General features: G+C 38.3%; 2 protein-coding genes and 1 pseudogene across 8 annotated transcripts; 1 reads left to right on the top strand and 2 right to left on the bottom strand.

Annotated features, from left to right (window-relative positions):
- Positions 1 to 8,267: 8,267 nt before the first annotated feature.
- Positions 8,268 to 190,233, top strand: PDS5B (PDS5 cohesin associated factor B). Of its 7 annotated transcripts, none has more exons than XM_055426275.2 (35): positions 8,268 to 8,403; positions 72,161 to 72,287; positions 75,061 to 75,264; positions 77,746 to 77,832; positions 77,934 to 78,031; positions 79,512 to 79,638; positions 86,372 to 86,452; positions 90,972 to 91,112; positions 93,298 to 93,413; positions 96,009 to 96,103; positions 99,227 to 99,372; positions 101,560 to 101,711; positions 102,918 to 103,031; positions 109,218 to 109,299; positions 111,891 to 111,939; positions 114,167 to 114,306; positions 115,716 to 115,831; positions 121,422 to 121,527; positions 122,925 to 123,085; positions 134,403 to 134,526; positions 137,458 to 137,616; positions 149,306 to 149,374; positions 151,005 to 151,141; positions 159,095 to 159,218; positions 165,129 to 165,333; positions 167,584 to 167,698; positions 169,396 to 169,528; positions 170,551 to 170,670; positions 171,673 to 171,735; positions 172,313 to 172,458; positions 173,841 to 173,946; positions 181,181 to 181,620; positions 181,711 to 181,821; positions 184,863 to 185,001; positions 186,370 to 190,231. In XM_055426275.2, exons 2-35 carry the CDS (start codon positions 72,180 to 72,182, stop codon positions 186,403 to 186,405), a joined length of 4,350 nt encoding a protein of 1,449 aa, XP_055282250.1. In that variant the 5' UTR covers positions 8,268 to 8,403; positions 72,161 to 72,179; the 3' UTR covers positions 186,406 to 190,231. The 7 variants fall into 7 exon arrangements, with proteins under 7 accessions (XP_055282250.1, XP_055282251.1, XP_055282253.1 ...); XM_055426276.2 differs by having other exon boundaries at positions 8,281 to 8,403; positions 72,147 to 72,287; XM_055426278.2 differs by having other exon boundaries at positions 8,290 to 8,403; positions 173,841 to 173,940; positions 186,370 to 190,233.
- Positions 36,836 to 38,287, bottom strand: LOC129540318 (diablo IAP-binding mitochondrial protein). Its single transcript, XM_088842721.1, has one exon. The coding sequence runs from the start codon at positions 38,240 to 38,242 to the stop codon at positions 37,526 to 37,528; it is 717 nt and encodes a 238-aa protein (XP_088698847.1). The 5' UTR covers positions 38,243 to 38,287; the 3' UTR covers positions 36,836 to 37,525.
- Positions 40,028 to 41,002, bottom strand: LOC129556341 (malate dehydrogenase, cytoplasmic pseudogene; annotated as a pseudogene).
- Positions 190,234 to 288,358: the final 98,125 nt, after the last annotated feature.

Raw genomic sequence — 288,358 nt, forward strand, 5'->3', positions numbered from 1 at the left:
ACTCAATGGACGTGAGTTTGGGTAAACTCTGAGAGTTGGTGATGGACAGGGAGGCCTGGCATGCTGCAGTCCATGGGGTTGCAAAGAGTTGGACATGACTGAGCAACAGAACTGAAATGAACTGAACCTTCTGAACATCACAGCTTAGCTTCAGTTCAGTTCAGTCGCTCAGTCATGTCCAGCTCTTTGTGACCCCATGGACTGCAGCATGCCAGGCCTCCCTGTCCATCACCAACTCCTGGAGTTTACCCAAACTCATGTCCATCATATCAGTGATGCCATCCAACCCATCTCATCCTCTTTCGTCCCCTTCTCCTCCTGCCCCCAATCCCTCCCAGCATCAGAGTCTTTTCCAATGAGTCAACTTTCCCATGAGGTGGCCAAAGTATTGGAGTTTCAGTCCAATAGCATCAGTCCTTCCAATGAACACCCAGGATTGATCTCCTTTAGAATGGACTGGTTGGATCTCCTTGCAGTCCAAGGGACTCTCAAGAGTCTTCTCCAACACCACAGTTCAAAAGCATCAATTCTTTGGCACTCAGCTTTCTTCACAGTCCAAATCTCACCTCCATACATGACCACTGAAAAACTATAGCCTTGACTAGATGGACCTTTGTTGGCAAAGTAATGGCTCTACTTTTCAATATGCTTTCTAGGTTGGTCATAACTTTCCTTCCAAGGAGTAAGCGTTTTTTAATTTCATGGCTGCAATCACCATCTGCAGTGATTTTGGAACCCAGAAAAATAAAGTCTGACAGTGTTTCCCCATCTATTTGCCATGAAGTGGTAGGACCAGATCCCATGATCTTAGTTTTCTGAATGTTGAGTTTTAAGCCAACTTTTTCACTCTCCTCTTTCACTTTCATCAAGAGGCTTTTTAGTTCCTCTTCATTTTCTGCCATAAAGGTGGTGTCATCTGCATATCTGAGGTTATTGATATTTCTCCCGGCAATCTTGATTCCAGCTTGTGCTTCTTCCATCCCAGCATTCCTCATGATGTACTCTGCATATAAGTTAAATAAGCAGGGTGACAATATATAGCCTTGACGTACTCCTTTTCCTATCTGGAACCAGTATGTTGTTCCATGTCCAGTTCTAACTGTTGCTTCCTGACCTGCATACAGGTTTCTCAAGAGGTAGGTCAGATGGTCTGGGATTCCCATCTCTTTCAGAATTTTCCACAGTTTATTGTGATCCACATAGTCAAAGGCTTTGGCATAGTCAATAAAGTAGAAATAGATGTTTTTCTGGAACTTTCTTGTTTTTTCCATGATCCAGCGGATGTTGGCAATTTTATCTCTGGTGCCTCTGTCTTTTCTAAAACTAGCTTGAACATCTGGAAGTTCACAGTTAACTTACCTTAAATGTGCTCAGAACACTTACATTAGCCTACATTTGGGCAAAATAAATCTAACACAAGGTCTACTTTATAACAGAGTGTTGAATATCTTCTGTAATTTATTAACTACCGTGCTGAAAGTGAAAAAAATAATGGTCGTATTGGTCCAGGATGATTGTAAGTATATAGGTTATTTATCCTTGTGATCATATATGACTGTGGCCTGCCTCCACTGCCCAGCACCCCGAGAGAACCGTACCCACGTTACCAGATTCAAACTCAACATCATAAATTGAACCATAGGTTGGGGACAATCTGTATATTTTGCCAAATGTTTTAGAGCTGATAGTTCAGCTGTTGTGCAATGCAGTGGCTATATCAGTTGAAATAATAAAATAGTTCTATAAGGTTGTTACATGGTCACATTCCTGGCACCTTGAGTACTCTCCTTCCTCCTCGGGCACCCCAGCCCCTCCCTGTCACCCTGCAGACTTTACCCACTATCCTCAACTAGAGGGTGGATGCCTGGTATAGCAGGGAGTGTTCAGCATCTTGCTCAAGTTACAGCCTGTGTCTTTCTGACTGATCCTTGCCTGTCCTGTATAGTTGCATATACTTTAAATATGATCCCTGGAGATTTCTGTATAAGGAAATATCTGATGTTTTCAAGGGGAGATGGCAGATTATAAAACATTATAAATGTATGCTTGAAATATTGTTTATAATATATATAAAATAAATTTATGATATACATATATAATACATATGAAATTATATTTTATAACATATATATTTATTTTATAACATATAAAATATATATTATAAAAATATAACATAAAATTATATTTTATAACATATATGAATAGAATATATTAAAAGCATTAAATGTAACTTTGTCTGGTGGCATGATTATGATTGATTTCTTTTTCATTTTAATCTTTACTGCATTTTCAGATTTCTTTACCATAAACTCATTATTTACACATCAAAAAAATATTTTGGGGGGCTCCAAAATCACTGCAGATGGTGACTTCAGACATGAGATTGAAAGATGCTTGCTACTTGGAAGAAAAGTTATGACCAACCTAGACAGCATATTAAAAAGCAGAGACATTACTTTGCCAACAAAGGTTCATCTAGTCAAAGCTATGGTTTTTCCAGTAGTCATGTGTAGATGTGAGAGTTGGACTATAAAGAAAGCTGAGCATGGAAGAATTGATGCTTTTTAACTGTGGTATTGGAGAAGACTCTGGAGCATCCCCTGAACTCTCAACCAATCCATCCTAAAGGAAATCAGTCCTGAATATTCTTTGGAAGGACTGATGTTGAAGCTGAAACTCCAATCCTTTGGCCACCTGATACTAAGAGTTGACTCATTTGAGAAGACCCTGATGCTGGGAAAAATTGAAGGCAGGAGAAGGGGACGACAGAGGACGAGATGGTTGGATGGTATCATCGACTTGATGGACATGGGTTTGAATAAACTCCGGGAGTTGGTGATGGAGAGGGACGCCTGGCAGTGGTGCAGTTCATGGGGTTGCAAAGAGCTGGACACGACTGAGCGACTGAACGAAAACTGGTTTTATTTCAGTAAAATTAGTTTTTTTTTTTTAAGTAATGGCAACATTTTTCAACAGCTCCATCTGCTGGCTGCTGAAGGAAGTTAATTTTCAAATATTACTGTATCTGTTTCTCTATAACCAGTACAAGAAACAGAATTCCTGTATTAGAACAAAGTATGCTTTTTATAGATCTGTGAAGGGGACTCTCAGGAGTCAAGTGAATTTACCTGGAATGAAAAGTGATACAAACTTGGTTGGATGTAGAGTGGGCTATTACCCCATGCACAAAAATAGACTGCCTAGAATAGAAACATAACACGGAAGAACTGGTTTCGTGTTTTTGACTATTTTACACTGGTATGTTGATTTTGCTGATTATGTAAAATAGAAACATAGATAGGTGGTTGAGTATTGATATATATGAAGTGTAGGAATTAATATACTTTGCACTCATATTCAGAGCTTCACTCTAAACTCTCCTGTGTCATTCTCAGTATTTTCAAGTGAAATTGCTCTTAATTCCATATCTTGAATCTGCCTGTAATACCGGAGACCTGGGTTCCATCCATGGGTTAGGAAGATCCCTGGAGGAGGGCATCGCAACCCACTCCAGTATTCTTGCCTGAAGAATCTGCGTGGACATGGTGGGCTACAGTCCATGGGGCCACAAAGAGTCAGATACAACTGAGCAACTAAGCACAGCCACACCTCTTTATTTAATTTCCTGCAGTTGAATTGATGATAAATGCTTTCCGAAACGAAGTTCCTCTTTATATGGTTATAGGATGTATTATATTTTGCTTAAAAATCTCTAAATCATCTAGCTTTGGAACTCTTAAAAAGTAAAATCTGAGTGAAGTCAATCATGAAAAGACAGGGCCTGTATAATTTCACTTACATGAGGTATCTAAACTAGTCAAATTCATAGAAACAAGATAGAATGGGAGTTAAGGGGAAAAGGGGAAAGTTAAGGGGAAAATTAAGTTGTTGCTTAATGGGTATAGGGTCTCAGTTCTGCAAGATGAAAAAGTTCTGGAGAGCTGTTTCACAATGTAAATATGCTTAACACTACTGAACTGGGCACCTTAAAATGTTAGAATGGTAAATTTTATAATTTTTTTAATCACAATAAAAAAGTAAAGTCTAAAAATACACATATTGCATATATCATATATATATACTATATATATATATATATATATATAACAAATTTGAGAGAAAATATTGAAGTAACCATACTCTACACTTAAGGATCCATTTTTCTTGTCCTCTCAAAAGTCTATTAATATTTACACAAGTTTATATTTGTTTGTGACTTACATGGGACTTAATTTAAAAAGAAATTACATGTTTGTAAGATGAAATAAGATTTTTACATTACTTGTCTGTGTGTGTCAGTCATTCATTCCTGTCTAACTCTTTGCAATCCCATGGACTGTAACCCACCAGGCTCTTCTGTCCGTGGAATTCTCCAGTCAAGAATACTAGAGTGGGTAGCCATTCTGTTCTCCAGGGGATCTTCCTGACCCAGGGATTGAACCTGAGTGTCCTGCATTACAGGCAGATTCTTTACCATCTGAGCCACCAGGGATGCCCTTTAAATTACATACTTTCTAAATTAATTGGAAGATGATGAGATTCACTAAAAAAATTTCCCCTGACTATTGATTCCCTGGACAAATCATTTAGCTATTTGAGTCTCAGTTTCTTTATGTCAAATAAATTGAAAGAGGTGATCATTTCCATGCTCTATGAACCCTAAACTTCTAAAAAATTTTTCATGGCATCTTTCTGACACCCTTTTCTAACCAGCTCTAACACTGTTATATATGTGTATATGTATATACATGTATAGATCAACAAACTGAAAATAAAATTTGAAAAGCAACCATCAAGTAAATAAAGGACTATTAAGTACATTTTTTAAAATAAGAAATCACACCTCATTTGATCCTATATAAAGAAAGTCTCCCCTCTGCAATGGAGAGATGTGATATGAACTTGGAGAAGACTTTTAAAATATGCATATACAAAGAGTTCTCATGCCACAGAGAAAAATAAAAGAACTTACCTGGCGGTCCAGTGGTTAAGACTTTGCACTTCCAGTGCAGGGGGCATGGGTTCCATCCCTGGTCAGGGAACTAAGATCCCACATGCTGTGCAACATGACCAAAAAAAAAAAAAAGCACATACATATAGTCCCCATACCCTGTTTGGGGAGAAGATTGCAATCTTTTAAAAAGGATAGAGAGTGTTTCCTTTTTTGCCCTTTTTAAAAATAGCAAGGCAAACATTTTCTAGTTGTAAATAATATAGGCAGTAAGACTATGGAGAGAAAAAGAAAATTAAAATGAAGGGTAAATCTACAGGTAAAGGAAGTCATGGGCCAAAGCAGCATGGTTGTGGGAAGTAGAGAAGTTCAGAGTAATGAGAAGTAAAGTGGCTAAGTTGAGTAAGCGAGTCTGGTTGAATAAATAGAGGTAGCGCCCTCACAGCCTCATAGCCACCTAGTCAACAAGTAGCAGGAGCTGCCCTGAATGCCAGACACTTATTTAAAAGTCAAAATATAAATAGGCATTTAGGGAGAGAGTGCTCATTTTTATTCCATTCAGTCGTCTGGCCAGATTGTTCTATTACTAATGATTTCTAACACCATGTAAAGAAATTTTATTTTAAATGAGATGTGTTTAAAGGAGCTCATGTATTACTATTAGTATGCTTCTGGTATTAAGTTTAACTGCTTGCTGAGAATTATCGCTAATTCTAGTGGCTAATCATAATGCTCTTTGAATAAATTCTCATTTGCTTTCTTAAATATCTAAGCCAATGATATACTTGATATAAATAGGAAATTTAGAGTAAGTCATTGTTCGATATAAAAAACATGAGCATAAAATAATATATATATATATATATAATACTATATGAATATATACTCTTATTCATATGTATTTGATTTTAGTCATTTTGAATACAATTGTGTGTTGGTGTGTTCCTCTTTGGTTTAATCACATGTGGGATTGTGCTTCCTGAACTTGGGTGAATGTTTCCTTTCATAGGTCAGGGAATTTTTCAGCTATTATGTCTTCAAATATGTTCTCAGACCCTTTCTCTTTCTCTTCTCCCTCAGGGACCCATATAATGTGAGTATTAGTGCTCTTGATGTTGTCCCAGAGGTCTCAAATTATCCTCATTTATTTTTATGTATTTTGAACTGTGGTGCTGGAGAAGACTCTTGAGAGTCCCTTGGACTGCAAGGAGATCCAACCAGTCCATTCTAAAGGAGATCGATCCTGGGTGTTCATTGGAAGGACTGATGCTAAAGCTGAAACTCCAATACTTTGGCCACCTCATGTGATGAGTTGACTCACTGGAAAAGACTCTGATGCTGGGAAGGATTGGGGGTGGGAGGAGAAGGGGACAACAGAGAATGAGATGGCTGGATGGCATCACCGACTCGATGGACATGAGTTTGAGTGAACTCTGGGAGTCGGTGATGGACAGGGAGGCCTGAGTCGGACACGACTGGGCGACTGAACTGAACTGAACTGACTGAAAGTTAATTTCACTGGTTTCTTTTCACTTTAAAATGAAAAGATTTCACATTACATACATGGTTCATATCATATTTCTTTTGGACAGTGTGGATTTACAGTGTAAATAAGTGCAGTTTCCTCTCATTAACCAGGATCAGGCCCATTGACCTCACACACTGCTGAGTGCTAACTTTGGATAAGAGTGAACAGTTTTTGCTTTGACTGTTCTGCCCAGTGCATTAAGGAATTCTCAGTCAGCAGATCAGAACCTCAGTTGTAATGATGACCAATGCTAGTTAATTCCAAGGAAATCTGGAAGACTCTACAAGTCTGTAGATAACACATATATACACGTATTCCCAAAGATCCCAGAGATTTCTTCAGAGTAAAGGAAGTTAAGACTTTATGTATGGTGTCTGTATAGGAGATCAGGAGTACCATTCATTACTAGGTAGGTAAGAAGATGCTTCAAGACTTAACCAAATGAGCTTAACAAGAAGAGACCTCTAAGATAGTGTTTAAAAAGAAAGTCAGCAGGATCTGCCTTGGCTTACGTTTGCTGGCTTTGGCATTGAGCTGTGTTGTAGGCAAAGTCGTCTTGGAATCCTTACCCTTATTTCCCTTTGTGGCATCCTTTCCCTTCTAGCTCTTCTCCCTGTGTGGAAGTCACACTGCCTTTCTCCTCCTTGTCTCTTTTAAATCTGCCAATCTCTATGGAAAGGAAAATAATATTTTAGTGAAATGTTAGTGGAAAGCTGATAGAAGCATGGGCCGACAGGTGCCGCTTTCAGTTATATTGCTCCTGATGAATTACAACTTGGTTATTTTTTGGACTTTAGATCAGCTGTAAGTGTACAGCAAATTGAGAGGAAGGTACAGAGATTTCCCATTTATACCCTGGTGCCATATTTGGTTCTTTTTTTTTTTTTTAAGCCCTTAACACAGAAATTTATTTTTCTTTTAACACAAACTTTTCAAATTTTCCCAAAGTGTTGCTTTAAATGAAGGTTTATATTACTAATTTCTTTAAATCTATTGGCTGTTGCATAAAACAGTTTCGTTAACAACTATCCTTCATTGAGGCCTTTAAAGTTATTTTTTCCTCTCTCCATCCTAATCAACTTTAACCTTACAGCTGAAGAAGGGAGGAACGGCACCTTCTGGAGGTGAAGGGGGTTAGAAACCCACCTTCAGGAAGGCGTCCGGTGATCTTCAGATTATTTCTGCAATAACAATTGTCATAGGACGAATGAATGGAATGCGTTGTTACAGATGTAATTACTATGTTCCTCCCTCCTCCCGTTTCCTAAACAATACCTGAAAATGGGAAGACTGTGGGTTTAATTAAAGACATACCATACATAGTGGAGAAAAAAGCTATTTTATGACCTTTTGAGATGACATAGTCAGAGGAGCAAAGTAGTTAACACCAATTTTATTTACTTAGCACAACATTCGTACTGAACTTCACTGTTTTGAAAAATTTCCAACTTTTATCGATAAAGCTGGAAATATATAACAACGTGTGTGGTTTTCGGGAAAAGTCAAGAAAGCCTTAAGAGGCAGAGAAAGCATTGACAGCCGCGGGTCTTGCAGCGGCGGCGTTGCCGTGTGGCTGCGTGCGCGCGCGAAGGGCTGGGCGGGGCGGAGCGGCGGCGGGGACGCGCTCGGGGCGGGGCGGGGCGGAGGGCAGGCGGGCAGGCGGGCGCGCGCGCGGGGCCGTCCGGTCGGTAGAGGGCGCTGCGCACCAACGCGGCGCTCTGCCTGCCCCCGGGTGCTGTCCGCGGCGGTTCGATTGGAGCAGCCGCCGAAGAGCGCTTGGCGCCATTTTGAAGCGGAGAGGAGGAGGAACGGCCGGGCTGGCTGCGGAAGGGGAGGGGGGGAGGAGGCGATTGGATGCGGCGGCGGCGGCGGCGGATCCCGGAGAGCGGCGGAGTGAGAGGAGTAGCGAGTCGGGCACCCGGAGGTAGGAAACAATTCAGTTAACGGGAAGAGAAAACCCCTCTCCTCCCGGGTCGCCGCGCTCCATTTTTTTCAGCGCCCGCCGCGGCGGCTGTGTCTTGGCGGGGCTCAAAGCGGCGCCCGCCTGGCAGCCGCGACTCGCCTCCCGGCATCGGGGGCTGCCCGGCGGCGGCGGCGGCGGCGGCGCCGGGAGGAGCGGGGCGCAGGCCGGGGGCGTGGGCCGGGGCTGCCCGGTGGGGGCGGGGAGGGCCCCGGGGCGGGCGCGCTCCCTCCACGCCGCGGGCTGCAGCCGCCGCCGCCTGGAAATTAAACTTGCCGCCCTGGCCGGGCCGGGGCGCCCGCGGCGGCGAGGGCGGCGGGCGGTGACCTTGCGCGCGGCCGGGGGTCCGCGCCGGCCGCCCGCGCCCCGCCGCCGCCCCTCCCCTCCCCCCGCGCCCGGCCGGCCGGCGGGCGGGCGGGCGGGCGGCTGTTTCCCGGGCGGCAGGCGGGCGGCGCGGCGCTCCTGTTGAATCCTCCTCGGGCGGGCGGGTTTTCCATCCCCCCTTCCGGGCGAGGGGCGGGGAGCGCGGGTCCCGGCCGGACCCCGAGCGCCGTCCGGGCCTCGGCGCCCTCGACCCCGCCGCCGGGTCCCCCGCGCCGCGCAGCTCCTCTGCTCCGGGCGGCGGCCGTGGGCCGACCGAGTGACATTTTCGTCCAGTTACTTGCCGGCGTCCGGAGATATAAAGCGGGCTCGCCGCGCCTCGCGCAGCTGGTGCAGGAGGCACCCGAGAACCCGGTTTGAGAAGGAGTCTTTCCCCGGGGGTAGGTTTCCTTTAGGAAGCCTCCGAGTCGGAACGACCCGTGCCAACCGTGTTTGGCTGTAAGAGTTGACGTTCGTACTGTCTTCTTGTCTGGGTGACAACCTGAAAAGTTTCCGATCGGGAGAAGGATTTGGTGTCTGGTTCACTAGCAGTTGGCTGCCTTTTGGTATATGCGTTAAAGCTGCGCTCAGCAGCGGTCCAGTTATTCAAGGCAAATGAATCTGAACCCTGAATCCCGGCACCTCCTCGTCTTCAGAGTTGCCTCTTCCTGCGTTCCATTTGTGGCCGGTGTAAACTCGGGGTAGGGTTTCGAAGAGCAGGTCCCTATCCAGTTAACACACGTTTTAGGCATCTTAGCCAACCCCAAAAGGGAACCCCCTTTATCTCATTTTGGAGAACGTGCCTTGAACGCTCTTCTCACACTTCTGGTATGGAATGATGGATGGGCAGTTCCGTCCTGAACGACCCTGTAAACCCTGTTTAGTAAACCATTTCGGAAACTTTGGATGTAGCCTTCAATTTAGAAGGTAGGTCTGCGGTCATGAGTGAGTTGGGAGTCTTCTGCTGTCTTCCTAATAACCTTAAAAAATTCAAGTGTGTTTATGAGACGAGCTGTAAATAAGTTATGATTATTTAAAACTTGAATGGCAGTGTAATCATTGTTCTCAACACATGTAGGTGAAATTTCAAGATAGAGCATTTTCCGTACTCACGAATGTAGTAGTCAAATAAAATGGTTAAAAACATAAAAATGGAATTAAGTAAAAAAAGGGGAGGCTAGAAAGGACACTTATTTAGGCTGTACGTATGTCAGAGATGTTAGCAGTTTTAGGGACAATAAAATGAGCATTCTTACGGTGTATGCAGGTCAGTTTGTGGAACAATTTGGTATCGTCCGGTGATAGCAGAAAACTTAGTTAAAATTTATGTTGATTTATAGGTGAAAGTTGCAACATGGAACTTTTTATGCTGAGGTAGATTTATTCTGAAAAACTTAACTAAAAAGTATCCCCTTAAATTAGAGCATTATTCTTTCAAAATAAATTTACAAATGTGTGTGGAAGAGTGCACTTTAGACATTCTTTGATTACCGAAGTAGTTTTTTTTTTCTTTTTTGCCTTTTTTGATCATTAAAAAAATTATCCTCAGGGCTTTACTTTAACATGTATTTTAAATGACAAGGTAGTGTTTGCAGATTCTTACCATTTGCGCCACCAGGGAAGCCCTAGTGTTTGTTTTGGCCTGTATTTTTTCTTAAAGAACTTTTGTGCCCTTTCTTTTTTGTTGTTGTTGCCCTTTATTTTCTCCTTTTTTGTTGAGGTTGGTTCTGTTTGTATTAACTTTTATTTCTTACAGCAGCTGTCACTTTCATTCTTGTCTGGTTATGCCTCCCCTCCCACCCCAAGAATTAGAGGTAATGTGATGTTGATAGTGATTCATATTGTCGTGGAATGTTTTTTACTAAGGTTATTTGACAAGCAATTCTACTGAGTTGGTTGTTGATTAAAAGTTTAAATTTTTAATTTATTTTAAAATTATTTTTCATCTTTAACTGTCACAGAGAGTTATATTTTGAGGACCAGGCTTTGTCAATAGTTTGTTAAGCCTAAAATAAAGTGATACTCTGTAATAGACAGAGCTTGCTCTGGTGATGAGGGCCAAACTTGGTGCAGAAGGGAATATTTTGGGGGATTGTGTTCTTTCTGCTGCTGCTTCTTGAAGATTAGGATTGTCCTGTGTCTTCCTCAGTGCTTTTTTTTTGACCATGGGTGCCTAGAACTAACAGGAGAGCTCATAGTGGTTTGACTTGGATAAGTACTGTGTATAATTTCTATTAAAAAGAATAAATTTGTATTTCCTTTGTTAGTGTTAACAGGCTATAAGGAAACTTAGATGATCTCCAACTCATCATATGCATGAGAAATTAAGTTCAGATTGTATTTCGATTGATTTATCCAAAGTCACAGTCATATTCTTGTGATGGAATTGAGACAGCCCTTAGACCTCTTGGAGGCTTAGAAGCATCCACATGGTCTGTATTGTTTTATTCAGGACTTAAGCAATATGTAAAATTATTGCCAGATAGCATATTATTCTCTGTTCCCTTCTCCCCTTTTCATTCATTCAACCAAGAAATAAAGTTTGGAGGTTAACCATCTGTTTGAGAGTCTGGTTTTAATAATTTGTCTCCAGGATTCAGTCCACTTAAATTGTCTCAGAAGATAACCTCTTGCATGTCTCTGTCTTCTGGAGTTGCTTGATCTTTTCATTGTGTTACAATGCTTGACAAATAAATGCCTTACAAAAGGCATTTATTTATTCTTAGTTAAACTTGTAAGGCAGAGTAACTTGGAAGTTAGTGTTGAACTTTATTTTGTTGTAAGATGTATGTATACATGAGTGTGTATTTTTTTACTTTTAAACTCAATTTGCTACCCAAGTCATTTGTCACTTCCAATTACAGTAGGTGTTTGGAGAAGATTGTGTTTGGTTTGAGTATTCTTGTTTGGGAATGTTAAAAAGTCCAAAAATAAACCCAGTAATTTTTTTGAGAGTGTATTTACTTGTCAAGCTTATTTAAGAAGCTGCCAAATTGTTCAAAATTCTGTCTCCTTGGAGTATAGAGGTCAGCTCTTCCTCACACTACACTGTCATAAACCACCTGGTTATAATCTTTTTCCCCAATAGTTGAAAAAGGTTTTATAACCCTTTCTTACTAATCAAATTAAGGATAAGTTTGCTTTAATTGTTTCAGTTGGTAGGGGTGATCATACTCAGTGAGAAAAACATGAAGATTAAGCTCAGATTAGTTTACATTTAGTTGTTTAAAAAATAAATCTTATAGCCATTACTCTGAGATATTTTAAAATAGACATTATAGTTACAGTGCCCTAACTATAGGTGGCTCAGTGGTGAAGAATCCCCCTGCCAGTGCAGGAGACATGGGTTTGACCCCTGGGTGGGAAAGATCCCTGGAAGGAGGTAATGGCAACCCACTCCAGTATTGCCTGGAAAATCCGATGGACAGAGGGTCATGGCAGGCTACAGAACGTAGGGTTGCAAAAAGTTGGACGTGACTGAGCACATCACTAGTAAGCAATTATTAGAATACTTGATTTAGCAGTATACAGTTTACAAGTCAGCTAAGAGGAGTGGAGGAAAGACTGATAAGCAGGAAGCTAATATGAGGCATTGTTAAAGGCCCATGGTCTAGAAGTACTCCACTGGCTTGCCTCTCTTTGACAGAGAGTGCTCTGACCTGATTCAGTTTAATGAACAAATATTAAGCTTAATGTATCCATTGTACCAGGGATGATGCAGCCAACAAGACTGAGACTCTGCTCTGTAGAAGTTTAGGGTGGTGGTTGGCTGCTTGCACCAAGGCCCCTGAGAGCTGAGGATAACCAGAGTCGGCCCCCTGCTGTTAAGTGATTCTGTGAGGGGCAGGCTCTCCTCTTCAGTGGCAGCTGAAGTTGCTCTTCTTGCTGTGGGAGCGCGAAGGAGGGGACGTTATAACCACAAGCATTGTCTCTCTCTAGGAGGGAATGGTTAGGGGGCCCAAAAGGAGACAAGTTTGTGGCTCCCTGGGCAGGGTAGGGATTCTTTTTCTCTTTCATCTCTCAGGTTGTTGTAGAGAAGTAAGTGAAGAGATTTTAAAGAGAAGTCCCAGATACTTATCCAAAATGTATTTACAGAATACATCCCTAAGTAGTTGAAATTCCATCAGGCAATTTCAGTTATTCTTCAGATGTTGGGATGCGAGTTGGGTGTGTGTGTGGAGAGTTGGTAGTGAGAGTAATTGTTAAGGTTGAGAAGGAGGGAAGAGTACTTTAAAGAATCGTGTATTTTAAGTTAAAAGTTATACATGTATATGATAAAATTCTTATGGTACAGAAAGGTAAAAATAAAAGCTACTTTACAGCTTCTCCTTAAAAGGTAATCCATTGTTAGCAGTTTTCAGAAAGTTTATTTTTCAAAATATTTATACAGAAAAGTTTTTATACCTTACTTGTTGTTGTTATTAAAAACTATATTGTTTACTTTTTTTCTGTAGTTAATATCACAAAGCTCTTCTTATATTGGGACATATAGATCAACATAATTTAAAAATAATTAGAGTATTATATGCATATATCATTATATTGACTTTTTTTGAGTGGTAGTTAGGATGTAACTATTTATACAAACCAACAGTATATGACTATGCCTGTTACATGTTTGCTTACATTGGGCTTTATTAAGTTTTATATTTTTTGCTGATTTAATTTGAGAGGTTTGTACCTTGTTTTTAAAAGGTCTTCCCTGATGTGGGTAAATAATCCACCTCCAATGCAGGAGACAAGACACAGGAGATGTGGGTTAGATCCCTGGGTGGGGAAGATCTCCTCGAGTGGGAAATGGCAACCCACTCTAGTATTCTTGCCTGAAAAATCATTAGGACAGAGGAGCCCCATGGGCTACAGTCCAAAGGGTTGCAAAGAGTTGCACACAACTGAGCAGCTCTGCACGCCCAAACCTTGTTTTGGGTTTGTGTTTTGTTGATTATGAGGAGGGTGATAAAATTCATATGCTTATTGGGCAGCGGTTACTTGCAGCGCATACTTTAGATTGAGTAGGTTAATTATCTGGGTGCCCCCTTTTACCCATAAAATGGTTTGAGGGAGATGGAACTTGCCGAGAGGAATAAGATTTCAGAACCCATGGGGAATAATGCCCTGAATGGAGAGGCTACAGTGTTAGGCTGTGAACGGTAACCAAAGGTTAACATGAGGTTATCGAGAACTCTTAGCTTGTTCTTAGCAGAACATTATATAAAGGCAAGAATGGAGATTTGAGAGTCAGGGCAAGTGAATTTTATATAGGGTCAGCTCTGTCTCCTGCTGTTGCTTGTTCTGTCTCACCACTCACACCTCTTGCCCAACTGTCATTGCATTTTTTATTTATACTGTCATTTGATTTGTTCCTCTTCCCTGGTGGGGGTGGCAACCTTGACTTTGATAGTTCAGTTCATCCAGAGATGAGGGACAGTTTTTCTATGAGGGAAACTGATTTTCCTTCAAATAGTCAAAGGGAACAGTTCTTGTTTCTAACACCCTTTAGATCTGTTTTGTGATCTTCAGTAGTACCTCTTTATAGTTCATGTTCTGCTAGTGTCAGGGGCCTTACATGCTGACCTGCAGAAACCTGGGATGTTGGCATGAATACCTGAGCTTTGTTCCCATTTAATCTCTACATGCTGTCCCCACCCCAGCTTTACTTTTTTTTATAATGAAATAAAGTTTTTTCCTTAGGCTTCGGAGGCAGTTGATTAAAAAGACTCTTACCTGTTATCCCCTACCCGTCCTCACCTTCCCCACATGTGACATGTAGAGATGATGTTAATTACCTTGATCTTTTCACAATGCATACGTATATCAAAAGGTCAGGCCATATACCTTCAGTATCTACATTTTTATCTGTCAAGGATGTCTCAATAAAGTTTAAAAAAGTGTTCTTATCTATCTTCAGTTATAATATACACTTACTATCTTAAAGTGGAGCGTCCCTGTTGGCTTAGATGGTGAAGAATCTGCCTGCAGGTCAGGAGATGTGGGTTCCATTCCTGATTAGGAAGATCCCATGGAGAAAGGAATGGCTTACCTGCTCCAGTATTATTGTCTGGAGAATTCCATGAGCAGAGGAGCCTGTTGGGCTACAGGGGTTGCAAAGAGTTGAGCACGACTGATCAAATGGCTGGCCCTTTTTCATTTGTACCCTTAGTCTAGGCGCTCGAACAGGGGTGAGTTTGAACACCTTCTCCTTCCCCAGTCTCTCCCCTCAGGACCTTTGGCAGTGCCTGGAGACATTGTGGCTCTCCCAGTGGGAGGGTGGAAAGCGGGGGAGTGGTGCTACTGGTATCTAGTGAATAGAGACAAGGGTGTTGCTAGACACCCCACAGTGAGTAGGGCAGCCCTCCACGGCAGAAAATGATCAGGCACTAAATGTATCTATTGCCAGGAAACCCCCAGTTCAGGAGAATTAGGCCTGCCCACCAGCTTTGATGGTAGCAGTCAAGCAGTAGTGATGTTTCATGTAGTCTTAGGCTCAGAATGGAAAGTTTTGAACTAATAGCTCTTGAATACTTTTTTCCCCTCCTCTGTCTCTTTGGTCCCTTTCTTTTCAGCTTTTTGCTTTTCATTCTCCTCTACTTTTGTGGTGTTAACATAATTAGGTCAGGGTTTTGCAGTTTGGAAGGTCACTAGCATTGAAGACTTGAACAGAAGTCGGAACATATTTAGGCATTTGATATGATATTTGAGGAGTGAAGTCCCTTGCTAAGGAGAGCTGAAGAGCATGGCTGTTAAGCATATAGAAAAGAGTCTAGGCTGGTTTTTATTCTGCCTCCATCACTAGCTAGCTGTATCACTGTGGACAGATTACCTAATCTCACCAGGCCTCAGTTTCTTAATCTGTAAAGTGGGAATAATAGCAGATATCTCATTTTAAAAGCAGCTTTATTGAGATGTAATTCACATTTCGTACAATTCACCTGATGAAAATGTGCAGTTTGTTTTTTCCTGATATGTTTGCAGGTGCACCCATTGCCACGATTTGCTCTTTGTCCTTTATAAGAGAAACCCTGAATCCATTAGCAGTCAATTCCAGTCACCTCTTATCTCATTAGTTTTTGGTATAAATCAGGCCAAATGCTTACCCTGGTGATTAATATGTAAGTACTTAATTAAGAAACTATTATAACTTGGGGCAGAGAAACTATTTGTGGCAAGACCACTTGTATCACTTTAGAGAAGGCAAAGATGGATAATTTTTTGTTGAATGGCTATTTACATGTTATACTATCCAAGGAAATTGTTTTCAGATGTTAAGATGAAAGATATTCCTTCATTTAAAAGATCTTTAATCAAGTAGTAAGAAAGAGACATATTTTAAAATACTAGTCATACCAGTTATAATTGTAAGATAATTATAAAATGAGGTAGAATAAGTGCTTTCAGGAAGGTGTAAAAATGATTGAAATTGGAAATTTGATAAAGGGAGATTAATTAGGTTAAGGGTGCAGGAACCATGAAAAACTTCTCTAAAGTAGAGACCATTCTGGCCAAGTCTTAGTTGATAAAATATGGGACTTTGGCTCTGTGAAGACCACTTGAAGAATGCTGGTTTTTGAAATATTGGTAGTAACCACATAATTTTTTTTTTGCTGTCTCATGATGCTGCCAAGTGGTTGCCTCTAGTAGCTACACCTGCATTCTTTTTTAGAAAATAACTTGTCTATTTTTTGCTTAGACTTGAGGCTTGTGGGATCTTAGTTCCTGGACCAAGGATTGAACCTGGGTCCTCATCAGTGAAAGGATTGAGTCCTAAGCACTGGAATTCCTACTGGTAATTCTCATCCCCACCCTTTTTTGGTATTTCTAATCTGTTCTGAACTTGGCAAATTACCTAAATACAAGAAATAAGTGTTTAGTGACAGCCTGGTGTCTGTGAGAGCAGGATGTGATTATGTGGCCTTATGCTGTCACTTTGAGTTAGTTGCCTTTTTAGTTTTATTCTCCAGGTTAATTGCATTTGTAGAATAAATAGTTCCTTGGTAAATTAGGCTCATATAAAATGTTTTCTTTTTTTTTTTTTCTTCCAAGGCTTCCGCTAACCTTTCTTTTCAGTTTCCTATCCTCCATTTCTCATGTACCATCAGACACAGCACCTCCAAGTGCATGTCCCAGCTGAGGTGCACTGCTCTCTCCTTTAACATCTGGTTAACACAGGGTATTTTTGTTTTTTTGAGAGTTGAATGACTAGATTTGTATCAAGTCAGTAACCTGGGTGTTATCTTGACTCCTCCATCTCCTTTACTTCTTAAATCAAATTTGAGTTACCAAATCCTGTTGATTCTGATACAGTAGTTTCAAAGTCTTTTTTTTTTTTAAGATTCCCTGGAGAGGGAAATGGCAACCCACTCCAGTACTCTTGCCTAGAAAATCCCATGGACGGAAGAGCCTGGTGTAGGCTACTGTCCACGGGGTCGCAAAGAGTCAGACACGACTGAGCGATTTCACTATGTCACTATATATGCAGTAATACTTCAAAAGTAAAAAAGCAAAAATAGACTTACAATAAAAAGTCTCTTACCCATATCCTTCTTCATCTGTATATTTCCCAGACTCCTACAATAGTTTACTAATATTATTGATTTCTTATATCCTTCTGAGGATTTAAAAATATACGGCCCTGTACAAATACATTTATCCCACCCCATTCCTTCCCTTACCCCAACACGTGTTTTTACACTGATGGTGGAAACTGTAACTGCTTTGCCTTTGATTTTCTTCACTTAACAGCACTCCCTGGAGGTCTTCAGTGTTAGCACATGAAGCGCTGGGATGTGTGCTCTCCCCCTCTCCGCAGCAGCAGTGTTCGTTTCTTTATGAACTGCGATTTAACCAGCCCAGTGATGTATATAGTAAGATTGTTCCTAGTTTTTACTACTATAAAAATATTGCGTGAGCAAGCTTGTACACTTATCATTTTGTACATATGCAGGCATGTCTGTAGATTAAGTTCTAGAAGTGGAGTTGCTGGGTTAAAGAATAAATGAGGTACAATTTTGATAGGTATTGTTGCCCTTCATAGGGGTTGAAACAATAATGTACATGTGAGCACACTTGTTTTCTTACAGCCTTGTCATTACAGCGTGCAATCCAATTTTTTGGATTTTTGCCAGTATGATAGGTGAAAAATGATACCTCAGTGTAGTTTTCATTTTTTTACATTTCTTATAAGTGAAGTTGAGCATCCTTTCATTTGTTTGGGCCATTTTGAGCTTCCTTTTTTTTCTCTGTGAACTGTCTAATCTGAATCTTTAGTCATTTTCCTGTCCATTTTGAGGATTCTGCAATTTCTCTTCAGTCCATGTGCCTTGGTTAATTTTTTAAAAGGAAACAGCTTGCTTGTTGCAGTTGTCCTTTGACAGATTGCTTCCATTTTTACTCCCTTCTAGGCTTTCTCTCATTCACTCTGTTATCAAAGTGATGCAAATTTGAAAGCACCATTCCCTTGCTTAAAACTGTTCAGTGGCTCTTCACTGGCTGCATAGTCCAAGGGCCTTAGCGTTAGGATGGTACCTCATAGGTTCTCCAAACTCCCAGAACACTGAACTGCTCCTAGCTCCTTGTTGAGTTAGACCCTTAGTCTGTGTCTTTGCATGGGGTGTTTCTCTGTTTCTAATGGTCTGTTCCTGCTTGTCTGCATGTCCATATTTGCGCTTTTCATTCTCCACCTAATGAAGAGGCTTTTCTGTTGCCCGATTCTTCTCTCAAGTCCCTGTGTATACCCTTACAATGGAAACGCTCACATTGTATGTTGTTATTAAGTGTGTATTTCTTTGCCCTAGATTGTTACCCTCTTGAGGGCATGAACTTATGGACTTATGGAACCTAGCATAGCGTTTGGCACATAGATGATGAGAAATCATTACCGAGTACCCATTGATATATGTATACATACACTACGTGTAGACAACCCTGGACAAAGAAAAAAAAAGGAAAATTAATACTATGAACTCATTTATTTAAAAATTTAATTTTTACATTGAGATATTTATTAAATACAATAAAATGTACAGACCTTAGCTGTTTTAGGTGTGACTTTTAGGTGTGACAGTTATATTCATGTAACTGATAACCAAAGGATGATAAAGCATTCTCATCACCCCAGAAAGATCACTGGTTGCCCTTTACATTCAGTTCCCCTCTCCCCCAAACACTCTGATTTCTAACAATGTAGATATTTTGTTTGGTCTTCGTACAGTGTCTTCTTTTCTGGTATCTAGCTTCGTTTGTTTAACATATATTTCCAGCAGCAGCAGCAGTATGCCATTGGTGGAGAAGGCAATGGCAAGCCACTCCAGTAGTCTTGCCTAGAAAATCGCATGGACAGAGGAGCCTGGTGGGCTGCAGTCCATGGGGTCGCTACTAGTCCGACACAACTGAGCGACTTCACTTTCACTTTTCACTTTGATGCATTGGAGAAGGAAATGGCAACCCACTCCAGTGTTGTTGCCTGGAGAATCCCAGGGACGGCAGAGCCTGTTGGGCTGCCGTCTACGGGGTCGCACAGAGTCGGACACAACTGAAGCGACTTAGCAGCAGCAGCAGCAGTACGCCATTGGATGAATGTATCAAGCTTATTTTTTCTTCTGTTGATGGGTATTTGGGTTTCAATTTCCAGTTTTTTTATTTTTAACAATAAGGCCTATATGGATCTTGCAAACTTGTTTTCATTTTTCTTGAGTAAATACCTAGGATTGGAATTGTTGGTTTATAAGCAGATGTGTGTTTTACTATGTAAGAAACTGCTACATAGTTTTTCGGAATTTTCTCTTAAATACTCTTCACTGTGACTATGTTTTCTAGTTTCTCCACATCCTTTCCAGTACTTGAATGATTTTTTTTTTTTAATTTCATTTTTGTTCATGCTGGATCTTCGCTGATGCATGAAGACTTTTCTCTAATTGCGGGGACTACTGTCTAGTTGTGATGCACAGGCTCTTCATTGCGGTGGCTTTTCTTGCTTGAAGCAAAGGCTCTAGTGCACATAGGCTTCAGCAGTTGTGGCGCATGGCTTAGTTGCTCCAGGGCTTGTGGGATCTTCCTGGAACAGGGATCAAACCTCTGTCTCCTGCATTGGCAGGCACATTCATTATCACTGAGCACCAGGGAAGCCCGTGGTCATTCTTTTAATTTTGGTTATTTAGTGGATGTGAAATGGTATTTTGTGGTTTTATTTTGGATTTCCTTGCTAGCTAATGATGTTTCATATGGTTGACAATTGTCAGTAATTTTGTAGAATACCTCTTAAGTTTTTTGCACGTTAAAAAGAATTGGTTATCTTTCTTTTATTGATGTGTAAGAATTCTTAATATAGTCTTGATGCAAGTTTTTTGTAGCATCAATGTCTTAGGAGTGTTTTCTCCAAGTTTGTAAGTTTGTCTTTTCCTTAACAGTGTATTTTGATAAACTAAAGTTTTTAATTCTGATGAAGTTCAGTTCTTTTCTTTAATAAATTTGAGTTCTAAGAAGTTTTTGCCTACTCAGAAATCATGAAAATAATTTCCCTTGTTTATTTTAGAAATTTCATAGTCTTATGGATGGGGCTGTGATCCATCTTGAACTAACTGTTGTGTGTTGTGTGAAGTAGGGATTGGGGTTCATTTCAACACCATTGTTGGAAAATATTTTTTTGTTTTCCTACACTGAATTTCTGTTGTGTTTTTGTCCAAGGTTGTTTGTACACACGTGTGGATCTGTTTCTGGACTCAGTTTTGTCTCTTTGATCTCACTGTTCCTCTATGCCAGTATTATTATCTCTGTTGCCTTAGTCTTGAAATCAAATCGTGTGAATCCTCTAATATTATTCTTTGGTCATCTACTTCCTTTGTGTTTCTATATAAATTTTAAAATCAGTTTGTCAGTTTCTATTGGAAAAAAAAAACCTTTTGGGATATTGATTGGGATTGTGTTGCTCTGTAAATACATTTATGGAGAAATGACCTATAACAATATTGAATTTGATAGTCAGCCTTTAACATGGTTTCCCTTTATCCCTGCCTCCTTGTATTTGCATCCTTTTGTAGTCACCTTGCACATGATTTTAGGGTTGGTCTGTGTAACCAGTAGAAAACGGTTAAAGTCCCTTCTGAAATTAGATTATAGAAGGCACAGCGGCTTGGGTATTGGTCACTTTCTCTCTCTCATTGCTTACTGTAGGAGAAACCAGCTACCATGTTGTAGAGAGGCCCACTGAAATTTTACCCTACTTGCTAGTTAACAGGTTAGTCTGCTGCAGTTTCATGGATGCTGATAGAAGGCATAAGACTCTTGGGTCTGGGTCGGAAGACAGTTCATTGTCACAGGTACTGTAGTAGCCTGGGTGCTATGAGCATTTTTGCACCAGTTCCTCAATCTCCAGATCACACTTCATGTGAAGAGGATCAGATGACAACTGCACATGCAGTGCTTGCATTACAAAGGAGTTCTGAACATGGGGCACCTGGAAATTTTTTAATGGACAGTAAGCATACTTGCTCTTTGCTCTGGAGGAGACTTTATTTCCCCAATCTGTTCACTTTATAAACATCTTTGGAAAGCCTGGAACAAAGGGCAGTGAGATCCTCAGCTGCAAGTGTGCAGAAATCTGAAAGACAAATGGAATATTGTTTCCCAACATCTTTGTGACAAAGGACTGAGGCTTTCTCTTGGAAGCAGATCCTCTGGCCTTCAGTTGAATGTAGACCCAACTGTAGTTTGCAACCTCCTGAGAAACCCTTGAGCCAGACCCACCAGCTAAGCTGCTCCTGGATTTCAGACCCTTGGAAACTGTGTGAGAGAATAAATATTTTCAACTGCTGAAGTTTTGGAGTTTATTACACATCAGTGGCTGATTAATACAGTTGTTTACCTTTCCTTTTATTGGGTCATCTTTTTTGATATGTACTGTAAACAAATTTTGTATACATGTATGTATATATACAAGGTCTCTACATCAGTGGAGTAAAATAGGTTTTTCTATATCAATATGTTATGGTAATATACTTATTGTGTAATATAATTTTGTTCATGTAACATTTTAATGATCTTCATAGAGATCTTGCAGTTATATTTATTCCTAAAAATTTTCCTTCTTGATACTGTTTTCTAAATTTTATTTTTTGCTGCTAGTATACAGAAATACAGTAGTTGTTTTAACAGTTCTTGTGCGCATATACTTTGACCATGCTGAACTACATTTAGTTCCAGTTGCCTTTTTGTGGCTTCTTTAGGATTTTCTCTGCAAAAATAATCACATCTGTGACTAATAAGATAGTTTTACTCCCTTTTCTCCCATCTTTGTAAGCTTTTTATTTCTTTGCCTTACCTTATTCTCTATTAGCATTTTCAATTTAGTGTTGAAGAGAAATGGTAATAATGGTCATTCTTGTCTTGTTCCACATCTTAAAGGAAAAGCATTTTCTTTTAACATTAAATAGAATGTCAGTAGTGGTTTTTCTGTAGATTAAAAGAAATCACATTGAGGGTGTTACTTTCTATTTCCAGATTATTGATATTTTAATTTTTATAGATGGGGTGTTGAATTTTGTCAAATGTTCCCCTTTTTCATATTTACTGAGATGACTTTATTCTGTTATTATGGTGAATTGTATTTATTTATTTTTGAAAGTTAAACCAGTTTTGCATTCCTGAGTTAATCTTATTTGGTCATAAATATATTGTCTTTTTATCTGTTTCTGAACTTGATCTGCTAATATTTTGTTAAGGATTTTGGTGTCTGTGTGCGGGAGGAATGTTGGTCTATGATTATCAATTTTTGTAATGCCTTTTGATGTCATGTTTAGCCTTCTTAAAGAAGTGCTTTCCTTTTTGCTTTCAGAAATAGTTTATATATGACTGCTGTTACTTCTTTAATGTTTGGTAACCATGCAGGCATGGAGGGGTTTTATGTTGTGTGTGGGGGAAATTTTTGTTAACAGATTTCATTTCTTTGGTAAAGATATGGTTACGTTGTTCAGTCAGTCGTGTCCAACTCTTTGCGACCCCATGGACTACTGCACACCTGGCTTCCCTGTCCTTCACCATCTCCTGGAGCCTCCTCAAACTCATGTCCATTGAGTTGGTGATGCCATTCAACCATCTTGTCCTCTCTCATCCTCTTCTCCTGCCTTCAGTTTTTCCCAGGATCAGGGTCTTTTCCGTTGAGTCGGTTCTGAGAGCTTCAGTTTCAGCATCAGATCTTCCAAAGAATATTCAGGGTTGGTTTCTTCTAGGATTGATGGTTTGATCTCCTTGCTGTCCAAGGGACTCTCAAGAGTCTTCTCCAACACCACAGGTCAGTTCAGTTCAGTCGCTCAGTCGTGACCGACTCTTTGTGACCCCATAAATCACAGCACACCAGGCCTCCCTGTCCATCACCAATTCCCGGAGTTCACTCAGACTCATGTCCATCGAGTCGGTGATGCCATCCAGCCATCTCATTCTCTGTCGTCCCCTTCTCCTCCCGCCCCCAATCCTTCCCAGCATCAGAGTCTTTTCCAGTGAGTCAACTCGTCGCATGAGGTGGCCGAAGTATTGGAGTTTCAACTTTAGCATCAGTCCTTCCAATGAACACCCAGGATCGATCTCCTTTAGAATGGACTGGTTGGATCTCCTTGCAGTCCAAGGGACTCTCAAGAGTCTTCTCCAACACCACAGTTCAAAAGCATCAATTCTTCGGCGATCAGCTTTCTTCACAGTCCAACTCTCACACCCATACATGACCACAGGAAAAACCATAGCCTTGACTAGACGGACCTGTGTTGGCAAAGTAATGTCTCTGCTTTTTAATGTGTTATATAGGTTGATCAAAACTTTCCTTCCAAGGAGTAAGCATCTTTTAATTTCTTTTAATTTAATTTCAAATCACCATCTGCAGTGATTTTGGAGCCCAAAAAAATAAAGTCTGACACTGTTTCCACTGTTTCCCCATCTATTTCCCAAGAAGTGATGGGACCAGATGCCATGATCTTCGTTTTCTGAATGTTGAGCTTCAAGCCAACCTTTTCACTCTCGTCTTTCACTTTCATCAAGAGGCTTTTGAGTTCCTCTTCACTTTCTGCCATAAGGGTGGTGTCATCTGCATATCTGAGGTTATTGATATTTCTCCCAGCAATCTTGATTCCAGCTTGTGCTTCTTCCAGCCCAGCGTTCCTCATGATGTACTCTGCATATAAGTTAAATAAGCAGGGTGACAATATACAACCTTGACGTACTCCTTTTCCTATTCGGAACCAGTCTGTTGTTCCATGTCCAGTTCTAACTAGCTTCCTGACCTGCATACAGGTTTCTCAAGAGGCAGATCAGGTGGTCTGGTATTCCCATCTGTTAGGAGACATCAATTCTTTGGCTCTCGGCTTTCTTTATGGTCCATCTCTCACATCCGTACATGACTACTGGAAAACCATAGCTTTGACTAGACCGACCTTTGTCAGCAAAGTGATGTCTCTGCTTTTTAATACGCTTTCTAAGTTTGTCATAACTTTTCTTCCAAGGAGCAAGTGTCTTTTAATTTCACGGCTGCAGTTACCATCTGCAGTGATTTTGGAGTCCAAGAAAATAAAGTCCGTCACTGTTTCCATTGTTTCCCCATCTATTTGCCATTCATGGGGTTGCAAAGACTTGGACACGACTGAGCGACTGGACTGAACTGAACTGAACTGAGCTGAATGGGACCGGATGCCATGATCTTAGTTTTTTGAATGTTGAGTTATATGTTTATATGGATTTTCTGTCTTTTTTTCCCACAGGTAGTATATCTATCTCATTTAGGTTATCAACTCTCTTGGCAGAAAGTTTTTAATTTTCCCTTGTGATCCTTTTAATTTCTGTAGGAGCTGTTGTGACCCCTTTTTAATGCTCTTTTTCCTTGGTCATTCTTGCTGTGAGTTTAGCAATTTGCTTTCTTTCCACAGCTTTTGGTTTCAGTAATTTAATTGACTTTTGTGCCTGTCTTGATAGTTTCCTTCACTCTTATCTTCAGTTGGCTTAATGTATTCTTTTAATCCCTGGCTCCTTAAGCTAGAAATTTAGATATTCGGAAATTTCAGTTCAGTTCAGTCGCTCAGTCGTGTCCGACTCTCCGCGACCCCATGAATCACAGCACGCCAGGCCTCCCTGTCCATCACCAACTCCCGGAGTACACTCAAACTCATGTCCACAGAGTCGGTGATGCCATCCAGCCACCTCATTCTCCGTCGTCCCCTTCTCCTCCCGCCCCCAACCTTTCCCAGCATCAGAGTCTTTTCCAGTGAGTCAACTCGTCGCATGAGGTGGCCAGAGTATTAGAGTTTCAGCTTTAGCATCAGTCCCTCCAATGAACATCGAGGATTGATCTCCTTTAGAATGGACTGGTTGGATCTCCTTGCAGTATAAGGGACTCTCAAGAGTCTTCTCCAACACCACAGTTCAAAAGCATCGATTCTTCGGCGATCAGCCTTCTTCACAGTCCAACTCTCACATCCATACATGACCACGGGAAAAACCATTGCCTTGACTAGACGGACCTTGGTTGGCAAAGTAATGTCTCTGCTTTTTAATATACTATCAAGGTTGGTCATAACTTTCCTTCCAAGGAGCAAGCGTCTTTTAATTTCATGGCTGCAATCAGCATCTGCAGTGATTTTGGAGCCCAAACAAACAAAGTCTGACACTGTTTCCACTGTTTTTCCATCTATTTCCCATGAAGTGATGGGACCAGATGCCATGATCTTTGTTTTCTGAATGTTGAGCTTCAAGCCAAACTTTTCACTCTCCTCTTTCACTTTCATCAAGAGGCTTTTGAGTTCCTCTTCACTTTCTGCCATAAGGGTAATGTCATCTGCATATCTGAGGTTATTGATATTTCTCCCAGCAATCTTGATTCCAGCTTGTGCTTCTTCCAGCCCAGCGTTCCTCATGATGTACTCTGCATATAAGTTAAATAAGCAAGGTGACAATATACAACCTTGACGTACACCTTTTCCTATTTGGAACCAGTCTGTTGTTCCATGTCCAGTTCTAACTGTTGCTTCCTGACCTGTATACAGGTTTCTCAAGAGGCAGGTCAGGTGGTCTGGTATTCCCATCTCTTTCAGAATGTTCCACAGTTTATTGTGATCCACACAGTCAAAGGCTTTGGCATAGTCAATGAAGCAGAAATAGATGTTTTTCTGAAACTCTCTTGCTTTCTCCATGATCCAGCAGATGTTGCCAATTTGATCTCTGGTGCCTCTGCCTTTTCTAAAACCTGCTTGAACATCTGGGAGTTCACGGTTTAAATATTGCTGAAGCCTGGCTTGGAGAATTTTGAGCATGACTTTGCTAGCGTGTGAGATGAGGGCAACTGTCCGGTAGTTTGAGCATTCTTTGGCATTGCCTTTCTTTGGGATTGGAATGAAGACTGACCTCTTCCAGTCCTGTGGCCACTGCTGAGTTTTCCAAATCTGCTGGCATATTGAGTGCAGCACTTTCACAGCATCATCTTTCAAGACTTGTAATAGCTCAACTGGAATTCCATCACCTCCACTAGCTTTGTTAGTAGTGATGCTTTCTAAGGCCCAACTGACTTCACATTCCAAGATGTCTGGCTCTAGGTCGGTGATCACGTTATTGTGACTATCTTGGTCGGGAAGATCTTTTTTGTACAGTTCTTCTGTGTATTGTTGCCACCTCTTCTTAATATCTTCTGCTTCTGTTAGGTCCATACCATTTCTGTCCTTTATCGAGCCCATCTTTGCATGAAATGTTCCCTTGGAATCTCTAATTTTCTTGAAGAGGTCTCTTGTTTTTCCTATTCTGTTGTTTTCCTCTATTTCTTTGCATTGATCACTGAGGAAGTCTTTCTTATCTCTCCTTGCTGTTCTTTGGAACTCTGCATTCAGATGCTTATATCTTTCCTTTTCTCCTTTGCTTTTCGCTTCTCTTCTTTTCACAGCTATTTTTAAGGCCTCCTCAGACAGCCATTTCGCTCTTTTGCATTTCTTTTCCATGGGGATGGTCTTGGTCCCTGTCTCCTGTACAGTGTCACGAACCTCCGTCCAGAGTTCATCAGGCACTCTATCAATCAGATCTAGTCCCTTAAATCTATTTCTCACTTCCACTGTATAATCATAAGGGATTTGATTTAGGTCATACCTGAATGGTCTAGTGGTTTTCCCTACTTTCTTCAATTTAAGTCTGAACTTCGCAGTAAGGAGTTCATGATCTGAGCCACAGTCAAATTTAGACATTTAAATTTGAGTTTCTTTTTAAATACAAGCACTTAAAAAGTTATAATTTCCACAGATTTCTGTATATTTTCATTATTCAAAATACTTTCTGATTTCCTTAACTCATGAATTTTTTTAGAAGTGTGTTGCTTAATTTTGAAATATTTTGGTTTTTCCCGAATAGCTTATTGTAGTTGATTTCTTTTTTTGGCTGCGCTGTGTAGCATGTGGGATCTTACTTCCTTGATGACCAGGGGTTGAACGTGCACTCCCTGTAGTGGAGTTGTGGAGCCTTAACCACTGGACCGCTGGGGAAGTCCCTGTAATTGATTTTTTTTTTTAATGTAATTCTGTTGTAATTACAGATTAAACTCTGTAAAATTTTCATCTTTTGAAATGTGGACTTATTTTATGGTGTGATATATGGTCTTATACAATTAAGTCAAGTTGGTAAATAGTAATAATCTATATCCGAGGTCAGAAAACGTCCTGCAAAGGGCAGTATAGGAAATATTTTAGGTTTTGTGAGTTACACAGTTTCTGTTTTAACTACCCTGCCCTTGTCATGCAAAAACAACTGTGGCAATATGTAAATAAATGAGTGTGGCAGCTTTCTAATAAAACTTCATTTACAAAGATGTGTAGAGGTCCTGCAGTTTGCTGCACCTGATTTATTGCCTATGAATTGCTTTATAATCATTTCAGTAGCTGCGAGAAGGGTGTTAAAATTAGCAAATATAACTGTAGATTTATTAATTTCTTCCTATAACTTTGTTGGCTTAATTTATTTATTATTCACTTAATTGCTTTATTCATACCATTTCCCTTGTGTTTACTATTTATATTCATGGTGTATAATTTTTGATTATTATATGTTTAACCTGATTGTGTCTTTGTTTTTAAAAGTATGGTACTTTTAGATAGCATATATTTAATGGATTTATTCCTTTCTTTCCTTCCTTCCTCCTTCCCTCCTTTAATAGTAACCATATCTAATAATCTCTGCCTCTGAGTGGAGGATTTGGTAACTTTACATTTAATGTTATTTATATGGTTAAGTTAAAGTCTCCCATATTACTCTGTTTTATCAGTTTGTCTCCTCTCTTCCTTCTCTTACTGCCCACAGTTCTTTTATGTTGATCAAATTTTTAAAAATAAATTGCCATTGGGCTTTTTAAGCTGTATGACTTTGCATAAGTGGCTGCTGTAGGGATTCCAGTATTCATGATTAGCTTTTACAGTTCACTTACTATTAACATTATTCTACTTGATGTAAAATGAAAGAATCTTAAAAAACATAATTACATTTAACCTTCGTACAATTGGTATGTTAACTTTTGCTTCAACACAGTGCTATTTTTGCTTTAGTCATTTGCCTTTTTTTAGGGAGAGAAACAAGTCTTTTTAATTACATAATTATTTTGAATTTTCTTTATATGTATAGATCTAAGTTTCATTGGATGTCATTTCCTTTCACCTTGAAGAATTTCCTTTTAACATGGCATGATGTTTAGGTCTAGTGATTAAAGTCTTCAGCTTATGTGTGTTCACACACACACAGTAGATATATATATACATTTATCCAACCAGTCCATTCTAAAGGAGATCAATCCTGGATGTTCATTGGAGGGACTGATGCTAAAGCTGAAACTCCAATACTTTGGCCACCTCATGCGACGAGTTGACTCACTGGAAAAGACTCTGATGCTGGGAAAGGTTGGGGGCGGGAGGAGAAGGGGACGACGGAGAATGAGATGGCTGAATGGCATCACCGACTCTGTGGACATGAGTTTGAGTGTACTCCGGGAGTTGGTGATGGACAGGGAGGCCTGGCGTGCTGTGATTCATGGGGTCGCGGAGAGTCGGACACGACTGAGCGACTGAACTGAACTGAACTGAACTGATTAAGAGTAAATATATTACTCTTACATTTTTATAATTGCAATTTATAATTATATTATTCTTAGTAAATGTATATATATATATATTTACTCTTATTTTTCAAGTATATTTTTGCTGGATGTAGATTGTGGCTTGGCAGTCTTTAATTGCTTTAAAGATTCTTTTTTTAATTGTCTTCTGGTATCCATTGCATCTTTAATTTTCGACAGTTTGATATTCTTTTTCCTTTTTCTCGCATTTATTTGTTACTCTAATGCTTAGAGTTGAACTCATTGGATTTGCAAATTGATTTTTTCACCAGTTTTTTGACCATTATTTAAAATGATGTTTCTGCCTCATTCTCTCTTCTCTTTGAGATTTTTGATCTTTTGCTTAAAAGTACTATGGGGGGCTGCCCTGCTGGCTCAGTGGTAAAGAATCTTCCTGCCAATGCAGGGGACACAGGTTCCATCCCTGATTGAGGAGCATCCCACATACCTCGGGTCAATTCAGCCCGTGCACCATGACTGCTGAGCCTGTGGTCTAGAGCCCAGGAGCCACAACTACTGAGCTAACTCACTGCAACTACTGAAACTCTTGTGCCCTAGAGCCTGTGCTTGGCAATAAGAGAAGCCACCACAATGAAAAGACTGCGTACCGCAACTGGAGAGTAGCCCTCACAGCAGTGAAGACCCAGCACAGACAAAAATAAATGAAGTAAAATTATATATATATAGAAAAAAATGTACTGTAGGGCTGTGAGTCTCTCTTGGTTTTGATTTTTTTTCAGTCTTTTCCCCTCAGTTCTTCCAGTTGAGTTGACTTATACGGATTTGTCTTCAAAGTCACTAACTCTTTTATTTTGCTTCTAATATGCTGTCAAGCCCATTCCCCACCCCCATATATTTATAAATACTTACTTTACAATTTCACTGAGATGTAATTGACAAATAATATTGGATAAGTGTAAGATACATAGCATGATGATATATATGTATATATTGTTCAGTCATTACCATAGTTAGGTGGGTTAACACATCTGTCATCTTACATAGTTAACATTATTTTGTATGTGTGGTGAGAATGTTTAAGATTTACTCTCAGCAGCTTTCAAACACACAATACAGTATTGTTAACTGTAGTCACCATTCTGTACATTAGAACCCCAGAACAATTTATCTTGTAATTGAAAGTTTGTACTATTTGACAAAAATCTCTCCATTTCTACTCACTCCCCCTCACCCTGTCAACTCTCTGTTTATATGAGTTCGAATTTTTAGATTCCATGTAAAAGATCACACAGTATTTATTTTTCTGATTTATTTCAGTTAACATAATGTCCATAAGGTTCTTCCCTGTTGTTCAAAATGATAAAATCTCCTTTTTTGTGGCTCATGTTCTTTTGAATATACACACTACATCTTTATCCATTCATCCACTGATGGATATTTAGGTTATTTCCATGCCTTGGATATTGTGAATAATTTTGCAGTGATCACAGGGATGCTGATATCTCTAAACCCACTTTAAAATAATGTACTTTTCAGTTCAAGTATTTAATTTTTAAAAAAGTATCTACTTTTGGCTGTGCTTGGGGCTTCGTTCCTGCACTTGGACTTTCTCTAGTTGCAACGAGTGGGAGCCACTCTCTCATTGTGGTGCATGGGCTTCTTGTTAGCACAGGCTCTAGGATGTGTGGCTTCAGAAGTTGTGGTGCACAGGCTCAGTAGTTGCTGCCTGTGGGCTCTAGAGCATAGGCTTAGTAGATGTGGTGCACGAGCTTAGTTGCTCCTTGGCAGGTGGAATCTTCCCAGACCAGGGCTTGAACCTGTGTTGCCTGCATTGGCAGGTGGATTCTTTACCTCTGAGCCACCAGGGAAGCCTCAACTACTTCATTTTTTAACTGTTTGCATTTATCTATTGAGATTCTCTATTGTGACCATGCTTTCCATTAAGTCTTTGAACACATTTATTGCAGCTTACTTAAAGTCTTTGCTTGTTAATCCTTTCCTCTAAATTGTTTCTTTTTTTTTTTTTAATTTATTGCTTTTTTTCTGTCCTTGACAGTAGGTCACATTTCCCTGCTACTATTTCAAGTCTAGAAACTTTTGACTGTAGAGTGGACATTGTGCATGATTTATCTCTATATTCCCTTTTCTGATGAAGTGAAGTGAGGTAAAGTTGCTCAGTTGTGTCCGACTCTTTGCGACCCCATGGACTGTAGCGTACTACGCTCCTCCGTCCATGGGATTTTCCAGGCAAGAGTACTGGAGTGGGGTTGCCATTTCCTTCTCCAGGGGATCTTCCTGACCCAGGCATCGAACCCAGGTCTCCCGCACTGTAGGCAGACGCTTTACCGTCTGAGCCACAATAATTGGTTGATCACCTTGAGCTTGTGCAGGCTTGGTCTTATACATTAAGACGGGTCTGTAGAACACCTGAGGTGTTTTTTAAGCCCTGATAACTTGGCCAGGTTCATGTCTCCTCTGCAGTGGGAGCAGCTGAGATTGCTGCTCAGAGGCTCTTTTAGCTTTCCACTTGTTTCCATTGGGCTCCTTAGAGTCTTCTGTGAGCATGCTCAGCTCGGGTCAGTGAGGAGTTGGAAGGAGTTTATATTAGTTTTTGAGATTTCTGCTTCTGTGACTCACTTATTTTCTGAATTTGCCCTCTGAATTTTTAACCACTCTGTGGCCATGACATTAATAAGCCTGCAGCCTTTTGCTTGAGTTCTAGTAGTCTTGTGCTGTTGTAGACTGGGAGTACCCTCAGGGAAAAAGCTGTGTAACTTTGAACCTCTTCCTATGTATTTCCCTTCTTTCAGTGATCAAATTTCCAATTTCTTCATACTCTTGACACTTTCTTCTGCCTTCAAATCATTTTTTAAAGCATTTTACCCAGACTTTTTTTTTTTAGTAATTTTTATTTGAAGAAGGGTTAATGAGTTGATAAAAGCTGTTAAAATTCTTCAGACTCATTTCATTCTTTTCACACTGGCCTGAAGCACAGTTGCTGACTTAACACACACCTTGTTTTAGGCCTGTGTGTTTTTAGAATAAGATAGAGACTCACTGTTTCTTCAATTACATCATGTATTTGGATTAAGTAGGTAATTATTTAATGAAAAGCCTGGAGCTGAACAGTGTTTGCAAAAACTTGTGAAAGGGATAGCCATATTTCTTCTGCTGTTTCTTTTCCCCTTTCTTAGCACCAGCCTCTGATAGATAGCAGTGGAACCTGGGACTAGGTACTGTTGGAAGAAAATGTTGTTTTCAGTTGTATTTGACTTTTACTTCTCTTGGTATTTATGAATAAAGTACTAAAATGTATTGACCTCTCTGCTGCCCAAGGGACTCTCAAGAGTCTTCTCCAGCACCACAGTTGAAAAGCATCAATTCTTCTGCCTTAGCCTTCTTTATGGTCCAACTCTCACATTTGTATATGATTACTGAAAAAACTGGCTTTGACTATACAGGCTTTTGTTGGAAAACTGATGTCTCTGCTTTTTAATATGCTGTCTAGGTTTGTCATAGCTTTTCTTCCAAGGAGTAAGTGTCTTTTAATTTCATGGCTGCAGTCATCATCCGTAGTGACTTTGGAGCCCAAGAAAATAAAATCTGTCACTGTTTCCACTTTTCCCCCATCTGTTTACAATGGAGTGATGGGACCGGATGCCATGATTTTTGTTTTTGGAATGTTTCCCAGTTGTAGGAACTGATTATATACACTGAATCTGATGCTGGGCCTGATGTCAGCAGGGCTGGTAATTGGGAACGGAATACAGACATGGAGTGATGAAGAGTGAGGTTAAACTGGAACTACAAAGAATTTTTGGAACTTACAGAAATGAGTTGAAACCTGTGAGCCCAAACTTGAACCTTCATGACTCTCATTGCTTCCACACCTGTAACCTTGATGATGTAGGTATCCTGCAGTAGGTGTGACACACCTAACTATGCAGATGCACAAAAGCCTGCCTCAGTATTATTTGGAAAAGCAAAGATGGGGATCTGACAGAACTCGGAAAACTGTAGGCCCAGTTGCTGCCCTGTGCCAGTGAAGGTGAGACCAGAGATCCTTGACAATGTCTGAGGGCTGACATAACACCTGAACTTACTTTAGCATTTCAAACCTGGTGGCTGCTTCTCATTTGTCTTCTGTATCTTGTGGGGGTTGATTTTTCTTTTTTAAGCCAACTCTAACCCAGAACCCAGGGTGTGTATTGTCACCCTGCTTTTTTAACTTAGATGCAGAATACATCATGTGAAATGCTGGGCTGGATGATGCACAAGCTGGAATCAAGATTGCTGGGAGAAATATCAATAACCTGAGATATGCAGATGACACCACCCTTATGGCAGAAAGCGAAGAAGAACTAAAGAGCCTCTTGATGAAAGAGGAAAGTGAAAAAGATGTCTTAAAACTCAACATTCAGAAAACGAAGATCATGGCATCTGGTCCCATCACTTCATGGCAAATAGATGGGGAAACAATGGAAACAGTGACAAGACTATATCTTTGGGCTCCAAAATCACTGCAGATGGTGACTGCAACCATGAAATTAAAAGGAAGAAAAGTTATGACCAACCTAGGCAGCATGTTAAAAAACACAGACATTACTTTGCCATCAAAGGTCCATCTAGTCAAAGCTATGGTTTTTTTCAGTAGTTATGTATGTATGTGAGAGTTGGACTATAAAGAAAGCAGAGCGCCAAAGAATTGATACTTTTGAACTGTGGTGCTGGAGAAGACTCTTGAGAGTCCCTTGGACTGCAAGGAGATCCAACCAGTCCATTCTAGAGGAGATCAGTCCTGAATATTCATTGGAAGGACTGATGCTGAAGCTGAAACTCCAACACTTTGGGCATATGATGTGAGGAAATGACTCACTGGAGAAGACCCTGATGCTGGGAAAGATAGAAGGCAGGAGGAAAAGGGGAGAACACGATTAGATGGCTGGATGGCATCGCTGACTTGATGGACATGAGTTTGAATAGGCTCCGGCAATTGGTGATGGATAGGGAAGCCTGGCGTGCTGCAAGCCCTGGGGTTGCAAAGAGTCGAACACGACTGAGCGACTGAACTGAACTGAACCGAACCCAGAACCGTGAAAAATGTATTTGGAAAACTGTAGTTGCTACCCAGCAAGGTAAAAAGCCATCACACACCATCCTTTGTCACCATGGCACCAATGCACACCTCTTTTCATCATATTTATCTTACAAATAAAGACAGTTGTGAAACTGTACTTCTGGTGAACATAACGCAACTATCCTTTGTTCATCTGATGACTTACAAACCCTCTCTTTAACAGAGAATACAACATCTCTTTATCCATAGGTGGGTTAATTTCTTTTCTACCTATGTCACATTTTCTACTTCAGTTCAGTTCAATTCAGTTCAGTCGCTCAGTCGTGTCCGACTCTCCGCGACCCCATGAATCACAGCACGCCAGGCCTCCCTGTCCATCACCAACTCCCGGAGTACACTCAAACTCATGTCCACAGAGTCGGTGATGCCATCCAGCCATCTCATTCTCCGTTGTCCCCTTCTTCTCCCGCCCCCAACCCTTCCCAGCATCAGAGTCTTTTCCAGTGAGTCAACTCATCGCATGAGGTGGCCAAAGTATTGCAGCTTCAGCTTTAGCATCAGTCCCTCCAATGAACATCCAGGATTGATCTCCTCTAGAATGTACTGGTTGGATCTCCTTGCAGTATAAGGGACTCTCAAGAGTCTTCTCCAACACCACAGTTCAAAAGCATCGATTCTTCGGCCATCAGCTTTCTTCACAGTCCAACTCTCACATCCATATATGACCACGGGAAAAACCATTGCCTTGACTAGACGGACCTTGGTTGGCAAAGTAATGTCTCTGCTTTTTAATATACTATCAAGGTTGGTCATAACTTTCCTTCCAAGGAGCAAGCGTCTTTTAATTTCATGGCTGCAATCAGCATCTGCAGTGATTTTGGAGCCCCCCAAAATAAAGTCTGACACTGTTTCCACTGTTTTTCCATCTATTTCCCATGAAGTGATGGGACCAGATGCCATGATCTTTGTTTTCTGAATGTTGAGCTTCAAGGCAACTTTTTACTCTCCTCTTTCACTTTCATCAGATACAAAGATAAGCGATTAGGTACTGTCAGATGATTATCAAAAGGGAGATAAATCAGTTAATATAGATAGAAATATTTTATATCATAAAAAGAAGAAATACTCATTAGAATTTTCATTTCTACAACTAGTCATGTGGTAGTAGTTGTTGTCTATAATTACTTTCTGCTGTCACTCCTCATTCCCTCATGCTCTCTGTTCTTGGCAGTATCTCAGCTGTTGGTGGTTTCTTCCCTGACAGGATGACCTGAATCTTCATTCCTTAAGGGTCTGGGTCATTAACAGTTCTGCCTGGTTGTTTCTACTGACTTTAGTCACAGTACATGGAAATACTAAGTGGCCTCCCAGAAGAACTCCTGCATTCCAGACATACTTTCTGGGCGCCCCTCTTGTGTAGTAGGAACTTGACTTCCCCTTGATTGTGAGGTCAGTCACCCTAGTCAGTTCTGTAACCCCTTTGTTTGTTGATTGGTTGGCATGAATAACCCAAAGTGGCTGGGTGGCAGTCTTAACTTCCAGTTTAATGGAATCATTCCTGCATTCCTTGGTGGAAACTAAAATCTAACCAAGGAACAATATGGCCATAGATGCATATAAGTGGCTAAGTGATATGGTGTGTTGTATGTGCTAGTGAATTGGGAAGCAAAGTGAATTAGAGTGACAGTCAGTTAATACAAGTTAATATAGGCACATTTCATAATAATTGGGGAGTTAATCAGGATACCCTGTACTGAATATTTACTTTGAAAGAAATGTAAATATATTCAAAATGTGCATTATTTTTTTCCCTTTTACTATCCAGTATTTAATAATGGACTGGTGGTTGTTAATGGTTGAGTTTTGAATCTAGATCTGATATACTTTTTAGATTTTTTAATTTGTTTCCCTCTAAGGTGAGACTTATATTTACTATTTTGAGCTTTTATAAATTAATTTTAAAGAATATAAAACAGTGAGCATAAATGACTTCATTTATTTTCACAACTGAAAATAGTACAGTAGCATTGTGTGTTATATCTACTCTGAAACTAGAAATTATAATAATGCAGTGATTAGGAGGGTGAGCCGGAGTCAGACTACCTGGCTTTAAATTTCAGCCCCCCTCAGTTCAGTTGCTCACTCACATCTGACTCTTTGTGACCCCATGGACTGCAGCATGCCAGGCCTCCCTGTCCATCACCAACTCCCGGAGTTTACCCAAACTCACGTCCATTGAGTCAGTGATGCCATCCAACCATCTCATCCTCTGTCATCCCCATCTCCTCCTGCTTTTAATCTTTCCCAGCAATAGGGTCTTTTCCAGTGAGTCAGTTCTTCACATCAGGTGGCCAGAGTATTGGAGTTTCAGCTTCAAACATCAGTCCTTCCAGTGAACACTCGGGACTGATCTCCTTTAGGATGGACTGGTTGGATCTCCTTGCAGTCCAAGGGACTCTCAAGAGTCTTCTCCAACACCACCGTTTAAAAGCATCAATTCTTCTGAGTTGATGTCATCTAGAATAGAGAGGAAACAAGTAGACCTCACCCTGGGAGCTGGCACAACATCACTTCTGCGATGTTCTGTTGGTTCAAGTCAAGTTTTGAGGCCAAACAAGATTCAGGATATGGGGAAATCAGCTCTACCTCTTGATGGGGTGGAGCTGCATTGTCACATTGCCAGGAGTTGGATCTCGGAGGTTGGAGAGTTGGAGCCATTTTATAGTAATTTTACCATACAACATGATCATGCAGAAGTCTCTTTCTTCATCTCTTCAGATCTGTTTGCTAACCTGTAAAAATGGCTAGGAGAGTAATGATTCTTTTTGAGACTGTTTTGAAGATCAGATAAAATGATCAATGTGAAGTGTCTTTTTTTTTTTTTTTTTTTTCTTTTTTAAATGCAAAAGAAATTATTTTCCTTCAGATACAATAGAGAAACTCCAAGCAAAAAAGGAAATGAGAAGTGTGTGTTGGAGTAAGTCCCGTTGTGAGCACCAGGTAAACACTCCATATTCAGTCCCTTAAGAACAATGGATTTTTGGCTCCTCAGCCTGAGATATCCTTACAGGGCACTGGGGCCAGGTCACAGAAGGCGTTTGAAACACTCAACACAAAGAAATCTTATAAACAGGACAGTCTCCCCTTTCCCCCCAAACTCATGCCCCTATGGAGGGAGCAAATACTGAATCATATTAGAAAATGTAAATAAGATGGGAAAACTGAGGTTAAACAGCTACTGAACTTGTGGATATGACAGAGAAGGCCCCCTCTCTCTGGCCAGGTTGGTGAAATGCTCTGGGTGGGAGGTGAAAAGATCCATGGGTGGGTGAGAGGGCAACTTTGCTGAGTGAGTTGAAATGTTAAAATAGGGTGCAGTGCCCATGGGCTAAGACCCAGGTCCAGTACAAGCCTGAGACGGTGGGGACAGGGGTCAGGCACTCACAGCTCACGACGACCTCTGGTCTGATGGGCCCGGGCAGGACTTGCCACTGCCCCTCTGTGCAGAGGAAGCTGTGCTAACCCGGGGCCGGGTGGCATCTGCCCTTGCCTTCCCCAGGCTGAGCCGGCAGCAGTGTGGGCCCTCAATCCTCACGCAGGTACGCCTCCTGCTCCTCTGGCTCGGCCCTCTCGTTCCCATCCTCCTGGGTTTTCTGTCGGAGTTCTTCTGTCTGTGCCTCTGCCAACTTGGTTTCCGCCTTCTGGGAAAGCTGGCGAACCTCCTGCACCTGCGATTTCACCAGCTGAATGTGACTCCTGGCCGTTATAGAGGCCTGGTCTGCGCCAGTTTGGTAGGCAGCTTCTGCTGCCATCTCTGAAAGACTAATTGCAGTCATCCAGGTGGTTTCCAGCTTCAGGTACTCTTGCTGTTTTGAAGTCATCTCAACTCTGGCTCCTATGATCACCTGCCACACTTCATCTTCCTCCTGTGAATTCATTTTCCCAAGTAAACTTGTGTATTGTCGGTACAGAGAAATTAAGGTATAAACAGCCTTAGTATATTCAGTGATTGCTTCAATCAATGCATATGTGGTCTGAGAGAGAAAGGTAGAGGTGCTATCTGTTACCAAAGACACAGCCCTCCTTATTAATGTATCGTTACTAAGAGAATGAGGCTCCGGTTTCTGGGCAATAGGGACTGCACACAGAGTGACCCCAAATCCCACAGCCACCGTTTTGTGCCATGGTCTTATCAATTCCGAGAAACAGCGCTTCTTAAAGTTAGCCACGACTGGAACACACTGTCTGTACCTGAAAAGCGAGGATACGCTCCGAGAAAGCCAACTCCGTAGAGCCGCCATTCCGCGGCGGCAGGACGCCAGGCGCACACGCCGGAAGTGATGGCACTTCGCCGTGAAGTGTCTTTGGTTGTGTCTTCATATCTGCCGATATGTGCTCAGTATATGTTTGTTATTATTTCTTGGTAGTAAGTGAAAGTCGCTCAATCGTGTCCAACTTTGCAACCCCCATGGACTGTATCCTGGCAGGCCTCTCTGTCCGTGGAGTTCTCCAGGCAAGAATACTGGAGTGGGTAGCTCTTCCCTTCTGCGGGGGATCTTCCCAACCCAGGGATTGAACCCAGGTCTCCCACATTGCAGTTAGATTCTTTACCATCTGAACCACCAGTAATTAGGTGTGTTGTATTTATGACTTAAAATAGTTATAATGATCCTGTGATGCTAACATTATTTCCTTCTTATAGCTGAGGAAACAGACTGAATTGCTTAAGTTACCAATATGCCAAGGTTTGTGGTAGAACCAACATTTGAACCAACATGTTTTTTTGTTTTCGCCCTGAAAGTCTAATACTTGACTTTGAGAGCCAGTACAGTGGTAAAATATGTGGCCTCTGGAGCTTTGTTAGTCCTTGTCCCATACCTTACCAGCCTTTCAGCCTTGGGCGGATTACTTAACCTCTTTATGCCTCACTTTCTAGGAAAGGAGATTGCATACCTTTGCCACATGGTTGCTGGTGAGGATTAAATGAATTAATAGATGTTACCGTCTATGGGGTCACACAGAGTCGGACACGACTGAAGTGACTTAGCAGCAGCAGTAGCAGTAGCAGCAGCAAGTGTTTAGAGGGCTTCCCTGGTGGCTCAGAGGTTAAAGCGTCTGCCTCCAATGCGGGAGACCCGGGTTCGATCCCTGGGTCGGGAAGATCCCCTGGAGAAGGAAACGGTCACCCACTCCAGTATTCTTGCCTGGAGAATCCCATGGACGGAGAAGCCTGGTAGGCTACAGTCCGCGGGGTCTCAACGAGTCGGACACGACTGAGCAATGGAACGGAACGGAAGTGTTTAGAACTAGCACAGGCTAGGTAGGTATGAAGTATGTTGTTATTCTTTTTCCTCTTTATTATTACACGCTGCTGTGTTTAGGCTGAAACTGTAAAAACCTGTCAGTTGAAAAGATTAAATGAGACTGAAATTATCACCCTTTTCTTTTTAGAGCCATCTAATTTTTTCATGAAGTAGTGTTGACCTTTATGGTTTTAATACGCTAATTATGGATTTTACTGATGTGAATTGGTTATATAGGGATGGTTCAATTTGAGGAAAAAGTTCGACAATATTTTGTCTTTTTTTTCCCCCCTTTTCCATTCTGAGCTTTTCTTGCACAATGTCATTCATTTCTGTGGTTTCTGTTCAATGTTGGTTACCCTCAAATCAACATCTGAAGTTTGACCTCACTCCTAATTTTCATTCCTTGATTAGTTTTTCTTCTCTCTCCAGTTCGTTATTTCTCACATTGTCTCCTCTCCTGTATGCTTATTGCTTCTGGTTTAGTGCAGAGCCTCCTATTTTTTTGTTTGTTTGTTTCTTTTCTTTTTTTAACATCTGACCGTATTGTTACTCTGAGAACATCTTAGTTTTGTTTTTCTTTTCACTTGAAATATATATATTTTAGAATGCGGCAGTAACAGTATGATAATAAACTGTCACAAACTTGTACCAAGAAGCACACAATCTTTAAAGTGTGTTGATTTTCACAAATAATTTAAGCATTATTATTTTGCAATAGAGTCAAAGAAGACATTTATCTTCAGCTTTGGGGCATTTAGTAACACTGAAATGATTGTCTAGTCAGGCAGAGGCAAGAAATTCAAATGCAGTTTCTTTCTCTTCTGCCGGTTCCTTTGCAGTAAGATCCATCTTCTCACGTGAGAAATCATTAATAGGGAGACCTTCAACAGCCTTCTAGGTCTTATCCTTGATTATAACAGGGAATGAGTAAAGCAGATCATCAGGAATACCATAGGAGTGGCCATCAGAGATAATGCCCATGGACACAAACTCTCCCTCTGGGGTTCCAAACCAGATGTATCTGATGTGGTCACAGATGTCTTTTGCAGCTGACGTTTCTGTGCCTTGATGACAGCAGCATCGAGCTACTGCACGGTCCTGATGAATTCTCTCTTGAGCCAGCTGTCATCTTTCAGAGCTTCATAAACACCAACTTCCTTTCCTTGCAGTTTCACCTTGGCGTGGTTGACATCTGGGTACTGAGTTGAGGAGTGGTTTCCCCATATGATGACATTCTTTACATCATTAGAAGTCACTCCAAGTTAAGAGCAGGCTGAGCTTTAGCTCGGTTGTGATCCAAACAAGTCAAGCAACTGAAGTTCTCCTTGGGGATGGATGGCGCTGACTTAGAGGTAGTCAGGCAGTTGGTATTGGCTGGGTTTCCCACCACCATAGCCTTAACTGACTTCTTGGCATATTTGTCCCAGGCTGCACCCTGGCATTTGAAGATTTTCACATTTGCTTTGAGTAAATCTTTCCACTCCATGCCATCCTTTCTTGGCATAGAGCCCACAAGAATGGCCACATCCAGGTCTTTGAAGGCAGTCTCTTTATCTGTTGTGATGACATCTTTCAGGAGGGGCAGGGCACAGTCTTGCAGCTCCCTCAGGACACCCATTATGGGAGTGATACCCAACAGCTGAGAATGATAGGCTGGTCTTTACCGAAGACAGATCCATTTCCAATACTGTGCAGCAGTGAATATGCAATTTGACCAGCTCCTCCAGTCACAAGGACTCGGATTGGTTCAGACATGATCGGGAAAGGCGCAGAGACTTCCTGCACCTGCCCAGTGAGCCTCAGGCAGTCGGGTCACCTCTGTCCCGGAACCAGCTCACATCTTAGTTTTGACTGGACTCAGAGGTAGAAGCTCTTGGAGAGGACAGCCTCCCTCTCCTGGTAGTATCTTTCTGGCATTTTTCTTTGGCCTCCTCCGTTTTCTTGGCCGTAAGTTTAGCATATTCTGCAGCCTGCCTTTATTTTTCTCGGTGTGCCGTTCCCTCAGGGTAATACACTGATATCTGTGTTGCAGACATGTGGAATACAGACACTGACCTTGTGTGCCTTGGCCCTAGGTTTTGAACCCTGTTTGTTTGGGGGCTTTCTCACAACGTGCTTGCTAGCATTCTGGTTTTCAGAGAGACTGAAAAGTTTGGTAATTCTAGCAGTTTGGGAGTTCTGTTTTGGTTCCCAGTTGTTAAGCCACAGTAGTATCAGTGCCTGCAGGAATATTCCTTTTCTCCCTTTAAAAAAAAAATGACAAATTGAAAACACTTAGATGGGTGTCCATAGTGTAACCGTGAACATGCTTGCACTTTCTTTCCGGTCTTCTTGGTCTTTGCAGGACTGTCCATTAGTAGTAGATGGACATGACCATAGGTGAAAAAACGTGGAAACCTGTTTGTCATTCCCACCACTGACTTGCCATATAACTAACCCTTGCATTCTTCGCCCAGAGCGTTAACAGCAACTTCTGTGGCTACACGTGTCTCATAAAGTACAAAGTTCACTCTCATCGTCTTCAATGAGTTTCTGGCATCTAATGTCTGGGAAAGAGATCTTCAGTTTCATCCTGAAGCTGCTCACCACCTCCGAGGTGCCACAAAAAATAGCTCATTATTTTTTTTTTTAAATTAATATAGTAGCCTCGTAATCAATCTCTTAACTCCGTTCCTACCTTTTTTCCAGTCTCTCCTCCAGGGACTGTCAAAATACTTTATGTAAAAGACATTTGATCATTTTATTCCCTTGGTTAAAATGTTAATTTCACCTTGCTTACAAGAAAAAATAAAATTGAGGGACTTTCCTGGTGGTCCAGTTAAGAATCTCCCGGTACATGGGACATGGGTTCAGTCCCTGGTCACAGATCCTACATGCCACGGGGCAACTAAGCCCTTGTGCCACAATTAGAGAAGTCCTTGCAACAACAAAGACCCAGCAAGGCCAAAAATAAGTAAATGCAAGTTAAAAACAATGAAGTTGAGCATTCAGGGCTCTTGGTGAATCTGTTTCCCTCTGCAGCAGAATGATTAGTTACTTCACAACAGAATTTCTGAGTTCTGGCTGTGTGAAATTATCCAGGACTGTCATATTCTCCTGCATGTCTGTGCATCTGCACATGCTTTTAATTTCATCTGAAATCATTTCCTAGGTTTGTTCTGTGGGCAACTTTGTGCATCTTTTTCAAAATTTAGCTCAAGTGAAATTTTTCAGAGAAGGTTTCCTTATCCCGGGTGTACGCTTTCAGACTTCTCATCCTTTGCTTGGATTGTTATATGATTTATTGTTGCTTTCATCCCGTCGGTGTTGTGAACATCTTTGTTTAGGTATAGTTCATACCGTACAGTTCACTGATTTAACGTGTACAGCTCAGTGGTTTAGTATATTTACAGAGTTGTGCATTTGCTACTACCGTCAATTTTGAACATTTCATTATCCCTCAAAGAAACCAACAGCTCTTAGCCAGTACCCCCTAACATCTCATTCCCCTTTGCCCTCCCCACTGCAACCATTAATCTGCTTTCTTTCTCTGTAGATCTCCCTGTTCAGTGCATTTCATGTTAGTGGAATCATTTAATATTTGATTCTTTGTAAGCTTGATGTTGTCAAAGTTCAACAATTTTGAAGTGTATATCATACTTCATTTCTTGTTATTTTCAAATACTCCATTATATGGGTAGACTGTATTTTATCCATTGACTAACTGGTGGGCATCTGGGTTGTTTCCATTTTATCTATTATTGAGTAATACTCTAATGAGATTCATGTATAAGTTTATATACCGACATATGTTTTTATTTCTCTCGAATATATACCTAGGAATGGAATTGCTGGATCAGATATTAACTCCATTTAACTGTTAGAGGAAATCTCAAAACTGTTACACCATTTAACATTCTTGCTATCAGTGTATGAAGATTTTAATTCTTTACATCTTTGCCCACACTTTTTTTTAAAAATTGTTTATTTTTGATTGAAGGGTAATTGTTTATAGCCATTCTAGTGGGTGTGAGCAGGTATCTCATTGTGGTTTTGATTTGCACTTCCTCTTAATGATGTGGAGCAACTTTTCATATATGTGTTAACCATTTGAATATCTTCTTTGGAAAGCTATTCAGATCCTGTGTCCCTTTTACAGTTGAGTATTAGTAGTTTTTTTAATGTATTCTAGATACAAGCCCCATAGCAGGTATATATGATTTATATATATTCTGTTGGTAGTCATTTCAGTTTTTTGATGTTACCCTTTGAAACACAAAAGTTGTGTTTTTTTTTGGTTATGAATCTCCACTTATCCTTGTTGTATTCAGAGTTGAGCCCAGTCTCTCTCTTCTCTTGATATTGTCTTGTCATATAACGGGATCCAGAAATAAGCTCTTATGGTATAAAAATTATTTGGAGAAGAAAACATTTGAGTTCCTGACATCTCTTTATCTGCCTACAAGCGGAGCTTCCTTGAAGAACTCAGTGGTCATAAATCCGCTTCCTGGAGCAGAATTCCAGAAAAACATCTGCTTTATTGACTATGGTAAAGCCTTTGAATGTGTGGGTCACAACAAATTGTGGAAAATTCTTAAAGGGATGGAATACCAGACCACCTTACCTGTCTCTTGAGAAATCTGTACGCAGGTCAAGAAGCAACAGTTAGAACTGGACATGAAACAGTGGCCTGGTTCCAAATTGAGAAAGGAGTACGTCAAGGCTGTATATTGTCACCTTGCTTATTTAACTTAATGTACTGAGTACATCATGTGAAATACTGGACTGAATGAAGCACAAGCTGGAATCAAGATTTCCGGGAGAAATATCAATAACCTCAGGTATGCACATGACACCACCCTTTCGGTCGAAAGCGAAGAAGAACTAAAGAGCCTCTTGATGAAAGTGAAAGAGAAGAGTGAAGAAGCTGGCTTAAAACTCAGCTATCAGAAAATGAAGATCATGGTATCCGGTTCCATCACTTAATGCCAAATAGATGGGGAAACAGTGGAAATAGTGACAGACTTTAGTTTTTGGCTCCAAAATCACTGCAGATGGTGACTGTAGCCATGAAATTAAAAGATACTTGTTTCTTGGAAGAAAGGCTGTGACAAACCTAGACAGCATATTAAAAAGTAGAGACATTACTGACAAAGGTCCATCTAGTCAAAGCTATAGTTTTTCCAGTAGCTGTATATAGATGTGAGAGTTGGACCATAAAGAAGGCTGAGCACTTAAGAATTGATGCTTTTGAACCTCTGGTGTTGGAGAAGACTCTTCAGCGTCCCTTGAACTGCAAGAAGATCAAACCAGTCCATCCTAAAGGAAATCAGTTCTGAATATTCATTGGAAGGACTGATGGTGAAGCACCAGTCCTTTGGCCACCTGATGTGAAGAACTGACTTATTGGAAAAGACCCTGATGCTGGAAATGATTGAAGGTGGGAGGAGAAGGGGACAACAGAGGATGAGATGGTTGGGTGGTATCACCAACTCGATGAATATGAGTTTGAGCAAGCTCTGGGAGTTGGTGATGGACAGGGAGGCCTGGCTTGCTGCGGTCCATGGGGTTGCAAAGAGTTGGACGCAACTGAGAGACTGAACTCATGCGACGAGTTAACTCACTGGAAAAGAGTCTGATGCTGGGAGGGATTGGGGGGTGGGAGGAGACGGGGACGACAGAGAATGAGATGGCTGGATGGCATCACCGACTCGATGGACATGAGTTTGAGTGAACTCTGGGAGTTGGTGATGGACAGGGAGGCCTGGTGTGCTGTGATTCATGGGGTCGCAAAGAGTCGGACACGACTGAGTGACTGAACTGAACTGAGAGAGCAGTCAACCTTCTCACTGGCGATGAGGTCTCCACACCTACTATCCCAAAACTGAATCTCCCTTCTGCTCTTGTCAGGGCCCATTTATCTTTTCAAAAAGTCATTTATTTTCCTATTCGTGCCCTTCCCCTATTAAGATGTTACATAAGCCCCACCCAGATTTTAAACATCTCCTTGAGTCACATTCTTCTGTGAACTCCTGCACATACACGAGTATTATCTGTCCTTTTTCTTCCTAATCTTTTGTATGGGAGAAAAAATTCTGTTTCTCTCTCCATCCTAAATTCATTGGCTGGGGCCCTACAAACTAGACTAATGAAAGAACAATGCATTTTTAGAGAAGTGACGAGGAGAAGGAAAAGGACTTTGAGTTTCTAAGGGTGGCAAATTGTTTGAAGTTAATTTAATTACTAAATTAAAATATTGTAAAAATTGAGATATAGTTGACATATAACATTAGTTTTAGGTGTACAACATAGTTATTTGATGTTTGTATATATTGTGAAATGATCACACTAATTAACATCCATCACCACACAGTTATACTTTTTTTTCTTCCAAGATTTACTCTTTTGGCAAATGTCAAGTACAGTGCAGTATTTAATCACCATGCTGCACTTAGATCCCCATAACTTATTTTATAACTAGAAGTTTGTACTTTTTGACCACATTCACCCATTTTGCCAACCTCACCCTCTAGCTCCGGCAAACCACCAATCTAAGTTGTTCCCTATATCTATGAATTCTGTTTTGTTTTGTTTAGATTTCACATATAAGTGGGATCATACAGTATTTGTCTTTCTCTCTCTGAATTATTTCACTTAGCATAATATCCTCAAGCTCCATCTGTGTAGTTGAAATGACAAGATTTCCTTCTTTAATTTGATGGCTAAATAATACTCCATTGGAATTAAACTTGAAATTGAATTCCAGCTTTGTCAAGTTACAAGTTTTATGACCTTGGGGTCGCGGAGAGTCGGACACGACTGAGCGACTGAACTGAACTGAACTGAACTGGGCTTATGGACGTGTTGCTTCTATTAATCCTTTCTAAGCATAAACCTCATATATCTCATGGTTGCTGGAAAGATGCGTAACGTTAAGTACTTAAAAGTAATTTATGTAGTTCTTGGCAGATAGGTGTTTAGCGAATGGTAGTTTTATTCTTTGATTTCAGTTCAGTTCAGTCGCTCAGTCGTGTCTGACTCTCCGCGACCCCATGAATCACAGCACGCCAGGCCTCCCTGTCCATCACCAACTCCTGGAGTTCACTCAAACTCGTGTCCACAGAGTCGGTGATACCATCCAGCCATCTCATTCTTTGTCGTCCCCTTCTCCTCCCGCCCCCAACCTTTCCCAGCATCAGAGTCTTTTCCAGTGAGTCAACTCGTCGCATGAGGTGGCCAAAGTATTGCAGTTTCAGCTTTAGCATCAGTCCTTCTAGTGAACACTGAATGGACTGGTTGGATCTCCTTGCAGTCCAAGGGACTCTCAAGAGTCTTCTCCAACACCACAGGTCAAAAGCATCCATTCTTCAGCGATCAGCTTTCTTCACAGTCCAACTCTCACACCCATACATGACCACAGGAAAAACCATAGCCTTGACTAGACGGACCTTGGTTGGCAAAGTAATGTCTCTGCTTTTTAATATACTATCAAGGTTGGTCATAACTTTCCTTCCAAGGAGTAAGCATCTTTTAATTTCATGGCTGCAATCAGCATCTGCAGTGATTTTGGAGCCCAGAAAAATAAAGTCTGACACTGTTTCCACTGTTTCCCCATCTATTTCCCATGAAGTGATGGGACCAGATGCCATGATCTTTGTTTTCTGAATGTTGAGCTTCAAGCCAACCTTTTCACTCTCCTCTTTCACTTTCATCAAGAGGCTTTTGAGTTCCTCTTCACTTTCTGCCATAAGGGTAGTGTCATCTGCGTATCTGAGGTTATTGATATTTCTCCCAGCAATCTTGATTCCAGCTTGTGCTTCTTCCAGCCCAGCGTTCCTCATGATGTACTCTGCATATAAGTTAAATAAGCAAGGTGACAATATACAGCCTTGACGTACTCCTTTTCCTATTTGGAACCAGTCTGTTGTTCCATGTACAGTTCTGACTGTTGCTTCCTGACCTGCATACAGGTCTCTCAAGAGGCAGGTCAGGTGGTCTGGTATTCCCATCTCTTTCAGAATGTTCCACAGTTTATTGTGATCCACACAGTCAAAGGCTTTGGCATAGTCAATGAAGCAGAAATAGATGTTTTTCTGGAACTCTCTTGCTTTCTCCATGATCCAGCGGATGTTGGCAATTTGATCTCTGGTGCCTCTGCCTTTTCTAAATCCTGGTCTTAATTTTTATTTTTCTCATTACAAAGGAGAGGGGAATATACTTGTCAAATGTTTATTGGCTATTTTTTCCTCTTTTGTAATGCACCTGATAGTGACTTTTTCTTTCCGTTGGGTTGTGTTTTTCCTCCCTATTGACAGGCGTTCTTTGTATATATTCTGGTTACTAGCTTTAAAAAAAAAAGTTGAGTTGTAAATATGTTCTCCCATATTGAGGTTTTTTAATGAAATAAAGATTATCAAGCCTCTTGATAAAAGTGAAAGAGGAAAGTGAAAATGTTGGCTTAAAACTCAACTTTCTGAAAACTAAGATCATGGCATCCAGTGCCATCACTTCATGGCAAATAGATGGGGAAACAGTGGAGACGATGACAGACTTTATTTTGGGGGCTCCAAAATCACTGCAGATGGTGACTGCAGCCATGAAATTAAAAGACGCTTGCTCCTTGGAAGAAAAGTTATGACCAACCTAGACAGCATATTAAAAAGCAGAGACATTACTTTGCCAACAAAGGTCCGTCTAGTCAAGGCTATGGTTTTTCCCGTGGTCATGTATGGATGTGAGAGTTGGACTATAAAGAGAGCTGAGTGCCGAAGAATTGATGCTTTTGAACTCCGGTGTTGGAGAAGACTCTTGAGAGTCCTTTGGATAGCAAGGAGATCCAACCAGTCCATCCTAAAGGAAATCCATATTCATTGGATATGAATATTTCCTGAATATTCATTGAAAGGACTGATGCTGAAACTGCAATACTTTGGCTACCTGATGCGAAAAATTGACTCATTTGAAAAGATCCTGATTCTGGGGAAGACTGAAGGTAGGAGGATAAAGGGGACCTCAGAGGATGAGGTGGTTGGATGGCATCACTGACTCAATGGACATGAGTTTGAGTAAACTCCGCGAGTTGGTGATTGGCAGGGAGGCCTGCTGTGCTGCAGTCCATGGGTTTGCAAATAGTTGGAGACAGTTGAGCAACTGAACTGAACGCTTATCAGTTTTTTATTTCATGATTTCTGTATTATATTAACTTGGTTTAAGAAATCATTCCATTGGGGTAATAAAAGCATGTCTCTTGTTTTAAATCTTTGTCTTTTCCTTTCATTTCACTGAGTTCCTTTTTTCTTTTTTCTCCCATCAGTAGTGGGATAGAGGTTGAAATCCATTTTTTCCTTTATGAATATTCAGATTCTTTCAATTTTCCTGTATTGATTGCAAAATTAACTCTATCACAATCAAGTTACCATATGTGTATTGGTTTATTTTTGGACTCACTTGTGTTCCAAAATCTATTTGTCTTTCCTCACCATAAAAACTTTTGCTTTCTGTTAGAGCAAATTTCCCCCACTTCCTCACACGTGTTTTGGCTTTTTGCACATCCTGCTGCTGCTGCTGCTAAGTTGCTTCAGTTGTGTCCGACTCTGTGCGACCCCATAGACGGCAGCCTACCAGGCTCCCCCGTCCCTGGGATTCTCCAGGCAAGAACACTGGAGTGGGTTGCCATTGCCTTCTCCTTTTGCACATCCTAATAATTTTAAAATCTGGTTCTGAAGTCTTTCAGGTGCTCTCTTGCATTATTTATAAGATACTTTGCGGGAAAATTGACATCTTTGATATCAAACCTGTTAATGATTTGACATAGTATATCTTTGTAAGCATTTAGATTTTATGTAATGTTTTTTAGTAAGGTTTTAGAATTTTCATCATATAGATCTTAATTAAATGTTTCATTAGATCTTAAAGATACCTTGAGATACACTTCTTTATTCAAATTTATATTTTCAGTTGCTTTGACTGGTATATGGAAATGCAGTAGATTTTTGCATACTAGACTTTTAATTTTTAATATTTTGCTATTTATGAATTTCTACACAGCAAATAATGAGAGTAGTTTTTTTCTATTCCTTATGCTACTGATTTCCTTTTCTTAGTGTACTGGATAGAGTCTTCAGGCAAATATTAAAGAGGAGTAGTGATTTCCAGTGATTTCCTGGGTGGCTTAGTGTTAAAGAACCTGCCTGCCAATACAGGAGACGTTGGTTCGATCCTTGGGTCGGGCAGATTCCCTGGAGGAGGAAATGGCAGCTCACTCCAGTATTCTTGCCTGGAAAATTTCATGGACGGGAGCGTCGCAGGTTCCTGTCCATGGGATTGCAAAGAGTTGGACATGACTAAGCACACATGAAGGACGGGTGGTAGAGGTGTTACTACTGTTTCTGGCTTTAGAGGATGTTTCTCCGTTAAGAATGATGTTTGTTTCTGGTTTTTAGAGAATACCTTTGTAGGTAAGCATACTTTCTTGTATTTTTAACAAATGGGTATTGATTCCTGCATGTGTTGCGATGTTTCTTTCTTCCTTCAGCATCTTGATATTGTAAATTGTGTTGATAGATTTTACTGGCTATAAACCAAAACCTTGCATTCTTAGGATAAACCCATTTTGGCCATAATGTAGCTACACTGTCCAGTGTAGTACTCACTAGCCACTTTTGGCAGTTTGAATGAGAATTAAGTAAAATTAAAAATCCAGCTTCTTAGACTTATTAGTCACATTTCAAGTGTTAATTGTAGCTAGTGGCTATCATATTGGACATTGGAGATACAGAACATTTCCATTGCAGAAACTTCTGTTGTGCAGTGCTGTGGTATGCCTTTTAAAACACATCCATCTTTAATCTAACTGGTCAATTGAGATTTTGAAATAAGCCGTTACTTTTCATTAGATTTTTTGTTTTCTTTCCCCACCTTAGTCTTTCTGTTTATTTTCAGCATCCTCTTTCTGTTATCATATTTTATAGTTTCATTTAAAAAAATTTCTTAAAACATTTCAGGTATATTTTACCTTTTGTTGATTAAATTTTGATATCTGAATTCAGTGATGTTTCAGTCTCTCAGTGATCGTTTCCTTGTGTGTTTGTTGATCCTTGAGTAGGACTCATGTTTAGTTGAGCTCATTATGTGGAAGATTTGGGAGAGTACACTGAGAAGGTTTTTTTTAAGCCCACAGAGGATTTGTTTTTGTATCTGCTAAGATAACAGAAGTTATGCCCTGGGAACTTTAAGGATGACTTTCAGGTTCAGCTTTCCTTCTTATAGATGGCACAATGCTGATACGGACATTTACTCTCTGGCATCTCCATGTGCTTACTGCTTACTGCCCAAGTTTCAACATACTATTGTTATGGGATTGGATAGGTAGGGAGTATGGAGTTGATGATGGAGTATGGAAATGTCCTTGTAGATTTTTCTTTGTTTGTGTTCAGCAATATGATAACAGTTTTCTGCTGGATTAGTTGGGCTTTTCATAATATACTGACTGTATACTACTGGATATGGATGTTTGGTCTTTTCAGTTGGGCTTTTCACTGCTTCTGGTGATACTGAGTTCTCTCTCCCTTCATCCCTTCCAGTTTGAACTGTCCTGCTCTCAAGTCACTAGAATTCTCATTTCACTGTTGCTACTTTTCACTCTAGCTTACTTTAGTTATTGTATGTACAAACCTATCCACCTTTCTTTGAATACATTGAATAATTTCATTAAAAGTAATGAAGATATTAAAATGTATTTCTGTTGTGTCTTTTTGTATTGACTTTATTTTATTTAGCCTTGTGCTCTGATTCTTATTTTGTGTACCTCTTTTGGACTCCTTGAGTCTTCTGATGTGCTTGTTGATTTTTCTTTATGCAGTTATGTTTGTAAATGAAATTCTAAATTAGTCATTATTGATAACAGGTGTGGGCTTCTTTAGCTATTGTATGAATTAGGGTCACTTTCTCCAGATGGGTCCTTCTAAGGGAATGGGTAGCTGTAGTTCTTTATCTGTGTGTTATCCCTGGTATGGTAAATCAACTAAGACAGGCTTTAAAAGTAGGGTATTTTTAGGGTGTGTGGGCTAGGAGCACACCGGTAAGGCTTGTATATCCTGTGAACAAAACAGATGGCTGAGAGAGCATTTGTGTCACAAAATCCCAACTTGTTTTATCTTGCAATCTACATCAAGTCAGGAAAGCTCAGATGTAGAGTCTTTACCTATCTTAATTTTGTTTTGGTTTCTGGTGGACTTTCAGAATCCTATTTGCTGTGTTTTTTGACCTGAGGTTATTAGCACGAATTAGGAAAAGAGTTGCTGTAGAGGTAAGAGTGTGCTATTGGAAGATTCTGTTTGCTTGTTTGTTAGTAGTGATGGCCCAGACCTGAGGAGCTTTTATCTTCCTGTCTTCATTCAGTTCCCCAGCCCTTAATTCTGAGCCTGGGTGGTTTATTGAGACCTGGTTTTACTTGTGTTGACTATCAGCATTGTCAGTGATCTTCTGATTGCTAACACTGCTATAGTATTTTCCCATAGTTTTTATTTCTTTGGCCATATTAATTGATTTGGGGAAGAGGAGAGAGAAATGTTATTATGCATTGACCACTATAAAATCAGAAACTCTACTGAAAAAGATTTAAAGGTTTATTCTTATTTTCAGTGTGTGCCTTTTGGGCACAGGTAAGTTCTGAAGTCTTAGAATTAGACACTGCCACCTGCATTTCCTATTTTACACTGATTTCCATGATGTACTTTTAATCACATCAACTGCCTAAACCCAGTTTCTCAAAGATACGTGGTAACCATCAGGAGTGTAGAATGATCATTCCATGTTGAGATGGAACTCCTTTGAGCTAGTGCTTCACTGGGTGTCTGACAGCTCTTAAACAGTTGCTGTGTTCTCCTTGGTAATTAAAAATATCCAACAATATCTGTGAATTTGCTGTGAAGTCCTGGGTGTTCTGAGATGTCTTAGTGCACAGTTTGGTAACTGTAGGTGTAGCCCCTTACAGTTTGTATAGCAGTTAAGCAGATAGTTATTTTGTGCTTCAGTTCAGTTCAGTTGCTCAGTCGTGTCCAACTCTTTGCGACCCCATGAATCACAGCATGCCAGGCCTTCCTGTCCATCATCAACTCCCGGAGTTCACTCAAGCTCATGTCCGTCGAGTCGGTGATGCCATCCACCCATCTCATTCTCTTTCGTCCCCTTCTCCTGCCCCCACTCCTTCCCAGCATCAGAGTCTTTTCCAGTGAGTCTGAAAATCAACCATCTTTGTAGGATAAGTTATAGATATTTGTACAAGGCTAATCTACTGGGCTGCCTGTTCATATCTCAGAAGACAGTCTTTATTTTAAAGTTTATTTCTGATTCAGTTCAGTTCAGTCGCTCAGTCGTGACCGACTCTTTGCAACCCCATGTATCACAGCACGCCAGGCCTCCCTGTCTATCACCAACTCCCGGAGTTCTTGGTATTTAAAAAATATAGTTCATTTTCTGTGAGTTTTTAATCCTTTTAGTGGAAGAAAATGTGTATTTGCCAGGGAATTGAAAAGAAGTGTCTTTCAAAGTAAAAGGTAATAAAACCATTTTCTGTATTGACATTCTTCCTGTTGCAAATTTGTTTTTCTGAGAAAATGTTTTTTAAAAAAGATTACAAATTAATTTTCAAGTAAATAATTGAGTAACTTTTCATACTGTTCATGAGGTTCTTGAGGCAAGAATACTGGAGTGGTTTGCCATTCCCTTCTCCAGTGAACCATGTTTTGTCAAAACTCTCCACAGAGAATGGCAGGAACACACAGAAGAACTATATAAAAAGGTCTTAATGGTTCAAATAACCAGGATGGTGTGGTCACTCACCTAGAGCCAGATGACCTGGAGTGTGAAATCAAGTGGGCGTTAGGAAGTGTTGCATGCCTTCCAAGTCACTTCAGTCATGTCCAACTCTTTGCAACTCTATGGATCGTAGCCTGCCAGGCTTCTCTGTCCATGGGATTCTCTAGGCAAGAATATTGGAGTGGTTTGCCCTGCCCTCCTCCGGGGGATCTTATCCAGACACGTTTCTCTTAACGTCTTGTGTCTCCTGTGTGGCAGGCTGGTTCTTGACCACTAGCGCCATCTGGAAAGCATTACTATGAACAAAGCTAGTGGAGGAGATGGAATTCGAGCTGAGTTATTTCAAATCCTAAAAGATAATGCTGTAAAAGTGCTGCACCCAATATTTCAGCAAATTTGGAAATTTCAGCAGAGGCCACAGGACTGGAAAAAGTCAATATTCATTTCAATGCCAAAGAATGAGCTACTGCACAATTGCACCCATTTTGCATGCTAGGAAGGTGTTTCTCAAAATCTTTCAAGCAAGACTTCAGCAGTATGTGAACCAAGAATTTCCAGATAACAAGCTAGATTTAGAAAAGGCAGAGGAACCAGAGATCAAATTGCCAACATCCGTTGGATCTTAGAAAAAGCAAGGGAATTCCAGAAAAATGTCTGTTTCATTGACTACACTGAAGCCTTTGACTGTGTAGATCACAGTAAACTGTGGAAAGTTCTTAAAGAGATGGGAATACCAGGCCACCTTACCTGTCTCCTGAGAAACCTGTATGCAGGTCAGGAAGCAACAGTTAGAACTTGACATGGAACAACTGACTGGTTCAAAATGGGAAAAGGAGTACATTAAAGCTGTATATTGTCACTCTGCTTATTTAACTTATATACAGAGTATATTATGTGAAATGCTGAGCTGGATGAATCATAAACTGAAATCAAGATTGCCAGGAGAAATATCAACTACCTCAGATACACGGATGATACTACCCTAATGGCAGAAAGTGAAGAGGAACTAAAGAGTCTCTTGATGAGGGTGAAAAAGGAGAGTCAAAAAGCTGGTTTAAAACTCAGCATTTAAAAAACTAAGATCACGGCATCTGGTTCCATCACTTCATGGTAAGTAGATGGGGAAAAAAATGGAAACAGTGACAGATTTTATATTCTTGGGCTCCCAAATCACTGCAGATGTTTACTGCAGTCATGAAATTAAAAGATGCTTGCTCCTTGGAAGAAAAGCTATAACAAACCTGGACAGCATATTAAAAAGCAGAGACATCATTTTGCTGACATAGGTCCATGTGGTCAAAGCTGTGGTTTTTCCAGTAATGTACGGATGTAAGAGTTGGACCGTAAAGAAGGCTAAGCGCTAAAGAATTTATGCTTTTGAAATGTGATGTTGGAGAAGACTCTTGAGAGTCCCTTGGACTGTAAAAGATCGAACCAGTCAATTCTAAAGGAAATCAGCCCTGAATATTCATTGGAAGAACTGATGCTGAAGCTCCAGTACTTTGGCTGCCTGATGTGAAGAGCTGACTCGTTAGAAAAGACCCTAATTCTGGGAGAGATTGAGGGCTAGGGGAGAATGGGGCAGCAGGGGACGAGATGGTTGGATGGCATCACCAACTCAGTGGACATGAATTTGAGCAAACTCCGGGAGATAGTGAAGAACAGGGAAGCCTGGCATGCTGTAGTTCATGGGATCACAAAGAATCATACACAGCTGAGAAACTGAACAACAAAGGGGAAACTGCAAGGGAGAGGGGATAAATTAGGAGCTTGGAATTTAGAAATATAAATATGCTATATATCAAATAAGCAATAGGAACCTACAGTATAGCCCAGGGAACTATATTTAGTATGTTGTAATTATCTATAATGGAAAAGAATCTGAAAAAGTATATATGTGTGTGTATTCATATACATGAGTTTCCCAGGTGGTGCTGGTGGTAAAGAACCTACCTGCCAATTCAGGAGCCATAAGAGATGGTTCTGGGTCAGAAAGATCCCCTGGAGGAAGTCATTGCAATGCACATCAGTACTCTTACCTGGAGAATCCCATGGACAGAGGAGACTTAATTTGCGCTACAGTCCACAGGATTGCAAAGAGTTGAACACAACTGAAGTGACTTAGAATATACACATATGTATGTATATCTGAATCACTTTCTGAACACCTGAAGCTAACATAGACTTGTAAGTCAGTTATACTTCAATTAAAAAAAAAAGCACCAAACAGAAAAAGGGTAGTCTTCAACAGATGATACTGGAGCAGCTAGGTGGATTTCTACAGGGAAAAAAGTGAAGTTGGATTCCATCTCAAACAATACATAAAAAGCAACTCAAAGTGGATCCATGACCTAAACAGCTAAAATCATAAATGCTTAGAGGAAAGTACAGGAGTAACATTTCATGACTTTCGAGGTTTGATATTAGATTTTTAGATATGATAACAGCAGCATGAGCAATAAAAGAAAAAAATGGATTGGTTTCACTACATAAAACTTAGAAACTTTTGTGCCTCAAAGGACATAATCAAGAAAGTGAAAGACAGCCTACATAATGGGAGAAAAAAACTTGCAAATCGTATCTGATACGGATTTCCAGATTTTCTGGGTATCTGATATCCAGAATGTTTAAAGGACTCTTGGAGCTCCTCAGTAAAAGAACAAGCAATTTAAAAACTGGGGAAGGGACATGAACAGACATTTCTCTAGAATCTGTGGATTGGAAAGAATCCATAAAATCCTAAGTATATACCATAAAGAATTGAAACCAGGGTCTTGAAGAGATATTTGTACTTGCATGTTAATAGCAGTATTATTCACAGTAGCTGCCAGTGGAAACAAACCCAAATGTTAATCAACAGATGAGTGAAAAAACAAAATGTGTTTAAATGGAGAGTGAATTGAATGGTATGTGAAATATATCTCAGTAAAGCTGTTTTAGGAAAATAAACACAAAACAAAACCCAGGATCTTTGTTTGGACATCCTGATAGGAAAAAGTTGGGTTGATTTTAGCCAGGAAGAATATATGGTAGATGGTTGGCAGTTATGTCTATTGACCATAGAAAAATCTTTTAAATTCTCCTATGAAGTAAGAAGCAGCTTCCCAGTTAGGATGATGCAGTTGCAAAATATCCTAAAGGGGCAAAGAAATAATTTGGAATTATTAGATGTCATTCAACTAATCACTCAGAAAACTAGTAATGAGACTGGATTCAAAAACTTGTACATACCTTCAGAATTAATGTCATCAGGAGTATTTTCAAATACTTGATGTACTATGATAGTTTTTTATGTTTTCCCATTGGGAGAAATTTATTGAGCAGTTTATTAAATATTTTGGTGCACTTTACATCCAGAATTATCTTCCAGTTTCCCCCAACATTGCCGAATTTATTCATTATGGTTCATCTACAAGGTTTATAACTTAACTTTTTTTTTTAAGCTTCATCATGGTAAGAGCAGAACATAAAATTTACTGTCTTAACATTTTAGAATACAGTAAGTGCATAACTTTTGAAGCCAATTTATTGATTGTCATTATGAACATTCTGTTACTTTTGGTGAAGTAGGGACTTCCCTGATGGCTAGGTTGGTAAAGAATCTGCCTGCAATGTGGGAGACCCAGGTTTGATCTCTAGGTCGGGAACATCCCTTGGAGAAGGGCATGGCAACCCACTCCAGTATTCTTATCTGGGAAATCCCACAGACAGAGGAGTTTGGCAGGCTACAGCCCATGGGGTCATAAAAGAGTCAGACATGACTGAGCGATTAACACTTAAAGTAGAATTAATAATTATACTCTATTCTGCATACGTTGTGGTATGGTCCTTAAATATCAGTATGAATGATACATTTATGCCCATTTTATTGTAGTCTTAAAGAGATGCAGATATAGCTTTATCCTGGATATATTGAGTTTTGAATAGAAAGTATAGGTCTCTCTGAGCTGACATTGTTGATTTTTCTTACACTGAGCGCCTTACTGAACATAGCAACTCTTTGTAAACAGATTTTGTTTTCATTCTTGAGTTCTCTAGGTGTGGGGAGCTTTAAGGGAAGTCACAGGGATGCCATGGAGATAAATGACCATCCCTGTCTTGGTCTGAGAAAAGGTCAGATTAGTTTCTAATCTCTTCTGGGGTAAAGTTTGCCTGCTGTTGTCTTAATCATTTTCTTCCATTAAATCATACTTCTCTCTTATTTTCTGTTATATCCTTTCTTTGAATGTTTCGTTCTCTTCCTGCTATGTCTGTGAACCTCTCCTGTATTCCAGTAGTCTTCTTATGTTCCAGTTGACGTGTCTCTTGTCTTTGGGAACTCTAAAATACAAATGTGATTGCTCTTTGTGTTCTTTAGAGAACAAAGAAAAATGATAACCACCTTACGTGATGCAGACTAGACTCCTTATCGGGGATATAGGAAAGCCTGAGCTTAACTGGTCTCCGTTTCTTTTATCGTCTTCCTCACCTGTGCGTGCAGATAGGCACATACACACATGCACATTCCAGTTAAATCACTGTCAACACTGCTCTGCTGTCGCACATGTTTCTGTAGCATAATTAGCTCTGTGGTAAGTGGAGGAATGATATAAGTGTAATGTGGAAGTATCATTGGTCATAAATGTCTATTTTCTAGCACATCAATGTTTGGAAGCATTCAAGGGCAGTCTTTCTTCCAAAGATAATATTTTGACATTGTTTGACGATAAGAGCTGAAAATCCTCAGTGCAAATCAAAATCACAGTGAGATCAGATCACACTTGTTAGAATGACTATTATCAGACAAGAAATGTTGGTGAAGATGGGGAAAAAAGCACCTCTTACACACTGCTGATGGGAAAATATATTGGTGCAGCCAGTTTGGAGGTTCCTCAGAAAATTAAAAATTGAACTGACCTATGATCAGCATTTCCACTTCTAAATATTTATACCAAGAAAATGAAAACACTAACTCGAAAAGATACATGCGCTCCCACATCCCTTGCAGCATTATTTACAATAGCCAAGATATGGAAGCATTCGTGTCCACTGATGGATGAATGACTAAAGAAAATGCAAGACACATGCACCGACACCAAAATATTATTCAGCCATAAAAAAGGGAAATTCTCATGTTGCAACAACATGGATGGATGAGTCAGAGGAAGATATGGTGTGTAAACTCACTTATATGTATTAATAGAATCTGAAATCAAGTCAGAACTTAAACTGATAGATTCAAGAAACAGATTTATAGTTGCCAGAACTGGGAAGGGGAAGGTGGATGAAATGGATGGGAGATCAAAAGGCACAGTCTTCCTTAAAAAATAAGTCGTGGGATGCACAGCATGGTGACTGAAGTTAACACCTTATTGTAAGTTTGGAAAGTTTCTAAGAGAGTAGGTCTTAGAAGTTTTCTTCACAAGAAAAAGTTTGTATGGTGATGGATATTAACTAGGTTTATTGTGATCATTTTGTAATGTGTCTATATGTTGAATCATATTGCACACCTGAAACTAACATAATGTTGTATATTATATCTCAGTGAAATTTTAAAAAAATCTTACAATGTAATACCATGTATCAATGTTTGAAGTCATATTAGATCTAGATGTGAGACAAAAAGATTGTTTAGACTTATTGTGCTCTGAAGGAAAATATGTTCTGTGAGTGATCTGTAGATGCAGTGCAAAAAAGGAAAAAGCTCAAAATCCAGGTGAAAAATTGCCTGTTTATTACAAGCAGAAGATTTATTAATAGTATCAAGAATCTCTGATCTTTTCAAAGGTTAAGTTGCTGGTACAGCTGTGAATGTAGGCAAAATATCTGTGAGACTATTTTCTCTACTTTTAACAAAAAATTGAAGACTGCCACTGGATTACATTTTTAATTCTGCCACAGTGTTTCCTGTTAGAAGTAAGTACCTTCAGGAGCCTGCACTTGAAAGGGAATCCTGAGCTCTGAGATTTAAGGCTGAGAAATTTGATTATGATGCTGGTAACAGTTGCCAGTGGATACTCACTGTGCTTGTATTTTATTAGAATTGTGGTTGTTTTGCTCATGTTCTGTTACAACGGTTATTTTTAAGTGTTAATTTTGCAGAATGTGAGGTTTTTCTGGAAACACGTTTTTGTTTTTTTTTTTGGTAACTTTAAACTTTTTATTTTGTGTTGGGGTATAGCCGATTAACAGTGTTGTGGCAGTTTTTGCTGCACAGCAAAGGGACTTAGCCATACATATACATGTATCCATTCTCCCCCAGATTCCTCCCATTTAGGCTGGCACATAACGTTGAACAGAGTTCCATGTGCTGTACAGTAGGTCTTTGTTGGTTACCCATTTTAAATACAGCAATGTGCATGACCTTCCCAAAGTCTCTCACCATCCCTTCCCCTTGACAACTCTTAAGTTTGTTTTCTAAGTCTGTGAGTCTCTGTTGTTGTAAGTTCATTTGTATCATTTCTTTTTAGCTTCCACATATAAGGGATGTCATATGATATTTCTGTCTTCACTCAGTATGACACTCTGCATCCATGTTGCTGCAAATGGTATTATTTCCCTTTTTTAAATGGCCGAGTAATATTCCACTGAATATATGTACCGCATCTTTATACATTCCTCTGTCAGTGGACATTTAGGTTGCTTCCATGTCTTGGCTATTGTAAACAGCGCTTCAGTGAAATTGGGGTGCATGCATCCTTTCAGATCATGTTTTTCTCTGGGTATATGCCCAGGAGTGGGATTGCAGCATCATATGGAGCTCTGTTTTTAGGTTTTTAAGGAACACCTCCATACTGTCCTCCATAGTGACTGTACCAGTTTACATTCCCACCAACAGTGCAGAAGGGTTCTCTTCTCTGCACACCCCCTCCAGCATCTGTTGTTTGTAGATTTTTTAATGAAGGCCGTTTTGATTGGTGTGAGGTGATGGCTCATTGTGGTTTGATGTGCGTTTCTCTAATAACTAGCACTGATGGACATCTTTCCATATGCTTGCCATTGGCCTGTATGTCTTCTTTGGAGGAATGTCTGCTCAGGTCTTCTGCCCATTTTTTGATTGGGTTGTTTGTTTTGATGCTATTAAGTGTCATAAGCTGGTTCTAAATTTTTGGGACTGATCCTTTATGGTCACATCATTTGCAAATATTTTCTCCCAGTCTGTGGGTTGTCTTCGTTTTGCTTATTGTTGCCTTTCCTGTGCAAAAACTTCTGAGTTTAAGTATGTCCCATTTGTTTATTTTTGCTTTTATTTCCATTATTCTGGAAGAGCGATTGTAAAAGACATTGCTGTGATTTATGTTAGAGAAATAACATAAATCTGGAGTGGGTAGCCTATCTCTTTTCCAGCGGATCTTCCTGACCCAGGAATCAAACCGAGGTCTCCTGGATTGCAGGTGGATTCTTTACCAACTGAGCTATCAGGGGAGCCCATGTTTGAGAGTGTTCTGCCTTTGTTTTCCTTTAGGAGTTTTACAGTGTCCGGTCTCACATTTAGGTCTTTAATCCATTTTGAGCTTATTTTTATGTACAGGGTTAAGAAATGATCTACTTTCATTTTTTTCTTAACTTGTGGCTGTCCAGTTTTCCCAGCACTATTTGTTGACGAGACTGTCTTTACAATATTGTGTGGTCTTGCCTCCTTTATCATTGATTAATTGACCATAGGTGTGTGGGCTTATCCCATTCCATTGATTTATATTTTTATTTTTGGAAACACACACATCTTGTAACAGATGCCAGGACTTGTCTTTTCCCACACTCAGCATGTCTTTGTGCTTCTGCTCAGTGCTTGGTGTTTCCTCTGCCCTGAGTCCTCACTTAGCCGTCTTGTTGTCTACCACGGCTTAAATTCCAACTCCCTGTGATGTGTGACTGACCGCTTACTCTGCTGTCCCTGATAGAATGGATTGTTCCTTCATTTGTCTTTCCTTTAAAACATTGATTTTGTGTACCAGTGAATGATTTTTAGTCATTGCCCTCCAAACATCACTTGTGTCCCTTTGTAGTCACTTATTTCTCACCTGTAGCCAACTACTCTATCACATCTAATCCTTTGAATCTGTTTGTCCCTTCTACTGTATAATAGTAAGGAATTTGATTTAGGTCATACCTGAATGGTCCAGTTTTCACTACTTTCTTCAACTTAAGTCTGAATTTGGCAATAAGGAGTTCATGATCTGAGCCATAGTCAGCTCCCAGTCTTGTTTTTGCTGACTATATAGAGCTTCTCCATCTTCGGCTACAAATAATATAATCAATTTGATATTGGTATTTACCATCTGGTGATGTCCATGTGTAGAGTCATCTCTTGTGTTGTTGGAAGAGGGTGTTTGCTATGACCAGTGCGTTCCTTTGGCAAAACTCTATTAGCCTTTGCCCTGCTTCATTTTGTACTCCAGGGGCCAAACTTGCCTGTTATTCCCGGTATCTCTTGACTTAGTACTTTTGCATTCCAGTCCCCTATAATGAAAAGGACATCTTTTTTGGGTGTTACTTCTAGAAGGTCTTGTAGGTCATCACAGAACTGTTCAATTTTAGTGTCTTCAGCATTAGTGGTTGAGGCTTAGACTCGGATTACTGTGATACTGAATGGTTTGCCTTGGAAACGAATAGAGATCATGCTGTCATTTTTGAGATTGCACCCAAGTACTGCATTTCAGACTCTTGTTAAATATGATGGTCACTCCATTTCTTCTAAGGGATTCTTGCCCACAGTAGTAGATATAATGGTCATCTGAATTAAATTCGCCCATTCTGGTCCATTTTAGTTCACTGATTCCTAAAATGTCGATGTTCACTCTTGCCATCTCCTGTTTGACTGCTTCTAATTTGCCTTGATTCATGGACCTAACATTCCACGTTCCTGTGCAGTATTGTACTTTATAGCATCGTACTTTACTTCCACCACCAGTCACATCCACAACTGGGCGTTGTTTTCACTTTGGCTCTGTCTCTTCATTCTTTCTGGAGTTATTTCTCCACTCTTTCTAGTAGCATATTGGGCACCTTCCAACCTGGAGAGTTCATCTTTCAGTGTCCTATCTTTTTGCCTTTTCATACTGTTCATGGGCTTCTCAAGGCAAGAATACTGAGTGGTTTGCCATTCTCTTCTCCAGTGGACCACATTTTGTCAGAACGTATGGAGGTTCATGACGTTGTGCAGGAGGCAATGATCAAGACCATCCCCAAGGAAAAGAAATGCAAAAAGGCAAAATGGTTGTCTGAGGAGGTCTTACAAATAGCTGAGAAAAGAAGAGAAGCTAAAGACAAAGGAGAAAAGGAAAGATATACCCATTTGAATGCAGAGTTGCAAAGAATAGCAAGGAGAGATAAGAAAGCCTTCCTCAGTGGTCAATGCAAATAAATAGAGGAAAACAATAGAATGGAAAAGACCTAGATAGAAATCTCTTCAAGAAAATCAGAAATACCAGTTTCATGCAAAGATGGGCACAATAGAGGTCAGAAATAGTACGGACCTAGTAGAAGCAGAAGATATTAAGAGGTGGCAAGAATACACAGAAGAACTGTAGAAAAAAGATCCTAATGACCCAGGTACTTATGGTGGTATGATCGCTCACCTAGAGCTAGACATCCTGGAATGCAAAGTCAAGTGGGCCTTAGGAAGCACCACTACTAGTGGTGCTTGGTGGAAGTTAGTGCAGGTGATGGAATTCTAGCTGAGCTATTTCAGATCCTAAAAGATGATGCTGTTGAAGTGCTACACTCAATATGCCATCATATTTGGAAAACTCAGTAGTGGCCACAGGACTGAAAAAGGTCCCTTTTCATTCCAATCCCTGAGAAAGACAGTGCCAAAGAATGTTCAAACTACTGCACAATTGCTCTCATCTCACACGCTAGCAAAGTAATGCTGAAAATTCTCCAAGTCAGGCTTCAACAATACGTGAACCGAGAACTTCCAGATATTCAAGCTGGATTTAGAAAAGGCAGGGGGACCAGAGATCAAATTGCCAACATCCCCTGGATCATAGAAAAAGCAAGTGTTCCAGAAAAACATCTGCTTTATTGAGTACACCAAAGCCTTTGACTGTGTGGATCACTACAAACTGTGGAAAATTCTGAAAGAGATGGGAATACCAGACCACCTTACGTACCTCCTGAGAGATCTGTATGCAGGTCAAGAATCAACTGTTACAACCAGACATGAAATGATGGACTGGTTCCAAATTGGGAAAGGAGTACATCAAGGCTGTATATTGTCACCCTGTTGATTTGACTTATATGCAGAGTACATTATGTGAAATACCGGGCTGGATGAAGCACAAGCTGGAATCAAGATTGCCGGAGAAAAATCAGTAACCTCAGATATGCAGATGACACCACCCTTATGGCAGAAAGCAAAGAGAAATTAAAGAGCCTCTTGATGAAAGTGAAAGAGGAGAGTGAAAAAGTTGGCTTAAAATGCAACATTCAGAAAACTGAGATCATGGCATCTTGTCCCATCACTTCATGGCAAATAGATGGGGAAACAATGGAAACAGAGAGAGACTTTATTTTCTTGGGCTCCAGAGTCAGTGCAGACAGTGACTGAAGCCAGAAATTAAATTACTGCTCCTTGGAAGAAAAGCTGTGGCCAACCTAGATGGCATATTAAAAAGCAGAGATACTACTTTGCTGACAAAGGTCCTCATAGTCAAAGCTATGGTTTCTCCAGTAGTCATGTATGGATGTGAGAGTTGAATTATAAAGAAAGCTGAGTGCTGAAGAACTGATGCTCTTGACCTGTGGTCATGAGTATTAGGGGATTCAGTGTGCTCCAAAGATTGGAAATTAATTAGGTTAAGGGCATAAGCATTGAAAATCGTGTATAGATTATTCCCAGTTTAGTTACTGAATAACTTCAGCATGGTTGATCTCTGATCCTCAGTTTCCTCACTTTTAAAATAGGCATAATATATAATTCATCTTATTATTAATAGTATTTGGAAAAAATAATTATTTGTTGAGTTCTTTTTACCCTTCATGTTAGCATTAGATATGCACCAATGAGCAACATAGGATAGTTGTTCTGTTACAATTTATACTTTAGAAGGGTAAACAGACATTAGAGGATAAATATTTACAGTTATGATTAAATTTTTGAGGGAAACATGCAAGGGTGCTGTGAGAGCATGTAGTAGAGATTTAACTGAGCTTGGGCAAATTTGGTAAAGTGTCTGTGAGGCAGAGAAGAGGAAGCAGAAAGAAGAGCAGACACTTGGAAGGATCTTGGTTTGATGCCTTCGTGGCATAGAAGTATGACTGGAGCGTAGTGATAAAATGGTCAGATTATTATATGTTGAAGTTATTTTTAAGTCGGTGGGAACCTGTTTAAGGCAATAGATATGAAGAGATTGGCATATTAAGATCATCTGACTGCTGTATGAAGGATGAATTTGAATGAACTCCGGGAGTTGGCAATGGACAGGGAGGCCTGGCGTGCTGCAATTCATGGGGTCACAAAGAGTTGGGACACGACTGAGCGACTGAACTGAAGACTAGGTTATAGTGAAGTAATGGACAAATGAAGCTGAATTCCATTTATGTTTTGCACATGGCATTTACAGGGCTTGATAGTTGCTTTAAGTGTTGAAAGAGAATAGTCAGAGGTTATGCACAGTTTTCTGGGAGCAACACTGGATGCACTAGGACACCCTATACAGAGAGAAGATTGAAGAGTGCTTTATGGAGGGGGAAGAAATTGGTTTGTTGTTTGGTTTTGAGTTTTTTTAGATTCAAGATCCCTTTGAGAATAGGGCTTTCCTCATGGCTCAGTTGGTAAAATATCTGCCTGCGATACAGGAGACCCAAGTTCTCTTCTCAGGGTGGGGAAGAGAATACCTTTGAGAATACCGAAATAGAAATGTTAGGTTGGCAGTGGTATATGTGGATTGGAGTTCAGAAGAGAGCTCTTGTTGGGGTATTTTGGAGTGGCTTTAAGAAAGCTTAGGGCAGAAGCCTTGGGAGAAAAACATGTAGACCAAGGAGTGAATAGAGGAAATAGAATTAAGCCATGGTGAATTAATAATATTTAGAGGTTGGATAGAAGAAAAGGAAACAAAGGAGACAGTTACTAGTAATAGAAAAATCAGGAGAATGTAAAATGTAGTAGAAATCAAAGGAAAGCAGTGTTTCAGAAAGGAGTCTTCTCTCCACTGTGTGTCATACTGCTCAGACCAATAAAATTAGGATTGGAAAAGTGTTTTCTTTGGCAGCGTGAAGGGCAGTGATGACTGTTAGTTAGCTATTCAGTTCAGTTCAGTTGCTCAGTCGTGTCTGACTCTCCGCGACCCCATGAATCACAGCACGCCAGGCCTCCCTGTCCATCACCATACTGCATAACAAATCACCCCAAAACTTAATGACTTTAAACACCCGACAGTTCTCCAGGTTGGCAGCTTGAGTTTGGCTTAACTGGGTAGTTCTGCTGATCTGAGTCAACCTTAGCTGATTGACCTGGGCTTGTTCATACATCTACAAGTGTGTGTCTGTGATCATCCAAAAGTTTGTCTGGGACTGGCTTCCTTCATGATGGCCATGCTTGCTATACCTGAGATGTCTCTCTATATATGTCTGTTTACAGTGGGATAACTTACGTGCATGTGCTCTTCTTAGGAGGAGTTTCAAGAATGCAAGTCAGTAAATTCCAAAACACAAGCATTTTTTAAGCTTACCAGTGTCCAAGTGACCAAAGTCATAAGACCATCTCAAATTCAAGTGCTGGAAAAACACTCTTGATGAGAGGAGACACAGAGTCACATTGCAAGGCTGTAGATAGAGGGAAGAGAAAAATCGGTTGTCATTTTTGAAGTCAGCCTCAGTGATTATGGCAAGAGCAGTATTGCTGGTGTTGGAGGATGCTGGAAACAGGATTGGGTTAGCATGATAAGCAAATGGGAACTGAGGAAGTGCAGATTACTTTTTGTAAAGCTTGGCTATGAAGGTGGTTTGAGAGAGAAGACAGTAGCTAGAGGCATGTTGAAAGTAAACAGGCATGTTGTACTTTCTTTCCCTTCCTGCCCAAATTTCTTTCCACAGAAGAACATAGTGCTTACGCTGAACACTGAGGGAAAGGATCTAGTAGACAGAGGATACAGATGCTGAGCAGGAAGAGATAATGGATGAAGTCAAAGTCTCTGAGGAACCTGTGGAGGATGGGATTCTGTGAAGGGATTCATTTGTGAAGGGATTCATTTTTGATGTGCAGAGGGTTACATACTTTCTAGTTAACAGAAGGGAAGGAGGGACTTGGTACACATGTAATATTGGGTTGGCCAATAGTTCATTCTGGTTTTCTGTAAGATTGTATGGAAAAACCCAAACAAAATTTTTGGACAGTCACAACAGATTTAGTAATGGGATACTGGGAAAGGTTCTGTGTGACAGAGCTTCTGTTTTCTCAGTGATTCTGTTTTCTCAGTGAAGCAGAGGCTGTCTACCGAGAGTGGGAGTTATAATAAGAATGTGTGCTTGAGGTTTGATGTGAACAGAGAAACTACATAATCTTATCCCCTCAATGAATGGGACATTGAGCTGACCACTGACTAGGAAATTTTGTTGTTGTTGTTTAGTCGCTTAGTTGTGTCCAACTCTTGTGACCCCATGGATTGTAATACCAATCATTTAATAAATGAGAGATACTATCATTATTAATATAAAATACTACTTTAAAGGGATTTTTCAGAACACTTTATGTTATTAGTTAGAAAGTGGTGCTAGTTGAGATGTTCTCGGGCCTTTAATTCTACTTCCATGATGGTCCTTGAAAAGAATGTAGGCAGGAGAGTAAATGTGTGTTTCATCATTTATAAATAAACATTACCAAAAATATGAACAAAGTGGGTCTGCTTTCTAAAATGACTTCCTGAAGCATTTAATATTACTTTGTATTACCAAAACATAGAGGAATAACTAGTAAATATACTTAATTTGAATTAATAAAGATGATTCATTCTGAGTGGTTGGGTTAATGGTAACATTTATATGGAAAAAAAAACTTTCTGTTTTAGTAGTTGGAAAATATGTAAATGTAGCCTTAAGGTTATATACTTAAAGGAGAATAACGTAATTTATTTTGTCTCTTTTCTTTTAGAACACACTCTCATTATTTTTTCAGTTATCTCTGGCCAAGAAAAAACCCTTCTTACTCTATGTACTGGAAGGGTTGGTTGTATTGATATTTATGGAGGGCACCATCTGCTGGTTATGAGAGGTACCGGTTGTAGGAAGCCTACCTTTTACAGTTGTCAGACTTCACAAAATCTTGTATTCTTTCCAACTCCACCTTAAACCTGGAGTAAAGTCCCAGAAGGAAAAGCAGCTTTTAATAAACATGGGCAAGTAGAGATTCTCGTAGAGACTTGATTTGATTTCTGTGACTCTGATAAACTTGTTGCCACATACTGGGTGTTTAAGAAAAATTATTATGAAAATGACAGATACCTGTTTTTATTTCTTCCCAGGTCAGTTTACCAATGACTGTTGCTATTGCTCTCACCTTCGTGGTTTAATCCAGTGAATGCTTGCTTTGTTCTTCTTTTCCATTCATTGAAAGGACCTTAATATTTTTACTGCAGTCTTTATTGTATCTTGTGAACATTTATTTACATCTAGGGTAGAATGATGATTTCATTGATTTTTTTTTCTTTCTAGGATTGTTAGTATGATTTTTTAAATTACCAATACGTTTCTTTTAATTAATGACCATTTTCTTAGAGCTTACTCAGTGGTTGTATAAACTCTTTAGTATTAGAATAGTTTGCATTTCATTGTTCATTCTGTATACAAAACTGTAGCTATTTATAACAACATGTATATAATGGTATTTGAAATTAATATATATATATGTGTGTGTGGTGTTTAAGTCCCTCAGTTGTGCCCAACTCTTTGCAGCCCAATGGACTGTGTAGCCTGCCAGGCTCCTCTGTCCATGGGATTTTTCAGGCAAGAATACTGGAGTGGGTTGCCATGCCCTCCTCCAGGGGATCTTCCCAGCCCAGAGCTCGAACCTGCATCTCCTGCATTGGCAAGCAGATTCTTTACTGCTGAGCCACTTGGGAAGCCCATATACATATGTACTGTATAATACATTTATATACAGTGTATAAATGGACTCTAACACAGGCCTGTTTTTATATAAATAATATAAGTTACTACTTTCTTATTTTCAGTTCATTTGCTCTATCATAATGTATACTACTGAAATTCAACACAAAATGAATGTCAAATAATTTCTTTGACACTATTTCAGAGGAGCAGCTGTGTGTCAATGTATCTTTTCCCTTTGACTTCCCAAAACAGTTGAATAGCCTGTTTCTTTACTGTAACCTTACTTTCTTCTTCTGCATTCCTCTCCTCCTTGTCTCTTTCTCCTTTCTACCTTTTTTCTCTTACATTATTATTTGGTGTTCATTCCTGTTGTTGCCTAGGAAGTACATAAAGAGAGCAGTTTACCAAGTCCAAGGGCCTGGGGTTATCTTGAAAGAGTGATGTGTATTTCCAAAATCACTAACACTATATACCATTTCTCCATCTTCAAACATTTTTTTTTTCTAGTTAAAAAGCAATATTTTTCTCTATTTTTTGACCCTCTTCTGTTTTCTTTCCTGACCGCCCCCCACATCACTACAGATATTTCTTAGAGTTTAGTCTCTGTATTTCAGCTCACCCTACACATTTTCTTTATTGATTCTGTAAAGCCCCCAAAGCGTAAGCTATATGTGGCGCTGAAATATTTTCTTTCATTGACTTTTCTCTAGAACTTCAGCTTAACATCTCTAGTTGCCTTGTATTCCAAACTTAATTTTTCCAAAGACTTGACTTCTCACTGGTTTTTCCCTATCTCTGTTGTGATGAGGGCAATTATTTTATGTGTTCTGCTTACCATTGTATCCTTAGTGCCTAGAGAATTGCTGTCACACCAAGTAAGTTCTCAGTAGATATTTAAATGGTAGGAACAAAGGCTTTGAATCTTGTAATCATCTTCTACTTCTCTCAAGTAAGCATTCATAGTCTTTGCATCAGTTTTTTTATTTTTAGTTATTGCCTGCAGTCTGTTCCTTATTAGTTCTTATTGGAATTTTGTAGCAGTTTCCTGTTTTTACTGTATTTGATTTCTCCTCTACCTAGTCTATACTTCCTATTGGAGCCACTGTCTTTTAAAATAGTTCTGGTCATTGATTCAGCAAGTATTTCTTGAGTACCTACTTCGTTCTAAGGATGCCTAAAATGATACATACTATCCTTGTTCTAAAGGACATCAACCCTGAATATTGATTGGAAGGACTGATGCTGAAGCCCCAATATTTTCGCCACCTGATGCAAAGAGCTGACTCATTGGAAAAGACCCTGATGCTGGGAAAGATTGAGGAGAAGGGGGTGACAGAGGATGAGATTGTTGGATGGCATCACTGACTCAATATACGTGACTTTGAGCAAACTCCTGGAGATAGTGAAGGGCGGGGAAGCCTGGCGTGCTGCATTCACGGGGTCACAAGGAGTCAGACGTGACTTAGTGACTGAACAACAAATGCTTGTTTTAAGGAGCTTATAGTCAAGTAGGGGAAACAGACAAATAAATTTATTAAATGTCATGTGATTAAATGCTTATTATGATACATTCACGGTTTTCCAAGCTGTAGGGGGAAGAGCCAAACTCGGCCTAAGGAGGTTGGGAGAAGTTTAAACATAATCTTGAGAATTTAAGGTACATGGAGTTTGCTTACAGAGAGGGGCCAGTAAATTTATCTTTACTTTGAGGAAACAGCCCACCCATGTGTATACTCACAGAAGTATTTCAAATCTCTGCTCACAAAACAATTGCTTATGAAGCTGAAGTGCAAACTGAGAGACCTGCTTCTTTGTTGCTCTACCTTTCCTTCTTCGCTCCCTTTTACTTCCTTCCACTTTTTCCTTTAGTCATGGTTTTAGACCCGTGACAAATTCTGAACTTTGTTCTCTGGGACTTTTTCAGATTCTTTTCTCTGTCTTTTTGTTCTGTATGTTGATAACACTTCACCCCCATCCACTTTTGATTTCTTTCAGTCTTATATTTTTCCAGGCTCTTTGTTTGTTATTTCTGTCGATAACTTTAGGATTTATTGTGATTTAATCATTTAGGGGGAATGTCTATTTCCTTTGTCAATTTTGAGACCTATCTTAACTCATGTGGCCCTAGAGCCACTCTAGAATGTCATGCAAATAATAGGGTCTTGATCAAGTTTTGACTGTACATATGGAACCATGTCTACATTATTAAGCTGTAGTCTGTGGTCACAATCGTGTCTGTTGTTAAGGAAGATGAACAGCTTTTGCTTCTGTTGAGGCAAGGTAGAGAGACTTTCTTATATTCCAGGTTCTATAGAAAACTGGGAATCCTATAACATTTATATTTACCTTCCTGTAGAATGGTTTATCCTAGGCATTCACTGAATATCTTCTTTGGTTGAAGGAACACAAACAGCTGTAGGTTTGATTCTTGGCTTTTCCTAACCCAAGGTTGTGAAGTTGTTTTCCTACATTATATTTTTAAAACTTTTCCAATTGCCTCAATATTTAGTTCAGTAATCGACCTGAAATTCCTTTTGTGTATGGTGTGAGATATGGGTACAGTGTCTTTTTTTCCCATATAGATAGGAAAGTCTCAGAATGTAAAAAATTTAAACAACTTTATTGAGTTGTAATTTATATATCATAAAATTAATAAGATTGACTTATTTCAAGTGTATAGTTGAGTAATTTTTAGTAAATATCCTGAGATGTTAAACTCACCATAGTCCAATTTTAGAACATTTTTATCAGTCCAATAAGATCCCTCATGCCGATTTATAATTAATCTGTCACTGAATTCTTTATAAGTTTTCATCTTGAGTTCTCAGCAGCATCTCTATTACAGTGTTAAACAAGTGATGATAGCAGGTATGTTTTTGTAGGTCCTGAAAATAGGTAAAACATTTTCAGAAGAGCATCAATAAGCATGATTTATGCTGTAGGGTTATAGCATCTTACCTTTCTCAGATTCAGAAATCTTTCATATAATTCTTAGTTTGTTGAACTTTTTACCCTATTTTCCTTTATAGTTGTGGATTGATGTTTAATTTTCTTCAAACATTGTCTCTTAATTTTTTGAGATATCACATGATTTTTCTTTTTTATTCTGTTAAAATGGTGAATTCAACCTTGCATTTCTGGGATTAAACCCAGTTTTTTATCTGCAGCTACATTTGGTTTCTAAGTATTTTTTTTCCTAGTATTTTATTTAAAAACTTTGTAAACAGAAAAGAGCTGTCGGTGGTTCTTTTCCCTTTCTCTTACTTTTCTCATTGGGTGTTAGTATCATGGTTATGCTAGTTAGCTGGATAAAATTGTTACGTTGGTAAAAGAGTTACTGTGTTTTTGGATTGTGAATTTTAAATCACACAACTAGGCTCAAACACATCTTTATTAATCAAAATAGAAACCATTACAGTCAACACATTTTTTTGCTAATGAGAAATAAGTTGGTTTATTCCTGTAGCATAAAAATCTGTGCTTTGGAATTCAGCAAACTCTTGGAAAGCATTATCTTTTGGGGGTTGGGGTAGTATTCTACATTAATGTCAGGAAGGGTCTCTTGTTTGATGTTCTATCTTGACAGGAGTCTGTCCTCTTCCCGTAAGACCACCGAAACTGAACTCTAGATTTGTCAGGGTTGGCAGAAGGGCTCAGGGTGTAAGTAGAAATAATGTTCCATTTACTTCTCTGGATTCCTGAATTCTCTTAGATTTTGGCTCAAGTAATTTGTAATACTATAAATAAATGCTGTGTGTGTTTTATATGTATGTATATATATAATTTTGTAGTATATATTATAAATTTATATAATTTATATGTGTAGGTAAGTATATTATTAAATAAAATCATGTATTTTTGTAGTTGAAGAATTAGTTCAAATAACTTAGCTTGTCCCTAATGGAAATGAAAGTAAAAAGAAAATTTTAAAAGTTGGAAAAATGTTGAATAAAATGATTTTCATTATTTAAATAAATGAACTACTATAAATTAGGAAATAGTTATTTTTTTTCATGTTTATTATGAATATTGTTAATGCTTTTTTTTTTTTTTTTTTTGGTTTGCTTCTTAATAGTTTTCTTGTTTTAGGGGTAAAAATATTTCCATCATGGCTCATTCAAAGACAAGGACCAATGATGGAAAAATTACCTATCCTCCTGGTGTCAAGGAAATTTCAGATAAAATATCTAAAGAAGAGATGGTGAGACGGTTAAAGGTGAGTAGAATTAGGTTATATCCTTTGGGCATCTGTTTAGGATAAGCGGAGTTGGGGAGAGCACCTGTGGAAATCATATAGGGCTGTACCTTGGTAAGGCAGCTTGGTAAAGCACATCAGAGCAGAAAATATTTCTTGGCCAAAACTAGTTAACTGTAATTAGGAGCTAAGAAAGTGGAATAGGTAAAGAATTGTAGAGTTTCCTTAGCTATTGTTAATTGGAGTGTAGTTGGGAAGGTGAAGCTTAGGATTTTTAGGGCCTCCTCTCCTGCTCCTGCTGAATTGCTTCAGTCGTGTCTGACTCTGTGCGACCGCATAGATGGCAGCCCACCAGGCTCTGCTGCTGCTGCTAAGTCACTTCAGTCGTGTCCGACTCTGTGTGACCCCATAGATGGAAGCCCACCAGGCTCCACCGTCCCTGGGATTCTCCAGGCAAGAACACTGGAGTGGGTTGCCATTTCCTTCTCCAGTGTGTGAAAGTGAAAGTAAAGTCGCTCAGTCGTGTCCGACCCTTAGCGACCCCACGGACTGCAGCCTACCAGGCTCCTCCATCCATGGGATTTTCTAGGCAATAGTACTGGAGTGGCTTGCCATTGCCTTCTCTGCACCAGGCTCTACTTGGGTATAAAAGACAAATCCCCAATATGCTTATACTCCTTATTATCTGTCGAAAGTTGTCTCCTCTCTCCAATATCTCATTTATTTTATAAAAACAACCATTTTAATTTGATTTTTCATTCTTATTAAAAATGAAATTTAAAAGATTTAATTCTTTCTACTGAGTATTAAGTCTACATTTTACTTTCTTGTATTTTGAAATTAAGTTAAAGAACTTTACTTTTAGCTCTCGGTTTCTGATGTGCAGCAGTGAGTCAAGAATGGATGGCAAACTTCCATTTACGAGACAGTCACTGTATGGTTAAACTCTTCATATTTGCTTGAATAATATTTCATCTTTGACCATGATTAAAATGGTTAGAAGAGCAGAGTGGCCAAGGAGATTATTAAGCTGATTAGTTCAGATGTTCTTTATTTTTAAGCATTTTTTTCCCCTTCAGTGTTGTATCCACCTAGACATGTTGCCTGTTATTAATATTTACCTATATTTCCAGTGCAGAAAGTTTGCCATAATTAATCACTGAAGACCCAGGAGCCTTAAAATACTACCTTATTGCTGCATGATTATTTTTTTTAGAAGAGAAAAACCCCTTGTATTATAAATTTCACATAAAATCTTAGTATTGTAGCCTATGCATGCAGTACTGGAATGACAGATATAAGGTGTTTATTATTCAAAGCAAAAGGCATCTTTGAGCAGATTGAGTTTACCAATATGTGGATCTTTTATCTAGTTGGGAGTTTGTGTATATTTTATTAGAAATGGTTAAGCTGCAAACTGTATATGGTATTTTTCATTTCTGAGGATCTAGATTTTTCTTGACCTATTAAATTTTTAGAGAAAAAGTACGTTTATTTCCTCAGATTTGTTTATATTTCAGCAGTGATACCATCCTTATTGTCTGCTAAGAAATGAATGTTAAACACAGAGATAGATTCCACTTATAAACTATTAGCATTTGGTGTCTTTTATGGATGTTATTTTCTCAGACATCTTTTTTAATTTAAGGACTCATATATGAAGTATTCATGAGTTTGTAACACCATTTGAGTTGTACACAGTATTGAGGAATTCCTGTTATCTAACCCTTGATTATTTTGGTAGAATGATTGCCACAGTGTTCACATGCAGTGCTTGTAGTAGCCTTTCATTATTTTGTAGACATTTATGCCCAGCAATAATTTGCTTAGTTTTCTTTTTTTTTCCTTTCTAATTTACACTTCCCTCTGTTAAGTTTTATAAAATCTTGTTAATATATAAGATGTCATTGTTTATATAATTCCTAGAGTTTCCTGTAATATTTTATTCAAAATGTACTTTCTCTTGTGAAGAGATTTCAGGGAAAGAACGAGTTCCTTGCATGTAGCTTTCCTTTCCTCCCCCTATAATACACCTAAGTCCGTCAAAGCATATATCTTAGAAGTAATAAAATTAAGAGGTTAGGAGAATAGCCCTGGACATTGTACCCTTAAACTAATGTAGTGCCAGACTGGAAGGATTAGTGTATGCCTGTTTCTGGATTCCGGTGTAGTAGAATTGAGGGTCCGTCCTGTGAGGAACACTGTTAGCCACAGCTGCTGTGAGAATTCAGTATGGCGTTGGGCAGTTCATTACTCAGAAGTCTTCAGTCTGCAGCTGGGTGCCAGATGCATGTTGCCATGTGTCTCAAGGACCCAGTCCAGTCCTACTTGTTGATTGGTATTTGTAGCACCACCTAGTGGATGCCAGATGGTCACCTTTACATTGTCCCTGACAAGTTCGGCAATTTTATTAAGTCTCATGTGAAGTAGAAATAGTGCAGGCTGAGACTTCACTATGACTGCTGATATTGAAATTAGAGAAAACTTTTCACAGAGTTCAAACTATGTAATTTTTCACGATTGTTGTTTCTGTCCCACTTCTTTTATGTAAAGGTTTGCTTTCTTCTGCTCACTCCATACATGCTATTGAGTCTTACTAATGAACTGTCCACCTCATGTTCTCTTTTACTGTAGCACAGGAAGTACTTCATTGGATGCTACAGATAGATACTTTTAGAGGAAACATGAAAGTATATTTATTGAAAGTTAACCTTTGTAATTAATACGGCTCTTATTTTCAGATGAATATATTTTTACATGGAGGATGTCATTATTTTATTTCATTTTTATATAGATGGTTGTGAAAACTTTCATGGATATGGACCAGGACTCTGAAGAAGAAAAGGAGCTTTATTTAAACCTAGCTTTACATCTTGCTTCAGATTTTTTCCTCAAGCATCCTGACAAAGATGTTCGCTTACTGGTAGCCTGCTGCCTTGCTGATATTTTCAGGATTTATGCTCCTGAAGCTCCTTATACATCCCCTGATAAATTAAAGGCAAGTACTGATTCAAAGAACTGCCAAGATTGACTGATACTTTATCTTTCTAACTGAAACGGATATTAAAGTACTTAGATTATTTGTTTGGCATCTTTGACATTAATTGCATCAGTCTTTCGCTAAACTACATTTGTTTTCTTTATTTCCTGTAGAATTTCCTCCCCCCCATTAGTACTTAATTTTATTAAACAAGTTCTGATCTTCAGAATAAGAAGTTGATTAGTAAACTGTATTGTATACTTTCTTTTTTGCCCGCTCCGTGCAGGTTGTGGGATCTTAAGTCCCGTGACCAGGGATTGAACCTTGGCCATGGCAGTGAAAGTGCCAAGTCTTAACCACTGGATTGCCAGGGAATTTCCTATACTTTTAAAATTATTTCATCATTAGTGTATCACTTGGGATACCCTTCTTTTCCTTTTTAAAAATTCATGTTGAAGACCATGTTCATTATTGAAAAGACAGTATCTAGTATAAATGTGAATTTATAAGAATCCTAATTCATATAATGGAAGATGTGATGATGTGCATTGTTTTGAAGAAAATACAATGGGCAAAATTTTAATGAAAGTTAGGAAACATACCTAGTAATTGATTATGGTTGAGTGTACTCCGGGAGTTGGTGATGGACAGGGAGGCCTGGCGTGCTGTGATTCATGGGGTCGCGGAGAGTCGGACACGACTGAGCGACTGAACTGAACTGAACTGAAGTAAAGTCATGTCAATGAAGTGATTTTTAAAAGATGGAAAAAGAAAGGGAATAACCTGGTTAATCCAGTGGATAAAAAGAATGAAAATAAGTATAGCTGTGCAAAAAAAATATTGAGTAAGGCAGGTTAGAAGAACATTAGAAAAACCAGCAATAATAAAAGATAACTGTGGAAACTATGGGTTAGAAAATGAGTCCACAGGAATATTACTGAGTATGAATTAAAAAAAAAACAATTTAGATTTACTTTATTTAACAAATATTTATGTTAGTTACCTGTCGGGAACTGGGTTTACCTTGGTGAAAAACAGCCCAGACTTGGTTCTATAGTCAGGGACTTGCATCTTAAAAACTGAAATGAGAAACCTGCTCATTTGATCAAGTCAGCCAGTATTCCAGTAAGGAATGCCCAAACTGCTGTGGGCATATTTGTCTTATATATCTCACAATGGGGGAAATAGGGAACAATATTTGTCATTTAAAAGTAAACTGAATTATAAGATTTGAGAATGCTCGGAGACTTAAAGTAGATAATATGAGCTGGTCTGTGGAATTGTATACCCAGATAAATTGTGAACCTCTAATTTGAGGTACTTAATTGATTTAAGGAGTAGTTGTATTTAGTAACCATTTTTGAAGGATGTACTTTTGATAGTATTTTTCTTGAAAAGCTACTTAATAATCTGCATGTTCTGTTTCTTCCCTTTTAAATAAGGTTTATCATTTTACTTATAAGGGAAATTTTTTTTCTCTCTTTTTTTTGATTGATTAGCATGCTTCCTTTATAGAATTAGCTTTTGTAATTTTAGCCTTTTCCAAACTTTCCAAAGACATCATCTCCATAAAATTTGACTCAAAGTGATACTGAACCTATTTTACCCAGGTATAAAGGGATGTGTCAGAGAAGGCAATGGCAAGCCACTCCAGTACTCTTGCCTAGAAAATCCCATGGATGGAGGAGCCTGGTAGGCTGCAGTCCGTGGGGTTGCTAAGCGTTGGACACGACTGAGTGACTTCACTTTCACTTTTCACTTTCACACATTGGAGAAGGAAATGGCAACCCACTCCAGTGTTCTTGCCTGGAGAATCCCAGGGATTGGGGAGCCTGGTGGGCTTCTGTCTATGGGGTCACACAGAGTCGGACATGACTGAAGTGACTTAGAGAGAGAGAGAGGGATGTGTGATAAAAAGTCAAAAGCAAGAGATGGAGATAGATTGATAGATTGTAGGGAAAAACAAGTATCAATAATTATAATGACTGGGTAGGAAGCCTGAGAAGTTAACTTCTAAGGGTCTTTTTAAAATTTCTAAGTTTCTGCAGTCTATTTTCTTTCCACTTGGTGATTTTGTTTTGCAATTTTAAGTTTCCTAAACTGTGTTCTTTCTATACAGTTACCGTATATAATGCCATTCCACAAACCTGATCAAATCAGCTTTCAATCATTGCAGAGCGTTCTAATAACATCATAAGTTTTAGTTTACTCGGTTTTCAGGTCTGTTGTTTTTAAATTACTGTAAGATATTTTTCTTTCTCTACTTTTAGATCATGGTAAATGATTTACTGTCTTCCTTTAAAGGGGGGTAAGATATTTGGTGTTTTCATGATAACGCATATTTAAAAAATTTCAGCCAAATGCAAGCTTTTTTTTTTTCCTTTTTTAAACTGGTTCTTTACAATTTTTTCATGATAGATACATATGAGTGCTGAATTATCTTTAGGAATTTAGTGAATGTTTTCATAATCTAAACAAAACTTTGTCCTTTTTTTTAAGGATATATTTATGTTTATAACAAGGCAGTTGAAGGGACTAGAAGATACAAAGAGCCCACAGTTCAATAGGTATTTTTATTTACTTGAGGTAAGCAGTATGTTATACTTTGAGATGACATTTTAAAATGGTTTCTCTACATGTATATTTTTACTAATTAAAATTTTACCCTTTTTACCTCTTAATTTTAGAACATTGCTTGGGTCAAGTCATATAACATATGCTTTGAGTTGGAAGACAGCAATGAAATTTTTACCCAATTATACAGAACATTATTTTCAGTTATAAAGTAAGTTCACTAAGATTATAATCTTTTTTAAATATAAAGGATTTTTAGCTTATAGGTGAAACTGCATAAACTTTTTTATGATGAATATCGGAAGGCTAATATTTGTAACTTAAGAATTCATTAACGTGATTTTTATAGATACGTTTTGAAAATGAATATAGCTAATTTTGTATTGTAGAGAATAATACAAGAGTGACGTTAGTTAATCTAGCTGATATAAAAATATTTTTATTATATTATTTTTCTTTTGTTTAAATCACATATTACTGACCCCTTAATTCCTGTGAATCATTTAGTTCTTTGTGTAATCCTTATAATCATCTCTTAGAATTAACGTCAACAAAGCAGTTTGATGCTCTGAATTTAAGGCCAAACTAAAGTTACATTTGATTTAATTACTTTTGATTGTGAGACCCATAAAAATTAGTAAATGTAATCTTGGAAAGGTAGTTTAAAAAATATTTTGGATGCAACTGTAAGATTTTGGAGAGAAGGAAGCTTTAAATGAATATATAGAGTTGTTTTTACTTAATACCTTAATGTGTCAAATTTGGGGACCCCTAACCTAACGGTTCATCAGGCACTCTATCTATCAGATCAGAGAAGGCAATGGCAACCCACTCCAGTCCTCTTGCCTGGAGAATCCCATGGACGGAGGAGCCTGGTAGGCTATAGTCCATGGGGTCGTTAAGAGTTGGACACAACTGAGCAACTTCACTTTCACTTTTCACTTTCATGCATTGGAGAAGGAAATGGCAACCCACTCCAGTATTCTTGCCTGGAGAATCCCAGGGACAGAGGAGCCTGTTGGGCTGCCGTCTATGGGGTTGCACAGAGTCGGACACGACTGACACGACTTAGCAGCAGCAGCAACCTAACGGTTCATCAGGCACTCTATCAGATCTAGTCCCTTAAATCTATTTCTCACTTCCACTGTATAATCATAAGGGATTTGATTTAGATCATATCTGAATGGTCTAGTGGTTTTCCCTACTTTCTTCAATTTGTGGTGTTGGAGAAGACTCTTGAGAGTCCCTTGGACTGCAAGGAGATCCAACCAGTTCATTCTAAAGGAGATCAGTCCTGGGTGTTCATTGGAAGGACTGATGCTAAAGCTGAAACTCCAGTCCTTGGCCACATCACGCAAAGAGTTGACTCACTGGAAAAGACTGTGATGCTGGGAGGGATGGGGGCAGGAGGTGACGGGGACGACAGAGAATGAGATGGCTGGATGACATCACCGACTCAATGGACATGAGTTTGAGTGAACTCCGGGAATTGATGATGGACAGGGAGGCCTGGTGTGCTGTGTTTCATGAGGTCACAAAGAGTCGGACACTACTGAACAACTGAACTGAACTGAACTGACTGAATACCTTAATATCATTGTAAAATAACGTGTGATGTTTCATGTTATGATTACATTCTATAAATTTTAGGTATGTTTAAATCTAAATGAAATGTCAATTTTGAATTTCAGCAATGGCCACAATCAGAAAGTTCATATGCATATGGTGGATCTCATGAGTTCTATTATTTGTGAAGGTGATACAGTATCTCAAGAGCTTTTGGATACAGTTTTGGTAAATCTGGTACCTGCTCATAAGGTAAGTAGCAAAATATACTTTAATACATGTCTAAAAATCTATCAGCAGTAGGGTCCAGAATTTACTTATGTTTAAAATGCAGTTTATCCTGCTTTATTCTTAGTTTTGGAGACTTTTATTGATTAATGTTAATGAACATTAATTGTGTTTAGTAAAACATAACTGTGTGGATCACAATAAACTGGAAAATTCTGAAAGAGGTGTGAATACCAGACCACCTGACCTATGTCTTTAGAAATCTGTATGCAGGTCAGGAAGCAACAGTTAGAACTGGACATGGAACAACAGACTGGTTCCAAATAGGAAAAGGAGTACGTCAAGGCTGTATATTGTCACTCTGCTTATTTAACTTATATGCAGAGTACATCATGAGGAACACTGGGCTGGAGGAAGCACAAGGTGGAATCAAGATTGCCGGGAGAAATATCAATAACCTCAGATATGCAGATGACACCACCCTTATGGCAGAAAGTGGAGAAGAACTAAGGAGCCTCTTGATGAAAGTAAAAGAGGAGAGTGAAAAAGTTGGCTTAAAGCTCAACATTCAGAAAACAAAGATCATGGCATCCGGTCGCATCACTTCATGGGAAATAGATGGGGAAACAGTGGAAACAGTGGCTGACTTTATTCTTCTGGGCTCCAGAATCACTGCAGATGCTGATTGCAGCCATGAAATTAAAAGATGCTTACTCCTTGGAAGGAAAGTTAAGACCAACCTCGAGGGCATATTAAAAAGCAGAGACATTACTTTGCCAACAAAGGTCCGTCTAGTCAAGGCTATGGTTTTTCCAGTGGTCATGTATGGATGTGAGTTGGATTATAAAGACAACTGAGCACCGAAGAATTGATGCTTTTGAACTGTGGTGCTGGAGAAGCCTCTTGAGAGTCCCTTGGACTGCAAGGAGATCCAACCAGTCCTTCCTAAGGGAGATCAGTCCTAGTTGTTCATTGGAAGGACTGATGTTGAAGCTGAAACTCCAATCCTTTGGCCCCCTGATGTGAAGAGCTGACTCATTGGAAAAGACCCTGATGCTGGGAAAGATTGAGGGCAGGCGGAAAAGCGAATGACAGAGGATGCGATGGTTGGATGGCATCACCGACCCAATGGACATGGGTTTGGATGGACCCTGGGAGTTGGTGATGGACAAGGAGACTTGGCGTGCTGTGGTTCGTGCGGTCGCAAAGAGTGAGACACAATTGAGCAACTGAACTGAAAACATGAAACACTGATTAGTCATTAATTAAATGGAAAGAAGAGATAACAGATTTAGTACATGTGATATAATATCTGTAATAACTCAGTTTTGTATAGGATTATGTTTTAAGAAATATGTTAATAGCTACTTAGAAATGAGTTCAATCCCTGGGTTGAGAAGATCCCTGGAGAAGGAAGTGGAAACTCACTCCAGTATTCTTGCCCAGAAATTTACAGACGAGTCTGGCAGACTACGATCCATGGAGTCGCAAAGAGTTGGTCGTGACTGAGCAACTAACACTTTCATTTTCTTTTCTTAGATTTCTCTTATTGGGAGATATATAACCAATTAGGGCTTTGGGTAAAAGGTAGTATAGTTTGAAAGGAGGGGTGAAATTTTGAGAAGTCTTTACTAATTCGGAAAGAATGAAATGTCGATGGCATTGGTATTTCTTGCCTGGGTAATATTAATCAAGTTGTGTGTGTCTATGTATTTGTGTGTTTTGTTCTTTGAAAATGACTAACACTCTAGTAAGCAGTTAGAAATGTTGTTCTGTGATTCACCAGTGTAAAGGTCTCTGCAAACTTAAGACCTTTCTGGAAAAATATAATTTAAATTTATAGCTTACAGCTTTCTCAAAAATATTGCCAGTGAAAAATGACCTCATAATCCAGAATTTTCAAACTTTTAAAATAGTCCCTCAATACTGATAAATCAGGCACTAACTAGAAATTTAGATAATATATTTATGAGCTAAAATTGATAAGTACCTTTAACAATTAAATATAACAGTTTTATGTCTTAATGCCTATGATTGTAAGAGTTAAAAAAACGTGATAGCTAGGCATATGAAAGGAGAAGGTGTAAGGTTAGGGGAAAGGAAAGTATAAGTTAAAAATGGTCATTGAGATAAAAATCTTTATTGGATTGTAACATTTTTGAACTAGGATATAGATCTGAGGAAATTATACAAATACAGTGAGATAAGGAAAACAAAAGATTCTAACACGTGAAAGAGAGACTGCAAAGGTCCAGTATATCTGAAAGTGATTCAGAACACCAAATAAGAATGGAAAAGGAAATGATATGCAAGTATATATTTGCTTAACATTTTCCAGAATTAATGAGAAGCATAAATTTATGAGGTAACAAAAGTGTCATGATCAGAATATAAACAAAACCTAGTGCAGACACATCCTGGAGAAATTGTAGAATGCTGAAATAGAAATGATGTATTCATACAAAGCATCCAGAGGGGAAAAGCATATCCCTTACAAAGAATAAACCTTAAAGTGATGTCTGACTTCTCAGTAACAAGGACAGATGCCAGAAGATAATGGACCTATATTTCACAAAGTGCTAAGATAAAATAACTGTACATAGACACAGTTGCTATCCAGTTTGAGTGAACGTAAGACATTAAATATACAATTTGTCAATATCCCCTTCCTGAAAGAACTACTACTTTTCAAATACTATAGAATACTGGAAATTGAAACTTGAAAGAAGTGAAATGTAAGTAGTAGTGGTTAACAACAAAATGCTCTGAGTAAGAACTGATATAAAGCAAAAACAGTAGTAGTAAAAATTGTAGTTATTAATTAGAGGGATAATAACAAAATGGTCCTAAAACACTGGATAAAAATAACATATAAGATTGAATGACTTAATGGAGTCAGTGAGTGATATGATCCTGGTGATGATCAGGAGGATAGAGCTGTAAAAAATTTACTTTGGACTTTAAATGAAGTACTTTTGTTAACATTTTAAGGATTACAATGCAGGGAAGAATTAAAATAAATGTAAATGGACCAAATTTACTACTTCAGGTTGTCAGATTAGATTAAAAATAATCCACCTGGTCATTGTTAATTAGAGATAACAACCAAAATAAATTCACCAAAGGTGACACTAAAAGAGGAGAAGTGTTTGCCAAGCACATACTAACTGAAGGAAAACTGAAGTAGCTTGCATTGATTTTAGGTAGTATAGTTGTTACTGGGTAGAGAAGGGATTTATACAGTGATAAATTATAGTGATAAGATGATATCTAACTTGCAGTTACATAGGCTAAAAATATTAATATATAAAGCATATATTGAAAAAATTATAAGGACAAACTCATAGTTTGGTGGGCCATTTTAAAAACTTCCCAGTAATTATAAATCTAATAGACCAGTGGTTATTGAGGATTTTAAAACACAAAACTAACAATGCTGTAGCACTCATAATTAATCTGGCAAAAGAATAAACCCTAATGGAAATTACTAGGTATTTAGAAATCATAATTAAAATGATACATATTGAATGCTCTGGGATTCAGGTTAAATATTTTTAATAAAACTTTATAGTTGTTTTCAGCTAAAGAAGTTATAAAAATATTATTAGAATGTACAAATGGTAGAGGAAAGTAAACAATGAAGAATGGAAGTTAATCAAATGGAAAACACAGTGACATTTCAGAAAAACCTAAAGTTGGTAATTTAGGTCAAATCACGTCAAATCAGAAAAAGGGAGATGGCATCAATCAACAGTTTTAGAATGAAATGAAGAAGAACAAACATTAAAAAGATCAAAACAATTCCATGAACATTATTTCATGCTAACATATTTGGAATTTGTCAAATTTCTAGCAAATATAACTTGCCAATTTTTTCTCAAGAGAGAATATTTTGAATAACCTTTTACCAGTAAAAAATTTAATTGGTTTTAGAAACTATATCCATAAAACAAAGGCCTTCCTCCCAAACAACCATGACAATAATAATTGCAACAGCCGCAGAACTCAAACAGAGCGTAAAAGAACTTAAAACTCATCACCAGCAGATTTCTATTAATCATTTAAGTGCCGTGTAATCCTGATATTTAGAAAGCTTTTTCAGATTATAAAAAGGAAGGCATGTCCTACAATTCACATCATGAGCAGAACATAATCTTCATAGGGAAACTAGATCAAGTGCAAGAAAGGAGGATAATTTAATTTAAAATAAAATGGCAGCCCATTTCAGTATTCTTGCCTGGAGAATCCTGTGGACAGAGGAGCCTGGAGGGCTGCTGTCCATAGGGTCGCACAGAGTCAGTCGGACACGACTGAAGTGACTTAGCACGCATGCGTGCATTGGAGAAGGAAATGGCAACCCACTACAGTATTCTTACCGGCAGAATCCCAGGGACAGAGGAGCCTGGTGGGCTGCCGTCTATGGGGGTCGCACAGAGTCGGACACGACTGAAGCAACTTAGCAGCAGCAGCAGTAGCATACTCATGTAAATCCAGTATAAAATAGCAATGGACAGTATCTAGAAGGATACAAAGTAATATTGGTAATGAGCAAATTGACTTAATTTTAGGAATACAAAGATGTTTAGTAGGCTAAGATATTTGTGGAAATTAACAGAGCAAAGAGAAAAAATATCAGTAGACCTATAAAGAAAACCATTTGCTAAAATTCAGTATAATTTATGATAAAGAATATTAGCATATTTGAAATAGAAAGTAATTTCTTTAACCTTATAAGGTTGTGTTTGGTACTGCACTTAATGGTGAAATGATGAGGCATTCTCTTTGAAGTTAAGGATATTGTAAAGATGTCACTTCTACTCAGGAAAGAGACAACTATGCTGTTTCTAATCGACATTAACTGGAGGCCTTAAGTTAGTGGAATAAAACAATACAAACAAAAGATAAAAGGATTAGAAAGAAGAAACAAAACTGAAATTATTTGCAGATGTTCTGATTGCTTGTACAGAAAAAAAATGTACGAATTAGTTTCTAGAGCAAGTAAGAAAATTCTGCAGTTGCTAGGTATAAGATCAAGATATAAAAATCTGTTAGTGTAATTTGGAAAAAAAATGTATCTGTAGCTTTTAACAAAAACTTGAGCTACTTAGAAATTTAATAACACTGTACATGACCTTAGTGTTGAATATTATTGCAGTTGATGGAAAAGTATAAAAGAACACTTCAATATGTTGCATGATTTGTTACATTTATGTGATGGGAAGCTCAGTATCATAATGTCATTCCTCTGCATACTAATGGATAACCCAATCAAAATAGATACTGTGAATGTGTGTGTATTTGAGCATGTGTGTTTAGTTGGACAAATTGGTTTCTGAAAAAGTAAGAAAGCGGGGGCTTACCTTAACCTGATGTTAAAACATTGCTTCCATATGTCTCTTTGACTGTAAAATCAGGCAGTAATAGTAATAGACCAAGGGACATATGGAAGTAATGGAGACCTTACAAATAGATACATAGTTGTATAGAAACTCGAGAGTGTGGATATTACAGGGAAGTCTCTGGAGGGAATAATGGACTTGAATGTCCATGTGGAAAATAATACAAGATTCTTATTTCACACCATGCATAAAAATAAAGTACAGGCAGAATACAGATCTAAATATGAAAAGCCAGTGTTTAAAGTTTTATTCAAACAACAAATCAACATCGGTGTAGAAAGAATTTTAAAAATGTAGAGAGAACACAGAGAAGGCAATGGCAAGCCACTCCAATACTCTTGCCTAGAAAATCTCATGGACGGAGGAGCCTGGTAGGCTGCAGTCCATGGGGTCGCTATGAGTCAGACATGACTGAGCGACTTTACTTTCCCTTTTCACTTTCACACATTGGAGAAGGAAATGGCAACCCACTCCAGTGTTCTTGCCTGGAGAATCCCAGGGACGGGGGAGCCTGGTGGGCTGCCGTGTATGGGGTTGCACAGAGTTGGACACGACTGAAGTGACTTAGCAGCAGCAGCAGCAGCAGAGAGAACACAAGCCAAGTCATGGAGAGAGCACAAGCCAAATAGGAAAAGATTGATATATCTGGTTATATTAAAATTAAAACTTCTATGGCCTAAGACACCATAAACATTGTAAAAATGTAACTATAAGATATGTTGTGCATATAATTGACAGATATTTAGTGCATAGAGTTTATTGAGAAACTTCACAAATAAGAATAAGGCAAAACAGCTCATTTGAAAAATGGCAAAGGTAATATTTATAGAAAATTATTTCTTATATGTGCAAGGAGCCATGTACAAGACAGTGTAATGTCTATGAATAGTAGAGGTGAGTAAATAAGCTGTGGTATGCTATATGGGCTTCCCTGGTGGTTCAGACGGTAAAGAATCCACCTGCAATGCAGGAGACCCATGTTCAATCCTTGGGTCAAGAAGATCCCCTGGAGACGGAAATGGCAACCCACTCCTGTATTGTTGCCTTGGAATCCAATGGACAGAGGAGCCTGGCGGGCTGCAGTCCATGGTGTTGCAATGAGTCAGACATGGCTTAGCGACTAAGCATGCACATATTATGTATTAAAATACTAAATAGGGATCTTAAGATCTACTAGACTACTTAGTTTTCAGAGAAAAGTGTCTTTGCTGTGCTGTCTCCCTTTTATTCAAATTGAATTTTAGAGTTTTCTCATTCATTGATTTACTTCAGAGTAGCTTTTTGAATACAGGTAACATTTCCTTTTTCATATTTAGTGGTGTATATAATATAGGTACTTTTTTTCCCTCTCCCCTCAGAATTTAAACAAGCAAGCATACGATTTGGCAAAGGCTTTACTGAAGAGGACAGCTCAAGCTATTGAACCATATATTACGAATGTAAGTCTTCCTTGTCCAATTGGTTGTCAGAAAGATTAGCCAAAATTTTAAAGACTGCTCGAAGCAGAATTTTGGCAAGTAGTACATACTTTAAGATTTTTATTGTTTTAATCATTAAGTGTATTTTCTTTCTCCTTCTTATTTAAAATTATTATTGGTTACTATTTTCTAGATTGCCTCTATCTTTTGTTCATTTCCTTCTTCCAAATTGTGTAGTAACTAAAACAGTTTTTATTTTGGTTAGCAAACTATACTGTTTTTATTGTTGGAAATTGAGTTAAATGTAATTAGATAAATCATATGGAACTTTTCATTATTCAGAGAAGTTGCTTACAGCTTTTTGGAAATTAAATTGATTTGTACAAGAAGAAGATATGAACTAATATCAAGACATAAAAATTGAAGGCAAGTATGAATGATAGCAATGTGGTGAAAGTTGCCTATCTTACTCTCCTTGGGATAGATTCCATGTAAATCTACCTTTTCTTTTCTGTGGGAAAGATTTGCAGTGAAAAAGCCCTTTCATTATCATCTCAGGTCTACTTATTTAAGATTGACCATCTTCTCTGTTTTCAGGAGAAATGTATTCTGTCTGCTAGGTTCACTGATAGAAGCTTGTTGAGGTTTTATTTTACCCCCACAGTTCTGGTGAGCTGCACAACTCTAGATGGCACCATTCACACTGTATTCCATGTGAATGTGTTCCAACCAGTGGAACAAATCCAGAACACAGTCTTGATGTTGGCCTCTGGAATTGTGTAGCAGGTCTGTCTCCACCCTGCTTTCCACTTTTATCCACATCAGAAAATGTAAAGGATGTAAATCTGTCTTCTTGGAAAAATTTGAGAAGGGAAGCCTTTTGTGATTATGTAATTTTCCAGAAGTTTATTGAAGGAGATTTTTTTCTTGAAGTATACAAAATTTAATTTGGTATATAAAAATGTATCATGGAAATGGAACAATACCTTGGTAAATTCCAGTCCTCGTTGCTGTCTTATTGCTTAAATAATTGTAAGCATGTGATGATTTGGAAAAATGTATTTGATTTATAAAGAAACTGTTTTGGAGAGTGAACTTTGAGAAACTGGAGACTTGAATTATGTAATCTGTCTTAATAGCTCCGATAAGATTTCAAGGGAATTCTAAATACTGATTTCTGCAAGTTTTGTGAGTGTTGTGTATTGGCTGGAGTGAATTGCTTAGATTGAGTGGATTGAGTCCTTTTTGTATGACATGACGGCACTTGAAATCTGTAGAGCCACATTTACGCATTCTGTTATTAAGTACCCCTTCTCTTTCCTTTGCGTCAAGTGCCTGTGAATGATTGTCTCCATGGATATTAGATACACTAGGTGAGCTCCTCCTGGTGGTCATTTATTTAAGCTGATACTGCCAAGCCAGTTTTTTTAGGGGAACACTTACTTTTTCTGATGCCTTTTTCTGGTACAAAAATAAGAAATTAACACTGTACTATGTTGGTATGTTTTCTAGGATTGGGAAAATAAACGTTTGATTGGGTAATAAAAGATTTGGAATAGAATGAGGTGATTAGGTTCATTATACTGTTCTCTCAACATCTGTGTATGTCTGAAAATATTTATGATAAAAGCTAAAAGAAAGATAAAAACATTTCTAATAATCCCAGATATATCAATGTAAAAACATTTCCCTGTCGCTTAGACCTTACTTTTCCTGCTCTTAGTTCTTGCTACAGATATAGACAGCCTACTCCATACTTTGTTATGTCTTTATCAGAAGCTGGGGATGGGGGCAGGAGATACAGGTTGAGTAGAATGGTCTGAGCACACCTTCAGTTACATATTTATTCCAAGTACTCTGTCATTACTTTCTGCTCTCTCCCTGTTTTCCTTTTTTTCTTGTTCCCCTGCTTTGATAGTTAGCTAATAAGTCATTAAGAATTACTTTTTTTCCCTTCTGTTCTCCCTGCTAAATCTACTTTTCTACTGCAAATCTGTACAATTACATGTAAAAGACTTTGTGGTGAGCTTAATTGTCTTGTGGGGTTTTAGTACAGTGTAAAAATCATTCTCAGTCTTTTTGGACGTGTACATGTAAAGCCATTATCCGTTTATCTTCCTAGTAGAGAACTAACAAGCAAAAATAGAGGTAGGCCATCAAAGTAATAAACCCCACTTCTATCTCTTTTTTACTTTGTCTTTTTTCACTCTCATGCATGTAGACACATTCAAGTTTTTTTTTTTTTAAGTTGATCTCATTGTCAAGTTTTTTTTTTTTAATAGATAGTGATGTTTTTATATATAGAACTTAAGAAATCACGTTGGTGTTTCGAGTTATTTTTTAAAATAGAATTTGTAATTTGACAACTCACAAACCTAAAAAGTACATATACGTATTAAAAAGGTACAACAGTATCAAAAACAGAAAGTACATAGTGACAATTCAAAAAATTCCCTATATGGATCACTTCTTGGTAATGTTATTTTTTACCGATCTTTTTAATCACAGGTTTTAGGGGATGGCACAAAATTATTTTGTTGCATTGAAAAAAATGTGTTGTTTGTCTTGATATAGTTAAAATTTGGTTCAATTGCTTAATCTCACTTAGTGTCAGTTATTTTGTAATTAAAGTTGATTATCTAAATTTAAGGTAGAATTTCTTACCAGCATGTAACTTATTCCTCCTACTTCTTTCATCAGGAGGCGGTTGTTATTTAATGTTATGTGAAAATTAGTTACCATTTGTAATGGAAGGACTCATGATTTTTAGAGGGAGATACTTTAGTCAAATATGTATTTGCTTCTTCCACTGAAGTATACACCCTCAAGATGTTGTTTTAGTTATAGTTGTATCATAGTACCTGTTACACATCATTCATTCATTTAAACTGAATTTAAACTGTCAGGCTGAATTTAAACTGTACTAGGCTCCAGTCCACGGGGTCGCTAAGAGTCAGACTTGACTGAGTGACTTCACTTTCACTTTTCACTTTATGCATTGGAGAAGGAAATGGCGGCCCACTCCAGTGTTCTTGCCTGGAGAATCCCAGGGATGGGGGAGCCTGGTGGGCTGCCGTCTGTGGGGTCGCACAGAGTCGGACACAACTGAAGCGACTTAGCAGCAGCATCAGGCTCTTGTTACACAGTGAAGGCTGATTTGGAGATATGTGGAGATTGTAAGTGTCAAATAAATATTTTTGATGAAATTTTTAAGAAGTTAAACCAGGCAATGTTTTTTTTTTTCCTCCCTTCCATTTTCAAATGAGCTTTCCCAGACTGATAGAAGTTTTCCCCAGACTGATGATTTGAGCACCAAGGTGGCCAGATTGGAAAGAATTACCTTTTGTTAAGGAAAGCTAGATTTATTTTTAAACAGGAGAAAGTTTTTGAATGGAAAAAAAAAAGCCATTTTATCTTCAACTTGAATGAGAATTTAATCTTTGATGTCTTGAAATTCTTTTCACACAAAATTGATGAACATCAGAGACAAATAACTTATTTTTAAAACCAATAAATAGTAGAATAGAATTTTTTATTTTCTTCCTTCATGGTTAGGTAGTTTGTACAGGTTCATAAGTCCAAAGAATTTCATTTAACAACAACCCAAGAACTAAAGGCCAGCAGAGAAGACAATGAAATGTGAAGTCCTTGACTGTACTTTCCAGATAGAAAACCTAACTAAGCTAAGTTGTATGTTAGTTGTCGCAGAAAGAAGAGATCAGAACAGCTTGTATGATGTAGAGAATCCTTAATGCCTTTTTCAAGGAGATAATATGTAGGATATTCTGTGGATTAATGTTTTTACATATTTGGAAGACTTTAAATAGGTAGGAACTTGATCATTATGCCATGTGTTTTTTTTACCATTTTCAGTAGTAACGTGATAAATGTTTTGAGTGTAGAAGCTAGTGCTGGCTGCTTATAAAAATATGTTCACATTTGGATTTTCTTTTGTGTGTGCTTTTAATTGGACTTTAATTAGTGCTGTAAACCTTTGTGTGTGTGTATGTGTATTTACACATTGTTTATCAGAATATAAAAGAAGATAAAAAGTATTAGATGTTGTTTTGCATTATAAATATAAAATTACATATTTTAAAAGTGGCATTGGCTCCTACTATGAAGGTGTAAGGCTTTGTCTTTCATGTTGTTCTCTCCCATACTGCTATCGTGAACAAAATGTGATCCCTTGCCCTTAAGAAATTTATCTAGTAGAGAAACTAAGACGTGTATAAACTGTGATTCAGAGTAAAATATGGTAAGTACCGTAATGGGGAATAAAATGTGTGGTAGGATGTTTATTGATACGCTAATTGATAAATCAATAGAAATTTGTTGTCTTTTACTATGTATGAGATGAATTCCATGTTTTACCTTTTTTGGTAGCCTGTAGTGGTTTCCCACCTTCTGTTAGAAAACATTTTGATATGCCTGTTTTGACTTTGTATAGAATATTAATGAATTTAATGAAAAATAAAATTTCAGAAAATTCACTTTCTCTATGGTACCTCTATTAATGATATTTTTTTTTTCTCAAAAGTTTTTTAATCAGGTTCTGATGCTTGGGAAAACATCTATCAGTGATTTGTCAGAGCATGTCTTTGACTTAATTTTGGAGCTCTATAATATTGATAGTCATTTGCTGCTCTCAGTTTTACCCCAGCTTGAATTTAAATTGAAGGTAACTTCTAAAAACATGGTTTTATCAACTAGATTAGCAAAAACCATTATTTGTGGCTTTTTAATCCTTATAGTGGTTTTAACTGAATGTTTTAAGTGTGATGGTGTATTACTGTTACTTATTTACATGTTTGTGCCTTGCCTGTTTGTACATTGCTAGTGGCTGGCATGGTGCCTAGCAGATTGAATTTGCTTATAATTAATGTTTAGCAGGATGAATGTTTTCCAGGTGATGTTTTCTGGGTTGTGACTAACTTTTGAGGTCATAGCTACACATCAAACTTTCGTTTCTAAGGTATAGTTTGTAGTGGTTCCCCAGACCCTTTGATTGTGCCATAAAAATGGTTTATTAGAGTCTGTTATCCGCATAGGGTGAAATATTTTCCCTTTATGAGTGTTACCTTTGCTTGCCTACCCTGTATTGAAAGCATCTTTGCTTTTCAGATGACTTTCTAGAATCTATTGGTAATGTTCTTATTGCCTTGGCATTAAATTATGCTATCAAATTGAGTTTCATTTGCAGGTTTGGGGCATATTTTTCTCTTTCAGTTTGTTACATAAAAATTAAATAAATCTGATTATAATTAATACTCTGATGAACCGCATTGTACCACCCAGAAAAGTTGTTAAATGACTTATGTGTTGTGTTTCTTGTGTCTAAAAGTTTGAATTTGTCTCTCTGAAAGCTACAAAATAATCTGTGTTGATAGTATAATTACCCCCAAAATGCAGTGAATAATTATTCTCATTTTATTCTGGGTATCTTTTTGATGTATTTGCCAACTGAGCCATTTTATTCACTGGCCTTCCTCTGCCCGCTCTTTTCATATCACTAACAATTTTGATGAGGCAGAAGGCAGTCATACCTTTAATTATTTGTTGGCTTGATTTCATCTAATAAAAACATAAGAAATATAAGAATAAGAAATTAGCATTGCTGCTTCTAGCAAATTTAACATCTATTATGGGAGGAAGAGGAAAAATCTGTATCTAATAAGAGGCCAGATATTATAAGTATTATAAAAGATACAAACAGCATACAGTTAAAGCAAAGGGAACAGCATGCAGAAACGTGGAGAGACAGGAAGGTGCTGAGTGAATTTGCAGAACACAAAGAATTACAGTTGTGTGGTTGCATAAAGTCAGTTTAAATCATTCCTGTCTGCCCGTTAGAATCTTTACCTGTGGCGCCTTAACAAATAGACAGATGTCCAAGCATTAGCCTAAATCAGAATTTCAGGCAGTGGAGTTCAGAGATGAGTTTTTGGTTAGCTGTTTTTATTTTCAAAAGCCTTACAGGTCATTCTAATGTTCAGTTAGGTTTGAAATGTACTTTTTTGGAAGAATAGCGAAAGAAATAATAAAGAGGAGTCAGGTCATATCATAGTCTTTAAATGCTTGGCTTTGGCATTGGTTTGAAATTTTAAAAGAAATCTGTGCAGTGCTGTCTAAGTAACTTGATTATTAGTGCTTTGTAACAGTGTCACATTTTGTGTTCAAGTCTAGTATTGTGGCTGGCTCATTCATTTAAATGTTGTCATGTGTTAGAGACACCAAAATCAATAAAGAAGCTTGAGTTCTTATCTGCAGAGTACCTGTGTTGTATGTATAACAGAGACTTTAGTTTTCTTATCTGTGAGGCTTCATCACATTTTTTAACTCCACTACAAATCTGCTGTATGTAGGATGAACTGACTCTCCTATTGGGAGATTTAGTGCAAAGGGCTTAAACAGTCATGCATGAGTGAATTTAAAACTCACTTAAATTTAATTTTAAACTTAAATTTAATTTAAAACTTAAACTCTCTTTACTGTGGGCTTGGCCTCTGTCAGTATCTATTCTTAAAAACCACAAATAGTTTTTCAAGGGTCCCAGGTTTGTTTGCTGTGAATTAGTTTTCGATTTTGAATGGAAACAAGCCTCAATTGTAGGCCAAGCCATTAAGTTTTAATCAAACTTTGGGATGAATTTTCATGTAGAGGAGTACTCCTTTAATGTAATTTGAGATGATTAGAGCATTGAAGATAACATTTAATTTTGTGAAAAATATATTGAACATTTTTTATGTATAATTTTTCAACTGAAATTCATAGAAAGTTTTCAAGGTTTTTTAAGGGAAATCATGGGAAAAATTATTCTGAGTATATCTACCTCATTTTAAAGCTGTGGTTGTGTTTTGTTTTAGAGCAATGATAATGAGGAACGTCTTCAAGTTGTTAAACTACTGGCAAAAATGTTTGGGGCAAAGGATTCAGAATTGGCTTCTCAAAACAAACCACTTTGGCAGTGTTACTTGGGCAGGTATATGATTTTGGTGTCCTATTTTAAAGTAGTATGTGTTTATATCTACTTAGTAATTTAAAACATCCACATTTAGGATTTTTTCATAAAGGATTTTATATTTTGAAATTTTTGATGCTAATAGTGATTGGCCATATTTACAAATTCCCCTTCTTTGTCTTCAGAAATTTTTTTTTTTTTTAGTAATTTTTAAAAGATGATGTATTTAGAAAGCTATCTTACAAAGTATTATAATCATGAAATTGAAGTGTATTGTGACATAGCAGTGATTCATTCCAACTGCAAATACATCATTGTTATATATAGCCCCTCCACAAAAATTATATTTAGTTAGATTATTTGGAGATTCATAAGGATAAGAGTATCCATAGAATGGGTAAATAAATGATTATGTATGTTTCCCCTACTAACCTTCTTTCTACATTTCTTATGATAATGAAGAATTGATAATCTGGGCTTTTTTGTATGCTTTTAATGATCCACAAACCTTCTGAAATTGGTTGCAAAATTTGTATGTGTTTGTGTATTTTTTCTGTGTGAGGAATTTATTACTTTTCTAAAGATGTCCCTGATCTTGAATATATTAAAACCACTTCTCAGTGTCCTGGCTGAAACCTACTTTGACCTTGAGGATAGAGGAGGATTTTTTGCCCCCCCTTTTTTATTATGCTTGTAACAAATAATGCAGTTAAGTCATAAATGAACAAATAAGATTGAATTTTATTCTATTTTCTTTGTATTGAAATATTTGCATTGTTACTTCCACTTTTCTTTCTATTTCACTACCAGAGCGATCAGTGATTATAATACATTTAATCTCTTCTGGACCTGTTTTTTCTAATTTGTTAAATGAAGAGATAAGCCTTTATACATTAAGCCCTAAATTTTTACTCTGATTTCTTATTTCTTATGTAGCGCAATAATGATATTTAACAAGGTGTGTTAAACTGATAAATCTTAGCCCATTGTCATTTTGATTTCTAGACTTTTTCACCTTAAATACAGTAAGCAAGAGGGCACAATATTTTATGTTTAATTAAGTTATGCAACTACTAATAAAGTCAAAATGTATTTTATTTGATGTGTTAAAAACAAAAAATATAATTTTACATAAAGACATTTAATATATCTTTAAATCTGGACTTGGATTCACCACACCATTGTAGAATTTTTGGAGAAAAAATTCTAATTTAAATTTGTTACCTTTTATTACATTGTAGTTTTTCCTTTTATTATTAATGGCATGAACAATCATGTTATTACCCATTTTAAGGAGCTAGAGTATTTATTTAAAGACATCTTTTAATGGTTATATGGTACATGTTTAGTTGAGAAGGAACGGTACAGAGATTGAGTACTTGGATTTAAGTTACTCAGGAAACCATATGAGAATAAAGACTAGGTTTTATGTAACTTTTTTTGAGTATACTTCATGAAGCAGTTTTTTTTTCCCCTAAGACTAAGCTTTTATGAGTAATTTGTTGCTCATTCAGTAGACTGCTATTTATCATTTTGTTGCTAAATTTTGTCCCTTACAGTATTAGGTGGTATAAGATTGGGAAACTTTTTGATCTTTGAGAATTAAGACATGCGAAAATGTTGAGTGGAAAATCTTGTTACTCAATATATTTTTTTTAATCTCTGTTTTGTACTTCATAATGAACTTAGGTATGTTATAGGCTTTGAACGTTGGTGGTTTAGAGATAACTAGACACTGTATGTTTCCTGATGGAGGAACATGATACTGTATCACATATTGCTTTAAAAAAAAAAGAACCTGAATATGATCAAATCTGTAGACCTGATTACTAATTTGCAGGATTTAGGAGAGAGGGGAACCTGGTAGTTGACATCAGAATGATAAGATTAGCAAATTCTAAACTATGAAAAACCACTACACACATAAAGACAAAACAGTTCACCAGGTTATAAGGGAAAAGAAAGAGAGAGGGGAAATATAAAAGTTAAAGATAGTTAAATAACATATCAGCCAAAAAGTTTTAAATTTGCAGAGATACATACTGAGATACCTACATTTTTATGTAAAAATTTGATTTGATGTTAGTGTAAATAATTATGATGGTTAACTATAATAGGAGTAATTATTGGCACAATTTTTAAAGTCATAAAATAATACAGGATTTAGTACAAGATCTGTGAAACGTTTGTGAATGTTCTATATTTAAGAAAGAATAATTTGAGGAAGAGTTCTCATTTCAGTATGGGATTTAATAATGTATCCATGAACTATGTATATACTTAACACTTGCATAAACATATATATTTGAAAGTATAATATTTATAGGAAAAATTTTGTCATTCCAGTTCTTATTTTTGAACCAAATGTGCATTGTTTAAACGTGCTCCTTAAAAGTACATAGTTCTCACAGGAGATTGACCTAGTTTAATATAAAGGTTCCATAGCATTTGTACATATATAGTATACAAATCTTTGTTAAAATATTCTGGTTGTGCTTTGAATTATGCTGTATAAATTATTTTTTCTTTTAACTGGAGAAATATAAATCAAGTGCAGATTGAACACGTCTGTTTCTCTTATACTAAGGATTACTCTGTGCTTTTGTTTTTTTTCAGATTTAATGATATCCATGTACCAATCCGCCTGGAATGTGTGAAATTTGCTAGCCATTGTCTCATGAACCATCCTGATTTAGCAAAGGACTTAACAGGTACTGTATAGCCATAATGGCAAATATTCCTTGGTGCTCTTTGGAAAAAAAAAAACGATAGGCTTTATATGTAGGACAAAAACCTTCTGTTTTATACTTTTTTTGTGATTTTAGTGGGTGAAGTCTTCAAATTCATCATCATGGTAGTTACTCTCTGAAGCTAGAATTTTGCGTCCTAGTACATAGGCTACAGTCACATACATAAAAAGTAGTGTTATCAGAGGCAGTGTTGGTTTCTTAATTTAAGAACAATTCTGAAAGTATTTCAGGCATTTGGATTTGAATAGGTCTTGACTTTGAATACATTATGAGACATTAGTGGTCTTTAATATTTTGAAACCTTATGTGAGAGTCATTAATTTATAAACTAACTGTGCTTTATGGAGATAACTTTCCTGAAATCTGTAAATTCATAAGGTATTTCATTTTTTATAGTAATATGAATATTATGTATGACTGTTGCCACTCTTAAGTTTTTTAAAATTATGAAATAGTTCAGAAAATACTGATGAATATAGCAGCCACTGTCTTCCTCAGAAATGTTACCATTTTGCTGTATTAGTTTAGGAGATTAAAAGAGAAAAAGAAAATACATTGTAGATACAGTTGAAATGCTTTTCACAAGGGATTCTTTTTCTTACTTAGAGTAACTTCTCTACTAAATTTGGTCTACAGCCTGTTCATGTTTTTCTATCTATGATGCATGTGTATGTATCTATAAATTATATGTAGTATTCTTAAAGTGATTTAAAAATTTTATTGAAAATATATATTGAATTTGACATAGTTGAACTTACTCCTGTGATCTTATTTTGTGTTGTCTATTTTATACGCCTATTCTTTGCTTCTCTTATTTCTATTTTTCCTCTCATCTGCTCAGTGTATTTTCTTCTCATTTTTCTGTTTTTATCCCCATGGACCTGGAAGTTACATTCTCCTTTGTGCTTTCACCGCATAGTTGACTAATTAAGTCTAAAGTTAATCAGAATACTAGTTTCTTTCTGAGCAATCAAGGACCCTTGAATACTTTAACTCTGAGCAATCTCTTCCCCAGCTTTCATATTATTGCTTATTATTATTGGGTTGGCCTTCAGGTTTTTAACTTAAAAATAAAAGACACACTTTGCATTTTTACCAAAAACTTTATTAAACTTTATATTCACTGTGAACTTTATTAAACTTCATATTCACTGTTTCGTTTCCCTACCTTCTACCATTTTTCAGGCAACTTCATAATTTCATCTTCTCAGAACTTTATCTTTCTGAGCAAAGAACTGTTTCAGGTGCCTTTTATAGTCTTCACAGAATTGAAAATTTTTTCTATTAGAATTTTGTAAAGACTGAAATAAATGGAAAACCAGAGGTGCAATGTCTGGTGAATAATGCAAGAAGGAATCAGAACTTCCCAGCCAATCTGTAACAGGTTTTGCCTGGTCATCAAGGAAACATGTAGTCTTGTATTATCCTGAAGGAAGATTGTGTTTTCTGTTGACTGATTCCAGATGCTTTTTGTTGAGTGCTGCTTTCAGTTGGTCTAATTGGGACCAGTACTTGTTGAAATTAATTATTTGGTATTCTGGAAGGAGTTTATAATAAAGGACTCCCTTCCAGTTCCACCATATACACAGTATCACCTTTGGATGAAGACCGGCCTTTGGTGTCTTGTTCCACGATTTCTTCTGTTCTATATTATTGTACAGTATCCACTTTTCATTGCCTATCACATACTGTCTTTCTCATTGTTTGAAATAATTCCATTTTGTAGAGGATGCTCAAGGTGGAGGAGCTTAGGACCTGGGCATTGGTTTTATGAGCTTCTATATTATATTTGTTAACTGTTCATTTATTGAGTAGTAGATCTATTCACAATCATAAGCAGTGTTTGTTGTTTAAAGACATGGCTATATATGTTATTCCAGATCCGAACAAGGAAATTATATCTTACTAGTCTTCTATGGTGGCTCAGAGGTTAAAGCATCTGCCTCCAGTGTGGGAGACCTGGGTTCGATCCCTGGGTCGGGAAGATCCCCTGGAGAAGGAAACGGTAACCCACTCCAGTATTCTTGCCTGGAGAATCCCATGGACGGAGAAGCCTGGTAGGCTACAGTCCATGGGGTTGCAAAGAGTTGGACACGACTGAGCGACGGGACGGAACGGAACAGTCTTCTAATTAAAAAGCTGAATAATAATTTATGTTCACTTGTGGTGAAAGTGAAAATGAAGGTGCTTAGTCGTGTCCAGTTCTTTGCAACCCCATGGACTATAGCCTGCCAGGCTCCTCCATCCATGGGATTTTCCAGACAAGAATACTGGAATGGATTGCCATTTCCTTCTCCAGGGGATCTTCTCGATCCAGGGATCGAACCTGGGTCTCCCACATTGCTGGCAGACTCTACCGTCTGAGCCATCAGGGAATATATTCACTTGTGGTACCTCTTCTTTAAACCTAATATGTCATTACTGAATATTGTTCATTTTTCTTTCAGTTTTCTCCGTGACAGATCTGAACTCCCATGTTTTTGCTTTAATATTCTCCTCCAGTCTCTTGTAACTGTTTAATGTTTCATTTCTTCTGTCATCCCTTTGGTCTTTCTTTTAGTTCAGTTAAGTGGAATTGTCTTATGCTCTTTCCTGTAATCCTATTTCTTTGCTGCCATTATCTTAATCTTTCAATAACCTCACTAAGGGTTTGCCCAGTTAAGGAAGATAGAAACTTAAATTCTCTAGTCTTTTCCCAACAGAACCACTTGACTTGAATATTTTAACCATTAAAAAAAAATAAAAGTAAAATATTTAAAATTGATATACTTCTTGATTCATTTATGTGGCTTGTTGAATTAATGCGCCTAGGAACTCCTAAGTAATCCACCCTGCCCTATAGATGGGGAGGGGATTTACTACTCAGTTGCATGTAAACTACTGTATTTTGACTGAAGGACTATCCTTCCTTCTTCCTTCTCTTTCTTCCTTTCTGTCTCTCCTGCTACTAATATTTTTGAAACATTAAACTTTCTACTTAGGTTTTGTTTTTGTTGTGGTTTGCTTTCAAAGGTCTTATGCAATCTTTTAAGACATTTTAATTGTCAAAGTTCCATTTTAATCAAATAAAATTTTATCTTTCAGAGTATCTTAAAGTGAGGTCACATGACCCTGAGGAGGCTATTAGGCATGATGTTATTGTGTCTATAGTTACAGCTGCTAAAAAAGATATTCTTCTGGTCAATGATCACTTACTTAATTTTGTGAGAGAGAGAACATTAGACAAACGGGTAAGTAGGAGTAATAATTACTAGTAGGTTTGTATTTTGAATACTCGAAGTTTTAATAGAGTTTCACTTGCAAATATTGAGATTTAAGTGAAGTTAGCTCTTTTGGGGGGACATTTTAATATCTAAAATAATGTTTATAAGAAGGTTTTACATTTTGTTACATTAAATTTTGTTCATATTATTTGTTCATCCTCAAATGGGACAGGTCTAAGTGGTAGATTAGTCAGATATTTAACCTGTACACTAATCTTAATAAGTGACTTTGTAAAGAACTCTGACACAAGTTCTCTTTTTCCTTTCATATGGGTATCAATTCATAGTCCTCTAGCTGATTGTATTATAATTTCTATGGAATAGAAAATAAAAGATGTTTTCAACATGGCAGAGCTAACCCAAGCAGAGCAGCGTGCTTCTTGCCTACCTTCCATGACCCCAAACCTTCCTCCTTGAGCACCAAATAGCTTCACTCATTAGTTAGTGGCTTCCGAACAGGTGATTGTGTCTTGTTATGTTTGTATTCCTTGTTGCCTGGGATGTATTTGGTGCTTAGTATTCCAGTGAATGTTCATTCTCCCCTCCTCCCCGTTGCCTTTCCTTCATGGCATGGATTTTATAGACTTGAGTAATTTTGGTGAAAGATGAAAATCTTTGATGTTTTTAGGGGTTGATTAGCAAAGAAAGCAGGAGGCTTGTTGGTAGCTATGAATAACTTTAACCAGGCAAATACCTTACAACATTTTGACAGTTGCTTGCAGGGCTGATTGTGCTCTCTTCATCATTTAATTCATCATTTAATTTGATCATGCTGGTTGTGGGTGGAGAATAGATGGACAGGAGTTGCATGGTTTTCTTGTGAAATCTGTAGGTATTCAGAGCAACTTATTTTGACTGAAAAGTTTAGACTTGTCTTTATTGAATATATCAGTAGGGTACTAAACAATGAAAAGGCCAAAAGTTGTAAAGGAAGAAAAAGAGGTTTGCATCATGCTAGGGTGACAGCCTTCTGAGTGTTGTTTAAGTAATCTTTTTCATGGTCAGAGTTTGTGTGTTGTTGGGAGCATGCTTCATATGTGTTTGATCATCATGTTGTGTTTGTTGTAGGACTGCTTGGGTCATTCTGTATATATTGAATACCAAAAACTTGTTAAATGTATTTACATTACTGACAGTATTACATTATGCTCTATATCTTTAAATTCTCCCTAAAACACTAATTTCAGGAACTAGAAGTAAGATAGGGAATTAGATATACAGTTTTTACAAATGTATTGAATTTTGAGTAAAACTTTTGAAGTCTTTTATTTCAGTGTGTATGCAATGGATGGATGAAATAAGGACTATTCTTTACTGTAATTAAAAGAGAAACCAAAAGAAAAATGTTGCTATGACTGCAAAGGAAAAATGAATAGTCTTTGCAGATTTGTGAAGTTCTAAATATTACTAACATCCTACTGATTATAGTGCTGTAAAATTTAAGGTTAATCTCATACTGAGATAATGTTAGATATATAGCAGATATGTACTCATTTAAAAAATAGTTGAATACATTATTCTGACGCCTGAATGTCTTTCCCAGATAAACAAAATGAACCACTAATGTGTCTTTACGTTCAGCATCTGACCTAAAGCCACTATTCTATGTACCTTTACAAGTATGTTTAATATAGACCATAATTTGAAAAAATTCTGTAAGGAATAGAGCACACTTTAGGCACTTAACTGTCTTTGCCTTTTAAAAGTTGGTAACATGTTTTCCCTCACTAATTCTAAGTGACAATAAGTAGATTGTGATTGAAATTTGTTTTTAGAGGTTGGTAAGGGTCTAAGATATCAAAAGTGGAATCGCTCAGTCGTGTCCGACTCTTTGCGATCCCATGGATTGCAGCCTAAGAGGCTCCTCTGTCCATGGGATTTTTTCAGGCAAGAATACTGGAGTGGGTTGCCATTTCTTTCTCCAGGAGATATCAAAACATTAAAATTATTTATATATTAATAGATGTCTATGCTTGATGTAGTAAATATTAAAATGATAGTTGTATTTTTTCATAGTTATTACAAATTAACATCTAGTAAGTGAGGTATGATTAAAATATATTGTGTAAAGTAAATAAAAAAGGGGGTAACTAAATTTGAAGGAATTAATATAAGGAGGCATTGAATTATAAAAAAAAATGTTTTTATTTTAAGTGGAGAGTACGCAAAGAAGCCATGATGGGACTTGCCCAGATTTATAAGAAATATGCTTTACAATCAGCAGCTGGGAAAGATGCTGCAAAACAGATTTCATGGATCAAAGACAAATTGCTCCATATATATTATCAAAATAGTATTGATGATAGGTAAGTTAAAGAGACCATAAGTAAAATGTTTGGTGCTTTTTGGTATTATATAACTGTTGTTGAGCTGTTGTTTTAGGTGAACTACTTTTTTTCTTAAAACTTTAAACTCCCTCTTCGGTTTTTACTGCAAGTTAAAAATTTTGAGTGACTAGTTGCTTTCCCACCAAAGCCATACATGAAGTAATGATGTACATATAATTTTAGGGATGGATACATCTTTTATGGTCATTTACATATACTGTATTTTAACTGAGTAATATTTGAAAATAAAAATTGTGCAATTGTAATTTAAATTTTGTTTCATAGGTAACTGTATTATACATTGATTTTTTTTCAAATAAGAGTCAAATATACACCTTTTGTATTTAGGCATTTTAAATAAAAACAGTTCCTACTTAAGGCTTAAAAAATAATTTATAAATTTATATATAAAAACACATTATCTGAAAATAATTTGTGTTTTTTTATTCCAGTATATAAGATTAGATCTTGTATGGAACCTATCCATTCTATAGTCAGTAGACTGGTAAATCCTGCTTGCAGTCTGCATTGATTTGATGAATTTTTAGTGGGGTCCAAATGATCTTACCTGTAAGGATCAAAATAAGAAAATTAAGAACCAGTAGGACATCTTAGAATTTTAAGAGGTGTAGGAAGTAGAAACTGATTAGGTTGATACTATCTAAGAAATTTCACAGTTATATTTTTTAAAAATTGACATTTTTAAGCTTTTTGAGCATGTGACAGTGCACAGAGATTGCATTTTGATTTGGTAGCTCCCCTTTCCCCTGTTCTTTTTGTTCTTTTATCTAGGTCATTTTTCGTATTGATCACTATGGAAACTCAGAAGACATATTTCCTTGTTAGTTTTAACTTAGATTAGAATTTGTCACTTGGAAAGTTCTAGTGTAGTTTTTTAACCCTTTATTATTTAGCTAATGAAGTTGAGGCCCTACTACATAAGTTGCCCAAGGTCATGCAGAAGTAGCTATCTTTGCTAGGTATAGGAGTTTTTCTTGTATATCCAGCTAACATATTTTTGTGGGGTGGGGGAGGCTCTTCTTGTTAAAGAAATCTTTTGATTTGTAAATATCATCTCCACTCAGAAGAAGCTCTCTTATATGTATTATTATGTTTAGAAATTTATATACATATGTAATACATATATTTATAGAATTTAATAGAGTACTTTATGTTTTTTCGTAGATTGCTTGTTGAACGGATCTTTGCTCAATACATGGTCCCCCACAATTTGGAAACAACAGAACGCATGAAATGCTTGTATTATTTGTATGCCACCCTGGATTTAAATGCAGTGAAGTATGTTTCAAATGTCAAACTCAGTTCTTTGCATCTTTTGCAGTATACTGGATTTTATGGAAATGAAAACAACTGTGTTTTTAGTGTCGACAATTTATGTAACGTACATTGTTTAAATGGTCAGACACAATGGAATACTTGGATATTTTTTCAGAAAGTACTGCTACTAACATGGGATTAACAAGGATTTTTGTACCTAATTAAAAAACAGCTGATTGATTGGGTAGCTTTCAGGATTTAAGTTTTTTTCTGTTGTCTCAAGAAATATTGATGTATTTTTTGTTTTATATTCCTTAAGGCATTAGAAGGTCCATATTGTGAAAGTAGTACTTTCTTATTTTTACCTGTTACTGATTTGAATTATAGTGTAAACCAGTAGGATACATATTTTTGTGCTGCATAATCTCAACATGGTGTTATAGTGTGGCATAAAGATAACAAAAATATATTTTTATGACCATGTTTCATTCAAAAAGTACTTTTGAAGGCCTTTGTTAGGAATTGGCACTTTGTACGTGGAAGAGGAATTGCTAATTGAATTGTACTGAGACTTAGGAAATTGAGGCCTGGAGTTTGATATGCTCTAGGTTTCAGAAAGTATAGATCCTTAGTATTCTAGTAAATAGGTAACTAAACCCCCAGCTAATGGGGTTTGCATATGAAGAAATTAGAAGTCTAGGGAGCTGTACCTAATTTTCATTCCTGTCACAGCTTAATGGGATTTTTCAGTTACTTCCCCCATGGAAATTGTTATATGTCTGTTTATATCTTTCACAGAAATGTAGAGAAAAAGGTGGTAGGAGGGAAAATGTACATTTCTTAATATCGACTGTATTTCAGGCACAGGAATGTATGTTAACTGTGCCTGCTTTCCTGCTGCAATTGGCAGAGTTGAGTAGTTTCAACAGGGACCTTATGACCCACAAAGCTTGTGAAATTTACCATCTGGCCTTTTACAGAAAAAACTTGGCAACTCCTAGCATAAGTGATATTTTTTCTGTTATCCACGTGATAAACTGAATCCCACAGAGATAAGTTAACTTGCATAAAATTACGCAAATAGTAAGAGACAAGGCCAGAATTTGAAATCAGTTCTACCTGGTTCCAAAACTTATTCTTTTTCCACAGTATATAGTAAAATATGTTTCCACTGTATTTGATTGTAAAACATTAAATTTTCATATGCTAGCATCTCTGAAATTGAATGCATCCTTTTCTTCATGGTGCAGTTAATGGCCTGTTAGCATGGATGAGATATGATATATATGTATATCCCTTTTGGAACAAACTATTTTAACTCACAACCAGTCTAGGTGCCTTGACTCAGTTCAGCTGTCATTCATGAGTAGTAATGAATTAAAGACACTTTTAAGCAAAAAGTGAGAGTTCACCACTCATAGATCCTACTTGAAAAAATTACTAAAGAATAAAAAAGGAAACTAAATCCAGAAGGAAGAAATAGGATAGTTTTCTTAAACGAGTGTTGGGATCTTTATTAAAAAGTAGATTAGCATTCTAGGCTGACACTGAGTCAACCTACACCACTGCAACAATTTGTGAGTTCGTGAGAGTCCCTGAGACACCCTTCTCATACCCTGTGAGGGGACACTCTGTCAGATAACAACATGTTAGGATGGTAGGTAGTGTTCTGATGTTCTTTCGTCGTATAAGAGTAAGGACAGATATGACATGTTGATTAATTAGACCAACTGTACCTATTAAAAATTTGAGTCACCCCTAAAAGAATCTGAATGTATAACTTACAAACCCATAGGAGCAAACAACTAATGAAAACTTTTAATACCAGAAATGGAAAAGAAAATTAAAAAATTTTTGAATAGAATACACAAAACATAAATGGCAATTTCAGAACTAAAATAATATACTGAAAATATATTTTGAGATATACTGAAAAATAATTTCATGGAAAAACTGAAAGTAAATTCCAATCTGTGGATCAATTGATTTCTTTAAAAATGGTTGGTGAGTGCATGAATACTTAACTCTTTTAAGTTAAAATAAGTAAGGTATGTGTGTATGTGTGTGTATATATATATAATATTTTTGAAATTATTTTTAAATCAACTTTTTGTAAAGTTTCTCTATATGTTCTATACACTAAAACATTTGTCAGATTTGTGCCCAGTATATCTTAGAGCTTATAGTTATGTTTTTATAATGCTTATGGTGTCTTAGCACATATAAAAGTTTTAATTTTAATATAACCAAATATATCAGTCTTTTTCTGTTTTGCTTGTGCACTCTGCATTTTAAAAATTCTTTGCTAAGGTTAACTTGTTTTATATTTTTGAATAAAATTTTAAAGATTTGCTTTTCAGATTGAGATCTTTATTCTTCCTATAATTTGTTTTTATGCATGGTGTGAAATAAGAATCTTATATTATTTTCTATATGGATATTCAAGTCCATTGTTCCCTCTAATGACTTCCCTGTAATACCCACACTCTCATTTCTATACAACTATGTTATCCATTTGTAAGTTCTTCATTAATTCAATATGTCCCTTTGTCTTTACTTCCTATTAATCAACTTTTTTGAATTAACTGCCCAACTGTACACCTAATGGTTTTTAACATTTTATTACTTATTCTTTACATTTTGTCTGTGGTTATTTTCTCCAAAAGTCTTTACATTTACTGTCATGAAGTATTTTATGCACCCAAAGAAATTATGAGTTTTGAAGCATAGTAATAACTGTCTATGAATCTACCACCCACCCTCTTTCATCCTCCTTCCTCTCAGAGGATACCAGTAACCTTAATTTTGTGTTTCTTATTTCCTTTTAAAGAATGGTTTTATTATACATATGTATGTATCCTTTAATTATATATTTTTTGTTTTTGATCATTTTTGAACTTTATAAAAATGGAGTGATTGTGGGTATAGTTTTCTGTGGTTTTTTTTTTCACACCATTCTATTATGTTCCTAAACTTCATCCACTCTCTCTACATAGCTTATGGGTCATTCATTTTCACTGAAGTATTGAGTTACTTTGTCATTATGCCACAGTTTTATTCCATCATCTTGACATTGCAGATCTGAGTGCATGGAAAGAATGGACATTTGTGTTGTTTCCATTTTTTAATAATGCAAATAATGCTACTGTGAATATTTTCCAGTTTAGTAAACATGAGAGAATTTCTCTGAGGTATAGTTGTGAATGGTTCTCAGATTTGACTACATATTAGAATCATTTGGGAAGGTTTAAAAAAAAAACTGACACATGAATCTCATTCTCAGTTTGTCATTTAATTTGTCTAGTTTGTAGTATGCACACTGGGGTTTTTAGAAAAGCGTTTCTGGGAATTCTAATGGGCAGACAAGGTTTAGGATCACTGGAGTTAACAACTATGAGTGGAACTGCTGAGGATGCACGTTTCCAGCATCATAAACTAGTCAAACCATTTCCCAATATGATTATACTAATTTATACTCTTGTCAGTGGTTTCTAAGTTTCTCCATCCTCTGTCTGGCATTTTATTTTTTGTGTATCTTTTGGGTATGAAATTTTGTCTCATTTTCTTTCCATCGTCCTGAATACTAATAATGTTCATATTTTACTTAATGTTTCTGATTTCACCACTGTGCTCACTGCTCTGTATTATAATGCCTGTCCTACTTCATTCATTTGTATTACCATTCTAGCCCAGAAAGTCATTTGAATTTGTGACTTCTAATTAGTTTGAATGGTATTTAAAATAGCTCCTGTGTAACAAGCAGGTTCCTGCTAAGAATTTGTTTGGTAAGGATTTTTATTTATTGAAAGAGCCATATATTTTATTCTTTGATGGTGTTCTTTTGAGGGAGACAAAGTACCTTCTACAAAGTACCTCACTAAGTTAACTGAGTATCTTGATGATTGGCGAGGAGATCACCCTCTGATGATGGTATATCTTTCCACCTCCCCCAGGTTTCCCAGAGCAGCTGTTATGGACGAGAGTAAGTGGTAGTATCAGGTGTCCTGGTGGTGATCTTCTCCTTCATTGATCAGGCTCTCATCTAGACAGTTCTGTACTGCCAAGTATGATAGGTAGTTTGCCAATTGAGAGCAGAAGATTGGAGGAGAAGTTCTTGTCAACATTTGATAGGTTTCTGTGGCTCAATGGCAGTTCTTTTCTTTGAAATGACGCAAACATGTCATGCATTGGTGCAAATGAGGAGAAGCCCGCATGAGGGGACTAGTTGTCTACTGAAAATGTCACTTAACCAAAAAAAAAAAAATGTCAGTTAACAAATGTAAGAGTGTCCAGGCTCTAGTCAGATTTTTCACCTTTATTTAGTGGCAGAGCTGGAATTCAGACTCATATTGAACGACTGGATACTTGTCTTCCTAGTATAGTAATACTGCTTCCACTAGTACAATTTTTTTTCCCTTAAGTGCTGTTTAGAAAGGCAAAACACAAGTTCACATTGTCTTTGCTGCTTAATATAATTTGATTAAAATGCTTGAGGGGGTGCCCTTCCTGATTGTTACAGTACAAATTCTTAGTATGTAATGGTCACTTTTTCACTTAGTTCATAATAAGCTTTAGAATTACTTAAGATTTCATCTTTAAATTAATAAATAACTTTAATAGGTAAGATAATTTCTTTTTTATTTTTGTTTTCTTTAAGTGAAAGCAAGTTTCAAAATCCAGGGCCTTTTAGAGTTGCAAGTAATGATAAAATGTGTAGGTATGGAGAGAATTCATTGACTTTGGGGTTCAGAAGTAATTTCACAGATGACTGGTCTGTTTCTTTCAAAATTATTGTTTTAATTACATAACTGCTACTTTGCTGTGAGACTTTTTCAGTTCTCTGGATAATGGTCATTTTTCTTTTAATGTTTGTGTTCTTGAAATGTGCCTGTTAAACTTCAGGAAACTTTAGTACCTTGAAAACAGTAAAGTATAGATATTTTAAGATGAAAATGCCCCAGTACTGTTGTTTTGCTAGTACCATTTATAAGGGACTACTATAAAGGAATTTGTGTCCAGATTTCTGCTAATTTATCTCCTTTTTTTAAAAAATACAAAAGTACTTTTAAGACACACTGTTGAGAATGAAAATATTAAGCAAATAATTGCTTTGTCTATCAAAAGAAAATGGTTGTTTTTACATGGTTTTATATATGTCTGCATTATATTATTGTCTCAGAGCAGTGCTTTGTATGTGTGATAAAGGAGTTAATAGAAAGTATGTGCTCAGTTGTGTCTGACTCTCTGCGACCCCATGGAATATAGCCCACCAGGCTCCTCTGTCAATGGAATTTTCCAGGCAAGAATTCTAGAGTGGTTGTCACTTCCTTCTCCAGGTGATCTTCCCGACCCCGGGATGGAACCTGAGTCTCTTTGGTCTCCTCCATTGACAGGCAGATTCTTTACCACTAGTGCCACCTGGGAAGCCCCAATAGAAGTATAGATAATTGAAAACAATAATGAGAAGTAGTATTTGGTTTTGGAAAATTTCTTTAAAAAAATTTTAAATATAAATGGTTCTGATATTCTATAACTCAGCATTTAAATAACATTAACTGCTTTCTGTGATTTATATATATTTTATATATAAATATAAATTTCTTATATAAATCTCTATTTTAAATTTCTGCCTGAGAACAATAAAAGTATTATGGGGACATCAAAATTTTTGCTGTGTAAGATGAATATTCACTTATATAACAATATAATTTATAAAAAACTAATAAAGTATATATATTATGTAAAATTACAATATTTTTCTTTCAGGAAAAAGTATCCCCATTATCTCAGAGCTCACTGTTTTCTGTCTATCTTTTATTCCTTTTCATCCTACCTACTGCAAGATATTATGCCATTAAATATTGCTTTACTTCTCAAGTTTGTAATCGCCTCAGTTAATTCCTATGCCCTTGCCTGCAAATGTGTTCCAGTTAATGAGAAATATTCCCTTTTCTATACAAAAGGAAAAACAGTCACCTCTGGTCCCTTTCTTTTGATACGCCCATCTCCCCAGATGTTACTGTCTCTTCTATTTGATGCCTCTCTTTCTTCATATAGCATCAGTTGCTTAGCCCCTGTAACTTTTACCCCATCTTTGTCATCTCCTTTTATAATCTGAACTTACAGAAAAAATTAATATAGTTGGAATATCCTAGAAGAATATTTATCCCATTTTGTTATTTAAATTTATGTGTTTATGTTTTTCAGAGCATTGAATGAAATGTGGAAGTGTCAAAATCTGCTCCGACATCAAGTAAAGGATTTGCTTGACTTAATTAAGCAACCCAAAGTACGTTATCACCATTTCTGCTATGTGTTGAACAGCTGTTTCTGGGTGGAACAATTCTGACTCTAGAACCTATGATCTCTAACTTAGAACACTGAAATTTTTAATAAACTTTTACTACACAGAAAAACTTGAATTCACTGTATCTGCAAAAGGTGATATCCAACAGGAAACAGAATGTGCTTCTGTGTACTCAGAATTAAACCTTTTTTGGTAACTTTAAAAACAAAAAACAATAACTCAGCATTATTGAAAAGCATATAAAACAGTAAAATTACGCTTAATTTTGCTGCACTGAAATGCTGCCATCATCTTTGTATAGTCTTGTGGTTATAGAAAGTTTTAAAATCATGTAATTGTAGTTTCGTATTTTGATATTTTTACTTACAAATAATATTATGGTAATTTTAATATATTACCTGGTCTTCATAATTATAACTTAAAGGTAGTTATTCATACAATTGATCTTGTTTGAGAATGTTGTATGTAGGCCTGTAAAAGATATAATTCATCTAAAAATCAGTGTGTCTGGTCATTTTAAATTGCATCCAGGGGAAACAGCACAGTGTTATTTTTGTTTCTTTTTCAGCACGTAGTGGACTCCTTCACCCTTTCCCCACAACATACACCTTATGTTCATAGTACAGAGGTCAATAGAATGGAGTTATTTCATCTCCAGTTTTCCTAGGTGTAAATCTTGCCATTTGCTCTAAAAATCAGTGAGCTAACAGTAGTTGTTTAAGTGGTTTATGGTGACCTCACTTTTTTCTTAACCTCTAAATCAGTAGTAGTAATAAGACATTTCTTGCCCCTTGTTTGCCTGATTGAAGTTTTACAACTGAGTAGTATTTTTGTTTTATAGGCTAACATTTATCTGTTTATGACTTATTGAACATAATTTAACCTTCTGTGATTCCTGATTATATTGAACCTACTAGAGTAAGTTTTTCCTTGTTAAAAATGACTTAATATTATTTTAGTAATTCTGCTATTTCAGTACTTCTGTGCGAAGGAGAGAAATTGGAAAATCTCAGTTAAGTTAGTGTGTTTCAGCCAATAAACATTTGTTTTAGTCAGTGTTATAATGCAGTGTTGAGTGTTTCAGGTAATAAGCTCTGGATAAAGTGCCCCTCTTTGTCACTTAGAGACATATTAATTTACTACCTCTAAAGTTGCAAACACACTATTTTAGAATGTGAGATATTCTTATTTGCATGTGTATAAAATTATTCCTGATTGAAAGCATTATTAAAGTCATAATAGCAGCCGAATAGCATTTTAAGTGTATAGTTGGTGTGTTGAGCAGTGTGATGTATGAGACTATAATCAAGAATAGCTTTGTTGACTCACTGTCCCTTTAAAATTTATTTAGTGTGAGCTTCTTCTCTTTGCTTGTTCATAAAAGCTTGGCAGGGAGGGTCTCATGATATTCCTGTTCTGTCTAGGAATAAAATACAGTCTCAATTCAGTTACAGTGTTTTATTCCCTTCTACTTTGTGGTATTTCCTTTAAATTGTCTTAAGATAATTAACATGTTATCTAAATAGAAGAGAGAATTCTCATTCTTGTGTGGTGGGGTTGAAGAAGAAACAGAATGGAGGAGGATGGTACTCTAAAGTGGCATTGTAGTGAAAAGAGAATTAAGTCTATTACTTAATACTCACTTTATGTTGAGAATTCTAGTAGATGTTATACAGTTAAAGTTAGAAAAAAGAAAACAAAGCTGTGTTTAATTTTTGTCTGTTTATAATTCTGCCTATTTTATCAGGAAGACTCTTTAATATGTTTCTTTGACTTCTTCCTTATTCCTTCTGATTAAGATCATTTTTATTCTTTCTTAGCAATGTAGCCCTTCTACTTATTTCATTTAACTTAACTGATTTGCTCAGTGTCTCTCAAAGTGACTTGCAGTATTGTACTTTGTTGGTGATGTTTCTTTTCATTAGATAACACTAACCTGATGCAGTGAATAACTAGCATTCTTAGAAACATCATTCATACCCATGACTTTACAGAATATGTTACATGAAGCGCAATGTAATGAAGACATTCATTCACTGAAATATTATACTGCACTGATGCAGCATATAACTAGCCCTCTTGGAAAAATCTTTTGTGCATGTTAGTGGCATCCTAATTGTCTTCGTCTAGCATCTTCCCAATGGCTTCCTGACTTATGTGTCATAATCCTCAGGCTTAAATACCTCAGTTCAATCAGAATTATATACTTGTCAGGTTTTTGTTTGAGATAGACTACAAATGTGAAAGCCAGCATTTCCAGATTACTTAGTTCCCCCTTTAAACTAAGTTGTCCTGTCCGAAAAGGTTGATGCAACAGTCATATCATTTTTTTTATTTTTGGGAGGATGACAGAACAGGATGAGGGAAAAAGTGATGAGGATGGATTATGACTTCACTTCTGTCTGTCTTTCATTCAGTTTATCGGGGGTTTAAACGTGTCTAAAGAAGGAGCATATACTGGTGGTCCGGGTGTGGGCCTAGAGTGTGAGTGGGTTATGCTTAACTTTCTGAAGAATATAATGAAGATTATCATTAGGAGATTTTAATTTTGCATTTTTTTGTGTAATTTTCAGACAGATGCCAGTGTCAAGGCCATATTTTCAAAAGTGATGGTTATTACAAGTAAGTTACTTCAAATATTATATGTAAAATTTAAGGTTCATTTGAGATGTTTCTTTCTTTGGTAGTATAAAATATTCCTCAAAGTTCCATTTTAGGCTGTGATAATATAGGAAAAGATTAAAGTTTTTTGGTATATTTTTTTCTTTTCCCCAGCATACTCAGCTTTCCTTTTTTTTTCCCCCCTTTATTTTCATTTTATTTTGCATTCTTCACAGAGTTATTTTGTGTTTTGGTATGAGCCCGACTAGATAAAGGTTTTATTGCATAAATTTATTTTTGAGAATTCATTCAAATTGCTATGTAAGCTTGCTGTTAAAAACTGAGCCTGTGCTTAGCTATTGTTTGCTCTAATGTGAATCTATCTGAAGTTAATTTCATTGTGAGTCAAAGTTTAGAATGAAGGATATACTTAATAACTGCAAATTTTCTTTTGAAAAAAATAACTTAATTCACTTTTTTTGCTTTCAGAGTTTTCAAATAAAATGTTATTTAATTGCCTTTAACGGGAATACTAAAGGGTTGTGTAGCACGTCTCCTTTGTTCAGGGCAGGGAAAAGTAGCTTTTTTTGCAGGGCACTAGCTTTTCCTCTCACCTCAGAGATCACTGTATAGCATGACGGCAGGGGGAAGATCAGGAGCACCTGGGGAAGCGCTTGCACCGAGCTTCCACTTGGCTAATGAAGAGATCTTAGGCGGATTTTTGAGATGTTAACAAATGTTCCAGGATGTATGTGGAAATATGCTAAGACACTAAAAAAGAGTAGTAACCTAATTCATTGGGTATTAGACTAAGTGACAGAAACTCTGACATGAGTAGAAATTTCACACCAAAATACCTTTTAGTCCTGAGCATTTAAATTAGTTTTCAGTCCCTTCGGATAACTTAAAGCAAGTGATTTTGTGCTATTGCTTTTAAATAAGTATTTCCCTGGTGGTTTGGCTGTGGACACTATCCCCTAAAGGAGATAATCTCTGTAGTCTTTCTGTTTTAACCTCGTATCCGTTTTCTTCCAACAAGTACAATATTTCCCAAATTCTGCTCCAAAGGATGTCAATATCCTGCACATATTAGTAGTACCGTCAGAAAAAAAGAGTTCCAGTGGTCAAGTATGTTTGTAGAATCTTAAAGGGATTTTTTTGTTGCTGGCTTTCCCTTCCTCCTTTTCTCCTCTCTTTCCTTCCTCTCTCCCTTTCCCTTCACTTCCTCTTCATTTTGTTTCTTAGGTGATATGCTTTATTGTAGCCTTAATATGATGCTGTGGAGGGGCTGTAAAGTGACTTTCTCCAAAACTGTTGATAAACAGTACAGTAGAATTTTTGTGTTATGGAAATAGGGAAAGGTTACACAGTCACATAGTTGGGGCTTACTGTGTTCAGTCATGTAGCTAAGATATAAATGGAACTTCAGAGTCATATATGAACTTGAAGACTCCATTTACTGTATTCATATTTCAAGATTCAACAGGTTTCTGTTACTTTTATTAGAGTCCGTATTTCTGTATTACAATTCCTGTTATTAGCAGGGTCCTACCTAGTCTGGTTCTCCATTACAGTTGAGAGCAGCCAGAAAAAACGATGTTATGATGGATATTTTGTTAGCTTTCATAAGTGTTTTGATTAATGATGTATTAGGAGAGCAGTTTTAGTATAAAAACTAAAGCTAATTAGTTTTAGTATAAAACTAATCTTTGATTCTGTAAGAACTCAGACTTTCTCATGTGGTAGTGGCATATCCGGCAGTAACACCTGGACCATGTTGTTCAGCCTGTTTTGGTACTGAGCAGCATGCGTGTGTGTGCGCATTTTCTGTGGATGGTTTAACAGTGAACAGTGCAGAACAGGAAGATAGTTTCTTCAAGGTAAACCTTACTGATCTTGATCTCTTGCTGTGAATCACAAAAGAACAATGTATGCCCAAGCTCATGGGACACTAATAAAACTGGTATTTTTCAGGTTGACATTTAAGGCCTTTAGATATTATATGGAGTTACTTAAAATTAACCAGTTTGGTCTTTCTCTGGATAGATGGTCCTTCACAATAATTTTATGTTTCTAGGAAAAATTTTTTTATTTGTGAAAATTTACTATTAAAGGATCTCTATAATTTTTATCTCATTAAATTAAATGAATTTGTATGTTAGGATTCTTCATCAAAGTAAAGAATGAAAAATGTTGCTCTTTTATTATTTCAGGAAATATCTAAAATTGTATTTTAATTTAATTTAAGGAAATTTGCCAGATCCTGGCAAGGCTCAGGATTTCATGAAGAAGTTCACACAAGTGTTAGAAGATGATGAGAAAATAAGAAAACAGTTAGAAGTACTTGTCAGTCCAACATGCTCCTGCAAACAGGCTGAAGGTTGTGTGGTAAGGAGAGAAGTTTAAAAGTTAATGTTTGGTGATAAGTGACTTCAGTCGTGTCTGACTCTGTGCAACCCTATGGATTGTAGTCTGCCAGGCTCATCTGTAAAGTTTGGAGAAGCCCACAAACCCTTTTTTGTCCCCTTTTGTAAAATAATTTATGTTCATTATGTAAAATTTAGGAAATATCACAAATATAATAATGTTATTCTATAGACACAGTTGTAAATATTATGGTGTATGTTCTTCTAAAATAAGATTATATTATACAGAGCTTTGTGTATTTTACTTTTTCATTAGTCTTTTACTGTATTATCTTTAGTAGCAACATAGCACACCATTGAATATATGTGCAATAATTTATTGAATGGTCCTCACTTGTGTTACACATTTAAATTTTTTCCAGTTTTTGATTAATGTAAAAAATAAATAATCTTTATAGCGTAATAATTTTACACAGTCTTGATTTCTTTAGGATAAATTTGCTATTGGCCCGTATCACTGTTGGAAACACAAAACTCAAACAAACACATTTTTATTTTGATAGGATTTATAAAATCGGTTGCTAATCATATGACCACTTTTTCTCCTTGGATATATTAGTCATTCTTATTTCTTTTGTAAATTGTGTGTTTTTAATCTTTGCCTACTTTTCTAGACTATTTGTCTTCATCTCATTGGCTCGTTAGTATGTCATGGCATTGTGTGTTAATTAGGCTGCAGGTAGTTTTCCAACAGTTGTAGTTTAGCCCTTTTCATTTTGTTTATGATGCCCTTTACATGTGATAGTTTTGTTATCTCACTAAGTTTGTCACTGGTCTCTTCAAGGTTTTTGCCTTTGGAGTCTTGCTTATGAAATCCCATTGTACTGCAGGTCAATGTAAATATTTACTTATGTCAGTATTGTTTAATCTGTTGCCCGTGTATCTTCCTAAATTCTTTTATAAAAGATGATTCTTGGTTCTGCCCCAGATTGACTAAACGAGAATCTTCACAGTGAGGCCCAGGAATCTGTAGTTTTAATAAACTCCCCTGATAATTTTGCTTGTTGAGGTTTGATATTCCGTGGCCCTTGGTTTTATTCTTTTGTGTTTGTTTTCATCCTTTTGGAATATCTTTGGTGTAAGATGTGAGATAGGGATCTCACTCTGCTTTTATTTTTAAAAAATGTCTATTGAGCTATTCCAGTATATTCAGTGTAACAATATATTGAAAAATCCTTTTTCTGTTTACTTGAAATGTTACCTTTTTCCTATACTAAATTCTTAATTTGGTCTTTTTGTTGTTTATTCCAGTACCAATACTATACAATAGTACTGGTATTATGTGATTTTAATTATTGTAGTTTCTTAACATTTTAATGTAATGAATTATTTAAACATACTTTTGTAATATTTTAAACATCTCCATTACAGCGTGAAATAACTAAGAAGCTGGGCAACCCCAAACAGCCTACAAATCCTTTTCTGGAAATGATCAAGTTTCTCTTGGAAAGGATAGCACCTGTGCACATAGATACTGAGTCTATCAGGTATTTAATGAAAATATTGAATTTTCATTACCATTAATTCATTCATGCTTTAGTAGTCATTATTGAGTATCTGCTATATGTAAGGCACTAATCTATATAGATTTATGTGTGTACATAATGGCTATATACTCATTTGAATATCTCTATGTATTTAGTATTTCATTTTATTTCTTTTAATTTTAGGTACTCTTTTTGGATGAGGATTGTCAATACAAGCCTAATTTTTATCTGTAAACAGTATACTGATTAGTTAGCTCGCATAGGTTAACTGATAGAAACAAGTTGCAGTTCTACCTTCTGGAAAAGAAAATAAAGTGATTATGTTATAAAACAACATATGATGCATTTTCACAGGTATCTGAGAACTAAAAATGTTATTTTTAAGACAGCCTTCATTTAAAGTTTCAGGTTTGATATCACCTGACTTTGACATCTTGGAAAATACTTTATTTTTATGTCTGTACTTGCTTTTGTAAAACGTGGGAAGAGCTCTTTTCGTATTTATTTGTGGCCATGCCATACAGCATGATGCCAGGGATTGAACCTGTGCCCCTTGCGTTGGAGTGTGGAGCCATTCAACCATTAGACTGCCAGTGAAGTTCCCCCCACCTTTTTTTGTCTGTTTGTTTTAAACTTTTCCTGAAATGTTTCAACCAGTTGAAAAAAGGAATATTTATAAAATATTTTTAGTGACCAGTAGTACCTTTCAGAGGTATATTAGAATCTAAAATAACTACTAATGGTACAGTCTGTCCTCAGTAAAGCCCTTTTGGGGATTTTTTTGGAGGGAGGGCATAAGGTATCGCTTTTGGCTTGTAACACTCTGTAGTGGAGGAGGACACTACGTTGGATGCCTGTTTTTCATTTTGGACTCCTCTTGCCTTGTTTTTCATGAGGATAGTGTTCTTCAGTTTCAGAAATAAAAGGAAGCAAAACAAAAACCGGAATCCTTTATATTATTACAAGGAAAAATCTGAATTAGACTGAAATTCATTAATTAAATAATCTGATGCCGTCTATATTTAAAACAATGCTAGTTAGGTATTGGTAAAGCATACTTTATGCTTTTCATTAATCTTCTGTCTAGTAGTGGAATAAGAGTTTTAATCAAGAGATTTTATTATAGTTGCATAAAATTGATGCAGATAGTGTTCAAAGGATTAAAAGAATTTCTCTGAGAGGGTAGTATTTGACCTGAGAGGAAGAATGGGTAAGATTTTATTTCTACAGAAATGGGAGGAGAATTCTAGGTGTTGAGTTTTTATATAAGCCAAGCTAACTGGATAGGAAGGAATAAGGATATTTAGAAAATGATTGCCATCTATTTAAGTTACTCTGTGGAGAAATGTAAAAGTGTTATGAAGTGAAGTGAAGTCGCTCAGTCATGTCCGACTCTTTGCTGCGACCCCGTGGACTGTAGCCTACCAGGCTCCTCCGTCTGTGGGATTCTCCAGGCAAGAGTACTGGTGTGGGGTGCCATTTCCTTCTCCAGGGATATTCCCAACCCAGGGGTCGAACCTGGGTCTCCCGCATTGGAGGTAGGCGCTTTAACCTCTGAGCCCCCGGGTGATCCTCAAAAAGCATTTGGGGTCAGATTGTGGAAAGCCTTTAGGATCTGACTTTAGAGCTTTTACTTTGGTCTGTTGAGAAGCAGGAGTGATTAATGATGAACAGGAGGAGGGAAATAGAAGAGCGCCTACTAAGGTGTTTTTATAATTTTCTTTAGATGACGGTAGTTAGATGGAAACGAAAGAATATATTTGAGGAAGGTTTAAAGAGAACAACCTTAGAAACAGATCCTCTTACTGGAAATGGGGAATAAAATGGAGGAGGAGTCAGAAGTGTATGGGGTCAAATCCAGATGATGGAGAGAACAGTAGTACCTTGCAAAGAATGAAGGGAGCTGGTGAGAAAGGATATGCTTCTTGTTTGGGCATGACAAACATTTTTTTAAATCAAATTACAGAAAGATAAAACCAGGTTATTGCAGTATTTTTGCAAGTTAAGATAAAGTTTTCAGAAGTAATGCATTTTATGAAAAAAAGACTGAGGACCAAAGCACGTCTTTGTAGGTTGGTAATACATAAGATATGTTCAGTTATAACTAATAATAACAGGTAATAGCCATTAGTGCTTATAATACGCACTCTTTGTTTTATGTGTTTTAACTCATTTACCTCTTTATAAGGCAAAAAATATTATTATTCCCAGTTTACAGGTAAGGAACAGTGAGCTCCACTGATGTTAGAGTAACTTTCCTACCGCTGGGAAGTAGCTCATGGCATTTAAACCGAGGAAGTCTGGCTCCAGCGCCTTCTTGGTTTACCCATCACACTGCAGAAAGGTTCCACTCTCTTCTCCACCAGTAGTCATGGAGTGTCCAATTCACCCAACTTTTCCTAATAGTGGCTGTTACCCTTTTCAGTCTTTGCCATTTTATAGGTGAATGATGTTGTTATTTAGTTGCTAAGTCATTTCCAACTGTTTGCGACCCTGTGGACTGCAGCACACCAGTCTTCCCTGTCCTTCACTATCTCCTGGAGCTTTCTCAAACTCATGTCCATTGAGTTGGTGATGCCATCTAACTATCTCGTCCTCTGCCACCCCCTTCTCCTCCTGCCCTCAATCTTTACCAGCATCAGAATCTTTGCCAGTGAGTCAGCTCTTTGCATCAGATTGCCAAAGTATTGAAGCTTCAGCTTCAGCATTAGTCTTTCCAATGAATATTCAGGGTTGATCTCTTTTAGGATTTACTGGTTTGATCTCCTTGCTGTCCAAGGGACTCTAAGAGTCTTCTCCAACACCACAATTCGAAAGCATCAGTTCTTTGGCGCTCAGCCTTCTTTATGGTTCAGCTCTTGCATCTGTACGTGACTACTGGAAAAACCACCATAGCTTTGACTATACAGACCTTTGTTGGCAAAGTGATGTCTCTGCTTTTTAAAACACTGTCTAGGCTTGTCATAACTTTTCTTCTAAGGAGCATGTGTCTTAATTTTATGGCTGCAGTGAATGGTGGCACTGTTTAAAGTTGAATGTTTCTTCCCCATATGTTTCTTGGCTAATTGCTTTTCTTCTTCTTTTTCTGTAAGTGGCTTAGAGGAATTGTCATTTTTATTGATTATATGTATGCTTTATAAAATAAGGCTATTAACACCGTTTGATTGCCTTTTAAATTTGTGCTTGACATTAATAAATACTAAATTTATATGATCTATCATTTGCTTCCTTTATTATTTCTTTCTGCCTTTCTTTCTGGTATCATATTAGGTGGCTGTGTTTTTTACATTTAGGTTTTAATTGTTCTGGAATCCATTTCATTGTAAGGTGGAGATAAGAGATCCATCCTTTTTTAAAAGCCTAGTAGCTAGTTGTATCAAACCATTTATTGAAAAGTTGGTTCCTTCCTATTTTATTTGAGACATACCCTTATTGTAGGATAAATTCTTAACAATATTTAGGGTCTTACTGGATTTTTTTCCTTTGTTTCTTTGTATTTTAAGGCTTTTATGATAAAATTTTAAATTTCGTTTAGAAAGTTCTTTCATCCCTCCTCCCTTAATATTTACTAGCTGTTCTCAAACATTACTTAATGTTTCCAGACAAGTTATAGAATGCATGTGTTCAATCTTATCCCATACCAAGTTATGTTCGTGTAAGATATTTTTAGATGTAGTGGCAAATGCTATTTGTGTAATACTGTTTCCATCTTATGAAAATACTTGTCTTGATTTTTTTCAAGTCTCTTTGCTCCCTTTATATAATTTTAGAAGTTATATACAGATTCTGTGCTTTTAAAACTTTTTATTCCTAGTTATTTTATACACTTTGACTTGTTGTTATAAATAGATTTCTTCCACCTCTCACCCCTGTATTTTTAAGGTGGCTTTGGCTAATACAGAATAGCTCTGTCGATTTTAGTGTTGTTGGTGTCACCTCACTGAACTCTTAGTATTTTGTAATAGTTTTTCAGTTGATTTTTGATTTTCCAGGTTGATGCTTTTTATCACTGGCTCTTATTCTGTGGTTATTAGCTCAATTGTACATGACTTAGCAACTAAACAACAGCAGTACCACCTCTACAGGAATGCCTTTCCTCACTACCCTCGCTAACCAACCTCACTTCTTGTCCTGGCCTTCTCTCCAGTCCTTATTGTTTCCTGATTATCTTTTTTAATGTATTTATTTATTTATTTTTGGCCTTTGGCCTTCCCTCACTAGACTGAGAGCTTCCTGCTCTTAGTCATGGAAGAAAGAAATGAATTTCATTTTGGATATATGGCATTTTTCATTCCTTTGGTATATTTAGGTAAAGGAAACCTTGGAACTGATGAAAATTTGGGAAGAGAATTCAGGCTGAAGATTTTTATTTGGAATAGTTGGAGCTATTAAGTTAAGTAGGGAAAATGGGCAGAACAGGACAGAAAACATCCTCAGTGATTTTAACTGTTACTGCTGCTGCTGCTAAGTCACTTCAGTCGTGTCCGACTCCATGTGACCGCATAGACGGAAGCCCACCAGGCTCCCCCATCCTTGGGATTCTCTAGGCAAGAACACCGGAGTGGGTTGCCATTTCCTTCTCCACTGTGTGAAAGTGAAAAGTGAAAGTGAAGTCGCTCAGTCGTGTCCGACCCTTAGCGACCCCATGGACTGCAGCCTACCAGACTGCTCCATCCATGGGATTTTCTAGGCAGGAGTACTGGAGTGGCTTGCCATTGCCTTCTCTGTTTAACTGTTAAGGGAATGATAAATTTAAGAGGATATTGCAAGGAAGACAGATGTATTTGACTCATATCTTGACCTTAGATTTGAGTATATATTTTTTAGAAACATAAATCTACTAAGCGTTTTAAAAAACATTGAATAATTGAATTTTCTTTTATTTTGATGTATATTAGGTCTCTGACTTGATGTTTACTTGTTTTTTGTAGTAAAACATACCTATCAAAGTGAATGAGTATTTTGGATAATTGACAGTACATTTCAAATGATTATTTTAAAATCACATAAGCTTGTTTTTAGAAGAAAACTTTAAAATACTGTATTTCCTTTGTGATCTGTTCTAAGTATTCTTGTGAGGATTTATTGTATGTTTGTTGTATGACATTTTTACACCTGTCAGAAGCAGTCCTTTCTGGCTTTCATAACAGTGCTGGACACAATAATATTTGCTAGGTTGTTTGAAAGTGCTTTATGTTACCATTTATCCTTTATTTCAGTATATGTTGTTCTACGTATTGGAGCCATAATGAACGTTAGATAATTGGAAAACATCTCTTATCATTCACATGTTTGGACCTAAACTTCACACAGCAAATATAAAAATGAAAATACAGCGTTAATAAACAGGAAGTCAGATAACATTTTGATCTCATTTGAATGAACACGGGGAAATATCGTTTCGAAAAGAAACATCTCAAAAAATTTATTACAACTTTTTGTTTTGCCATAATGGTTGGGAAACAGCTGCATCAGATTTGTGTGTGGTTTAGTTGTGGTCTGCACAGAAAATGCTCAGCCTTATTTTTCTTAAACATTGCTAATAAAAAGTTGGAAAAATGGAAAAAAAAATTTTTTTATCATACTTTAGTGCTCTTATAAAGCAAGTGAACAAATCAATAGATGGAACAGCAGATGATGAAGATGAGGGTGTTCCAACTGATCAAGCCATCAGGGCAGGTCTTGAACTGCTTAAGGTAAATATGCTTACATTGAAATTTAGGCACTTAAGTGCTTAAGGAGATAACTGTTACTTATATAGTTTGTACATTTTAGTCTTTAGATTTGCTTTTCTAGGTTAATAGAATCTAAAGTAAAATTTTCTTAATTACTTTTAGGTAATTTTGAAATTGTGTATTTATTCTAACATGTAAGCTAAATATTAATATTTTTATGTTTAAATTATATAATATAGTCTAGTGTTAATTATATTAAGGATTTTCATTAGTGTGCAAAGAACTTGCTAACCCTACCACAGAAAGCACCAAAATTTTAAAGTCCATTTTATATGTTATTTTGTTAGCTAAAATATACCGTTGCCTTTTACTTATTTTAAAAATATCAATTAATTGCTGATAACTTAGAGCACATAAAATCATAAAGAAGAAAACATTGAGAAGCCTATCATTCATAAATATTTCTTTTGTTTCCTTTTAATCTAAAGAAAAATATACTCTTTGGTACAGTTGAAATGAGACTGAATATACAATTTTATATCTTGACTTTTCCCATAATAAATTATAAGCATTTCTCAATGTTTTTTAAGATATTGTTTTTAAGAGTGTCATAAAGCAGGTCTGAGTTTTTTTTTTCCTGTCATTTATTAGATATTTGCTCTAAGTTAATTGCTTTTGCTTCTTCATGTGTAGTGGAGGTAGAAATAATACTTATGTCACAGGGATTAAATTAAACCATGTACTTAATGTTCTAGCAGGCATTTATTTTGAAAGAGTGATTGTAATGGAGGGTCTAATTTGATTTCCTTCAGATCGCTATACCCAGTTTTACTAGGTCTGTTTATTAAAAATTTCATCCATTTTCAGTCATTTTCTGTTGTCTTTATAATCTATTATACTCTGCCTTAAATTCTTAGATGTGGTAAGGTATGTTTATTGCTTTATTTTTTCTTTAGTCCTGTGTTGGTTGATTATTGTAACCTTACAATTTTATTGTTTGATGTTTTACCCTCTTCCCTAGATTCCTTTTTTCCAAAAATGTTTTTCTAATGACCTTTATTTAGAATAATAGAGGTATTTTGTTAAATTATCTTCTCATTTTCCTTTTCTCCTACCTTGAGTTTCTTCCACCCCTCCTCACCAAACATTAACCAAATCTAGATTATTTTGAGGATTATGTTAGTGTGTTGTTTAATTTTGAAGATAATTGTTTCTTTAGATTGTACAGTCTTCCTGCACAAGAATGTTTCTGTTATATATTTGAGTAAATCTTAAATTTTACTTATAGTGCTCTCATTTATTTTTAGCATAATTTATTTGTGTTTTTTTACTTTGATTAGTAGCATTTCTAGTGTGTAACATTTTGGATTTATAAAGATGAAAAGCATTTATAGATCATTTTTATGATCATTTTTTAGGTACTCTCATTTACACATCCTATCTCATTTCATTCTGCTGAAACATTTGAGTCTCTCCTGGCTTGTCTGAAAATGGATGATGAAAAAGTAGCGGAAGCTGCACTCCAAATTTTCAAAAACACAGGAGGCAAAATTGAAGAAGATTTCCCACACATCAGATCGTGAGTTGAGTTTTTTTCTGATAAATATTCTAGAAAATGAAAAATATCTTGCTGTTTCTTGATTTACATAATAATTGGAGTCAGTTTTAAGTTTTGAGGAAATAAAGTCTGGGTTTTATCTTAAGTCTAAATTATTGAGAGTCTTTATTTCCTGGGAGAAGGCACTGATTGGTATTTTAGAAGATTCATGAAAATGTAATATGGACCATGGCATTTCCTTTTGAAGCATCAATTTTGCTTGAAGATTTTAATGAAAACAGTTTTATAGCAAAAGAGTTCCTTGGCGTATTATGGCATAGGATAAACAATTAATGTGAATTTAAGGTCCAGTGAGAAACTGCAAAGGAATTTCAGCAGGATTGTCCATAGCACTCTACTTTCTTCTGTTATTATGAGTACTGAATTGAAAATTTTAAGAAGTATTGTTTTACTTGACACAGGGAAGCAGAGAAGCATGGAATAATCATCCTAACAGCAGAATATTTTCTCTGTGTGTTTGTGTGTTCAAGTATTTCCAAAAGTTGGATATTATGATGTTATCCTGGAGATCTCTAATAGTGGTTGATTATGGTTCAGGATTCTATAATAGCTCAGAAAGAATACATCTTCATTCCTTATGAGTCCCTGCTTGCTTCTGTGTGTTCACCTCTCCATCCTGTTCCTGGAGAGCGTAGCTGATAGTTGGTCCTGATATTGCCATAGTCACTGGTGACTAGTTTCATCTCTAGCTCATTGCTTCTGGGCTAGTTAGGAGTGGTTGGGGTACTGTGTTTATTCATGTTGAAGTTCACTGTGGCTCTTTTCTCCAGAGAGAGACTTGGACAAAGCTAGCATTTTAGAGGCTCAGGTATAGGTTTTGTTATCCCTTTCTAGTCACATGAGCTTAATCAGCTCTAGAAACTATTGCTATATAGGAAAAGAACATTATTTAAATGATAATTGAAACATACCAGAATATTGTAACAATATACTTTTGGCAAGGGCAAGAAACTTTATTTTTTAGAACTGGCTTCTTAATTTTTAAGGGAGCCTGGACAACATGAATTTTCCTTGTAATGAAGCCGTGACTTTCTGGTCCAGATCAGAGATCAGAGTTTGGAGATACATGTATACACACACACTAAACGTATAAACTATGTGCAACTGTATACATGTACTATACTAAATGCCCAGTTATTTTATTATCTCATTTAAACTTTATAACAATTCAGTAAAGTGTCAGTCAGTCAGTCAGTCAGTTCAGTCGCTCAGTCGTGTCCGACTCTCCGCGACCCCATGAATCACAGCACGCCAGGCCTCCCTGTCCATCACCAACTCCCGGAGTACACTCAAACTCATGTCCACAGAGTCGGTGATGCCATCCAGCCATCTCATTCTCCGTCGTCCCCTTCTCCTCCCGCCCCCAACCTTTCCCAGCATCAGAGTCTTTTCCAGTGAGTCAACTCGTCTCATGAGGTGGCCAAAGTATTGGAGTTTCAGCTTTAGCATCAGTCCCTCCAATGAACATCCAGGATTGATCTCCTTTAGAATGGACTGGTTGGATCTCCTTGCAGTATAAGGGACTCTCAAGAGTCTTCTCCAACACCACAGTTCAAAAGCATCGATTCTTCGGCGATCAGCTTTCTTCACAGTCCAACTCTCACATCCATACATGACAACAGGAAAAACCATTGCCTTGACTAGACAGACCTTGGTTGCAAAGTAATGTCTCTGATTTTTAATATACTATCAAGGTTGGTCATAACTTTCCTTCCAAGGAGCAAGCGTCTTTTAATTTCATGGCTGCAATCAGCATCTGCAGTGATTCTGGAGCCCAAAAAAACAAAGTCTGACACTGTTTCCACTGTTTTTCCATCTATTTCCCATGAAGTGATGGGACCAGATGCCATGATCTTTGTTTTCTGAATGTTGAGCTTCAAGCCAACCTTTTCACTCTCCTCTTTCACTTTCATCAAGAGGCTTTTGAGTTCCTCTTCACTTTCTGCCATAAGGGTGGTGTCATCTGCATATCTGAGGTTATTGATATTTCTCCCAGCAATCTTGATTCCAGCTTGTGCTTCTTCCAGCCCAGCGTTCCTCATGATGTACTCTGCATATAAGTTAAATAAGCAAGGTGACAATATACAACCTTGACGTACACCTTTTCCTATTTGGAACCAGTCTGTTGTTCCATGTCCAGTTCTAACAGTTGCTTCCTGACCTGCATACAGGTTTCTCAAGAGGCAGGTCAGGTGGTCTGGGATTCCCATCTCTTTCAGAATGTTCCACAGTTTATTGTGATCGACACAGTCAAAGGCTTTGGCATAGTCAATGAAGCAGAAATAGATGTTTTTCTGAAACTCTCTTGCTTTCTCCATGATCCAGCGGATGTTGGCAATTTGATCTCTGGTGCCTCTGCCTTTTCTAAAACCTGCTTGAACATCTGGGAGTTCACGGTTTACATACTGCTGAAGCCTGGCTTGGAGAATTTTGAGCATGACTTTACTAGCGTGTGAGATGAGTGCAATTGTGCGGTAGTTTGAGCATTCTTTGGCATTGCCTTTCTTTGGGATTGGAATGAAGACTGACCTCTTCCAGTCCTGTGGCCACTGCTGAGTTTTCCAAATCTGCTGGCGTATTGAGTGCAACACTTTCACAGCATCATCTTTCAAGACTTGAAATAGCTCAACTGGAATTCCATCACCTCCACTAGCTTTGTTAGTAGTGATGCTTTCTAAGGCCCACTTGACTTCACATTCCAAGATGTCTGGCTCTAGGTGAGTGATCACGTTATCGTGACTATCTTGGTCGTGAAGATCTTTTTTGTACAGTTCTTCTGTGTATTCCTGCCACCTCTTCTTAATATCTTCTGCTTCTGTTAGGTCCATACCATTTCTGTCCTTTATCGAGCCCATCTTTGCATGAAATGTTCCCTTGGAATCTCTAATTTTCTTGAAGAGGTCTCTTGTTTTTCCTATTCTGTTGTTTTCCTCTATTTCTTTGCATTGATCACTGAGGAAGTCTTTCCTCTCCTTGCTATTCTTTGGAACTCTGCATTCAGATGCTTATATCTTTCCTTTTCTCCTTTGCTTTTCGCCTCTCTTCTTTTCACTTTGAGAACCCCATGAACAGTAACAAAGGGAAAAATGATAGGATACTGAATGAGGAATTTCGCCTCTCTTCTTTTCACCTTGAGAACCCCATGAACAGTAACAAAGGGAAAAATGATAGGATACTGAATGAGGAATTCCCCAGGTCGGTAGGTGCCCAGTATGCTACTGGAGCTCAGTGGAGAAATAACTATAGAAAGAATAAAGGGATGGAGCAAAAGCAAAACCAATACCCAGTTGTGGAGGTGACCAGTGATAGAAGCAAGGTCCGGTGCTGTAAAGAGCAATATTGCATAGGAACCTGGAATGTTAGGTCCATGAATCAAGGCAAATTGGAAGTGGTCAAACAGGAGATGGCAAGAGTGAACGTCGACATTCTAGGAATCAGTGAATTAAAATGACTGGAATGGGTGAATTTAACTCGGATGACCATTATGTCTACTGCTGTGGGCAGGAATCCCTTAGAAGAAATGGAGTAGCCATCATGGTCAACAAAAGAGTCCGAAATGCAGTACTTGGATGCAATCTTAAAAATGACAGGATGATTTCTGTTCGTTTCCAAGGCAAACCATTCAGTATTACAGTAATCCAGGCCTATGCCCCAACCAGTAATGCTGAAGAAGCCGAAGTTGAACGGTTCTATGAAGACCTACAAGACCTTTTAGAACTAACACCCAAAAAAGATGTCCTTTTCATGATAGGGGACTGGAATGCAAAAGTAGGAAGTCAAGAAACACCTGGAGTAACTGGCAAATTTGGCCTTGGAGCACGGAATGAAGCAGGGCAAAGGCTAATAGAGTTTTGTCAAGAGAATGCACTGGTCATAGCAAACACCCTCTTCCAACAACACAAGAGAAGACTCTACACATGGACATCACCAGATGGTCAACACCGAAATCAGATTGATTATATTCTTTGCAACCAAAGATGGAGAAGCTGTATACAGTTAGCGAAAACAAGACCAGGAGCTGACTGTGGCTCAGATCATGAACTCCTTATTGCGAAGTTCAGACTTAAATTGAAGAAAGTAGGGAAAACCACTAGACCATTCAGATATGACCTCAATCAAATCCCTTATGATTATACAGTGGAAGTGAGAAATAGATTTAAGGGACTAGATCTGATTGATAGAGTGCCTGATGAACTCTGGACGGAGGTTCGTGACATTGTACAGGAGACAGGGACCAAGACCATCCCCATGGAAAAGAAATGCAAAAGAGCGAAATGGCTGTCTGAGGAGGCCTTACAAATAGCTGTGAAAAGAAGAGAGGCGAAAAAAGCCTAATAGGCTATAATTATAAAAGAATTTCAGAAAATTACCCTCTAATAATAATAAGGGCCAGTAAAAGTTATGTTAAAGGGGATATTTCAAATATATATATATATATAAACCACGCAGGAATTCTAAATCTTTTTAATTGTTGCAGGCACAAGGGGGAAAGGAAAGCATTTAGATATAAAGCCAGGGTAACTAGTAGGAATGCTAAAACCTGATAAAAGATATCCCTCCAAAAGAAAACTGAGACAAATTTTATTGATATTGATGAAAATTGAATGCAAAAAGAGAATTTACTCTAGTGAAGCAAGAGTACACTATCTCCAAATGTTGGTTAATTCCAGGAATACAAAAAGGGTTACTATTAGAAGAAAACCTGATGTTCATGTTATAATTCATTATATAAATGAGTAGAAGGGAGAGGCCACACAATAGATCTTTTTGACAGATGCTGAAAGGGCTTCCAATAAAAAGGAAAATCAGTTTACTTACAGTTAAGTAAATAAAACAGGATTTTAATGCCTTCATATTTCTCAAACCAGTGAAAGTGAAGTCACTCAGTCTTATCTGACTCTTTGGGACCCCATGGACTGTAGCCTACCAGGCTCCTCTGTCCATGGAATATTCTAGGCAAGAGTACTGGAGTGCGTTGCCGTTTCCTTCTCCAAATATCTCAAACCAGTATCTACCACCATATGGTAAAAACAAGTATTCCCAGTAAAATCAGGAGCAGGATGAGGAAATACACTAACTCTGCCATGATTTAACATTGTTTTGAAAGCATTAGCCAATATAATTACATAAGAAAATAAAATTAAAAGGTGCAGTTGTTGGAAAAGAGGAAGCAAAGTTACCATATTTCTAAGAGAAAAATCCAAGAGAATCAACTGCAGAACTACTAAAAACAAGACGGCCATAATGAGTATCTAGAAATCCAAGGCTCTCTTTATATCCCACTAATAATCATTTAGAAAATATTATAGGAGTAAAAAAATCAGAAGATTTAAAAATCAAGTGTATGAGAAATTTACAACCCTGTACTATCCCTATAGTAGTGAGGAGTATAATATTTAACAAAAAAATTAGTCAGGAAAACTTAAATCACTGAATAAGTAACTGGCAAGCAGTTTTAAAAAGAAAAAATAATGTAGACTACTTACTTGATTTTACATATATTCTGGATGAGCCAGAGATTCTTTATTTAATAATCTAAGATTTTATTTAAAAACTTTTTAATCTATGATGATTATATATATATAATGAATTAGTAAAAGTATTAGTAACCAGTACTTTTTTTTCTTTTTAATTTTATCATTGAAGGATAATTGCTTTACAGAATTTTGTTGTTTTCTGTCAAACCTTAACATGAATCAGCCATAGGTATACATATATCATCTCCCTTTTGAACCTTCCTCCTGTCTCCCTCCCCATCCCACCCCTCTAGGTTCATACAGAGTCTCTGCTTGAGTTTCCTGAGCCATACAGCAAATTCCTGTTGGCTCTCTATTTTACATGTGGTAACGTAAGTTTCCATGTTACTCTTCCCATACAACTCACCCTCTCCTCCCCTCTCCCCATGTCCATAAGTCTCTTCTCTATGTCTGTTTCTCCATTGCTGCTCTGTAAATAAATTCTTCAGAACCATTTTTCTAGATTCCGTACATATGTGTTAGAATACAATATTTATCTTTCTCTTTCTGGCTCACTTCACTCTGTTTAATAGACTTTAGGTTCATCCACCTCATCGGAACTGACTCAAATGCGTTTCTTTTTATGGCTGAGGAATATTCCATTGTGTGTATGTACTACAACTTCTTTATCCGTTCATCTGTTGATGGGCATCTAGGTTGCTTCCATGTTCTAGCTATTGTAAATAGTGCTGCACTAAACAATGGGATATGTGTGTCTTTTCAGTTTTCGTTTCCTCAGGCTAATATGCCTAGAAGTGGGATTGCTGGGTAATATGATGGTTTTATTTCTAGTTTTTTAAGCAGTCTCCATACCATCTTCCACAGTGACTGCATCAATTTACATTCCCACCAACAGTGCAAGAGTGTTCCCTTTTCTCCACACCCTCTCGAGCATTTATTGTTTGTAGACTTTTTGATGATGGCCATTCTGATCGGTGTGAGGTGATGTATCATTGTGGTTTTGATTTGCATTTCTCTGATAATGAGTGATGTTGAGCATCTTTTCATGTGTTTATTAGCCATCTGTATGTCTTCTTTGGAGAAATGTCTGTTTAGGTCTTTTTCCCACTTTTTGATTGGGTTGTTTGTTTTTCTGACATAGAGTTGTATGAGCTGCTTGTATATTTTGGAAATTAATCCTTTGTCAGTTGTTTCATTTGCTCTTGTTTTCTCCCATTCAGAGGGTTGTCTTTTCACCTTGCTTACAGTTTCCTTTGCTATGCAAAAGCTTTTAAGTTTAATCAGGTCCCACTTGTTTACTTTTGTTTTTATTTCTTACTCTAGGAGGTGGGTCATAGAGGATCTTGCTTTGTTTTATGTCATCAAGTGTTCTGCCTATGTTTTCCCTCTAAGAGTTTTATAGTTTCTGGTCTTACGTTTAGATCTTTAATCCATTTTGAGTTTATCTTTGTGTATGGTGTTAGGAAATGTTCTAATTTCATTCTTTTACCTGTAGCTGTCCAGTTTTCCCAGCATCATTTATTGAAGGGACTGTCTTTGCCCCATTGTATATTCTTGCCTCCTTTGTAAAAAATAAGATATCCATAGGTGCATGGGTTTATTTCTGGGCTTTCTGTCTTGTTCCATTGGTTGATATTTCTGTTCTTGTGCCAGTACCATACTGTGTTGATGACGGTAGCTTTGTAGTATAATCTGAAGTCAGGAAAGTTGATTCCTCCTGCTTCTTCTTTCTCAAGACTGCTTTGGCTATTCGGGTCTTTTGTGTTTCCATATGAATTGCGAACTTTTTTGTTCCAGTTCTGTGAAAACTGCCATTGGTAATTTAATAGGGATCACATTGAATCTGTAGATTGCATTTGGTAGTACAGTCATTTTCACAATATTGATTCTTCCTACTCAGAAGCATGGAATATCTCTCGATCTGTTTATGTCGTCTCTGATTTCTTTCACTAGTGTCTTGTAATTTTCTGTCCCCTTAGGTAGTTTATTCCTAGATATTTAATTCTTTGTGTTGCAATGGTGAATGGGATTGATTCCTTAAATTCTCTTTCTGATTTTTCATTGTTAGTATATAGAAATGCAAGTGATTTCTGTGTATTAATTTTGTATTCTGCAACTTTGCTAAATTCACTGATTAGCTCTAGTAATTTTCTGATATTATCTTTAGGGTTTTCTTTGTACGGTATTGCATCTGCAAACACTGTGAGCTTTACTTCTTTTCCAATGTGGATTCCTTTTCTTTTTATTCTCTGATTGCTGTAGCTAGGACTTCCAGAACTATGTTGAGTAATAGTAGTGGAAGTGGACACCCTTGTCTTGTTCCCGATCTTAGGGGGAATGCTTTCAGTTTTTCACCATTGAGAATAATATTTGCTGTATGCTTATCATATATGGCCTTTACTATGTTGAGGTAGGTTCCTTCTATGCCCATTTTTGGAAGAGTTTTAATTATAAATGGGTGCTGAATTTTGTCAGAGGCTTTTTCTGCATCTATTGAGATTATCATATGGTTTTTATCTTTTAATTTGTTAATATGGTGTATCACATTGATTGATTTGCATGTATTGAAGAACCCTTTCATTCCTGGCATAAAACCAACTTGATCATGGTGTATGAGCGTTTTGATGTGTTGCTGAATTCTGTTTGCTAAAATTTTGTTGAGGATTTTTGCATGTAAGTTCATCAGTGATACTGACCTATAGATTTTTTTATGTGTGTTGTCTTTGACTGGTTTTGGTATCAGCGTGATGGTGGCCTCGGAGAATGAGTTTGAAAGTGTACCTTCCTCTAAATTTTTTGAAAGAGGTTTAGAAGGCAAGGTATTAGCTCTTGTCTACATGTTTGATAGAATTCTCCTGTGAAGCCATCTGGTTCTGGGCTTTTGATTTTGGGGAGATTTTTGTCACAGCTTCAATTTCAGTGCTTGTGATTGGGTTGTTCATAATTTTTATTTCTTCCTGGTTCAGTCTTGGAAGATTGATCTTTTCTAAGAATCTATTTTTTTCAGTTTATCTATTTTATTGCCATGCTGCTGCTGCTGCTAAGTCGCCTCAGTCGTGTCCAACTCTGTGTGACCCCATAGATGGCAGCCCACTAGGCTCCCCCGTCCCTGGGATTCTCCAGGCAAGAACACTGGAGTGGGTTGCCATTTCCTTCTCCAATGCATGAAAGTGAAAAGTGAAAGTGAAGTCGCTCAGTCGTGTCCAACTCTTAGTGACCCCATGGACTGCAGCCTACCAGGCTCCTCCATCCACGGGATTTTCCAGGCAAGAGTAATGGAGTGGGGTGCCATTTCCATATAGTTGTTCATAATAGTCTCTTATCATCCTTTGTATTTCTGCATTGTCTCTTGTAATCTCTCGTTTTTCACTTCTAATTTTGTTGATTTGATTCTTCTCTTTTTTCTTGAGTCTGGCGTAAGGTTTGTCACTTTTATCTTCACAAAAACCAACTTTTAGTGTTATTAATTTGTACTATTCTTTCTTTCATTTCTTTTTCATTTATTTCTGCTCTGATCTTTATGATTTCTTTCCTTCTACTAATTTTTTTTTTTTTTGTGGTTGTTGTTTTCTTTCCAGTTGTTTTAGATGTAAAGTTAGGTAGTGTATTGGATGCTTTTCTTGTTTCTTGAGGTAGAATTATATTGCTATAAACTTCCCTCTTAGAATTGCTTTTGCTGCATCCCATAGGTTTTGTATTGTTGTGTTTTCATTGTCATTTATTTCTAGTAATTTCTTCATTTCCCTTTTGATTTCTTCAATAACCTGTTGGTTATTTAGAAACGTTTTGTTTAATCTCCATGTGTTTATGTTTCTTACAGTTTTTTCCCTTGTAATTGATACCTAGTCGCATAGTGTTGTGTTCGGAGATGCTTGATACAATTTCAGTTTTCTTAAATTTAACTGAGTTTCGATTTGTGACTCATGATGTGGTCTGTCCTGGAGAATGTTGTTCCATGTGCATTTGAGAAGAAGGTTTATTCTTCTGCATTAGAATGAAATGTCATGAAGATATCAATGAGATCTGTCTCATCTAATGTATCATTTAAAACTTGTGTTTCCTTATTAATTTTCTGTCTTGATGACCTGTCCATTGGTGTGAGTGGGGTGTTAAAATCTCCTAATACTGTTGTGTTACTGTCAATTTGTCCTTTTATGTCTGTTAGTGTTTGTCTTGTACTGAGGTGCTTCTATGTTGGGTGCATAGATATTCACAATTGCTATGTCTTCCTCTTGGATTGATCCCTTGATCATTATGTAGTGTCCTTCCTTATCTCTTGTAAAATTATTTATTTTAAGGTCTATTTTGTCTGATATGAGGATTGCTACTCCAGCTTTCTTTTGCTTCCCGTTTGCATAGAATATATTTTTCTGTCCTCTCACTTTCAGTTCGTATATGTCTTGATGTCTAAAGTGGGTTTCTTGTAGATAGCATATATATGGGTCTTGTTTTTGTATCCATTCAGCCAGTCTGTTTCTCTTGGTTGGAGCGTTTAATCTATTTACATTTAAAGTAATTATTGATACATATGTTCTTATTGCCATTTTCTTAGTTGTTTGGGGTTGGTTTTGTAGATCTTTTTTCTTCTCTTGTATTTCTTGCCTATATAGGTCCCTTTAACGTTTGTTGTAAAACTGGTTTGGTGGTCCTGAAGAACTTTTGGTGGTTTTAAAGAGCTTTGTACTGTTATGTCCAATCCTTTTTTCTGTGATACTATTGGTATTTTAATTATCTGTTTGTAGGTGTTTATACTTTAGGTATATTTACCATTTCTCTGTAACAAGAAATACAAAATTTCCCTTCAATTGGTCACTTGTCTTTTTATTATATATTACTGTTATCTTTTCTGCGACTGCTCTTATTACAATGAATTATTTATCTCTGATTGGTTTTTAAATTGGAGCACTGAGTTGGGCAAGGAGAAGAATTCAGAAGTTACATCCACTTTGAAATAAATGCATAATAGTTGAACTAAGAGATCCTGCCTTATTCAGGACTTTAAGTTTTTATATAATGAGGTGATATGATACCATATGAATGTTCTTCCAGGTAGGTAGATGACCCATTCACTGCCTCTTTGAGAACTGTGGTCAAGTGTTGCTTTACTAGAGTGATCTTCTGTAGGCACCATATGTATAATTGTAACACTGTCACAAACTTAGGCCTGTTCCCTATTGCTGTCCTCTTTTTCTTCTTTCCCCCAACCTCTTTATAGGAGTTACCACAATTTAACATAACAGATGTTTTGCTAACTTAATGTGTTATCATTTGCCTTATCCCTAACATGCTGGTAGAATGAAGGCACCAATTTGGGACTTTAAATAGTGCCTGGCATTATAGCAAGTATTCAATTTGTATTGGTTAAATGATCAAATTTCCCCTCAAATAGATTGTTTGGGGACAGATTAAAAGATGAACTGGAAGATGAAGATACTTGAGAAAGAAGGAGCAATTTAAGTCCCATTATGGTGGTCTTACGTGTAAGGTAACAAAAGCTTAGCTAAAGTGATAGCAATGATAATAAAATAGAAAAAGCTAATGGAAATGACATTAAAAAGAAGAAATGGGTTGCCATTCTTGTTTGTATTTATAACAAATAAAAAGGAAAAATTATTTGTATTTTAATATAGATGTTTATAAAGCAAAATTATAGATGATTGAAAATAAGTGAGTAGATTCTGTGACTTTTGTTTCTTTTGTTCTTACAAAACATTACTTTAAAAATACAAGCATTAAAGCATCTAGTGGAAGTCATAATGAATTTTCTGGTTTATTGTTTTTCTGTGTTTTTTTTTTTTTAGAGCTTTGCTTCCTGTTTTACATCACAAATCTAAAAAAGGACCCCCCCGCCAAGCCAAATATGCTATTCATTGTATCCATGCGATATTTTCTAGTAAAGAAACCCAGTTTGCACAGATATTTGAGGTAAAAAGAAAAAATTTTTTTGTTTCATGTAATTGTTAAAAACATGTGAATGAGTTTATGGAATGTTCACGTTTGGAGATGTATCATTTTGTAGTTTTCCAAATTTGAATCAGTATAATCAATATTAATGATTGGTTAAAATTTGAAAATATCTGATGATTCAGCTTTTTAATGCTAGCTCATTCAGAAATCAAGCAGTTGTATAATAGTTTTGACGTTACTTTATATTAGGAAACTTTTTTCATTAGCAAGTAATTATATATAAAATAGTTACTCATAGTAGGTAATAGGTGATTATTCTATCAGTTTTCAGATTTTGGAAGTTAGATTTCTATATATGAAATACTACTGAAGTGTGTGGGGTTTTATACATGAATACTAATTTATAATTAATGTTAAATACATTTGTACTTTAATGACTGACCTAATTTCATATTAGATTAAAATGTGCCTTTTCCTTTGCAGGGCATGTGGTCCACACCCAAAGGTCCTTGATAGTTGGTGCTGTCCAAAACACCCATGGCAGTTTAGGTCCATGCCAGATGGTTTTGGACAGGACCAAATATCAATGACCTTTTGGTGTGGTCCAAATGTCTCTTGGGATGTTTTGAGCAGGACCAAATATGAACAAATATCAAGGACCTTTGTGTGTAGGCCAAATGTCTTATTGGGTGTATTGGGATAGGACCAAATACCTACTGTCTTTTCAGCATGTATTTTATTTTTTCTGTACTTTGAATTACCACTACCCTTTCTAAGTATGGCAATTTCACTGTAAGCCATAATAATCAGGGTCTAGCTTTAGCCTTCTAACTGCAAATAGAAGCTAAACAGAAAATTTATAAAAATCTTGTAGTTATAGTCTAGGAGCCTTGAATGAAGTCAAAACAATTTGGAAGTATGCTGAAACTAACCCACCATAAATACACAGACTTGCTCTCTATTTTAGAAGTATTTATGCTAATTTTGTCATATTTTCATGGTTTATTTTAAAGGCGGAGTAAAGGAGTAAGAAATGTTTTCTGTATCTATTAAATACTATAGATAGTCATAATATAATTTAAAAATTGAGGTGGAGGTATATTCTGTAGTTTTTTATTTTTTAATAAGAGGGTGACTTCAGTGGACTCGTTGATTTCTAGAAAGCTTTTTTTTCTTGAATAATCTTTTTGTTCTCTTCAATGATGATGAGGAGGAAAATGCTGATAATAGCTTGACTTTTTGGTTACTTTTAATATCTGTAACTTCATCTTTACAAGAACCTACCTGGTAATCCTCCTGTAACATAGAAGATTGGCTGACTTTCTGAGTAAAGGTTTCACAGACACATCTAACCTTTATCAGATTACTGTTAATCTAGAGCTGCTGCTGCTGCTGCTGCTGCTAAGTCACTTCAGTCATGTCCAACTCTGTGCTACCCCATAGATGGCAGCCCGCCAGGCTCCCCCGGCCCTGGGATTCTCCAGGCAAGAACACTGGAGTGGGTTACCGTTTCCTTCACCAATGCATGAAAGTGAAAAGTGAAAGTGAAGTCACTTAGTTGTGTCCAACTCTTAGCGACCCAATGGACTGCAGCCTACCAGGCTCCTCCGTCCATGGGTTTTTTCCAGGCAAGAGTACTGGAGTGGGGTGCCATTGCCTTCTCTGGTTAATCCAGAGACTGATCATTGATTTTGGTTTTTCAGAAATGATTTTAATATCTTATTGTGGAAAATTGTCATACAATATAATAAATGAATTGGAAAAAAGTAGACTATCAGTTATCTGTTTCTAATGTAAACAGGTTATCACTTAGATGTGCAGTGGAGGTATTGTGGGAAGTTATTGAGAACAGCAAGAAATACTGTCATTACTTTTGACTAAATGAAGCTTTTCATATAGCCCCAATGTGTTGGACAAGAACAGTTTTGTTTTGTTTTTTCAAGCCTAGAATGCTTGGTGTTCAGTATAGGAGGATACCTACACCTTTATCTCAACCCTATTTCCCCAGTCACCCAGTTTCTTTTCTCAGAGGCAGCCAGTGTTACCAGTTTCTAGTGTACTTTTCAGGAGATATTTTATTCTTATACGAGTAATATAAATAGAGAAAACACATCTTTTGTCCCCTTCCCCCTCTCCTTATGCCAATGATAGTGTGCTGTAGCCACTCTTCTGGTTATCTTATTTTAAAAATTGAACAATATATTTTAGGTATCAAGTTGTGTGAGTAAATAAGCAGTCTCCTTTTGTTATAGCAAAATGAATATTAAAATATTTTTATTTTACTATATGAATAATAAAATAGTTTTATTAGTTATGGTACTTAATATTTGATGCTATAAAAATCCACAAAAACACTTGTAACTATCCATAATGAAAGCTTATTTCTTGCTCATGATAAAAATCCATTTGGGTGTTTTGATTGCATTCTAATCAGTGTTTTAGCCACACAGACCCTTTTGACTAGTGGCTTCTCTTTCCTGGTGGCTCAGATGGTAAAGTGTCTGCCTGCAATTTGGGAGACCTGGGTTTGATCCCTGGGTCAGGAAGATCCCCTGGAGAAGGAAATGGCAATCCACTCCTGTACTCTTGCCTGGAAAATTCCATGGACAAAGGAGCCTGGGCTACAGTCCATGCAGTCACAAAGAGTTGTACACGACTGAGCAACTTTCAGCAGTTGCTGACATATTTATATATGCAATCATAAAATATGTGATATATGATTTTTCATATTGAAATGTTTCTTTACCTACCTCTAAAATATAATTTGGGAAAAACTGAAAATACTTAAATATGGTCAATAAAAGTTGTCAGTAAAAGTTAAATGTAACTTGAACCACTGCTTATACCATGTATTGGAACTTGTGTGGTTTTTAGCATTTGTAGATGAGACATGTGAACAGTTTATTTGCACGTTTATGGAGTTAATCATTTTCCTTTCCTCACTGTCAGCCTCTGCATAAGAGCCTAGATCCGAGCAACCTGGAGCATCTCATCACACCACTGGTGACTATTGGTCACATTGCTCTCCTTGCACCAGATCAGTTTGCTGCTCCTTTGAAATCTTTGGTAGCTACTTTCATTGTGAAGGATCTTCTGATGAATGATCGGGTAATTTATGTTTTCTAGATATATATTCTTCATAATGCTATCTTCTAAAATTTTATGCAACAAAGAGAGAAGTAGAATGATGTAAATAGCACTTCAGTTTGTTTGATTTGTTTTTAGCTTTTCCTGTCTTTTTCATCTTCATTATAAATGAAACAACGTTGAAACATCTCTTTAGTTGAGCACAGGGCTATGACCTGGAATGCTTTCCTTGGTAAATACAAGATATCACCGAATTCTGTCTATTTCAACTTCTTAGGGATGTAAGTTTTGTAATGACATCTATTTTTTAAAAATGTGAAGATTGACAGGTTAATTTGCAGTATGGTTGTCATGACAGTAGTTGTTGCATTTCATACATACAATAGAGAATTAAAAGATTCCTAAGGGAAAATACTGGGGGGGGAAATAGTGATTTTCTGTCTCCATTGTGTGAATATTTGGGGCAGGGCGGGTGTCTTGGAGAATTGACCCCTACAGTCATGTGGCGTTTTATGCATGTGTTTGTATTTTTAGATATACGTATGTGTAAAAAAGAATACTGTAAAACTAGGATTTTCAGAATGGTAAATGAGCGTTGGTTTCAGATTAAAGTTACCAGTTGCGTTAGCCCCTAACAAAAGTAGGCCTGTTCTATGATGCTTTGAGGCAAGCATTGACTTCTCTCTGGCTGTGAATGTTCTAGAATGCCTCTTCTTCCAACAGAAGATTGTTTTCTCTGTTGAGAATCTGTTTAGCATAGTCACCTTAATTAATGATCTAAGCTAGATGTTCTGGATAACTTGCTGCAACTTCTGCATCAGTACTTGCTGCTCCACCGTGTACTTCTGTGTCATAGAGATGGCTTCTTAAGTATTATGAACCAACCTCTGCCAGCCTCAGATTTTCCTTCTGGAGCCTCCTTAACAGCCTTGCTCTGGATCAGGCTTTGGCTTAAGGGAATGTTGGGCTGGTTTGATCTCCCCTCCAGTCCATTAAACTTTCTCCATATCAGCAATAAGTGTGTTTTGCTTTCTTGTCATTCACATTTTCACTGGAGTAGCACTTTTAATTTCCTTCAAGAACTTATCTTTCACATTCACAACTTGGCCCAAGAGGTTTAATTTTCAGCCAATCGTAGCTTTTGACATGCCTTCATCACTAGGCTTTATCATTTCTAGCTTTTGGTATGAAGTTGAGAGATGTGCAGTGCTTTGTTACACTTGAACATGTACAATCCATGATAGGTTTGCTAATTTTCCCAATTTCTTTGTTGTTGTATCTTAGGGAATAGGGTGGCCTGAGGAGAGAGGGAGAGATGGGGAAAAGGCCAGTCTGTAGAGCAGTCAGAACACACGTTTACTGATTAAGTTCATTGTGTTAATGGGTGTGATTCATGGCCCCTCAGAACAGTTACAATAGTACCATTAAAGATCTCTAGTCACTTATCACCATAACAAATGTAATAATAGTGAAATCATTTGGAATACGGCAAGAATTATGAAAATGTGACGGAGATATGAAGTGAGCAAATGCTGTTGGAAAAAATAGCACTGACAGATACTTGACATGAGCCTTCAATTTGTAGAAAATGCAGTATTTGTGAAGCCTATTGAGACAATTTTTGTGTGTATACAAAAAGTATGTCAGACAGTTGGATTACAGTAAAAATAAAATTTGTGTATTTATAGAGTATGTGATTAGAACTACAGTAGGATAGGAAAGAGAATATGAAACAGAAATAGTATTTGAAGTGATAATGCCAGAAAATTTTTCAAAATTTATGAAAGACATCAAAGCTAAACATTCAAGAAGAGATGCAAACCCCAAGCAGGATCAGTATAACACAAAGCTCACTAGATACATCATAGTAAAACGAGAACCAGTCAAAATAGAAAGGATTAAAAGCATTCCTGCAAAAAGACAGAAAATTCCAGGGCACAAGACTATCACATGACTTCAAGAGAAAAGATTAGAAAATGGAAGATAATGGAATAATATCTTCAAATTATTGAGTGGAAGCAAAGTACCAATCTGGAATTCTAAACCTGGAGAAAATATCCTTTAAAAAGGGAACGCAACATAAACACATTTTCAGACAAAAACTGAGAGAATGAGAGAAAATATTTGCAAATCGTGTATCTAATATGTCCATATTGTGTAAATCACACGTATAGCTCAATAGCAGAAACAGAGTTTGATTAAAAAATAGGCAGAGGCGACATTTTTCCAAAGAATGCAAACAAGTCATCAGTAATTGTATGAAAAGTGCTCAACATCAGTAATCACCAGAGAAATGCAAATCAAAACCACAAAAACTCTTAGAATGACTATTATAAAATAGACAGATAATAAGTGTTGGTGAAGATGTGAAGAGAAGGAACCCTTTTGCACTGTTGGTGTGAATGTAAATAAATACAGCCACCATGAAAAACAGTATGGAGAATCTTCCAAAAAATTAAAAATAGGGAAAGAAAATAAATAGAAGCACCACATAATCCAGTAATGAATACTTCAGAGTATTTATCTGAAGGAAATGCGAACACTAATTCAAAAAGATCTCTGCACCCCCATGTTCAATGCAGCATTATTTATAGCAATCAAGACATGGAAGCAACACAAGTGTCCATCTAATGGATGAATGGATAGAGAAAAAGTGGTTCATATATACAATGTAATATTGATCAGTCATTAAAAAAAGGAAAAAATCCTGCCATTTGTGACAGCATGGATGAACCTTGAGGGCATTATGCTAAGTTAAATAGACAAAGATGAATACTGTGTGATGTTCCTTACATGCAGTATCAAATATAAAAAACCCCAAATAACAGCAACAAAAACTCTCAAACTCATAGATACAGAGATCAAGTGGTAGTTGTCAGAGGCTAGGGATGAAGGATGTGTGAATTGGGTAAAGGAATTCTAAAGGTACAGACTTGCAGTTATAAAATAAGTCAAGGAATGTAATGTACAGCATGGTGACTGTCGTTATTAATAGTGCCTGATGTATCTGAAAGTTTCTGCTGAGAGTAGGTCTGAAAATGTCTCATCATAGGAAAAAAATTTTAGCTGGGTTGTGATGGGTGATAACTAGACTTTGGTGATCATTTCACAATATATGTAAATATTGAATCATTGTACCTCTAGAACTGATATGTCATATGCCAATTATATCTTTTTTAAAAAAGAGAATTATTAATTTGAAAAAAAAGTGAAAAATGAACCTGCAGAATGGGAGAAAATATTTGAAAAATCATATATCTGATAAGAGACTTAAAACTCAACAACAGGACAAACAGCCCAGTTTTTTTTAAATGGGCGAAAAACCTGAATAGTCATTACTATTAATAGTTATTATAGCTTTTTCGTTTATATTTTTGTATTAAGGTTTTTCATTGTTTTTCTAGACATGATGCTCAGTTCAGTTCAGTTGCTCAGTCGTGTCGGACTCTCCATGACCCCATGAATCACAGCACGCCAGGCCTCCCTGTCCATCACCAACTCCCGGAGGTCACTTAAACTCATGTCCACAGAGTCTGTGATGCCATCCAGCCATCTCATTCTCTGTCATCCCCTTCTCCTCCCGCCCCCAACCTTTCCCAGCATCACAGTCTTTTCCAGTGAGACAACTCCGTCGCATGAGGTGGCCAAAGTATTGCAGTTTCAGCTTTAGCATCAGTCCTTCCAATGAACACCCAGGATTGATCTCCTTTAGAATGGACTGGTTAGATCTCCTTGCAGTCCAAGGGACTCTCAAGAGTCTTCTCCAGCACCACAGTTCAAAAGCATCAATTCTGTGGTGATCAGCTTTCTTCACAGTCCAACTCTCACATCCATACATGACCATGGGAAAAACCATAGCCTTGACTAGATGGACCTTTGTTGGCAAAGTAATGTCTCTGCTTTTTAATATACTATCAAGGTTGGTTTTAACTTTCCTTCCAAGGAGTAAGCGTCTTTTAATTTCATGGCTGCAATCAGCATCTGCAGTGATTTTGGAGCCCAAAAAAATAAAGTCTGACACTGTTTCCACTGTTTTTCCATCTATTTCCCATGAAGTGATGGGACCAGATGCCATGATCTTTGTTTTCTGAATGTTGAGCTTCAAGCCAACCTTTTCACTCTCCTCTTTCACTTTCATCAAGAGGCTTTTGAGTTCCTCTTCACTTTCTGCCATAAGGGTAGTGTCATCTGCATATCTGAGGTTATTGATATTTCTCCCAGCAATCTTGATTCCAGCTTGTGCTTCTTCCAGCCCAGTGTTCCTCATGATGTGCTCTGCATATAAGTTAAATAAGCAGGGTGACAATATACAGCCTTGACGTACTCCTTTTCCTATTTGGAACCAGTCTGTTGTTCCATGTACAGTTCTGACTGTTGCTTCCTGACCTGCATACAGGTTTCTCAAGAGGCAGGTCAGGTGGTCTGGGATTCCCATCTCTCTCAGAATGTTCCACAGCTTATTGTGATCCACACAGTCAAAGGCTTTGGCATAGTCAATGAAGCAGAAATAGATGTTTTTCTGAAACTCTCTTGCTTTCTCCATGATCCAGCGGATGTTGGCAATTTGATCTCTGGTGCCTCTGCCTTTTCTAAAACCTGCTTGAACATCTGGGAGTTCACGGTTCACATATTGCTGAAGCCTGGCTTGGAGAATTTTGAGCATGACTTTACTAGCGTGTGAGATAAGTGCAATTGTGCGGTAGTTTGAGCATTCTTTGGCATTGCCTTTCTTTGGGATTGGAATGAAGACTGACCTTTTCCAGTCCTGTGGCCACTGCTGAGTTTTCCAAATTTGCTGGCGTATTGAGTGCAGCACTTTCACAGCATCATCTTTTGGGATTTGAAATAGCTCAACTGGAATTCCATCACCTCCACTAGCTTTGTTCGTAGTGATGCTTTCTAAGGCCCACTTGACTTCACATTCCAAGATGTCTGGCTCTAGGTCGGTGATCATGTTATCATGACTATCTTAATGCAAAAAAGCAAAATGGATGTCTGAGGAGGCCTTACAAATAGCTGTGAAAAGAAGAGAAGCGAAAAGCAAAGGAGAAAAGGAAAGATATAAGCGTCTGAATGCAGAGTTCCAAAGAATAGCAAGGAGAGATAAGAAAGCCTTTCTCAGTGATCAGTGCAAAGAAATAGAGGAAAACAACAGAATAGGAGAAAAACAAGAGATCTCTTCAAGAAAATTAGAGATTCCAAGGGAACATTTCATGCAAAGATGGGCTCGATAAAGGACAGAAATGGTATGAACCTAACAGAAGCAGAAGATATTAAGAAGAGGTGACAAGAATACACAGAAGAACTGTACAAAAAAGATCTTCACGACCAAGATAGTCACGATAACGTGACATGATGCTATTGCGCGCTTAATAGACCAAATTATCGTGTAAACATAACTTTTTGTACACTGGAAAACCAGGACATTTGTGTAATTCGCTTTATTGCAATACTTTCTTTATTGTGGTTGCTTGGAACCATACCTGCAGTATCTCCAAGGTATACCTGTTTCTGCCTGCTCATGCTTCATTTTTGCTTTCTTCTGACCCATCTTTGAATTTACTCCTCCCCTCTTCAGATTTGTTGAGTCTTATGTTAAACCCATATTATTGAATTCTTAATTGCACTGTTTATATATTTTTTCCTGTAATTTCCTTAGAGTTTTTAAATAAAATTTTTAGTTCCCTGCCAGAATTCTTTTTCTTACCATTTAATCTTTTAGCACCTCTAATTATGTTAAAATTTATGTGAGTTAGTCTCAATATCTGTATCTCCAGTGGCTCTTTTTCTCTGTCTGGTTTTCATTTGATTGTTGGTCAGTCTTACCTTGCACATGTTATTGTTGATTGAGCTGCACAGTTTGTGTACGAAAAGTTATAGAGATCATTTGAAGCTCCGATGATTTTATAATTCTTTCAAAGAAGATTTATTTTTGCTTGAGAGGCAGTTAAGCTGCTCTGAAATAATTTTCATTCAATCAAGAATGCAGTGATTGGAAGTTGTGCTTCAGTTTTTGACAGGCTGATTGTTTTTCTGATCACTTTTATGTTTAGGGTGTTTTTATTTGGAATCCACCCAAAAGTCTAGGTTGTTTAACAAGTCAGTCAGTCAGTTCAGTCCCTCAGGTGTGTTTGACTCTTTGCGACCCCATGAACTGCAGCATGCCAGGCCTCCCTGTCCATCACCAACTCTGGGAGTCCACCCAAACCCATGTCCATTGAGTCAGTGATGCCTTCCAACCGTCTCATCCTCTGTCGTTCCCTTCTCCTCCTGCCTTCAATCTTTCCAGCATCAGGGTCTTTTCAAATGAGTCAGCTCTTCACATCAGGTGGCCAAAGGACTGGGGCTTCAGCTTCAACATCAGTCCTACCAGTGAACACCCAGGACTGATCTTCTTTAGGATGGACTGGTTGGACCTCCTTGCAGTCCAAGGGACTCTCAAGAGTCTTCTCCAACACTGCAGTTCAAAAGCATCAATTCTTCGGCACTCAGCTTTCTTGATAATCCAACTTTCACATCCATACATGACCACTGGAAAAACCATAGCTTTGACTAGATGGACCTTTGTTGACAAAGTAATGTCTGCTTTTTAATATGCTATCTAGTTTGGTCATAACTTTCCTTCCAAGGAGTAAGCGTCTTTTAATTTCATGGCTGCAATCAGCATCTGCAGTGATTTTGGAGCCCAGAAGAATACAGTCAGCCACTGTTTCCACTGTTTTTCCATCTGTTTCCCATGAAGTGATGGGACCAGATGCCATGATCTTAGTTTTCTGAATGTTGAGCGTTAAGCCAGCTTTTTCACTCTCCTCTTCCACTTTGATCAAGACTGTTCTTCATTTTTCTGCCATAAGGGTGGTGTCATCTGCATATCTGAGGTTATTGATATTTCTCCCGGCAATCTTTCTAGCTTGTGCTTCATCCAGTCCATCATTTCTCATGATGTACTCTGCATATAAGTTAAATAAGCAGGGTGACAATATACAGCCTTGACGGACTCCTTTCCTGATTTGGAACCAGTCTGTTGTTCCATGTCCAGTTCTAACTGTTGCTTCCTGACCTGCATGCAGGTTTCTCATGAGGTTGGTCAGGTGGTCTGGTATTCCCATCTCTTTCAGAATTTTCCACAGTTTATTGTGATCCACAGAGTAAAAGACTCTACTCTTTATTGGACTCAGAATTCCATTTTTTTTTCTTTCTAGTTCTGTGACAGTGATGCAAAACATTGCTCAACCTTTAAACCTTTTTCACTTTCAGAATCAGCCATAATTTATATATTAGAAAAGCAGTTTTAGTGCCAGGCTCACATCTCATTTATGCTCTTTTCAATATCTATGAACTGTTAGCATCTGTTGGTGTTACTCTCCAAACTTTTCTTCCTGTTTTTTTCATGCCCCAGTCAGTCAGTCAGTTCAGTTGCTCAGTCGTCTCTGACTCTTTGCGACCCCATGAATCGCAACGCGGTAGGCCTCCCTGTCCATCACCAACTCCCAGAGTTCACTCAAACGCATGTCCATCGAGTCGGTGATGCCATCCAGCCATCTCATCCTTTATTGTCCCCTTGCCCCCTGCCCTCAATCTTTCCCAGCATCAGGGTTTTTTCTAACGGTCATTTCTTTGCATCAGGTGGCCAAAGTGCTGGAGTTTCAGCTTCAGCATCGGTTCTTCCAATGAACACCCAGTACTGATCTCCTTTAGAATGGACTGGTTAGATCTCCTTGCAGTCCAAGGGACTCTCAAGAGTCTTCTCCAGCATCACAGTTCAAAAGCATCAATTCTTCTGCGATCAGCTTTCTTCACAGTCCAACTCTCACATCCATACATGACCACTGGAAAAACCATAGCCTTGACTAGACGGACCTTTGTTGACAAAGTAATGTCTCTTCTTTTTAATATGCTATCTAGGTTGGTCATAACTTTCCTTTCAAGGAGTAAGCGTCTTTTAATTTCATGGCTGCAGTCACCATCTGCAGTGATTTTGGAGCCCCAAAAAATAGTGTAACACTGTTTCCACTGTTTCCCCATCTATTTCCCGTGAAGTGATGGGACCAGATGCTATGATCTTAGTTTTCTGAATGCTGAGCTTTAAGCAAACTTTCCAGCACAAGCTGGAATCAAGATTGCTGAGAGAAATTTTCTTGCCCCAGCTAACCACAAAGCACCATTTTACTGTATATTTATCTCAAAACAATGTACTTTTTTAGTTTTGCTTGTTCCTAAGGTTTATGAATTATTTTATACCATATATTGAGGAAAAAAAAAAACAGAAAAAAAAAGAAAAAAAAATTATTTTATACCATATATTGATATATTCTTGGTTGACTTGCTATCATCATTACGAATTTGTTTGTTAGAATAACCCTTGATGTTGAATCTAGCTGTAGTTCAGTCATTCATTACTCTGTATTATATCATTGTGTGAAGTATATCTCATTTTCTTAATGGACACATGGTATATTTCCATTTCTTGTTTTAAACAGTGTTCCAGTGATTTTTTTTTTTCTTTTTCATAGAACTTTGTGATGCGTATGAATACAAATTTCTCCAGGTTACATTCACAAGAGTGGTGTACTTATGACCATCAGTCTGTACATTTAATTTTTCACTTTACTGCTGAAGTATTTTTCAGACTGGTTGTAAAACCTTATTTTCCTTTCAGCAGCATATGACATTATTGTCAAATTTCTTAATTTTTGTCCGTCTAACTAATACAAAGTAATATCTCTTAATTTGCATTTCCCTGATTACTAAGAATGTTTATGTTTAGTCATCATTCATGTTGCCTCTTTTCTGAAATTCCTCTTGATGTCTTTTGCCTTTTTTTCTTCCTTGGGTTTTTTATGTTTTTCTCACAGGTAATCTTTACACACTTAATATTTTTTTCAGGTACATGTTAAAGCGTTTTCATAAAATGTGCAAAATCTCATATATGGTGTGTCTTTCTATTCCCTTCTTAGTGTCCTTTGAACAAAAGTTATTTATTTTAATGTAACTAAATTTATCATTCTTTTCTCTTTTAGTTAGTGCTTTTTATAGCTTAAGAAATTATTTCCTTTGTCATTGTCGTAAAAATAGTCTCTCATACATTGTTTTAAAAGTTTTAAGGTTTTCTTTAGCACATAAAATTTTTAATCCATCTGGTATTGATTTTTTTGCTTTTTTTGTGTGCTGTGACTGAAGAACTCCATTTGTTTCTATTCTCCATTAGGAGAACCAACTTTCCCAGCATAATTTATGGAGTCATCTTTCCTTCTTCCAGTCATCTGCAGTGCTGTCATTCTTATATAGCCTCTATTTTTTCCCATTGCTTAGTTTGCTCATCTACAATGTGTCTTTTATTAAAATTTTGTAGTTTTCTCTGTAAGCAGATTGAAATATTTCTCTTATATAGCTTTGTTAGGTATTTCAGTTTTTAGAATTATTTTGTTGGTGGTGAATTTGGGCAGTTATTTTATAGTTTTTATCTTACTGTTGTGCTAAACTCTTTTTCACTTTTCATCATAATTATGAGAAAGACCCATTTTGATTGTTTTCTTATCCATAAATATTTTATTGCTACATATTTTCTTATATTTCTACATGTATTTCCTATGCTTACTTTTTTTCATCTCAACTTCATCTATCAGTTTTTGAAAGAGGTATATTCAAGTGTTCTGTTGTGATGATGAAGTTTTTAATCTTCTTTTAAAAAATTGTTTTTGGTTATTTGACATTATCCTGCTGGTTTTACAGATGTTCATAATTTCGTGTCTTATAAGATTAAAGAAAAATATTTCAGTATCCTTTTTATTAAAATATTAGTATCCCATTTAACTCCATACTCCCGTTTATGTGCTTTTTCATCTTGACTAGTATATTTGTCCATTAGTTTTAGATTTTTTGTTTGTTTTTAGTTTTGTTGCATCTATTATGGTTTTATTATTTTTGAACCTGTCTGTTTATTGATGATGTTTTTTATTTTCTATTTGTAATAATTTATGCTGATTGAATTTTCTTGTGAATTAAATATTTATGTTGTAGGCACCTTTGAATAATTCTTTCAAACTGGCTTGTAATTTGAAAGATTTCTGAAAATATTTTTCTCCCTATTCTTAAATATTAGAATTCTATTTTTCAACTCTCTTGGCTGTGGAAAATTCAGAACATTGTTTTTTGGCATGTAGTCTTGCCACCAAGAAATCTGAAGTTGATGTGGTTCTTGTTTGTTTTTTGGTAGGTTCCTCCATGGGAACTTTGGGATTTGGGGGGATATTCTTAGTTCAGAAATTTTCGTCAGTATGTTTCTAATGAGATTGTTTTTTCCATTATTTTCACTTCATACTTTGATGGTGCTTCTCTGCTGAAGACTTGGTCCTTAAACTATTTGTAAATAGCTCTGTGTGTTTGGGGAGCTTGCCTTCTGTATTGGAACTACCTATCCTGTTGCCAGAAGGTTATCTGAGGTGCTCTTTGATTTCTTTTTCCAACTAGAAATTGCGCATGTCAGGTTGAGGTGAAAATGGGGTCTCCTGTGTTCCAAGATTGGGTTCGGCTCTTTGATCACCTTACTTATTGCCTGGCTGCTACTGTAAATTCACATCTCTCAATACTTTCAGTTTATCATCTCAGTGTTACTCTATGATTGTTCTAAAAAGATGACTTTTTGGAGGGTGTTTTCTGTGTTTTTCTGGAGATGTCAGTCCTTTAGCTCTGTTTTGTTTTGTTTTTTGCTGTATGTTTTCTGTTTTTTTGAAACTTTTCTATGGTTTTGGTTTTGTTTTCTGGGCTTCCCTGGTGGCTCAGACGGCAAACACTACACAATGCAGGAGACCTGGGTTTGATCCCTTGGTCAGGAGGATACCCTGGAGAAGGGAATGGCTACCCACTCCAGTATACTTGCCTGGAGAATTCCTTGGACAGAGGATCCTGGCCAGCTACAATCTTTGGGGTCACAAAGAGTTGGACATGACTGACTAACACTTTCACTTTTTTGTTTCCCAGCCCAGCTAACGGGGTAAGTGGGATGGGTGTGGGCTGGGGTGTGTGGGTGTGAGTGTGTGTTGCCTTTAAGTAGGAAGATACTAATATATGTTTTCTGTTACTTCAGCTGCAAAGCTTTATATTTGTTCCCTGCTCAAGACTTTTTGCAGCTGTCTTTCCCCTTGTTTATGAACTATAGCTGACCATTGAGCAAAATGAAAGTTAAAGCTGCCAACCTTTTGTGTTGTGGAAAAATCTTTTTTATAATTTATAGTCAGCTCTCTGTATGTGGTCCCTTGGGCATTTGTGATTCAGTCAAACACAGATTGTGTATTGTGTATTACTCTAGTATGTATTCACTTAAAATCTACATGTTGGTGGACCTGCACAGTTCAAACTTGTCTTATTCAAGGCTCATCTGTATCCTTTTTGGCTCCATTGATTTTTATCCTATTGCTTGCTGGCTGCCTTAAATAAATGAAACATTAGTCTTAAAGGGGGTTAAGCAAGGAAGTGTACTTAAGTTGTTAAAGTCAGCCCTGTCTCGTACTTGCAAAGAACCACCTGGAGCTGGAGGCATAAGGTACATTTTGGTGCTAGTGAAGACAGGTCTTTCAACCTTTTTGCGTAAGTAACAGAAAACATAGTCATATATAATGACTGTTGCTGCAGAAGGTAAAGATTTCATTCATTCTCTAAATATTAATTACACATGAGAATTTGTATCTTAAAGTCCTTAATTTTTGTTTAGCTTCCAGGAAAAAAGACAACTAAGCTTTGGGTTCCAGATGAAGAGGTTTCACCTGAAACAATGGTCAAAGTGAGTGACATGCACAAATCTGTTGATTTTAATCTATTTAATATACTCTATTATTATTATATTATAGGTGTTAGTAGTTCCTGTTACAAAGATATGGCTATTGAAGTAATTCAAGTTTTTATGTTTATTCTGTGACATCCTTTGGACCATGAGAGTATAGGGCAAATACTGAGAAACCTGAGACTTTGGACAGATGCACATAAACTAGTTTGGAAAATAAAAAGAGCTTGAAAACTCCTTCCATGTTACTTTTTCTTAGATATCAATATTTTAATGTCAAAAGACAGTGCTGGCTTTAAATACCTTCTCCTTTCAGTAAAGATGGTCATCCAGGTTTTAAGACTGTTCAGTAGGGCTTCCCAGGTGGCGCTAGTGGCAAAGAATCAGCATACCAGTGCAAGAGAAAGAATCTGCCTGTCAGTGCAGGAGACGAGGGTTTGATCCCTGGGTCAGGAACATACCCCGGAGGAGGAAATGGCAACCCATTTCCAGTATTCTTGCCTGGGAAGTCCCATGGACAGAGGACCCTGGCAGGCAACAGCCCATACAGTCACAAAAGAGTTGGACACAACTGAGCATGCATGCACATCTTTTCCATGGGATTTGATAAACTTTTTTATTTAAAAAAATTCAACCTGTAATTTCTTGAGTTAGGAGTCATATGTAAAAGATTGCTTATCGCTTCAGTAGGAGTATTACTTCTCTAAAACCGTATGTAGTCCGTAATATAGACCTCATATCAGTCTGCTGCCCGAGGTGTGAAGTTCAAGAACAAATATATTAAATATTGTTTTTCTAATTATACTTTCTTATAAATAATTTTGTTGTATATTTATGTTTCGTACTGTGAACTACTTTTTCAGATTATTGCAATTTCAGATTCTGATACTATTTCTCCAGACCTGTAGGGCAGTCTTCCTTTAGCATCATTGAATGGTGCTAGAAACTTTTGAGTTCTAGTATGAACCAGTTTTCTCTGCATTGGTCTCAAGTAGCAGTTTTGTATAGCTGGACAACACTGTATTAGAAGGCAGGCCGCCTGCACTTAAGTTCATGGTTACGTAGTGGCCAAGGAAGAGAATCTGAAGAGTATAAGCCACATACCACTGTCTAAAACCCATTTAGCTGTGAAGCCTCAGATCTGTAAAAAGTAAGGTAATATGTATAAAAGAGAAAATGTGTTGCACCCCTTCAGAATGGGTTGTTCCAAATATTAGAGGCAGTAACAGGTATTCAAGCACTGAGTTCATAATTATGAAAAATGCAGTACAAATGTAAGGTGGTATAAACTCTTAGACACAGATGATAGAATATGATTTGCATTTGGGAACTTTATGGATTAGGAAAGTTAGCATGATTTTACTGTGGATTCCCAAGGGTAAAGTGTTGGAGAAACATGTTTTAAAAGGCAGGAAGAACCAGTTTTTAGATAAATCATTCATTTTTCAATTACCAGGAGGTGGAATGTGAGGCATTTTTAAAATATTCAAAGTTATCTTCACACATGCAAATAAAAATAATTTTTTCTTTCCTTTTTCTTAAAACCCATCTATTTCTTCATTCTTTCTCAAAACTAATGTAGAGTTTCTTTGAACAGTAGCAATGTTGTGTCAATTTGTATCTTAAATAGATTCAGGCTATTAAAATGATGGTTCGATGGCTACTTGGAATGAAAAATAATCACAGTAAATCAGGAACTTCTACGTTAAGATTGCTTACAACAATATTGCACAGTGATGGAGACTTGACAGAACAAGGGAAAATTAGGTATGTAATTACAGCTTCAGCATTCTTTGGATTACACGATATGTTAACATCTGATGTAATTTTTGAATGATGGTTTGTTTTTAAACAAAATAATACAGATTTGTAGATATGCATATACTTTTATTTTAATAGGCTTTTGTCTAGTGGTTATTTCTAAATGACAGTCCCATGTCTAGTGCAGATTACTGCTGAACACTTTTAAGTATTTTTAACAGTAGATGTTTACTTTTTTTAATACCTCATATGAAATTGTTAATTGGTACCATTCAGTAACTGGTGTTTTACATTCTTGTTAATATCTAAATGCAAAAGAACAAACTGAATAGAAAGCAACTTATCTGAATCTGTTTCCAGAAGTATTGTTGTTGTTGTTCAGTTGCTAAGTCGTGTTTGACTCTTTGCGACCCTGTGGACTCCAGCACATCAGACTCCTCTGTCTTCTTCTGTCTCCTGGAGTTTGCTCATACTCATGTCCACTGAGTTGGTGATGCTATCTAATCATCTCATCGCCTGCCACCCCCTGCTCCTTTTGACATCAGTCTTTCCCAACATCAGGGTCTTTTCCAATGGAATTGGCTCTCCAGAAGTAAAAATATATGCATATGTGGAAAATGCACTTGACACAAAGTATTAAAAATACACATATTTTTTGTTTGCTTTTAGTTTGTTTTGTTTGAAAGATGTATAGTCTAGTGACTGAAAACATGAACTCTGGATTCCAGATTCAAATCCTGGGACCACATCTTAGCAGCTTGGTACCTTTCAGCAAGTTACTTTAACTGCTCTGTGCCTCTGTTTCTTCAGCTATAAAACAGAGATGATGATTAATGCCTATCTCATCTAGCTATTACGATAATCAAATAAGTTAGTTTATTTAATGTATTTAAAACACTGCCCAGCACATCAGTTCAGTTCAGTTCAGTCGCTCAGTCGTGTCCGACTCTCCGCGACCCCATGAATCACAGCACGCCAGGCCTCCCTGTCCATCACCAACTCCCAGAGTTCACTCAAACTCATGTCCATCGAGTCGGTGATGCCATCCAGCCATCTCATTCTCTGTCGTCCCCTTCTCCTCCCGCCCCCAATCCCTCCCAGCACATAGTAATTAGATATATTGATGGTAGCGGTTATGTTAGAATTAGCTAAAATTTAGAGGTTTGTCCTCTGTGAAAATACAGATGCCATTTGTAACATCTTATTGGTAGTTAAAAATATGAGAGTAACTTCCCCCACCTTTTATATATATGTGTGTGTGTGTGTGTGTGTGTGTGTGTGTGTGTATACACACATATCTAGCTTAAAGTCTTAAGGACCAAATATGAATGGTAATTGTCAGCTGCTTAATACTTTGCCATCTTTGCTTCATTTCTTATATGTTTTGCTCATACAGTACTTTTTGCATAGAATATTAGCATTAACACATTCTTTTCAAACAGATCAAATAAAAAGAAAATTCTGTAAGGTATTCCACATGTATAACTCATTTATTACCTTTTCAGTAAAATTAGTTGTCTCTACCTTCTACTCTTATAATTTATGTTAGCATATAAGAGTTACATAATAATTAGAAAAATTTCCTTAGTATTAATACATTTTGTCTCAAATTTACTAATTACATTATTTATGTGCATACTTAGGTCTCATGCCACCTGTTTTTATTCATAGTATTCTTCAACAAAATCACATGTGTTCTTGAATTCTATAAGTGTGTGTGAATTACATTGGGTCTGTCTGCATTTTTTAAAAAAATTTAATGGAGTACAGTTGGTTTACAATAGTGTGTCAATTTCTGCTGTGCGTCAAAGTGATTCAGTTAAATACGTGTATATATATATATGCCTTTTCATATTCTTTTACATTGTAGTTTGTCACAGGATATTGAATATAGTTCCCCGTGCTATACAGTAGTACCTTGTTGTTTATCCATCCTATAGGTAAAAGTTTGCCTCTGCTAATCCTAAACTCCCAATCCTTTTCTCCTCTACACCTCCTCCCTCTTGGCAACCACATGTCTTTTTTCTATTTCTGTGAGTTTGTTTTTGTTTTGTAGATATGTGATTAGTGTCACATTTTAAATTCCACATATAAGTGATATCATATGGTATTTGTCTTTCTCTTTCTGACTTAGCTTAGTATGATAATCTCTAGGTCCATTCATGTTGTTGCAAATGGCAGAATTTCATCTTTTTGATGGCTAAGTAATATTCCACTGTATACACATACCATATCTTCTTTGTCCATTCATCTATCGATGGACATTTACGTTGTTTCCATGTCTTACCTATTGCAAATAGTGAACATAGGGGTGCATTTATATTTTTTAAGTTTAGTTTTGTCTTGGTGTATGCCCAAGAGTGGAAATGCTGGAACTTTGTTTTTAGTTTTTTGAAGAACCTCCATATTGTTTTCCACAGTGGCTGCACTGATCTACTTTCCTACCAACAGTGTAAGAACGGTGTCCTACTGAAAGTGAAGGAACTTCACACCCTCTCCAGCATTTGTTGTTTGTATACTTTTTAATGATGGCCATTCTGACTGGTGTGAGGTGGTACCTCATTGTAGTTTTGATTTGCATTTCTCTAGTGATTAGCAATATTGAACATCTTTTCATGTACCTATTGGCCATCTGTGTGTCTCTTTCTGAGAGATGTATATTGAGAGCTTCTATTTTCTGATTGGCTTGCTTGTTGTTGAGTTTTATGGGCTGTTTCTGTATTTTGGAAAGAAAGCTGTTATTTGTCACATCATTTGGAAATATTTTCTGCCTATCCCTAGGTTGTCTTTTCATTTTGTTTGTGGTTTCCTTTGCTGTGCAAAAGCTTGTAAGTTTAATTAGGTCCCATTTGTTTATTTTTGCTTTTATTTCTATTGCCTTGGGAGCCTGACCTATGAACACGTTGTGTGATTTATGCCAGAATATTTAGGCTTTCTTCTGTCAGTTTTATGGTGTCATTTTGTTTTTAAGTCTTTAAGACATTTTGAGTTTATTTTTGTGTATGGTGTGAGTGTGTTCTTACTTGATTGACTTACATGCAGCTGTCCATCTTTCTCAGCACCACTTGATAAAGAGACTGTCTTTTCCTCGTTGAATATTCTTGCTTCCTTTGTCAAAGATTAATTGTTCACAGGTTTGTGGATTTATTCTGAGCTCTCTATTCTGTTCCATTGATCCATGTGTCTGTTTTTGTGCCAGAAACATACTGTTTTTATTATGGTAACTTTTTTGTATTGTCTGAAGTCTGGAGGACAGTGCCTCCTGCTTTGTACTTTTCCTCAGGATTGCCTTGACAATTCTGAGTCTTTTTTGGTTCCATTTACTTTTTAGGATTATTTGTTTTAATTCTGTGAAAAATCTCGTGGGTAATTTGGTAGGTATCACCTTAAATCTGTAGATTGCTTTGAATAGTATGGCCATTTTAATAACAGTATTAACTCTTTCAATTCAAGAGCTGGGATGTTTTTCCATTTCTCTGAATTGTTTTCAGTTTTCTTTATTAATATTTTGTATTTCTCAACATATAAGTCTTTCATTTCCTTGGTCAGATTTATTCCTAAGTATTTTATTTTGGTGGTACAGTTTTAAAAGGGATTGTTCATTTACACTCGCTTTCTGACATTTCATTGTTGCTGTAAAGGAATGCAGCCTGTTTTTGTATATTAGTCTAGTATCCTTCTACCTTGCTGAATTCATTTATCAGTTCTAGTAGTTTCTGTGTGGAGTCTTTACAGTTTTCTATATCATATCATCTCCATATAATAATAATTTTTACCTCTTCTCTACCAATTTGAATACCTTTTATTTCCTTTCCTTCTCTGCTTTAGCTGGAACTTCCAATACTATGTTGAAATGAAGTGGTGAGAGTGGGCATCCTTGTCTTTTTCCAGAGTATACTGGGAAGGCTTTCAAGTTCTTACTATTGAATATTATATGGGCTGTGGGTTCATCATAAATAGCTTTTATTATGTTGAGCTATGTTCCCTCTATACTGATTTTCATAAGGGTTTTTTATCATGAATGAATGTTGCCTTTCATCAAGTGCTTTTTCTGCATCTATTGACATGATCATGTGGTTTTAATCCTTTCTTTTGTTGATGTGGTGTATCGCATTGATTGATTTGCATGTGTTGAACTGTCTTTGTGACCCTGGGGGGAATCCAGCTTGGTCATGGTGTATGACCTTTTTTATGTGTTGTTGAATTCAGGTTGCTGATACTTTAAGAACTTTTGTGTTTATTCATCAAAGATACTGACCTGTAATTTCTTTTTTGATGGTGTCCTTGTCTGGTTTTGGAATGAAGTTTTGTCATTACCAAACTTCAGGGTGATGGTGACTTCATAGAATGTCTCTGGGAGTGTTTTCTTCCTGTTCACTCTTTCGAAGAGTTTAAGAAGTTTTTTTTGTATGTTTTATAGAATTCCCCAGTGAAGCCATCTGGTCTTGAAGTTTTGTTTGTAGGGAGTGTTTTTGGTTTGGTTTTTTAAATGACAGATTCTGTACATTTCTAGTGATTGGTCTGGTTATCTGTTTCTTCTTGCTTTTTAGTGGGCTGTACATTTCTAAAAAGTTGTCCTTTTCTTCTAGGTTCATAGTATTGTTCATAGTAATTCTCTTTCAGTTTCTTTGTATTTCTGCAGTTTGAGTTGTGATTTCTCCTCTTTCATTTCTTACTTTGTTTATTTGGGTCTTTTCTTCTTGGTGAGCCTGGTCAGAGGTTTGTCAATTTTTGTTTGCTGTGTCAATCAGCTCTTGGTTTTATTGATTTGTGTGTGTGTGTATTGTTTTTAAATCTGTTTTATTTGTTTCCTCTCTGATCTTTATTATTTCCTTCCATCTGCTGACTTTAGGTTTGTGGTTTGATGGTTTTCTTTTGTATTATTCTTGTATTCTCTTTGGTTATTGTTAATCTGTTGTTATGTTTTTAATTTGTGCTTGCCCTGGTTTTCAAATATATTAAACTCGTTTGTATACCTATTTGCTTTAGATTGGTAATCATACAAAGTGAAACACATTCTAGGAAAAGACAAATCTATGTTTTCTTACTCTCCTCTCCCACATTTTATAATTTTGTTGTCCTTTTACGTCCTTTTGCTGTTCATTTTGGTAATCATTGCTTTCACAGTAATTTTATTTTATTTTTTAAAGAATTTGTGTACTTATTTCAGTGATTTACTTTCCATTTGTGATTTTCTCTTTCTTATAGATTCTTTTATCTTTTCTACTTAGAGAGGACCTTTCAGTATTTCCTTTAAGATAGGTTTAGTATTGTATTCTTTAAGTAATTTTTTGTCTGAGAAATTCTTTATCTCTCCCTCTATTCTAAAGGATAATCTTGCTGGGTACAGTATCCTGGGTTGCAGATTTTTCACTGTTGGACTCTGAATGTATCTTGCTACTCCCTTCTGGCCTGCAGTTTTTCTGTAGAGAAACAGCCTTTTGGTTCCCTTGTAGTTAACTCTTGTTTTCTTGCTGCCTTTAAAATCCTCTCTTTAACATTTGCCACTTTTATTATAATGTGTCTTGGTATAAGTCTGTTTGGATTTATCTTGTTAAGGGCACTTTTTGCTTCCTCTATTTGGATATCTATTTCTTTCTTTAGGCCTGGTAAGTTTTCAGCCATAATTTCTTCAAGGATGTGTTCATTCCCCTTTCTCTTTTTTCTTCCAGAATCCCTATTATGCATAGATTTGCAGGCTTCATATTATCCCATAGGTCTCTTATATTGCCTTTTTTTAGGGGGGGTTATCTGCTGATCTGCTTGGGTAATTTCCATTTTTCTGTCTTCCAGATCACTTATTCCTTCTACTGTCCATAGCCTTTAGTTTAGCTTTGGTCTCTTTTGATGAATTCTGTTTTTTCCTTGGCCCCTGCTTATAGTTTCCAATTCCTTTTCACAGTAACCTGCATCTCTATCAGCCTTTCTTAACCCCTGTAGTATATTCATTCATTTTCCCCATTTTGAATTCAGTGTGTGTTAGACTGAAGAAGTCTGTTTCATTGTTCTTTCAGGGGAATTCTATCTTTTAATGGGGGGTGCTTTTTTTGCTTCTTTATTTTACTTTTATTTCTTTTCCTCTGTGAGTTTAGAACAGTTAATCTACTGTGGTCTTTGAGGGCTGTTTTTATGTGAGGATGACCCTGTGTAGCCTGTGTGAGTTTAATATTTTTTGGTGTGAGGGCTGGTTTTTAGTATGGATACCTTCAGCCTGTTTCCTCCGTGTATGGAGGCCATTATCCCCTTGATAGGAGTTGTGACAGATGTTGTAGTGACCAGAGCCTGCACAGGATATTGGCCGGGGCTCCTCTTTGGTCAGTGGTTGTCATTGCCCTGTTGGGGCAGGGTCTGCTCCCAAGTTGTTGGGAGTAGAAGCCCCCAGATCCATTTCTGATCTGCAGTGCAAGGGAGGTAGGATTGGAACCCTCCCACCAGAAGAAGAGCCACTGTGTATTGTTTCACTGGAGCTATGTACCTGTGAGTATGCTCTGTTGTGTCACCTTCACCTTTTGTGTGAACTCACAAAGTGCACTGTTGTTGGCACTGCCTTTGCCTCACCTCAAGCGTGGATGTGTTGGCAGTTGGTCTTGGTGTCTCTCAGGAGTTGTTTTCACAAGGTCACCAGTGCAGATACACTGAAGTCAGGTCCCAAGACTGTAGTAGTTGCATACCTGGACCCGCTGTGGGAGCTATGGAGGCACTGCAGACCCTGGCCTGGCCTAGCCCCGGCGTGTACGTGCCCACAAAGCCCACAGCTGCTAAGGCCAGACCCATTCCACCTGCAGGAGCTCTCATTGCGTCTGCGTTCTTAAACTAGTCTTCAAAAACGTTGTAATAGACAGAGGAGCTTGGCAAACTGCATTCCATGGGGTCACAAAGACACGACTGAGCGCGCACACACACACACACACACACACACACAGTATTTTAATTAGTTACTTTTTTTATTTTACTGAATTCCAACAAGGAAATCAGACTTTCCTTAGCAGTGGTTGAGTGATTTATCTTATAATAACTACTTGGAATATTGCTACTGATGAACTGAAAATATCTCTGCAACCTGTAACTTAACTTCAGAACCTTATTAATGTTGGCATACAGTCAGTAAATATTTTTACATAATTGTTAGAAAGATAAAGGAAGAGTCTTAAACCAACTAGATCTTTAGATCTTAGAAGATTAAGATTTGTTTCTTTTGCATGCTGGAAGATTAATTAAGATTTACCTCTTTTACATCCCTCTCAGTATGGTGTATTTGTTGTATGTATAGTAAATAATAATGTTTTACTATGGAGCTACAAAAGGAGTCCTAATTAAGGAGTTACAACTTCCCTCCTTACAGTATTTCAACGAATCAGTAATTCATCTGATATGTCTCTATATTAGGAAGGATTATTTAAATATATTTATTAGTCAAGAATTTCCTAATTGCTGAAGTATATCCCATTTTACGACAGATTTTCTTCCCTTAAAAAGAAGCTCTTGATAATATTTCAAAATAGAATACTAGCTAAAAATAGTAATTTTTTTAAATCTACTGTACCTGCTTTTATGTTAACTTCTTTTATACTTAACACCATAGTTTTAGTTGAATGATCAGCAAGTTATGATATTTTGTGCCTAATACATAAGTAAACACATATCTCCAAAAAAATTCATAGTGGAATACTTGAGACCTAACAACTGAACATACAAATAGATTTGTCCTAGGTTTGGCTGAAAGCTTTCTGTGTAGAACAAGAGAATTCAATGACTAGCTTAGACTTGTGTTCAAGAGAAGAATTTTGTGCTGTTGGACACCATCTTCCAAGCATAGTGTAGTGGTCGTATCACTGAATTGTTTTCTGCCCTTTTTTTTTTGGCCAGAGGAATTTTTATAAAATTAGATATACAAAGTAGGAATGTTCTTGTGCAGATGTTTAGAAATCTAATTCATATTCTTTCTTGCTTATTTTTCAGTAAACCAGATATGTCACGCCTGAGACTCGCTGCTGGGAGTGCAATTGTGAAGCTGGCCCAGGAGCCCTGTTACCATGAGATTATTACATTAGAACAGTATCAGCTGTGTGCTTTAGCTATCAATGTAAGGAAAATGGTTGGTTGTACAGAACATGATTCTTTGTGTTCTTTGACTTTTAGTACTTGTGGTACTTCCATATTTAAAATATCTATTTGTTATGATTTTAGTTTTGGTGCTGTTATTCAGATACTTGACTAGGCAATATGAGAAATGAGATTTTTGCAAAGCCCATAATTTTCTGGTTTACTATTCCCACTTTAATTTTGGAGATAACCTTATTTTGCCATAAAATGAGAATTGTTTAAAAATAGCATATTAAATTTCTTAGAAAACAACATATGTAATTAATTTTTCAAATTGGTAGTACTTGCAGTCTATCGATTTATTGGATTCTTTCTTAGGGTATTAGTGGTATTGGTTGTTAAGTAGAAATTTTTTTAAAAAAATTAGGGCAAGTATGGATGTTAAGAGAGATGGAGTTTGTTTGAAACTTGCTGTGTATAGTAAGTATGTGCAGATGATTAGTTAAATGTCCACTCTGTCCAGAGAACATCCATGCTTGTTAAATTCTAGAGACTTTCTTTTCTAGCATACTGTATATGTTACTATCTCAGTCACCAAATTCCCAATGTGAAAGTTCAGATTACCTAAGTTTAAAGGTAGTTTTAGAATTCTGTTGACTGTGAAACGTGTATTCATTGTAAAACGTTAATTATTAGCACATTCTCACAACTTACAAATGTGGGATTACCCTATTGTAAACAAAGCTTTTTCCTAATTTTATTGTTCTTTCGACCACAGGCTTGTCTCTGCTCTCTCATTCTGTTCACTCTTACCTGCTCACATTTTAGCATTCGCTTTCACTGTTTTCCAAAAATGATCTAATTAAGTCCCCCAGTCCAGTGATCTTAATCTTTATTATACATGTCCTTTTGGCATCATTTGATACAGCTCATTGCACCTTTATTTTTGAAATACTTTTTTTTGGCTTTTGTCTCCTGATTTTTGTCATACTTCACAACTACATTTTCTGGCCCTTCTCGAGTTTCTGGACCCACTTCCAATGCCAAACAGAAATTTCAGACTTTTATTTTCTGAGGACGTAAGACTGAATCTCTCCCAAATCTATTCTTTCCTGACATGCAGAGAACCTCAGTAAACCATTAAGTAAAGGTGAATGGCATTTCTTAGACCTAAAAGCATGATTTATATTTGACTGTTTGCTTGTGTTTGCACCTTGTCACAAAAGTACAGATAATTCTGTCCTTTGATATCTATTACATCTTTTTAATTCATACCTTCTTAACCATTCTGATGCTGTACCCATTGTTAGCTGTCATCTGTGCCTTTGGGAGACTTTCTCTATGGTGGGTTAAATTTCCCTATCAAGTTCTGGTAATGTTATTCCCCTGGTCAGAAATATTTATGGGCTTGTACTCATAAAGAAAAATTATATATATTTTACCTTGTCATTCAAGCCCTTCTAGTATTTGGACCCGCATATACATTTTAAAATTATGTTTAGCACACCACCCTTTACCTGTGTTTATTTCGGTGAAGCCGAACTTTTTTTTTTCTTTTATGTACCTGTAGTTTGCCTCCCTCTAATTTTATTTTCACCCTCTTCATTTCTACATACCCAAATCCAGCCGTTTTTGCAAATCGTGACTCAGACGCAATCTTTTCCACGAAACTTGCTCTTATTCTTACAACAGATCTCCTTTGGATCCCCTACAGATTTTATCTATAGTCCTGATACATACTTGCCTTGCGCTTAGTTACATGCCTATGGTTTATTGTATTTACTTGAGTTGAGCTCTTTAAAGGCAATGTTGTATCTCAGTGGCCTTTGTCATGTATTTGAATAGAAAGTAAATCTGGAGGAATAAAAATTCAGTAATACAAATCTTGAAAGCAAAAGTTGCCCAGTCGCGTCCAACACTCTGCAACCCCATGGACTATACGGCCCATGGAATTGTCCAGGCCAGAATACTGGAGTGGGTAGCCTTTCCTTTCTCCAGGGGATCTTCCCAACCCAGGGATAGAACCCAGGTCTCCCTCATTGCAGGCAGGCAGATTCTTTACCAGCTGAGCCACCAGGGAAGCCCTTGAAAGTCAGTCAGTCATGTCTGACTCTTTGCGACCCCATGGACTATACAATCCATGGAATTCTCCAGGCCAGTCTAGGTATTTTAAAATTTGAATGTACTTCATGAAAATTTACTGTGTATTTCTATGTGCTGTGCATTGTTCTAAGTTCTTCAGATACAAAGGTGAGTCACGGCTGTAGCCCTTAAGAAGATAACCTTTTAGAAGAACAGAAAATATAAGTGCTGTTAATATAATGCAATACACACAATAATTGAACTGTTTACAAGATACTACAAATAACTCTGAGAATAATTTACACTTAAGAAGTATACTTTGCTGTACAGCAGGAATTAACACAAAAGTATATTTAATATGCAGACTAAAATGAATTTCTTAGTAGTGAATAAAAGCTTTGATTGGAACTTTATCTCGGAAAAATATTTGGTAGTATTAGATACCATCTTCATTACGTTGAACCAATTACTGGTTATAACCATAAACATGAAAGTATCAAGTGTCTGCTTTTTTGATAGTGTATTTTTCCTGATAAAAATTGTATCATCATATCCTCTGCTTCACATGTTTTTATAACCTAGTCAAAGTGTAAATCTTTAGTTCATATTTTTAATAGCCTTGTTGTTCAGTTGCTCAGTTGTGTCTGACTCTGTGACCCCATGGACTGCAGCACGGCAGGCTTCCCTGTCCTTCACCGTCTCCTGGAACTCACCCAAACTCATGTCCATCGAGTCGGTGATGCCATCCAACCGTCTCGTCCTCTGTCATCCCCGTCTCCTCCCGCCCTCAGTCTCTCCCAGCATCAGGCTCTTTTCTCATGAGTCGGGTCTTTGTATCAGTGGCCACAGCATTGGAGTTTCAGTGTCAGTCCTTCCAGTGGATATTCAGGGTTGATTTCCTTTAGGATTGACTGGTTTAACAACCTAATGGAAAGGGTAAATCTGTTCTTTACTTCATATTAGTTTTTATAAACTAGTGAAAAGGGTAAATCTTTGCAAAAACCAGAGCAAACATTGGAAGACTTCCTCATTTCCCAGGAGCACATCTTTTAAATCTTTATTTAGGTGATTGTCTTTTGCTGTACCCATTGTATCATCATTCTTTTTTTTTCCCCCTGATATATTTTATTTTATTTTAATTTTTATTGGAGGCTAATGATTTTACAATATTATATTGGTTGGTTTTGCTATACATTGACATGAATCCGTCCTGGGTGTACATGAGTTCTCCCTACTGAACCCCCCTCCCACCTCCCTCCTCCCCTTATTGTATCATCATTCTTGTCAGTTTTCTCATCTTTTGTTGTTAAATGTGTCCGTTGCCTTGCATATGATTTGACAGTTTTTTTCTAACATTATCATAATGACCTTTTGAAACTCTCCTACCTTTGCTGTGATTCACAGTTAACATTGTAATTAATTTGCATTGTACTATTAGATCGTCAGTGATTACTGAAAAAATGACAAAAACATGGCCTTGGAAATGTATCTAAGTAGTGTGGAGGGATATTTGAGTGCTCTTCAGTGTTTTGTTGTTGTTTGCTTGCTTTATTGAGGTATATTTGATTTACAGTATGGTGTTAGTTTTTGGTGTGACGAGTGTACTGATGCTGGTTACTTCTGCAGGTTATATTCCACTGTAGCTTATTATATTAGATAATAATATTGAGTGAAAGTGAGAGTTACTCAGTCATGTCTGTCTCTCTGCAACCCCATAGACAATAGCCCCCCATACTCCTCTGTCCATGGAATTCTCCAGGCAAGAATACTGGCATGGGTAACCATTCTCTTCTCCAGTATAATATTGACTAGTTTGTATCTATTGTATCTATTAATCCCATACTTCTGATTTGTCCCTCACCCACTTAATATTCTTACGAATAGCTTGTTCATTTGTGAATATATTTGTGATATATTGACTTTTATTTATATTGTTTGTTTGTAATTGGGTATTTTCATAATGAATAATTGGATACTGAAAATTCCTCTCCCGATAGGAGTAATAATGAGGAAGGGTTAGTATAAGTTTAATTTTGTTTTGTGGAGTATAAGGATAGATAATAGACAGTAGTTCTGTCTATTGATTACTATTTTTTTGTAATTGAGGTATAGTTGATTTATAGTGTTGTGTTAAATTCTGCTATATAGCAAAGTAATTCAGTAGTGTATATAAACACACACACACACGCATTCTTTTTATATTCTTTTCCATTATGGTTTATCACAGAATACTGAATCTAGTTCCTTGTGCTATCCAGTAGAACCTTGTTATCCATTCTGTATATAATGCTTTGCGTCTGCTAACCCGAAACTACCATTTCATCCCTCCCTGACTCTACCTTCCCCCTTGGCAACCAACTATAAGTCTGTTCTGTGTGTCTGTTCTGTTTTGTAGATAGGTTCATTTGTGTCTTATTTTAGATTCCACATATAAGTGATAGTATCTGTCTTTCTGACCTGCCTAGTTCATTTAGTATAATAATCCACAGATCCATTCATGTTGCTTCAAAATGTCAATATTTCATTCATTTTATGGCTGAGTTGTATTCCATTGTATTTTTGTCATTCATCTGTCGATGGACCTTTATGTTGTTTCCAGGTCTTGGCTATTGTAAACAGTATTGCTATGAACATGGTGGCGCAGGTATCTTTTTGAACTATAGTTTTGTCTGATTATGTGCTCAGGAGTGTGATTACTGGATTGTATGGCAACTCTATTTTCAGTTTTTTGAGGAACCTCCATACTATTCTCCATAGTAGCTGCACTTGACTACTTTTTTTTAAAGTGGGTGTTTGGTATTGTAATAAACTGAAGTTTAAAGTAAATGAAAGAAGATGCACAAAACAAGGATTTAAAGATAAGGGCAAGATGTTGCAACCTAGGTTTTGAAGAAAAGCGAAATTAGCATTCTAGATAGAAGAGATAAACATACAGTTGCAATAATATGAAACATACCACACATTATGTTCATTGATGGAGTGTAATAATGAAAGTCTTTGTATATCTCATATATGGCTCAAAAGTCATATTGCGCTTTTCCCTATAGTTTAGAAAAAATTCTCATAATCTGTAGCAGACACTGTGCTAGGTTTTGAGGCACAAAGAGGAATAAAATCACAGTACTTGGCTTCAAGAAAGAGCACTGCATAAGATAGATAAACCAGTCCTTTTCATACTGTGTGCTAAGTGCTAGGCTGCAGATCTGCACAGAGTACTAGCAGAACACAGCACTAGATACTCACAGAGGGTGCAGGATAAAGATTTGCACAGTGATTTCTAGAAGATATGGGAGCTGTCCTTGAAGATGAGGACAGGCTAGCTACTAGAGTGGAGGTGGGTGGTTTAGGAGAGTGACTAGTGTGAGAAAAGCAGACACAGTGATGAGCAGTTCATTTATAGAACTAAGAGGAACGTGATGTTGCTGAAATGGATTAGTAACTCCTGCCTTCAGAGTTGTGCGTTTTAATCTGAACAGTTGTTTTAAATGATAGAACTAAATATATAAATTGGACAGAGTTTTATCTTGCTCACTAAATGAAAAAGGTAAATAAGAGATAGTGTTCAGACTTATTTTTACATATCTCATTTAAGTTAAGGTGGATTAATATTTACTAGTTTTTATCTATTTTAAGAGTACATTCAGTGTGTTCTCACACAGGTAGCTGGTAGTCATTTTAAGGTCCAAATTATCACTCTGGCCTCCATATTAACTTGTCACATCTCAGTCCTGTGAACTGGAGCACTGGTTGTGGGTACACATGCTATGTTTATTCTTCTGATTACCTGATATAGTGGATTTCCTATCCAAAGTTGTTACTTCCTCTTTGATACCCTGTAGGTAACATGTGGAATTATTATGTCTTCCAGGATGAATGCTATCAAGTAAGACAAGTGTTTGCTCAGAAACTTCACAAAGGCCTTTCTCGATTACGGCTTCCACTTGAGTATATGGCAATTTGTGCACTTTGTGCAAAAGACCCTGTAAAGGAAAGAAGAGCTCATGCCAGGCAGTGTCTGGTAAAAAATATCAATGTGAGACGCGAGTATCTGAAACAGCATGCAGCTGTTAGCGGTAAGCTTGTGTGAAAATGAAGAGTGTACTTTCCCATCTTGCCAGTTTCAGTTTTGTGGAACACAAAATTGATGTTACTGTTGTTTATTATATTCTAATCGGTCCTCATTAAGTAAGGTGTTATTGCTGTTTTTCAGTAGCAACTTTTCCTGGTAAAAGGTCATTTTAAAATACAAATGCATGGGTATTTAAATATCAACCCATAGTTCTTTATGCAACTGACTAAAAGGCCAAGGGGAAAAAGCAGGAACTTTGGAGGTAAATGAAACAGTAAGAGGTATATTTATGAAGATTGTCTAAGTACTCTTTTAGTTTAAAAAAGTCCAGGTCTTTAAACTTTATTGGTTTTCCTCACCTATAGCTGACATTAATATCAGGGTCCTTTGTGCCTTTTTAAAATCTGCTCACGTCACTCCATCCACACTATTAGTTTTTGTGTCCCTGACTTCTATAACTTGATCAACAACATTAAAAGCCATCCAGTTATGCAAGTCAGAAGTCAGAGGCATTCCTCATGCCTTCTTTTTTCCTCTCATTGGTCACAAATCCTCTTAGTTCTTCTTCTGGGTGTCTTCACTGTTTCTCCCCAACTCCCCGATCCTGCTATATTTCACTTGGATTATCATATCTACTCCTAACTCCCTGTTGTAAGTGTTCCCCTGCCTCCAGCCGAGCCACACCACTGTCAAAATTATCTTCCTGAAACAGATCGGCTCAAGTCACTTCTTTGCTTTAAACCTTGGTTGGCTCCTTTCTGCTCAGAGGATCATTAGCATGACCCTTTGTGGTTAACTCTCAACCTGAGTTTTAAACTTTCTCTGTAGCTACTCCTGAGTGTAAATTCTTTGCTCCTTGTACTCTGGATAATTAGAAATTTGTGTAGCCAGCTTTTTTCTCTGTTGTCAACTCTGTCTGGAAATTGCCTCCCCCTTCTGGCCAAACAAATAAACAAAACCAAGGAGAGACATTTGCCCCTTTTGAATCCTTTAAAATACAGTTTTGGGACCCTCTTTCTTTCTCTTCCTACTTCGCCTTGAGGGTTCTGGAGTTAAATCTCACCTCTGCCACCTCTGCCATTTACTGGTTGTATTTGGGTGGGTTGTTATGCAGTCTGAGCCTTAGTTTCCTTTTTGTAAGATTGGTATAGTTTTACCTGTATCTTATGCTGGTTATGATTAAAAAGTTATATATATATAAAGCACCTGGCATAATGCATGGTCCAAAGAAGTACTCAGAAGTTATTAGCTGTTCTTATTTTAGGGTACTGTCCGTGGTGAAGTGGGGCTTCTGTCCTGGTCCTGTCTGTGCTCAGTGTGGGGTCTTTGTCTAGCCTTTGCATCTTTATATTTAAAATAGTAAGCCCTACTAAAATAATAGGTCTGAAAGAGTAAGCACTCAGTACATGTTTGATAGACTTTAATTCAAATTTCACTGAATTTTGAACTTTGTTACTTTTTTCTTCTGTACCTACCTTGAAATGAATATTACACACAAGCTTATTCTGAGTTCAGGGATAGGTATAAAGAAAATTTGGTGCCTTGTTGACACATACATTATTTTACTCTAGACTGAACATCTGATTTAAAATTGCAAGAATGGGAAATATAAAAAGAATTGCTCAGAGTATGAATCTTGGTCTTTTGAGTAACCTTTATTAAAAACTAGTTAGGATTTCCATTTCTATGTGTAATGGACTGTACTGATCTCAGTCAAAATATTAAAACATTTGAATTTAAACTGAAAAGATACTTCATTGTTATTTAAAATGCCCTCGAAACAGTGTCTGTTCCTTTCTGTCAGTTTTTATGTTGCAAATTGTATTAAATAGTATCAACCGTGACTTCCTATTTTTGTGCCATACTGACTGAAAGATTTACTAGTTGTTTTCCTTTTTGCACAGTAACTTACAAGGGAGTTACATAGAGTTACTAATAAGAAGAAAAATAGATTTTATGTTCCTTAGTCTTGAGTATAGTTTGGGTCACTTTTTCTCATATCTGTTGAAAATTGAAATGTTTATCTTTGTAGGCTCAGCACAGGGTGCATTTAGTAGGCATATGAATATTGACCATGATGGATAACTGAATAAACTTGATGATGCACCTCAGCACTGGACCTTTCAGTGTATTTTTCTTCCAGTGATATTGTGGTAAATTATTGGGATGCAAGAAATAGAGTATCAGAGAGAGAAAGAGAATGAGTAAGATTTGGTTTTCTAACCTAGATGTTTTTGTTTTATTTCTTTTTCAGAAAAATTATTGTCTCTTCTACCTGAGTATGTTGTTCCATATACAATTCACCTTTTGGCGCATGACCCAGATTATGTCAAAGTACAGGATATTGAACAACTTAAAGACGTTAAAGAGTAAGACTTTTTCCATCCCATTTTCATATTTTCTGAAGTTTTTTCCCCTTTCCTGCTGATAATGGAATCTCAGTTATAATTAGTGTATTAAATTTATTTCATTTCTTAGGAGTTTAAGGTTCTTTACCTTATTTGTTCTTTTTCTTTTCCCCTACCATCTCTTCATATTTCATTTCTTATGTGATTCCCAAAACAACTTTAGCATAATTACTGTATTACTGTCCTGTTTTTCTGCCAGTCTGGCATTTCTTTTCTATTGAAGTTATCCATGAAAGAGTTTGCTTTGTAATTCTTATCTTTTCCTACTTTCTTCTGAAGCACTGTATAGATTTTTATGTGGAGTGAATTAGCACTCTTTTATTCACTTGGTAAGCATATCTCCTTTGCAGTTCCTGTCTTTCTCCATAAGGAAGAAAGATAGTCTAATTTAATAATGGGCCAAGTTGATAACCAGCGAACTATTCCCATACTTCACTGTTGATTCTCTGACTAAATTAGGTTTATGAAAGTTGGTCAAAGATCTTGTTGAGATGCCAGAAGAATATACCTGCCAAGGTGTGGGATGGGGGAATATAATGATATTTAGAGAAGTCTTTGTAAGACTTCCTTAAATAGAGATGAGATCCTATTTCTGTTATAGTAAAGGATGACCTCTGTGGTTTTGAATAAATTAATTTCTTATGCTTTTAGCTTCTTCTTAAAGGAAAATAACTCTTGGTTTCTTGATTCATAGAAATATTTTATAGTTAAGTATTTGTGGTGCCTCAAGAGAATAAAATTAAATTACTGGAAATTTTCTCATGACAAGAGAAAAGGCTTTTGCCCTCTTTTTGCCACAGTTTCTAGTTTTAAAATATAAGCAATTAGTTTTCTCAAAATGAATTCTGTATTAGTATGATTATACTAAGGAAAACTTTTAGCCATTCCTCTTTCTCAGAACACGTTGGTTTTTTTTTTTTTTAATGATAAAATATTCCTTGAAACTTAATAAATATTGGGGGCTGTATTTATAAACAGTACAACCCTGAGTGATCTCCTTTCTAGCAGAGAAAAGAAACTGTAAGGTATGCCTGAAGTCTCAGAGGTTACATTTTTCCCTTCTAGAACAATACCTTGTTTCACATTTCCCTCTTCTCCCATTTTTTCCTCTGTACTATCACCCTGTCCCATTCTGTATGCATGATACAGAGATAAAGTCCTTTCATTTTTTTCTTGAATAGAATTTAATATAATTACCCTGAAACTGAGGTACTGAAACTATTTTTTTCCCTTTAGTGTGTAAAGTTGTCAGCCCTGACTTTTTCCTCCATTTATTGATGAAGACTCTTGCAGTTGTTAGTTTCCTAAAGACTGCAGTCAGAACCGCAGTCAGTTTTAGCACATAGAGTCTTCACTTTATGACCCAGTTACTGCTTTAGGCGGTCTTCCATCCCTGCCACAGCTCGGGATTAAGATCATTGCTTTATTTCTACCATTTCTGTCTCTTTTTAACTTTTCTGTCTACCTAGGAAAATTAGACTGAGAAAGGATGTTATGAACTCATACCTACACTGCTGATATGTTGTAATATGTATGTGACGTACTTTTGATTGATTGATTTATAGCGGTTTTGTTTTAATGTTTTCTGCTCTTGGAGTTCATTATATGTAGAATTATATCTGCATTTAATAGTGATTTTTTTTCTTGGTATTTTTTAGGTGTCTTTGGTTTGTGCTGGAAATACTAATGGCTAAAAATGAAAATAATAGTCATGCGTTTATCAGAAAGATGGTAGAAAATATTAAACAAACAAAAGATGCTCAAGGACCAGATGATGCAAAAATGAATGAAGTATGTAATTCTTTGTAAATAGTTATAATTCTATATTGACTTTAAGCATTTGAGCATAGGGTATAAGACTTCTGTAGAGAGCATCAGTCTTTTCTACTAGTAGTAAATAGTAGTATTCGTTAGTAATTAGACTTACTAATATAGACTTACTGATATAGAAAACGAAGATCATGGCATCTGGTCCCATCACTTCGTGGCAAATAGATGGGGAAACAGTGTCAGACTTTATTTTTTTGGGCTCCAAAATCACTGCAGATGCTGATTGCAGCCATGAAATTAAAAGATGCTTACTCCTTGGAAGGAAAGTTATGACCAACCTAGATGGCATATTAAAAAGCAGAGACATTGTTTTGCCAACCAAGGTCCTCCTAGTCAAGGCTATGGTTTTTCCCATGGTCATGTATGAATGTGAGAGTTGGACCGTGAAGAAAGCTGATTGCTGAAGAATTGATGCTTTTGAACTGTGGTGCTGGAGAAGACTCTTGAGAATCCTTTGGACTGCAAGGGGGTCCAACCAGTCCATTGTAAAGGAGATCAATCCTGGGTGTTCATTGGAAGGACTGATGCTAAAGCTGACACTGCAATACTTTGGCCTCCTCATGCGACGAGTTGACTTACTGGAAAAGACTCTGATGCTGGGAGGGATTGGGGGTGGGAGGAGACGGGGACGACAGAGAATGAGATGGCTGGATGGCATCACTGACTCGATGGACATGAGTTTGAGTGAACTCCGGGAGTTGGTGATGGACAGGGAGGCCTGGCGTGCTGTGATTCATGGGGTCGCGGAGAGTCGGACACGACTGAGCGACTGAACTGAACTGAACTGAATATAGAATCAGTAGAGAATAGTATAATGCTGTTACTAGTAAACTAATTACAATAATAGAATAAGTATTTTAACTTACACTGTTGTCCTGAAAACTGCATACTAAATGCATGTTCTGGAATTACTCCTAATTCACAGAGTCTAGTTTGCCAACTTAAGTACCTGATTTTTTCTTTTTGTTTAATACCCATTGCAGAAACTGTATACTGTGTGTGATGTTGCCATGAATATCATCATGTCAAAAAGCACCACATACAGTTTGGAATCTCCTAAAGACCCAGTACTGCCAGCTCGTTTTTTCACCCAGCCTGACAAGGTAGTTATTTTAGGATTTATTTGTGTAAGTTGAAATAAAATGTATTGTCACCACTAGGTTGTGGGAAGATCAGGAGGAATCAGTGTCAAGAGTTGACCCACTTCTTAAATCATGGGGAAAGGTTGCCGTGAATCTTAACCATGTTCAAGATAAGAATATGGGCCAAACCGGAGGACACAAATAGGTTCAGAAATGAGTTAAAATGATCTAGAATTTTTATTGTTTTCTGAGTTTTATGCTAGTCTTAAGAGCACAGGCAAAATTATGATCAAAGCTGGTAATTTAATGAGTTAATGGCCATTGATTCAAAACGGGAAGGAGAATGCTGATACAGTCTGAAATTGTAAGCCCTTGAAATTTCTAACTGGTGTGAAAGAATCGGAGAACTGACATTGGAGCAGGCTTAATACCTGGGGAACATTACAGGGATCTTCCCAAACCACTCTCAGAAAACTCAAGTATAGTATTATTCTAAAAAAAGATATTTTTAAGAATCTCTTGGAGGTTTATAGTCTATCTAAGTGAGAGGAAAACAGTCATTACTTTTTTTTTTTTTAAGTAGAATACCAGTTAATATGTTAACCCCAGTATATAGAGATTGGAACAGGCCTTGTAGGTTCACCTAAAGAGGGACTGTCTGCATTTAGACATTCACTTTTTTGTGATTAAGATAAAAGGAGTATATATGTGGTCTCTTCCTTGGAGAGTATTATTGTATAAGCATGTTTTTGGTCAGATGTTCTTACAGCTCTAGCATATTAGAGCTCAAAAATGTTGTGTTAATACTAGAGTTAGTACAAGGTTAGTTTTAGCTATTACAGCATTTAAAATCAGTGACTGAAATTTTGTGTTTCAACTGATTTTTATTTTCAATAAATATGTATTTTATAATGCACTTTGAAACAAAAGCTGCTCTAATTTAAGCTTTGTTGACTTTTGAATTGCTTCGTAGATACAGTGTTTCAGAAGTCATTGATTGTGTCTCTTTTCCCTTGCTTCCAGAACTTCAGTAACACCAAAAATTATCTGCCTCCAGAAATGAAATCATTTTTCACTCCTGGAAAAGTATGTTTTGACAGTTGTTTTAAATTTTTATGTGGTAGTTTATTTTAGTATGACTGTTGGTATAATTATTTTATTTAGTATTTCTTTTAAATTGGTGTATCAAAAGGAAATACAAATATTCAGTATCTTCCCATTTAGTAAGAAAAAGTTATTTTTGCTATATAGATGTAGGTTGAGATATAGAACATATTTTTTTACCTTATGGTAAAACCCTGGATGTCTTCTTTCTTAAATTTCTTATTCTGTAATAGTAAAGTAAAAAGACATCTTATGTCCTTCCCTTGCAAGAGTCTAATTGTCAATTTTCATTGTTGACTATACATTTTTTGTGTTCTCACTTTCTATGTAAGCCTTCTTCCTACAGTAGATAACTTAGAAACTTAACTGTTATTCTGTTAATACAGTTTTTTATTTATTCAAGTGATGCTCAGTTTATAATTCTTATTTGCTTAAGGATAGGCAGGCTTTTCATGATTTATATATGTAAATACTTTGGCAGATGTTATTTGTGATTCTTTACATCTGAATTTCTTTTGGCTTTTATCAAATAGAAAGAGATATGCATTTTTCATTTCAGCCCAAAACAACCAATGTTCTAGGAGCTGTTAATAAGCCGCTTTCATCAGCAGGCAAACAATCTCAGACAAAATCATCACGAATGGAAACTGTAAGCAATGCAAGCAGCAGCTCAAATCCAAGCTCTCCTGGAAGAATAAAAGGGAGGTAAGTACGCAAGAAATACCATGCTTTGCGTTAAGGACTCCACCAAGGCTATGAGATCTAAAATAACATCTTTTACCTTTAATGTCAGTGAATGAAAGTCAGTGCATAGCTGTACATTCCTATTTTAACACTGATAGCCATTTACAAGGTAAATATATTTGCTTACTCACTTAGATGGGTACTCCATAGCCTTTCATATTTTAGCTTGTTGGGGCAATCCGTTGTTAGACATAAGCTGGTTTCCAAACTAAGTGTCCATTGAATGTAAATCTTTAAATTATGGCTCATCTATACAGTGGAATACATAGTCCTTTAAAAATGATGACATATGAGCTCACATGAAGAGTTTCCACAATATGTGATTGAGTGGAAAAGACAAAGAATAGAACAGTGTAAAGTGTTTTTGGATTTTAAGAAGAATTTGTATTTACATGTGCTTGTACATGCATCAAAAGTTTTAGGAAGAATACCCAACATCTTCATAGTGTATGCAATAATCTAGTGTAGGAGGGAGATGCTCTGATGTGGTTTTGAATTTCTTTTACTGTGCCTGTATATATCTTTTTTGTTTTAAAGAAGTTTAAAAATGTGCTTTCAAAGTATGTTGTGTACTTTCAATTTTTTTATTTTCTTAAGAAAAAAGGAAAATAATTTACACTTTAACTAGTTTTAGCATTTTTGTTTTTTGTTGTTGTTTAGTTTCTAAGTTGTGTCGGTTTTTGTTCACCAGGACTCTTTCTAAGGGAATGGGCTAGGTGTGTGTGAGAGATCACTTTGGTTGGAGAGTAGAGATTAGAGAACAATGGTCAGGGATGAAGCTGAGAGGTAGCCAGATTATGTTTGGCCTTTGTGGATAATGTAAAGGATTTGGTTTGACTTTTAAGTAAAACTGGAAGATGTAGAGTCTAGTGATCTAATTTGTGCTTTTAGAAGATTACCTAGGTTACTGATGGAGAATAGAGAAGCTAGAATCAGCTAATGGTAATCTCATGCAGGCATGAAAAGGGAGAAGGTTGGAAAATAGCCAAATAGTGTTAAGTATATTAAAGTGCTTCCCTTGCAGCTCAGTTGGTAAAGAATCTGCCTGCAATGCAGGAGACTAGGGTTTGATTCCTGAGTCAGGAAGAGCCCCTGGAGAAGGAAATGGCAACCCACTCTAGTATTCTTGCCTAGAGAATTCCAAGGACAGAAGAGCCTGGCGGGCTACAGTCCATGGGATGGCAAGAGAGTCCGACACGATTTAGGGACTAAACCACCATGAAAATGGATACTTTTTGGAAAGAATGAAACTTCTTGTTCATAAAGCTATAAAGCTACACTGGGAACAGGAAGAACTTTTAAGGTTTGATTGTAATAATAATAACAAATATCTGTATTAAAAGGCTTGATAGTTCTGAAATGGATCACAGTGAAAATGAAGATTACACAATGTCTTCACCTTTGCCGGGAAAAAAAAGTGACAAGAGAGACGACTCTGATCTTGTAAGGGTGAGATATTTCATTTGATTTTATAATAAGTACAATAATAGTAATTCTTTCTATGTAAATAGTAATTTTTACACAGAAACCAGTGAGTGTTACTTTCAAGTTTGACATCTGATTTTACTTCAGTGGTTTTAATCACAAATTTGAGTTTATAATTATCCTCTACCGTGTAATTTAAGTATATTGAATTTCTTGTGTGTCTTATCATTCTAGTAAGCAGTCTTTATTCTTTAAAGCTTTGGACTCAAACAAAAGTCTGTTCTGTCTGTTCTGTACTCAGAACTGATTGGCTTTTGTGTTTTTTTTCTTTAAACACAAGAGTTTAGACTTAGCCTTAGAGAAGAGACTAGAATGAGAATTCTTAAAGGTTTTTCCATCTTAGCTGATTTCCTGAGCCTTTAATTACTAAATATGATTCCAGTAAATATTGGAAATGCTGCAGTTTTCATAAAATCCGTGTTTAGTTTTTAAATCTTAATAGCAGTGATACTGTTATGTGTGATAGACATAATTTATAATGATCATTTGCAGACAATTTGGCATTTTTAGTGTGGATATAGAATATGGTTATGTATTCCAACACAACCCAATGGCATTAATAATGGAGTACATTTTCACTTTCTAGGTTAGCTCTAAACATTTCTTGAATAACCTGTTAGGTTCCCTGAATTAGTCTCTTTATTAGTGAAGTGTGGATACTCAGCTGGTAAAGTTTCTCAGAATAAATGAATTAGCCCAAGTGAATGGTGGTTGCTGCTGTTTCATTGTTATAAAGATTAATATTTTTGATTACTGATTATCATAATAATAAAAGTTAATGTGTTTTCATCTACTTGATTAATAGAGAGTAAAGTTATTAATAAACACATTGCTTTTTCTAAAATAGTTCTTGTACTTCTTGTCTTCCAGTGGCCCAAACTTACATATCCCACAAAGTTTAAATGATTTTCAGTTTTTTTCAGGTTTCTCCAGTAATTTATTTTGGCAAGTTGTTTCTCTTTCTACTTAAAACTCTAAAATTCTTACTCAATCCTAACTGTAGTATTAATTCTATTATTGGCTGTTTAAAAATTTCACCCAAGCAGAATTAAAAATTGATTGCTTAGCCAGAAAGGAACCTTGTTATCTAGATTTATAGAAGAATCCTTGAGTGGGAAAAGCTATTTATGTCTTCAAATCTGACCTCTCCCTTAGTGCAGAAATTCCTTCTTTATAATTTATGAGAGTTAGTTACCATGTGCTTGAAAATGCCTTAAGAGTAAAGCCTGTAATTTCTCCCATTTGTTGGAGACCTCAGCTAGGTTACCCACACCCACATATACTGCTCTTCTACCCCCCAAAATTAGAAAACATGGTTAATATTTTGTTATCCTATAAATTCCATATCTAGTCTACATTTTGGAGCAATGCAGAATAAAGTCTATGTTTTCATAGAACAGTTCTGAATTTATGAGCTTTTGAGATTGATATGTGTAGTTAATGAGGCTTTTGCAGTCTTCTGTGTAACTTTGCATCCATTTTGAGAAGAACCTTATTAATCTTGTTTCAACTGAAATGTCTTTAGAGAGCTGACATTATGAGACAGAAGTTCAATTTAAAGACCAATAGATAGTGAAAAAGTATCTTTTTTGTATACTACCAGCTTCACATTGAAATTTCACTGCAAAGGGATTATTGTTCATGTACATTTATATTAAAATATGGCCACAGGACTGCAAAAGGTCAGTTTTCATTCCAATGCCAAAGAATGTCCAAACTACCATACAATTGTGCTCATTTCACATGCCAGCAAGGGAATGCTCAAAATCCTTCTAGACTTCAGCAGAGTGTGAACCTAGAACTTCCAGATGTACAAGCTGGATTTAGAAAAGGCAGAGGAACCAGGGATCAAATTGCCAACATCTGTTGGATCATAGAAAAAGCAAGGGAATTCCTAAAAAACATTTAACTTCTGCTTCACTGACTATGTTAAACCCTTTGACTGTGTGGATCACAACAAACTGGAAAATTCTTAAATTGGAATATCAGACCACCTTACCTGTCCTTAGAAACCTGTATGCAGGACAAGAAGCTACAGTTAGATCAGACATGGAATAATGGAATAGTTCAAAATTGGGAAAGGAGTATGACAAGGCTGTATATTGTCACCCTACTTTTTTAAGTTTTATGTGGGGTGCATCATACAAAATCCCAGGCTTGGTGGATCACAAGCTGGAATCAAGATGGCCAGGAGAAATGACAACCTCATATGCAGATGATATACCACCCTAACAGCAGAAAGTGAAGAGGAACTAAAGAGCCTCTTGATGAGGGTGAAAGAGAGTGAAAAACCTGGCTTAAAACTCAACATTCAAAAAACTAAGACCATGGCATCCAGTCTTCATGGCAAATAAATGGGAAAAAAGTGGGAACAGTGGCTTATTTTATTTTCTTGGGCTCCAAACACTTGCTCCTTGGAAGAAAAGCTATGACAAACCTGGACAATGTATTAAAAAGCAGAGACGTCACTTTTCCAACAAAGGTCCGTATAGTCAAAGCTGTGGTTTTTCTAGTAGTCATGTATGGATGTGAAAGTTGGACCATGAAAAAGGCTGAGCACCAAATATTGATGCTTTTGAACTGTGGTGTTGGAGAACCACAACAGTTGGGACTTTTGAGCATCCCTTGGACTGCAAAGAGATCCAGCCAGTCCATCCTAAAGGAAATCAATCCTGAATATTGAAGGACTGATGTTGAAACTGAAACTCCCAATACTTTAGCCACCTGATGCAAAGAACTGACTCATTTGAAAAGACCCTGATGCTGGGAAAAATTGAGAGCAGGAGGAGAAGGGGACAATAGAGGATGAGATGGTTGGATGGCGTCACTAACTCAATGGACATGAATTTAAGCAAATGCCAGGAGATAGTGAAGACAGAGATCGCAAAGAATTGGATACTACTTAGCGACTGAACAATAATAATTTAGTTTTACAATTAACTTTCCCTATTTCCTACTTCTAATGTTGATTTTATACCCCCTCTGTTCTGAAAACAGTACAGTACAAAATGAAAAAGAGTTTAGTGCTTTAGGAAGCTAGATTATTTTATAATACTGTCAGGAAAACAGACATTGAATTTCCTTTTTACCACCAGCCTTTTCCAGAATGTTAAGATTTCAGCCATTTTTTTCAGATCTTTGGACATCAAAATGAATTGTAATATTTATAATTGGAAACTTTAGTTTTATTTTAATATTTTTCTTCCCTTCTCTAAGTAATGACAGTTCAGTTCAGTCACTCAGTCGTGTCCAACTCTTTGTGACCCCATGAATCACAGCATGCCAGGCCTCCCTGTCCATCACCAACTCCCAGAGTTCACTGAAACTCATCTCCTTCGAGTTGGTGATGCCATCCAGCCATCTCATTCCCTGTCGTCCCCGTCTCCTCCCGCCCCCAATCCCTCCCAGCATCAGAGTCTTTTCCAGTGAGTCAACTCGTCGCATGAGGTGACCAAAGTATTGGAGTTTCAGCTTTAGCATCAGTCCTTCCAATGAATGACAGTTAATTTTTAATTTATGCACAAGACTCTAGAAAAATACTAACAAATTAAAACCAAACATTTATATGTCTTTTTTCTTCCCAGAACACAAGGATAATTTAAATGCTAAAAAATCTTTTTATATAGCAAGTCAACATCCTAAATAAAAGATGCTAACAAGATAATCTCAGATCATGCCAAGCAGATATAAATAAAATTTTATTCTTGGCAAATGAGTGAACTCTTTGTAAATTAATGCTAGAAACATACTTCATTATATGCTAAAAGCTTTATCTGTTTAAATCAGTAGTCAGTGATTTGGTCAAAATTATTATTCTTAAAGGCAAAATACTTGAAGCATTTTTATTAAAAATCAGGAACAAAACAAACAACCGATTGTCACCACTGTTATTGTTCTAGAATGTTTGGCCAGTTCTGAAAGACATGCAATAGGAACCAAAAATATGACAATGAAAAAGAAGAGACATTTATTTTTATACTGTTAAAAAAAATAAGGGGAAGCAATAGAAAAACTAAATTTAGCATGGTAGATGTATGTTTGTATATGTATGTATAACTAACTTTACTCTGGTCAATTTACTTTATATCAGATAGACACTTGGGGGAAAAGAGATTACTTTACAGCAATAACCATTACAGTGAAATTAGATAGAGGGATCTAAACATAACCTTAAAAAGAAGGAGGAGGAACCTATGTGGAGAAAACATCAAAACTGAGAAACATAGAAGGGAGAGAGGACATGCCATATTCCTTCATGGGATAAATTAATAAAAAAGACAACAGTTCTAAGTGAAAATATCATTGTAAAATTCGAGTGTGATTTTAAGTCCATGGCGAACAATGTTGTTGTTTAGCTGCCAAGTTGTGTCCAACTCTTTGTGACACCGTGGCCTCCAGGCTCCTCTGTCCGTGGGATTTCCCGGGATTTCCAGTATTCCCAAGAATACTGGAGTGGGTTGCCATTTCCTTCTCCAGGGGATCTTCACAGACTAGATATCAAACCTGTGTCTTCTTGCATTAGCAGGTGTATTTTACCAGTGAGTCACCAAGGAAGCTCAGGGGAAGAGCAAATGGATGCAAAGAAGGAGTAATGATAAAATCAGCCCAACCAAACACAAAAATACTTAGTTATAATTAGTAAAATACTGTGCTTTTGTTGCATAGTATTTTACTAATACCTAGAAACGTTACTATTTTTGAAAAATAATACAAAGTAAAGGAAGCATAATATATCATTGATTTTGAAGTGATTAGATGTATCTTTGACAGTGGGAGTAAGTAAAACAGTTTAGAACCTCAATTCGCATCCTATTCTAAAAGAAGATGTCTTAGTCTGTTCAGGCTACCATAACAATACACTTTAGACTGGAAGGTTTGAACAACACAAATTTTCTCATATTTCTGAAGGTTGGAATGTCCAAGATCAAAGTGTGGGCCAGTCCAGTTGCTGATGGGATCTCTGTTCCTGGTTTGCAGAGGTTACCCTGGGTTCAATCCCTGGGTTGGGAAGACCCCCTGAAGTAGGAAATGGCAACCCACTCCAGTATTCTTGCCTGGAAAATTACATGGACAGGCCAGTGTGGCGGGTTACAGTCCATGGGGTTGCAGTGAGTTGGACATGACTGAAGACACACACACACACCCTCACACACCCTCCCTTCTTACTGTGTTCTTATCTAGTGGTAAGAGGATATGAGTTTGAGCAAACTCCTGGAGATGGTGAAGGACTGGGAATCCCAGCATGCTGCTGTTCACAGGGTCGCAAAGAGTCGGACGTGACTGAGCAGCTGAACAACAACAAGCTGGTGGAGAGAGAGAGAGACAGTGAGATCTCTCTGGTGTCTCTTTTCCTAAGGACACTGATCCCATCGTGAGGGCCCCACCCTCATAACTTTAGAATTACCTCCCAAAGATCCCATCTCCAAAGAATATCAGAATACTTCAGCTTGTGAATTTTGTGAGGACACAATTCAGTTCACAACGAACAGGGAAATGAAATTTAAAATATACACAAAAGTGTAGAATATTGTAGATTAAAACTCGAACTCCAGTAAACAGACAAGGGGTATAATTAGTCAGTTCACAGATAGGAAACACAAATGACTAATTAAACGTGAAGAATTATAAGTAATCAGATAATTTTTGTTTTCACTGATTTTTGAGAATATAAATTGGAACAAACCATTTGGAAATTAATACTACAAACATGTTTTTATACGTTTTACACACATGGTATATACCTATGGAGAAAATTACAAATTCATACATACTATTCTGATTTCTTTGAAGAATTTCTTTAAAGAATCTCCATGTATGAGTCAAGGCTTAAATTCTGTGAATGTAGACTGGGATTTTATATTAAATTTGAAAGTCACTGACTTTTGTATTTTGCTGTTGTATCTGGGAAGAAGTGATATCTTTGATTCAGAGTGTTTTCAGAATTTTTAATAAATGATGAATATGTTTAACTTTTGTATCTTGCAACCCCATTTATGAAATAAAACAGTTCTTTTATGATGGGTGTGCATTATGCATTGCATAGTTGATATTTATGTCTTATTATATGCACTGCGTGGTAAAACTCGGATTACTTAAATTGACTATCAAATGCAGATCCAGTCAGTGTCAGTTCAGTTCAGTTGCTCAGTCATGTCTGACTCTTTGCGACCCCATGAAATCACAGCACGCCAGGCCTCCCTGTCCATCACCAACTCCCGGAGTTCACTCATACCCACCTCCATCGAGTCGGTGATGCCATCTAGCCATCTCATTCTCTGTCATTCCCTTCTCCTGCCCCCAATCCCTCCCAGCATCAAAGTCTTTTCCAATGAGTCAACTCTTCGCATGAGGTGGCCAAAGTATTGGAGTTTCAGCTTTAGCATCAGTCCTTCCAATGAACACCCAGGACTGATCTCCTTTAGGATGGACTGGTTGGATCTTGCAGTCCAAGGGACTCTCAAGAGTCTTATCCAACACCACAGTTTAAAAGCATCAATTCTTCGGTGCTCAGCTTTCTTCACAGTCCAACTCTCACATCCATACGTGACCACTGGAAAAACCATAGCCTTGACTAGATGGACCTTTGTTGGCAAAGTAATGTCTCTGCTTTTTAATATACTATCTAGGTCGGTCATAACTCAGTGTAGTTGTCTATTATTTAAGCATTGAATTTGGCTTTTTTTCTTTTTTTAGTAGACAAGCTGGATTTTTTCCCCCCAAGAAAATACACTGATTTTATTACCGAAACAGTTAGACATTTGTGAAATATTTGAAAGTAAGTTGCCAATTAAAACTTGGTAGAGATAACAGGTACTGATAAGAAACAACTGCAATTCTTCATAATGAGTACTGAACTATGAATCCTTTTAAGCGTTGAATTTAGAATGTTCTTTTTAATGGACTAGTTCTTCATCAAAAATTTATAATCTAATCATCTACTGATCTTGAGAGGTTTCATCTGAGGCTCTCTAGCTTGAGTAAGAATAAAAATTTACCCTCTTACCCCCAGATTATGTTTTATATTAAAAAATTGTTAATAAAAGCAAGTAGGTAGTTATGGTTCTGACATGCTTAAAACCTCTAGACTTTATTTAGGTACATTCTTATGACTGAAGTGGATAACAGATTTTGTTCATTTGTTTATTCTTGAACATACACACACACACACATACTCACTAATCGTGGCTTTTACTCCTAGTCTGAATTGGACAAACCTAGAAGCCGGAAAAAGACACCTGTAACAGATTCGGAAGAGAAATTGGGCATGGATGACCTTTCCAAGTTGGTACAGGAACAGAAACCTAAAGGCAGTCAGCGTGGACGAAAGAGAGGCCATACGGCTTCAGAGTCAGACGAACAGCAGTGGCCTGAGGAAAAGAGGCTCAAAGAAGATACACTCGAAAATGAGGATGAACAGAACAGTCCACCAAAAAAAGGTAAACGAGGCCGACCACCAAAACCTCTTGGTGGGGGTACACCCAAAGAAGAGCCAACGATGAAAACATCCAAAAAAGGAAGCAAAAAAAAATCTGGACCTTCAACAGCAGAAGAGGAGGAGGAAGAAGAAAGACAAAGTGGAAACACAGAGCAGAAGTTAAAAAGTAAACAGCACCGGACTTCAAGGAGAGCACAGCCGAGGTAAGTGTGTGCAACTCTGAACTGCATGCCTTCACTTACTGTACTGTAGATCATAACTTGATGCTGTCTGCATCTGGGTCTTCCCCAAAGCAGAGCAGAGTCTCCTGAAACTAGTGCAGTTGAATCCACTCAGGCCACACCACAGAAAGGACGAGGAAGACCATCAAAAACGCCATCACCATCACAACCCCCCAAAAATGTGTAAGTTGTAAATAATATTAAGTTTCAAACCAGTTTCAAATTATTTTGCAAGAGTTCATAAATTTCTAAGTATAGCAGTACATAGTGAAAGTGTTAGTTGCTCAGTCGTGTCCAACTCTTCGTGACCCCCTGGACTGTAGCCCACCAGGCTCCCTTGTCCATTCTCCAGGGAAGAATTCTCCAGGCAAGAATACTGGAGTGGGTTGCTATTCCCTTCTCCAGGAGATCTTCCTGACCCAAGAATCGAACCAGATCTCCTACACTGCAGGCAGATTCTTTACTGTCTGAGCCACCATATATTTAGCCCATTATACTAGGTGAGATAAAAAGTTTGTAAACTTACCTAGGTGATTGATATCCCAATCATCCTTTGGCAACATTTGTACATTTTTGTAGGTTTTAGACAAATGGTTATAAACAAATACCAAATAGTTTATTATTTCCAGTACACACTTTATGGTACCTAAAGAGACGATGGCGTGTCTTTAAATAATCACAGCATAGATCACATTTTCTTGTTATTCCACACCACAGGTTTTCCATCTTTCCTCAGAAGCTTTAAAAAAAAATAGCTTATACACTTTTGCTTTCATTCTTTGATCAATGAGGAAAAATGAGTACATTGGTGGAAATTATCACATAGTGATCTCAAGCTTTTGATGTCTTGATACTGTTTGTTTTCTAATCAAATTAACACATCTGTATCTACATATAGATAGTTTTGGATGTTCACACAAGTACATGTTTATAGGAGAGTTACAGTAACAAATCTATGTCAAAAGTTACTGAAATGGCAGGGGCCTCAATGTTGTAATTTGTAAATTTGGCGCTTTTTTTCTCATTGAAAGCAAAAACAGTAGCGTGTTGTCTGTTAGAAATTTTGCAGTTTTACTTCAATGGCTTGACTTTTCAGAGTTGCCAGCACACCTTGGTTAACACACACTCAGTTCATAGTTTTTCCTGTTCCTATGTATTCCATAGGAAAAGTTACTGAGTGTCTAGCCAGTCCTTCCCGCCTTTTTCCATTTAATTTTTCCTTCACGTAAAAAGTAAAGGTAAGTACATTTTTGTAGCAGCTTTATAAGTGTGTTTGTATTCAACCATGGAAGAATCACTGTTTGAAAAAAAAAATCCCCAAGATAGCTTAAATTTTGATGATTAATTTTATAACAAAATAACAGGGTAAATATCTTTCATGCTTGTAACTTTAATTTGTTTATATTTGGGCATCATAAAATTAAGGGCTTATGTGATTATCATGTTATCTTATAAAATTACACAAGTCCTCCTCACGGGAATATTCTAAATGAAACAAGTATTTTCTGTTAAAAAGATCAACACAGAAAGAGAGTCTGTGTCCTGTCTTAACAGCCTAACTTCTTCTTACTGAAAAGCCCCTCTTTAGAGGTAGTGTGATCACATATGTTACGATTTGCTTGTTTTCTTGTTCTGATCTTAGTGGAATTGAGCAAGATTGTATTATTTTCCCTGTATTTTCTTCTGTTAATTCTGAAAAACTGAATCAGGTAAGTAAATTTGAGTGATTGGTTTGAGTACAGATTAAACAGTATGTATATTCAATTGCTTATAGAAATGATTAGGAAATTCTAAATTAAAATACCAACAGATATATACGTTTAATTAAATGGTGGTATCTGTTACATATTTTTGGGTGTCTTCTATGTATCAGAGAGTACTAAGTGCTAAGGAATATAGTGCCAGAAAACAGACATCCTTATAGTACTTACCATCTAAAAGGGCATGTAGTTATTAAATAATCACACATAAACGTGGAATAATAAGTTGTGGAATGTACCTTGGAGGACAAAGTTAGGGTGCTGTAAGAGAGTGTAATGAGAGGGCTGGGGAACTGGGGAAGTTTTCTCCTTGGAAAGTTAATTCCTTGAGAACAGTAGGAGTTAGACTTCTAGAGAGCAGGGAGAGGAACATTTCAGGTGGAGGGAACCGTTTTGGAAGGTTCTGAAGTCGGCAAAATCTTGACAAATTGAGAGAGCCGAAGGAAAGCAAAGTTTCTGCAATATTGCAGTTTCAGGGAATTAGGGTGTAGAAAGAGATGAGAACTGACAAGTAGGCAAGGCCAGTCTAAAGGGCTTTATGTACTTATCAAGGAGGTTAATGCAGTTACTCTCATTGCAATAGGGGCCTCTCGCAGGGGTATGACATCAGTTGTTTTACATTTTTAAAAGATTACTTATAGAGAGGCAAAAGATGAGAATGGTTTAGAAATATGTACCATGTAACAGTGAAGATGGAGAGAAGTGAATGGATTTTGAGATTTCTTTACAAGTAGAGTCTTTTGAGTTAGATAAAGAATTGCACACTATTAAGGAAGACTCTTAAGTTTTCTGGTTTGAGCGACTCAGTAGACATAGATGCCTTTTACAGGTTTGGGAAAGATAAAAGGAAGAGTAGACTTTGGGTTATATTTTAAAATCCTTTGTGGTGTTGGTTTCAGTCACCCTGATTTTTGTTATTTGGTAGATCTTTTTATATGTAACAATCTAGGGTTAAGTACTGGTTTAGGGTTTAGAATGTAAGAAAAATATTTCTTGGCTTACATGGTAATTGAGGGTAAAAATGACAATAAAGGAAAGTCTATGAAGTATTTAAAGCATTTCCTCTTTTGAAGTAAAGTAGAAAGTGAAAGTTGCTCATTTGTGTCGGACTCTTCACGACCCCATGGACTGTATAGTCCATGGAATTCTCCAGGCCAGAATACTGGAGTGGTAGCTGATTCCTTCTCCAGGGGATCTTCCCAACCCAAGGATTGAACCCAGGTTTCCTGCATTCAGGCAGATTGTTTACCGTCTGAGCCACCAGGGAAGTTCAAAAATTCTGGAGTGGGTAGCCTGTCCCTTTTCCAGGGTATCTTCCCAACCCAGGAATCAAACCTCTGAGTCTCCTGCCTTGCAGGCAGATTCTTAACCAGCTGAGTGGTATACCAGAGAAACCCTCTTATGAAGTAAACTACCACTTAAAGATCACAGTGTTCATTTCATTTTACCTGTGTTTGACTCTAGCCGTGTAGGACGCTCTAAACAAGCAGCTACTAAAGAAAATGACTCAAGTGAAGAAATAGATGTGTTTCAGGGTAGCTCTCCTGTCAATGATGAAAATCCACAGGAAGAAACAGAAGAAGAGGAGGTTTCTACAGTAAATGTATGTACTTTAAAGTGCCATGTGATAGTATGGAATGTATTAAATAGAATTAGAGTTGATAAGTGGTCAGATTATTTTAGCACTTGCTGTTACTTAATAATTCTGAATATTTATATATATATATATTTTCATTTGTTTGTAGTTCATCAGCTTAGATTGTGGAGAAAATATCATTTGTGAAAACCTGAAACCAAGTGAGAGTAATAGATGTAGCCTAGTGAAAGAAAGTGTAAATGTCCAATGTACAACTGAATACAGAGAAGAGCAAGTGATAGTCTCAGGACGACACCGCATGCATTTAAGTTTTCCCAGTATCTGTTATATATACTCTTGGTATATTTTGTATAAGTTTTTTGTTTGAGTTTCTCAGTAGCAGCTGGAAGTTAGTCATTCATGTAGAATCAAGTCATGTCTTCAAATACAATTAGCATTTGGAATTCATAAAAATTGGCAATAGACCTTTCTTTTACAAAAGTAGGAATGTGATGCCTCCTAATATACTTTTTGAAATAATGAATGACTTTGCCTGTCACATCTCTGATTTTTCTCTCTGAAAGAAATATAATTGATGCATCTAAGTAAGAGCTGTGTATTGCTAATATTCATGCTGAATCTGTGGATAAGCTCAGCTAGTTTCAGTTTTTTTGTTTGAGAAACGTGTGTCCTGTGATCAAGCCCCAGAGTTGACCCCTGCCTCTCTGTCTTATTTAATATACTCAGCACCTCTGTCTGCATCAGGATTCATTTATCTGAATTAGTTGAAGACCAGAGGAAAAAAATATGTTGAATTATGGTCTCAAACTAGTTGGGCTTGTAAAGGGTTTTTATGGGGGGAAGGTATAAAAATAAGACTGAAGAGTACATAGTAACTGATGGCTTCATTAAAGGAAAACTAAACTATAAGTTAATTACATTAAAATCCTTTTCTGTTTTGTGTTCCTTTTGTTAATACTAAACTTATTTTATCTGAAATTTTATGCTTTCATTAGTACTTGCCACACTTTTTATATGTTTTTGATAGTTGTTATGATCCAAACTCAATAGGTAATTTCTGAGAAAGGTAGCTATAAGCCTAAACTCATAAATATCAGATGTTTTCCTTTACTACAGACACATAAATAACAAGGTGATATTTGTCATTGTTTTTTGCTGTTGACATTGACTTCTGTTCTTTTCTCTTTAAAATTATTAAACAGAAAGTAAAATATTTTCTCTTGCTAATCCTGGGAGAGGCTATTTATGAGCATTCATGTTTGTGATGCTAAGGCAGAAAGTTAATGTAGGAGAAAGATTTTAAGGAAGGACTATCAAGAACATGTTAAGAATAATAAAACAATGGTAATTACACCTGTTGATGTTTCTTTCAAGGTGCGGCGGCGAGGTTCTAAAAGAGAAAGGCGATGAACAGATGCTGTTAATAACTTTCTGTGTGAGAGCTTTGAAAAAAATGGTTGTCAAGCTTCAGGCTGAATAAAAGCCTTTGATGCACAAAGTGGGACTGCTGAAGAGTGGACAGTTGGACCTTACTCTGATGACCTCATGTGTCTGTGGTCACACGCTTTAGCCATGCGCATGGTGACAACATTGACTATGGAGTCTTGTGAAAGAGTCTAATGTGCGATGGCTATGTAGACATAAACTAAAGAAGAAACTTGTAAATATATTTTTTCTTTTTTTTTTTTTTTAATGTTTCTGACTTCTGAAGTGCTTGTATAGCTTTTATCTGCGGCTTTAAACTGACAGTGCCCAACTGTTTATTGGATCTATTGATTTGAAAAGAGTTTGTTAGGATAGATCTTAAGCAGTAATCTGTCAGTGTTTGTATTTGTATTCTCTGCAATTTTACTGTGAAAAATTTTTTTCAACGAATGGTGTCATTTTCTTGATGTCACTGTTTGTTGGAGAGTTGAAATGCTCTCTTTCCCGTATGTCTCTTAGTTGGTGTTTACCCAGGCATCCTTAATCTGCAGAGGTGCTAAGTGGTCTGCCATCACACCTGAATGATGCCTCTGATGGGAGGACGCCACACAAATGGTGAAACAGTCCTGAAGTTGTTTGATTATTTTACACCTCAGTATTGGTCCCAGAATTTTCTGGCCTGTTATGGCAATGAAAATTTTAAAAAGAGAGAGATTTAAAATATTTTAATTTTAAAGAGTGTGTTATTAAAATAATGTACTGAATTCTTTATCCCGTTTTATCATCCCTTTTCAGTTTTTATTAATCTACTGTATCAATAAAATTCTGTAATTTGAATTAGTTTCTGATAGTCTAGAATGTTATTGTGTATAGATACTTCCTCTTGAACATTATGTTCAGAAAATGCAAATTATTACACTATAATATAAAATCTGATATATACACATTAGAAATGTTTCAGTTCTCCATAACAGTGTAAAGTTAATCAGAAAGAAAAAAATTTTATTGATGCAGTGTGTCTTTATAAAGCTGTTCTTGAAAGCAAGTGTTTTGTATTTTATAGTGAGTTGCATGTTTATGAAAAAAAGTGTTGAAAATGGGATGTGCTCTTTTCTGTAAATTCATATTTAGCCATAGTATATGATAGATTGCCCCATAACATAGTTTTTCATCAAGAGTTTATTATTGTACTTTATTTTGGAGCCAAAAATTGTTTTTTGCGGGGAGGGGAAGGGTGGGAGTGATATATCCAACTATATGAGCTACTGTAGGTACCACAGTCTTATGAACTTTGAATGAAATTCCACTTGTCCAGATTGAGAGAAGTGGACATTTATTTGGGTTTAGAGCATATCTTTCTTCTTTTCTTTGTTGTAATCTACAAAATGTAGAAACAAAGGCAGTATCCTTTATACAGTTTTAGGAACTGTATTTTCAACCAAAATATGATAGGGTATGACTTAATGCTTACCTAAATTCATTTTAGTATTTCAGGTGCTGTTATTTCATTTTTTCATGGTTACCATCAGAAAAGAAAATCGTATTCTAACTTATTTATCACAGTGAATACTGGAGCATTTTCATTTAAATATACCGTTATGTTTAAGGTATATTTCCAAGATTGGTTATAATAGATGGGGGCTATAATAAAGAAACTACTATTTTGGAAAATGACGTTTACGATTTTCCAGTGTATACTCACAATTGACGTGATTATTTTTCTTTTAAAAATTTCTTCACGTTTATGGAAGGGCCTTTTATTTTTTAAAAGAAGTTTTGAATTGTGTCTTAATCTCTCAGTATTTAACTATTCTTCATTTACAACAGTACTGACACCAGTGATAATGGAAGGCTGCTATATATCAAGGCAGCTGATGTTGGACCAATATACAGCTGGTTTTTAAACGTGTCATTAGCTCAGTTCTCCCAAACACGCTATTTCTATTTCAGCAGTACAAAGGCATGTTTTTAAATCTATAAAATAAAGAATAAGGGATAGCTTTGTATTTTTGTCTTTGACTAAATTGCACCAGAAATGTTTATGGAAGTATATCTTTAAGACCATTTTATAAAACATAATGAAAAAATAATTGTGGAGGATTTTTATTTGCATGATCATAGTTAACCAAATTTTGTTGCACATTTAATTCTGTACATTAGTTCACACAAAATGCTCATTGTAGATTTTGTTCAATGCCAATGAGTCTGTGATTTTATAACTTGTCTGTTCACTTTTTGGGAGGATTACAATGTAAATTTTCCATTTTTCTGTAGAAAAATAGGTGCAATAATGATCAAAGTTTTGATGTCCTGAGTCATCTTAGGGGATTATCTTATTATTATGTTTAAACTTAACATTTCATGTACTAACATTTGGAGAGCCACATACTATAACTGAAGTAAAATTAAGTATGTGTAAAACATTAATTGCTAACAGTGGTTAGCAAACTCTTGAGTGATAATGTTCATTTTGAAAATATGTACTGTATAAAATTAAGAAATATTTAACTCATTGTAACAAGTTCCACTATGAAAATCTTACGATTCTTCAGTGAGGTTATCTTGCTGCACTCTGTAGCAAATCCATTTAATCTACATTATAATAAAATTTCTTGCTGCAGTGCAACAGGAAGCTTTTTCAGTGATCTCCACTGTATATGTAAATTAGAAATGTGGCTGTAAAACTTGTTCCAGGCATTAAAGGTTAAATTACTTTCTGTATTTTCTTACAACTTGTTAAGTTTGATTTTTAAGATTTCCTTTTGCCCACTTAAAGAATGTCAGGAATTTAAGAATTTGTTTAATTTAGGCATATGTCCCCTACCATATAGTATTATGTCACCATAATGAACAATTGGTATTTAGGTAGATAACCAATTTTCAGACACATTTTTGGATTTTCTGTGAAGTTGAATAAACATGAAAGCTAATATATAATTGTATTATTTTATTTATGTGAATCTGTATATATTTAAATGTTTACTAAGTGGAGGAGGTCATATTTTAATGATTTTTACTTTTGGAGCCTTTGGTTCATGAAGAGAAAAGTATTTCCTAGAAACATTTTTCAAACTTTTAGTTTGAACTTCTCACCCAAAATATTGGTCGACAGAGATTTACTAATTATTTAAATGATTGCATAACTGAAAAAAAGAAATGTATCAACTTCAAAAGTAAGCACTAAGAAATGTAGTGGCAGTTTTGTTAATGTGTTCAGCAAATATTTATTGAATTCCTACTATGTGCTAGGCTGGTTACAGAGGACAAGTGTGATCAGGATGTAAGTCTCTGCCCTTGGGGAGCTCATGTCCTTCACAAAGAGGTGGGGCAATAAGGAGAACAACAAGCAGTATTTAATATTGTATCATATGGTGGAAAGCGTGGAGATTAGAAAAGGACAAATTGGCTAGAAATGATTGGAGGAGAAGCTGTTTTATACACTTGGAAGCTATGTTATTCAGTAAAATTTAGGATCGTTACATTTTTATGATGAAGTTGACACTTTTATAATTATAAAATGTCACTTGTTGTCTGTATGAATACATCATGCTGGCTTTGATAATCAATACAGCCATACCAGTTTTGTTGTAACTATTCTTTGCATGACAGAACTTCTTTCCTGTTGTTTTCAACCTGTTTGTGTCCTTATGTTTAAAAGTGTGTATTATGCAAACATTTTATCCTTTGGTCTTGTTTTTTTATCCAGTCTTAGAATCTTTGTTTTTTAATTAGAGTGTTTAGGCTATTTATTTTTGGTTTAATCACTGATAGGCTAGCTTTTTTTGGTATTTTCTTTTTTTTGCCATTTTTTTCTTCATTCCTTTATGTTCTGTTTTTCCTACCTTCTTTTTTCTCAGTAAAGTACTTCTTGCTATATTATCTCTTTTACTAGCTTTTTAGTTATACCTGATTGTGTTATTATTTCATTGGTTAACCTGCAGATTACAATATCTGTATTTTACTTATAGTCTACCCTGTATTAATGTTTTTACAATCTTATGAACAATGCAAGAAGTTGAAAACTGTTCAACTTCATTTGCTGTGCCTCTACTCTTTGTTCTATATATTTTTATATATTTTTTGGTTTTAAATGTCATAATATCACTGCTTTCAATAATCAGTGTTCTTTCTTGTTTACCCACAATTTTTTTTTTCTTTTTGCCTTTTTTTAAAAGTTTTGGATAGTTCTGTGCTTCCGTCTTACTTCATTTTCCTTTGGCCTGAAGAACTTTTAGTATTGCTTATGGGTGCAGGTCTGGGGCAGTTAATTCATTCAGCTTTTTTTTTGCTTGTTTGAAAGGTCTTAATCACACCTTCATTATTGAAGGGTATTTTCCTTGGATGTGGAATTCCCAGATGGGCAGTTTTATTTGGCAGCTTAAAAGTTAGCATTCTCTTGTCCTCTCATTTCTGTATTTTTTGTTGTGAAGTCAGCTTGAAACCCTTTTGCTCTTTGTAGGTAATGTGTCTTTCTTTTCTGGCTGCTTTTAGAATTTTCTCTTTACCTTTGTTTTTAGCAGTTTGACTGTGCTGAGTGGTTTTCATTTTATTTGTCATTCTTGGTGTTTCCTGAGCTTTTGAAGCTGTGGATTGATGTGTTCCATCAGTTTGGAAAGATTACCCTCACAAATTACTTGTACTCTATTATCACTCCTCTCTTTCTGACACTCCGGTTATAAATATGGCTTCCCTGATAGCTCAGTTGGTAAACAATCCACCTGCAATGCGGGAGACCTGGGTTCGATCCCTGGAGAAAGGAAAGGCTACCCACTCCAGTATTCTGGCCTGGAGAATCCCATGGACTTATAGTCCATGGGGTCGCAAAGAGTCGGACATGACTGAACGATTTTCACTTCACTTTCCCTGTTCTTCCTACTTGTTTTTCTCTCTGTTCTTCACTGTTTTGAATATTTTATATTAAGCCATCTTCAGATTTATCAAGCCTGTCTTCTGCCCCACCTAGTCTTCTATGTAACCCACCTGATTGGTTGATTTCAAGCATTACACTTTTTAGTTTTAGAATGTCCAGTTATATTTTATAGATTTCATTTCTCTGTTGAGTGTCTCTTTTTATGCTTTTCTCTCATTTATAAAAATATGCAACTGGGAGAGATTGGAATTATATAACTAACTCTTCATCATCTGTGGACCTGATACTATTGCCTAATTCTTTTTTTCTTCATTATCAGTCACGTTTTTTCTGGTCACATTCCTTCTCTCATCTTACAGGGCTTTTAATTTTTTTCTCTGTTGCAGGAGAATGTGCATAAAAGAACTGAAGGATTGAAGTTGATGTGATTCCTCCCCCCCAGGAGAGAATTTGCTTTCTTTTCTGTTAGGCATTGATTACCTCAATCCATGGAATTGGGCTTGGGTTGCAGCTTATGTTAGACTCAAACTTGTTTCAAAAGTCTTGGGACTTGTGTTATGTGAAGGCCTTTCCCTTTAGCACAGCAAGACTACGATTTCATTCAGCTTTTCCCTCCAGCCCAGACTCTCAACAGGAGGGCAGTTTTACAAAGGATCATCAAATAAGGTTCTCTAAGAAGGTAACATCTGATTGTGGACTTGGATGAAGTGAGGGAATCAAACCAAACCACATGAGGGGACAAAAGAGTATTACAGGCAGAGGGAAGAGTTACGTACAAAAAGTCCTTAGGGAAGAATGAGCACATTAGGGATTTCAAGAAGGCTGTGTTTCTGAAGTGAAAGTGACCAATGGATAAAAGGGCTGGAGGAAAATTCAGAAGCCAGCAAAGAGCTTGACCATACCTATGTGCTCTTGGGAGTTTTGTTCAGAGTTTGATGGGAATCCATTGTCTTTGATGAGTAGGAGAATGGCAAGATCTCGATCTGCTTTTATTTATTTCTTAATTAAAAATAAGAAGATGTTGGACTGAACATGTCTAAAACTGCATAACCTTTCCTTCCGGGATCTAGTCATCTTCATACATCTGAAAGGAGAGCCAGCATTCAGCTAGTAACACAAATCAGAAATTGCTGTAACACAAATACTAGAAATTGCTCCCTTCTCCTTATGCTCATATTCTCATCTGTCCTTAAGTCCTGTTGATTTTCCTTTCTGATTGCGCCTGGAATTTTTCTTCTCTTAAGTTCTTATGTCTTTGCCTTCAAACTTGTCTGTCACATTTGCTCTTGCCTGACCTCAAATTGATTTTCACAGTGTAGCCAGACTGTCGTGAAATAAGAGTGATCCTCTCAGCAGCAGCAGCAACAACAAATCCTGCAATGTAAACCCTACAACTCCTTAACACTCCACCGTTGCCTTTAGGATAATGCACCCTACACAGCTTTGCATCTTTGGTCACTCCTGTCTAGCCAGACTTTTCTTCTTAGTCTGTGTCAGCCACACTGTTCCTTACACCAGGTTGCCATAGGTACAAGCTATTAGGGTGCATATAAAGGGATATGGACATTCAAAAGATAAAGTACAGTCTATTCTTTGTGCCTGAAGCCCTCTTCCTTTTTCTGCTGCATCTAGTTGTCTCATACTCAGCACAACAAGTAAGAATTTTCCCTGAGGAAGCCATTGTAGGTTTCTGTGATGAGGACAAACCCTACTATTGTATGCCCTCTTAGTTTACTTCTTTATAGAACCTCTTAGCCCAGTTGATATTTGGGTCATCTTACTGCCTCCAACATTGTTAAGTTACATGAAGACAGAGATGGGGTTTCTGTTCACTAGTTTTATCTCCAGCACACAGCACAGTGCCTTGTACTTAGTAGTCAAGAACACTCGTTAAATAAATCTAAATTTACTTTATTAAAATGTAGATAACATGACAAATTATTCTATTTGAGATGAAGTCAGATAATTTATTGTGCCAGATAACCTTACTAAAGGCTTTCCATGTACTATTTCACAGAGCCCTCCCTCACTGTAGCTCAGTGTGGTAGTGGATGGTATGCCCCTTAACGGATGAGGGAACTTGAGGGTCAGAGAGTGGTTTACTCAAGATTCCTCATCTTGGGAGTGATGCCAGAGGGGTTGATCACATCTGTTTTACTCCAGAGGTGTGCTCTCAGATATTATGATGGAATAAATGTTAATGTAAGTCTTAAAGAAGTCGTGATATAGTTCTCAAGTTATGTTGGAATTTCCCAGTCAAGGTGATAACAATACTGGGCCACATTTTATTGGATACCCTATTACTACATCTCCCATTGTGAGAAATGTATATTTTCAGCATTTTAGAAAGCAACCTAGACTTGCCCAAAGGTCACAGGGTAGAGCCGGTCAGAGTTGATGGTCTGAAGTGATGCTTATTTAGACTAGAATTCAAATACTAGTAACTTACTGAAACCAATACTGCTTTCTTTTTACTGAAAGCATATACGATGTTTCAGACTGAGATCCTAGAAAGTGATGGATAAAAATGTAAGTTTTATTTATGTGACAATTTCCGTTTTTGAATAGATGGGTATAACTGGGTTCACTAGATAGTCTTCTACACCCCCTGGGGGCCTATAGGTATCATGAATAAAAATCCTGGAGAGGAGGTGATACTATTTATCCATTATAGATGGTATATCAGTGTTTGGAGGGTGCTGTATACTAGAAGTGTTCATTTGGGAAATGAGATCATCTTGGCTCAAGAGAGCTTTCTGAGTTGTGGTTGGGTAGTGGGGAGATAACCTGTGCAAAAGTAGCTTGGGATAACATGGTGTGGGGCTTTGAATTAAGCCAGTTCAGGGAGCTACCCATGACTTTTTAGAGCAAAAGAAGCTATTAAACTATTAATGTTAGGACTTAATGCAACAGCTTTAGAAGGGTGTGTAATACAGTTTAATAGGCTATAAATAGGGAGTCCAATTAGTTAACTCTTAGCTTAGTAGTTTGCTCTGAAGAAGCAATTACCTTGTCATTAAGCCTCAGACTGTTCATAATTAGTAATTGTTAGACGAGTTCATTAGTCAGATAAAGACTGTTCACAGTAACTGTTCACAGCCAGTTGAACATCTTTTTTGATTTGAAACCTTAACACATGTACTTCCTAAATATTTTACCATAGAAAGGAGGTGGAAACAACACACATTCAGAGCAAAAATATGAAAATTACCCTTCATCTGATCAGGATTTCAGTTACACTTCCTCATGCGTACCTGTATAGCTTTTGTTTTTATGTAAGCGGGACCATGTTATGTGCTTCTACACTTTTTTCCTCTACTTATAAAGCTATCAGCACATACGGGTTTACTGCACACTTTTAACAGTTGCATAAGATTCGTTGTGTAGTTATGCCATGATTTATTTAATCAATGTTCTGTTGATGGACATTTGAGTTATTTACCTTTTTCACTGTTACAAATGAGGCAGTAAATGATCTTTCCTGTATGTCTTTGTGCTGAAGTGCCAGATTTCCTGTAAGAAATAGATTCCCATGTAGAGGATTGTGGAGTTCCTTGAAATTTTAAGTTTTGCCAAATTGCTTTCCCCAAAGTCTACCAGTTAATACTTTTTTTTAACTTCTGTCAGCTGATAAAAATTACTTTGTTTTCATTTGCATTTCTGCAATTACAAATGAAAGACCATTGTCACATGTTTTCTTTTTGATTGGCTCTTTCTAGTCCATGAACTACTTGTTCTGTTTGCCTGTTTTTCTATTTAACTGTTTCTTTTTATCATTGTTATTACTTATCTCTGGGCAAAAAGGGAGGAGGAAGGGATGAGTTATGGACTTTAGTTACCCCGAGTTACATTTTGTTATAAAAAGTACTGTAGGTTTTGGCTAGATTATGTAATAAAGTGAGTTTACTTTTTATTCCATGAGCTCTGTATATATTCTCACATTATTCACTTGCTTGTTAAATCTGTGGAAGTTGTCTTCTGGCGACTCACTTATCAAGTTTTTTTTTTTTTTTTAACTGTATCACACAGGTTGCGGGATCTTAGTTCCCTGACAGGGGATTCAATCCAGGCCATGGTTGTGAAAGCATTTGAATCCTAACCACTGGACTGCCAGGGAATCCCCAATTGATGTCTTCTGTCATAATTTCTGTAATAATATGGGAGTTTTTCCTCTTCGTGAGCTCAAATCTGTCAGTATTTTTCACTGTGGCCTTGGAGTTTTGTGCTATCTACAAGATTTTTTAAATACTTTCCTGTTTTCTAATATGTGTACTTTTTTTTTTTTAACATTAAATCATTTACTCCATCTGGGGACTACTTTTGTATATTGTGTTCTAACTTTATTTTCTCCTAAGTGTGTGGTTGCTTTTCTTAATACAGTTTATTGCATAATTTCTTTTATCTCCACTGGTTTGAAATGCCACAGGTATCATGAACTAAATATCTTTGTCTACCTGGATATGATTTTGGACTCATGTGTCATTGATTTCTTTGTCTTTGCCTATAACCAACATATAATGTAGTTACTATACCCATATGATAAGGTTTTATATTTAGTCTGAGGCATTTCCCTAAAATGTAATTTTAACAGTGTCTTATTTGTTGTTCTTGGCTATTCTGGTTATTTTTTCTTACTCAGAATATCAACATCTTTACAATATTGAGTCTACCCACTGAGATAGATTTTTTAAAAGTCCTTCTTTTCAATATAATTTTACTGTTTTCTTTATAAGAATAGGCTTTGTATCTTAAAACATATTTTACAAGTTTGTCATTGCTAACGTTGTTATTCTATTTTCTAACTGATTATACCTATTGTGTTATGTTTTCAGCCACTTTGCTGAACTTTTACTAGTTGTGAGTCTTTCAGTTAATTCTCTTGGATTCATTAGGTGACACTCTCTGCAAACAGTTTTGTCAGTATTTCAGATTGTTCTGATACTTAACATCACGTTTTTCTAGTCTAATTGTGTTGGTTGGCATCCCCAGAGCATTGTTAAATTGAAAGCATCCTGTCTTTTGCAGTTTAAGAAAGTTTCTATTTCTGTCTAATCAGGGTTATTAAAAAATAAAATGTGGAATGTGTGTTGAATTCCATGTTTGCATGTCAGTTTATGTTTTTTTAAAAATGTATAATTATCAGTGTAATGAATTGTATTAATAGATTTCATAAATAGAATAATACTTGCTTGCTTTGGCAGGATTGTAACTTGGTCATCCTACTAGACTCGGCATACCAGCATTTTACTCAGTATCCTTATGTTCAGGTCGAGTATTGAGACTGTAATTCTCTTTGTTGTGTTCTCCTTACTCCAGTATTGGTGTGAAGGGTTTTTCTAGCCTTTAAAATGAGTTGGAAAGCTGTCTCTTATATTTCTATGAAACGATTTATATAATGTAGGAATTATCTACTTCCTGAAATCTTCACGAAGCTCACATTTTACAGTGTACTTGGTGCCTTTTAAAATTTTACTTTTTCACTTTTCCAGTAAAAAATATTTTCAGCATCTGGGAAATAATATAGTAGACCATCATGATCTCATTCTCCAAATATAAAAGATGTTAATACTTCACTGTATTTGTTTCAGTTCTCAGTATCTCCTCCCACCCCCAACACACACACATACACACACGCACACACACACAAACACGTTCTCTGCTCTTGCTGTGAGTGAGCAGTAAAATCTCTCAGGAATGTTTAGCAAGCAGTGTTTATTTACTGTATTTTAAGAGTAAACTTACTATGCAAAAGATGCGTTCCTAATTTTTTTTAAAAGAAGAGATAAAATACTAAAAGATATAGTTAAAACCTTTTTTCATTCTTCCCCCTTTCTTCACTAGGAGATGAATATCCTGATATTAATGTGTATCATTCACATGCATGTTTTCATCCTTGTTTTACATATGTGTATTTTTTAAAATGCATGGGACTATTTTGTATATTTTTAAACTTTATGGGGAAAATACATTGTATCTATAATTTTGAAACCTATTTTTCACCCAGTACTGTGTCTTTGAGGAATAGGTATAGTCATGCTTATTACATGTTGTTCTATTTTTTCATGATTTAACATCTCTGAAATTAGGATGCTTCTTAAATCGTGATGTCAGATTTGATGAAGTCCAAAATTAATTCCTCTTAATTGCTTTTGTGAGGCATTCTATTGTTTGACTATATACCACAGTTAATCCATTTTTATAGCACTGATAATCATTTTTCATGTTTTTATTTTTACCCTTGTTATCCGATTGTTTACACTTTCACTATTACAAACCAGGGCCAAAGTGAACAACCTGTCTCATAGACAATTATTTTGAATGGAAATGTTAATGAACATGCTTCATTAAAGCACAAGGTTGTTTTACTTTATATTCCCACCAGCAGTGCATAAGAGATTTTGTTTGCTTTTAATTTTTATATTTGAATCTTTTAAAATTAACTCTGTGTGTGCTGTGGGTTAGGGGTCTTATTTTATCTTTTTCAAATGCATAGCCATTCACCTCAGCACTGTTCCTTACTATTTTTTCTTTGTACTATAAATACTATCATATACCAAATGCCTTTATAGTTTGGGAATATAAAATTATTTTTATAATATTTATAATGTTCTAGGCTCTCTTTTTGTGTTCCATTAGTTTGTTTATGTGCTCCTGCAACTAGTATATTTTCATTACTATGGTTTTATAGTGAGGCATCTTCCTTAATATTACCATTCAAAATTGTCTTGGCTATGTCTTTTTACACCTCCACATGAATTTTAAGCTGCCAGATTCTGGGAAAAGTCCTTAGGATTTACTGGGATTGTTTTGAAAAGAATGATCATTTTTACGATATTGAAATCTTTACATTTATGAATATGATTGGGTGGTTGTTATCTATCTTTAATATCCATAAGTAGTTTTGTATAGTTTACTTCATAAAATGTGTTGTCGCTCGACTGACTTGTCCAACTCTTTGTGACCCCATGGACTGTAGCCTACGAGGCTCCTCCATCCATGGGATTTCCCAGGAAAGAGTACTGGAGTGGGTTGCCATTTCCGTCTTGCAAACTCTATTTTCCTTTAAACTTACTTTTCCTCATTGTTGCTGATGGAGAAGGAACACTGGCTCAGTCTACCCTCACTCCTTTGGGGCCTTAAAAGCTTTTCTTAGGAGCTGCAACTTTTATCATCTTTTTAGCTTCTTTTATAGTTAGTCTGCAAGTGTTCCATTTCTTCCTGAAGTGAAATTTTGATAACTCATGTTTTCCCTGGCATGTCTAGACTTAAAAATTTGTTGGATTGAGGTTTCATGTAGGCAATTTTATAAATCTCCTCTGTAGCTTTTTCTTGATTCAAAAATACTTCTTTAAATTCTTTTTTCTCCCCTTCTATCATTAGATTTCATTGAGATATTCTAAGAACCAGCTTTACATTTCATGGGTTGAGCAATTTTTTGTTGTTTCATGTTGTTTCTGTAATTTCTGCAATAATCTTCATTCCTTTTTTCAACTTTACTTGAATTTTTAAACTCTTCTTTAGTCTCTTGGGCTATATACTTATTTCATTTACCTTTAATCCTTCTTTAATAATACATATGTTGCTCTTCTAACTACAGCTTGATTACAATCCAAAGGTTTTGTTTTGTAGTGTTATCCCTTACTATTCACTTCTAAACAGTTTATAATTTTTGTTTTGTGTCTTAAGCTTAGTGGGGCTTTTTCTCCCTGCAGACTTGAGCAAAGAAAAATTCTGAATGTTGGTAGGATTGCGGGGAGGGGTTGGTTATTTTGTTATCTTTTTGTTATTAACTTCTAATTTAACTAAATGTAGGCCAAGAATGTCATTTGTGTAATTTTGATTCTTGGTCTGTGTTAAGAAATTTTTGTTGCGTGTTTCCATATGTGTCTAAAAAGAAGGTTTGCTTAGGTTTATTCACAGTGCTTTGTGTACCAAATTGTGTGTGTGTGTGTGTTTGTGTGAGAGAGAATGTTCTAGGTTGAACATATTGGGTTATTTAAATTTATATATCTTGGTTTTATTGTCTGTCAAACTTATTAGTTTAGGAGATAGTCTTTTAATGTGACAAATGAAGATCATGAATTGATCCATTTTTATATCAGTTTTAACTCATATTTCACAGTTGGGATGTTAAAAGTTCTATGACTGATTACAAGTATTTGATGCTCCCTTTCCCAGCTTCCCTCTGTCATTTTGTTTTTCATCTGATTTTAAAATATCATATCGCTATTTTTACTACTTATTTTTTCCCCTTCATTTTCTGTTCTGTTTCTAGAATTCCTTTCAGATATTTAGAGATTTTCTGATTGTCTTCCACATCTAAACTTTACCCTCGCAGTGCTTTTTTCTAGCATGCATTTTAGGTTGTGTTTCTTCTTAAAGGTTTTTTTTTTTTTTGCCTGAATTTGCCAAAATTTAAAATTTCTTTCTCTTGTAGATTTATCTTGGCGTACATGTGCATGTGTGTGTTCTTATCTGCTTTCATTTTATGAGGGAAGATAATTGCCAGCACTTAATTTTCTGTCGGAATCCCATCTTGACTCCAGCACTTATGTTGTATTCCTACCCATTTTGTTTGCTTGGGGGATGAAAGTTTCCTAAGCTTATACTTAATGCATCATCTCAGAGCCTTCCAGAGCCACTTAAAAAAAAAAAAAATCTAATTATCTTCAGCATGTCTGGTTGTGCTACTGCTGTTTATCATTTATTGTAAGTTGGAGTCACTTCAGTTTCTCAGAGCTCCTACCGTCCAGTTCAGAGCAGCTCATTTTATGGAATTATTAGTGTAGATCACCAATGACCAAATCTAATCCTTTTTCTCAGTCTTCTTTCTTCAGGACTTCTCTGAATCACTTGCTTTTGACTGGCCCTTGTGACATTGTTAGACTAGGATTTTCTTCCTACCCTTCTGAAAGTCTGTTATTTTAAGTATAGTGGTTTTTCTTCCTTCACTCACTCCTTAACTGACATTATAACTTCACCTAAGTGTTATCAACTTTTCTGCCCTCTTCCTAAAGGCAAGAAGACAATTTTACTGACCTTTGCACACTGGAAATTGTACTTTTAATATCCATTGAGAAAATTTTATAGAAAGCCATAGTACTTGAGTAGAGCCACATCATAAACATATTTAAGTTATACACTGATTTTAAAACCAGTCCCCATGGAAGATATGGGGATGTGATTCCACTAGCTTCTTTAATCACCTCAGCAATATATAGCATTAAAGACTTGAGTAAGTAGAATTCCCTGGCGGTACATTGGTTAGGACCCTACACATTCACTGCTGAGGGCACAGGTTCAATCCCTGGTCCAAAAACTAAGATCCCACAAGTGGCCTGGCCTGCCCCCCCCCCCAAAAAAAAGATTAAGTGTATAAAAGGCAAATATTTAAATAAAATGAAGTAAATATTACAAGAAGCAGTATCTACCTATTTTCCATTTCCCAGTGTTTTCATAGCTGTCCTAAAGGCAAAGTTGTTTAAATGCCCTGACTTCTTTATATTGGGTTGGCCGAAAAGTTTGGGTTTTTCCATAAAAGTGTGGAAAAACCTGAATGAACTTTTTGACCATCTGAATACTCCCTTTTGTGCCTTTCATAGGTTTAGGACATTGATAACTCAAATTTTAGCATGCATGGAAATCACTGCTTTGGGTTATGTATATAAAACCAATGGAGATGTAAGGGATCCTTAAGGGTACTTTCAAGTATACCTAAAATTTATATGTCAACTTTAGATTTGCCACACTCAATAAGTTTTTATTCCTATCTTTATACATTTACATTTGAATGATATTGCTACATACATGGAAAATACATTTATTGAAACTTTACGTAGATATGCTCATTCCATGTGATACTCCTTGTGTAAAGTGTGGACGAACAGTGCTTTAATTTTACTGGCTCTGCAAATGTAGTAGAAGTATGATCTCAGTCAAACTACGTATCTGCTGCAGTTTCCTTATCTATAAAATGGCAGTAAATAACTGACTAAAACCTCAAAGGTATAGTCAATCAAATAAAATTGTGTGTGCAAAAAAAAAAATGGTAGACGATGAAGTTTTCAGGTGTCAGTAATTCAGTTATTGGGATCATTACCCACTTCTGGACAAGAGGGTAATGGTTGGTCCTTAAAGAAAATATGTTTAACTGAAAACGTAAGATACAGTCATGGGGAACTGAGAGTTACATGTGGGTGTGTGTGTGGGTATCTGTATTATATTAGCTGCGTTGGGACAGAGGTAGGGAATACACAAACTATGTTGCTGTCTTCAGTACTGTCCACCTTTGGTAATTTCTCAAATTGCTGACCTTTGCCCACTGTCCAAATTATAGTTCACCTTGCCCACTCATCTTCTTGAATTTTTTTTTCTGAAATTTTTTCAAATGATGGTAAAATTCACCAAAGAAAATTTACCATCTTAACCATTTATAAGTGCATAGTTAAGTGGTATTAATTATATTCATAATGTATAGCCATCACCACCATCTATTTCCAAAACTTTTATTTTGGAAAAACTGAAACGCTGTACCTATTAAACAATGATTCCACATTTCCCCCTCCTTCAGCCCCTGGCAACCACCATTCGTGTCAGTGGACTCTCAGGTTGCTTTCACATGTTAGTTATTGTGAATATGCTGCTATGAACGTGAATGTTGCAAATATCTCAAGATCCTGCTTTCAGTTCTTTTGGGTATATACCCCGAAGTTGGAACTGCTGAGCCATGTAGTAATTCTTTTTAAAAATTTTGAGGTGTTTCTGTACTGTTTTCCACAGTGGCTGTGCCATCAACAGTGCACAAGGGTTCTGATTTCTCCACACCTCTGATTCTGTTCCTATTTATTGTATCTCTTCTGTAATCCTAAACAAACCTGAATCTGAGACTAAGCCCTGTGCTTATTTCTGCTTATGATCTGTTAAACGTTAGGTTATCCTTTTAAATGGCCCAACTTGATACTTTGGCTATAGACCTTCATGAAATCTTATTTATCCCACTTTTTAAAACCAGACTTTTTTCTTTCTATACCAGTGCAACCATTGAAAAAAGGATTAAAATAAGTAGAAAACTAGAAAACTTCATAAGAGCTAAGCAAGGAAACAGCCATAAGTATATACCACAAATTATGAAGAATATCAATATTTTTTGATATTGATAGTTTTTAATTTTTATAAAGAATACATAGCTGGGAAAATCTAATATTATGGAATGACCTGCAATAAAATGTCCCAAACTCTCAGGAAAAAAATTTGAATCCCATCTCCACCCTACCCCTATGCTTAAACCTGAACCTCTCTCCTAGAGTTTTATCATTCTGTACAGCTCTCATTCTGGACTTTGCTTCTCTTAGGTAGAATCTGTTTCTTAAATCTCAGGTCTTCCTCTTAGATAATTTCCTTATTTTGCTGGAATTCATCTTCAAGTAAATACCTAAGAAAGGGTTATGGGAAGTATACTTTGTGAGTACTTGAATGTCTGAAGTGTAGTGAAAGTCACTCAGTCGGGACCCCATGGACTTTGTGACCCCATGGACTCTACAGTCCATGGAATTCTCCAGGCCAGAATACTGGAGTGGGTAGTCTTTCCCTTCTCCAGGGGATCTTCCCAACCCATGGATCGAACACAGGTCTCCCACATTGCAGGCGGAGTCTTTACTGGCTGAGCCACAAGGGAAGCCCAAGAATACTGGAGTGGGTAGCCTATCCCTTCTCCAGTGGATCTTCCCAACCCAGGAATTGAACCGGGGTCTCCCTGCAGGCAGATTCTTTACCAACTGAGCTATCAGGGAAGCACAGTATGAAGTAAGAATGAATGAAGATATATATTCTGCATTGACACTTGCCATTTGTCCTGAATACAGCCCCCACTTCTTGTTGGAGAAGCATCAGTGATTTGTAAGATGATCCTGGGAAAGGGATGTATATTGGTGTGGCTCTCCAGGAAATTCCACCTGCCACAGTGAGCGCCTTAGCAACAGGTGTGCTTGCCTCTTTTAGTTTCTGGCTTCTCCTCCCTTGCCTGGCACTGACCCTCAATTCCATTTTTCCTGTGAGCTCTGGAGCCCTTGGAAATGTTGACCTTTGTGACTCCTGTTCCTTGGCTCTTATTCCCTGCCTGTCAGCTTTCTTCTCTTTGGCTTTCTTTCTGTTCTTCACGGCTACCCTTGGTCTAAATATCATTGACACTTGGACTGATATGTCTGTAGAGCTGAAGAAAGAGAAATAATGTTTGCAATCACAGTAATCCAATCCAAAAGACAAATACAACAGAAGTAATTATCCCTCTGCCTGTAAAGTTTTATATTTTCCCTTTCCCCTACTTCAGTCCACAGTTTTTTTCTGCTGCACAACAAAAACAAGACCAAAAAAAAAAAACCCAAACACTAGAGCATTCACACATTGGAGAAGGAAATGGCAACCCACTCCAGTGTTCTTGCCTGGAGAATCCCAGGGACGGGGAACCCTGGTGGGCTTCTGTCTATGGGGTCACACAGAGTCGGACACGACTGAAGTGACGCAGCAGCAGCAGAGCATTCAAACGCAGAGTGACGAATTCAAAAAAAATGGTGGTTGGCACTTTAGGATTATTTTCTTGGCTGAAGGATTTCAAATGTGGAACTTACTTCATAGATCGATGTGTTTAGAGACCAGTGAATAAGGTGCAGAGCTTTTTAGAGCTCAAGGATGTGGAGCCACAACCAGAGGAAGACTAGAATGACCCTCACCACCTCCAGGAAACGTCGTGTTAAAATGTGGTTTGCGAATAGGTTAGAAAAACTGTAAGGGATCTTATATATATATATATATATAAGGTCCCTGGTGGCTCAGACAGTAAAGAATCAGTCTGCAATGCAGGAGACCTGGGTTTAATCCATGGGTTGGGAAGATCCCTGGAGAAGGGAATGACTACTGACTCCAGTATTCTTTCCTGGAGAATTCCTTAAAAAGCCATGCTTTAAGTTCTCCCTGCAACCCCCACTCTGCCACACACGTGGTGAAGGGCTTGCAGGGTGTCTTGGCTCAGGCTAGGGAGCTGAAGAAGACAGCTGGAGGGAAGCTGCACATGGGCAGTGCCAGGCAAGTAATACCCCCTGCCTCCCTTCCCTTCTCACTGGCCTGGCTGGTCCACAGCACAGAATCTGGGCACCAGATGCTGAGCTTGGGTAAGAGGATAGCTTGGGGTCATTTTTTTAAAAAGAGATTTTGTCCAAGAAAGTGGCCTGCCAGGATAAGGACTGTGCATCCTTAAGAGCTGTGTTGGATTCCAAGAGCCAAAGTTGAGGAGGGGGGTCCAGAGAACACCCAGAAAAAGTACTTTATTATTATCTCTTTGAGTCCTCCCAGAAATTCTGTGATATCAGTTCAGTTCAGTCATTCAGTTGTGTCAGATTCTTTGCAACCCCATGAATTGCAGCACGCCAGGCCTCCCTGTCCATCACCAACTTCCGGAGTTCACCCAAACCCACGTGCATCGAGTCGGTGATGCCATCCAGCCATCTCATCCTCTGTCGTCCCCTTCTCCTCCTGACCCCAATCCCTCCCAGCATCAGAGTCTTTTCCAGTGAGTCAACTCTTCGCATGAGGTGGCCAGAGTATTGGAGTTTCAGCTTTAGCATCAGTCCTTCCAATGAACACCCAAGACTGATCTCCTTTAGGATGAACTGGTTGGATCTCCTTGCAGTCCAAGGGACTCTCAAGAGTCTTATCCAACACCATAGTTCAAAAGCATCAATTCTTCGGCGCTCAGCTTTCTTCACAGTCCAACTCTCACATCTATACATGACCACTGGAAAAACCATAGCCTTGACTAGACAGACCTTTGTTGGTAAAGTAATGTCTCTGCTTTTTAATATGCTATCTAGGTTGGTCATAACTTTCCTTCCAAGGAGTAAGCGTCTTTTAATTTCATGGCTGCAGTCACCATCTGTAGTGATTTTGGAGCCCCCCAAAATAAAGATAGCTACTATTATAATCTCCGAAACTCAGGGGTTCTGATAACAAATGCAATTTATTTATAACCTGGTTCAAACGGTCTCTGGTGTTGGTGCCCGGGGTCACAGAAGACCCTGACCACAGAAGAAGGTGACCCTACACCCTGGACTCTAGCCTTCACTCCTCCTTTAAGGGCTCTTTGGGATGGCCTTTGAAGGGTGATCACAGACAGGCTTCTTTTGCCTTCCAGGCCCGGTCCCCGGTGCCTCGGACTCCCGCGTCCACATACCGGACTCCGGATACAGCTGGGTCACACCGTTGTCCCACTGACCTCCTAAATTCCGTCTCCACTTGACTCACCGAGCTGAGTGTTCCTCCCGGGCGGTAGGGGGCGCGCGCTGAACCGCAGGTGATATCACCATCCGGGTGCTTCCCGATTGGGTGCTTTTCATCTTCTCAGCACGGGTGATCTGATTGCTTTTTCTGTCGCAGAGCCCTACACAACATTCCAGGACAACCGAAAGAGATGATTTCAGTTCAGTTCAGTTCAGTTCAGTCGCTCAGTCGTGTCCGACTCTCCGCGACCCCATGAATCACAGCACGCCAGGCCTCCCTGTCCATCACCAACTCCCGGAGTACACTCAAACTCATGTCCACAGAGTCGGTGATGCCATCCAGCCATCTCATTCTCCGTCGTCCCCTTCTCCTCCCGCCCCCAACCTTTCCCAGCATCAGAGTCTTTTCCAGTGAGTCAACTCGTCTCATGAGGTCCCATTAATCTTGGCAGTGCCACACGGAAAATGGCAACCTGGATCTAAATTTAGGTCCGTCTGGGTCCCTCATCTGATCTGTCTCTGTTTCTACAGAGATAGGCATAGTTTGTCTGCATGGAATAAAGATGAAAAGGAAATTCAGCATCTTAACTTGGGGTAGGGGGTGGGTATTACTGTTTATGGTTTTTAAAAGTTATTGAAAATAAAGTGAGCAGAAAAGTCACAAAGTTTTTTAAATGATAAAATTGATACATGAGCAGTCTATGCAAAATTGTTAAAGCAAAGGTCCAAAAGATGGGAATAACAGGTTGGAAGACAATGTCAGTTGTTTTCAGGCAACAGTGTTGGTTGATTGAGCCATGGACCTGTTGTCTTAGGTTAGTTTTTCATGTAACTTTGACTTCATTTGACATGTAAAACTGTAACAAACTCCTGTTAAAGAAAAAAATAACTTGAAATGTCTTTTTAAAAATCCTAAACTTTTATTATTTGTTTAAATGCTAAAAAAGTCCATTTCTCCCCTGACTCAGCATGAAACTCATGCTGCATTTAAAATTAAAAGGTGGAGAAATACACCTGACAAATATTAACAAAATAAAAGCTGAGAATGGTATAGGAGGAGAAGATAGATACCTTGAGACAAAAAGCATTATCACTACATAATAAAAGGATCATTTTTACTGGGAACATATATTTTAAATTTGTGCACTAATAGCATCAAATTATATGGAAAAATAAAAGAGTAAGGGACAAATCCATTATAATAGGTAAGTTCATTCTCTCAATTATTAAATGAAAAATTAGTAAAGATACATAGTATTTGAACAAAACATCGATGTGTTGGGCAATTAGTGTGATGTGCAATAAACTTCAATAATACACATTTTTCTTGAGCACATGTGGATACTTTACAAAAAATTGACCATGTGTTAGCCCACAGAGCAATTCTCAACAAATTTCAAAGAACTGATATTATGTAAACCACATTTTGTTTTCTGACTGAAATTCCATAAAGATAAGATTAAATTTCCACACATCTGAAGATTGAGAGAATATATCACAAGGGAGATTTAAAATTTTAGTATCATCCATGATGATAATAGATATCAGCTGTTATGGAGCAAAAGCAATACTTAGAGATTTATGGCATTAAAGGTTACATTAGAATAGTCTGAAAATTAGTAAGCAAAACTCCTAACTTAAGATACTAGGATGGTGAAGAAAATGGCAACCCACTCCAGTATCCTTGCCTGGGAAATCCCATGGACAGAGAAGTGTGATGGGCTGCAGGCCATGGGGTTGCAAAAGAGCTGGACATGACTTAGCGACTAAGCAACAAGAAACTAGAAAATAAAATAATTCTTTAAAAAGTATAAGGAAGGAAGAATAGAAATCAAAGAAACAGAAAAACATCTGACAGACTTAAAGCCAACAATTGATTCTTTATAATCTATTAATTTATTTAGATACATTAATGGAAAAGGCACAAATAGGGAATGAAAAGGGGGACATACGTATAGACAGAGAAAAGACTTAAAAGAGAAGAGAATATCATGCACAACTTTGCCAATTAACTTGAAATTTTAGATAACACTGACAAGTTTCGAAGAAAAAAAAAAACGAAAAAGTAAAACTAGAATTATAGAGAATCCCTAAAGAGAAGGCTCTAATTAATTATAGGCAAGTCCTATCAGAGTTTTAGGAAACTCTAAATCATGACATAAGCTATGACACTGTTATAAGTTACATATCAAAACCACGCAAATATAGCATAGGAAACCTCTGGCCAATTACATTGATGAATCTAGTTTAAAAACCCTAAACAAACATTAACAACTGAGCCTCGTCATATATTTTAAAAAGGAGAAATAAACCAATGAGCTTTCAAATTTCTGGGTTTATTCCACGAATGCATTTTAATAGAGTAAAAGAAAACATGATCATTTCAACAGAGGCAGAATAAGCATTTGGTAAAATTAAACACTCTAAATAAAAACTCTTAGTGAAATAGAATTGCCTTAATCTGATAAAGAATATCTGCCAATAACAAATATTTTCCATAAGGAATTATTAGAAGCATTCCTTTTAAAATTAGGAATAAGAGAGTATAAGCATATGTGATAAAACTGTATATGTAAAAAAGTCAAGAAAATGAGAAAACCGACACTAAAGAAAGATTATACCTGCTAGGAGCCCAAGCCTGGGACAGGAAAGGAACACACAGGATAGTAGTGGGTCTGTTCTACTTCTTAAGTCGGGTAGTTTTATAACAGGCATTTCATTTATTATTACGCTGTGAGCACATTATAGACATCCTTGTTTATGTAGTAAGGGTGTTAAAATGAGACGTAATTATAATAGGTAAGTTCATTCTCTCAATTATTAAATGAAAAATTAGTAAAGATACATAGTATTTGAACAAAACATCCATGTGTTGGGCAAATATCTCTCCTCATTCTGGACTCTGATGACTCTGTGGGTATCTGGTGGATTTGGGGGGGAAGTGGATACAAGAGCCCAGTGTGCTGGAGTCAAGACCCTTCAACCCAAGGAGAACTTAAGGCAGCCGTGCCCTGCACCCTGGAGCTCCGGTACCCAGAAGGAGAGGATTTCTGAGCAGGGTTTGTGGTTTCTCTCACTTGACCAGCTCTTGGCCCAAGTCTGTGCACTAAACAGAGGCCTGGAAGTAAACAGCCAACAGCTCTGTGACCAAAACCCTGCAAGTAAGTCCCTGGGAGAAAAGCTGTTCTGATTAGGAACACCACTGACTGAATGTCACCTAAAAAGTGAAGGAAGATATTTCCCCCTCTGTGGAGCTCTGAGTGCACTGTGAGGGTCTGAGGAGCGGCAACGGCAGACAGGAGGGTGTAGGTCCCGGGAGGCGGCCCTGTGCCCCTTCCACCAGGCAGTACCCCTCGGACACTTAAGGTGCCAGCGGATGGAGGCTCAGTGGCCAGGGAGCCTGCATGGGAGCAGCACTGTGTGTCCCCAAGAGCAAGAAGAGACCTTTGGAAGTGCCTTGCAACACCTGGTGAGAGTTACTCCTCTGAGACCTTTGGAAGTGCCTTGCAACACCTGGTGAGAGTTACTCCTCTGACTTCATCTATACCCATAACCCAGGCGACATTTCTGTTTCAGTGAATGAGATTTACAAGTTGCTGCATTTTCCTTTATTGGAAGGTAGTATCAGCATTAGTCCTATCTCTGTCTCTGCTTCCCTCCCTTCATCTCCCTGTATCCTTCTGATAGGAATGTTGGGCTAGTGTTACCGACCTTTCCAGCCGGGTCCCAACCAGGGTCCTCCTACCTGGGGTCCCTCGCACCAGCAGAACGAGACCAAATTTGGTTCTGAAGCAAAGGAAAGTTTTGTTAATTGATCAAAGAGTGATCGCTCTGCCCTGAGGACTCGCTCTCTCTCAGAAGGCAAGGCTGCTATACAGAGATCCGGTCACCGGGAAGGGCCAGGGCTTCTCGCGAGACCGCAGGGCTGTGCTGGTCTTGCCTCAGAAGCCGTGTGCGGCGCAGCCTCTCTGCACACGGCCCGCCAGCGCCGCCATCTTGGGCTGAGGTGTTGTTCCTGATGCTTCTACACGCGGAATTCACTTGCACCGGGAGTGCTGGACTGAACACCCGGACTGGACACCCGCGTCCGCGGCCTCTGCGTGCGGCCCCCGTGAACAAGTAAGACTAGACGAAGCACAAAGGAAGGGGGTATGGGGGGCAGTTAGACATTTATTTTATTACCTAGACTGTTTTTATTTCCCAGGAATTGTTAATAGGCTTCGCCGGTGACACTAGCTCTAAGCACTAGGCCCCTAATGGATACTGTTTGTTCTTACAGGGGTTTCTAAATATTTTTCCAGAAATAAATTGTACAGTTCTCCAGAAAGAGTGCCAGTGTGCCTGGCCTTGCTTTCAACGTGTCTCCGCTTCCCAGTGGCTCCCTCCCTCTCCCTTGGTCTGCTGGGTGGGTGTGAAGAATGAGCACAATTCCCGTCTGTGGGGATGCTCCGCTGAACGGCTTTTGTTTCCAGAGCTGTGATGTGAGCAAGACCGCATTAGTGTTTTCATTTCGCCCTTTCGCTGGCATTGTGCTTCTTAGCTCGAAACATTCTAAACAAATCTCTTAAGAATCTTTACATAATTGTCAGTGTTCAGTGTGTAAATGCCAAGGTTGACAAACTGCTCCGAGAAGTTTAATTAAAAACGGAGTAAGCTTGTTTGGAAATTGAGAAGTGGCATTTTATATGCTCCTAAATATATTTACCCATCTAGAGAATATAATAGGATGCCAGAGTCCAAGAGACACTGAGCACTTGCTAATTGATTCTCAGGGCAAAAGTGTTTAAGTGAATTCAAATGATGATGCTCCAAGCCAGTTAAATAACTCGAATCTCTGTACAGCTAACAGTTGTCAAGCCCTAACAATAGTAACTTATGTCAAGCAAGAGCCTGTGACAAACTGTGAGACTTTCAGAACACCTCTTAGAGATCTTGCAATTGAATTATTCTATAACGTAAGTATTATCCATCATGCAACATAGTGTTCAGTTAATCTTTCATAGATCAACTCGTAATGAGGTTGCCAGATTAATGCATTTAACGTTGAAATGGCAGTCTCACCATTCAAACAATTACAACTGGGTGTATAAAACTGGCAGTTTGTAAGGTCAGCTTTTACCATTGGAAGCCTGTAGACATCCTTAACTTTTAGCAAAAAGCATCAGCTTCATTAATTACATGAGCTTTGTTGAGCTACTTATCAGATACGATTAGGTTTGTGTCAACAGTATGTAAACATTAACTGCTGGCTAATCTCTGTGGACCTAGAGGACCTCTGATCATATATACATGTGTGGTAAGAACACTTCTGAGGTTAATAAGAGTAATTTTTGTGAATATTTCTAATATTGAAACTTTTCAAACCTTCCAAAATATTATTTTAAAGGACCTGGCATTATGAGAGAGTAGCAAAGAGTATACACATTTCATTAGATTTATACCTTTTTAGTATCTGTCTTCTTTGTGGTTATTTGTTAGGGTTTAATTCTTGTTTTTTTGAATTTATTGGAGTATAGTTGATTTACAAGGTTGTGTTAGTTTGTGTACAGCAAAGTGAATCAGTTATACATATACATATATCACTCTTTTTTAGATTGTTTTCCCATATAGGCCATTGAAGAGTATTGAGTAGAGTTCTTTGTGCTATACAGTAGATCCTGGGGCTTTTATTTTTTGCTTCACCACTGAACCGAAAGAAGAGTCTGAAAACCAAATTAGTTCCCAGTTGGTTGTAAATAAAGTTGTTACCATCCTTGAATATATAATCAAAGTAAAAATAATATTGACAAAATGAATTATTGGCAGATTAAGTCAAACTGTGTTTATTGGGAGCAAGAGTATATTTGGGGTGAGAGAAATGATGTAGGTTCTAGTGCTGGCTTGAGTTCCTGAAAAAGTCATAAGACTTCTCAGCCATAGATTCCTTGTGTGAAGTGGTTGATTAGACCCAATAATCTTTAATATATCTTTCCATTCAGTCAGCTCAGTTGCTCAGTCATGTCCGACTCTTTGCGACCCCATGGACTGCAGTATGCCAGGCTTCCCTGTCCATCAACTCCTGGAGCTTCCTCAAACTCGAATCAATGATGCCATCCAACCATCTCATCCTCTGTCGTCCCCTTCTCCTCCCGCCTTCAGTCTTTCCCGCATCAGGGTCTTTTCAAATGATTCCAGTTCTTTGCATCAGGTGGCCAAAGGATTGGAGTTTCAGCTTCAGCATCAATCCTTCCAGTGAGTATTCAGGATTGATTTCCTTTGGGAGTGACTAGTTGTATCTCCTTGCAGTCCAAGGGACTCTCAAGAGTCTTTTCCAACACCACAGTTCAAAAGCATCAATTCTTTGGCACTCAGCTTTCTTTAGAGTCCAACTGTCACATCCATACGTTATTACTGGAAAAACCATAGCTTTGACTAGATGAACATTTGTCAGCTAAGTAATGCCTCTGCTTTTTAATACGCTATCTAGGTTTGTCATAGCTTTTCTTCCAAGGAGCAATTGTCTTTTAATTTCATGGCTGCAGTCACCATCTGCAGTGATTTTGGAGCCCAGAAAAATAAAGTCTCTCACTGTTTCCATTGTTTCCCCATCTATTTGCCATAAAGTAATGGGACTGGATGCCATGATCTTAGTTTTTTGAATATGAGTTTTAAGTCAACTTTTTTACTCTCCTCTTTCACTTTCATCAAGAGGCTCTTTAGTTCTTTGCTTTCTGCCATAAGGGTGGTGTCATCTACATATCTGAGGTTATTGATATTCTCCCGGCAATCTTGATTCCAGCTTGTGCTTCATCCAACCCAGCATTTCACATGATGGACTCTGCATATAAGTTAAATAAGTAGAGTGACAATACATAGCCTTGATGTACTCTTTTCCCAGTTTGGAACAAGTCTGTTGTTCCATGTCCTTTAGGGAACATTATTTTTCTGAAACAAAAATGAAGGGGGTTCCTTATATACAGAAACAGAAGAACTGCTAGGGGCTCCTGATGCTACATGAAGTTACCACGTCATATAAAACAAGATTGCTTGTGTGCTGAGAAATAAGCCGTAGCATGCCAAGTTGCTTCAGTCATGTCCAACTCTTTTGTGACACAATAGACTGAACTCTGCCAGGCTCCTCTCTCTGTGGGATTCTCCAAGCAAGAATACTGGAGTTGGTTGCCATGCCCTCCTCCATGGGATCTTCCAGACCCACGAATTGAATCTGCATCTCTTACATCTCCTGCATAGGCAGGTAGGTTCTTTACTGCTAGTGACACCTGGGAAGCCCTAGAGTTCTCAGTTAGATGCCCAGTCTTGTTTCTTGTATCACACACTACCCTTCAACCTACTGGATGAAAAAGTGATATGTGTAGATGTTTCCAAGGGTTGCTGTGTACCTCTGGAGCTTGCCACTGGGGTCTTGCCCAGGGCACCTAGCGAGCAGTAAGCCATCTTGAGGAGCACAGCTATCTCTACACAAAGCAAGAACCTCAGGCTTTGTACTTCCTAATGTGTGTGCATTATAGAAACTCAGTTTTATGTCACTCATGGTCTTGGCACAGGTGAAAGCAATACATGTTTCTGAAGAAGCGTCTCTGTATTGTGATTTTTCTCATCACGTGAGCTTTTAATTATATCCTTGGAAGCTTTTGCTAGTTCACCTCACCTCTGTTATGTTCCTTGGGGATGTTAGCATCTTTTTTATCTGGATCCAGGGGCTACCTTTTGGCCCTCACTACTTTAATGCCACATATATGCCCTGCAACACTCTCTCCTTCTGCTTATATACATATCTTCTATTATAAAATCTCTGAGAGCAAATACAGTGTCCAGGACACTTTACATTGTTGGTACTGTTTACCTGGTTTGATTACTTTTAGCTCCAGAATCTTGATGGTAATAGAGTTAATTGGAGTCTTTAATAGAACATCTGGTTTGTGCTACAAGAAAAAGAAAATCCCCAATTCAGTTGACTTAAACCAAAAAGAAACTGTAGTATGGCCGAGTCCCTTCTCTGCTCACCTGAAACTATCACGACATTGTTAACTAGCAATACCCCAATACAAAATTAATAGTTTAATAAAAAAGAAATAAATGCTGGCATATAAAAAGAAAAGAAAATGTACCACATATAACAGGAAGTCTGGCTCAAGAACCTAAGGTTCATTACTGCTTAGCATTGTGGCTTGTCCTCATAGTTGCAAAGTGGCTGCAGCAGTTCCTGTCACCACAACTTGCTGTGATAATAGCAGAAGGAGAGAGGATTTTCTGTGTGTCTCTTTTTTGTTAACAAAGATATCTTTTCCATACTATCTCCCTACTTCCGGTCAGATTTTTGCTAGTACTGACCAGAATCTATCAATAGTCATACCTTCACTAGTTACTTGGTAAGAGGAATAAAATTATCATGACTCATTTAATTGGTACCTTGTTTTATTTGAGCAAGTTAATTTATATAGGTTTAACAAGAGGTGTTGACTAATATGTAAATTCTTTTTGTATATAATGAAGCTAGAGCCACATGAGAGTAAAGCTTTAGAATTAACTTCTGTCTGGAGGCTTTGTAAAGCCTCAAGAGTTGTAAATTACTTTTATGAGTGAAAGAGATTTTATCATTGTTATCGGTATTATTTTCTCTAAGATGCCCACATTTGTTAATATTACTGGATTGCCAGGAAGTGACATTCTTTACTGCATGAGGTTGAATGTCATAAGTCACAGAGCATATAGGTTTCCCTAGGAAGACTTGTAGATGTAGTCTTTGTTTCTTAATAGTGGAGAACTATAGTCTTTGTTTCTCTATCACATCTAATTAAATGAATTTTTGGCACAGGCAATATTCAACTACAATTTGGTAAGCAAAAAACATGGTCATAAATAGTAATTCCCTTCAGAGGTGGCTCAGCTATATTAATTTATTAGGTCAAAATTTTTTTAAATTATGAAATAAGAAATTGGTCACAGAAAATAAGGAGCTCAATAAATATACTTTCCACACTGTCTAATCTTGGTTATCATTATTGTGTAGGCCCATCAATACATGTCATTATAATCCAAAAAGTTATTTTAAAATTACCTTGATATATTAACTTATAATTTATACCTCATGGGACACGATCTCTAACAGGATTTTTTTTTCTTTTGCATTTTCACTGTTATTTGGGACAAAGTGTCATATTAGGAGTACTTGATTCCAGTGTATGAGTAGGTATATCCTACTAAATTGAAAGTGAGAGATAGTTTAAGTAGTTTTCTAAAGATTTTTGAAAATCACAGTGAAATCAGTACTCACAAAACCTTTTGGGAACACATACCCACCTTTACTATAACTCATCTTTCAATTTATTGAAAATATTGCATTTATTATGCAGTATAATGGCACTAGTGGTAAGGAATCCACCAATGCAGGTTTGATTCCTGGGTCGGGAAAATGCCCTGGAGGAGGCCTGGCACCCCATTCCAGTATTCTTCCCTGGGAAATCCAATGGACTAGAGGAGCCTGATGGGCTACAATCCATGGAGCCGCAAAGAGGCAGAGACGACTGAGTACACAGCCATATTTATTAAATAAAAGTTTTTTGCTGTATATGTGAATATGTGTGTGAATGTACATTTACACTGGGGGAAGTGGTAATATATTTAATGGAACTGCAGGATCCAAAGCAGACAGCATTTTATGCTACTGGTCTTGATTTTCTTTTATGCTTGTAGAAACATACCCAGCAGGATTTTAATGTAGTTAAATTAGCTCATAATGGCTAACAGGAGAAAAGAACCTCCTGGATAGCACATTATAATGTCCTTTCTGAGAAGAGTATTCCTGCAAAAGTTGGGCCTAATTGTAAAAACATTAAAGTTATAAAAGCATGAAATCGCATCTTAGGGTGTACAGGAATGAATATGCTCTTTGTACTGGTGGTGTTTCCGTCTCAATCACTCAGGCTCCAACACACACAGAGAATGTTTTTGCATCACTGAGGACTGCATTGCAAAGCTGTACTGTCTGCTCGAAACAAGAGAAGGAAAGGAAAAGAAAAATACTCAGAATAGTTTGGGCTGGACTAGGAGTGAAGGTAATTTATAAGATTGTCTTTCTCCTGGATTCTTGCTCTTGTGTTTTTCTGTGAATGGGAGCTCAGCCATTCCTTGTTGACGGACAACCTCCGTGAATCCATGGGGCTTGCCTTTCTGGGCCTCCTGGTCCCACATTCTTAAATCCAGAGGATCAGGGCTGGGACAGATGGCCTGACACCACACAGACAACCATGTCACTGCCACTTAAACCCAACTTCAATGTTGATTGGTTTGCAAAGGACTATCCAGTACTGCAAACACCAGGCACCACTGCTTTGTGGAGGAAAGTGCCTCTGCACCTGTGGATAATGAGCACGTTGCCTTGACAATGTTGCAAGCCAGAGGGAAGAACAACTAGCTCCTGCTTATGGAGTGGTTTTTTATTCTTTGGTTTTAAATATGAGTGACATTTCTTTGGCCAGCAGTTTGAAAATGGCCCTTTCGAGATACAGTTTTCTAGCACGTGTAAATTGATGGTAACATTCACTTTGGGATGGCCTGGAAGGACCTCCATCTTCCAGAGCAGGGGGAAGGAACATTGATTCTGGAATCAGAAAGAATAGATTTCTAGTCTGAGCTTTGTGATCTTAAGCAAATTCCAGTTGATTCTTATTTTTCATGGCAGTTCTTTTCTACAAAGTTATTGTGAATCCTAAATGAGCAAATATTGAACCACTGCTCCTGGGGAAATACAGGGTGAATTCCTGTGAGCCTCTGCTCACAGCATCTTTGTCAACAGATCAATACATACCCTTGTTTTGTGTGTGTTTCTGTTTAAAGACAACTTATTTTATATATATTGTTGATTCATTAATATTGAACTCAGAACCACAGCGCTGTAACTCGTGCCTGAAGGAAGCTTATTTAACACACGTATTTTCTCTGTAAAGCACATTCCAGGCTTCTTGTACGTAGGGACACCAGATAGCACCCCAGCACTACATTTGGGGGCCATGTAAACAGTGAAGTCACCAATAAAAAGCAGAAAAAAGGAAAAAAAGATGGTACTAAATAGACTATGAAAAGGACGCAATATTATGAGAACTAAAACCAGAAGGCTGAGCATTGCCTTGTTGAACCTCACCTGGAAGGAGCATGTCAGGTGACTCAAATTTTTGTGGCTCTGCACGTGATCCCAGATGAACCTGCAAGCGCCACGAGTTTTGATTTCTGGCTACAAATACATTTTTAAGGTGTAGGTGGGTTCCTAATTATGGAATCCACAGGGAATGAGGATCAACTGTATTTACCCACCATGGACTCTAGTTTTCTCATCTGTGAATTAGAGCTTATACAGTTTATTCCAGATTGCTGGGAAGATTAAATGAGATTTTCACAGCACCTGGCTCATATCAGGACCTTTGTTGTTGTTCAGTTACCCAATCATCTCCCCAACTCTTTGTGACCCCATGGACTGCAGCACACCAGGCTTCTCTGTCCTTCACTATCTCCTGGAGTTTGATGAAACTCATGTCCATTGTATCAGTGATGCCATCCAACCATCTCATCCTCTGTCACCCTCTTCTCCTGCCCTCAATCTTTCCCAGCATGGGGTCTTTTCCAATGAGTTGGCTGTTTGCATCAGGTGGCAAAAGTTTTGCAGATTCAGCTTCAACATCAGTCCTTTCGATGAATATTCAGGGTTGCTTTCCTAAAGGGTGGACTGGTTGGATCTCCTTCCTGTCCAAGGGACTGTGCATCAATTCCTTCTTTTGTCTTTCCTGCATTCACCCTAGGCTTAAGTTAGCTCCCTAGGCCTGCTTCCACCTGCTTCTGTCCTTCTCTCAGGTACCCTTACCTGCATCCTGATAATCCCTGTCTACCTCATCCTGTGAGGTTGGGTTAAGTCTCTGCCAAGAAGATTTCCAGGTGATCTTGCTCCCATGCAGTCTGTACTACATATGTTAAAGTGATAACTCTTTGAATCTGGTTTTTAGGTCTTGTTTTCTCCTAACTTGTAAGCTTATGTGCCCATGGACCATGCCTTCCAATTTTTCTTATTTGTCACAGAATAGATGCCACTGCTGGGGCTTTGAAGGTATTTTATAATTAATATGTTGAATAAATAAATAAATAGAATAAAGAAAGAGACACACAAACCAGCCAACCTGGGTTTTCTATAGAGTATGTGCTTGCCTGCTCAGTGTAGTCTAAGAACGAGGTCTCTGTGACTGACAGTACTTGATTGACACCTGTGGTCTGAGGGTCACTTTTAACAGTTCCTCACAGCATCAGCTCATCAGAATAGAGACACAGCCACAGAGAAGCTGGCAAGGAGGAGGGAAGCAGCCACATGCATGATTCAATACTGCCATTTCCTTATCACATCTTCCTTTTATTTCCATCTTAGCTCTTGTCACAGTCAGAAATTCTCTTCGACTTTTGTTACTTGTTTATTATGTAGCCCATGAGGCCAATAATCTTGCCTGCCTTGTTTTCTACTATGTCTCCAATGCCTTGGACAGTCTTGACACGTAGTCAGTGCTCAATCAATGTTTATTGAAAGAATAAATAAATTCAGCTCCAGTATAATCTGTCTTTTTTTTTTTTAAATTTTAATTGACTCGCCTGTACCATCTGCACCTTTGGACTAAAATAATTAGTCACTTTCTAGCATATGTAGATGGCTTTCCTGGGACTTTTTATTCATTTACTCATTCACAGTTGTATCTGCTCACTTCTGTCTTCTGTGGGCTCCTTGTGGAGAGACAGTTATTCAGCTTTGTGTTCCCAGCACATAGTGGGGATGCAATAAATCTTTCATGAATGAATGGGTATTTTCTCTAGAGAGTAGAGGTGAGAGGACAGTTGGTAAGGTACCCTATGAACAAAATGGAAAGTGGAGAGAGAAAAACAACTTAAAAATCTAATATCGTGCTCTGTAGTGTTAAATCTGCTTTCTTATAGAGTTACTTGTTTTTTTCTCACAAAATCCTATAAACTAGAGCAGATATTACTATTCCCATTTAGAAATGAAGACATCTATTCTTGTGGATTTAAGTCTGAGCTTATAAAGTTGGTAGGTAGTGAATCTAAGATTAAAAAGCCAGGTCATTTGATTCCAAGATCAGGGCTTTTTGCATTCAGCTAGGGTGAGAGTGTCTGATAAAACACAGTGAGACAGTGTTCTTTTGTGGATGATAAATGTCTGAAGGTAAATCCACAGAGGAGAGCTGACTCTGCTATCGGATCGTTAGAATGAGTATAATCTCGAAAGGGCTATGATGGATAGGACCCATCTGGGTGTACAAAGCCTGGTGTGTGTGTGTGTGTGTGTTTAATCAGAGTCTCACTATCACTCTTGTCTAGAATGGGAGCCAAGAAACAAATGAAGGAGAGCATATGGATGGGCGGGTGGGAGGAGGGGAAAGATCCGTACGATGGCCTGCGGTGGCGAGGTAGCAGCAGCGATGCAGCGAACTAGGGTTTTGATTAGCAGGGGGCTGAGTGGTACCTGAAGGAACAGTGGACAGTTGGTGGCAGGACCTCTGCAAAGGTGAAGCCAAAGTGAATGACCAGAGCCAATACCAAATCTTGTCAAAGTCCACTTGGTGTCCTGACCCTGGGGATCCTCTGAAGTGAACCCTCAAAGCATGGCTTGTGTGTTGTTCCTGTGGACCCCTTTATTCCCTCCGTACTGCACACTTTCTCTTTGAACAGCTTAAATGTTGTCTAAGTTGGATTCTGGAAGAAAAATGCCACGAAGTTGCCAACCTCATTCTTTCTGAGGTGGTTCCTGTTGTGTTCTTGGTGGGTCCTCACAGATAGTTCTTGTAGCAAAAATACTGGAGTGGCTTGCCATTCCCTCCTCCAGTGGATCATGTTTTGCCACTATCATTCTTCTAGTGGTCATGTATAGATGTAAGAGTTGGACCATAAAGAAGACTGAGCCTCAAAGAATTGATGCTTTTGAACTGTGGTGCTGGGAAAGACTCTTGACAGTCTCTTGGACTGCAAGGAGATCAGGTCAGTCAATTCTAAAGGAGATCAACCTGGAATATTCATTGGAAGGACTGATGCTGAAGCTGAAGCTCCAGTACTTTGGCCACGTGATGTGAAGAGCTGACTCATTGGAAAAGATCCTGATGCTGGTAAAGATTGAGGGCAAGAGGAAAGGGGGGTGACAGAGGATGAGATGAGAGACAGTGAATGACAAGAGAGCCTGGCATGCTGCAGGCCATAGGGTCACAGAGTCAGACATGACTTAGGGACTGAACGACAACAACAACATGGATGATGGAAGCAGGCTTCTGAGAACCTGAGAAAAAGTCTCAGAACACCCCCAAGGGTGTTCTGAATAGAAATAGCCCATCCCCTCCAGTTCTCATGCAGCAGCCTCCCTGCCTTACATAAAATAGTTGAGGGATGCTCAGCATTTGTGGCGTTTTCTGAGCACTGGCTGCTGCCGTGGGTGAACAAGATGTGTTGGAAGTTGGTATTAGACCCTCCAGCTTTACCCATCCCTGCCAAGCTTCACTGTTCCCTCCCCTTGTCCCACTGTCCCCTTGGCCTCACCATTCTTGGCCACTGCTGCTTGGACCTCCTTCTCCTGTGTCAGGCAGCCAGGTCAAGGCATGGATATTCTCTTTTCAGAGAACCCTGCTCTGAGAGACCACCTCACTCTAAATACTTGCCTCATTCATTGCCATAATTTTACTCTCTTCATTAAACAATCCTCAAACATACCACATTTCGTGGTCTCGGAGGCTGTTCTAACTCTTGCTCCTCTTTTCCTTCCCTTTGCATCACAGAATGCCCATAGGAGTTACACCACCTATATCCATGACAACACCTTGAACTTGAAGGGGTGTTTCTCAAACTTGTTTGGAAAACAGTGACATATTATTCATTTAATTTTTAAGATCTAAATACTAAATGTTAAGCTAAAGCAGACGTTGGGCTTAGTCGCTCAGTCATGTCTGGCTCTTTGCAACCGCATGGACTGTAGCCCACCAGGCTCTTCTGTCCGTGGTGATTCTCCAGGCAAGAATACTGGAGTGGGTTGCCATGCCTTCCTCCAAGGGATCTTGCCAACCCAGGGATTGAACCCAGGTCTCCCACACTGCAGGTGGATTCCTTACCAGCTAAGCCACCAGGAAAGCCTAAAGCAGACACTATTTCACACTAATCTCTAGTGGGTGAACTTGAGGTAAATAGATATCAGCAATATAGGAAAAATGTATTTTGAGAAATTTTAAATTACAAAATTTTATCCATGAACATAGTTCTCCCTCTTCCAAATTAAGACTGGGGATTATGGAATTCTGGCAGCAGAGCTATTGGTGGACTGTTGGGATAGACAGTATTTTAAGAGGGGAGTGAATAAGAAGAGGGGCTTCCCAGGTGGCTCAGTGGTAAAGAATCTGCCTGCCAATGCAGGAGACGCAGGAGATGTGGATTCAACCCCTGGGTTGGGAAGATCCCCTGGAGAAGGAAATGGCAACCCATGCCAGTATTCTTGCCTGGAAAATTCTATGGACGGAGGAGTGTGGCGGGCTACCGGGTCGCATATGGGTCCCTAGGAATTTCCATGATTGCATTCTTACTCTGGAGGAAAACTGTAGAGAGGTTGGGAAGAATACTGATAGCTAACATTTAAAATAATGACAGCACTACACCCAGGTTTTTTAAAAAACCACTTTGAGATATGATTGAGATATGAAAAGTTGGACATAATTAATGTATACAACTTGAGTTTGGAGACTGTGTATACACCCATCACCGTAATTCGTACCATAAACATATCCATCACCTCCAAAAGTTGCTTCTTCCCCTATTTATTCATCATTCCAGCACTATTTTAACTGCTTTACATATATTAATTCATGGAATTGATAAAACATCCTTATGAGGTAGCTGTACTTGTACTATTTCCATTTTATAGTTGGGAAAACAAAGTCACAGAGAGAGTTAGTTACCCAAGATGAGTTAGTAAAAATGAGATTTGCAGTTTCTTCTCTTACCTTCTACCTTATACAGTCTTGTTGAGAACTTGACCTGCATATTCCCCATTCACCACCAGCGTGTTGTTTCACTAAGTCCTGTGTGTGTGTGAGTACAGGTGTTGGAGTTAAGCTCCAACAGCACTGAGACTTTGTTTTTCTCACTGTTGTTTCCTTTGCCCCCAGCACTGTGCTCAGGATGTTTGTTGACTTAATTAAGGACTAAACTTCAATTCTTCTGAGTGCCAGGCTCACGTTACTCCTTCTTTGGCAGTTATTTTGCAGCCTTCATTATGACCCAGTTTTCTTTTTTCATTCGGGTGAAAAACGATTTAGGCATTTTAATAGCACGACTTCATTATTGATATTTTTAATCTGCCCCCACCATCAAATTCCCCTTTTGGTATTTTGTCACTCCCAGTGTATTTAGAAACATTTGTCTTTGTCTTTTTCTCCTTCCTTTTGAATCTATGATGTATTTTAACAAGGTGTATTCTATGAATGCAAAAATAGTTGTATTTTATTTTAGTTTATCTCCTTTACTCCATAATAGAGGTTAAGAATATACCCTTTTGATAACAAAGAACTTTCTTACTGTCTTTCTGATTGACTGAATAGTCAAAGAAAACACCATAATTGTGTGAAATGGTCTGATTTAGAAACCAATTATAAGGAACATAATTATCTACTAATGAAATATGCATGTAAGTCCTTGGTTTGCTGCTTCTAATGTCACTGTATACAAATGTGTACCCAGCAGTAACTTGCATAAGGTAAATTAAAAGTCAACCATTTCTAGATTGTGTCTGAAAATCTCATGACAGCCAACAACTCAGAATCAAAAATATCAATTTTTCTCCTGCAAATGTCTTCCTCACTCTGTGTGTGTGTGTGTGTGCATGCATGCATGTATGTGTGTGTCTAAGGGATGTTTTCTGGTTTGAAATTAAGATTTGCTTGCTCCTCCCTTCTGTCTACTGATGATTATCAAAGATTTAATCTTTGGTTTCTCTGGGCTTCAAAGGTGGAGCTGGAGGAGACTCTTTTATTATTATTATTTATTTATTTTTGGTTGCTTATTATTTACTTATTGTTGGTTGCACTGGGTCTACATTACTGCGTGTGGGCTTTCTCTAGTGTGGCAAGTGTGGGCTACTCTTCATTGAGGTACATCGGTTTCTCATTACAGTGGCTTCTTTTGTTGTGGCTGCTGCTGCTAAGTCACTTCAGTCGTGTCCAACTCTGTGTGACCCCATAGATGGCAGCCCACCAGGCTCCCCTGTCCCTGGGATTCTCCAGGCAAGAACACTGGAGTGGGTTGCCATTTCCTTCTCCAATGTGTGAAAGTGAAAAGTGAAAGTGAAGTCACTCAGTCGTGTCTGACCCTGAGCGACCCCATGGACTGCAGCCTACCAGGCTCCTCCATCCATGGGATTTTCTAGGCAAGAGTACTGGAGTGGCTTGCCATTGCCTTCTCCGTCTCTTGTTGTGGATTGAGCTTCAATAGTTGGAACACACGGGCTGTAGCAGTTGTGGCATGAGGGCTTTGGTTGCTCCATGGCATGTGAAATCTTCCCAGACCAGGGATCGAACCCATGCCCCCTGCATTGGCAGGGCAGATTTTAGGCACTGTACCACCAGGGGAGTCCTGAGGTTCTTTTATTATCATAAGGATGCAAACAGACAAAAAAGGCCCCTTGGTTCCCTTAGGAAATGTATTGTTAAGAACAATCTCACTCTCTCCACGGATACATCAGGAATATGCCTTCAGACACAGAAGTGCATGCACAACACCAGATGAGAGCAGACAGGAGTACCTGAACAGCAGAAAAAAGTATATAGACCCACGCGAAACTCAGTAGTACAAGGGAACTATGGGGGAAATGGGACTGCTAGTAGGACTGGACTACTAGGGTGGGGGAACTGAAGCAGGGGTCCAATCCCTACACCGGGGCAATTGCCTGAGTCAGAGGAGAAACATTTAAGGCTGAGAGGGGAACAGCTGATTTGTGGCAGCCTAAATGGAATGAGAATCTGACAGTCCTTGCCACAGCCATACATACTCATACATATGGCAAGGTGGCTGGGAGCTGGAGTTTAGGGATTGTGGAGCAATTCCAGGGCCAGGGCTGCTGTCAACTGCGGAGAGACAGATGGAGGGGATGTGAGAGAGGAGACTGTGATGGGAAATGCCTGTGGAGGAAAGACTGGTAGCCATGGAAGCAAAGCGATACTGCTGAGTCACGTGTAGGGGGTGGAGCCATCACCACCACAGCCTCTCTCCCGCAAGGTGCCCGCATTGGCAGCTGAACAATAGAGAGGCTGGCCCATCAAACACCTGATGCCCTGATCTACACCTACTAAGAGGGGTGACCCCTCTAAGTGCCTGATGTGCCCAACAACAGAGAAGGACCCCAGGCAAGGAAGCCCTCTAAATGCCTGAATGGGACTACAGAGAAACACTGGGCAAAAAGCCCTTCTGATCGCCAGCTACAAGAGGCTCACAGAAAGACTCTGATAGGGCCCTAATTCCTACGGTGGAGGCAGTCCGTGTCCCTGCACACTTGGCGCCGCCATGGTCCCTGCAAGCCAAGCAGCTGCGCTACCTTCATGCTTAACTCTCACTGGGGCAGAGCTGCCACAGGCAAAAAAAGTCTTGCACCTGTGCACATAGGGTCGCTTTGGTAGTATCCAACTCATTGCGACCTTGTGGACTGAGGCCTGCCAGGCTTCTCTGTCAGGGAGGAAGGTTCTCCAGGCAAGAATACTGGAGCATATTGGCCAATACTGGTTGCCATACCCTTCTAGAGCACTATGTTTCCTGCTTCCTTAGCCGCCAACTCCCCTGAGTACCTGGTGCTGCCAGAATCCCTGTGCCTCAAGCAGCTGCACCACCTCCACACCTGGCCCCTCACAGGGGCAAACCCAAGTCCTCCAGGGCAGCCTCAGGAGCAAACCCGAGTGGACAACCCATATCCAGAGGTGGAAATAAAACCACAGTTGAAACCCAGGGGCAGTGTGACCAAGGAAGAAGACCCCAAACCCTCCCACCAGCTGTACAGCTGCAGATTAAATCCACATGATCAACTAGGCAGACTCTCTGTCTGTGGAATATATAAAAGGTCATTAAGAGCTCCCACAAAAGAAAACACACTAGTTCTGATAGCTGTGGACCTTAGAGGCAAGAACACAGAGGAGTAGGAGCAGATTAGAATCTGAGCTGCCCTCACAGCAGGTCCAGAGATGAGCACAGTGTTAGAGGGCATCCTAGGGAGGTGAAGTGGACTGCAGTGACTCAAGAAAAATATTTATTGTTCTTATGTTTTGATGTATTCTATTGATTCTTTTGGATTTCTTTTTCTTTTTTTTCCTCAGTCACATTTTTTATTGTTGTTATAAACTTCTGCCTGTATATCAGGCTTTTGCTGTTCTGGGGAGACTTTTTTTCCTCTTTTTCTTTAATTTTAATTTTTAAACCTATTCTTATTTTTTCTATATTTATTCCTTGTTTACTTTTCCTACTGTTCTTTATTCCTTGCAGTTATTCTTTAATATATATAAATCTTCTCTATTTCTGTTTAACTTTGCATATCTATTCTTTTCTTCCTTTAGTCTCAACATATTTGTTAGTTTTATTTTAATTGCTTTATACCCCAGTTGGCACCTTGCTTTAGTTTTGTTTTCCAGTTTGTGCTTTAGTTAGTTTCATTCTGGTAGACATAATTTTTGGTTCCCTTTGTTTGCCAGGTCAGTTTTCTTATGGGTGTATATGTATATGTGTATATCAGTCACACTTTTTATTGTTGTTATAAACCCCTGCCTCTACTTTGGGCCTTTGCAGTTCTGTGGAGTTTTCCTTTTTTTCCTTTTCTCTTTCTTCTTCCATTTTTTTTTTCTTTTCTCTATTTTATAATTTTTAATTTTCTTAAACCTATTATATTTTTCTACATTTATTCCTTTGTTTGCCTTTCCTACTATTCTTTTCCCCTTGCAATTAATCTTCAATGTATATAAATCTTCATCCACCTCTATTTAACTTTGCATAACTATTCTTTCTTTCCTTTCCTCTTAAAATATTTGTTAGTTTTATTTTAATTGCTTTATTCCCCAATGGCAACCCACTCCTGTACTCTTGCCTGGAAAATCCCATGGACAGAGGAACCTGGTAGGCTACAGTCCATGGGGTCTCGAAGGGTCAGACACGACTGAGCGCCTTCACTTTCACTTTTCACTTTCATGCATTAGAGAAGGAAATGGCAACCCACTCCAGTATTCTTGCCTGGAGAATCCCAGGGATGGAGGAGTCTGGTGGGCTGCCGTCTATGGGGTCTCACAGAGTCGGACACAACTGAAGCAACTTAGCAGCAGCAGCATTCCCCAATTGGTACCTTGCTTTAGTTTTGCTTTCCAGTTTGTGCTTTAGTTAGTTTTGTTCTGGTAGGCATGATTTTAGGTTTCCTTTGTTTGCCGGGTCAAGCTATTGTACTTTATTTTTGTTGAACTGTTTTGATTTTGCTTATGGGTGTATATAAGTATGTGTATATTCAGTCACACTTTTTATTGTTATAAACCTCTGCATCTACGTTGGACTTTTGCAGTTCTGTGGAGTTTTCCTTTTTTTCTTCTTCTTCCATTTTTTAAAAATCTTTTCTCTTTTTTGTAATTTTAACTTTTAATTTTTTTAAACCTATTACATTTTTTCTACATTTATTCCTTTGTTTGCCTTTCCTACTGTTTTTTTCCCCTTGCAGTTAATCTTTAATGTATATAAATTTTCATCTACCTTTAATTTTGCATAGCTATTCTTTCTTTCTTTTCTTTCAACATGTTTGTTAGTTAGTTTTGTTTTCATTGCTTTATTCCCCACTTGGCACCTTGCTTTAGTTTTGTTTTCCAGTTTGTGCTTTAGTTTGTTTTGTTCATAACTGGTGAATATAATTTTTTGATTTCCTTTGTTTGCCAGGTCTATCTATTGTACTTTATTTTTGTTGGACTGTTTTGACTTTGCTTATGTACAGGGAGGCCTGGCGTGCTGTGATTCATGGGGTCGCGGAGAGTTGGACACGACTGAGCGACTGAACTGAACTGAATTGAACTGATGGGTGTATATGTATATGTGTATATTCCATTATTTTAATTATTATTTGCATGATTTTGTAACTGCCATTTGTCTGGGGTTCATCTTTGGTTTCTCATTTTTGGATATTTGTTTTAATCTCATTTAATGCCATAACAAACCACTTGTGGAATCTTCATTCCTCACCAGTGATCAAGCCCTGAACCTTTGGAGTGGGAGCACTGATTCCAAGACCCTAGAATACCAGAGGACTAACTCTAGTGGGTATCAAGACCCTAGAATACCAGAGGACTAACTCTAGTGGGTATCAAATAGTGAGAACTCACACAAAGAAAACCACTGTAATACAAGACCCAACATCACCCAAACACCAATAGCAACTCTGTACAGGATTCCTCATCTAAACAACAAACAAAACAAAAATACAAACCCAATCATCAGTAGACAGGATTACCACCTCACTCAGCCTAGCCCATCAGAGGAAAAACAAAAATTCAGCACAAATCTCACCCAATAAGAAGCTTACACAAACCACTGAACCAATCTTAGAGGGCAGAAACCATAAGGAAGAAAGAATTCAGCCTTGAAGCCTGGGAAAAGGAGACCTCAAATGCAATAAGTTTAAAAAAATATAATGAAAAGGCAGAGAAATATTACATAAATGAAGGAACAAACTAGAAACACAGAAGTCCAGATAAATGAAGAGGAAATATGCAAACTACCTGAAAAAGAATTCAGAATAATGATAGTAAAGATGACCAAAAACCTTGAAAGCAAAATGGAGAAAACGCAAGAATCAATTAACAAAGACCTAGAAGAATTAAAGAATAAACATGCAGAGACAAACAACACAATTACTGAAATTTAAAATACTCTAGAAGGAATCAGTAGCAGAATAACTGAAGCAGAAGAACAAATCAGTGAGCTGGAAAATAAAATTGTGGAAATAACTTCTGAAGAGCAGAATAAGGTAAAAAGAATGAAAAGAGCTAAGGATAGTCTCAGAGACCTCTGGGACAATATCAGACACACCAACATTGGAATAATAGGGGTCCCAGAAGAAGAGAAAAAGAAAGGGTATGAGAAAATTTTTGAAGAGATTATGGTTGAAAATTTCCCCAACATGGAAAAGGAAATAGCCTATCAAGTCCAAAGGACACAAAGAGTCCCATACAGAATAAACCCAAGGAGAAACACACCAAGACACATACTAATCAAGCTAAGAAAGACTAAACACAAAGAAAGAATATTAAAAGCAGCAAAGGAGAAGCAACAAGTAACACACGGGAGACCCCATATGTTTAATAGTTGATCTTTCAGCAGAAAATCTGCAGGCCAGAGGGAATGGCAGGATATATTTAAAGTACTGAAAGGGAAAAATCTACAACCAAAATTATTGTACCCAGCAAGGAGCTCATTCAAAATTGATGGAGAAATCAAGCAAAAGTTAAGAGAATTCGGTACCACCAAACCAGCTTTACAACAAATTTTAAACAGACTTATATAGTCAAGAAATACAAGAGAAGAAAAAAGATCTTCAAAATCAACCCCAAACAATTAAGAAAATGGCAATCAGTTCAGTTCAGTCACTCAGTCGTGTCCGACTCTTTGCAACCCCATGAACCACAGCACGCCAGGCCTCCCTGTCCATCACCAACTCCCGGAGTTCACTTAAACTCATGTCCATCGACTTGGTGATGCCATCCAGCCATCTCATTCTCTGTCGTCGCCGTCTCCTCCTACCCCCAGTCCCTCCTAGCATCAGACTCTTTTCCAGTACTCCTTGGAAGGAAAGTTATGACCAGCCTAGATAGCATATTAAACAGCATAGACATTACTTTGCCAACAAAGGTCCGTCTAGTCAAGGCTATGGTTTTTCCCGTGGTCATGTATGGATGTGAAAGTTGGACTGTGAAGAAAGCTGATCGCCGAAGAATTGATGCTTTTGAACTGTGGTGCTGGAGAACACTCTTGAGAGTCCCTTGGACTGCAGGGAGATCCAACCAGTCCATTGTAAAGGAGATCAATCCTGGGTGTTCATTGGAAGAAAATGGCAATAGGAACATATAAATCAATAATTACTTTAAATGTAAATGGATTAAATGCTCCACCAAAAGACATAGACTGGCTGATTGGATACAAAAACAAGACCCATATATATGCTGTCTACAAGAAACCCACTTTAGACCTCAAGACACATATAGACTGAAAGAGAGAGGATGGAAAATTATATTCCATGCAAATGGGAAGCAAAAGAAAGCTGGAGTGGCAATCCTCATATCAGACAAAATAGACCTTAAAGAAGATTACAGGAGATAAAGAAGGACACTGCATAATGATCATGGGATCAATCCAAGAGGAAGACATAACAATTGTAAATATCTATGCACCCAACATAGAAACACCTCAATCCATAAGACAAACACTCACAGACATAAAAGGAGAAATTGACAGTAACACAATAATAGTAGGAGATTTTAACAACCCACTCACACTAATGGACAGATCATCAAAACAGAAAATTAATAAGGAAACACAAGTCTTAAATGATACATTAGATGAGATGGATCTCATTGTTATCTTCAGGACATTCCATCCAAATGCAGAAGAATACACCTTCTTCTCAAGTGCACATGAACATTTTCCAGGATAGACCACATCATGGGTCACAAATCAAACCTCAGTAAATTTAAGAAAATTGAAATCGTATCAAGCATCTTCTCTAACCACGACGCTATGAGACTAGATATCAGTTACAAGAAAAAAAATTGTAAGAAACAGAAACACATAGTGATTAAACAACACGTTTCTAAATAACCAACAGGTTACTGAAGAAGTCAAAAGGGAAAACAAAAAATTTATAGAAACAAATGACAGTGAAAACACAACTCAAAACCTATGGGATGCAGCAAAAGCAGTCCTAAGAAGGAAGTTTATAGCAATACAATCATACCTCAAGAAGCAAGAGAAACATCGAATAGACAGCCTAACTTTACACCTAGAACAACTAGAAAAAGAAAAAGAAAAACAAAACAAACCCAAAATTAGTAGAAGGAAAGAAATCATAAAGATCCGAGCAGAAATAAATGAAAAAGAAATAAAATATTAATAAAACTAAAGGCTGGTTCTTTGAGAAGATAAACAAAATCGACAAACCTTTAGCCAGACTCATCAAGAAACAGAGAGAGGGAGGAACGAGAGAGCGGAGGAATAGGACGGCGAGACCACTCTCTCCCCCACAAATTCGTCAAAAGAACATTTGAACGCGGAGTAAAGTCCACAAAACAACTTCTGAATGCTGGCAGAGGACATCAGGCACCCAGAAAAGCAGCCCATTGTCTTCGAAAGGAGGTAGGAAAAAACATAAAAGATAAAAAGAGAGACAAAAGAGGTAAGGATGGAGCTCCGTCCTGGGAAGGGAGGCTTTAAAAAGAGAGAAGTTTCCAAACACCAGGAAACACTCTCACTGACGAGTCTGTGGCAAGCCTTGGAACCTCAGAGGGCCACATAACCGGGAGGAAAAAGAAAGAAACAATTAAAACCCACAGATTACCCGCCAAACGGTAACTCCCAGCGGAGAAGCAGCACAGATGCCTGCATACGCCATTAGCAAGTGGGGGCTGGGCAGGGAGGAGCCGGCTGAACTGCTTAGAGAGAGGACTGGGCTTGAATGCTGCGAGGGCAATCTGAGAGAACTGGGGATAGCAAAGCAGACTGTGGGATAGCTTCCCTGCGAAAAGGCAGAACGCTCTAACCTAAGACTCTGCCAGCGCCACTCACAGAACAAAGGGCTGAGCAGAGCGAGCTGGCTGCGGTCGGCCCATCCCCCATCCCCCGCCGAGACAGGCAGGGAGGTCAGCCAGAGCCGGAGGGGGCAACCGTGGCTCCAGAAAGGCATCTGATACAAACTGCAGGCAGGCTTGTTGCTAATCAAGACTTCTTGGGCTCGGACTGGTCGATATCTACCTGAGAAGGTGTGCTGGTTGTACACCCAGAAAACCAAGTGGCAGGGACTGGGGAGGCGATAAGTCGCAGCGACTGTGCTCGCCAAACACCTGGTCACCTGAGCTGCTCAGACCGGGGAGGGCACAAAACGCAGGCCCAATCAAGTCTGTGCCTTTGTGGAGTACCTGAGAAACTGAACTTGAGCCACTCAGACCTGGGAAGTGCATACAACCCAGCGCCGGCTTTGGACAGTTCCCAGCAGAGCAACCTAGAGCCTGTGCAGTGTAGACTGGGAAAACACACGCGCTGTGAGCAGGGGCAAACCCAATGTGGCCGAGATGCTACGAGCACTTCCCACAGACACCAGAGATACTTGTCTGTAGCGTTCCTCCTTTCCCAGAACAGGACTGATCAACTGAGCCTTAAAAAGTGTCCACCCGCCCCCTAATATCAGGGCGGAAATTAGACACTGAAGAGACCAGCAAACAGAAGCTAAAACAGAGGGAACCACCTTGGAAATGACAGATAGAGAAGTCTAGAGACTACTCCAAGAATAAGACCAAAAACCAGAAGCAGGAGGCTTAAGCCCTAATCCTGAGAACACCAGAGAACTCCTGACTCCAGGGAACATTAATCAATAGGAGCTCATCAAATGCCTCCATACCTACACTAAAACCAAGCACCACCCAGGGGTCAACAAGTTCCAGAGCAAGACATACCACACAAATTATCCAGCAACACAGGAAAATAGCCCTGAGCTTCAATATACAGGCTGCCCAAAGTCACTCCAAACCCATGACATCTTATAACTCATTACTGGACACTACATTGCACTCCAGAGAGAAGAAATCCAGCTCCACCCACCAGAACACCAACACAAGCTTCCCTAACCAGGGAACGTTGACAAGTCACCCATCCAACCCCACACACAGTGAGGAAACTACATAATAAAGAGAACTCCACAAACTGCCAGAAGAGGGAAAGGCCACCCCAAGCAAAGCAATATAAGCAAGATGAAGAGGCAGAGAAATACCCAGCAAGTAAAGGAACAAGATAAATGCCCACCAACTAAACAAAAGAGAAAGATACACGGAATCTACCTGATAAAGAATTTCGAATTTTGATGGTGAAAATGATTCAAAATCTTGAAAGCAAAATGGAGTTACAGATAAATAACCTGGAGAAAAGGATTGAGAAGATGGAAGAAATGTTTAATAAGGACTTAGAGGAAATAAAAAAGAGTCAGTATACAATGAATAATGCAATAGATGAGATCAGAAACACTCTGGAGGGAACAAACAGTAGAATAACAGAGGCAGAAGACAGGATAAGTGAGCTAGAAGATAGAATTGTAGAAATAAATGAAACAGAGAGGAAAAAAGAAAAACGAATTAAAAGAAATGAGGACAATATTAGAGACCTCTGGGACAATGTTAAATGCTCCAACATTCGAATCATAGGAGTCCCAGAAGAAGAAGACAAAAAGAAAGACCATGAGAGAATACTTGAGGAGATAATAGTTGAAAACTTCCCTTAAATGGGGAAAGAAATAATCACCCAAGTCCAAGAAACCCAGAGAGTCCCCAACAGGATAAACCCAAGGCGAAATACTCCAAGACACATATTAATCAAATTAACAAAGATCAAACACAAAGAACAAATATTAAAAGCAGCAAGGGAAAAGCAGCAAATAACACACACAAGGGAATTCCCATAAGGATAACAGCTGATCTTTCAACAGAAACTCTTCAGGCCAGGAGGGAATGGCAAGACATACTTAAAGTGATGAAAGAAAATAACCTACAGCCCAGATTACTGTACCCAACAAGGATCTCATTCAAATATGAAGGAGAAATCAAAAGCTTTACAGACAAGCAAAAGCTGAGAGAATTCAGCATCACCAAACCAGCTCTCCAACAAATGCTAAAGGATCTTCTCTGGACAGGAAACACAGAAAGGGTGTATAAACTCGAACCCAAAGCAATAAAGAAAATGGCAACGGGATCATACTTATCAATAATTACCTTAAATATAAATGGGTTGAATGCCCCAACCAAAAGACAAAGGCTGGCTGAATAGATACAAAAACAAGACCCCCATATATGTTGTCTACAAGAGACCCACCTCAAAACAAGGGACACATACAGACTGAAAGTGAAGGGCTGGAAAAAGATATTCCATGCAAATAGAGACCAAAAGAAAGCAGGGGTAGCAATACTCATATCAGATAAAATAGACTTTAAAACAAAGGCTGTGAAAAGAGACAAAGAAGGAAACTACATAATGATCAAAGGATCAATCCAAGAAGAAGATGTAACAATTATAAATATTTATGCACCCCACATAGGAGCACTGCAATATGTAAGACAATTACTAACAAGTATGAAAGGGGAAATTAACAACAATGCAATAATAGTGGGAGATTTTAATCCACTTACATCTATGGATAGATCAACTAAACAGAAAATTAACAAGGAAACACAAATTTTAAATGAGACAGTAGACCAGTTAGACCTAATAGATATCTATAGGACATTTCACCTCAAAACAATGAATTTCATCTTTTTCTCAAGCACACACAGAACATTTTCCAGGATAGATCACATCCTGGGCCATACATCTAGTCTTGGTAAATTAAAAAAAAATTGAAATCATTCCAAGCATCTTTTCTGACCACAATGCAGTAAGATTAGATCTCAATTACAGGAGAAAAACCATTAAAAATGCCAACATATGGAGGCTGAACAACACGCTGCTGAATAATGAACAAATCATAGAAGAAATCAAAAGAGAAATCAAAATATGCATAGAAATGAATGAAAATGAAAACACAACAACCCAAAACCTCTGGGACACTGTAAAAGCAGTGCTAAGGGGGAAGTTCATAGCAATACAGGCACACCTCAAGAAACAAGAAAAAAGTCAACTAAATAACCTAACTCTACATCTAAAGCAACTAGAAAAGGAAGAAATGAAGAACCCCAGGGTTAGTAGAAGGAAAGAAATCGTAAAAATTAGGGCAGAGATAAATGCAAAAGAAACAAAAGAGACCATAGCAAAAATCAACAAAGCCAAAAGCTGGTTCTTTGAGAAGGTAAATAAAATTGACAAACCACTAGCTAGACTCATCAAGAAACAAAGGGAGAAGAACGAAATCAATAAAATTAGAAATGAAAATGGAGAGATCACAACCGACAACACAGAAATAGAAAAGATTATTAGAGAATACTGTCAGCAATTATATGGCAATAAAATGAATAACCTGAAAGAAATGGACAAATTCCTAGAAAAGTACAACTTTCCAAAACTGAACCAGGAAGAAATAGAAAATCTGAACAGACCCATCACAAGCACTGAACTAGAGGGTGTCATCAGAAATCTTCCAGCAAACAAAAGCCGAGGTCCAGACGGCTTCACAGCTGAATTCTACCAAAAATTTAGAGAAGAGCTAACACCTATTCTACTCAAACTCTTCCAGAAAATTGCTGAGGAAGGGAAACTTCCAAACTCATTCTATGGGGCCACCATCACCCTAATCCCAAAACCTGGTAAAGACCCCACAAAAAAAGAAAACTACAGGCCAATATCACTGATGAACATAGATGCAAAAATCCTTAACAAAATTCTAGCAATCAGAATCCAACAACACATTAAGAAGATCATACATCATGACCAAGTGGGCTTTATCCCAGGAATGCAAGGATTCTTCAATATCTGCAAATCAATCAACATAATACACCACATTAACAAACTGAAAAATAAAAATCATATGATTATCTCAATAGATGCAGAGAAAGCCTTCGACAAAATTCAACATCCACTTATGATAAAAACCCTCCAGAAAGTGGGAATAGAACGGACATATCTCAACATAATAAAACTATATATGATAAACCCACAGCAAACATCCTCAATGGTGAAAAACTGAAAGCATTTCCCCTAAAGTCAGGAACAAGACAAGGGTGCCCACTCTCACCACTACTATTCAACATAGTTCTGGAAGTTTTGGCTACAGCAATCAGAGCAGAAAAAGACATAAAAGGAATACAAATTGGAAAAGAAGTAGTAAAACTTTCACTGTTCGCTGATGACATGATCCTCTACACAGAAAACCCTAAAGACTCTGCCAGAACTACTAGAGCTAATCAATGAATACAGTAAAGTTGCAGGATATAAAATCAACATACAGAAATCACTTGCATTCCTATACACTAATAATGAGAAAATAGAAAGAGAAATTAAGGAAACTACTCCATTCACTGTTGCAATGAAAACAATTCAATACTTAGGACTATATCTACCTAAGGAAACAAAAGACTTGTACATATAAAACTATAAAACACTGCTGCTGCTGCTGCTGCTAAGTCACTTCAGTCGTGTCCAACTCTGTGTGACCCCCATAGACGGAAGCCCACCAGGCTCCCCCGTCCCTGGGATTCTCCAGGCAAGAACACTGGAGTGGGTTGCCATTTCCTTCTCCAATGTGTGAAAGTGAAAAGGGACAGTGAAGTCGCTCAGTCATGTCTGACTCGTAGCGACCCCATGGACTGCAGCATACCAGGCTCCTCCGTCCATGGGATTTTCTAGGCAAGAGTACTGGAGTGGCTTGCCATTGCCTTCTCCGATAAAACACTAGTGAAAGTAATCAAAGAGGACACTAATAGATGGAGAAATATACCGTGTTCGTGGATTGGAAGAATAAATATTGTAAAAATGAGTATACTACCCAAAGTAATTTATACATTAAATGCAATCCTTATCAAGTTACCAATGATATTTTTCACAGAACTAGAATAAATAATCTCACAATTTGTATGGAAATACAAAAAACCTCGAATAGCCAAAGCAATCTTGAGGAAGAAAAATGGAACTGGGGGAATCAACCTGCCGGACTTCCGGCTCTACTACAAAGCCACAGTCATCAAGACAGTATGGTACTGGCATAAAGACAGAAATATAGATCAATGGAACAAAATAGAAAGCCCAGAGATAAATTCACGTACCTATGGACACCTCATGTTTGACAAAGGAGGCAAGAATATAAAATGGAGAAAAGAGTCTCTTTAACAAGTGGTGCTGGGAAAACTTGTCAGCCTTTTGTAAAAGAATGAAACTAGAACACTTCCTAACACCATACACCAAAATAAACTCAAAATGGATTAGAGAGCTAAATGTAAGACCAGAAACTATAAAACTCCTAGAGGAGAACGTAGGCAAAACACTCTCTGACATAAATCACAGCAGGATCCTCCAAGACCCACCTCCCAGAATATTGGAAATAAAAGCAAAAATAAACAAATGGGACCTAATTAAAATCAAAAGCTTCTGCACAGCAAAGAAAACTGTAAGCAGGGTGAAAAGACAGCCTTCAGAATGGGAGAAAATAATAGCAAATGAAGCAACTGATAAAGGATTAATCTCCAAAATATACAAGCAGCTCCTGCAGCTCAATTCCAGAAAAATAAATGACCCAGTAAAAAAATGGGCCAATGAACTAAACAGACATTTCTCCAAAGAAGACATAAAGATGGCTAACAAACACATGAAAAAATGCTTAACATCCCTCATAATCAGATAAATGCAAATCAAAACCACAATGAGATACCATTTCACATCAGTCAGAATGGCTGCTATCCAAAAGTCTACATGCAATAAATTCTGGAGAGGGTGTGGAGAAAAGGGAACCCTCTTACACTGTTGGTGGGAATGCAAACTAGTACAGCCACTATGGAGAACAGTGTGGAGATTCCTCAAAAAACTGGAAATAGAACTGCCATATGACCCAGCAATCGCACTCCTGGGCATACACACTGAGGAAACCAGAATTGAAAGAGACACATGTACTCCAGTGTTCATTGCAGCACTGTTTATAATAGCCAGGACATGGAAGCAACCTAGATGTCCATCTGCAGACGAATGGATAAGAAAGCTTTGGTATATATACACAATGGAGTATTACAGCCATTAAAAAGAATGCATTTGAACCAGTTCTAATGAGGTGGATGAAACTAGAGCCTATTATACAGAGTGAAGTAAGCCAGAAGGAAAAACACCAATACAATATACTACCACTAGACCATTCAGATATGACCTAAATCAAATCCCTTATGATTATACAGTGGAAGTGAGAAATAGATTTAAGGACTAGATCTGATAGAGTGCCTGATGAACTCTGGACGGAGGTTTGTGACATTGTACAAGAGACAGGGACCAAGACCATCCCCATGGAAAAGAAATGCAAAAAAGCAAAATGGCTGTCTGAGCAGGCCTTACAAATAGCTGTGAAAAGAAGACAAGCAAAAAGCAAAGGAGAAAAGGAAAGATATAAGCATCTGAATGCAGAGTTCCAAAGAATAGCAAGGAGAGATAAGAAAGCCTTCCTCAGAGATCAATGCAAAGAAATAGAGGAAAACAACAGAATAGTAAAAACAAGAGATCTCTTCAATAAAATTAGAGATTCCGAGGGAACATTTCATGGAAAGATGGGCTCGATAAAGGACAGAAATGGTATGGACCTCACAGAAGCAGAAGATATTAAGAAGAGGTGGCAAGAATACACAGAACTGTACAAAAAAGATCTTCACGACCAAGATAGTCACGATAACGTGATCACTGACCTAGAGCCAGACATCTTGGAATGTGAAGTCAAGTGGGCCTTAGAAAGCATGACTACGAACAAAGCTAGTGGAGGTGATGGAATTCCAATTGAGCTATTTCAAATCTTGAAAGATGATGCTGTGAAAGTGCTGTACTCAATAGACCAGCAAATTTGGAAAACTCAGCAATGGCCACAGGACTGGAGAAGGTCAGTCTTCATCCCAATCCCAAAGAAAGGCAATGCCAAAGAATGCTCAAACTACCACACAATTGCACTCATCTCACACGCTAGTAAAGTCATGCTCAAAATTCTCCAAGCCAGGCTTCAGCAATATGTGAACCGTGAACTCCCAGATGTTCAAGCAGGTTTTAGAAAAGGCAGAGGCACCAGTGATCAAATTGCCAACATCTGCTGGATCATGGCGAAAGCAAGAGAGTTCCAGAAAAACATCTATTTCTGCTTCATTGACTATGCCAAAGCCTTTGACTGTGTGGATCACAATAAACTGTGGAACATTCTGAAAGAGATGGGAATCCCAGACCACCTGACCTGCCTCTTGAGTAACCTGTATGCAGGTCAGGAAGCAACAGTCAGAACTGTACATGGAACAACAGACTGGTTCCAAATAGGAAAAGGAGTACGTCAAGGCTGTCTATTGTCACCTTGCTTATTTAACTTATGTGCAGAGTACATCATGAGGAACGCTGGGCTGGAAGAAGCACAAGCTGGAATCAAGATTGCTGGGAGAAATATCAATAACCTCAGATATGCAGATGACACCACCCTTATGGCAGAAAGTGAAGAGGAACTCAAAAGCCTCTTGATGAAAGTGAAAGAGGAGAGTGAAAAGGTTGGCTTGAAGCTCAACATTCAGAAAACAAAGATCATGGCATCTGGTCCCATCACTTCATGGGAAATAGATGGAAAAACAGTAGAAACAGTGTCAGAGTTTATTTTTTTGGGCTCCAAAATCACTGCGGATGCTGATTTCAGCCATGAAATTAAAAGACACTTACTCCTTGGAAGGAAACTTATGACCAACCTAGATAGTATATTAAAAAGCAGAGACATTACTTTGCCAACACAGGTCCGTCTAGTCAAGGCTATGGTTTTTCCCATGGTCACGTATGGATGTGAGAGTTGGACTGTGAAGAAAGCTGATCACCACAGAATTGATGCTTTTGAACTGTGGTGTTGGAGAAGACTCTTGAGAGTCCCTTGGACTGCAAGGAGATCCAACCAGTCCATTTTAAAGGAGATCAATCCTGGGTGTTCATTGGAAGGACTGATGCTAAAGCTGAAACTGCAATACTTTGGCCACCTCATGCGACGAGTTGATTCACTGGAAAAGACTGTGATGCTGGGAAAGGTTGGGGGTGGGAGGAGAAGGTGGCGACAGAGAATGAGATGGCTGGATGGCATCACCGACTCTATGGACATGAGTTTGAGTGAACTCCGGGAGTTGTTGATGGACAGGGAGGCCTGGTGTGCTGTGATTCATCGGGTCGCAAAGAGTCGGACACGACTGAGCTACTGAACTGAACTGAACTGAACACATATATATGGAATTTAGAAAGATGCAAATGATAACCCTGTATACAAGACAGCAAAAGAGACACAGATGTATAGAACAGTCTTTGGGACTCTGTGGGAGAGGGTGAGGGTGGGATGGTTTGTGAGAATGGCATCGAAAGATGTATATTATCATATGTGAAACAAATCGCCAGTTCAGAGTCGATGCATGTTACAGGATATTCGGGGCTGGTATGCAGGGATGACCCAGAGGGAGGATAAGGGGAGGAGGGAGGTGGGAGGGGGCTTCGGGAGGGGGAACTCATGTACACCAGGGGTGGATTCATGTCAGTGTATGGCAAAACCAACCAATATAATATTGTAAAATAATTAGCCTCCGATAAAAATAAAAATTAAAAAAAAAGAAACAGAAGAATCAAATCAACAAAATTAGAAATGACAAAGGAGAGGTTACAACAAACAATGCAGAAATACAAAGGATTATAAGAGAATATTCAGTTCAGTTCGCTTCAGTCACTCAGTCTTGTCCAACTCTTTGTGACCCCATGGACTTCAGCACGCCAGGCCTCCCTGTCCCTCACCAACTCCTGGAGTTTACTCAAACTCATGTCCATTGAGTCAGTGATGCCATCCAATCATCTCATCCTTTGTCATCCCCTTCTCCTCCTGCCTTCAATCTTTCCCAGCATCAGTGTCTTTTCCAATGAGCCAGTTCTTCACATCAGGTGGTCAAAGTATTGGAGTATAAGAGACTATTATGAAAAACTATATGGCAATAAAATGGATGACCTGGAAGAAATGGGCAGATTCTTAGAAAACTTCAATCTCCAAGACTGAACCAGGAAGAAATCAAAATTATGAACAACCCAGTTACAAGCACTGAAATTGAAGCTGTGATCAAAAATCTCCCCAAAAGCAAAAGCTCAGGACCAGATGGCTTCACAGGAGAATTCTATCAAACATTTAGAGAAGAGCTAATGCCTGTCCTTCTAAAACTCTTTCAAAAAATTGTAGAGGAAGGAACACTTTCAAACTCATATTCTCCAAGGCCACCATCACCCTGATACCAAAACCCGATAAAGACAACACACAAAAAAGAAAACTACAGGCCAGTATTAGTGATGAACATACTTCAAAAATCCTCAAGAAAATTTTAGCACACAGAATTCAGCAACACATCAAAAAGCTCATACACCATGATCAAGTTGGGTTTATGCCAGGAATGCAAGAATTCTTCAATATATGCAAATGAGTCAATGTGATATACCGTATTAACAAATTGAAAGATAAAACCATATGATAATCTCAGTAGATTCAGAAAAAGCCTTTGACAAAATTCAGCACTCATTTATGATTAAAACTCTTCAAAAAATGGGCACAGAAGGAACCTACCTCAACATAGTAAAGGCCATATATGATAAATGTACAGCAAACATTATTCTCAATGGTGAGAAACTGAAAGCATTCCCTCTAAGATCAGGAACAAGACAAGGGTGTCCACTTTCACCACTATTATTCAACATAGTTCTGGAAGTCCTAGCTACGGAAGGAAAAGAAATAAAAGGAATCCACATTGAAAAAGAAGTAAAGCTCTCACTGTTTGCAGATGACATGCTACTGTACATGGAAAACCTTAAAGATAATATTAGAAAATTACTAGAGCTAATCAGTGAATTTAGCAAAGTTGCAGTATACAAAATCAATACACAGAAATCACTTGCATTTCTATATACTAACAATGAAAAATCAGAAAGAGAAATTAAGGAATAAATCCCATTCACCATTGCAACACAAAGAATTAAATATCTAGGAATAAACTTACCTAAAGGAGACAAAAGAACTGTACGCAGAAAATTTAAGACACTGATGAGAGAAATCAAAGATGACATAAACAGATAGATATTCCCTGTTCCTGGGTAGGAAGACTCAATACTGTGAAAATTACTGTACTACCAAATGCAATTTACAGATTGAATGTGATCCTTATCAAATTATCAATGGCATTTTGCACAGAACTAGAAGAAAAAATTTCACAATTCATATGGAAACACAGAAGACCCGAATAGTCAAAGCAGTCTTGAGAATGAAGAATGGAGCTGAAGGAATCAACTTTCCTGACTTCAGATTATACTACAAGCTACAGCCATCAGGACAGTATGGTGCTGGCACAAAAACAGAAATATAGACCAATGGAACAAGACAGAAAGCCCAGAAATAAACCCATGTACTTATGGGTACCTTATCTTTGACAAAGGCGGCAAGAATATACAATGGGGCAAAGATAGCCTCTTCAATAAATGGTGCTGGGAAAACTGGACAGCTACAGGTAAAAGAATGAAGTTAGAACACTTCCTAACACCATACACAAAGATAAACTCAAAATGGATTAAAGACCTAAACATAAGATCAGAAACTATAAAACTCTTAGAGGAAAACATAGGCAAAACACTCGATGACATAAAGCAAGATCCTCTATGACCCACCTCCTAGAGTAAAGGAAATAAAAACAAAAGTAAACAAGTGGGACCTGATTAAACTTAAAAGCTTTTGCATAGCAAAGGAAACTGTAAGCAAGGTGAAAAGACATCCCTCAGAATGGGAGAAAATAATAGCAAATGAAACAACTGACATAGGATTAATTTCCAAAATATACAAGCAGCTCATACAACTCAATACCAGGAAAACAAACAACCCAATCAAAAAGTGGGAAAAAGACCTAAACAGGCATTTCTCCAAAGAAGACATACAGATGGCTAACAAACACAGGAAAAGATGCTCAACATTGCTCATTATTAGAGAAATGTGAATCAAAACCACAATGAGATACCACCTCACACCTGTTAGAATGGCTATCATCAAAAAGTCTACAAACAATAAATGCTGGAGAGGGTGTTGAGAAAAGGGAACGCTCTTGCACTATTGGTGGGAATGTAAATTGATGTAGCCACTGTGGAAGTCAGTATGGAGATTGCTTAAAAAACTAGAAATAAAACCACCATATGAGCCTGCAATCCCACTCCAAGGACTATACCCTAAGGAAACCAGGATTGAAAAAGACACATGTATCCCATTGTTCATTGGAGCACTGTTTACAATAGCTAGAACATGGAAGCAACCTAGATGCCCATCGACCAATGAATGGATAAAGAAGTTGTGGTACATACACAATGGAATATACTCAGCCATAAAAAGGAACGCATTTGAGTCAGTTCTAATGAGGTGGATGAACCTAGAACCTATTATACAGAGTGAAGTGAGTCAGAAAGATAAATATCATATTCCACATATATGGAATCTAGAAAAATGGTTCTGAAGAATTTATTTACAGGGGAGCAATGGAGAAACAGACATAGAGAATAGACTTATGGACACGGGGAGAGGGGAGGAGAGGGTGAGATGTATGGAAAGAGTAACATGGAAACTTACGTTACCATATGTAAAATAGATAGCCAACGGGAATTTGAGGTGTGGCTCAGGAAACTCAAACAGGGGCTCTGTATCAACCTAGAGGGTTGGGATGAGGAGGGAAATGGGAGGGAGGTTCAAAAGGGAGGGAATATATGTACACCTATGGCTGATTCATGTTGAGGTTTGACAGAAAGTAAGAAAATTCTGTAAAGCAATTATCCTTCAATAAAAAAAATAAAAAAGAACAATCTCAGTTTCCATAGTCTGAGGACAATGAAACAAGATAGCCCCACAGGCCATTCCTCTTTCTTTCAGTGTATTAACAGAGCCAGGGCTGTCTGCTCTGGAGAAGGTATCAGGGGGTGCTTCTGAGTTCCCACCTCTCTCTCTGTAGGGGTTCGTGAGAAGCTTGCTGTAGTCTGGGTAGGGGGGCAGCATGGTCTGAGCAGGGCAGAGCACCAGTCTCCTTGGCTCTAATTGTCTAAGGAAAGGATGCTGGAGTATGAAGGCTCCTAGCCCCAAATGTTTGCCTCACTCATGCCTATAATGTCAGAGCAACTCTTGTTGTTCAGAGGCCAATGAAGCTCATGTCACTGAAATGATCCTTTGTACTTCTCCCCAGTACACTGCTTCAGTCTCCTCACTTACTGTATTTTGTCAGCTCTAAGATACATTTTAGGGGGATTATATTTTAGCATCTTTGAAATTGGGGGGTGTCTTCCCATCAACATTTTGTTGCAGTTTGCCACTCTGGGACATAAGGGCTTCCCAGGTGGCCCTGGTGGTAAAGAACCCACCTGGCAATACAGGAGACATAAGAGATGTGGGTTTGTCCCTGGGTCAGGAAGATCTCCTGGAGGAGGGCATGGCAACTTTAGTACGCTTAACTGGAGAATCCCATGGACAGAGGAGCCTGGCGGGCTATGGTCCGTAGGGCCACAAAGAGTCAGACATGACTGAAGCATCTTAGCATATACTTCAAAATCTACAGTGTCTCAGGTTGGATGAAATATCAGTCATAGCAAGTCTATAGGCTTTGCAAGAACGTTCCCCTTTCCAGCCTTGTCATCTGCCACCATCTCACACAAACGGTCCTGAAGGACATGCTGTGAGTGACTTCTGACCTCCAAACGTGTGCTGTACTTTCTTACCAGGCCATCTTTGCTCCTGGTTGTCCTCTGCCTTTCATGCTTTTTCCATCACTGTCCATGGAAATCCATTCCATTCTTCAGGTTCCATCTCATTGACTTTGGCTAACCTGGACACTCCTCTGATTATTCCCAACCAGAAATCATCCCTTCCTTCCCTAAAATCCATACAGAGATCTATGTGTGTGCATGTATGCCTGTGTGCCCCGTTGCTAAGTTGTGTCCAACTCTTTGCGACCCCATGGACTGTAGCCTGCTAGGTTCTTCTGTCCATGGGATTCCCCAGGCATGAATACTGGAGTGGGTCGCCATTGCCTTCTCCAGAGGATCTTCCTGACCTAGGGATTGAACACAGGCCTCCTGCATTGCATGTGGATTCTTTACCATCTGAGCCACCAGTGAAGCTCAGTAAAGGTAGAGAAATGTGACAGAGATGATTTTAAGAGAGTAAAGTGAAGTTGTTCAGTCATGTCCGACTCTTTGCGACCCCATGGAGCCCACCAGGCTCCTCCATCCATAGAATTTTCTAGGCAAAAGTACTGGAGTGGGTTGTCATTTTCTTCTCCAGGGGATCTTCCCCACCCAGGGATTGAACCCGGGTCTCCCGCATTGAGGGTAGAGGCTTTACCATCTGAGCCACCAGTGAATCCCTAAGAGAGTAAAGGATGAGTTCAATTGGGTTCCCAAAGAAATCCGAACCGATGTACCTTTAACTGAAGAAGTTGCTTAAGCTGTTATCAATCTGTCCACCTCATTGTGAATGAGTCTGGGATCCTTTCCAGAGAGCAAGTTTTAGAAGGGTGGATGTGGGGCAGCACTGAAGCCCTGAGCGCAGTGGGGCACTGCTGGGGGTAAGCAGGGGGCTCCTTCCCATCTTCCCAAAGCTGCCCAGGAGGAAGAGGTGGAGGTGCAGGTCTGCTCCGGTTTTCCTGGGGCCAAGGGCTGCCCTGCCGGAGTTGGGGGTTGAGGACTGTGCAAAGCCTGGCTCCACCTTCAGCACCTGCTTGCAAGAGTGTTCGTAGTGCCTGGGCGGTGGACAACCTGCGCTTGCCTCTGACTGCTGTGCCCACTGCACAGCCTTTGCAGCCGTGTGACTTGCTAGCGCTAGGTTTGGCCTAGTTGCTGCTGTACCCATCTTTCCACAGCTCCGCAAAGTCTTATTTACTCCAGCGATGGTTACACAAGGAAAGATGGATGAGTCACCAGGGCATGGGGAGAAAGTGGCTCTCTGTCATTCTCCTGAAGACGCAGAGTTAATATTGCACCACAGGGATGAAGCCTTTGTTATCAGATGAATAGGTATTCCAGTGTGTTCTCACTGCTTGTCACTCAAGATTCGTCTCTGCAGGAAACTTTCAACGAAGCAGAAGGATTGTTTTCTTACTCCCTTAGGTTTGAGGAATATTGAATCATTGCATTGATATGTCTTCTTATAGTTGGTTTTGTGTCTTTTAATGAGATCTGTGGCCTTACTGTAGATCTCAAGAACCTTGCCTTGTTTTTCAGAGTCAACATGAAAATGGTAGCATATATATACTGCTCACAAAAGATATTGTCCTCTTCCACGGGAAGGTTTATTGGCAATGTGATTTCCACACCAAAGCAATTACACATCTGTTGAGCATCTACAAACGACCAAGCTTTGTGCTGGGCACAGGGGATGGGAAGTTGAATAAAGAGCCATCCTCACCCTTGAGTTTTATTCATTCATTTATTGAACAAATCCCTGTTCTAGGCACTGGCAATACCACAATGAGTAAAATAGAAAAAGTTCCCACCCTTGGGGAGCTCATATCACAGTGAGGGCAAGAAACAAATAATACAGTAGCAGGTGGTGATATGTCTTGGGAAGAAGGATAAGGCAGGTAACCACAGAGCTTGTATGTGCTGTTTTAGAGTGGTCACCAGAATGTGGGCATGTGGGTAGAATTCTGAATAAATCAGAGAGTGAGCCTCAGTTGCCTGGAGGAGGAACACGCCAAACAGAGAGGGGAGTTACGAGAGGTGTCCAAGCAACAAGAAGACAGTGTGGTTGTGTTAGTGAGCCAGGCAAGAACTGCAGAAGGTGAAGGTCACAGAGCCAGGCCAGACTTGCAACACTTGGAGGCCACTTATGGACTTGGATTTGATCCTCTTTCATTGTAATGTCTGCATTTGAATTTCTTTTTAATCACATGGGATTTTAAAAGAGAAAACTTTTATTTTTAACTAAAGGATAATGAACATACAGAAACATACAAAAATTAGAAGATACCTGTGTACCTGCACTCAGGTTGAGAAATAGAATTTTACCTGCGCCCCACCCTAGAGACTTCTCCCAGTCAGAGAACCGCTATCAGACTTCTAGAAACATAGAATTATTCTGAACTTCCTGTAAGTGAATGTGTTACAGAATGGTTTGGGTTGCCTCCACCTGCTTGCCTCAAAAGCCAATAAACAGGTCAGGTTGGTGGAAAGTTTGCTTTATTTCAGATGCTGGCAACCACAGGGGAGGGCAGATATCTGTCCAAAGGCTGACTCCCCCCACTGACAATCAGTGGGTTAGAGATTTTATAGGCTGAGGGATGGAGCTGCAGGCAGAAACAGCACAATCAGCTCTGACAGTCATCTTGAAATTGGTCATTGGTGGTCTGACCAGTGTCATTTTTGTTGCTTTTAGACCAGACCACCTGACCTGCCTCTTGAGAAACCTGTATGCAGGTCAGGAAGCAACAGTTAGAACTGGACATGGAACTACAGACTGGTTCCAAATAGGAAAAGGAGTACGTCAAGGTTGTATATTGTCACCCTGCTTATTTAACTTATATGCAGAGTACATCATGAGGAACATTGGGCTGGAAGAAGCACAAGCTGGAATCAAGATTGCTGGGAGAAATATCAATAACCTCAGATATGCAGATGACACCACCCTTATGGCAGAAAGTGAAGAGGAACTCAAAAGCCTCTTGATGAAAGTGAAAGAGGAGAGTGAAAAGGTTGGCTTGAAGCTCAACATGCAGAAAACAAAGATCATGGCATCTGGTCCCATCACTTCATGGGAAATAGGTGGGGAAACAGTGGAAACAGTGTCAGAGTTTATTTTTTGGGGCTCCAAAATCACTGCAGATGCTGATTGCAGCCGTGAAATTAAAAGATGCTTACTCCTTGGAAGGAAAATTATGACCAACCTAGATAGCATATTAAAAAGCAGAGACATTACTTTGCCAACAAAGGTCCATCTAGTCAAGGCTATGGTTTTTCCCGTGGTCATGTATGGATATGAGAGTTGGACTGTGAAGAAAGCTGAGCGCCGAAGAATTGATGCTTTTGAACTGTGGTGTGGGAGAAGACTCTTGAGAGTCCCTTGGACTGCAAGGAGATCCAACCAGTCCATTCTAAAGGAGATCAATCCTGGGTGTTCATTGGAAGGACTGATGCTAACGCTGAAACTGCAATACTTTGGCCACCTCATGCGACGAGTTGACTCACTGGAAAAGAGTCTGATGCTGGGAGGGATTGGGGCGGGAGGAGATGCGGACGACAGAGAATGAGATGGCTGGATAGCATCACCAACTCGATGGACATGAGTTTGAGTGATCTCCAGGAGTTGGTGATGGACAGGGAGGCCTGGTGTGCTGTGGTTCATGGGGTCTCAAAGAGTTGGACACGACTGAGTGACTGAACTGAACTGAACTGAATCTTCACTTCCAAGGTTGGTTTGTTTCCATTTCTTTGAGGCCGGTTCTGGGAACTGCAGCAGCTTTTGTCAGGGCTACAGTCTAGTCACTATGTAGTTAACCTCCACCTGGTGGGGGTTTCAGTATGTATGAGAGAGCTCACAGGATATGGCTCAGAATATTATCTACAGCTCTTGAGAAGGACCTAAAGGTCCTTGACTACGCTTAATGGCTACATTATTATTATTGGTCTTCTTTGACTGTTTTCCTTTGTTTCTGCATGCTCTCATTTCTCTGATTAAACTTATTCTTTGACTAAATTTTTCCATGGACAAAAGGCAGGCAGAGGACATTGTGAAGGCAAGACAAGGACCTTTCCCGCTCCATTTCAAAAGCACACCGTATGTAGTTTTTTATGTCTGGTTTCATTCAGCTAACATTATGCTTGTGCAATTCTTCCATGCTGTTGTGTGTTATAATGCTTGTTTGTTCTTGTTGCTGTATAACGTTCCATTGTATGAATATTTGATAGTTTATTTTATGTGGATTGTTTCCAGCTTTGGCTGTTATAGATACAGCTGCTACAAGTACTGATGTATGTGTCTTTCAGTATATCTGTATATGTTTCTGTTGGGTATAAATCTAAGAGTGGAATTGCTGGCATGTGTATATGTTTGATTTCAGTAAATTGTGTCAGTATTCCAAAGTGCGGGCTTCCCTTGTGACTCATCTGGTAAAGAATCAAATCTGGGTTTGATCCCTGGGTTGGGAAGATCCCCTGGAGAAGGGAAAGGCTGCTGCTAAGTCACTTCAGTTGTGTCCAACTCTGTGTGACCACATAGATGGCAGCCCACCAGGCTCCCCCGTCCCTGGGATTCTCCAGCCAAGAACACTGGAGTTGGCTTGCTATTTCCTTCTCCAATTCGTGAAAGTGAAAAGTGAAAGTGAAGTCGCTCAGTCATGTTTGACTCTTCGCGACCCCATGGACTGCAGCCCACGAGGCTCCTCCATCCATGGGATTTTCCAGGCAAGAGTACTGGAATGGGTTGCCATTGCCTTCTCCAAAGGGAAAGGCTATCCACTCCAGTATTCTGGCCTGGAGAACTCCATGGACTGTATAGTCCGTGGGGGTTGCAAAGAGTCGGACAATGACTAGGCGACTTTCACTTTCACTTTAACAAAGTGCATGCATCATGTTTCACTCCCACTGGCCTTTTGTGAGAATTCCAGTAGCTTCATATTTTCGCCAACAATTGAGATGGTTTGTCTTTTCTGTTTAACCATTCTGGTGTGTCTGTAATGGTATACCACTGTAATTTTCATTTTCATTTTCCTGATGAAAGCTTCCATGAAGCTATGTTTTCATACATTTGTGAGCAATTTGGATATCTTTTGTGAGGAAAATCTATCTCTGTCTGTATCACTCATCATATTTGCATTGTAATTGTATGTAGCAGGGAAAGGGAAAGATAAAAAACCTAACTCAGTTTCATTCCTCTTTCTAGAAAGAGTGCATGTGTGCATGTATGAGTGTAGGTGTAAGTGTGTGAGTGTGCATGAATGTGTATGGGCAAATGTGTCATGAATCAAACTGTGGATAAGGAAAATCCCTACTATATCCTTCTGCACAGAGAAGCTCTCAGGTGAAGAGAGCAGTTGAAAGACTGTAATTTGTGCTGCCCACACCTGGAACTCGCCACAGATTTGTAACAAGACTTGGAGAGACAGGCAGGCAGGGGAAGAACTCTTCATGATAAAGTGGGGAAAAGTCAAGTTTTTCTGCCAGAGAGAGACGGGGAGCCAGGCGGAGGTACTCTCAGAATGACACAGGTAGGGTGGTGTCCAGAGTGGGTCACAGGATGCAGATGGCCCGGGGATAGCTCACACAGGTGGAGCAATGAAGGGAGAGAATTCAGTAGGTGCTGAAACTCAGAGCCAAGGATGAGTAGTAGACAAAACAGAAGCTTTGGAGATGGGAGGGGGCCCCACTGAGAAAGGCCATTTTTTAAGTCTTACAGAATAAATACGGCTTCCCAATGCTGGTGGCATCATGGATACCGAGGCAGTCCAGCTCAATTCACATGTCTTTCTCTGCACATGGGAAGTGAGCTCCTTGGCTCATTAGAGTTTGTGGACACCCAACACAGTCTGGGCCTTTATTGCTGAATTAATCAATGAGTGAGATTAATCAATAAAAATGGGAGATAATTAAGTGAGAATAAAGAGACTGGAAGTGCTGGAGCAGACCAAACAAGTTTGAGTGATCGAGGAAGGGAATTAGATAAGAAACCAATAAGTTGAACTTCAGCTGGTCTAATATTTTCAGACTGATGCTGAAACTAAGCTCCAATACTTTGGCCACCTGATGCAAAGAACTGACTCCTTAGAAAAGACCCTGATACTGGGAAAGATTGAAGGCATGAGGAGAAGGGGACAACAGAGGGTGAAATGGTTGGATGGCATCACTGACTCAATGGACATGAGTCTGAGCAATCTCTGGGAGTTGGTGATGGACAGGGAAGGCTGGCATGCTGCAGTCAATGGGGTCACAAAAAGTCACACACGACTGAGCCATTGAACTGAATATTTTCAGCATCCATGATCCCTGAGAAGCCAGGGGGTGACCTTGGCTCCTGTTGGGGGTAGGGGGTAGCCTCCATGTGTGAGCCCTGCAAGTAGAACCACGTGGGCTATGGCTGTGATACAGACAAGGAGACTTTCCTCTGGCTGGGGATTGTACTTTCAAGTGTTTTTTTGTTTTTTATTTAGTATAGCCATTGACACTTTACCTTATTATAAGAAGTGTTGCTTGAGAACATTTGTTGTGTTTGGATAATACTAAGCAAAGCAGTGATTTATGGGCAACTGTGGTATTGGAGACAACTCTTGAGAGTCCCTTGGATTGCAGGGAGATCCAACCAGTCCATTCTAAAGGAGATAAGTCCTGGGTGTTCATTGGAGGGACTGATGCTGAAGTTGAAACTCCAATACTTTGGCCACCTCATGTGAAGAGTTGATTCACTAGAAAAGACTCTGATGCTGGGAGGGATTGGGGGCAAGAGGAGAAGTGGACGACAGAGAATGAGATGGCTGGATGGCTCGATGGACATGAGTTTGAGTGAACTCTGGGAGTTGGTGATGGACAGGGAGACCTGGCATGCTGTGATTCATGGGGTCGCAAAGAGTCAGACACGACTGAGTGACTGAAATGAACTGAACTGAACTGATGCTTATTTAACTTATATGCAGAGTACATCATGAGAAACGCTGGGCTGGAAGAAGCACAAGATGGAATCAAGATTGCTGGGAGAAATATCAATAACCTCAGATATGCAGATGACACCACCCTTATGGCAGAAAGTGAAGAGAAACTAAAAAGCCTCTTGATGAAAGTGAAAGAGGAGAGTGAAAAAGTTGGTTTGAAGCTCAACATTCAGAAAACTAAGATCATGGCATCTGGTCCCATCACTTCATGGGAAATAGATGGGGAAACAGTGGAAACAGTGTCAGAGTTTATTTTTTTGGGCTCCAAAATCACTGGATGCTGATTGCAGCCATGAAATTAAAAGATGCTTACTCCTTGGAAGGAAAGTTATTACCAACCTAGATAGCATATTAAAAAGCAGAGATATTACTTTGCCAACAAAGGTCCATGTAGTCAAGGCTAAGGTTTTTCCAGTGGTCATGTATGGATGTGAGAGTTGAACTGTGAAGAAAGTTGAGTGCTGCAGAATTGATGCTTTTGAACTGGGGTGTTGGAGAAGACTCTTGAGAGTCCCTTGGACTGCAAGGAGATCCAACCAGTCCATTCTAAAGGAGATCAATCCTGGGTGTTCATTGGAAGGACTGATGCTAAAGCTGAAACTCCAATTCTTTGGCCACCTAATGGGAAGAGTTGACTCATTGGAAAAGACCCTGATGCTGGGAGGAATTGGGGGCAGGAGGAGAAGGGGACGACAGAGAATGAGATGGCTGGATGGCATCACCAACTCGATGGACATGAGTTTGAGTGAACTCCGGGAGTTGGTGATGGACAGGGAGACCTGGCATGCCGTGATTCATGGGGTCGCAAAGAGTCGGACACGACTGAGTGACTGAACTGAACTGATTGAGGTTAGCCGTAAACTCCAGCCCTGGGCTGGCAAGGTAATACTGCTATCTTCTCTGGAAGATCCTCTCTTGTAATCACAAGAAGAGATTACTCTTCTTGTGGCTGTAGTTAAATAAAGTTACATTTTTATAAACTGAACATGCTTATCTGGGTTGTCTTCTTAGGGAAAAAAAACACAAACAACAGATATAGTGACATAAATCTGCACAGCATTGTGGAGATAAGGTGGAGGGGACCATGTGCAGCTGAGGTTGAGTAGATTATGTCCCGGGGGATGGGAAAATGAGGGGGAAAGGGAAAGCAAAGAGTCACGTTCCTACAGCACAAGCCCTGGAAGTGAATCTTGATTGATTTCACATACAATTCCAGTGTGCCCCAGCAGCTGAGACCCTTCTGTGTTTGCTTATTTGTTTAGTAAAGGGAAATGTCCCCAGCCTAGCAGCCTTCATGAGTTGTTTGCCTGGAGAGGATCACAACTATTGAGCCATCCTGGAAGGCAGGAAGTAGGGCTCTAACAGTAGGATGTTTTTTTAAAAGTCATTTTAAAAATGATTATGAAATGTTCCATCTGAAAAAAATAACAGTGTATTTTTTAGGACTTTGTCTGTTTTGTCACTCCTGGTTCCTCAGTGTCACATAGTAGGCATTCAATAAATATGGCTTCAAAACGTTTAATGGGTTTCCAATTTTTATCTTCATGAACAACGCTTCAATGAACATAGGTATCTGTGCATCTTATGATTTCCTCAGAATAAATTCTTATGAATGAAATTACTGGTCTAGAGTAGTGCTTCTTAAGGTGCCTATGAATTTTCTGGGGCTTCCCTGGTGGCTCAGATAGTAAATGCAATACAGGAAACCCACGTTCAATCCCTGGGTCAGGAAGATCCCCTGGAGAAGGAAATGGCAACCCAGTCCAGTATTCTTGCTGGAAAATCCCATGGACAAAGGGGCCTAGTGGACTACAGTCCATGGGGTTGCAAAGAGTCCAAAACAACTGAGCGACTGAAGCAGACACACACACATGAATCTTCTGGGGAGTCTTATAAAACTGCAGGATCTGATTCTACAGGTGTGGGGTGGGGCCTGAGAGCCTACATTTTTACTTTCAGGTCACGCTGATATTGCTGGTCCACAGACTACACTTCGAGACTTGAAGCACTAGATAAGCAGCAGGCAGGGTCAGCCAGTGTAGCAGTTCACCTCCAGGAGGCAAATTTGAGTGGACCAGGGCCCCTATGTTTTAGGAGAAGAGAGAAAACTAACCCCTGGTCACCAGACTGTTCAGAGTGAATTTCTACTCCTCCCTCAAGAAATGTTAGAAAGGGTAAAGAAATCTCAGTGCTGATTTTTGTGATCTGTTTGGAGTCAAATAGAAACACTGGCAGCCCAGAGGAATTATCAATGAACTGATAAATGGGATGTGGGCAACTTGCCAATTCTTATTAGCATCCCTCCAGGCCTGAGAAAGGGAGCAGATCATTGGAGTGGTCAGCTCAGAGGCTGCCTTCTCTGAGGACAGACCTACTGCTGTCTGCTCGGCTTTGCATGGGGCAGACCGCAAATTACTCTCGCCCTCCTACCTCTGCTGTGGGAGTGTTGCTTGCCTCAGTTCTGCCCTGGGTCATCAGGAACCCTTTTCTCAAGAAACTTGACCCTCTATGCCTATTTTCCTTTTATCTGTGTTTTTGCTTTTTTATGTTTATTTCCAGGAACTGCTTTCTTCAAAGTAGCACCCAGGGACCCAGAGAAAAGGGAGGAAGAACAGGTGGGTCGTGTGTACCCCCCTAGAACTGGTGCAGGAGATTTACAAATGGAGTTTGAGCTTGGGCTTGTGATGTGGTTGACCTCCAGGGATGGTTGGAAAAGCTGCCATGATTTTATCTAGTCTTATTAACAGTTTCATTTGGAGAGATTTGCCCCTGAGGTGATTTTGTGAAACGCAATCTAAAAACTGAGTAAAGAAATGATTCACCGAAAGCATCACTTAGCCTGCTAGGGGAAAGAAATAATTTCTTCCAATGAAGGCCTTTGTCTGCTAAGAGCCTAGTAGCTTTAAAATGCTGGAAGCGTATTTCAAATGCTGCAGTTATTCTCTGGCACTCTGCTGTGTCCTGTGTTTCTGCTAGTTAGACGATACAAGAGGAAATTTTGTCTTCAGCAGGCAGTTCCAGAGAACTGGCCAACACGGGCCATCATCTGGGCCCCAAGGAATGTAGGAAGGGTCTCGAAAATGTGGGCTCTGCCTTCACTTAGCCACATCACCCAGCTGGGGAGACATCCCAGAGGCACAAAAACTGTGCATGGCAATAAGAGTTAAAATGAAAACAACCCATAGACTGGCCTGATAGATACAGAAGTCTAATTTTCCCAGGAGAAGCAGTCTCTCCCACTGTGTTATTCTGTGGCTGTCATCTCATGTGTACCACTCTCCTACCACTATTGCTTTTTATCTTATACAATTTTATTTATGAATTTGTCTTAACTTCCTAACTTGTAAGCTTCTTGGAGACTCTGATGAGCCAGTATCTAGTAGAGGATCAGGTATAGCCAAATCAGTCAAAGAGGGTTTCCTGGAGGAGGTGACTTTCTTCCTAGACTTAGAAGAAAGTGATTATCTCTGATTTGGTGAAATTATCCTCTCAATTTTCCTTTGTCCCATTTTGTAGGTTTCTCTACCTCTCTGTTCTCATTTTTAAACAATATATACATACATATATACAGAAACATATTATATATGAAATACTCTTTCCTTTTAATCATCTAACCCTCCTCTCCATTTAGATGAATCTTCTCTTGTTCTTAAACTTCAGTTCCACAATCCTCTAAGATAGAGCCCAGTGATCCATTTCCTCCTGGTATTCATGACTGTGTATGATTGTACCCTCCTGAGTAACCTGCTTCTGACAGATATCATATAGCAATATTGAAGGGTATCACTCGTGATTAGTAAAAAATATATGTGACCTCCACCTTGTTAGCAGACTCTCCCTCTTGCCTTTGTGGTTTGCACACTTTGGTGAAGATGCCACATAAGGAACAGGCCCATGTGGCGAGGGACTGAGAGTGACCTCCATCCAACAACCAGCAAGAACCTGGGGCTTCAACACACAACAGCCCATAAACAGAATCCTGATACTAGACACTGGAATAAGCTTGTAAGTGCCCCCGCCCTCGTTCCCACCCCAAGCCTTAGATGACCACCTATCTGAAGCCAATGGGTCAGGCGACTCTTCGAGCACAGCTCTGTGAAAAACCCCAAGGAGAAGGACTCAGCTGTGCCCGATTCCTGACCCGCAGAAATTGTGAGATAATGAATGCATGTTGTTGAAGCCACTGAGTTTTGGGGTAATTTGTTACCTAGCAATAGATAACTGATACACACCCCGTGACCTTTGTTGCTGGAATGTCAAGACTGAACTCTTTACCTTCTCCCTAGATCCCCCAGAACAGCTCCTCTTGCTTAGTTATCGTCCTCTTGGTCACTCTTTAATCAGCCTCTAGACTTGGGATCCCTTCATTCTTTCTGCCCCTTCATCTGTTATTTTCAAGTCTCAAGTTTTGCTCATTTTCCTTGGTGATGCAGTTAGCTAAGTGGAAAAAATGGTCCAGGTGGCAGGAACCACACAGGTGAAAGGTCTAATGTGGGAGCCAGCAGTTTCTCAGTTCTCACTTCCATCTCCTGGTTTCCTTGCCAATCAACTCTGTTCTGTACAATTTAGCAATTAATTAAACATTGCCTAATATCATTCTCTGACATCTCATGGACTAACCTTGTCTTCTTAATTAAACTAGAAGCTGGGCTCAAACCTCATAATTATTTTTTCTTTAGGGCACCAAAACACAATGCTAAGGACACGGTGGATTAAAAAGGCTTGGACTGAGGTCTAAGGTTGCATGTCCCATGGAGCTACTCAATGTGGGTCTCAATTCAGTGCCACGGATGGAGGGCACTGTGGGTGGGCACTGGGGTGACTGCAGATGGAGATGCAACATGGGGCAGACAGTTCCCACTCTCAGAGTGTAGCTGCTCCACTGGGGTGAAGGTGGGGTTCCTCCTTCATGGTCCCTATGGTTCTGTTAGACCTCCCAGTGCAGAGGGGTTATTCCCACTCATGTAACTGTGCTAATCAGCAACACATCTGCAGATTCCTGCTGCTTCCTTTCATCCCTTGAATCTCAGGATAAGATTTTACTGACAGCCTTAGTCTTTTTGTAACTCCTCTGCTGAACTGTTGACTCAGTTTTCTTGCAACCTTTTGCTGACTGTAACTCAAGTCATCTGTGACTGATGGAATGACAGGAGGCTCGAGGTTCAGGAAGAACTTCACAGTGGGCAATGTGCCCACTCCTCTTGTTTGTGAGGACACTTCAGATCCAAATTCAAGGGCTCTCGCCTTTGCCTGAGACTGACTCATAAACTAATTAGTCACATTTGCAGCTAATCAAGGGTGAACTCTGGGAACAACCTGATTTATTTTCTCTTTCAAGAATCTTTTGGCTCTGACCACCTATGGAGCAAGGGACCTGCTCCTGTATCAGCAGCTTGAACTGAAATATTTGTTGAACCACAGACACAGCACATGAGGGCTAAGAATTTACAGTGAAGGGCAAAGGCCTCTGGGGCAAGGCTCCTTTGGTCTTCAAACTCACTTCCAGAGCTTGACAGGCAGGTCTCTGGGGAGCAGGAGACTGGCAGTTAAACTTTTGATCCCCAGGGAGGGGCCCGTTTGGCTCTGCTCTCTTCTGGGTTTCCTTCAGTTCGTAGGAGGTCTCTGGGGGCAGAACCAGAGGCAGGAGGAGAAGCAGAAAGCTTTCAACAACCTGACCTAAGGGAAACAGCAGGCAGAGAGGAGAATGTCGCATGTATGGCCTGCACTCAGTGCACGTCTTATCAGGCAACAAGAGTGTGAGCATTCGGTGGGGGCGGTGGTATAGGAGGAACCCAGCACTTAGCACTGCCCACTTGTATTCAGAGAGGAATATCTGGCATCAAGCCAGAAGCACTCAGCATCGCACAGTCCCAGCTCACTACCAGGATGAGGCTTTGATCAGAGGCTGTCCCCCTACCACAGGTACAACCTCCTTCCTCCTTTGTCCTCTGCATCATACCTTTTCAGCACCTTGCCTTTCTCAGCTCTGAGCTCAGACAGCAGACACGGGGTCTGTCCTCGTGTGATGTGTGCATCAGGTAAACACTGCCTAACTGAAAGAGCTCACTTGACAAATGATTTGCTTCTCAGCAGTGCCTCTTATACCTCCTGAAAGAGAAAAGCTCCAGAAATGCAAATAGAAGCAGAGACCTTTTGAAAGTTCCTTTGGCATAACTCTCTTCCAGTTAAGACACTAGTCTTGTGAGCGTGTGTGCACACATGAGGTAGAGATGCACACAGCGTTGTTTTGAAAGTTTATGTCTTGATTATGATGATGTGGCTAAGCTAAGCACCACAAATGGGCCCTCTTCCCCCTTTCTCTCTCCCTTCTCCCTCCCCTCCCCCTTTCCTCCCCGTCCCCTTTTCCTTCCCCTCCCCCTTTCCCCTCCTCCTCTCAGTGGAGAGTATTTACAAAGGAGGCATACACCTGACAGGGTTTGATCCCCAGGGTCTTGAGATCTGGGTTAATTTGGCGATGAAGGATGTCTGGTGAAAAGGGTGTATCCGTCTGAACATCTCCTCTAACTAAAGGTTCCTAATTCATTGCGCTCTTTAACATCTGCCAGATTGACTGCAGGGTTTTGCTGTTAGTGAAATTCTGGGGTCCTTAACTGTTAGTATCTAAAGAGTAAATGGCAGCTGGATCAGGAAGCATGGGGCTGATCTGTGTTCCATGTATTGAGGCTGACTGGGGTTTAGAAATTCGTCTGCAGCAGGGTTGAGTAGCCCACAGCCAGGGGCTGGCTCTCCAGGTAGGGAAGAGATGACAGGGAAGTTAGAAAGCTTAGTCTATGGCATCTTTCCTAAAATCAGCCCAGATTTGAACGTTTGTAGGTGGGTGTGACAGAAAAACAGTGGCAATTGCTTCCTAGACATTCTTCTAATTAATAAAGCAGATAAATCTCTATGCATCTCCCACCAAGGGAGAAAAATACAGCCCTTAAAAGTTTATTTCCCCTAAATTGGCCCTTATGCAAAACAGTTGCCTCCCCTCTGCTATGAGAGACTGCTCACCCTAGAGTTTGCTTTCAAAGTACCTTCCAGGGGCCCTAGGTTTGAATTTCAAAGAGCTTTTAGATGGTTCCAAGCCTCTGTAATTCTAGAAACAGAACAGAACAGAGCATGAAGATGATTATTTTTCTCATCTGTACAAATAATTTCTCCTCTCCACCCCCAGCTTTATAGAGGAAAAATTGACAAATAAAAGTTGTATGTATTTAAGGTGTGCAGTGTGATGTTTTGATATACACTGAAATATTCATCACAGTCAAGCTAATTAACATATCCATCAACTCACAGTTACTTTTTTTTTTTGGTAAGAACAATTAAGATTTATTCTCTTAGCACATTTCAAGTATAAATACAGTATTGTTAATTATGTGCAAATAATTTTTAAAATCTCCAGTGGGTCAGGGTCATGGCCAAGGTTGGAAAGGAAATACATTCCTGAAATGCAAATGTGGGTTACCTGCAGGAGTGTTGTACACTTTACACTCCTTAAACTCCTGCTTTCATAGTCTAGGAAGGAAGGTGTGTGGAGGGGAAGGCAGCCTGGGACTCAGGAGAAAGAAGAGGAGGAAGAGAAAGATGGTGAGTCATGTGTTCACCTACGTCTTCATCATCAGCCCTGTTATTACTGAGCATCTTGAATGCAGCCAGTGACGTGCTGGACTCTGTGGGGTGTAACAGTCACTGAGTCAGTCCCTCCTGCCTGGATTTCAGAGTCTGCCTGGGGAGCCCTGTGAAGACACCGATTCTTGAACACAAGACTGCTGTGTTATAACAGAGGTTTTAAAAAGTGTTCTGGGAAACCAGAGGAAGGAAGGATTAATGGTACTGGGGCCAGAAGGGAAGACCTGGCAGAGGAGGAGGCAAGGGAAGGTGAGTTCTTGCAGAAGGTCATCACCCATGCCTGCTGTCTCCTCTGAGATGGCCAAGTCCAGGGAGACCGTGAGAAACAGAACTCTTATTGGAATGCACCAAGGACCTGAAATAAATTCAGGATCCTATTGGCATTCAATGATAAACAGAAAGTAGAAAAGATATTCAGAATATTTTCTGAATGTAGAGGAAATACATATACTTTCCCAGCATTGGGACAAGTTCCATTAAACCTGGCAGGATCCAATTGAATGATTGCTGATTATGAATGATTGCTAATGAGACTAATGAGCTTGACAACCTAGGAGGTCTTTCTCAGTCCTCAGAACTCAGCGCTCAGAGCTCAGAGCTTGGTGCTTTGTTCTCAGTGCTCAGTACCTGTGCCTGGTGCTCAGAACTTAGTGCTTAGAACTTAGTGCTCAGAACTCAGTGCTCAGCAATCCACACTGCCATGAAGTGAACAGAAGCCTCATTAAGGACAGACACTACTCTGGGATGTCAATCACTCATGGAGTCCACTGGCTTCTCAATAGCCTAAAAATACTTGAAAATGCTTCATTATAACTCTTTGTGTAGGAAAATCCAAAGAAAACAATTCTTTAGGCTCTCAGTTCTTTCTGCATTTTCCAGAAAGAGAAAGCCTAGAATGAAAGAAACAGATATGGTTCCTGACCCTACTTTCTCTGTGGCCTCAGTGTCTTTGTCTGTAACAGGAAAGGATGGGGCTGGTGGGACATGAATGCTCCTCCCTGCTGGACATCCTCTTAGACTGAGCTTTGTGCAGACTGGCAGCTATTTGCAGTTCCTTAGCCAGGCAGTCAGAGGAAGTTTTCTCCCCACTATGTCTCTCCATCTGCCAAACTAAATTCTTTTCTGGGCAACATCTGTTCACATTTCCCATGCGATATTGTCTCAGCTGACCACAAAAATAATTACATACTTATTCCGGAGTAATCAGTTCATCTGAGTCCTTTTCAATAGGATAGCACACTTCACTGGGAAAAGTGACATCTCAAGAACAGAAATCCTCCAGTGTGCCACAGATCAGGGAGCTTACCAATCAGTGCCCTTGTCTTTAGGGGCAGTGCGGGGAGGCAGAGATGGCTCTGCCACTTGGAGCCACGCTAGACCTGAAATGTCAGCCCCTTTTCCTTCCTCACTCTTTCTCCTTTGGAACTGAGCTGTAGGAGTAGAGTGTGGTAGGGTTTCTCACAGACTCTAATATGAAGTTTATGGTAGGGTAGAAAAAGAGCAGAGGGTTTCATTACAGCCAAGAGTGACACAGTTAAATATATTCTGTTTCCTTTGATATATATGTAAAAGGCATAAAGTAAGCCAGCAGTGAGACACAAAGGTAAACTGTGCTTATGACAAAATCATCTCTTTTATAGCTGTTGTACATAGCCTGAGTAGGGGGGTTGGGTCAAGGGGTGATAATGCTGCTGCTGCTGCTGCTGAGTCACTTCAGTCGTGTCCGACTCTGTGTGACCCCACAGACGGAAGCCCACCAGGCTCCCCCAGGGGTGATAATATGAGATGCATAATGATTTGGGGGAAACAAGTGAAGGTTTATGGAGCAGAAAACCACATTGGAAAGGCCACCTAAGTGTTAGGTCTTGGATAATCTTGAATGACGGGCTGAAGTTTTGAATACATTTTATGGCAAGTCATGGGAGGGACACCAACATTCGTTTATTAATAATTGGATTTCACATCTTTCATATCTCAGGCTGTCCCCTGTGAGGACAGGGAATATAGAATGCTATCTGTCCCTGGGGTGTAGTGTTCTGAGTTTCACATACTTCCCTCTTCTTCCTCCAGTGGTTATTTTGCATATAATCATCTTGTAGGAAGTTGGAAGCTTTCCAGGTTTTTGAGGGGACTACTAAACCTTTTAAAGGCAATAATTATGGAACTGGTCTGTGTTCATTTATTCAGCTAACTAAGGTGTCTCACTGGTAAAGAATCTGCCTCCAATGCAGGAGATACGGGTTTAATTCCTGGGTTGGGAAGATCCCCTGGACAAGGAAATGGCAACCCACTCCAGTATTCTTGTCTGGAGAGTCCCATGGACAGAGGAGCCTGGTGGGTCCTCTGGGGTAGTCCATGGGGTAGTGAAGACAAAAACTTAGCAACTGAACAACAAAAACAAATGTGTCAGGTTCTAGGTTCTGGAGAAACAATGAGTAAATCATGGTGCTAGACTTCAAGGATCTTAAATGGGGAGGGAGACGCTACAATATGTTTTCGTTATAATGTAGTCAGACAGAAATAAACACCAGGATCTGTGGGACGGCAGAGGTTTCAAGGAAAGCCTTAGAGAAGATGAAATGTGCCCTGCAGAGGTTAATAGATAACTTAGAGTTAAGTAAACAGGTCAAGAAGAGTACAGGGGCATTTGAGGTTGAGGGATTGGTTTGGTGTGTGCATTTTGGCATTATTATAGTGGAGTGCTCTAGACAGAGAGGAGCAAAAGGATTGTTAAAAGCAAAAAGAGGAACCAGATTATTAAAGCTGGGATCTGAATGGACCTGGAGGAAAACCAGGTAGGGAGTGAACACTCCTGTTTCAGTGACCATGCTGGTTCCAGACATGGATAATCCAGAACTGGATAATCTCAAATCCGTCTGCAAATATCTAGAAATTCTAGACAAAATATGGCAAAGATCTGTTTGAATGATAGCTAGCTTTGAGAGAAAGAGGAAACCCCGTAGTTCTAGAAACTTGGATTTTAATGCCCACAAGGCGATAGGATAGGAGGTCATGAGCTGATGAAAAAGACAGAGCTGGAACTGAAGCTGGAACTAAGCTCCTCCCTAAACCCACATGCTCAGATGGTTACACCCTCAGTGACAGAGTGGACTAGGAAAGGCTGCATTGGCACAGAAGAGAACAGGAAGCTTGACTATTTTGGGATGGGAAAAAAGAAATCCCTTCTCCCTCTGTTTGACCAAAATTCATAACCACACTGTATGTTTGACCTGAGTTTTGCATAGTGAGTTTATACTATCCACATGGTTTGACCATTGCCAAACCCAAATTTTTTTAAATAAAGATTGTCCCCAGACTGAGGATACAAAGAGCTAGGACTCTTTGTAGGATGAACGCCAAGATGTTTTGAAAGGGCAGTGTTTTCCCAATTTGGGAGGTAAAAGATTTGTACAGTGGAGACAACAAAAAATCAAGTTAGACCCCTAAGAACTTTAGATAATTGAATGGAAAAATTAATATTTTTATAATGAAAAATAATATTTTGAAAATGAAAATTCATATTTTGATAATAAAAATTCATACTAAGTTAAGATGAGTATATTTAAGTGACTAAAATATGAAAGGGTTTAAAACTTATAGAGCAAGACAGCATGAGGAAATAACTGTCAAATTCGAAAGAATCACATAGAACTTTTAGAAAAATATCATTGGAAAAAATTTTGTGAATAGTTTGAGCAGCAGAGTAGACAGTTGAATACAGAAATAGTCAAATGGAATTTCTGAAGAGAGTTCCAAGAATGCAAAGATAAAGAGATAGAAAAATATATAAGAAGCATGGATGATGGAATGAAAATATATGAACCATGTCGACCAAGAGTTCTCAGAAGGAAAATGTAATAAAAGGAAAATAAATATTAGAAGAGCTAATAACTTTGAACTTAGTATTGGTAAAAGATATTAATCCTCAGTTTCAAGAAGCACAATGATTCCTGAAGAAAATAATTCCACTTCCAGACAAATCTTATTGAAGACTCAGGATTCCAAAGGCAAGAAAAATATTCAAATAAACCAGAGAAAAAAAATGGATTACCTAAAAAGGAATTACGGTCTGCAAATACCCTGTTTCTCCACATAGATTTGCCCATAAATTTTAGCATCTAGAGACATTTATTTATTTATGGCTGCTCCCAGACCTTCTCTGGTTGCTGTCCTTGGGCTCAATAGTTGTGGTACATGAGCTTAGTTGTCCCACAGCATGTGGAATCTTCCTGGACCAGGGATTGAACCCATGTTCCTGGCATTGGCTAACCCACTGGACCACCAGTGAACTCCCAAGCATCTATAGAAAGTTTTTGTTTGGGGAGGGTGGAGGGATCTTCCTGTATTGACTGGGGTCCATTCAAGGCTTACCCACTCTCCCCAGCCAAGAGGTGAGGAAACAAGCTGTTCTTCCAGATGGGCTGGGTGAGAGGTCAGTGCAGACAGCCCAGCCCTTTCAGACCTGTGGGACCTAGCAGTGGACCAGAGCCTAGCTGGACACCACGGTCAGAGTAGCCAAGATGAGGGGGGAGATGTGACCATTGAGGAATTATAAGCTGTTTGCATATAGGGACTGAGTTTGTCCCCTTCATGGGTGTAACCCTAGGCTTAGCACAGTGCCTGGACGTGGTGATGCTTATTAAGATTGAATTGTGTCATCCCACTTCCCACCAATTTATGTAATGAATCTTTAAACCCCACCCCCAGTACTTCAGAATGCAACTGTGTTTGGACATAGGACCTTTAATGAGGCCAGCAGGGTGGGCCCTAATCCTACACGACTGATATCCTTATGAGAGGAAGTAATTAAACACAGCAGAAAGATACCACAGGCTAACGTGCACAGAGGAAAGACCATGTGTGCTTACAGCAAAAAGACAGCCGTCTATAATCCAAGGAGAAACCAAACCTGACATGTTCCCTTGGACTTCCAGCTTCTGGGATTGTGAGGAAATAGCTTCTAGGATCTCTGTTGTGTTCTAATTACTTCCTCTCATAAGGATTTCAGTCATGTAGGATTAGGGCCCACCCTACTGGCCTCATTAAAGGCCCTATGTCCAAACACAGTTGCATTCCGAAGTACTAGGGGTAGGGTTAAGTCCCCTAGTTCTGATGTTTTATTGTGACTGCTGTAGCAAATGGATATATTGCTTCATAGACATCTTCTGAGTCCGTAAAAGAATGTGAAGTCTACTGACCTGTGACTCAGAGGGCAAGGGTAGACTTTCTAAAGTAGTGCTTCTCACACACTTGAGCACATGCAGATCACCTAGCCTCTTATAAGATTGCAGATTCTGACTCTCCAGCTCCAGGAAGGGGCCTCAGAGTCCTTGCATCTGACAAACCCCCAAGGCAAAGACCAAAGTCCAAAGACCACACTGTGAACAGTGATGCTTGGAGTCCCGAGTCTTGCCTTTGAAAATTGGATGATCTTTAATGATTTTTAGAGGAAGATGGGGCGGGGGGCTTAATGAGCTCAATTCAGCAACTACTCTAAGCACTTTCCAGATGCAAGACCCTGTGTCAGCTTGTGGAGCAGACCCCAGGTGGGCCAACAGGCTCAGCCCCACTGGGAGGAGGACACGCAAGCCAGAGTGTGTTCAAACTGCCAGGCTCTCCTTTGTCTCTGGGAGAACCCATTTTATTCCAGTGTTGGTAGAGAGGATGAGGCTTCCCCATCAGTCATGCAGGGCTGGGAAGACAACTTTTTCATCGAGGTTTCAGGAAAACTAGATGAGTTTTTGGAAAGAGTGGGAGGCAGCTGAGAGTTATTTGTTGACCTTGTAATTCTAAATGGGATTCTCTTTTGTTTTCCTGCCCTTGGGTTGGGATTCTGCGGGGGCATCATTCTCCTCCTGCGCCTGCTTAAGAAGGCAGCCCGCTCATGATCGTGGACAAAATGTCAAGGGTGCCCCCTGCTCCACACCTGTGTCTTTTTAACGCACCTTTCTCTCAGCTGAGCAATCAAGACTCCTTTAGGAGGCAAGGGAAGAACAGTTTCTCCTCTTCACATGAATAAATAACCTATTCTTCACGTGGCTGTTTTCCCAGGGCCCTGGGGAAACAATTTGTGATGCAAATTAGGTACGAGCCATCACTGAGAATTACAGAATGATTGAGGTATTATTATTAATCAATCTATAAATAGCCTCAAAGATATCCAGGTGGCTCGGCCTGAGAGGGATGAGACGGGGTTCCATTTGATCTCATTAACAAACCCTCACCTGCATACAGAACAGGAGGTGGGGATGGTGTGGGCCAGGCCTGAGAGGGGGGGCCTGCCGGAGATCTCTCAGGGCGGGGCTCTTTAGGGTCTGGTTTGGGTGGAAGCTAGGATGTCTTTAAGGAATTAATTACAAAGAGTGTTGAGGCTTCTCAGGTGGTTCAGTGCAGAATCCACTTGAGATGTGGGTTTAATCCCTGGGTTGGGAAGATCCTCTGGAGAAAGAAGTGGCAACCCATTTCAGTAGTCTTGCCTGGAAAATCCCATGGACAGAGGATCCTGGCGGGCTACAGTCCATGCGGTCACAGAATCAGACAACGACTGAGCATACAGGCACACACATTGGATGGATCCACTGAGTTTTTGTTTGCTTCTTTCAATAAAAAGGATCCACACTCATGATTTTTGTCTTTCTCCTGTTCCTTCTGATGGCAGGAGGATGGGTACCAGTGTCCCAGCATCAGAAGCCTAAATGTGTGTGCCCTCCTTCTCCACCACTGGCTCTTTGAAGGAGCAGCTCAGGAGCAGAGCCGCAGCCACCCGGTGTGCCAGGCTGCTCTCTCTGGAGCCTAAGGGCCCCTAGGAGAGCACCTCTGGCACCAAAGGGCATGGAGCTGAAAAGTCCTTGTTGCTTTTGCTATATTTCATTATATTTTATTTTCTAGCTTTATTGGTCTATAATTGACATACACATTGTATAAGTTCAAGGTATACAGTGGGCCTCAGCAGTAAAGAATCCGCCTGCAATGTAGGAGACATAAGAGATGTAGGTTCGATCGCTGGGTTGGGAAGATCCCCTGGAGGAGGGTATGGTGACCCACTCCAGTATTCTTGCCTGGAGAACCCCATGGACAGAGGAGCCTTGTGGGTTACCATCCATGGGATCTCAAGTACTGACACAACTATAGTGACGGGGCATGCAAGGGATACAGTGTGTTGATTTTATACATTTATATAGTGCAAAATGAACACCACTACAGCATTAGTTAACACCTCCATCCCATCTCATAATTACCATTTCTTGGGACTTCCCTGGTGTTCCAGTGGTTAAGGCTTCACATTCCAATGCAGGGGATGTAGGTTCAATCCCTGGTTGGGGAGCTAAAATCCTACATGTCTTGTGGCCAAAAAACCCTGAAACATAAAACAGAAGCAATATTGTAACAAATTCAATAAAGACTTTAAAAATGGTCCACATAAAAAAATCTTTAAAAAATTTACCATTTCTTTTGTTCTTTTGATGGTGAGAGCATTTAAGAACTATGCTGTTAGCGCCTTAAAGTATGTAATATAGTATTATTACTTACTGTACATTAGATGCCCAGAACTTGTTACTCGTATAACTGGAAGTCTGTACCCTTTGACCAATATCTTCCCATTTCTCCCACCCTCCAGCCCCTGATAACCGCCACTCTACAGGCTTTTAAAAATTCCACATGTATCAATAAGTGACACCATATAGTATTTGTCTTTCTCTGATTCTGACTTATTTCTTTAGTTATAGCATAATGCCTTCAAACTTCATCCAAATTGTCACAAACGCTAAAATTTCCTTCTTTCTCATGTCTGAATAATATTACACTGTGTGACTGTATATATCTCACATCTTCTTTATCTGTTTATCCTTTGATTGTTGTTTCTGTATCTTGGCTATTGTGAATAATTCTGCAGTGAACAAGGAATGTAAATGTCTTTTCGAGATCGTGTTTTTATTCCTTTGGACACATTGCTGGATTGCTGGATCGTATGGTCATTTTATTTTTAATGGACTGAGGAATGTCCATACTGTTTTCCATAGCAGCTGTACCAATTTGCACTTCTATCGACAGTGCACAAGGTTTTCCTTTCGTTCACATCTTTATCAACACTGTTAATCTTGTCTTTTTTGATGACAGCTATTCTAACAGATATGAAATGTTGTCTCACTATGCTTTTGATTTGCATTTCCCTGATTATTAGTGATGTTGAACAACTTTTCATGTAACTGTTTGTCTTTTGTATGAAAGAAAAGACTTCTCAGGAAAAATGTCTATTCAGATCCTCTGCCCATTTTTAAATTGTGTTTTTTTTTTTTTGCTATTGAGTTGTATGAGATCTTTATACATTTTGGATATGAATCCCTTATCGTGTATTCATTCTATATGATTTGCAAATACTTTGTCCCATAGATAGCCTTCTTATTTATTTTTGATTATTTTTTTCTGCTGTGCAGAAACTTTTTAGTTTGATGTAGTCTTATTTACTTTTTCTTTTATTGCTGTGCTTGTGGTGTCATGTCCAAGAAGTTGCTGCTGAGCTCAACACCAAGGAGATTTTCCCTACACTTTATTCTAGGAGTTTTATAGTTTGGGCTTTACGGTAGAAGTCTTTGATCCATTTTGAGTTGCTTTTTGTGAGTGGTATAAGCTAGGGGTCAAGACAATGTTCTTCCCTAGAACCTTTAGGGAGAGAACAGCCCTGTTAACATCTTGACTTTGGACTTGTAGCTTCCAGGACTGAGAGATATTAAAAATCTGTTTGTTTTTTTAAAATTCTGTTGTTTTAAGTCACTCATTTTGTGTCCTTTTTATGGCATCCCACAGAAACTAGATCATTTGGCTTAGTTCTAAATCTGAATCATAGATCATTTCATGATCTTCATATACTTGTCCATTCATCTCTGCTCTTTTCCCAAGTACAAAGGAAAGCTTCCTGCTCCTGGAATTTGGCATAACGAGTTGACTCACTGGAAAAGACTCTGATGCTGGGAAAGGTTGGGGGCGGGAGGAGAAGGGGACGATGGAGAATGAGATGGCTGGATGGCATCACCGACTCTGTGGACATGAGTTTTAGTGTACTCCGGGAGTTGGTGATGGACAGGGAGGCCTGGCGTGCTGTGATTCATGGGGTCGCGGAGAGTCGGACACGACTGAGCGACTGAACTGAACTGAACTGAACTATACTGTACTTTGCCCCTGGTCCTTTGCTCCATGAAGTCTCCTTCCCTAGCATGCCCATGTCCACCAAACAAACTCCTGCTTTTATCATTTTGGACAACTTTAGCCTATCCTCTCGCACTCTTCCCCATCTTTCACAGAGTTAGATATGTTCTTCTCATGAGCCCATATCCCTCAGGATACATCTGCCCTAGAACATGTGTAATATTGGATTGGATAGTGATTGTTCACTTGCAATCCGCCCCCCCCCCCAACTAGACACTGAGCTCTTTAAGGACAGGGACAACGAGATCTTTTTATCTTTTGTATTCAGAATAGTGTCTGAAAGATAGGTGCTCAGTGCTTTCTGAGGAAAGATCCTTTGATACCAGGTCACTGGATCATATTTTTAAGACATTGCATTCTAGAACTGGTGACATTTTACACTAAACTTAGAGGCAGGGAGTGTCAAAATGTGGGATGCCCAGAGTGAAGGCATTGGCAACCCTTGTCTCTGCCTGCCATCTCTGAAAGAGTGAAGGGTATTAGTGGCTCCCTGATTGAATGCCCCACTGCTTCCAAGGTACTTCTGGATTCCAGAACATGGTCTGTGCCAGAAGCTCAGGACTGGCCATGCATTACATTATGCAAAGTGTGAGAGAGCATTTATACTTTATGGATTGTCCCTGGAGAAAACGGATTTTCCATCCTAGACTCCAATCTGATATTTTCAGGATGGACGAGAAAAGAATGAACGCCAGGTTGCCAAGGGTTCATTTTAACACAGACCAACAGCTTTGTGACGAGTTCAAGTTCACATGCAGATAGTTTGAATCCTACTAGAAACTGAATATGAATAAAAGAGTTGTAAATATGGGACTTCCCTGGTGGTTCAGTGGTGAGGAATCTGCCTTCTGATGCAGGAGACATGGGTTTAAACCCTGGTTGGGGAATTAAGGGGTTTCCCTGGTGGCTCAGATGGTAAAAAATCTGCCTATAATGCAGGAGATGCTGGTTCAATCCCTGGGTCAGGAAGATCGCTTGGAGAAGGGAATGGCTACCCACTCCAGTCTTCTTGCCTGGAGAATTCCATGAACAGAAGAACCTGGCAGGTTACAATACCTGGGGTCTCAAAGGGTTGGACATGACTGAGTGACTAACACTTTCACTTTCTGTTTCACTGGAGAGCCAAGATCCCTCAGTTACAGGGAGCCCACAAACCTCAACTAGAGAGAAGCCCCCTGCACTGCACCAAAAGATCCTACATGCTGCAACTAAGACCCAACACAGCCCAAAAATAAAATAAATAGAGGAAGTTAAAAAAAGAGAGAGAGGTGTAAGTCTTGGCATCTTTTGCCTTGAAATTGTAATGCCTTCCCAAGTGTTCTCCATGTTACTAACTTCTCTCCTCTTTAGTCAGTTTTCTGTGCTTCTGTTGCTGTTTTGATCATGTCACTCTCTGCCCCCAAATCACTGAAAACTCCTCATTTCACACTGGACAAAGTCCAAACTCCACATAGTGTCCAGATCTTTCCTTTCTTCAGCTTCACTGTAGTTTCCAGGCTCACAGCTGGCTCCCCACTCTTTTCTCCTGTTCTTGGGGAAGGGTTTCCACTTAAGCTCAGCTCTTGACTTGCTGGTTATTTCCTCAGGTTTCTTTCTCTTTGGGAAGCCTTTTGGTTTCTTGAGTAAAGCCATTGCTTCCTTTTTAGGATGTTCATAGAATTTTGTTGTTATAGCCCACTCTACCTCAATACTGATTTCTTTAATGAGAATTTCATCAAGTGTGACTGGAAATGGGGAATAATTTCAGTATAACACAGACATTGTGATGTTCCCTTGTGATTTTTTTCAGCATGCTAATTTTTCTAGAAATCAAGGTCATGCTTTCTCGTAGAGAGCACACCTTGGTAATATATGAAGGCTTAATGGAAACAGCTAAAAATCTACAGATGAGCCTTGCTTTAGTGCAGATATTGGCTGGAGGAGTGAAAGGCCTCAAGCACCACTATCCTTTCCACCATTTGCTGTTTGGTGAAGTTATGCATGTTGGTGAAACTCCAAAGACATTTAAAAAATATATTTATGTACTTATTTTTGTTAATTTATTTGGCTGTGTCAGGTTTTAGTTGCACCATGCAGAATCTTTCACTGCAGTGCATGGACTCCAATTGTGTGCAGGCTCAGTAGTTGCGATGCTCAGGACCCGTTGCTCCACAGCCTGTGGAATCTCAGTTTCCTAACCAGAGATTGAACCCATGTTCCCTGCATTTCAAGGCAGATTCTTAACAACCGGACCACCAGTGAAGTCCCCAATCTCAAAGACATTAACTAGTCAATCTGATCACAGGGACCACAGCCTTGTCTAACTCAATGAAACTAAGCCATGCTGTGTGGGGCCACCCAAGATGGGCGGGTCATGGTGGAGAGGTCTGACTGTGGTCCACTGGAGAAGGGAACGGCAAACCACTTCAGTATTCTTGCCTTAAGAACCCCATTAACAGTATGAAAAGGCAAAGACATTTACACCCATGTTAAAATGGGTTGGGGGCTTTCCTAGTAGTCCAGTGACTAAGACTCTGCACTCCCAATCTGGGGGGGCCTGGGTTCAATTCCTGGTTGGGGAACTGGATCCCACATGTTGCAACTAGAGATCCTGCATGTGGTAATGAAGATCGAAGATCTCATGTGCTACAGATAAGATCAGGCACAGACAAAATAGATAAATAAACAATCAAACAACCAAAAAACTTAATACATTGATAAAGAAGATCACACTCTAAGTCAGATGTTTGGTTCTGATAAAATGATTTCTATTGAAAGCAAATGGCTGAGTGAGTCCAAAAATGTAGAAATAGTAACACCAACTTCCCTGGATGACCTCAAGATTAAATGAGATAATATATGAGAAAGTACCTAATCTAGGACTTTGTACTTAATCACTCAGTTTCCAGTCACCTATTGACCTCACCCAGTTAAATTTTCACTTCAGATATTAGCCTTTTTATAATTTCTACTTGGCTTTTTAAAATGGTTTCCAGTTAGACAGCCAGGATAAATGTGGGGTTCACCTTATGTAGTATTTCCTTTCTCTCAAGGATTACAGTCCTGCTTTACCTCTGTTCAGTGCTTGTAAATAACTGTTTTGTGTATTTTATGCAGTTTTATAGTTGTTTATGGTAGGAGGGAAAGTCCAGTGCCAATTACTCCGTTGTGGTCAGAAACAAAAGTTTCCTCTTTGGCATGTACTTAACTTTTAAAATATTTACAGTTATGTGAAATAGACATTATTCTACGTACTTTATGGATGAGGAAATTGATTCTGATAAATCACAAATAATATGACCTAGATCACATAACTAGTAAATGGTGGAGTTGTGATTTGAACCCAGGTCTTTTTGGTGGTCAAAGTCATGCTTTAATGCCATATCAGATTTCTAAAAGGGTTTTGGTTAAGAAATTATGTTTATAGGTTCTTTTAGACATTGTGAAGATCTAGCTTTATTTTTCATGCTCAGTTTCTTATGAAGTTTTATTTATATTATTGACATTTTTAAAAGGAACAGTTTAATAAAGGGTCAGGTATCAGTTATTTCATAGGAGAAACAATTTTCTGTGGGCCAGGATCATACAGTTTCCGTGGAGGGAACCTGCAGAGCATTTTTGGCTGATAGATGAACTGTTGAAGTGAGGGTGACAGCTGGAGTCCAGAGAATCCAGAATTGAGAGATAACGAGCAGGAAGCAAGTGAAGGTGGGAGCCTTGAAAGTAAACAGACAAAGCCAAATGGAACTGGGTGATCGGAAGATGACCAGGAGTTTGCTGAGGGAACTGAAGGAGAATTCTGCAAGAGTTGATAAAGTCATGGTAGCTGTAATGAAGCTACAGCCATAGGTCCAACAGAATCAGAAGTTGAACATCCTTGAGAAGGGCCTTTGCACCAAAAGGATCACTGCTCCATTGTGGTGCTGAGACTCCTGTCTGTGTCCCCTGATTTAAACCATCTCAAGACTGAATTCATTGTCTCTTCTATGTTACATATAGTTTGCACCCATGGTTTTCAATCCTGGCAGCACATTAGATTAATATAAAGAGTTTTTGAAGGTCTTTAAACATGAACCCTACCCCAGACAGATTAAATCTCTAGGAGTGTAGTCCAGATATTAGTTGCATACTGGAAGACACCTCAATGCTGCTGCTGCTGCGTCACTTCAGTCGTGTCCGACTCTGTGTGACCCCATAGACAGAAGCCCACCAGGGTCCCCCATCCCTGGGATTCTCCAGGCAAGAACACTAGACTGGGTTGCCATTTCCTTCTCCAATGTGTGAAAGTGAAAAGTGAAAGTGAAGTCGCTCAGTCGTGTCCGACCCTTAGCGACCCCACGGACTGCAGCCTACCAGGCTCCTCCATCCATGGGATTTTCTAGGCAAGAGTACTGGAGTGGCTTGCCATTGCCTTCTCCGGACACCTCAACAGAAATTATTTAATCTTAAGAACATGGAGAAAATGGATTTTAAAAAAGACACAGAGTCTCAATGCCCCACATGATGATATTGATTGATATGATATGCATATCTAACATGTATGTAACTGGAGCCCCAGAAGTAGAAAAGAAAGAGATTGAAAGAAAAAATATTTGAAAAAACAATGATTGAAGAGTTCTCAAATCTAGTGAAAAAAATCTGTAGATACAAGAAACTCAGTAGAACCAAATCAGGATAAATACATAGAAAACAATCACACTTAAGTACATTAAAGTAAAAGAGCTGAAACCAAAGAGAAAATCTTAAGGTCATCCAGGGAAAATGCATTTCATATAGAGAATGACAGAAAGAAGACTGAATATCTTCTCTTCAAAAACAACGGAGGCCAGAAGGCAGTGCAGCTAGTGTCTTTAAAGTTCTGGGGAAGACACAACAGCAGCAGCTATCAACACAGAATTGTATGTCCAAAGAAAACAGCCTTAAATGTCTGTGAAATAAAAATATTTTCAGAGAAACAAAAGCTAAAAGTCATCAGCAGAAGACCTGCAAAAGAAATGTTAAAGGAAACTTTTTCAAACTGAAGTAAAGTGGCTCCAAATAGGAATTGGGAGCTAGAAAATGCGATGTAGAACCCTTGAAGAAGGGGCTCTCTGGGGTGGTCCAGTGGTTAGTGCCTCATGCTTCCATGGCAGGAGACATGGCTTCAATCTCTGGTCAGGGAACTGAGATCCCACATGCTGTGTGGCCAAAAAAATGAAAAGAAATTTCAAATTTTTCTTTGAAAAAGAAATTAGGTAGGTAAATATAAAAGACTTTTTAAAATATTTCTAAATTTCAATTTATTTAAAAGACAACTCAGAGTGTAAAACAAAATATGACATTGTGTTGTGGGGTTTATAACATATGTAGAAGTAAAAATGTATGACAACAGTAGCACAAAGAACAGGTCTTTAAAGGGAACTTCCTCCCAGTTGTAAGCTTGTAAGATTTATACATTTACCTGAAGTGGTAAAATTTTAACTCTAACTAAACTGAACTAAGTTAAGAGTAAATATTGTAATCTCAAGAGTGATTACTTAAAAAATATATAAAAAGCCAGTAATTAAAATTAAATACTAAAAATATGCAATGAACCTAACTATAGTGAAGATCATCAGAGGAACAAGAAACAGCAAAAATAGGAAACAAATAGCAAGGTGGTGGGCTTAAAACCAGTACTATTAGTAATTGCATTAAATGTTGATAGCTAAGGGCATCCCAGGGACGGGGGAGCCTGGTGGGCTTCCGTCTATGGGGTCACACAGAGTCGGACACGACTGAAGTGACTTAGCAGCAGCAGCAGCAGCAGCTAATTATTTCAATTAAAAGAAGGTATTGTCAGGCTATTTGAAAAATAAGATTAAACCAAACATTGTGTGTAAAAGATGCACTTAAAATATAAAGATATAGATTGAATGTAAAGGGATGGAAAAAGATAGCATAAAAATAATAATCATAAAAACCACCATATTAAAGTCAGACAGTGGATTTGAAGGTAAGGAGTATTATCAAAGATGAAAAGAGTCATTTCATAATTATAAAGGTCAATTTATCATAAATACATAGGTTTATGCATCTATTAAGAGAATTTCAAAATGCATGAGGCAAAAACTAAAGGGTAAAACAGACAATATATTCAGAGAGAGAGGACACAAATTACTGAATTCAGAAATGTTAGGAAGCAAAGAGGAAATATTATCTCAGCTCCTACAGACATTAGAAGAATATAGAGGGCATATTATGAGACTCTTTACGCAAATAAATATAGCAACTTGTAAAGAACTGAGCAAATTTCATGAGAAACATGTGGAATTTATCAAAACTGACACAACAATGTAGAAAATCTGAATGGCCCTATATTTATTAAAGAAATTAATACTCCAGTTCCAGATGGTTTCACTGTGAATGATATCATACATTTAAGAGATATTATCAGTCTTACTCAAATTCCCCTAGAAAATAAAGAAGGGAGTATACCTCAACTTGTTGAATGAGGCCAAAATAATACTATTACCAAAACCTGACCAATAAATGGCAAGCAAAGAAAATTACAAACCAATTCCCTCATGAACACAGATGTAAAAATCCTTGACAAAGCATCAACTAATTGAATATAATAAAAGAATCATAGATCATAGCCAGGTAGTATCAATTAAAAGAATGTAAAATTGTTTTAACATTTGAATGTCAATCAAATATTAATATAAAAGAACATACCACATTACCATCTCGATAAATGCAGAAAAGGTATTTGATAAAATTTAGCCCCTGTTCCTGATAAATATTCTCAGAACATTGGAAGTAGAAGGTACCCCTCTTCACTCTAATAAAGTTCATCCATACCAAACATGGCTAACATTATACTTAATGGTGAAAGACCATTAACACTTTCCTCCTACGATTCTGAACAAAGCAAAGATGTTCCTTCTCATTGGTTCCAACAATGACTATACACACGATTTTGGTTAGGTTACATTTACAATGGCTTTAGCAATGGTGGTATGGATAACTCCTGTCTAAATTGCTTTCAGTTCTAGTTTTACTTTTTTTGGCTGTGCTACACGGCACGCAGGGTCCTAGTTTCCCAACCAAGGATTGAACCTGCACTCCCTGCATTGGAAGCTCCAAGTCTTAGCCACTGGACCACCAAGGGATCTAGGGAAGGAAATGGCAACCCACTGCAGCACTTTTGCTTGGGAAATCACATGGGCAGGGAGCCTGGCGGGCTACAGTCCGTGGGGTCCCAAAGAGTCAGACACAATTGAGGGACTAAGCACACAGCACCACCAAGGGAAGTCAAGTCTAATGTTTTAAAAATTATAGACCATTTAAAAATATATGAATACATCAAATAATTCATGACAAACTAAACTGCTAATGATAAAGGCATACTAACTCTAAATCATAATTATAAATAATAATAATAATAAAACCCCCCAGCAACTGGAAACTCTAACCAAATGACGACAATGCTTACCATGCTCTAGTAGCAGAGGTTGCTTCCAGAAAATTGTGGAAATTACAAATCTCTACCCATGTGCTTTTTTTTTTCTTTTTGCTAAAGATTGTGTGGCTGCCGGACTTACTAGGAGAATAATGAATAAGTGGCTTCAGTAAATTCCAGTCCCATGTTAATTTTGGTTTGATGAACTCTAATTTTGGTTTTACCCATAAATCTTTTAGTTATTACTACTGAGTAGTGTTAAAAGAGTGGTTGAGTACCAGTCTGAGGGACCTAGAAGAATGGAAGATAGGATTTTCATGTTCAAATTAGTTAAGACTCACTTTTGTTTGTTTTGTTTTTGTTTAATTGCTAAGTCATGTCCGACTGTTTGCGACTCCATGGACTGTAGCCCTCCAAGCTCCTCTGTCCATGTAATTCTCCAGGCAAGAATACTGGAGTGGGTTGCTCATTTGGTAGCTGTTAAGGGACTCACTGGAGAAAATATTGCTCTGGGAAAAGAGATGAGATGGGGTGGAGAGGTGCTGTATCAGAATATCCAAGGGGAAATGTGTAATTTGAAAACAATGATATATAATTTCTTTTGAATTTAAAATAATATGTTAAAGAAGTGCATGAAATTGTTTTTATGCAAACACAGAATGTATAAAAAGCTATCAAAACACTGAGCATAAATGAAATTTGTGTAAGTGGAGTGGTGTATTCTTCCCCAAATTTATTTACTTACGAATCTGGTTGAAGTAGAATGGATGCTCTTGGTTGAGTCTCTTGCCTCAGGTCCATAACCTGTATGTTGTCACCCTGCTTATTTAACTTATATGCAGAGTACATCATGCAAAATGCTGGTCTGGATGAAGCACAAATTGGAATCAAGATTGCCAGGAGAAATATCAATAACCTCAGATATGCAGATGACACCACCCTTATGGCAGAAAGCAAAGAAGAACTAAAGAACCTCTTGATGAAAGTGAGAGAGGAGAGTGAAAAAGTTGGCTTAAAACTCAACATTCCAAAAACTAAGACCATGGCATCCAGTCCCATCACTTTATGGCAAATAAATGAGGAAATAATGGAAATAGTGACAGACTTTATTTTGGGGCTCCAAAATCACTCCAGATGGTGACTGCAGCCATGAAATTAAAAGACACTTGCTCCTTGGAAGAAAAGCTATGACCAACCCAGACAGCATTTTAAAAGCAGAGACATTATTTTGCCGACAAAGGTCCATCTAGTCAAAGCTGTGGTTTTTCCAGTAGTCGTGTATGGATGTGAGAGTTGGACTGTAAAGAAAGCTGAGCACTGAAGAATTGATGCTTTTGAAATGTGATGTTGGAGAAGACTCTTGAGAGTCCCTTGGAGTATAAGGAGATCCAACCAGTCAATCCTAAAGGAAATCAGTCCTGAATATTCATTGGAAGGACTGATGCTAAAGCTGAAACGCCAATCCTTTGGCCACCTGATACAAAGAACTGACTCATTGGAAAAGACCCTGATGCTTGGAAAGACTGAAGGCAGGAGGAGAAGGGGACCACAGAGGATGAGATGGTTGGATGATATCACTGACTTAATGGACATGACTTTGAGTAGACTCCGGGAATTGGTGATGGACAGGGAGGCCTAGTGGGCTGCAGTCCATGGGGTTGCAAAGAGTGGGACATGACTGAATGACTGAACTGAACTGAACTGAACTTTGGCCACACTGGCATTTTTATTGCTCTTCAAACACCAAGACATGCTCCTTCTTGTCTTGGGGCCGTTCCACTGGCTGCTCTTTTGGCCTGGAATGCCCTTCCCTTAAGTTTCATCAAGGTTCACTTCCTCATTTAACCCGTCTTTGTCTGAATCTCATTTTCATAATGAACTCTACCATGATCATCTTATTTAATGTGCAAACTGCCCTGCATTCCTTTCCCCTAACTATGGAATGCCCCTATCCTGCTGTTTTTTTCTTTTTAATAGCATTTTCTTTCTGTCTCTTCCTTTCTTTTTTAAGGTTTAACAAACATTTAATAAGCATCTATACAGTCAGGTGCCTGTGGTGAGGCACCATGAAGGGCAAATGTATATAAGACTAGCTCTTGAAGAACTATAGTATAAGTGAAGGAAGATGCTATCAAACACATAATTAATAGCAGCAATATAAGTATCTTAGCTTGCTTGGGCTGCTATAAGAAGGTTCCAGAGACTGGGTGCCTTAAACAACAGACATTTATTTCTGACAGTTCTGAAGACAGAGAAGTCCAAGATCAAGGTGCTGGCAGATTCAGGTCCTGGTGAGAATCTGCTTATTGGATTTTAGACAGACAGACACACCTTCTATCCTGTGCTCACGTGACCTCTCCCTAAGCACTTATCTTTTTACCATGAACTCTAAAATAAATAATTACTTGTTTGTGTTGTTTATTGAGACATGAACCTGTAGAGTGAGGTTTTGAAACTCAAGTCTGTAATGATATTTGAAAGGTCTATTTCCTTTCTGTTTTATACAAGATAGTTTTGAACATTGTAGACCTTTTGGATTGGGCATAAGTAATGTTCCTCCATATTTAATTTGAACTGTTCAAAAAAAACACAAATTAAAACTTCTCAAGACTTTTTCTGTAGTGTTGCTTGTAGCCAGTTCTGGTCCAGTTGGCTGTTAGGGTTGCAGATTTGTTTGCTCTTTCACTTCTCCTGGTCCCAGTGGAGGATGCTATGGTACACCACCCGGGTGTCCTCTTCAGCGTAGAGACACTCATTTTCTCAGCTGCTCGGAGTATTAGCTGCAGACGGCTCTCTGGGTCTTGCCTTTAGCCTAAGGGAACCATCTCACCCAGAGGTATACCTCTCTCTAAGCATCCTACATTCACTGACAGGATGAAATGGCGTGCAAAAGCGTCCTTGACTCATCTGAGGACAGTCCTGGAGGGCCAGAGCTAAGACCTTCATTGCATCTCCATGATAATTCAGTTTCTCTCTCTGCCTCAGATTTTTTCTGAAACGCCCTTTCAGTTGCTCTTACAACATTCTCCAACAAAAAAAATCTCCATCTCATAGTTCGTTTCATAACCTACTCAATCCAGGATGTTTAGGACCAAAAGTAGGATTTTGGAACTGGGTTTCTTATTGGATGACTGGCAATGAGGAGCCCATCACTGGTGGATGAGGAGTTTGGAGAGCTTTTGGCAGGCAGCAGCAGGACAATTGAATCTTGTTAACCTTTCACTTGTGAATTAGAATAGGATACTGCAATACCACTAATAGAAGAGAGTGTATTGGTGGGAGCAGCAGTGATAACAATGAGAGGATAAAATTCTGAGTAATAGAGTCTAGGTGGCACAGTGCTCTTTATGAGTAACAGAATGGATGCCTTGGGGACATGACGCATTGAGAGCTGTGGAGATGAGTAATGAAAAATGTCTGAAGGGCAAGATAGAGGAGTTGACAAGAATATTGTTCAACTGAAGCAAGTAAGAGAGATCAAGGATAGATTATCAGGAGGCTGAAGGCATCTCAGTAAAAAGTCAGGTCCTTGCCCTGTTTCTTCATCTAGTCTGGTTTTTAAGCCCAGGGCCCACTGGCTGAAGGAGAAGGAAAGTTCCTGGGAGGAGGAATCCTGCAACCCTACAGCAAGTCCATATGGTAATGAGTCTCCTAGTCCTTTTCCAAAGGAACCTCCAGCAATTTGCTTGGGTAATTTCACTCTGGGGAGAGGAAAATAACCAGACATTTCAAATACTGTTGGGCCCAGAGTTCTGTAATCATTGATACCTGTGACTGAAGCATCATTATGCCCCCCTTGGCTGAGTCACTTCAGTCGTGTCTAACTCTTTGTGACTCCATGGACTGTAGCCTACAGGACAGGCTCCTCTGTCCATGGGATTCTCCAGGCAAGAATACTGGAGTGAGTTGCCATTTCCTTCTTCACGGGATCTTCTTGACCCAGGGATCGAACCCTCATCTCTTACATCTTCTGCATTGGCAGGTGGGTTCTTTACTTTTAGCGCAACTGATGATACATGGAGGCCAGATAATAAATGGAGTCCTGGTCAGGCTTTGTTTCACCATGATTCCACTGGCCTGAAGACCTACTTTACCGTCATTTCCCAGATTCCTAAACACATATTTGAACTGGACATATTCAGTAGTTGGAAGAATTCCCATATCTGAGCCTAGGAGTATGCAGTAAGAGCTAATATAGTGGAGAAGCCCAGTGGAAACCTCTGAATCTGCATCCTTGCCCCAAAGGTGGTAAAACACAAATCATATTGTATCCTGGGGGTAGCAGTATAGACAAGTGCCATGCCCCTTGCAGGTTTCTGCAGCTGCATTGTTGGTGTTTGGATTTTCTTCTAACCTCTCTTGAGAACATTTCCTTCAGCTTCTGATCCTCATATCCAAATTCCCTGATAACCCTGGTCAAACGAAAACATTTACATCCTCCCAAAGCAGGAGGTTTCTCACACAAAGGTATCTCAAGTCAGTCTTAAAATTAAAAAAGTCTCTTTAAAGGCAAATACATGTGTAAGGTGGAAAGTGTATTTTATATATAGACAGTATTTTTCATGACGACACAGAGGATTTCATTCCTAAGGACCACAACAGTGTCTCAAAAGTCTCTTTCTCCAATTACAGATCTTCCTCTACTTCCTCTACCCAAGTTATGCCCCAATAAATCCATCCTAAGTTGAAAATACCATAAGGCAAAAATGCATTTAATACCCCTAATCTACTGAACATCATAGCTTAGCCCAGCCTATCTTCAGCATGCTCAGAACACTTACTTTAGTCTACAATAATTCCGGGAGTTGGTGATGGACAGGGAGTCCTGGCGTGCTGTGATTCATGGGGTCGCAAAGAGTCGGACACGACTGAGTGACTGAACTGAACTGAACTGAACAGTTAGGCAAAACTATCTAACACAAAGCCTATTTTATAGTAAAGTGTTGAATATCCCACACAATTTATTGAATACTGTACTGAACATGAAAAACAGAACAGCTGTGTGGGTCTAGCATGTTTTAAGTGTGTCGATTGTTTCCCCTTGTGGTCTTGTGGCTGGTTGGGAGCTGTGGCTCACTGCCACTGCCCAGTATCATGAGAGATGATGGGATGGTATATTGTCAGCTGGGTAAAGATCCAAATTCAAAATTCAACGAGTGGTTTCTACCGAATGAGTATCATTTTTCCACGTTGAAAAATCATTAAGTCGAACCATTGGAGGTCAGGGATCACGTGAAAAGTTTCAGCTTTATATTTACCTACTCAAATGGCCTGTTTGAGTGGTTTCTCTAGAACAAAGGGTCTTCTGAAGGTACATTCAAGCTGTCATCTCTTTATAAACCAAATTACTTTGAAGTGGCAATACTTTTCTTTTAGCACCACTTTTACCTCGCACAGACTTCTTTCATTCCTATTATGTTTTCAGAATCTTAGGGTCATGTTTTAAGGGACCAGTGCTATTTGCAAGAGAACAGGTCTCAAGGAAGTGGCCTCAGAATAGAATATCTCTCCTTTAGCATAGGCAAGAGAATGTCTTGTAGCCTCCCGGACGGACCTGAACATGAGTGCTGACCACTCCAGAGCCACAGTTTGGGCCCTTCACCATGTTCATGCCAGTTCAATGTCAGCTTATAAACTCAGGGTCATGTTAGCCTCCGGTCTCAGGCTAATGACAAGCAGTCTTTCTGACTGTTTCTGATGCCTCTTAGAGAAGAGGTTGAGATTTTTGAGGATATCAGGGACCCTTCCAAGAGGGTCCTGAGGAGGCCAGCTCTGGGTAGCTGTGGCCAACCACCCAGACAGGAAACTGACCATCATAGACACTATTTTTGAAGAGGCTGGATTGTGTGAGGACAGTTGGGCAAAAGCCCGCTCTTCAATGTGAGTTTTAAAGCTTTCAGGAGTCCCTCTCCCTCTCCAGACTCTGCTAATGAGGGGGAAGACTTGAGAAAGCTGACTCATCCTGCTTAGTTCGCTTCGCTCTGCCTCCCACTCACTCATAAATTGCTGCACAGACTGTGCTGGATAAATTGACATTAAAAGTTATTAAAGGAACAAATCGACAGTTTAGAAGATGTACATTCATGGCAGGCGTCTGCAGAGCTCTGGGAGAGCTGGGGAAGGGCAGAGTGATGTGGTGAGTCACAGAGTGGGGCCTCACAGCTCCGAAAGCTGGAAGAAATCCCAGTGCTCACAAAGGCCCAGCATGTCCCCTTAAGGAGACCACCTGAAGGAAACCCAGTGGTGACTCAGTATAGCCTTGTCTGTGGTCCTGGGTCTCACTGTGGGTTTATGTGATTATTTGGATTTTACACAGATGTTTGCTTATTTATATCTTTTTAAAAATAATATTGCACTTATTTTTGGCAGCCTAGTGGTAATTAATCTTGGTGGGGGTGGGATCCCTCCTGTCTATATGTGGGTAGCTCTAGCTTCATGTCTGCTATGGATCCGAGGGTCCCACATATCCAGGAGGGGCACTTGCTTCACTTTCTCTTGGGTAACATCCAGCCTGGTGCTTCTCAGCATTCATCTCTTTAACTCTCTTGTTCCCACCTAAGTGTATGGTTTGGTTTCCTTCCCAGATAGTGAACTCCTGCTGTAGGTGAATATTTGGCCTTCCCCACTGTTTTGGGGAATAGGAACTTCCCAGGTGACTTGGTGGTAAAGAATCTGCCTGTCAATGCAGGGGGGACAGGTTTGATCCCTGGGTCAGGAAGATCCCCTGGAGGAGGAAATGGCAATCAACTCCAATATTCTTGCATGTAAAATCCTGTGGACAGAGGAACCTGGTAGACTACAGCCCATGGGGTCACAAACAGTTGGGCACACACTGCAGTGAATGAACACACGCACTCCCCAAAGATATATTTTTAAAACCTCATTTTGTTTATTTATTATCTTTGGCTGTGCTGAGCCTTTGTTGATACACTGGAGCTGCTCTCTAGTTGTGGTACACAGGCTTCTCATAGCAGCGGCTTCTCTTGCTCTGGAGCATGGGCTCAGTAGCTGTGGCACACAGGCTTAGTTCCCCCATGGGATATGGAATCTTCCCAGACCAGGAATTGAACCCATGTCCCCTGCATTGACAGGCAGATTCTTAACCACTGGATCATCAGGGAAGTCCTCCCCAAAAACATTTTGAATGAGTGACTATGAAGCTGTTTCAAGGGCTGGTGACTGGAGGAAGACATTAATCTGTTACTCATAATTTGCTGTATGGGGAGAGCAGAGATACATGTTAGAATTTAAAAGTCAACTGATACATGCCTATGACTCAAGTGGTAGTGCCCAGGTCTTGTAGAAGGCTTCCTTGGGCATTTTTCCAAATAACAGTGGTTGTCAGAGAAATGACCTCTGGATAGTATCCGTTAACATTTAATTACACATTTGCTGTGTGCCAGAGAATGTTCCATGGGCTCTGTGTGCATTAGCTTGTTTAATCCTTATAACAAGAGTTTGAGCTCAGTTCTGTTATGATTTTACACATGAGGAAACTGAGACACTTAATAGACATTATGTACTTTGCCCAAGATCACACAGCAAATTATGGAGCTGGGATTTAAACTCAGACATTCTGGCTCCAAATGGCAACCCACTCCAGTATTCTTGTCTAGAGAATCCTATGGACAGAGGAGCCTGGTGGACTGCAGTCCATGGGGTTGCAAAGAGTTGGGCACGACTGAGCGACTAACACTATTCTGGTTCCAAGAACTGTGCTCTTAAGCAGGACACTGCAGTGCCTCTCAGAAAGGTTTAAACACATGACACACAACCCCTCCCACTTACCTATCCACCAAAACTTTAAGTCCCCTTTGAAATAAGTGGCTCACATATAATGACTAGGTCTATGAGACATCCAGCAAATCTTTTCCATGTTTCTTCCCAAGCTCCTTTTTGGCTCTCAGACTTGGTAGAAGACATCCACAGTGAATAAAACTTCTGTCTAGGATTTTGAAAGCAATACTGAACACTGGAACTGATGACAGTAATTTGGAGTCCACTGAGTTTATTCTGGAGAAATCAGTGTAGGGACTGGTTGGAACTGACTTGTGATATGTATGAAAAATCCTAAGAATTATTTTGGTTTGCAGCACTCATCTTAGGTAATGTTCAAGGTGAGCCTTTCCAAGTTTTTTGCACTATGTTTCAAATGTCAATTTGTATTTTTATGTTCTATTCCCCCAAGTGCTCTGAAGGATGTTTATTGCTTATGGGTTTAATAGAGTATCTGCCTCTCCTACTGTGAAACCTCTGGATGATTTGAATGTTAACCTTTGGTCTACCTGTACCACCGTTGGCTGCTTAAAGTGAGAAAGGGGACAACTTGGATCCAGATCTGGTAACCTGGGAAACTACTAATTTCTTTGGGACTCAATTTCCTCACCTGTAAGGTGAAGGGAGTGAATGAGATGACCTCCAAGGTCTATCCATGGTTCTGAGTACTTTTAGACATGTTTCTGGAAGGCTAAGCTTTCTACACATTTTTCTTACAAGTGTATCAAAACTTTTTATCTTTGGCACTGGGTTCTGGCATAACACTATCTTCAGACAAGTCTTCCAATCTTGGAAAATAGCATTCAGAAAAAGGAAGTGATTTAAATTTTCACTCTAGACAAGTTAAAAAAAATTTTTTTTTTTTTCTGGTCTTACAAGTCATTTTCTCATTACTCCTTTCTGTATCTATTAAGTAGGCAGGGTGCCCAGGAATCAAGTAACTTTTAACTTTAGAGGACTACCCTATAGCTTCATCACATTTCCTGGAACTGCCAATTAGCTTGATTAGATTCAGGTTAATTTTTAAATTTTTAGCAACAGTACTTTTGCAACAGTATTGCACTATGCAGTAGGCATATAACATTTGCCTGTCTTACTTTCAGGGTTCCTACAGTAGATAGAGGGTTTCCCAGGTGGCTCAGTGATAAAGAATCCGGCTGCCAATTCAGGAGACTCGGGTTCGATCCCTAGGTCAGGAAGATTCCCTGGAGAAGGAAATGGCAACCTGCTCCAGTATTCTTGCCTGGGAAATCCTGTTGACAGAGGAGCCTGATGGGCTACAGTTCATGGGTTTGCAAAGAGTCGGACACAACTTAGTGACTAAACAACAGTGTTGATGGAAGGGTTCAGATGGTCACTGTCAGTCCTTTCCACATAAAGTTCCCCATTGACAGGGTGATGAGAGCAGTTTTCCTGGGTCAGTCTCATTTTATGGTTGTTCTGCTTGTGTGCTGACCGGTTTATTGTTTGTTCTAGATTTTTCATTTCTTAACAAACTGTTGTTATTAGCAATTGCATTAAAACAGGCTGAGGTGGTCTTCATAGACCTCTACTACATATATCTAGCTTCTACCTACTCTCATCTAAAAGTTTGTGATGCAGTGAACACGATTCTTACATTAAAATGTGGTTAATCTGAAAAGTGATGAGCAAAACCCAATTTCCTGATGCAATCTAAGTAGCAGTTTCCTTTCAAGGACAGCATGCAGGGTGTTTGTTGATAAAACGTTTACTCAAGATAGCTGGCTGGGGACAGATGACCCTGTCCAGTTTCACATGGTAGTGGGAGACTTATTCAGTGTTGCTGCCCTCATCAGACACTTGGTTTGCTGGACAGTTGTACAGTGGCCTGTACTATGGTCTGCAAGATGTATGAAGCCATACTTAAACTCAAGATGTGTGAAGTCAGTCAGTGGGAAATATGGGAAATTATGTGATAGGTACACATAAATGTGTGTGGGAAGTAGACTCTATCTTGCCATGGATAATGTAGGAAGTAGTCTGAATGAGCTTGCATTATCTCTTATTGTATCATTAAATGACTACAACTATTAATTAAAATTAATTAATTTGGCTATGCACAAATTTGGCAGCATACCAGATGTTCTACCTTCACTGTGGCATGTGAGTTCCTTTAGATTCAGCATGCAGGATCTTTAGTTTTGATATGCAAACTCTTAGTTGTTGCATGTGTAGTTCCTCGACCAGGGATTGAACCTAGCCCCTCTGCTTTGGGAGCCAGGAGTCTTAGCTACTGAACTATCAAGGAAGACCCTTAGTTTGTTTTTGATTAACTCTTCTGCTGGCAAAAATCTAAAAAACCACAGTCCATGTTTAATGAAAAATTAAATAATAATTGTCTACTTAAGAAAGTTGGTGATGGATATATAACTTTACCCAAAATATTTGTCAATATTTACCATCCACTGTGGGACCCACAATGTTATTGCCAACCACATGAAAACCAGAAGATAGAAATCTCATGAAGAAACATCTACATCTGCTTCCAAAACTAGTGGTTATTTTAAGAAGTCCTTGCCTGGAGAAAACCATAATTCGAAAGGATACATGCACCCCAATGTTCACTGCAGTACTATTAACAACATCAAGGACATGGAAGTGCCTAAATGTCCATCAACAGAGGAATAGATTATATATATATATATATATATATATAATCTATATAATATATATATATATTATCTATATAATCTATATAATATATATATATATATAATCTATATAATATATATATATATTATATATATATATATAATCTATATAATATATATATATATATATAAGGTGGGCATCCCAGGTGGCTCAGTGGTAAAGAATTTGCCCTGCCAATGCAGGAGACACATTTAATCTTAATCCCTGGGTCATGAAGATCCCCTGGAGGAGAAAATGGCAACCCACTCCAGTATTCTTGGCTGGGAAATCCCATGGACAGAGGAGCCTGGCGGGCTACAGTCCATGGGGTCACAAAGAGTTGGACACAACTTACCGACTAAAATGACAATAACAAATATATAAAAGATAATTAACAAGAACCTACTCTATAGCACAGGGAATTCTATTTAGTGCTCTGTAGTGACCTATATCGGAGAAGGCAATGGCAAGCCACTCCAGTACTCTTGCCTAGAAAATCCCATGGATGGAGGAGCCTGGTAGGCTGCAGTCCGTGGGGTCGCTAGGGGTCGGACGCGACTGAGCGACTTTACTTTCACTTTTCCCTTTCACACATTGGAGAAGGAAATGGCAACCCACTCCAGTGTTCTTGCCTGGAGAATCCCAGGGACGGGGGAGCCTGGTGGGCTTCCGTCTATGGGGTCACACAGCGTCGGACACGACTGAAGTGACTTAGCAGCAGCAGCAGCAGCAGTGACCTATATGGGAATGGAGTCTAGAAGAGAGTGGCTGTATGTATATGAATGGCTGACTCACTTTGCTGTGTAACAGGAGCTGACACACCATTGTAAATCAACTAAACTCTAATAAACAATTGATTAAAAAAAGAAGACCACTGAATATGACGAGCTAACATTTGCAGTTGCAGGTGGTGCTTCTACACATCACTCTGCCAATCATGACTTATTGTTTAGATCAAATAACTATTATTCTAAATGAATTTTGCTCATTTTCAACTTCAAATTTTCTTCTTTGTTTATGAATAGTGAAATAATAGCTGTTGATATCTTCGGCCAGTATTGGAGGAAATTCATAAACAGTTAAATAAAGATGGATTCATATTAATGCCATGAGAGGCTTCAAACAGAAGTCACTTAACTCCTATAGTGTGTGTAGTGTGTTTTCATCTGCTCCATGGTATTAAAATGAAGCTTTTAGAAGTTCATTCTGTAGAAGGGAACATGATTGTTAATGCTATTATAAATTCAGATGTATGTTTAACATTAGAGAAAAATGCTTTATTTTTATGGTGTTAATGACAAATACAAATTGTGGTGGGGCCAAGTAATGTAAAAACAACGCTTTTAGTAAATTAAGATGCTTATGGAGCATAAACATACTTGTGATTGATTGTGATACATATATAATTTATAATTTCATCCAAATAAGCTGCAATATCTTACTAATCAAAACAGAAGATGTAGTTGTCAAAATTTGCAAATATTTATACATTATCACAGTTGTTGTAATTGAGTGACAAAATTTTTGTGGTAAAGTATTTTTTTGTGTGTGTTCATCAAAAAATGGTGCATTTGATGAATATGAAACAATATTTTAGATGATCAAACATACTTTCTCTCTTGGCTTCCAGCCATAAGCCATAGTTCATGTTTGCTCAAACCTTTGAAGAATGGCTTTGTAAATCAACCTGTGTGTTGTACAATGGTACCAAACTTTCTGCAAAAGATTCTGATAAATTTTGTTTGTATTTTGTTCAAAATAAAGTTTAAAGTTTTTAATTACTGTATTCAAAGGATGTGAAATACCAAAAACTTCAGCTTTTGAAAGCTTTTGGTAAAATTTAATTATCGAGGAGGAAAGAAGCTTGTGAATAGGAAGGCATTAAAAATTATCTCTATAAAAAGCAAGAGAAAAACAGAACGGATGAAACAATGAGATCTCAAACTATATTTAAAATTTAATTTTGAATTACTGTAATTGCACCTTGGAATATATTGAACTGTGGGAAGAATCTTTTGATGGAACCTTTACTTTAATTAAACATTTATGTTCGGTTTTAGAATGGAATGATTTTAGAAGGTCTTTGATTTTGCAGCATCTTCGTTTGGTGAAACATTGAACATAATCATAAATAGAGACCATGTATTTAAGGAGCTTTTTCTTGTAGAAATATTTGTTAAAAAATAGAGGCAAAAGATGATTCTTTTCAAAATACTTGAACTAAAATATTTATATGCTTCAAGATAAAGAATATTAGAGGATGAATTAAGCATTCTGAGAAAGAGAGGCTAGCAGAAGTGCTGAGAGGGAAGGCAAATCCATACCCTGAATTGGAGTCTATTCACATGAGGACTGATGTTATCCCTTCCATGGCACTGACTGCTGCCTCCAGATAATGATGCCATTTTGGCCTCTAAGTTTTGGCCTCTGTTTCTGACAGCTCAGGTACTGAGGAGTGGTGGCAGCCAGGTTAGATTTATTGAAGAGAAAACTATGTTGTGTAACCACTTTGGATCAAGCCCTAGGGTGGCTGACTGACATGCAAAGAATGGGTTATCTTTTTTACCTGATTATTGAGAACCTTCTCCATCATGAATGTCTCTGGCAGACATGGACCTGGGCCATTAACATCTTCATTATTCTGAAAGATCCACCCACATATCTCTACCCCAGACTTCCCTGTCACCAGTTTTGCAAGTCTCTGAGCAAGCAGCCAATCATCAGGCATGGCTTATAAATAATTATAGATTTACATCCTAGGCCATTTCTCCTTCCACACAAACTGGATGACCAGATGTGTCACTTGAAGTTTTGCCCACCAGGATTATTTAATTTATCACTGCTTTCTAGGGCCATCTCTGAGCATGGTGTGGTGGTATAGGCTCCACTCTTGCTGGTCCCAGCATATCACACCGATTCATCTGTAGACAAGGCATGTGCTTTGCCTTCTTCTGATAACTGGACATGATGTACTCACTCTGAGGCCATGGGTGTGTGGGAGGTGGTGAAGCCAGGAAGTCAGAGCCAGCTGTTGGTATAGTTTGCTTGAACTTTCTGAACCTGCTTAGTTCTGGTCTCATATATACTAATACTGCTTTCAGTTAAGAATAGAAAGTTGCCACACATGTTCAATTTGATGGTTTGGTGGATTTAATTCTTGAGGGGTAAATGATGGACACAGCACATGATTGACAATTGAGTTGCATAGTCAACTTGGTATCCTTTGTGTGTGCTAAGCCGCTTCGGTCATGTCCAACTCTTTGCGACCCCATGGACAGTAGCCCACCAGGCTCCTCTGTCCATAGGGATTCTCCAGGCAAGAATACTGGGGTGGATTGCCATGCCTTCCTCCAGGGGATTTTCCCGACCCAGGGATCGAACCCAGGTCTCCCGAATTACAGGCTGACTCTACTGTCTGGGATACCAAGGAAGCCCTTGGTGAGTGTAAATCCTCTTAACAGGCTGCTCTTATAATGAAAAGTAGTTGTCAGCAGAGGAGGGCTTGTCA

Source organism: Moschus berezovskii, chromosome 13 (genome assembly GCF_049115385.1).
Source record: "Moschus berezovskii isolate FMDL1 chromosome 13, NW_MosBer_1.0, whole genome shotgun sequence".
In the NCBI taxonomy this organism is placed as follows: domain Eukaryota; kingdom Metazoa; phylum Chordata; class Mammalia; order Artiodactyla; family Moschidae; genus Moschus; species Moschus berezovskii.

What these genes read in the sequence shown, in the direction of transcription:
- LOC129540318 (XM_088842721.1), bottom strand. Translation starts at nt 38,242, where the DNA reads ATGGCGGCTCTACGGAGTTGGCTTTCTCGGAGCGTATCCTCGCTTTTC.
- PDS5B (XM_055426275.2), top strand. Translation starts at nt 72,180, where the DNA reads ATGGCTCATTCAAAGACAAGGACCAATGATGGAAAAATTACCTATCCT. An exon ending in ACATTATTTTCAGTTATAAA is followed by an intron (nt 78,032 to 79,511) that starts GTAAGTTCACTA and finishes TTTGAATTTCAG; the next exon opens with CAATGGCCACAATCAGAAAG. An exon ending in ACAGAACAAGGGAAAATTAG is followed by an intron (nt 151,142 to 159,094) that starts GTATGTAATTAC and finishes CTTATTTTTCAG; the next exon opens with TAAACCAGATATGTCACGCC.